The sequence below is a fragment of the Sorex araneus genome, chromosome 1 (assembly GCF_027595985.1).
Source record: "Sorex araneus isolate mSorAra2 chromosome 1, mSorAra2.pri, whole genome shotgun sequence".
Classification (NCBI taxonomy): Eukaryota; Metazoa; Chordata; class Mammalia; order Eulipotyphla; family Soricidae; genus Sorex; species Sorex araneus.
The window spans coordinates 416,184,432-416,472,789 of record NC_073302.1 but is presented as its reverse complement, the minus strand read 5'-3'; the positions used below and the strand labels follow the sequence as shown (position 1 = coordinate 416,472,789).

The window sequence follows — 288,358 nt, the reverse complement described above, 5'->3', positions numbered from 1 at the left end:
TTCTGCTTTTAAGTGGATTGTAAATGGACACCTAGTTTGGTAGTAGATGAAGGGGTAGGGGTGGTGAGGGATTTTTAGGCCACACCCAGCAATTTTCAGGAACCATTCCTGTCTCCATGCTTAAGAAAAGATCCCTGGAACTGCTCATCATCATCATCATCATCATCATCATCATCATCATCATCATCATCCTATTCATCATCAATTTTCTCGAGCAGTCTCAGTACCCATCTCCATTCGTCCTAGCCCTGAGATTTTAGAAGCCTCGCTTTACTCGTCCTTCCCAACGTGCTGCATGGAGGTTCTTTCAAAGTCAGGGAATATGAGACCCATCATTGTTACTGGTTTTGGCATATGAATACACCATGGGGAGCTTGCCAGGCTCTCATGCGGGCAGGAAAATCTCAGTAGCTTGCCAGGTTCTCCAAAGGGGAGAATTAGGCTATAAGATGTTGTGTGACCGCACGCTTTGGGGAGCTTTGTCTTAAAGAACTGCTCAGGGGCCATAAGGATGCATTATTTTTTCATAAACAGAATATTGGCTATTAAAAACACTGACAGTGATACCTCCAACCCAGGTTTGATTCCTGGTAGCCCTTATGGTCTCCCAAACTCTGATCTCTGAACAATGTGCAATTGTTAGGGGAAATTATTGCTTAAGGAACAATCTCTAAGCACTTCTAGGTGTGATCCCAAGCCCCACCCTCAAAATAAAAATAAATAGAAACACTATTAATGAGAGATTAAAGGAAGTTGGAGGAAAACTAACTCTTGTTACATAATTTTGTTTTACACTTATGAGAAAAACAACTTTAAGTGTTGGACTTGATTATTAAGCTAAGAAAATATCCAAACAAAATGTTGATGGTTCAGCCTGTTTCTTTTTGCTGCTTATAATAAAATGTGAAAGTATCAGAGATAATTTGAGCAAGTAACTCATATTCAAAAACAAATCAGCTCCTTTTAATGTGTGAGATACCTTGTTGATATTGTAAAGATACCAAAATAAGAAAACTTCTAATTAAATGCTCAGAAAGTGTATTGTGAAAAGTCCAAATGTTTGTGTAAACTTTGCTGAAAAAATTAGGCTTGTGAAGGGTGAATCTACTAAACAATAGTCACTCTTCATCCCCTGCCCCTGAAACCCTCCACACATGCACACACTAAAAAGAAAAAATTGCCATAGCGAAAGATAAGATTATACAGGAAGGATTCATAGAGTGCCTTCTTGTCTAATGACATAAACCCTCATGACATACACAGAAGACCCACAAGGCTTTTGAGACTGCTGTGTGCGAAAATACAGTTTAGACTAAAAGTTACAAAGATAAGATAACGTGAAAGCACTGAGCTTCTCGAACTCTACATTTCATAAATGAGTAAATAGTGTTTCTTGGCTGCAGCATGTGCTACCATCGAAGAAAAGGGAAGAATTACTCTTAACCGTAGCAGCATGGATGCAGGAGAAAACAACAGCCAGAATCAGAGGAGGTAACTACAGGCACTGAGCCATAAAGAATTTCACTGGACCCAAAAGACAGAACATTGAGCCATAGAAATAAAATAATTTTCTCTGCTAGATTTTGAACTTGCTTGTGGTTAGTTACCCCTTGATTTCTTCTCTTTTTTTCCCCCTTTTTGTGGGAATTAGTATGTAATCCATGGTTAGACTACCTTTAGATTCATCATCATCATCATTAACATCATCATCATCATCATCATCATCATCATCCCAATGATCTTCGAAATTCTCGAGCGGTCTCAGTAACGTCTCCATTCGTCCTAGCCCTGAGATCTTAGAAGCCTCTCTTTACTAGTCCTTCCCAATGATGCCACATTGGAGGCTCTTTCAGGGTCAGGGGAATGAGACCCAGCATTGTTACTGGTTTTGGCATGTGAATACACCACGGGGAGTTTGCAAGGCTCTCCCATGTGGGCAGAGTCTCATGCATAATTTACTGTAAAAAAATATACACGCAGAAGGATGTGTGTTCGTGGGCTCTCTGGGTGGCTGTCTCTCACTGCCCATGTTCAGTGTTCTGGAGCCGCTGTGTATGGACAGATCGGGGTGGCTGTTGGTGATGGGTAGGCGAAGGAAGAACGAGGACTAAGCTAGTTGCTAATTAGTTGCCATTTATTCAATCTCTCATCTATCCCATCTCGCACACTCTTCCATAAACAAATAAACTATAGCACTGTCGCACTGTTGTCCTGTTGTTCATCGATTTGCTTAAGTGGGCACCAGTAACATCTTGATTGTAAGACTGTTTTTGGCATATCGAATATGCCATGGGTAGCTTGCCAGGCTCTGCCATGCGGACGGGATGCTCTCAGTAGCTTGCCCAGCTCTCCGAGAGGGATGGAGGAATCAAACCCAGGTTGGCCACATGCAAGGCAAATGCCCTACCCACTGTGCTATTGCTCCAGTCTAAACAAACAAGCAAATAAATAAATAAATAAATGTCACTTTGAATCATAAAAACATTCTGCTAAGGTAAAGAATCCAAGCCCATTCTGGACAGTCTATGTGATTCCATTTGTTAAGTTTCATACATTTGGTCTAGAGAAGGCTGGAAAAACTATATATGCCCCAAAACAAATCAGAGGTTGATTTAAAATGGGACTTAAAATGAAGAGAGAGGATGATTCAAAGGATAACAGGATGATGAACATCATCAGTATATAGATTACTATGATTCTCTTGACTATTGTTTAAATTTGACAAAACTTTTTTTTTTATTTTTTTATTTTTTTTTTTAATTTTTTATTGTGGAAAGTTACAAAGTTACAAAGTTTTCAGGTTTAAATCTCAGTTATACAATGCTCGAATACCCATCCCTTCACCAGTGCTCATATTCCACCACCAAGAATCCCAGTATAGCTCCACCCCGCCCCCTCACACCCCAAACACCCCCACGCCCCTAGCCCCCCCACCCTAAGCCCCCCCCCCGCCTGTGTAACTAATAAATTTCACTTTACTTTCACTTTGATTGCATACAATATTTCAACAAAACTCACTATTATTGTTTGGAGAGTCTCTCCCCTAAAGTCAGACCTGCTGAAAAGGAAGCATTAGGTAATTTGTTTTCCATTGCTGAGGATGAAGAAGTGTGAGGTCGAGTGACCACACTTAGCGGCCTCTCAGTTTTGGGTTTCTGTAATTTAGTATTTTAGTAACTAAGTCCAGAGAGATATCTGCCAGAAGTTGCATCGTTGCCAACTTGTACTTCTCAGTTACATTATATTCCACATATGAGTGCAATCTTTCTATGTCTGTCTCTTTCTTTCTGACTCATTTCACTCAACATGATACTTTCCATGTTGATCCACTTGTATGCAAATTTCATGACTTCATGTTTCCTGACAGCTACATAGTATTCCATTGTGTAAATATACCAGAGTTTCTTTAGCCAATCATCTGTTTTCGGGCACTCTGGTTTTTTCCATATTGTGGCTATTGTGAACAGAGCGGCAATGAACATGGAAATGCAGATGTCATCTCTACTATACCTTTTTGCCTCTCCGGGATATATTCCCAGGAGTGGTATTGCTGGGTCAAATGGGAGCTCAATTTCTAACTTTTTGAGAATCGTCCATATTGTTTTCCAAAAGGGCTGAACCAGTCGGCATTCCCACCAGCAGTGAAGGAGAGTCCCTTTCTCCCCACATCCACGCCAACACCGGTTGCTTTTGTTTTTGGGGATGTGGGCCAGTCTCTGTGGTGTGAGATGATATCTCATTGTTGTTTTGATCTGCATTTCCCTGATGATTAGTGATGTTGAACATTTTCTCATGTGCCTCTTAGCCATTCGGATTTCTTCTTTGGAAAAGTTTCTGTTCATTTCATCACCCCATTTTTTGATCGGGTTGGCACTGGATTAAAGACCTCAACATCAGACCAGAATCCCTAAGGTACATTGAAGATAAGGTCGGCAAAACCCTCCACGACATTGAAGCCAAAGGTATCTTCAAAGCTGACACGCCACTGGCTAAGCTAGTGAAAACAAAGATAAATAAATGGGACTATCTCAAACTAAGGAGCTTCTGCAACTCAAAAGAAACAGTGACCAAAATACAAAGACAGTCTACAGAATGGGAAAGGATATTTATGCAGTACCCATCCGATAAAGGGTTGATAACAAGGATATACAATGCACTGGTTGAACTCCACAAGAAGAAATTTGACAAAACTTAAACTGAATATATAAAAGGATATATTGAACCGAACAAAATCTTATTTCAGTCATTTAAAGTTTTAATCTCTTGGGTTAAATGTTTGGAAAACTCTTGCTTTATGATGTTTGGAGCAAGTATTTTGGAATAATGTAAACATAAGTCTGACATTGGTATTTATTTATTGCTGAAACTGACTTAGATTTACATAAATTTTTAATGCTTTTTGTTATCAGTTTATTCTAAAAAGACAAATTTCTCTCACTGAATATTTGCAGTAAAGTACTGCATGTACGTGTTCTGTCTTTAGTTCACCAAGAAGAACTGAAAACATATTTTTTAAAATTGACACAAGTATAAAGCATCCCCAAATGACTACTTTGTTTATTTTAACCTAACAAATATTTTTAGACTCTTATGTGTCAAGAGCTATGTTAATGCAGGGATTGTAGTAGCAATGGTTTAGAGATATTATTAAGAAAACAAATCTTACATACTTAATAAAAGTGTAAAATAAGAATCAAGTAAGTCTAATGCAAAACAGATTTAAACTAAATCCTTTGGATCTTAGAAGATGAAGCACTCATACCCTTGGGAGGATCTCTTTGAAGGAGACAAACTAGAATAGAAAATAAGGGAAAGAATTATGTGTTTTAACAGAAAAACAAAATCCCAGCTGGAAAATAACAGCATGGACAAATGTGTGTACTATTGACTAGATACTTGTGTCCCCATGAAATTCACAAGTTGGAATCTGTGTGTTAAATATCCTTGTATTAAGCTGAGGCCTTTGCAAAGTAATCAGGTAATAAAGATGATGATAAATGGGATTGGTGCCACTATAAAAAGGAAGAAATTAGTGACCTTGCCTTTTATTTTCTGCTATATGAGGATACAACAAGAGGAACACCATAAGGAAAAGTACCCTCATCAAATCCCACCCTCACCCCCCATCTTTATCTTCCCAAACACCAGAACTGTGAGAAATCAATATTTTCTGTTTGAGCCAGATAACCTATGGTCATTTCTTACAATACCACAAACTAAGTGCAGAAGTAGAAAAAACAAACAAACAAGCAAACAAAAAAACCCTACTCAGGGATGGATCATAATCTCTGACAAGAATTAGAGTTCATATAAAGAACTGGGATAGAAACTAGAAAGGCAATTTAAGACAGTTATTTTTTGCATGCCTTAAATATGCAGTTGGTATTTATTCTGAATTCAGTCACCAGTGAAAGGGTGTTAATGCATTGCTTGAAAATTCTGAGCAATGGATGCGTTTCTCGAGAAAAATTCACGTTGGTATGCAATATGGTGGGCTGGAGCAATAGCACAGCAGGTAGGGCGGTTGCCTTGCACGCGGCTGACCCGGCTTTGATTCCTCCGTCCCTCTGGGAGATCCCAGCGAGCTACTGAGAGTATCCTGCCTGCACGGCAGAGCCTGGCAAGCTACCTGTGGCATATTTGATATGGCAAAAACAGCAACAATGAGTCTCATAATGGAGATGTTACTGGTGCCCACTCGAGCAAATCTATGAACAATGGGATGACACAGTGCTACCTGCTATGTGGTGCATCGTCTTAGAAGTTTCACAGACACTGGGAGCACCTTGCATCCTTGGGAACTTCCAAATAGCAATATTTTTAGGAAGTTGCCTAGCATAAAGTGAATTTTATTTCATTCCTCCACACAGGATTAGAATGAAAAACTGGATGAATAAGATGGATGAACTAAAGAAAACTTTCTTAAATGGTGATCTGCATTTGAATCACCTAAAGGAATTTAAAAAATCAGTGTGATAAGTATTACCCAGACGTTCTCCAAAAGAGTCTAGTGTTGGGAGGAAATGAGATTGATTTTTAAACAGAACATAGCTGGGTTTGATGCCTACTTCATTAGAAGAAATGCTAACAAAAAATTAGGAAGGCAACTGAATATAAAGAGAATATTGCGGACATTCATAACTTCTGACTTCTTAGCAAAGCATGGAGGAATCAGAAAGAGTTCCAAAAATAAATATGAGATATTTGTCAACTCTACTAATTCTCAAGACATTCTCCACAGTCAGTATTAATTTCAACTAAGCATAGCTACATCTTCAGTGACTGCATTTACCCTGAAAAAGCTGACTCCTTTACATTAGCCAGAGCATTTAAGAGGAAAGCATTAGCATCATAGAGTTGTGGTATTGAAAGCTACTGATGGTCTCAGTGGATTAAGATAAACAGTTGCCATCCATAGCTTTAAAACGACCATGTGCCACAGCAGTTAGAGTAATTTCTGTTCTATGTCTTGATCTGAAAAGATCCAAGGTTTTGCTTATGTATCAGTCAATCTTTCCAGGAAGGATTTTGCAAAATGACAGTAATTGACAAAAGTTCTGGAATCAGTAGGCTCTGTTGTTTATCAGAGTTTAATGGGATTCTGACATCTCTTTTGTAAAATAATCACTTACTGTATTCTAAAAAATGCTTGTGACCCTTAACATTTTGTTTGGGGGATTACATATTCTACACAATCAGTAGTTAGGAGTACATCAGATGATTTAATATCAAACCTACAAATCAATGTATCATGCGTACATCCTTATTACTTTTTGAGCAAAGGAGAAAAAGTAAATAACAGATTGATTGAGTTTATTGTTAAAGCTACCATTTTCATTTTTCAAATTCTGGTACTTCTTACTGAATGCATACCAGTCATATTTATTTGCATAGAGTGTTTAGTTCATCCAAGAATAAAAGCTCATAGTATTTACATGCTTACATTATTCTTTTAGTATGCAAGAATACATTATTTAAAATTTCCTAGAAAAAAAATTCTATTTTTTTCTTCTGATTACAGCATTTCCTCTTCTTTGGAAGACTCTTCCTTTTGCAAATAATATGATTTCATTTAAAACTGTCCGTCATAAAATGTGATCCTCATTTCAGAATAGACCAATCACATTACCTTGAGTTACCAAGGGACAACCCCATTAGCTAGGAAATGGATACCCTCTTCAAAGTTTTTTTTTTAACTGCAGTTAGAGCAGTTAGGAGAAAATGACCTGAAGTGGAATAATGTTTGATCTATGGTGAAGAGATAAATCTGTTAGTCCTGAAGAACTGGTAGCCATATATTCGGGCACAATGAAAAACTACACATGACACATACATTTTTTAAATGTAGGAGTATTGCTATTTATTCAGCCACTGATTAAACTGATTGAAGTGCGCGTGAGCTCCACAATACATTGTTTTTTAATTTTCTTAATCGAATATCCACAAGTTAGACCATCACAAAGCTATTCATAATTGGATTTCAATCATATGATGATCCAGCATCCATCCCTCCCTCCATCAGTGTACATTTCCCACCACCAATCCCCCTTGTTTCCTTCCCATCATTCCCAACACCCCAGCCTCCATTTATAGGAGGCACTTTCCTTCTTTTTCTTTTTCTCCCCTTTTCCTTTTGTGCAGTATGATTTACAATATAGTCCTAAAAGGTCATCATGTTTATTTAGCACATTAGATATTTTTATCGGTACTGTAAGGCTGAAGTAGCTTTTTACCTGGGTGGCAGCTTTGGAGTGTGGATGTGACTGCCAAGGCTTTTGGAAGTATAGGGTGGTGGGGGAAGGTAGTCCATCCTGACATCGAGAAAGCCTGGAAACTTCAGTCACAAAACCCACATACCAGAATTCAGCAGATTATACTTCAGTGAGGCAGGATGAGTCCTGAAATGGTGGAGTAAGGCTGGGGGGATTGCAGCTATTTTGGATTATGGAAGCAAGTGGCTGCTTGGGCTGGCACCATGCTAATCGGTACCCCTCCAATTTATCCTGGTTTGTTCAGCCATGCATGGGTCTGAGATTAACTGCGGCTTTTGATCTCTTTCAAGATTTATTTATGGGTCTCTGGAGCAAGGCTAGTAGTAGAGCTTATAAACATGATGCATATTAAAGTGAAGCCTTCATAAATAGGAAATGTAATGGTTACATAGTTCCTTAAATTTTTGGAATCATCCTACCACACTTCAGTGATCTGCTCTCTAGTATGGTAGCACTTCTGACAGGCAGTATTTGAACTTAAAATGTGACTAGTTAATACGTTCTATAAATCTAAATTAACACAGCATAACAAGCACTTAATATTTTAAGACTATAAAATAAGGATTGCTACAAATATATGTAAAACTTAAGTTGGCTAGATAAACTTAAGCCACATTTGAAAATGAATTTCACGATTTAAATTTTTTATTTAATTTTTAATTTTTAATAGTTGTTCACAATAATTTGTTATATTTAATATTCCAGCACCAATCCCACATCATTACACCTACCCAGCACTATATTTTGAATGTTTCAACCCTGACTCCCAAACCCTGACACCAAAGCAGGACCTAAATAATTTGTTTTGTATTGCTTGTTACAAATAGTCCGCTAAAATTGATTCAAAAATTTTCCTTAGAGGAAAGTGTGAGAAGATTGTTGCATCTCACCTGAAAAGTAAGCCCTTGTAGAAGAGATTACCAGTATAAAATGTCATAGCTGCGCACTTCAGGAATTCTAAAATTTTAAATATGGCTATACCACTGAGATTACTTTGATTTTTTTTTAACTGGATGGTGACTTTGGGCTCCAGAGGTATCTCTGTGGCATATTGTTCTGTGTTGCTTTCTTCTGAGAGCTTTGTTTGTGCATCTCTGAATCATTGGACATTAATTATCTTAGATGGCACCAGAGGCAGTTCCTGGATGTGACTGCCAGGCTAACAGAAGCACAGGAAGGTCGGGGGGAGGTCGCCTATTCCTGACTGCAAGCCTGGAGATTTCAGTCACAAGTCCTGCACACCTGGGTTTTTCAGTAGATTCGCTCGTGGATGAGGCTGTCCGAGCCTGTGAGAATCGTCTTGTGTATGGCGGTGCTTGAGTACTGGAGGTTTTTAGCTACCAGGGCTCAATTGGAGCAGGGAGAGGAACTTACCCGCCCTCCTCCAGATTGCCCCAGATTAGACAGCCTGGCTCCAGATCTGGAGGCATATGGTCACAATTTTAAATTTTTTTAATGTATCTTCTAGATATTTTTATGTCCCATGAGTTTCAAATTATAATTTTATTGAGAGAGCTCTGCTTTTCAGTGAACCTATGTTTTTGTGTTGTCAGTTGCTCGGTCTCTTCATTTGTTCATCTACTTTGGGTGGAGTTTGTGACCTTGGGCAATAGCAGAGCCTTAATTGTTGCCCAAACAGCTGGAACAGTTCTGAAACAGAATTGAGGGGGAGAGATCCAAAATGTGTAACTGGTTTTGTCTCAGTTCTGAGGGGACAAGGTCAGAGCTTAGAGGCAGAGCTAATAACTAATTATTACTTATTATCCCTTGTCATTTACATTGTTCACTTCAAGCAAATAAGCAGCCATTATTTTGCCACCAACATGAGTTTATTCAAGAACAACAATGAGAAAGCAATTCTAAGTCTGTAGATTTCTGTGTGAATCTGGCAAAATATAAATGTTGACATATAGGATATTATGATATGAAAATATGATTATATCAAGAGTAATATCTCATGGCTATGTAACAGTTTATCCAAGGAAGATATAGGTTGGTTCAGCATTGAAAAATTAATTAATGTGGCCTACTTCCAGTTCTCACTAATTTGGAATAAGTGTACTGCACCTCATCTCTCCCATTAACTGCAAGTAAAAAGTCTGAACAAAAGAAATCATGACAGAAGCATTACTCAGGAATGTGGAGCATTTAATATTAATTGAAATATTAGGAAGGGAAATTGAAACTTAATATTGTAGTACTGGTTCTGAGAAAGAATTTTTCTGACCTTCATTTTATATCCCAGATTCAAGCGAGGGCTGAATCAAACATCTGTCAAATCAGCCCATCTTTTTACCCCCTTATCCAAGAAGCAGAACAAAAGACCCTGGACACTGTGAAGAGAAGTCTCTTTCTCTTCTACCCCAGAGGCCTGAGTAACAAAACTGAGCTGTCACAGCATACAGCAACGATGGCATGAGTACCTCCAGTCCTGGGGGAAAAGTCTATAATACTTCTTAGACACCAGGCTAAAAGATAGATGGACAAATATTTCTGAAATGTAACTGAAAAAAAATAATTATCAACCATAAATTTCACAATGCAGTGAAAATATCCTCAGAAATGAGGGCTAAAAGAGACAAGCCTAGATTACTTTAAAAAACAGCCTACTAAGGGCTGGAGAGGTATTACCAGGTATTACCAATTGCCTTGCATCACACTGACCCCCATTTGGACCCCTGGTCGGTCCCCTTAGCAGCACCAGGAATCACTCTGAGCACAGAACTTGGCCTCTGAGTTTACAAAACTTCAGAAAAATTAATTAATTAATTAATTAAATTGTAGCACTGTAGCAAACCGTTGTTCATCGGTTTGCTTGAGTAGGCACCAGTTACTTCTCAATTGTGAGACTTGTTACTGTTTTTGACATATCAAATATGCCACGAGTAGCTTGCCAGCACTGCCATGTGGACGAGATACTCTCGGTATCTTGTCGGGCTGTCCGAGAGGGATGGGGGAATCAAACTGGGCCGGCCCCGTGTACAAGGCAAACATCCTACCTGCTGTGCTATAGCTCCAGTCCAATTAATTAAATAAATAAATATAAAAACATCAGTATAACAGTTCCAAATGTTAAATAGGATATAGAACTAGAAAATTTGTCTTCCATTTCCAATGGTAAATGGTATAATCCACTGGATCAATAGTATGCCATAACTGAGGATATTTATATATACATAAACCCTGCATAATACAACTTTACTTTTGGATAACTTTACCAACAAATACTGCCATAACTATGCAACCTCAAACATATACATGAATATATGTTGAAAGAAGCCAACAAATATGTGAAAATTTATCAGCAGTAAAGGACATTAAGGTGATGAAAGAAACTTAGAATAATGGTGACAAATATAATAAGTTGTATATACAGATATTAATTTATAAGATTGTATACATGAACCCTACATAATATAAACTAATGTTCTTTCAGTTTTTTTTAAACTTTTTATTAAATCACCATGTGGAAAGTTACAAAGTTCTCAGGTTTATGTCTCAGTTATACAATATTCAAACACCCATCCCTTCACCAGTGCTCATATTCCACCACCAAAAACCCCAGTATACCCCCCGCCCCCACCCCCTACCCCCTACTGTATAACTAATGAATTTCACTTCATTTTCTCTTTACCTTGATTATGTTCCATATTTCAACATACAACTCACTATAGTTGTTGGAATTTCCACCCAAGAGAGACAGACCTACTACCAAGGAAGCATTTGATAATTAGTTTTCCGTTGCTGGGAATGAAGAGATATGTAGCCCCACTGCTACAAGTACATAACTCTTCTTTTTTTTCCTTTTCCCTTTTCCCTTTTTTTCCCCCCTTTCATCCCCCTTCCCACGCCTCATAGTATGGTGTACGCCACGCCGCATTGGCCGGCGTGGGGCTTTTGCTTAGTTCACAGTCCAGAGATTTGGCTGCTACATTAATAACCTTCAATATTTCAACAAAAACTTACTGTTATCATTTGGAGTTTCCCCCCCAAGTCAGACCTGTTCAAAAGGAACCATTTCACATAGCTGACAATTATGGATGTTAAGTTACGCAGACACGGCAGCGTCCGCGCGGTTTTGGATTTCTGTATAAAGTCCAGGGAAAATTCTACCAGAAATTGTATAACCCAGTTCGCAGTCCCAGTGCATTGTTATTAGAAGCTGCGATGGATGCCCGAAAGTGTTAGGTCTCTGGAATCAAAGTCTTTAGGCGCAGAGGGTCCCTGTTCTTTCAGTTTTTAAAAGTAGAAGAATAAAGCTGTGTTTTCTAGCTACACAATGGAATGAATATTATATCACAATGAGAATGAAATCACATACCTGCATCATCACAAATAAATCTCCAATACAAAATATAAAGCAAAAGTACCAGTTCCTACAACATAAATTTATGTAAAGTTCAAAATCTTGTTTCACTAAGCATTAATTATTCAGAGTAATGCTATCCAACATTCTCTGCTATATTAACATATGTTCATTGAGTGCTTGAAATATGGAAAAATGTTCAAATTATGAGACACTATAAAGCATAATATACACACTAGATCTTGAGATTTTATTTATTTATTTATTTATTTATTTTATTGAATCACCATGTGGAAAGTTACAAAGCTTTCAGGCTTAAGACTCAGTTATACCATGCTCGAGCACCCATCCCTTCACCAGTGCACATATTCCACCACCAAGAACCACAGTAAACCTCCCCCTCACCCCGCCCACCCCCCTAGCCCCTCCACCCCACCTGTGTAGCTGATAGATTTCACTTTGCTTTCTCTTTACTTTGATTACATTCATATTTCAACAAAAAAGAAAACTCACTATTATTGTTTGGAGTTTCCCCGCCCAAAATCGAACCTGCTGGAAAAGAAGCATTTGGTAATTTGTTTTCCATTGCTGAGAATGAAGAGATGTGAGGTCGTGTGGCCACAATAGCAGCCGCGAGATTTTGGATTTCTGTATTTTAGTATTTTAATGACTAACTCCAGAGAAATTTCTGCCAGAAGTTGCATCATTGCAAGCTTGTACCTCTCTGCTACATTATATTCCACATATGAGTGCAATCTTTCTATGTCTGTCTCTTTCCTTCTGACTCATTTCACTCAACATGATACTTTCCATGTTGTAGATCTTGAGATTTTAAGGTAAAATTATAAAATTAAAGTGGCCTGGTAATTTTTATGCTGCTTGTACATTGAGGTAATAATTTGGTTATGCTGAATTAAATCAAATATAGTAATTTTAACTTTAATTTTTCAAAATGTGACTATTTGAAAAATTTTAATTGCATATGTAACTTTTATTGCATTTCTTGTGGACAATTCTTTTTTTATATACCAATTTTATTGAATTTCATTTCGTTCAGCAAGCTACAGCCAAAGTAACATCTTACAAGGGAGCCCCAATGCCCCCACCCCTTGTCACCAACCCAGCCATTCAGGAAGTGTCCATGGTTTGAACTGTCTCTTCCAATACCTCAATCTCCAGGGGAGTAACTTTCTCGGTGAGAACAGCAGTGGACCCTTTCTCACACCTGTATCGGCCAAACCTGGTCCCCTTCTTGTTGGGCACGGTGTAGGTGCACAGGAAGTCCAGCTTGCTCTTGCTGATGACACAGAGGTTAATATTGCTCCCTGAGCCCAGGTCATTGAAAATGCCAGCTGAGATGGCCTCAGTCACTAGCTTCTTGGTTTCCTCCTCCTCCACATCTGGCCTAAACTTGTCTTCAAATACAACCACTGCTGCCAAGGAGCCAGAACCCATCGTGATATAAGACATCTTATCAGTTGATCCATGAGGATAGATGCTATAGAGGTGAGGTCCAGTAGCATCTCCTCCCCCTAAAACTAGGGCAGCATCAATGTAACCTTGGTACATGAAAAGCATCTATTTCAGCATCTGATTGGCCGTCACGACTCTGGGAAGGCAGCCAGTGGAGAGGAAGTGGAGCTCCAAGTTGGAAGAAATGAGCTGGGTCGTGATGGCTGTCTGCAGCTGTCCCAGAACCATGCAGTAAATGTTAGGTGGTATAAACTGGGTTTTTGAACAGTTCTTGTCAGCAACAACCATCCCTTCAGTTGCTCTAGTATCTGCTCCAAAAACAATGCTATCTTTGCAGACCACCCACGCTATGGTAGTGCTGGTTTTCCCGGCTGTTGAGAGCTTGTATCCTTTCTTGGCAAAGCCGGCTTCCTAGAAGGCATTTCTGTGGCAATCATCAAAAAAGAAACCTTCAACCGGAGGCTGGTACACCGAAACAGCCGCCATTTTCCCAAGTAAGCTTGTGGACAATTCTTATTTACAGCTGTCTACCTGAGGTTCTGAATTGTAAATTAGATAACAGCAAATAAATACTGACGTCAAAATGGTAACTTCTTCATTCAGACCAGCTTCTCTTTCTGATGTTAATGTACAAGGAAGTTAACTCCTAGAGAATTATTCATATCAGGATTTATTTCTACAGTGAACTGTTTAGATTGGTTGATGATGTGGAAGTAGGATTCCATTATTCTTTACTGAGAGTAAGTCTATATATAAAGTCTATATATGTTAGGTTTATTATAAAAATTAAAACACCTGATTCAGTCCTTGGAGTCAGGAGGGCATTAATAAAATTTGTGGGGAAAAAGATATGGATCAATTGAATATAGCCAAAATAATCTAGAAAGTTTAGGGATGCAAAGTAAAATTCCAGATGTTACTTATATTTGTCCTTTTTCTAATTATTATCCCTTAATTAGAACATCAGCAAACATAACCTATTTTGACCTATTTGTTTCTTAATAGGTCAAAAGAGGACACCTTGGGGCTGGAGTGATAGTGGCCTTGCACATGGTTGATGTGGGTTCAATCCTTGGCATCCATATGGTCCCCTGAGCACCATCTGGGGTAATTCCTGAATGCAGCAGTAACCCTGAACATTGCCAGGTAGGCCCAAAACCGAAAAAAAAATCCTCACAAGAAGAAGAGAGGGAGAAAGAGAGAGACAGAGAGAGAGAGGGGGGGGAGAGGAAGAGAGATAAAAGATAGAGAAAGAGAGAAAGAGGAATGAAAGAAGAGAGAAAGAGAGACAGAAAGAAAGAAAGAAAGATAAGAAAGAAAGAAGAAAGAAAGAAAAGAAGAAAGAAAGAAAGAAAGAAAGAAAGAAAGAAAGACAAGAAAGAAAGAAAAAGAGAAAGAGCAGAGAGAGGAGAAGAAAGAAAGAGAGAAGAAAATAAGAAAGGAAAGAAGAAGAGAGACCGAGAAAGAAAGAAAGAGAGAAAGAAAAAAAGAAAGAAAGAAAGAAAGAAGAAAGAAAGAAAGAAAGAAAGAAAGAAAGAAAGAAAGAGAAGAAAGAAAGAAACGAAAAGAAAGAAAGAAAGAGAGAAGAGAGAGAAGAAGAGAGAAAGAAAGAAAGAAAGAAAGAAAGAAGAAAGAAAGAAAGAAAGAAAGAAAGAAAGAAAGAAAGAAAGAAAGAATGAGAGAGAAGAGAGAAAGAAAGAAAGAAAGAAAGAGGAGAGAAGAGAGAGAGAAAGAAAGAAAGAGTTGGGGCTGGAGCAATAGCACAGCGGGTAGGGCGTTTGCCTTGCACGCGGCCGACCCCGGGTTTGATCCCCGGCATCCCATATAGGTCCCCCAAGCACCGCCAGGAGTTAATCCTGAGTGCGAAGCCAGGAGTAACCCCTGAGCATCGCTGGGTGTGACCCAAAAAGCAAAATAAAAAAAAGAAAGAAAGAAAGAAAGAAAGAAAGAAAGAAAGAAAGAAAGAAAGAAAGAAAGAAAGAAAGAAGAAGAAAGAAAGAAAGAAAGAAAGAAAGAAAGAAAGAAAGAAAGAAAGAAAGAAAGAAAGAGAGAAGAGAGAAAGAGAGAGAGAGATGGGGCTGGAGCGATAGCACAGCGGGTAGGGCGTTTGCCTTGCACGCGGCCGACCCGGGTTCGATCCCCGGCATCCCATATGGTCCCCCAAGCACCGCCAGGAGTAATTCCTGAGTGCAAAGCCAGGAGTAATCCTGAGCATCGCTGGGTGTGACCCAAAAAGCAAAAAAAAAAAGAAAGAAGGAAGGAAGGAAGGAAGGAAGGAAGGAGGAAGGAAGGAAGGAAGGAAGGAGAGAAGAGAGAGAGAGAGGAAAAAAGGAGAGAAGACATGTTAAGAGTCTTTTTACAGTGGTGTGATCAATACCTCGTTTCTCACAGAGGCACAAGAAACAAAAGTGGTTTGGTGATTCACCCCAAGTCCTCTTCTCACTCATCAGTTGAGAGAGATGGGATGGCAAAGATGCTCCTTCAGCCCAGTGGAAATGATGACTGGGGAGTAGGGCTCCCCACCAAGAGCTGCAGTCCTGAGGAAGGTGGTTTCTGCCACTGTCTCAGGGCACAGTAGAGAATTAAAGCCCCCTCTCTCTCTCCTACCTTGGGCTAATTCCTCCATCCGTTGGCAAATCCCACCTGAAATCAGCCAACAAGAGAAAGGCAGAAATTGTACCTAGAAAAAGGTGGCAAACACAGACTAACATGCTAATCACCCTATTTTCCGAACAGCTATTTTTTTTTTTTGCTTTTTTGGGTCACACCTGGCAATGCACAGGGGTTACTCCTGGCTCTGCACTCAGGAATCACCCCTGGCAGTGCTCAGAGGATCATATGGGATGCTGGGAATTGAACCCGGGTCAGCCACGTGCAAGGCAAACGCCTTACCTGCTATACTATTGCTCCAGCCCCCCAAACAGCTTTCACTAGTAATTGCATTTTAAATCTGGTTGTCTGTTTGTATAGTTCTATGTGTCTCCCTGTGAAATTTAAAGTTGGGTTCTAAAGTCTTGGAAGTTTCTCCAGTCTTTAAGATCAAGGTAAAATAAACGAAATATTCACAGAAACTTTTATTCCATATTGATTTTCCCTCTCCTGAAATGTCAGGAGAATAAGGAATGTTAGCTTGATTTTCTCTGCCTCTCTGTTTCTGCACTGTGTATCTTACTCAGAGGAAGCATATTGCCCCATCCCTTCTCATTCACAATGCAACACAAATACACTGAAAGGCACATGATTTTCTTGAAGTAAAGTATTAAGTGAACACAATAGGCTGTCATACAAATTACTTTTAACAATACCCCCCAAAGCCAGAAGAAATTAATTTTCTGACCCAGAGAAGGTTGAGTGTGTGGGGTGTAATGACTAACTGGCAATGTATAGTTGTAAGGACAGTTTGTAGACTATGGGATTGATTATTTGAAATAGCTACAGGACTTTAGTATTGGAACCATTGTGAGAAAAGTATATCTGACTTCCATATATACTACTGACAAAATCAAGATATGCACCATGAAGCCACGAAAATCAAGAGATTCTCATTATTTCTTCCAAGCTTTATATGTAGGCCCAGAAAGTTCCAAAAACTTGTTCAAACAGCTAAGATGTGGTGAACTAAAACCCTTCAACCAAAAAATATTGTTTCCATGGATTCCTCTATCATTTCATAAAACTGGAAAATAAAATTTTTTTCAATTGCATGCCTGTTTGAGATTTACAAAAACAACTTTAAAAATGCTGTGAAATTAAAATGTATGTAGGGCAAAGATTTTTCCTTATTTCTAAAGCTTTTGCAAGGGGAAGTTGCAATTTATCAGTTTGCACAAATGAAACTGCTATATCCAGTTCTGTTGGTTTTTCTGCAAAGATTTATAGTTTGAATTTTTTGTATTTAAGTTTGAATCTGAATCTTCCAGCTAAGATAGCAATTCAGAATTGTACAAATACATCCCATGTCTGTCAAAAAGCTTTTCTAAGCCTTCACAGTTTGAAGCCACAAATTGTCAGCCTGCTTCTGGAGTTTAAATAGATCACCTCCCTTTGAACTCTTACCACATCCATTGAAACACAGTGGGGTTATAGCTGTGTAATACAAAAATAATCTTGATAGAACCCAGAATCTATCGTTCTCTTATCATCTAGGTACTTTCAAATATTTGGGTTAAAAGTACTGTAAGCGAGATATCAAGACACTTAAAAGCAGGACTTAACGAACTCTGTCTTACAATCTGGCTTGGTAAATCAGGTTTTATTTACGACCATACTAATTCATTTATATAATATCTTCATTTTCATATTAAACAACAGAATTGAATCATTGGAACAGAGATTGCAGAGTCCAAAATATTTAACATTTTTTAAAGAATAAGCTTTCCAGTGCTGTTACCTGAAATTTCTTTATTTTCTTGGATTTTGTTAGTTCTCAAAATATGATCAAGAGGAAAACTCCTGTCCCTACTCTCTTCATTTTCTCTGGAGCCTATAAACCTTCTGAACCAGTTAATACATCCCATAAACTAAATCCTACTGGCTGTAGACCTGCCTACATTATAGAGTACATATAAAATCTAATGTAATAATAATGGGAAGGGGTAAATTTTTGTTCAGGGCATAGGTGGTTCAAAGGAGAAGAAATAATTTTTGATCTCACAAAATTTTAACAATGTTTTAGATGAGGTTAGCTTCAGAGGAGGTTTTAAAATCAGACCTGGGATTAAAAATCTGGCTTTCCTAGTTAAAAGATGTATGATTTGTCCTTGGGAGATGTCAGTTTTCTCCTATGTTATGTGGGCATGATTGTAATAGGATATATCTCATTGGATTGTTAAGGGAATTAAACTTTATTAAGATAACTCATTACCTCATGATAGCACTGAGGGAACCATCATTCAGTGACTGGGAACTTAAAGAGAGTTGAAGGAGTTGAATGCAGAGAGAGAGAGAGAGAGGGAGAGAGAGAGAGAGAGAAATAAAGCTAATAAGAAAATGAGATTTTCCTGCTTTATTGCCAAAACAATTTTTCTTGCTAAGAAATATTTTTCTATATTTAGAGATAAGAACAAATGCCTCAAGTATGAGATATCTTTGTAACTCAAGTTATTTAGGCCCTTCAGAATTTGCTTGTTAATCTGAGAAAGTGGAATCGTGTGAAAGACGGCTTTTTCACAAACAGGGCTCATTTCAGACTTTATGAGTTTTGAATGAAATATGAATACATCCTCAATGCATATGTACACACAAGCCCTAGCTGATGTCAGGAGCTTGGGAAACAGATTCACTTTCAGAAGAAATAAACTCTTACTTGGAAAATTGGCTTAAAATCCATTATTGCATTGGATTCATTTCCATTTATTTCCTAACATTTATTTGGAGTAGTGAGAGGTAATGCTTCTCTGAAAATAGGTATTGTCTCATTTACAGGCAAATAATTTTATATTTATCTTAGAAATAAATATAATCATGCTTCATATAGCCTATCATGCACCCTGAATTTAATTAATGATGTGTCTACCAGAATCAAAAAGCTAAGGGTTAAAATGGTATTATATAGCTTCAAAGTCCTTGAACATTTTCATAATCTTACTCATTTATTTATTCAATTATTCACTGATTTATCAAATTATTATTGGATTCCTATCATATTAGACACTTGCATGTGGTGAAAATACATAATGCAAATCTGTAACCTTGCTTCTAAAAAGATAACAGTCCTGTAAGAGACAGGTAAACTAGGAAAGAGTTTTCTGGTTTTGATTAAATAAGACTTCCATGCACTGGAAATATGTGTGTTTAGGGGTACAGGGTGGCGGGTAGGGAGATGTAATATTCATGTAGAAGTAATGCCTGAGTCTTAATAAATGGCAGACAGATACGGAAGGCAAGGAGCAGCATAACCAAGTCAAGCAATATGCAAATTATGGAGTGTTTGAAAGTGGTTGAACTTCCCAGAATGCAAAATAATAAATGGGAACATAAGACAAGTGGGACTAAAGGTCAGAGAAGGTTCTAATTGTCAAGGACTTTGTCAAGTGGAACACATTCAGATTTAACTTGAAAGCACTCAGAATACATGGCAGAAAATTTTGAACTGTAGAAGGATCAGATAATCACGCCAGAAATGCCAGTCCAACAACTTTGTGAAGGATAACATAGGAAGGTTAAAAGCGTAACAATAAGACAGTGGTCTTTTATGACAAATTGGAAAGTGACACCAGATGGTCAATCAGATGGTTGAACATAATAAGAAATAGGCAACTAAACCAAAATTTATTTAGGAGGCAGGATCAGTGATACATAATGATTGGCAAAACGTGGAATTCAAAGGAGAAATGATAACCTGGGATGGTTCCTCATTTTTTGAGTAGATTTATAAAGTACTGCTTAGAAGATCAATTCAGGAGGTAGTAAGGTGTGGGATCATTTTCACTGCATCACTGTCATCCGGTTGTTTATCAATTTACTCCAGCAGGCGCCAGTAGTATCTCCATTCGTCCCAGCCCTGAGATTTTAGCAGTCGCTCCTTACCCAACAATTGGAGGCCCTTTCAGGGTCAGGGGAATGAGACCTGTTATTGTTACTGTTTCTGGCATATCGAATATGCCACAGGGAGCTTGCCAGGCTCTGCCATCTGGGCGCGTTACTCTCGGTAGCTTGCCGGGCTCTCTGAGAGGCATATACATTTATTTCCCTCTATGATGATGTGTCATGCGGCCGCCAGAAATCTGTTCGTTCATTCATGTGTGAGGCTCGGCCCAAGCGTGTGGAAAGCAGCTTGGAGTGTGGCGGTGGTTGGGTAGTGAAGGTCAGCTGCCAGGGCTGAGTCTCTTGGGGCAGGGAGGGCAAGGATCATTTTATATGATTAATTCTGTTCGAGACATCATGAATATAGACTATCTAAGCATAGAAACTTGGTGGGCCAATATAAATGGAAGTTTGGGATTCAAGAAATTGCCCTGGACCAAAACTATAAATCTTGGAGCCACAGATACATAGATAATGTTTAGAGTTGTGATGGTTAATTTTATGTCAGCATGACTAGGCTAAGAGAGGTAAAAGTGCTATTTCTGAGATAGGTTCTTTGAAGAATATTAGCATTTGAATTAGTAAATTCAGTAGGTGAGCTGAAACTTGTGCTCCCTTGAACTTCAGATATTTGTGGCTTGAGGCTTTCAGACTCATTCCAGGACTTATAACTTTGCCCCCCCTCACTTTACTAACTGAGCTGTTTCTCAGGCCAAACACCATCCTCTTTCTCAGGTGGCAAACTGTGTACGTTTTAGCCTCGTAACTGAGTTAATTCCTATAGTAAATGTCATACTATCTTTAGATATTCTATTGTGTTTAGATATCCTGCTACATTTCACAGATAACACTGACCAATTCAAATATGGTACAAATGAAAATGCATACAATAAAAATCACATGAAGAAGGAACTAAAATGTAACCTTGAAATGTTTTACACACATACTCACACACACGTGCGCACACACAAACCTAACAAATAATGGCATCTGGGTAGCTGGTGTTGACTTTTTAGAGTCAGAGGGTAGTAAAAATGGTTGAAGGATGGAGAGGTGGTGGGGATATGGGTTAGAGGAGCAGTACAGGGCATAGGAAATCAGCGGAGTTGTTTGGGATAGGAAAAAAAACAGTAAAGATGGAGATGTTGATGACATCAACAGCCTATTAATTATAATTGACATTTATAAATAAATTGTTTTAACTTAAACAGTGTTATGGGAGAAAATGATTAGTGGTTCTAGAGGATATTAAATAATCATATTGTAATTATTCTCACTCCACTTCTTTGCTTTGTTTTTCTGATTACTAGATGTTACACACTTTGGTTGTGGTATTCACATACTTTGGTCTGGTAAAACAGGGCTGGTACCCACACACTTTCAGTTGTAGTTCATGCCTGACTTCAGCCACATGCTGTAGTTATGGTGTGAGTTCATACTTGGCATGTGGAACAGTGCCGGGGACCAACATCGGGTCTCCTGCCTACAAGCAAGGCACTTTACGAACTTATCTTAGATCTTCATTTTTAGATCTTTGATCTTCAATTTTAACCAGAACTATTTCCTCATATAAGCAATCACCTAAACTTCATATTGTGTGATGAAAATGAACAAGTTTTTTGCCAAACACAAGGAGTATCTAAATAGTAGTCTGTTGAGAAAGACATTGATAAATGCTTTTCAAAGCTAAAAACTCTGACTTGTTGTTTGGTGAGTTGAGGTTTTTGTTTGGTTTTTGTTTGTTTTTGGTGCTGAAACCATGTAACACATAATCCATCATAGTCTTGTCAGAGAATAAGCTTGCTTTTGAATAATGAGATGCCCTTTGATGAAGCATGTTCATCTGTATGGTGGTCATACAGGAAGCAATGTCTTTAATAAATATCTTACAAACACAGAAACTTAAAAGATGCTTAGGAACCAGGTTTCTCAAATCGAGTGCTGCCATGTTGGTCTTGGTCCATAGCACAGGTGCTAAGATTCAGACCTACAGAGGGAATGTGGGCCTGTCTCCTGCGCTAGGTCATAGTTTCAAGTTTCTGAGACAAGTTTGAACCAGTGCTGAATGGATTATGACAGATGCTAAATGATCAACTGGACAACAGAGGAAGAAACTAGGATTCCTAGAGATGAGGCAGATGACAGTCTGTAGCTGAAATGTGAAAAGAATGAGAAATCAACAGTGTCTGTTTAGCCAGGGTATACAGTCTAGCCATTGCACAGTTATAATAAACCAGTACCAGTTGAGTATTTTTCCTAATACCAAATTGTGCCTAGGGTACAATGTTGTGTATCTGCTCCCCATTATGAACATATAAATTGTTCATATTAAATAATGATCTATATATTTTTAAAAATTATTTTTGGTACATGGCACAACTGGCCATGATCAGGGCTAAATTCTAGCTCTGTGCTGAGATAATCCCTGGCATTACTGGGCACTGGGGGGGATAACAGCATGTGGTGTAGGGATGAGACCAGGGTCAGCTGCATGCAAGTATAAATATTTTTATGAGCTTCCTACCATTTTCTCAAAATGGCATCTAAAAATAAGACCTCAGAAGTAATGAATATAAACTGATAATTGGTAACAGTTTAACATGTAAAATAATAGTTGATGATAGCACAGCAGGTAGGGCATTTGCCTTGCACGGGGCTGACCCAGGTTAGATTTTTCGCCCCTCTTGGAGAGCCCCGCAAGCTACCGAGAGTATCTCACCCGCACGGCAGGGCTATTTGTGGCGTGTTCAATATGCCAAAATCAGTAGCAAGTCTCACAATGGAGACGCTACTGGTGCCTGCTCAAGCAAATTGATGAACAACAGAACGACAGTGTGACAGTGCAGTGCTACTACCTATCACTGTATCACTGTCATCCCATTGATCATTGATTTGCTTGAGCGAGCCCTGTAATGTCTCCATTCATCCTAGCCCTAAGATTTTAGCAGCCTCTCTTTACTCATCCTTCCCAATGGTGCCACATTAGAGGCTCTTCGGGGTCAGGAGAATGAGACTCATTTTTGTTACTGTATTTGACATATGAATACACCACAGGGATCTTGCCAGGCTCTCCCCTGTGCAGGCAGTAAACTCTTGGTAGCTTGCCAGGTTCTCTAAGAGGGAAAACTAGGCTATCAGATGTCCAGGAGCTTGGTTTTAGTCTCTGAATGTTGGCTGTCAATAGAATTACATGGCACTGAGGACAGTTTCTGGGTGTGACCGCCTAGCTACTGAAAAATGGGGAATCTGGGTGGAAGAGGCCCAGTCCCAATCTGAGCAGCCTTGAAGATCCTCCAGAGGAACCAACGGTCCCTCACACCTTAGTTCCTCTGCCGGTTCCTTCATGCGTGAGGCTCATCAGAATGTGTGGAGAGGGGCCTTGAGCATGGGTGTGGCTGGGTTCCGGAGATATTCAACTGCTAGGGCTCTGCTAGGGGCAATGAGGGAAACTCAACCTGCCCCCTCCAAGGGACCCTGTTGAAAACAGCCACTACCTATACTTGTCCATATTACATTATGTCTCTTATTAATCACTTCAAAAACAATTCCCCATAAATAATAGAGTAGGCCTTTATTTTAAATAATTTAAATAAATCTTTAAATATTTGTACTAAAAGTGTTCAATATATGTATTATTTATAAAGGTTGGATAAAGATTATAAAAGGTTACCAAAATCCGCCGAGATGTGATCCCGGGGGCCGCACGCGTGTGCAGCCTCTCCACAGCTGCACGAGCGTGAATCCAGACCCAGCAAAATCTCTTTCGGCATGGGCAACTCCTCGCAGAATGTCTCCAGCCTGAGAACTAAGCCGCGGCCCCGTGCCCGCCCAGGAGGGGAAGGAGTTTCATTAAACACCTCTCTATGTTGAAAGAATTGACCATACACTCCTCCAAACTTCCAGTGCCAAGGAAATCTATTTTAAAATGTGATACAAAAAATTAAAACACCCAACCCACAGGAAACACAAACAAAACAGTCTGGAAAATAGGGTGGCACCGGCCCCTCCTGCCGCTGAGATATGACCCCGGGGGCCGCACGTGTGTGTGGCCTCTCTGCAGCTGCACGAACATGAATCCAGACCCAGTTAAATTACTTTTGGCATGGGCAGCTCCTCACAGAATGTCTCCAGACTGAGAACTAAGCCGCGGCCCCATGCCCGCCCAGGAGGGGAAAGGTATTTCTCTCCCTCGCCTCTTCCTTTCCGGGGATGAAGGGCGTGGTGACCGCCATATTATGATGACCACAGATGGGGTTTACAAGCTTGCAATGATCCAATATCTGGAAGAAATCTCCCTGGACTTAGTTGTTAAAGTAAAGAAATCCAAAACCACGTGGCCGCTACTGCGCTACCTGTTCTCTTCACAACAGGTCTGACTCTAGTGGGGTACTCCTAACAATAGTAGTGAGGTCTGTGTTGAAATATTGAATGTAACCAAAGTAAACAGAAAGTAAAGTGAAACGTCAGTTACAAGGCTGGGGGGTGCAGGTGGGGCGGGATGGGAGGTGTACTGTATGGGTTTTTTTCTTGGTGATGGGATATGGGCACTGGTGAAGGGATGGTTGTTTCAGCATTGTATTACTGAGACTTAAGCCTGAAAGCATTGTAATTTTCCACATGGTGATTCAATAAAATAAAATTCTTATTAAAAAAAAAGGTTACCAAATTGTAACCCACTTAATGTACATGGCAGATGCAAAAACAAAAAAGCCAATAACTAAACAAATGATTCAACTGTTTTTTTTTTTGTTTTTTTTTTTTGCTTTTTGGGTCACACCAAGAGATGCTCAGGGGTTACTCCTGGCTTTGCACTCAGGAATTGCTCCTGGCAGTGCTTGGGGGACCATATGGGATGCCGGGGATCGAACCCAGGTCGGCCGCGTGCAAGGCAAACGCCCTACCCGCTGTGCTATCGCTCCGGCATTTTTTAAAGATGATAAAATCAATTTATATTTTTAATTATATTTTAAAATATGGTGAGAATATAAAAAATATCTAGATACTAAGACCAAACTGAAAGAACTGTTATAAGTAAATTTATGCTCCAATTCCATATTCTTGGAGGGCAAATAGCATATGTTACTGCTGGGCTAGAAATACAAAAGCAACTAAAAAAACAACTGCGTATTTTCAGTCTAAAAAAAATAATTTGAATTGTTTCCTATCTGTATTTTTTCCAAAGGCTGGGTCACGGTAAAAAGAAAAAATAATAGAAGGTCTTGTACTATCTACTTCTGAACACTCAGTGCTGTTGTAATAAATCATATTATTAAAACATTTCTCTTATTCAGACTCAGGCAATTTAAACCTGTGGAGAAAATCACTCTAATGGGAAAACTCAGAAAGTAGCACTAATATTAATGGTAAAGATGTAGGTTACATACGCCTCTATCTTCTCACTGATTTATCAGACTGAAAACGAGATGAAAAGTATTGAATTACAGTATGCGTAACATTTTCATTCACAGCAAAGATCTTTCAACCAATTTTCAGTGCCAGTACACCTTGTTTGCTAGATTACCTGGGCATGTTTCTAGTATTTCAAACAGCTTCCTGCTCTGCAGCTTCTTGTTCTACTCAGAGTATGTTGAATAGATAACTGCATTTCCTCATTTTTTCTCAGCCTGAATATTTGCTCTTTTCCCAAATGTGTCCATTACATCTCTTTCCCTATAAAGCACACAGCCTAATAATATATTTCAGGTTCATGAAAGAATTCCTCTGGAGATGGAGAGATGGTACAGGAACAGATGCTGGCCATTGCAAGGTGTGACCCAACTCTCCTCCCCAAGGGGGTGGCGGGAAAGAAATTGGCCCCATAGTTTTTTTAAATTTTTTTATTTATTTTATAGCATTACAAAGCCATTCATGATTGGATTTCAGCCATACAGTATTCCAACACCCATCCCTCCACCACTGTACATTTCCCAGCACCAGTGTCCCCAGGTTCCCTCCCTCCCATTACACCCCCACCCCCCACTCCCTTCCTGCCTCTATGGCAGATGATTTTCTTCTCTATCTCTCTCTCTCTTTCTCTCTCTCTCCCTCTCTTTCTCTCTCTCTCTCCCTCTCTTTCTCTCCCCCATCTCTCTGTTATTTACAATTACTTCAACTAGGATATCACTACTTTTTCACTCCATCTTTTCCTCCTCCTATACTCAATGCAATTTTTTAAATTTTTTAACAAGTGAGTCACTGTGAGGGTACAGGTTCAAATTTACCCATCTTCATGCTTGTGTTCCCCTCATACAATGTTTGAGAACCCATCCCTCCACCAGTGTCCATTCTCCACCACCAACGAACCCAATATCCCTCCCACCCTCCAATCACGTCCCACCCACACCCCCTCTGTCTCTGTGGCAGGGTATTCCATTTTGTTCTCTCTCCTATTGGGTGTTGTGGTTTGCGATAGGGGTATTGAGTGGCCATCGTGTTCAGTCTCTAGTCTACTTTCAGCACGCATCTCTCTTCTCGCACGGGATCCCCAACCATATTTTACTTTGTGTTCCCTTTTCTATCCAGGCTGCCTTTCCCCCAGCATGTGAGGCCAGCTTCCAAGCCATGGAGCCAACCTCCTTGTATTATATACTACTATTCTTGGGTGTTAGTCTCCTACTCTGTTATCTTATATTCCACAGATGAGTGCAATCTTTCTATGTCTGTCCCTCTTTCTGACTCATTTCACTTAGCATGATACTTTCCATCTGGATCCACTTATGTGCAAAGTTCATGACTTCATCTTTTCTAACAGCTACATAGTATTCCATTGTATAGATGTACCAAAGGTTCTTTAACCAGTCATCTGTTCTCAGGCACTTGGGCTTTTTCCAGATTCTAGCTATTGTAAACAGTGCCGCGATGAACATATAAGTGCAGATGTCATTTCGACTATGCTTTTTTGTTTCTCCGGGATATATTCCCAGAAGTGGTATTGCTAGATCAAATGGAAACTCAATTTCTAATTTTTTGAGGAGCGTCCATATTATTTTTCAAAAGGGATGAACCAGTCGGCATTCCCACCAGCAGTGTAGAAGGGTCCCTTTCTCCCCACATCCTCTCCAACAGTGGTTGCTTTTGTTCTTTTGGATGTGTGAGGTAGTATCTCATAGTTGTTTTGATCTGCATCTCCCTGATGATTAGTGATGCAGAGCATTTTTTCATGTGCCTTTTGGCCATTTGTATCTCTTCCTTAGAAAAGTTTCTGTTCATTTCTTAGCTCCATTTTCTGATGGGGTTGGATGTTTTCTTCTTGTAGGGTTCAGACAGTGCTTTATATACCCTTGATATCAACCCTTTATCGGATGGGTATTGGGTGAATATCCTTTCCCATTCTGTAGATTGTCTCTGTATTTTGGTCACTGTATCTTATGCAGGGCAGAAGCTTCTTAGTTTAATATAGTCCCATTTGTTGATCTCTGCTTCCACTTGGTTGGTCAGTTGCGTGTCATCTTTGAAGATACCTGTAGCTTCAATATCATGGAGGGTTTTGCCGACCTTGTCTTTGATGTACCTTATGGGTTGTGGTCTGATGTTGAGGTCTTTAATCCATTCTGATCTGACTTTTGTGCATGGTGTCAGTCGAGGTCTAAGCCCATTCTTTTGCATGTGGTTGTCCAGTTGTGCCAGCACCATTTGTTAAAGAGACTTTCCTTGTTCCACTTCACATTTCAGGGCTCGCTTCAGGTTGCACTTCAGGTTGCAGTGTTTGCACACTCAGTGCCCAAGCTCACCAGAGTGTGGAGTCCTATTTATATGGTGTTTGTACACATGCTCACTCAGAAGTCACACTGTTTAGATGATGCACAGAAGTTATGTTGTGCTGACCAGGGTTGCTGCAGTTCTCATACTCCTGCTTGCCTGGGGGGGGGGGTGGGCTCATGTTCTGACTGTGCTCCTCATGTATCTTTTGAGTACAGTTTCCACCAAGGGTCACAGTCTTTGTAGTGCTTATGTCTATCGGACCACAAGTCTCCTGTGAGTGAGATATCAAGTCAAACCACTGAAAACCATTTCATACCACTGGGAATCATCTCACGTCAATGAGAACCATAGTTCACATATCAAAAAAACTAAACAGCTGGTGTTGGCAGGATGTGGTGGAAAAGGAACCTGCTTCCACCGTTCTGGGGAGGTCAACAACTTCAGCTTTTATGGAAAACTGTATGGAGACTTCTCAACAAAGTAACAAGAGCATCCATATTACTCAGCAATTGTACTTCTTGTTATACACCCCAGAAACAAAAATCTGTGTTCACTGTAGTGCTTTGTACAATAGACATGATATGGAGACAATGCAAATGTCCAACAAAAGATGGATTAAGAAGTTGTTTGGCAATAGCTATAGTGTAGTTGCTAGAGTGCTTGCTTTGTGTGTGCCAACCTGGGTTCAATCCCTGGCACCACATATATCTTCTGACCACCACTGGGAGTGATCCCTGTGCACAGAGACAGCAATAAGTACTGAGCATCACCAGATGCATCATCCAAACAAAAAAAGTGTATATGTGTATAAATATATATATGTATACATACATACATACATGGGCTGGAGTGATAGCACAGCAGTTGTGTGTTCGCCTTTCACGTGTTCAACCTGTGTTTGATTTCTCCGCCCCCCTTGGAGAGCCCGGCAAGCTACTGAGAGTATCTCGCCCGCATGGCAGAGCCTGGCAAGCTACCCGTGCCTATTGGATATGCCAAAAACAGTAACAATAAGTCTCTCAATGAGAGACATTACTGGTGCCCGCTCGAATAAATCGATGAGCTACAGGATGACAGTGACAGTGACATACATACATATAGAACCTAGAATATTACACAGCTATAAGAAAAGATGAAATCTTTCAGTTTGTTATAGCTTGGATGGAACTTAAGTCAGAGGGAGAAGAACAAATGCCATGAAATCTCATTTACCTGTGGTGTGTAACAAAAATATAACAAGGGGATAGTGCAAACCCTTGACTTTTGGTTGCAAAACTGAGATTACCAGGCATTGAGTGGAGAGGGGAAGGTAAGGTAAACTAGAGATGATTTCAGCACAGGTCTGGGGGGTTGAGGCACTTTGGTGGTGGTGAAGATGAAGTAACTTTGTACATAAAAACCACAAAAGTTGATGCTATTGTAACCAGGCTACCTAAAAGGCAGTTTTCAAAATTAGAAAAGAAAAGACATAAAAAGAAACTTGTTATTCAGGGATTGCAGGCAGCAGAGCTTCCTGGCTAAAATAGCAAAGCTGCTAGAATTTAAGCTCAACCCATGTGGGACACTAAGAATTTGACCTCATAACCATGAAACGATAGAACAGCGGGTAGGGCGTTCACCTTGCATGCGGCTGACCTGAGTTTGATTCCTCCATCCGTCTCGGAGAGCCAGGCAAGCTATGGAGAGTATCTTGCCTGCACAGCAATCTGCCTATGGTATATTCAATATGCCAAAACAGTAACAACAAGTCTCACAATGGGGACGTTACTGATGCCCACTCGAGCAAATCGATGAGAACTGGGATGACAGTGATACAGTGACACAGTGAAAATGTAGGGAAGGCATTTTCAGCTACTGTGCTCTTCCTCTAGAGTAGTCAGTCTTAAATAAATGTTAGCATTAAATTGATTTCTAACACCAATTATTTTATTAAAAAAATTTAAAACATCTAAAACTCAGTTACCACATTTAAATAGAACAAATTATGACGAATAATCTTTACATTAATCTCAGATTTTCCTGATATTGATAAATCATGTTTTATATCTTAAAACATATTGTATTTTACATTTCATATTTTACAACTTACAAACTTCCCATATGTGTCTCATTTTGGAACATGTTACTTAGTAAGAGACTATGGTCACCCATTATGCCCAGTTTTCTCAAGCAGACAATTGAGGCATGTGAGTTGCCACCCATATTCACAGAGTAGGATAAGGTAAGTCCAAATCTGTTGCTTCTCCAAATCAACTGTTTCCCCATTCCCAAAACTTTCTACCTCCCAGAAGAGCCTGCTCCCCTGGGCACTGTAGCAGGTAACTAGGTGAATCTTGGGCATGGTTTACATAAATCCTTGGAATCAATCAGCTTCTATTCCAGGGATCCTCAATGTATAAAAATAGAGGCACTGTATTTATGAAAGCTGTGATCTCAGAATGTCTTTACATATGGAAATTACACAACTAGAGGCCTATATGCTCTCCTCTAGATTCCTCTTCGTGCTATTTTCCTGCTCCTTTGTCCACCATGGAGGCCGTGAAGCAAATCATTGCCTAGGATACAGGTCTCAAGCCTTTCCCAGTCCTGGTCCACTGGATCTGGTCTCTGGCTCTGTGTTGGCAGCTCTGTGATGCATAAAGCATTTGTTTGGGCTGGAGAGGTAGAACAGGGGTTAAGGCATGCTATGCATATGTGAGACTCCATTTGAATCGAACACCACAAGATGACTCCCCCAAAGCATAGAGCCAGATATAGCTCCTGAGCACCACAGGGTTTGTCCCACAACTACCACCATCAGTCAGAAAAGAAAGCATTTATGTGGGGCAGATAAGGTCCAGGGAACTAGAGACAAGAGAGACTGAAGATCATAATGAAATGACTTGTACCTCTTTCACCGGGATGTCGCCTTATAGGGAAAATGGAAAGGAACGCTGGGGCCCAGGATGGTTGGCATGTGTGGGAAGCATCCTGTGATGGGGTGCAGGGAGCCGAACATGGATCCTGTTGATTTCCAACACCCCGTACTGCTCCTTTCTTTCTGATTTCTAACATTCCGGTACCATGGGTTGTTTTTTGCAAGCTCATGAACAATGAGGGGTCCCCTAGGATCCCCAACACCTGACATGAAGACAAAAAGCACAAAGAGCCACAGGGATCCATTTGTTCCCTTATGTGCATCATTCCACTTTTGTGATTCGATCACTGCAAGTGGATGCCATGGAGGAACTTTCAAAGATGTGAGTGGGAGCCGTGAATATTGGAAACTGCAAAGTCAATGCACAAGAATTCTATTCTAAACAGCCGAGAAGGTGTTTGAAAAAAAAAAAAGAACACATAGTTCTGTTTTTAAATTGCCCAATTTTCTGCAGCATGTAATTTTATTAATATATGGTCGGACTGTTCTAGAACAATGCCAAGGACTGGGTGTGACTCTCCGGCTCCATGCACTAGTCACGGGATGCACGCTTCAGAGGAAGGAGTAAAGGGTGCTCTGTTTCTAAGAAATCTCCAGAAATCATTTCTTTTTATTTCCAGTGCCACTTCAAAATCATCCCAGGGATACGTCATATTTTGCAAGGGGGTATGGAAAAGTTCCTGGGTCAGAGGGGAAGATGAATAATTTATGTGAAATAGAGGCATTTCTGGTAAGTAGGCTTATCTAAAAACAAAAAATCTGCAAAGCAAATACATGCATGTGTGTGTGTGTGTGTATACACACTCACGCACCAGAGAAATTTGCTTCTGTAAGGGGAGGTTGGGGGAGCCTTTGAATAATCTTTTGTTCATAGGGTATCTTTTGATAACATAAGGCTTCAACTTTCTGTTTAGAAATTTTATGTTAGTTTTTGAACATTTTATTTTTCAATAGTTGTGTTTGCATCTCTGTGATTTCGTGTTCCAGTACACACAATAAAATTGAAGGATTAAAAAGGTTACCCAAAATGGCTTTTTTTGTTACCTACAAGGTGCCAAAGCCCTTATTTCAGTGTCACACAGAGAGTTGGTCAGAGGGAAGTGATTTGGGCTTTGCGTCCCCCTCCCCCATGCTTCTGTCACATTGTTAGGCATCTAATCACAATTATAGTGTGATTAGATATTTTCTTCACGTTATCTAAAGTCAGATGGGAGCTCCAGCTCAATGCTATCTTTTCAAATTCTAGAACATGAAGGGGCAGCCTGGTGGAAGGATCATGTGTGAAAGCTCAGGAATCAAATAATTCATTTTACCACTTGGAAGATGTACGACCTAGAGTTGGCTTCACATTTCTAAACTGGTTTCTTAACCCTTAAAATGAAAATAAATCACAGCAGCTATTTTATCTGATTGTGGGCTGGAGCGATAGCACAGTGAGTAGGGCATTTGACTTGCACACGGCTGATCTGGATTCGATTCCTCTGTCCCTTTCAGAGAGCCCGGCAAGCTACCGAAGAGTATCCCACCCTCATGACAGAGCATGACAAGATACTCATGGAGTATTTGATATGCCAAAAACAGTAACAATAACAGGTCTCATTCCCCTGGCCCTGAAAGAACCTCCAATCATTGGAAAAGATGAGTAAAGAGAGGTTGCTAAAATCTCAGGGCTGGGACGAATGGAGACATTACTGGCGCCCACTCAAGTAAATCAATGAACAATGGGATGACAGTGATGCAGTGATACAGTGACAGTTGTGGGAATCAAATGTCATCCTGAAGGGGCTGATCAGACCCTACCCCTCACTGCAGCATTCCTGATAGTCTGCTGTTCTTATTGTCTTTCTGAAATTTCCTTCTCTCACTCTACTACTACATTTGGCTGCTTGCCAGTTCTTAAGCGTGAAATCTTTAGCCCCTCACAGGTTCTTTGCATTTGTGGCTCTGAACGCCTGGAATCCACATCCCCTTGTATCTCCCTGGATGTATTGCTCCTTGCTTGGGATTGTTGCTCAAACCTACCTTATAAAATTCTACTGTGGAGGGTAGGCTTTTGCTTCCCCCATTCCCTCAAGCATATTATCATGCTAGTCCTTGGAGCCTGTAAATATGTTGCCTTGGTCATCACAAAATGTACTCTCCCACAACGGGGAGGGACAGATATCTAGAACCAGATGAGCCCAATATAAAGACCCAATATAGAGGGTTCTTTTATGAAGGCAGAATAAGAGGGAGGGAGACTTGAAGATGTCACACTGCAAATTTTGAATAGTGGAAGAACACACAAGCTAAAGAATTCAGGTAGCTTCTAGATGCTAGGAAAAGACAAGGAGTCAGACTCTTCTAGAATATCAAGATGTCTGCTAATACATCCAATACATGTTAGACTTCTTGACCTATAAGAATTACATTTTATTCTTCTATATTATTACTTTAGAGGCAAATTTTTACAATAGCAATAGATAGCCAGTAGACATTCTATCATTTGCTGCATAATTTGCTGATACCTCTTCTTCCACACCCAATATTTTCTATTCTACTTATCCCTAAGGTTGACTTGAAAACCACTTGATCAGTACTTGATAGAGTTTTATTTGTCTATTTTCCATGTTAGTTTACTAGAATATAGCACACATTAGAGAGTGGTTTGTTTAATTCAATCTTTTGTTCCTTAACTTGGAAGTGTTTGGCCCGTTGTAGGTTTCCAAGACCCATTTTTTGTATGATTAAAAACACTAGCATGATACAGTTCCTCCATGTGTTAGAAATTAATAGATGGTCAGTGTAAGACCTTCTGAACAAATGACATGAGATTTCATTGTTATCTCACAGAAGAGTGTCTGGTGTGTCTGACTTCTTTCCCAGGCCCTGGAATTGGCCAACGGAGTGGCTGTTTCTATCCAATTGAATCATGCGACTATTATCACATTCAATTAGTGTCATCATGTAAATGTAAGAGTATTACAATGCATATTTGAAAGCACAAAGTGAGTTCATTTTTTTTGGTGAGGGTGTGTAAGCAGATAGCCATCATCTAATGAGTGGCTTCCTGGAGCTGAGTGCTTGCAGATAGAGTGAACATGAACTCCAGGCTTCATCCGTAGCTTCCACTGGCTCTTGGAGCTTAGTTTATCTTTTAAGATGGGCCTCTCAGACCTCTGGTCTCTCCCCACAGCATATCTGCACATCATGGCTTACAAAGCCTAATATCAATAGCTAAATTGATCAACTATTTCCAACAGGTTTCACTGTCACTGATGTATAGATTTTTCTTCTTTGATTTTTTTTGTCTTATAACCTCAAGTGTTGTAGAATTACTGCTCGTTAGTCATTTAATTTGTTCTGGTTTTATTTTTGTCAAAGAGAGAACTAACTGCTCTTAAAAAAGGGGCTGTTCTTCCCTGGAATTTGCTGAGTCAAACATTTATGCTGGTGGTAAATATCCCATTCTAAAAATGGGGCTCATGAGATTAAAGACATTTAGCACCAGCTTCCTGGTTTGATTTACTTCTGTGTCCAATGGTCTATTAATGCAATAAACAGTTATAAAGTACATACTATGTACTAGGTCTAGGAGATCAATAAAATGCCTTAATAGATAATATAGCCCAGAAAAAGAGGCTTGACATCTATTAACAAAAAGTGACATGTTGACTCCACAAAAGGAGAAAGCTAGAGTCTGTGATATAATTTAGTGTATTTAGCATTCAATAGTTGTTTAATGAGCTATTTCTATGTATGAAGGACATCGTTCAGGTGCTGGGCATTCAATAGTGAATATGATCATGATCACGATCACAAAATCCCGTTATTCATTGATTTCTCAAGCGGGCTCAGTAACCTCTCCATTCGTCCTTTCTCTGAGATCTTAGAAGTCTCTCTCGACTTGGCCCTCCCAATGATGTCACACTGGAGGCTCTTTCAGGGTCAGGGGAATGGGATCCAGCTTGTTACTGGATTTAGCATATGAATATACCATGGGAAGCTTGCAAGGCTGTCCCATGTGGGCAGGAAACTCTCAGAAACTTGCCAGTTTCTCCCAGAGGGAGAAGTAGCTACAAGATATGCACTTCTCGGCCGCACACTTCTGGGAGCTTGCTTTTAAGTCTCTGGATGTTGGCCGTTGATGAGATTACACACACCTGGGTTCCTCTGCTGGTACCTTCATGCATGAGGCCCATCTGAACGTATGGAGAGGGGCCTCAAGCATGGCTGTAGCTAGGTTCCGAAGGTCTTCAGCTGCCGGGAGCAATGCTTGGGGGTGGGGAGGGAAGCTGGAGCCCATCCCCTCTGAGGGGCCCTGGGGAAGACATCCAGGCCTGCGGACAAGAGACAGTGAATACAACTAACAAAATTCCTGAATGAGTGGACTTTACAATCCAATAAGGAAAAGAGAAAAAACAACAAAGATATAAATAATGCAATGTAAGGCAATAATCAATACTATTTTTAAAAATATCACTTCACTTGTATCACTTGTCGTCCCATTGCTAATCGATTTGCTCGAGCAGGCACCAGTAACATTTCTATTTGTCCCTGTCGCACGCTAGTGTAGCCCAATGGTTTCTGCTCACTAAATTTAGGAACATGAAGAGCATCAAACCATTCATTCAAGGTCTTGACGAAGAAATCCCACAGTCTCGTAGGTGGGCGACCAGGCGTCGATGAATGCTTCTGATGCCAGCGTATGTGTGTTGAAAGTGCAGACAGTCATTTAAGTCCTTCTTTGTTATGTCAGCCTAGTTCCTTCCTGAAATTTTATCAGACTCATCTTAAAAATATAAGAAATAAAAAGGAAATAGTGAGTTTGTTGACTATCTACAGACATTCTGGGAAAATATATCTGAGTTGGCTTCTTTTCAAGACAGCCTCATTTTATCAGACTTTCTTGGACACAGCTTTAGAAGCAGGCGGGTTACTAAGGTATGTTCTTAAATCTTCAGGCTGGCCTTCAGTTCAACCCAATTATCAGTTTATGATAGGTCTTCTGCACAACCTTAGCTGCTGCTCATATTCCCATTTATTCTCTGTGAGGTCTTGTTGAGTTCTTTTATACCCACATAGTAATCACATAATAATTCACTTTCTACAAAGAGCAAAAAATGATATTTTTTAAATCAAGATATATGAAACAGGTTAATTCCACATGAATTATAAAAGAAAAGAATAAGAGTTGATTCTGAGCATGGAAGAAAAAAATTAAATAAAATACAAAAATATTAATTTATTGGCAATTTTTTAGCCTAGATAAACTTTTTTCATGCCCAGTTGAGTAAAATACTAAATATGTAGAATTATTGGTAAGGAAGTATTTTTGCTGAGTGGGCAGTGGCTTTAAGGTGGACCACAGAGGGGCCAGGAAGGTGAATTAGAGGGCTGGAGTGTATGCATTGCCTATGGGAGCTATGGGTTCATTTGCAGTACCAAAGAATTCCCTAAGCATGGTTACATCCACCCCCAGTCATTGCTGGGTGTGACTACTCAAAGCAAACAAACAAAACCTTGACCAAAGAATCTACATTTATAGACTATACTATGTGCAAAACTAGTGGCTGGAGAATTAAAAATTCGAACCAGAGTTTTTTTTTTTTTCTCTTTCACTTTTCTCCACTTAAAATGTAATTTTGTACAGGTGCCCATGGCTAGGTCAATTTCCTTTTCAAATTAATTATTAGTTTGCAAATTATAGAATTTCAGGAATATAGCTTATTACCTCTATAATGCATGGAATCTTCTGTGTGCACTCCCCAAACACCCTCTGCTCTTTCTTCCCATAGAAACCTATTTCCCTCTGTAATCACCATAGGTACTTTTTGCCAAGAATAGTAGTTTAGTTGGTCTTTCTGATAAATTGTTTTTCCTAAAAATTCCCAAATAGATCATTATCTCTAATATTTGTGGCCTCTGAGCCTGCCATCTCAACCAAAATAAGTCCCTCCTGGATACACCATTCTAGACTTTTATGCTCTTGTATTTTTGAGGTTGTCATTTGGAATATAACTGTTAATACATTTCTCCATGAGGGTAAAGGTTGTCATTTACTCATTTCTGGATTACTATGTCCTACCCCACATCTCCCAAAGTCTCCTGATAGTAAGAGTATCTGAGTACATTAATTTATCCAGATTACCTGATCTCTCTCTGGAAATTATGACTTATTACTTCTGAGTTAAAGCCTAGAGATCTGTTCTTCTGACCAGCTTTCCTATTGAGTTTTATAATCAGGAGAGATTGGCAAATAAATACTCACCCAGACAGTAGTAACTCTAAGATAATATAATTGAGTCACTGTAGCACTGTTGCACTGTCGTCCCATTGTTCATTGATTTGCTCGAGAGCGGGCACCAGTGACGTCTCCATTGTGAGATTTGTTGTTACTGTTTTTGGCATATCAAATATGCCATGGGTAGCTTGCCAGGTTCTGCCGTGCAGGCGGGATAGTCTCGGTAGCTTGCCGGGGTCTTTGAAAGGGATAGAGGAATCGAACCTGAACCGTGTGCAAGGCAATTTAAAAAAAATACAGAAAAATAGAACTTTCTCCTCCTTTGGACAAAAAAATCATTAAATAAATTTAATTTTTCTATTTTAGAAACATTTGTCAGTTTGATGTTCATCAAATGAGTGATAAAGTTGTGAAGAGGCAAATATAATTAATTGCTTCACCTCATCCAGTACCTTTAAGGAGCAAAGATAATGAACACATCAAGTGATAGTCACTGCTGGCAACATAACTACCTTGTTTATTCACAGCCCTGAACTTTTAAGCAATGGTTTGCAACTGCTGCATGACTCCCCAAAAAGTATTTGGCTATGTTGTCACAACTGGAGTTGTGCCTATATATCTAGGAGGTCAGGGATGCTGCTAAAAATCAAACAGAAGAGGGCACAACTCCTCCGCCAGGACATATCTGTCCCTAGATATGAAATGATGTGACTCAGAATCCCAGCATTACATTCATCTGGAAGCTTTGATAGAAATTCTGGAGGCTAGACGATGGCTCAAAGGACTAGAACACAAGTTTTGTACCTGGAAGCCCAGATTTTAATCGAAGTATATGAGAATAGACTTGGTGGCCCTGAGCAGCCCCCGCTGTGGTCCTGTGGGCCTCCAGCACTGCAGGATCTGAGTCGCGCCACATGGCCTACCTGAGTACCAAACCATCAGGCCCATTCATCCAGTCCAGGTATCGCTGGAAAGGACCCCTGGGGTCCTCACGCTCCGCTGATGAGGCCTCCAAAGAGAAAACTCAGGAAGATGGAGAACTAGTACAGAGATTAGAAGCCATGCCCTGCAAGCAGCCAACTCCCATGGCTACATGGCCAAGCTGGACCACATTGTGGGCCCTCACCTTGAACCTGATTGACCAAGAATTGTTGGGTGGGGATCCCCAGAAATAATACTAATAAAAGTAAAGCAGGAAATAAAATTAAAAGACATTAAAATATGTTTTAAAATAAATCACTTGTATCACTTGTCATCCCGTTTATCTTCGATTTGCTCAAGCGGGTGCCAGTAACATCTCCATTTGTCCCTGCTAGTGTAGCCCAATGAATCTGCTCGCTCCAGGAACAGGAAGAGCCTCAAACCATTCATTTAGGGTTTTGACGAAGAAGTCTGACCATCTCATAGGTGGGCAGTCACACAGTCTTTTGACGTCCTGTGGAATCCAGTCGGTAACAGCTCTAGTCCAGTGGTCGTCTCTGAATCGAATTACATGTCCGGCCTATCTGAGTTTTGATGCCTTGGCAAATGAGACAGTGTCCCTGATTCTTGACCGTCGATGGAGGTTGGAACTCCTGATTCCTTCTCTCACTTGAGTGAGACATGATCCTCTTAGCATAGCTCTTTCAATTCCTCTTCGGGATACATGAATAGTGTTCTCATCCTGTTTGCATAGGTCCTAGGTCTCTGAGGCGTATGTTAGTGCAGGAAGAATGGTGGAATCAAATAGATGTGCCCAGAGTCGGAGGTTCTTCATCCTCTTAACCACTTCTTCGATGCTCTTAAAGGCGGTGCATGCTGCTCTCTTCCTCCTGCGCAGTTCTGGTGCCAAGTTGTTCCTCATGTTGAGTTCTCAACCCAGGTACACATAGCTGCTGCATTCAGAGATGTTCGTTCCATTGAGAGCAAGTGGAACATCAGGGACTAGTTCTAGTTCGTTTTTCACGAACATCGTCTTGCTGAGATTCAGCTGCAGTCCGACCTTTCCACACTCACATTCGAACAGTCGACCAGCATTCGTGCCACTTGGCTAATGTTTGTGGAGATGGTGTAGTTGCCAACCGTCTATCTTCACTCCCATTTCTTCCCATTCCAGTCATTGCATGAAGTTCTCGAGGGTGGCACTGAAGAGTTTCAGTGAAGTGGTATCACCCTACGAACCCCTCTCTTTACATAGATGATCACTTTCTTGTAGAATGATGAGATCCTGGTGGTGAGTCCGTAATACAGCTTGCGGAGGATCTTGATGTACTGAGTTTGAATGCCCTCTTTGCCTAGGGTTTCGATGACCACTTCAGTCTCAACAAAGAATTGAAGGCCTTCTTTAAGTCGCTGAACGTTAGAGAGAGTGGCATCTTGAACTCTCTCAAAACTTCAATGAGTTTGGTCACTGTGTGGATATGGTCGATCGTGCTGAATCCTTTTCGGAACTTGGCTTATTCACAGGGTTGTCCTTCATCTAGTGTTCTGCCTATTCTATTCAGGATGACATGAGTGAACAACTTGTAGACTACAGACAGCAGGCAGATTGAGCGATAGTTGCCGATGTTGTGGATGTCTCCTTTCTTGTACAACAGAACGGTCCTGCTGGTTTTCCACTGGGACAGAACCTTGCATTCAGACAGGTAGCGTGTGAAGAGCTGAGCCAGTGTATTAATGAGTACTGGTGGCAGATTCTTCAGGTGTTTGGGTCTGACCTTGCTGTACGAGTCTTTACCAATGAAATTGCATATCGGATTTCAGAAGGGAGGAAGTTGGGAACGACATATCCATCCATGGCGAAGTCATGGAGGTGCTGAACCAGTCGATCGTATTTCTTGTCAATGTTGTCAAGGACGGCATCTTCCCACCTTGCTGCAATAGTGCCAAAAAGATCCCAGTTGGTGGTCATTCTGGGAGTTCCCTTCTTAAACTTAAATTTTGCAGACCTTTCTCCCTGCTCTGTGAAGTAGAATTTTGCGTGAAGGAGATGGTGTTCCGATCCCGTTTGGAATTTTAGGACAACAGCGACATCAGTCAGGCAAAACTTTTGATTGTATATGATGTAGTCAATTTCATTGTGGAACTGTCCACTGTGGGAGACTCCCATGTCCAGCATTTAGATTTGGCCTTCTGAAAGTGTGAGTTACCATGGATGGTCTTGGTTGACATGATGAACACAGACAGTCTCTCACTCTGATCATTCTATTCTAGCTATGGGTCCCAATGTGGAGTTCTTTGGGTGACCTTCACGGTCCTATCTTGGCATTAAAATCACTTCTTGTAGAAGGTGTGGTCTTCTTTATAGAACTTCTCCTGTTCCATTTAGAACTTCTCAATTTCTTCTTCATCGTAGTTGGATGTTGGTACGTAGACAACGAAGATAGAATCTGTAGGCAGTAAGCCACATATATTCAAGCATAATCATTCGATTTGGGTTGTTAGGCATTCGAATGAATCAATGCTCATGACCAAGTTCGTGTTGACAAGGACACCAATGCCACTGACACCTATGTTGTCGCATGTTCCAAGGAATAATTCTTCTCCAGTGTCAAAAATGGCGTGATATGATTGATCTTGTTTTGGTCAGACCAATGATGTCGTACTTGATCTTCTGCGTTTGCACCATCAGGTCCTCGATGGATGCTTCCAATGCCAGCATACATGCATTGAAAGTACAGACAGTCATTTTTGTCTTCCTTCATTTTGGCAGTCTAGTTTGTCCCTGAGACTTTTTCAGCCTCTCCTTGCTCATCTTTCTTAACACTGCCATATTGGGGGCTCTTTCGGTGTCAGATGAATTAGGCCCATTGTTGTTACTGTTTTTGGCATATTAAATACACCACGGGTAGCTTGTCAGGCTCTGCCATATGGGCGGGATACTCTTGGTAGCTTGCTGGGCTCTCCTAGAGGGATGGAGGCTTTTAGGGCAGCCTCCAATCACCCTTAGAGGTGTTCCCATGGTTTATACCACATTTGAACCCCATCAAATATGATGTGGGAATTATGGAAAATAGTATTAGGTGTCTTCTGGCTGCAAGTGGCCACACGGTCCAGAGACCAGCCCTGGAGCATGGCGGTGGCTGGGTAGTGGAGGTAGTGGGGGTCACCGGTGAGGTATTTATCTGGCTGGGTAGGGTAGGGCATCTGGGTTTGAGCCCCTCCTAAGGTGCCGAAGAATGGAGGAGGCAGACAGAGGATCTTGTTTCTGGGTCTCCTTGAGCCTAGAGTCCAAGGTCGCAAAATAAATAAGTTTTAGATTTCGAAACTCTTTAGACTTTAGTTTTGAGTGGGTTGTGTGTGTGTTGTTGTTGTTGTTGTTGTTGTTGTTGTTGTTGTTGTTGTTGTCATTGCTGTTGTTTCTGCTGCTGCTGTTGTTCGTGGTCCTGAAATAGAACCCAGGACCATATACATGCAGAACAATTTCTCTATCATTCAGCCATGTGCCTGGCTCACGAAATTACTCTGTAGACCCATCACCTCTCAATGCCTGAGTGTGGGACACACGCACCAACTGTTTAAATACCCAGGATCTCAGGATGGAGTCAAAGCAAAGAACCACTGCAGAATCCACAGAGTTTAGAAAGAGAAATGGGTTTATTCAGCAGGCTTTATAGCCAAAATTTTACCACCTATTAGTAAAGAAATTATACAGAGAACCTCCCAGTTTCTGTTTCTTCATCTGTAAAATAAGAGTAACACCTACATCAGAAGATTATTATAGGGATTAAAGAGATAATACATGCAGCAGTGCCCTGTAACTAAATATACAAAAGAAAGGTATCATTATTACTCCCTATTTTGGCATCAATCCAAGTGGTGGAGTGGATATGCTGCTTGCTTAACACCATAAATACAATCCTAAATGTAAATTTATCCATGTACTTGTGCCTCCTAAAATATGTTAAAAGCTTGGATGATTAAATATTTTTTAATGTAATAGAAAAATCTCCCACTTTTCCTCTACTTCTGTTTGATATGATTGGTTTTACATAATATTTTAATAAAGCAACCTATGTTGTTTTGAAAATTATATGGTTTTACCTGCAGTTTAATAACTACCAATAAACACTAAATTCACATAGCTAAGATTGCGATTAAGAGCAGAAGACAAGGAAGAAGTGCAGAGACCTCCCATTTTAGACCCAGTGTTTAAGGAAAATTAAGTTACAACAGATGAGTGGATGTGGCTTAACTTGCGTTTCTTACATTGCAAGTTTCTAGCAGACTAGTGAATATACGGACTGGAGGGATAGCACAGTAGGTAGGGTGTTTGCCTTGCACTCGACCTACCCAGGTTTGATTCCTCTGTCCCTCTCAGAGCCTGACAAGCTACTGAGAGTATCCGGCCCACATGGCAGAGCCTGACAAGATACTGGTGGAGTACTCTATATGCCAAAAAACAGTAACAACAAGTCTCACAATGGAAACATTACAGGTGCCTGCTGGAGCAAATCAATGAGTGCTACAGTGCTAAGTTGCAACCTTGTTCTGAAACATGTGTTAAGATTGATGAATTAGTACCAAGAGTCTTGGAACAATGTTTCTCAACTGGTAGTCATGGGAAAAAATTGCTTAAATGGGGAGAGGGGCCATGGCACAGAAGTAGGGGACCAAGGGGTAGTACAGAGGGTCAGAAGGTGGAAATATGGTTGGAAGGGGGACTCACTGTCAGGAAAAAAAGTTTAGAAACACTGCTCTAGGACAATGTTACTTTGTGTTCAGGGATCATTTCTCATAATGTTCAGGGCAATATGTTGTGCTGGGGAGCGAATTGGAGTCCCCTGAATACAAGGCAAGTGCTTAATCCTTGGACTATCATTCTGTTCCCATGTTATTTGGAATGTGGTCTATAAACCACCAATAACTATATAGGCTGCAGTCACATCAACTGGGTGCTTATTAGAAATACAGAATCACAGGACTCATCCAGATGTATTAGATCCACATCAGTACTTTTAATATACATTCTTAGATAATTTGAAGGCACACTGAGATTAGAGAAGCACTATAGAAAATTCTCCATAGCCAGCGAGCAGGGGGATGTTGAGAGAGAGAGAGAGATCGAGAGAGAGAGAGAGAGAGAGCTCTAGTATGCATGCAATCTCCAAACATAAACAAACAATAAAATCCTCCATGGGAAATTAGACGACTCCGTTCTCTCAAACATTAAACATGAGATATTCCTCTGTGAGTCCTTTTCTCTTTTGTTCCCTTGCACTTCTCCAACGACGTCAGGCAAGACTGAAATATATAGAAATGCTCTCAATTTGTTAATTCTCATATCCTCTCCCATCTCTGAATGTTTAGCAAACCTTCTTGCTTATGAAGGAATGATACTAGATTTTCCATCATAAATTCAGCTTAGACATAATCACTATTTATTTTATGCCACCCCATCATTTGAAACATGTTCTTTGTTTTCATTATTCTGAAAAAAAAAGTTTACCCTGCAATAGAAGGGTTAATTCATGAGTGGAAAAACTGGTTTCTTTTGTGCTGAGAGAGCTAGCTTAGCTGGCTGGTTCTTCTTGCTGAGAGAGGCAGTTAATCAGTATATAAAGACCTGTGATTGATGGGGCATAACATCAAAAGGTACATGGTTTATTTCTCAATTCAAGAACTTACTCCCTGAGAAGCAGGCAAAGAAAGATGCGACTCTATGAAAGCCACATCCACTCATCTCTTCCCATAGATTGCCTGGTTCTTTTAATATCGAATCATCTATCTTTCGTTCCTATAGTTTTTCCTACTTCAGAGTCTCAGTATTCTCTTAAAAGCATGTTTTCACTGGTGGGGTAGCCTAGTTCTAAGATGACATTGGTACCCAATACTTAGACTCATTTTAAATAAGCTAGGGATTTGTTGGTTTCTTTTTGCTCATAACTATTTCTTTATTTGCAGATATATGTGCTATTGTTAGCTAAGTCTTCAAATCCACATAAAATTAAAATGGTTCCCACGTTATTTGTTAGCTTTTCTTGAGAAAGAAATATTCCACCATAAGGTAAAGGCAAATATCTTACCTTGAGAGGCAATTAAACATTTTTCATTCAGAAAGGAAAGCACAAAGCCCTAAAGAGGAGTAGAGAGACAAATAAGATTTACCTTCCAAAGAATGAAGCACTAAAAACAGACTCGAGATTTTAAAAAGTTGAAGTGAAGCTGGAGAGACTTTACAAAACAAATATCTAAGCTCTTGAACTATTTAATCCCAGCACTACTTAAATTCCTAGCTAGAAATTTTAAAATCACATATTTAGTGCATCCCCTACATGATATATTGAATTAAAATCCTGACAGTCCCAAATGCAAATTCTTACAGTCCTATAAGTCTCTAAGTAATGTATATTAATACTATATATATAGCATACGTAATATGTATGTAATATATGTAATATGTTTATATGTTAATATATATTTATTAACAGTGCTGCAGTGCTACATTTAGTATACATATATTATGCACAAATATATATATTTCCAGAGATTGAACCCAGGACCTTGGTGCCCTAACAATAAATAACTGCCAAACTTAAAATAATAAAAGTAACACAAAATAAGAAAAAAACTAAAAAAGAAACGATTTACCCTAGAAATATTTTCACAAGTTGAAAAAAAATTGGACCTTAAAATCATTCTTTTTATTAATAATGCTAAGTGTATCAACATGTATAATATGTAATCTTAGGACTGGAGTAGCAATAGTTCAGCAGGTAGGATGCTTGCCCTGCACACAGCCAACCTGGGTTCAGTTCGCCAACACCATGTACGGTCTCCTGAGCTCTGCCATTAATGACCCCTGAGTGCAAAGTAAGTGCTGACCACTAGCAAGTGTGATCCAAAAATGTGTGTGTGTGTGTGTGTGTGTGAGAGAGAGAGAGAGAGAGGAATGTAAGAGAGAGAGAGAGAGAGAAATCTTGGTTATTAGGGGGTTTTTATTGTTGTTATTCTGTTTTCAAGAGCTTAGTCTTATCATTGGAAGATTACAATCATATAATACCATCTTCAAAAGTCCTCATTAATAATCTAGCAGGTCTTTTGTTGAAACCTAACCACTAAACACTGTAATACTGTCGTCCCGTTGTTCATCGATTTGCTTAAGCGGGCACCAGTAACTCCATTGTGAGACTCTTTGTTACTATTTTTGGCATACTGAATACAGCATGGGTAGCTTGCCAGGCTCTGCTGTGCGGGCAGGATACTCTCAGTAACTTGCCAGGCTCTCTGAGAGGGACAGAGGAATCGAACCCAGGTTGGCCGCATGCAAGGCAAATGCTCTACCTGCTGTGCTATCACTCCAGTCCACTAAATGATTCAATAAATATAGCAAATCTTGTTGACTATTTTTATCTAAAAGAAACTCTTTTGTAGAAGATAGTTAATAGAAGATTTTGATTACCATCAAGGATTTATGTAACCTTTTAGTAAGACAAACCGTTATGTCTATGGCAGGAAAAAAAAATACGCTTACTTGTTTGGTTTGAAATTTTTAATGTCCATGTGTATGAAAAATCATATGCAGGGAAAGGTGAGGTCATGGTATTAGGAAGTTACAAAGTGGAGATTATACAACTAAAATTTTTAAAAAGGAGAGTAGAATTTAGAATAAACAGGCATGGAAGGAATATTTTACTCAGGGGAAGATCATGTACAAAAACACAGAGGAATTCACAAGTGGAGGAGGAGCGGGCAGTTAGGATAGAGAAGGGCAACATTATCAGCATGGAAAGTATCATGCTAAGTGAAATGAGTCAGAAAGAGAGAGACAGACATAGAAAGATTGCACTCATCTGTGGAATATAGAATAGTAGGCTAGGAGACTAACACCCAAGAATAGTAGAAATAAGTACCAGGAGGTTGACTCCATGGCTTGGAGGCTGGTCTCTCATTCTGGGCAACTTAGAGAAGGGAACACCAAGTAAAATGTGGTCAGAAGTCATGCAGGGGAAGGGTGATGTGTGCCGAATGTAGACTAGAGACTGAACACAATGGCCGCTCAACACCTTTATTGCAAACCACAACACCTAATCAGAGAGAGAGAACGAAAGGGAATACCCTGCCATAGTGGCAGTGTGGGGTGGGGGGGGAGACGGGACTGGGGAGGGTGGGAGAGATGCTGGGTTTACTGGTGGTAGAGGATGGGCACTTGTGAAGGGATAGGTTCTCGAACTTTGTATGGGGGAAACATGAGCACAATAATGTATAATTCATTTCAATTCTTAATGTAATTTTATTAGATCAATAAAGTCCAGATGAAAAATAAATAAATAAATACCCAAAAAAAACAAGAGAGAAGGGCCACTTTGACAATGATAGTTGGAAACGACCATTCATTTCTTTCAGAATTGAAGGCTGTAAGGTAGGTATATCCCTTTCATGTCGGTAAAGGGATATACATGAAAACCTGTTAGTACTTGTATTGCAAATAATAATGAACAAAAGAAAAGAGGTGGGTAAAACAGGGGAGAAAGAAGAGGGAGTGAGAGAGTGAGAGAGTGAGAGAGAGAGAGAGAGAATAGTTCCTGCCATAGAGGTAGACTAGGGTGGGGCATGAAATGAGGGAAACTGGAGACATTGGTAGTGGGAAATGTACACTGGTGAAGAAATAGGTGTTGGAATATTGTGTGATAGAAACCAATCATGAACAATTTTGTAAATGTGTATCTCACTTCTATCACTTGTCATCTGTTGATCTTTGGTTTGCTCGAGTGGGCGCCAGTAACTTCTCCATTTGTCCCTGTCATGTGCTAGTGTAGCCTAATGGTATCTTCTCACTCCAGGAACAGAAGAGCCTCAAACCATTCATTCAGGGTTTTGACGAAGAAGTCTGACCATCTCATTGGTGGGTGGTCACGCAGTCTTTTGACGTCCTGTAGAATCCAGTTGGTAGCAGCTCTAGTCCAGCGGTCGTCTCTGAATCGCATTACGTGTCCAGCCCATCTGATTTTTGACACCTTGGCAAACGAGACAGTGTCCCTGATTCTTGATCATCAACAGAGGTCAGAACTCCGGATTCCTTCTCTCACTTGAGTGAAACATGATACTCCAAGCATAGGTCTTTCAATTCCTCTTTGGGATACCCAAGTAGCGTTCTCATCCTGTTTTTGTAGGGCGCAGGTCTCTGAGATATATGTTAGTGCAGGAAGAATGGTGGAATCAAAAAGATGTGCCCAGAGACGGAGGTCCTTTGTCCTCTTAGCCACTTCTTCGACGCTCTTGAAGTTGTTCCATGCTGCTCTCTTCCTCCTGTGCAGTTCTGGCGTCAAGTTGTTCCTCATGTTGAGTTCTTGACCCAGGTACATATAGCTGCTGCATGTGTATCTCATGGTGGTTTAATATTGTAACAATGTACTATTGTCCTGTTGTTTATCGATTTGCTCAAGAGGGCACCAGTAACATCTCCATTGTAAGACTTGTTACTCTTTTTGGCATATGGGATACGCCATGGGTAGCTTGCCAGACTCTCTGAGAGGGACGGAGGAATTGAACCCAGGTTGGCAGCGTGCAGGGCAAATGCCCTACCCTCTGTGCTAAAATATTTAATTGCAAAATCATTGAGGCAGAAACAAACTTAATGCACATAAATGACATATAGCATCCCCAACACACTTTTCTTTGTCTTTCTCTGTTTCTCCTCAGGATCCAGAAAAACTAGATACTCTCCCATCTTCTTTGCGGTTTAGTGTACAGTATGTGACCATGAGACTTACTTTGGACAATAAGCCATATGAATAAAAGTCTGCCGGTGGTTTCTAACAAATCGTATGCTTTTTTGAGAAAAGGGATAGCTATGGTTTACACAAATCTCCCATTTTGCTTTTCTTCTTGACTAAAATATGATTATGATTACTGGTTCTACAGAAACCATCTGTGACCATAAGGGGAAAGCCTAGAGAATTCAAAAATGCAAGCCTCGAATTGTTAAATTGCCCAGTTAACACCAGTGGTCACTTATGTCTGAATTTTTAATTGTAGTGGAGAAAAAAATAGGAACTCTTATTTTCTTAAGCCAGTATAGTCCAGTTTTCTGTCACATATAGGCAAATGCAATTCTCTAATAAAGTATATGAGGTGCAAAAAGAAACATTTTTATGAATGACACACAAAGCATGTGGACTTGTGAAAAACAAGACTGTTTTGGAGGGTTGGTTAGAGTTTGGGAACAGAAGTGTCTGTTTGATACTATGGGCATTTGGAAGTCATTAAACTTTAACAAAGGGAAGAGTACTGAGCTACGTATTGGAAATATTACCAATAAACAAAAATATTAGTTTGGCAATGCTATGCAGGATAGAATGGAAGAATAAAAAGTAGTATAGCCACATATTGAAAATGAACCTCATTTTTGGTAAAATTAAAATTAATTCTTACTCAGGCAGAATTTGAGATAACGAAACCAGGTGTGAAAGTGATTTCACTTTGTATACGCGTCTTAGTTTGGACTGCTATACTGGAGTATCACAGACTGGGTGGTTTATATACAGGAGAATTTACTTTTCAGAGTTCTGGAGCATAGGAGTCTGAGATTGGGAAGCTAGCATGGTGGAAGCCTTCCTGCTTGCAGAGGTTAATCTTGTGTCTACACATAACAAAAAAAAAACAGTTTATTAACTCCCAATCACTTCATCTTACAAGGACACTGATCTCTTTTATGTGGACCTCACCCTCATGACCTAATTAGTACCCAAAGACTTCAACTCATAACATCATTCTATTGATTATAGGAATTTAGAATATGGATTTGAGGGGATATAATTACCACATCTCCACCCAATATAAGTTTTAAAGCCAGTATACATTCAAAATTGCATACAGATAATTTATAATACCAGGGAGAATCTCTTGGGACTTAATGGACATAGCTTCGTAGGTTTATTTTTGAATTTTTTTCTGCAGTTTTTCTCCCGTTCTTTTATACAGTGGTTAGCATTTTTACAAAGTTCTGGAGAGTAAATATTTTAGGCTTTCAGATCCTACAGTTTCTACTGCAACTTCTCAGATATTAGGAAAGCAAAAGCAGCCAGAGACAGTACGTTAGTTAATTCTCATGTATCACTTGTCATTCCGTTGCTCACCGATTTGCTTGAGCGGGTACCAGTAATGTCACCATTCATCCCTGCTGCATGCTAGTGTAGCCCAATGGCATCTGCTAGCTCCAGGGACACAGAGAGCCTCAAACTGTTCGTTCAGGGTGTTGACAAAGAAATCTGACCATCTCGTAGGTGGGTTGCCAGGCATTCTTTTGACGTCTTGCAGAATCCACTTGGTAACAGCTCTAGTCCAGCGGTCATCTCCAAATTGTATTATGTGTCCAGCCCATCTGATTTTTGATGCCTTGGCAAAAGAGGCAGCGCCCCTGATCCTCGATCATCGATGGAGGTTGGAACTCAGGATTCCTTCTCTCACTTGAGTGAAATGTGATATTCCAAACAGAGCTCTTTCGATTCCTCTTTGGGAGACCCGAATAGCATTCTCGTAAGTTGACATTAATTTCCATTAGTTAATTAATGTAAATAATTTAGTTATTAAATAATAGTTCAATAATTTGACAATATATAAAATTATATTGTTAAAAACAGGTGATAGTCTGGGTCTAGGCTGCAAATTTGGTAATCCCTGATCTAAAAATATTGGAAACTAGTCCTCAAAGTGAAGGTCTTTGAGTGAATGAAAGTAGGCTTCTTCACACAGTATGAAAGTAAAAGCAAATTAATTCTAAATATAGTTTATGTGCTTTCTACAATTGTTAGGGTTAACTGATCAATATCATACAGTTTATCTAGCATCTCTAACTCTTTGAATGAAAAGATCTTAAAGGCAGATTCAAACCTCATGACCTAATTACTACCCAAGACTTCTAATTATCACCCTATTGATTTTAGGGTTTCAGCACATGAAGTTGAGATTCATTCCCATTTATTTTCAACTTCTAAAACTTTGTTGTTTGTGCAATTTACATTGCAATCTCAGATTGTGATTTTCCCCAGTAATGTTGTTAAAGTATCTCTGGGGAGTGAAAAACACAGAATGACAATAAACTTTTAAAATGTCCTTGAATTCAAGCTTTTACTTATATTTTAGTTTTATAATATTAGTCATTTATTTTTTATTTGTTTTGGTTTGGGGACCATATCTGAAGGTGTTCAGGACTTTCTCCTAGCACTGAGTTGAGAATTTAGTCCTGTGGGGCACAGGGCACTATATGTGATGCCAGGGGCTGAACCCAAGTCAGGTGAGTGCAAGGCAAGCACCCTGCCTGCTGTCCTATTGCCCTGGCTCTAATATCAGTAATTTAAATATCACTGTATCACTGTATCACTGTCATTCCGTTGTTCATTGATTTACTCAAGCAGGCACCAGTAATGTCTCCATTCGTCCTAGCCCTGAGATTTTAGCAGCCTCTCCTTACTTGTTTTTCCCAGAAATGCCTCATTTTTTTTCAAGAGGCACAAAATTTGGGTAGTTTAGTTTTTTTAATATTTTTTAGGTTTTTTTTTTATTTTATTGATTCACATTAAGATAGTTACAAGCTTTCATGCTTGGGTTACAATCTCACAATGATCAAAGATCCATCCCTATACCGGTGCACAATCCCCACCACCAATATCCCCGGTATACTCCCCCTTTCCCACCCTCCCCCTGCCTCCATGGCAGACAATATTCCCCATACTCTCTCTCTGCTTTGGGACATTATGGCTTGCAACACAGACACTGAGAGTTCATCATGTTTGGTCCATTATCTACTTTTGGCACACATCTCCCATCCTGATTGATTCCTCCAGCCATCATTTTCTTAGTGATCACTTCTCTATTCCATCTGCCTTCTCCCCTTCATTCATGAAGCAGGTTTCCAGCTATAGGACAATCCTCCTGGCCCTTGTGTCTACTGTCCTTGGGTGTCAGCCTCATATTAGGTTATTCTATACTCCACAAATGAGTGCAGTCCTTCTATATCTGTCCCGCTCTTTCTGACTCATTTCACTTAGCATGATACTCTCCATGTCTATGCATTTATAGGCAAATTTCATGACTTCACCTCTCCTAACAGCTGCATAGTATTCCATTGTATAGTTGTACCAAAGTTTCTTTAACCAGTCATCTGTTCTAGGGCACTTGGGTTGTTTCCAGATTTTGTTTACTGTGAACAGTGCTGCAATGAACATATAGGTACAGATGTCATTTCTACGGCAGCAGCCTCTTCTTACTCGTCCTTCCCAAAGGTGCCACATTGGAGGCTCTCCCAAGGTCAGGGGAATGAGATCCATCATTGTTACTGTTTTTGGCATATCGAATATGCCACAGGGAGCTTGTCAGGCTCTTCTGTGCAGGCAAGATACTCTCAGTAGCTTGCCAGGTTCTATGAGAGGGAGACAATAGACAATAAGAGGTCTCGCAAATGCGGCCACACACTTTGTTTTATAGTCTCTGGGTCTTGGCCGTTGATGAGATTGCATGGAGCTGGGGAGAGCTTGTGGGTGTGACTGCCTGGCTACTGGAAAAAGGGGGATCTGGGTGGAAGAGGCCCAGTCCCGATCCAAGCATGCTTGGAGATGTCAGCCTCAGGTCTCGCCCACCTGGGTTCCTCTGCCAGTTCCTTCATGTGTGAGGCTCGTCCAAGTGGACGTGCTCAAGAAGCCTTGAGCACAGCTGTGGCTGGGTTCCAGAGGTCTTAGTCTGCGGGGGGGGGCTCTGTTTGGGGTGGGGAGGGAAATTCAACCTTCCCTCTCTCCAAGGAGCCCGGTGAAGACAGCCAGGCACAGGGGAAGGAGACTGACAATTTAAATATCAAAATATATATTTGCCTTTGACATTGATTTTTATATTAAGAACAATATGATGAAGATGCAGTGAGAATAAGTCATTGCCCATATCCCACTGGCACCATACAATGAGCATTGCTTCTCACTCCCAGCAGCCCCAGGAGGCTTCTCATCCTCAGGCAATGGCTTGAGGCTCAAACTTGGAGGGTCGCCATGTGAAATTGTTGACTTCTAATTTCCCAAGCAAGTGGAGAGAGGTCCTATCCATCTCTGTGCTTTGGCCTGAAAGTTACTTGTGTCACTTCTGTTTATAGCCAAGTAATTGTATTTGGCCATGACCCTATTCTAACATCCTGGCAGTCTAGGAAATGCCATCTTCCTGTATAAGATAAAATAGGAATATTAGAAGCCATTGCATTGGCTCCTTCACACTTTCATTCTACTGTCGATGAACTAATGTGTATAGTCAACCAGTTGAGGCTTAAGACTTATGGAAGCTGATTTTTATTTACTTATTTTTAAATTTTTAATTGAACCACCATGACATACAGATACAAAGATTTCATGATTGAGTTTTAGTCATACAACAATTGAATACCCATCCCTCCACCAGCACCAATTTTGCACCACCAATGTTCCCAGTATCCCTCCCGCCACCCCTATCTCATCCCACCCCATGACTCTGTGACAGGAACTTCCTTCTTACTCTCTCTTTACTTTGGGGCATGATGGCTTGCAATATAGGTACCAAGAGGCCATCATGTTTGATCTTTAGTCTACTTTCGGCACACATGTCCCATCCTGAGTGACCCCTCTAACCATCATTGACTTAGCAGTCCCAACTGCCTTCTCCCCCAGCTCATGAGACAGGCTTCTAATTCATGGAGCAATCCTCTTGGCCTTTGTCTCTTCTGTCCTTGGGTGTTAGTCTCATATTTGTTATGTTATGTATGGAGGCTGATTGTCCAGCATAACCCATAAGATCACAGAGAGACCTGACACAAACCCTGTTAAAACGTGAAGGTTATTTCTGAGTTTTGTGGTCCACCTGAAATAGCTACACTAAAACACTTTGATGAATCATCAAAATTCGATTAGAAAACCTACATTGTAGGATGAGAGTTCTATTCAAATATCATGTTACTTGTCAATAACAAACAACATGTGGTGATGTTTATCCAATTCATTCCCTATATGAATTTAATAATCATTCTTAGCCTAGAATAGGTAAGAGAATAGCCTTTATTGTGAGTAATTTTTAGTTTGTTTTGTTTAACCCTGAATCCAGTTGAGAGTCTCACATCATTATTATTATCATTGATCTTTTCTGTGGTGCTGCTTTTTAGATGAGCCCTTATTGCTGTTTGATGGATACCTAAGCCTTTGATGGATACCCACGTTTATGTGTATTGTCCAAGATCATTGTAAGCATTCAATTTGATCAGCAGGAGTGTTAAGTATGCTTTATACCTTCTAATGAACTATGTAAAATTGGCGCCTGCATTGTATATGGCTCCAGAAGTAACAGAATGTTGCCATGATCTGTTCTTTCTCATCTGAGCTTTGTCACTGTAAATTTACCCTGGGTTTTCTGCCAAGGGTTGGAGCTATATTCAGTTTCCTTTAAGCACAATGATTCTCAAGAGGGAAGCATAAAGATCTGTTGTTTTCAGTTTTTAAAAAATTTTTAGGTGGCAGTTAGAATCTCTGAGGCATGGCCAACACACATACAGGTTTTACAGAAACAAGTAAATGCTACAATTTTCAAGAGCAATTGCATGTATATTCAAATCCCTTGAAGGAAAAATCTAGCCATCTTTTTAGCTCGTGGAAATACACAAATGTTAGTGATTTTCAGCAGGATTGGGAAGATGCTTTTCTGAATTAGCAGGAAGCAGGATTTTATGATTATTAAAAGGCTCATTTAGTGGAAAGTTTTTCATGAAGGGAAAACCTGAGCATGGATCTGCCAGTGTGCAGAGAAAATCATTATGTTGTGATTGAGAGATATGAAGGTAAGTCGGGCAAAAGTAAGTAAGAGCAGAGGGAGGAGAATGAGAGAAGGAGACTGAAAATATGGCTTGGATATATTTAGGCATATAAAGAACAGAACTGGACGTACCAGGGTTGTGTGCAATGGGAGTTCACATTATTTTATTTGACTGTTCCAAGAAGGTAGATTAAGTTGTGCTCACAGACTTATATTTATGTTTAAAGGGTTAATGAGCACCCTCCTTTATAGCTGAAATCACCAGTCCCTCTAGTCTCTGATTTCATCTTTAAAGTCAGAGGATGGATGACAGCCAAGATTCCTTTCATTAAAAATTTCTGAGGCTCTGGAGGCAGCTCAGGAGTCAGGGGTACATGCTTCCCATGGTGCCAGACCCAAGTTCAATCCCTGGCACTGCATGGCCTGCCCTATTCTGAAGTGTGTTACCTCAGGAGCCCCCGGCATTGCTGCGCCCTCAGAGTCCTCATTACTGAGTCCTAACATTGAAGCATCCTGACCTGTGTGGGGTATCACAGGGAGTGGTCCCAAGGTGTTTTTAGAGCTTCTGAGGAAGGCTCCTAAACTTTCCTAAAATTCTAAGAACATCCTCCCACCACAAAAATCAAAGCATTAACGAAAGGTCAAGGAATGAACATTCATCAAGACATTTTGATTAGAAAGAACACTGTCCTGAAACTCTGTCGACCTTGCAAAAACAAGAGGATAGCATTTTCTGTGTTCCAGGAGTTTGTTTTGAAAACCAGACATAATTGTCAATAATGAAAAAAGGGTACATGATTTTCTATTTGCACAGGGCTAAGTAGGTATGGGGCAGCATCTGTAGCTGCACTCTCATTGTGTCACTGCCACGGAGACTATAGGAACCAATTCTTAAATACTGTCTAGCACTGCATACAAAAAGCTTATCGATGCTTATGTTAAAAAAAAAACAAAGGGGCTAGAGATAGTAAATCAGGTAGTGCACTTGCCTTACATGCAGCCAACCAGGGTTCGATTCCTGGCACTCCATAATCACACCTAAGCCCAACAAGAGTGATTCCTATGCACAACCAAGTGTACCCTCCCACACACATATACACAAAAAAATAAATAATAGCCTAACACAAAAAGGGAATAGCAGTCAGAGCTAATGGATACGAGGCATAAGTTGTGAACACTCCAGTAGAGCCAAGTACCAGCCAAGTACCACAACACTCCACACAGAAAGGGGAGCAAAGATCTTCTGAATAGTTTCTGCAGAAACAGGAAGTGAGGAGAGGGGGTTAAAATTAGTAAGAATAAATATGCTGAATGTAGCTGCATACTCCTTTATTATACCTGTCATTATTTTACTATGCTGTTTTTCAGTTATTTTGGAAAATCTAGTTCTTTTAAACATTCTTTATAATATTCCCCAAATCAATGTAAATTAAACGGTCACTTCCTCTCTCTTGAGAGGTAGAAATTATTGCTGCATACTTTCAATAAATACCCATTTGGGTTTGCACCAAAGAAACCTTGTGGAATATATAAATTTCACAAGACAGTCTCAGAACAAAATTCAGAATTGGAGTTAAACTATCAATCCTTATTGTGCTTTGGATGAAATTTCCTTCCTTAATTAAGTGATATATTTTATATGTACCATGATATTGACAGATGAAAACACTTGGTGATAAATGGCCTTTGTTATTGCTTCAGAGCCTAGTTATTTGCCACTGTGCCAAATTTTGCTATTGCAGACCAACATTTAAGTTAATTTTGGTGTGATCTCTTAGTGTTCCCAAGTCCTTTCCAAACTGTGCTGTTACTTTGTATCTTGCTTATGCAGGCAGATCCTCCACAACCAGTGTTCCAAATTTCAGAATGTCTTTTGTTCTTCACCCTCTCCCAATCTACATTTATTTGCGTAGTGTTTGGGGAGCCTTCTAAAAACTTGAAGACAATTAGAAGAAAAAGAGTTAATATAGCCTTTAATAAACAACTTTCATTAAGCATTTACTTAAAATCATAGTCATATGATACAGGAGGATAAAGAAGAACAATTTACTCCTAAATTTCCTGTGCTTCAGAATATACTGGACCCAAGAAAGCGAAATGTGTTTTATTTAGGTTGTGAGTTGGCTGCTTTCCACAGACAGCTGTTTTCAGCAATATGCCCTAAAAGGTGTCTCCTTGAGTGATCTTCAGGTAAATATCCTGGGATGTTCAGGCTGTTCTCTTTGGTTTATTCAGATCCACTAAGAAACCACACTTTTAGCAAGCTCCAATTTGTTGTAGTGTGTGAAGACTGAGGGAGAGGGTCTTTGGGTTCAGAAGTGTCCATCGATCAAAATGGTGACACCGGAGTCAGGGCCAGATCTAACTTGAAGTTGTTCTTAAATTAAAGTATTTCACATAAACCATTTATTTCTTCCTTCTCTTGAAAAAGAGAAGTTCTTATTTCCCTAAGTTTGATTAAATTCAAGGGATTTTTCACTTATAGTTGGATAGAGGCTGCATATTTCTAATGGCTCAAGTTTATTCGATTCTCTATTGTGTTTCATTCTCTATTTTTATTCATATAGGTTGCACATATTGATCCTATAATAATTTTTTTATGATTTAGTTTATTATACAAAGGTCTTTGCATTGCAAATGATGAGAGTAGTTACATACTAATTTTTGAAGGATAGGGCAAAGATAAATTAAAAGAATATTAAGAAAAGCTATTATCTAGTCTTTAAAAAAGAAATGAGGTATTTTGGTGCCAGAGACATGTTAAATCCTGAGAATGAATTATTCTATCCTATATATTAAAATTTTAAAAATTATTCTAATATTTCTGCAGTGTGCATAACTTCAGTGATATGCTTAAAATGGCTTACTCCTTAAATTGTTAACAGTTTGTTTTGGGTTAAAACATTCTTTTTAAAGAGTTAAACAACTGATCCCTATAATTATTTAATGTAATGATCTGCAATCTATATTTCAGTGAATAATGACATTAAAAAAACTTGCTATGTTATTCTACTTTATCTGTGTCTGTAGTAACATTAGAACAAGACTTAATTCTTTGGATAACCTCTGAAAAGTCATACGAAGTGGGACTTTTAGATTCTGGGGCAGACAGTGATTGGTTTATTTGGGATAGTTGGGCAGTTTTAACCATCTGGCTTACATTGATTTAGTTTGGGTTGTTGAACATGAGTAACAGGAACAATTGAAATCACCTCATTTCTTTCTAAATCTAGCATTTCTATAGCAATTGTCACCATGGTATCTTGATGTATTCTGACAGGAGAAATTTTACTTATTAAAAAATGTAGTAATAAAGACCACAGGAGCTTCTTCTGTGCTTTAACTTAAGAGGCATTTCTTTAATGAAAAATTCAGTAATGTATGGTATATAGAAATGGAATTCCAATGTGATCTAGCCCAATCAAGGGCTAAAAACATTCTTAACATTGGGCTGCAGTTGTCCCACTGTGTGGATCCCTAAATCTGAAGATTGTAAGGTAACAAAATTGTAGCACACTTTGTAAGCTCTTTTCAGCATTAAAATCATTTGGGCTAGTTATTTCTAGCTAAGATTCACAAAACTTTGTGAAATAGGTGTTAAAATATTTCTGTCTTTTGTTTTCTGTGCTACACCTGAGTGTGCTCAGGGCTTACTCCAGGCTCTGTGCTCAGAGATAACTCCTGGTAGTACTGTGGCTATATGTGGTGTTAGAGGACTGGGTACATGCAATGCAAATACCCCATGTGCTGTCACTCTGTCCTTGATCATTTGTGTTTTATAGTAATAGAGATTCACTAAAGATCTATAGCCTGCTTCAGGTCTAACAGGTCTTTTGATACCCAGACCCTGCACTTTATCTTGCAGTGGTTTTTCTTTTTTTTTTTTTTTTTTTTTTTTGCTTTTTTGGGTCACACCCGGCAATGCACAGGGGTTACTCCTGGTTCTACACTCAGGAATCACCCCTGGCGGTGCTCAGGGGACCATATGGGATGCTGGGATTCGAACCCGGGTCGGCCGCGTGCAAGGCAAACGCCCTACCCGCTGTGCTATCGCTCCAGCCCCCTTGCAGTGGTTTTTCATCTGACATAGCCTTCACACTCTTCTTTGGATCATGGGGCTACCATATGCATAAGCCCATCAGAGGAGTGGAGTCACACAAAGTGATGTAGTATGGGCTGTTCTGAGCCCCCGCACATTGATGGAAAAGGTTGGCAAAGGGCACGCTGCAGGCATAAATAAGTCATGTCACAAGCTTTGAGAAATTCATGGTGAGCTGGCTATAAATCTTTTTTCTCAAGCTCATTAAAGCATATTCAAAATCGGGTGAATAAGATGATAGAAATAACCTTGAAGCTGATCTCATTTTCAGTAACCAAAAAAGAAGAAAGATAAGTTTAGTACTGTGTGGTTATTAGGGGAAAATTGCTCGTGACAAACTTCAGGATGGTGGCTGACAAGCCTGCATGTTGGATCCCTTTGCTCTGAGAAGCACCCAGGTAACACATACTGCCTCAGTCCATCTTTCTGCAGAGATGAGCTGGTCGATATCAAAAGTCACTTAGAGGAAGGAGAAGAATGAGTTTATTCAGAACAGATGCTGCATTCCCATGCTAAGGCTGCCATGAAAAGAACAGACTGGGGGACTTAAACCAGAGAAAATTACTTTCTTATTGCTTTAGAGGCTAGAATAGGTATTGGGGAGGGTTGATTTCTTCAGAGGTCACTCTCTGATTTGTACATAGTCATCTCTCAACAAACATTCTTTTTGTATGGTTGGTTGGTTGTGCCCTTTTCATGTCGTATAACATCACCAGTCATTGGATTAGGGCTCACCCCTAATGTCTTCATTTTACCATCTGCAAAGACTGTCTCCAAATGCAACTTAAGCACTGTGAGTTAGGATTCAAATTTTAAGAGAGACACAATTTAGTCCATACAGAAATTCCTATCAATATCTCTGCCCCCAGAGGATTTATGGATTATAAACATGGAATTTGACCATGGATAGTAAAATCAACAGAGGTTAGATATATTTTTAAATCTACATTTATTCCACCTTTTTCCCTGTTATGAATAAGATGCATTAAGTCTTCATTCTTATCTCAATCACATAAACCACTGTGTTTTGCATTTGGCAATTATAAAGTTAAAATCTTATAGAAAAAAAAGTAAATAAGACAGTATCAGGAAAGAAGGGGATAGAGTGAAAGAAATAGATCTGAGAACTTTTTTTTTTTTTTTTTTTTTTTTTTTGCTTTTTGGGTCACACCCGGCAATGCACAGGAGTTACTCTTGGCTCTGCACTCAGAAATTATTCCTGGTGGTCCTCAGGGGACCATAGGGAATTCTGGGAATCGAAGCTGGGTCCGCCACGTGCAAGGCCAATGCCCTACCCGCTGTGCTATCACTCCAACCCCTGAGAGCCATTCTTGCTAGATGCAGAAGGCAAGCCTCCTTCTCAATAGGCCTCTAAGTAAGCACTGAGGGTGATAGATACTTTGAAAGAAGCCTTTGAGAACTTAGAATGTCAAATGATGGATGAGGAGTTCCCAAGCAGTGCATTTGAAGCCCAGAAACCACTTATGGTGAAAGTCAGTGGAAGGGCCAAGAGGATTCAGTGCTGCTACTCTGGCTCAGCTGTGCCGGAGCTTAGGAACGCTGCCTTGGGCATGCTCAGTGGCCACCAGGTCCGCATCAGCTGGTGGATCTTCAGTACTACATCCAGAGGTGCTTTTTGGCTAGAAATTACTGTGCAGAAGCTGGGGTTGAACTCAAGTCCTGTATATTTAAGGCATGCAGACGAATAAGCTAGCTCTCTGGCGTCAGAAACCCAATATGAAATTTCACAACTTTTAAATGCGGTCAATTTATTCCTTTGAAAGTACTCTTGAGACAATCGCGGAGGGAAGTGGACACTCTGGTGTATGTTGGAACATTACACGAAACCCGATTATTAATAGTGTTGTACATCATGCTGCTTTAGAGCTGGATAGATACTATAGTGGGTAGGATATTTGTCTAGCACTTCGCAGAACCAGGTCCAATCCCAGCACCCCTTATGTTCCCCTGAGCACCACCAGGAGTGATCCCTGAACTTAGAGCTAGGAGAAAGACCTGAGCACCACAAGGTATGGCCCAAAAACAAAACCAAAAAAAAAATTTGGTTTTTAATAGAAACATTGAATGAATGATGCAAAACATGTCTGTGTACTGGAGTCTATTGACTTGGAATAAGATGGATTTGGATCCTATGGCCTGGCTCAATTAGGGTTTGTAACCTCAGGTCTACATAGCAATATTTTGGAGTCAGTACTACATGCTATTTAATTAATGCTCATTTCCTCCTTTGGTATATTACTTAAATATAGTAATAGTCAATTTGGCTTTCTAACATATATGAACCATCCCACATTTTTCTATTACAATTTTTGCAAGGACTTGTAGAGAATTTTTACCTTTTATCTTTTAATCTAAAATCTTAGACCATGGGATTTTTGTTAAAATTTACACAAGTAGCCTGATTGTTTCTGTTGTAGAGTTGTAGAGTACTTTTAATAAATAGAAGAATATTTTTTTCTGAAATTCCATGAATATTAGATTAGTTTGTCACTCTTTAGTAGGTGTATGAAAATGATAGCAAATCTGAACTTACTGGTGATTTATTGAGATTCAGATAGTCTTTTAAGAATGTTAATTGATGCAACCCTCTTATCAGTCTTGTAGAAAAAGAACCCACTAAGTCTAATGTAGAAAATTAAGAGCCCACCAGCCTGACAAGAAAGCTCAGAGAAGCACTTGCCTTACATCACACAGCTAGAAGGGGAATCCTGTCACAGTAACTGGGCACTTAACCAGTGAGCAACAGGATGTGCCCTGAGTTGTTCTATGTAATTTATTGAGGGATGAGTGGCATCTGGAAATTATTTTGCTCTTTCGGATTTGCTACTTGTCCTATCATACTCAAATTTCAAACTTTCCCATCCCTTAAAGAAGTAAGTTTTTATATACCACCGATTATGTGTATTTGAGTTGAAAATTTTATTTTAACAAGTGTAACTCTTCAGAATAACTATAAGGTGAGGGTCTTTCTAAAATATTAGTTTCATGGATAGAATTTAATAAGCAATCCCTGAAAATTAAAATACAAATGCATTTTCACTTTCTTGTTAACTGCATTTACCAGGAAATTTGAGACCTTGTTATAGCAGAAATCATATTTCAAAATCTCAATACAGTTAATATTGGGATCCTAAAATATAATTTTCATTTATAAATATAAATTACATAATTATGAGCTCCTCATTTATATATCATTTAAGTTAACTGTGCTATAAAAACATATACTACCATATGACAAATATTTTTAAGTGCTGATTTTTATCAGTGGATTTTTACGAGTTTGCTCTCTGATCTTTTGTTGGTTTTGTATAAGGTTCTATATCTTATGCATTTAATATTCTTTTCTGAGAAGGAAGCCACAAGCTCCACTATAATGCCAAAGAGGACAAGGTTAGAAAATGTAAACAATAATGCTTACTTTATTATCTTTCATCAGATGGTTGTAAGAACTTATTTTGATCAATATTGACTGCATGTATTATACTAAACTTGTGCTAGGTATTGCAAACATGAAGTTAGTATTTTTACAAAACCACCAATTTTCAACTAAACTTCAAGTCCTGATTATCTGCCAAAGAGTCTCTGAGTGAATGCCCTGATGCAGAGGCAGTGTTGGGTAGTGGGAGATGGGGTAGGGGTGGTGGGAGGGATACTGGGAACATTGGTGGAGGAGAATGGGCACTGGTGGAGGGATGGGTAAACAATCACTGTATGACTGAAATGCAAACATGAAAGTTCATAAGTTTGTAACTGTATCTCGTGGTGATTCACTAATAAAAAATTTAAAAAAAAATAAAACAAAACAAACAAAGAGTTCCTGAGTATTTCCAAATCTTCAGATTTGAGAAGCCTTTGGTTTTTGAAGGGCATTCACTTAATCATAAGTCTCTTAACTAAGGGAAACCCCAAACCACTCTCAATTATTCTCACTATCATATGCTTTTCTCTCATTTTCTGAAACCCATGCAGGCATGCTAATCACTCTTAGGAGGAATATGGCTATATTTTTAAGACTGGTGAGAACGTGCTTAAACCATGGTAGTCTACTCTGTTGTTACAATGTAGTGGTTCTTGTCAGCATGTTTTATGTTTTTTTCAGGTCTGACTGTAGATGAAATAGTGTACCAATCTGGATTCTGGTTTTCAAAGGTAAGTGGAGAATTGAACCCGTTTTCACCTTCACTATCGGGATGAAGAAGCAAATAACACAAATCCAAATCCAATCAGATTAGGTAAAAAAAAATCAGAATATTTATGAGTTATAAAAATTCTTTAAAAATAAATTACACATTATTTTCAGTTCAAGTCATGATAAAGCAGTTGGGGAACTTTCCTACAATCAAAATAAGAGAAATAACCTATTGAAGACAATGATCAGAGGGTATCAATGAGCTGTGAATTTAGGCAGAACTTGCAGAGTCAAGATTCTTTCATGTAGGGCTAGAATAGTGGAAGTGGGATGACAGTTTGAAATAATCATGGGTTTTGCTAAACTAAGGAGATTCCAGAATTTCCAAAGAATGTTGGACTTCAAGACTAATGTCCCAGAGAGGGAGAAATTTAAGGGAAAGAGTCTTCCAAAGCATCTAGATACAATTTCATCTCCATTTGTAAACACTGAATTCTCAGGTGCACAAGATCAGGAAGAGAGACTAAAAAAGCCCATGAAAAACAGCATCTGGGATATAAAGGAAGTAATATATAAATATAAATAGAATAGCTGTCTTTGTCACTGTCATCCTGTTGCTCATCGATTTGCTTGAGCGGGCACCAGTAATGTCTCCATTGTGAGACTTGTTGTTACTATTTTTGCCATATCAAACATGCCACGGGTAGCTTGCCAGGCTCTGCCATGGGGGAGGGATACTCTCGGTAGTTTGCTGGGCTCTCTGAGAGGGGCAGAGGAATCGAACCTGGGTCGGCCGCATGCAAGCCAAACGCCCTACCCACTGGGCTATTGCTCTAGCCCTAAATAGAATAGCTAATATAAATATTTTACAAACAGGATGCAAAACACTAGCCATTTAACATAGTTAATTAATAAAACTGGATTGTATTAAAAATAATAACCTGAGGCCAAAGAGTTAGTACAGAAGCTAAAACACTTGCCATGTAACTGCAGCACCCCCATAACCCTGGTTCAAGTCCTTGGCACCAGAGGTCTCTTCTGAGCTCAGAGCTATAAATAGACCTAGAGTACCATCAGGTGATGGCCCAATACCCCTATTCCCCCCCAAAAAAAAACCCAAATTAAAACTAACAACTTTAGTTATGTTGTACAAATTCTTGACAATAATTTTCTGTTTGAAGCTGTATTGTTTTATCTTTCATATATGAATCTGAGGAACCATTTCTGTTAATTTCTATAGCACTAAAAATGATTCCTTACAGGAAGTGCCACTATGCAGTATGGTACTTATAAATGAAATGCCTTTACCCACTGCGCAAGCTCAGGGGTCTTGAGCAGATTCAGTTCAATTCCTTCCTTGACACCCCTCTTTAACTATTAAACTCTGGGATTAAAGCTTTCCAATAGCATTTTATGCATTGGTATGGCTCACTGTATGACTGAAACACAATAGTAGTTGGAGACTTAAACACCACCCTATCACTTCTGGATAGATAAAGAAGATTAAAACTCAGCAAGGAAATATTGGCTTTGAAGGAAGAAATAGAAGAGAGAGCATAATAGATCTATAGAGAACTTTATGCCCCCCCCCCCGAAAAAGAATACACATTCTTTTCCAGCGCACATGGAACATTTTCCAGAATAGACCATGTGCTGGGCCACATAACATACCTCAACAGAATCAGGAAGATAGACATTGTACCAGTTATCTTTTCGGACCATGATGCACTGAAGATAGAAGTTAATCATGCACAGAAGCAGAAAACTAAATCAAACACCTGGAAATTAAACAACTCAATGTTGAACAATGAGTGAGTCAGGAAGGAAATCAAGGAAGAAATCAAAAGGTACCTGGAAACAAATGAGAATAAAGACACGAGCTACCAGAATGTGTGGGACACAGCTAAGGCTGTGTTAAGGAGAAAGTTTATAGCCCTGCAAGAATTTCTCAGGAAGGGAGTAAGAGCCTACATAAATAATTTGACTTCACAGCTCAAGATTTTAGAAAAGGACCAACAAAAAGAACCTAAACCAGGCAGAAAGAAACAGATAATAAAGTTTAGAGCAGAAATCAATGATATGGAAACCCAAAACACAATTCAAAAGATCAATGAAACCAAGAGCTGCTTCTTTGAAAAAATAAAACAAGATTGATAAACCACTAGCAAGACTCACAAAGGGAGAGAGAACCCTAATAAACTGAATAAGAAATGAAAAGGGGGATATCACAACAGAAACCAAAGAAATTCAGAAGATCATAAGAAACTCCTTTGAAAGCCTGTATGCCATGAAACAAGAGAACCTAGAAGAAATGGATAAATTCCTGGATTCCTATAATCTCCCAAGGCTGATTCAAGAAGAACTGAAATACCTGAATAGTCCTATTAATATCAAGGAAATAAAACTGTAATCAAAAGTCCTCCCAAAAACAAAAGCCCAGGTCCAAATGATTCACTAGTGAATTCTTCCAAACATTTAAACAGGAAATATTGCCAGTTCTTCTCAAGCTTTTCCAGGAAATTGAAGAAACAGAAACCCTCCCAACCAGTTTCCATGAGGCTCATATCTCTCTAATACCAAAAGCAAACAAAGACACCACAAAAAAAGAAAACTACAGGCTATTATCCCTGATGAACATAGATGCGAAGATTCTCAACAAACTATTAGCAAAATGGGTATAGAAGGAGTTTCCTCAATATAGTCAAAGCCATTTACCAAAAGCCAATGGTAAGCATCTTCCTCAATGGGGAAAAACTAAGAGCCTTCCCCCTAAGATCAAGGATGAGACAAGAATGCCTACTCTCTCCACTTCTGTTCAATATAGTACTGGAAGTACTTGCAATACAGGTTAGGCAAGAAAAAGATATTAAGGGCATTCCAATAGGAAAGGAAGAAATCAAGCTCTCACTAGTCGCAGATGATATGATACTATACTTAGAGAACCCTAGAACCTCTACCAAGAAACTCCTAGAAACAATAGACTTGTATAGTAAAGTTGCAGGCTATAAAATCAATACCCAAAAGTCCATGGCTTTCTTATACACAAATAATGAGAGAGAAGAAAGCAACATGAAAAAAACAATCCTGTTCACATTTGTGCCTCTGAATTGACTTAACTAAGGAGGTAAAGTACTTGCATAAAGAAAACTACAAAATGCTACTTTAGGAAATAAAAGAGGACATGAGGAAATGGAAAGATATCCCCTGCTCGTGGATTAGAAGAATTAATATTGTTGAAATGGCAATACTCCCCAAAGCATTGTGCAAATTCAATATGATACTATAAGGATACCCATGACATTCTTCAAAGAAATGGAGCAAACACTCCTGAAATTCATATGGAACAATAAGCCCCCACGAATAGCTAAAGCAATTCTTGGGAAAAAGAAAATAGAAGGAATCAACCTTCTCAACTTCAAACTCTACTACAAAGCAGTAATAATTAAAACAGCATGGTACTGGAACAAAGGCCGAGCCACAGACCAATGGAACAGGGTTGAATATTCTGAGACACTCCCCCCCTCAAATATATGATCATCTAATCTTTGATAAGGCAGCAATAAATGTGAAGTGGAGAAAGAAAAGCATTTTTAACAAATTGTGCTGGCAAAAATGGACAGCTACATGCAAAAAAAGATGGGCTCAGATCTCTATCTATCACCATGTACAAAAGTCAGGTCAAAATGGATTAAAGACCTCAACATCAGACCAGAATCCATAAGGTACATTGAAGACAAGGTCGGCAAACCCCTCCATAGCGGTGAAGTTAACAGTATCTTCAAAGATGACATGCCACTGGCCAAGCAAGTGAAAACAGAGGAAAACAAATGGGACTATCTTAAACTGAGAAGCTTCTGCACCTCAAGAGAAACAGTGACCAAAATACATAGACAGTCTACAGAATGGGAAAGGATATTCACCCAATACCCATTGGATAAGGGGTTCATATCAAGGATATGCAAGGCACTGGTTGAACTCCACAAGAAGAAAATTGCCAACCCAATCAAAAAATGGGGTGATGAGGGGCTGGAGCAATAGCACAGTGGGTAGAGCATTTGCCTTGCTCGCGGTCGACCCGGGTTCGATTCCCAGCATCCCATACGGTCCCCTGAGCACCACCAGGAGTAATTCCTGAGCACAGAGCCAGGAGTAACCCCTGTGCATCGCCGGGTGTGACCCAAAAAGCAAAAAAAAAAATGGGGTGATGAAATAAAAAGAAACTTTCTCAGAGAAGAAATCTGAATAACTGAGAGGCACATGAGAAAATGCTCTATATCACTAATCATAAGGGAGATGCAGATCAAAACAATAATGAGATATTACCTCACACCACAGAGACTGGCCCACATCCAAAAGAACAAAAGCAACCGGTGTTGGCATGGATGTGGAGAGAAAGGGATTCTCCTTCACTGCTGGTGGGAATGCCAACAGGTTCAGCCCTTTTGCAAAACAATATGGATGATTCTCAAAAAATTAGAAATTGAGCTCCCATTTGACCCAGCAATATCACTCCTGGGAATATATTCCAGAGAGGCAAAAAGGTATAGTAGAAATGACAGCTGCATTTGTATGTTCATTGCAGCACTGTTTACAATAGCCAAAATCTGGGAAAAACCAGAGTGCCCCCAAACAGATGACTGCTGAAAGAAACCTTGGTACATCTACACAATGGAAAACTATGAAGCTATTAGAAAAGATGAAGTCATGATATTTGCATATAAGTGGATCAACATGGAAAGTATCATGTTGAGTGAAATGAGTCAGAAAGAGAGAGACAGACATAGAAAGATCGCACTTTTCTGTGGAATATAAAGTAATAGAATGGGAGATTAATATCCAAGAGTAGTAGAGATAAGAACCAGGAGGTCTGCCCCACAGCTTGGGAACTGGCCTCACATGCTGGGGGGAAAGGTAACTGAGATAGAGAAGGAAACACCTAGTAGAGGATGTTTGGAGGACCCACTCGGGTTGAAAGATGCATGCTGAAAGTAGACTAAAGACAGAACCTGATGGCCACTCAATACCTCTATTGCAAACTATACCACCCACAAGGAGAGAGAACAAGGGGGAATGCCCTGCTGCAAAGGCAGGGTGGGGTTGTGGGAGGGATGCTGGGAACAATGGTGGAGGAGAATGGGCACTGGTGGAGGGATGTAAATAAGTACTGTATGACTTAAATGCAAACATGAAAGTTCATAAGTTTGTAACTGTACCTCACGGTGATTCACTAACAAAAAATTAAAAAAAAACCCGCATACCAGAAATTTCAGATTATATCTTGGTGAGGCCCGTCCTGAGATGGTAGGGTTAGGCCAGGGGTATGGTGCCAATGTTGGATTGTGGAAGCAAGCATCTGTTCAGGCAGGCCCCAGGCCAACCTGCCCCCTCCAATTTACACCAGTCTGTTCAGCCATGCAGGGCTCCAAGCTTAACTGTGGCTTTTGATCTCTTTCGAGATTTATTTATGGGTCTCTGAAGCAAGCCTGGTAGTAGACTCCGCAGATCCTTGATGAAAATGATACTCATGCTGAAAGTGATAGATTCTGAGCATTAAAGTGGTGATCGTACAAACAGGACTGATAGGAAGGCTACTGTGTGGTTATTTTTGTTTTCCTATAGATATTATATTGCAAACATAAAACTAATTATCAGAATAAACCACTTCAAACTGCTTCACCTTTGGGTTGATTTGTCATAAATATGTTTCTTTTTAATACTACAAGTGCCTTCACCTTCCCTTAGAATACAGACATCGATGCTTTTCCCTTTCAGTTCGTTAATCACAAATATAATTTATCTATTAAGTAATAGTGTTGCTGTTGTTTTGTAAATATTATGAATTAAATTTCTGTTATATTTTTTGGCTAATTGAATGTCTTCTGTTAATACATATATTATTTCTTTCAAATAATGGCCTCACGGTTCTAAGTGATTTTAAATGTTCTCCACTGATTTAAATTAATTAATGTCCCATGTATTAAAAACCTCTTGTCAATAAATGAAATTTTAGGCAGTGTAAGGTAAAATTTGTATAAAAATTCCAGAATCAGGGGCTGGAGAGATAGCACAGCGGGTAGGGTGTTTGCCTGCACGCGGCCGACCTGGGTTCAAATCCCAGCATCCCATATGGTCCCCTGAGCACGGCCAGGGGTAATTCCTGAGTGCAGATCCAGGAGTAACCCCTGTGCATCGCCAGGTGTGACCCCCCCAAAAAAAATTCCAGAATCATTTGAAACTTCCCTGATTTATATAACTTTATTATTTGTATAAAGCTAATGATTATGATTTACTGGACTTTTTTTTGCTGGTTTATTTAATAATTTTACCTTGGATAGCTATTCATTTAGAGCTTTTCTTATTTTTAAATTTTTTTATTTCATAAAGTGGTTCACAATATTTGATTATATTTAATATTCAAACATCAATTCCACCACCATTACACCTTCCCACAACCATATTTTGGATGTTTCCATCCTGAATCCAAACTTCTGCCCCAAAACAGAACCGAAATAATTTATTTTGTATTTTTTGTTATGAGAAACTGCTGGAGTATCACGTTTCACTCAAGTGAGAGAAGGAATCCAGAGTTCCGACCTCCATTGATGGTCAAGAATGAGGGACGCTGTCTCGTTTGCCAAGGCATCAAAAATCAGATGGACCAGACATGTAATGCGATTCAGAGATGACCGCTGGACTAGAGCTACTACCGACTAGATTCCAAGGTACGTCAAAAGACCGCATGGCCACCCACTAATGAGATGGTCAGACTTCTTTGTCAAAACCCTGAATGAACGATTTGAAGCTCTTCCTGTTCCTGGAGTGAGCAGATATCATTGCTAGCACACTAGCAGGCGACAGGGACGAATAGGGACATTACTGGCGCCCACTCGAGCAAATTGAAGATTACTGTATTTCACACAGGGGCCATTAAGCCCTTCTATAAGAGACGACTAACATCTTGTTAATAGTTGAGACTTGTATGCATACATATATATATATATATACATATATGTATCACTGTCATCCTGTTGTTCATCGATTTACTTGAACAGGTGCCAGTAACATCTCCATTTATCCCAGCCGTGAGATTTTAGCAGCCTCTCCTTACTTGTTTTGCCCAACAATTGTTCTTTTTCAGGGTCAGGGGAATGAGATCTATCATTTTTCCTGTGTTTGGCATATCTAATACAACACGGGGAGCTTGGCATATATCAGTTTGCTTGAGCAGGCACCAGTAACGTCTCCATTATGAGACTTGTTGTTACTGTTTTTGGTATATCGAATATGCCACGGGTAGCTTGCCAGGCTCTGCCATGTGGACAAGATACTCTCGGTAGCTTGCCAGGCTCTCAAAGAGGAACAAAAGAATCGAACCAGGGTCAGCCATGTGCAAGGCAATCGCCCTACCCACTATGCTATCTCTCTGACTGCCATATATATTGGCATATATATGTAAAAAATGTTCTCAACTGTTGCATATATGTATATATATAAAATATATATATGTAAAACATATTTCCCTCTATGATTGGTTGCTTCTTTAAACCCCATCAAATGTGATATGATACTCTTGGTGTATGGGTGGTGTAAGGTATGAGTTGTCCAGGTTCACTCGTGGGTGACACTCAGCCCGAGCATGTGGAGAGTGGCCATGAGCATGGTGGCAGTAGAGTTCTGGAGATATTTGACTGCTGGGCCTGGGTCCCTTGGGATAGGGGGAGGGGTCTCACCCGCCCCCTCTGGGGCACCTGGAATGAAACAGTTTAGCACAGGGTCTGGCGGCATAGTTATGGCATGTGTCATGTTATGCTCCATTTAGAGCTTTTCTCTTGTGTTTTTTTTTTCTGTATCTTTATTGACTTGTTCACAAACATCCATCTGCATATTTATTGAAGACCATCATCTTTAGGATCCTTATTAATTCTTGAAACTCTGCTTTTCCTTTTTGAATTGAACAATATACATAGCCCAGGAAACTTCTGCTTTGTTTTTATAGCTTACTCTGTACCTCTAGTAAGAGGATAAAAGGATTCGATCTCACAACTTATTTATATAGTTTTAAAATTTTCTAAGAAAAATAAAACTCACTATAATTAATTGCCTAGTGGTATAAACACCCCTGCTTTAGTGGTTGCCTAGTAACTACATACCACAGACTGTGTGGTTACAAAATAGGCTGAATAAATGGAAATATTCCCATCATTTTAATTTAGGCAAATATGGGGCAGAAGTGGACCAGATTCTTTTGTTGAAATTGTTTTTTCCATAATCATTTTGCATTGAGATATCCCTCTCTAGTAAAACTTTCACTTGTAAATGTCTTTTACAGATAAAAGTCTAAACTAACAAGTACTAATTTAAAAATTTTAAAACATTCTATAGAACTCCTCCAACACTTTTATTATTTATTATTCTATATTAGCTTCTGTTTCTATGCTCAGAGTGACTAGCCTGGGGAATAAAGTTCTCACTGTGTCTTTAACTCTTTAATATGTTCTTACATTTAAACATCACTGCAGCAGTTGAATGACCAAATGTAGTTTTTCAGCTAGCGGTGTTATTAAAAGGGGCTAGGAATGAGTATAATGTTATATTTCTGTTTAACTCTGGCTTACTTTTTACCTAGCAGATTTAATTTCCTAATTACATTTAGCTCTAGTTGAGGTAAAATTAACTTGCATTCCCTTGGTGCACACCACCTGGAAATGCTGGAGGAAACCTTCCAAAAGCATAGATTTTTGACAGGAGTGACTAACTAGATTAGGATTAAATGTACTGAGCAAAATCCACGATGAGTCGAAGCACATGTAGATAATGACATGTTGACTATGGAGGAATGAAGTTAGGTCAGATGAAATCAAGTTGTTGATAAAATTTTGGTCTTCAAAACATGTGTGAGATGCAAGGCACTCAGAACCCATCTGTGTTCTTTGTTAGAATTTCTCATGTGAAGATTTGAGGCTTCGTCGATTGGTTGCCAGGGTATAGATGGGGATAAGCATGGTCTGGAATATTTAGATTATATAAATATAGCCCTGTGGATACAGTCAGAAATGATTTGCTACTCAGTAATTTTGTCATTTGGCAATATGGGGACAGGATAACATATGGCTTGCTCTTCGGATTTAACGTAAATGTTGTTATTTGACTAAAATAAAGAATGTTCTTATTCCCTGGGGGAAATTGGTTTTAGGATGTGTGTATGTTCCTTTATCTTCTCTCCTGGAAGGAAACATCCTATTCTATCATTATGAATTAATCTCCAGGTTTTGGGTTTAGTGGGTTGGAGGATGTGGTCGGTGAGGTCAAGGCCATGGTTAAATCAGAAAACCACTTAACTTCCCAGTTGAGTCTGCATTCCTAGATGCCTCAGCCCGTTTCTCTGGTCTGAAAAGAGAATCTTGAAGCGTGCACTCGAGCTTGAAGAGTGCACTCGAGCTTGGCACAAACCAAGGATTCAGCAACTAATTTCTTTCAAATTCTTTTGTCCATGGGTCATTCACATCGTATAGTCAAATGTTAGGGCAACGCGACTGTTTTGTCTGTGTGCAATACATTCAATTTCTCTTACTCTAGTTAGAGAATATTAAAGTGATATTGTCTTATAACATTATGTAGATTGTTATATATTAAGTAGGCTTCAAATTGTACACTATTAATCACCATCTGTATACACTACATCAAATCTATCACTAAAAATCTAGATCTACTCTTTACTATGAAATTGACCCTTGTCAATTTAACATATAATTGATTATTTCCCTTGCCCCTTACTTTAATGCTAATTTGGTCTATAAGCTTGTTTATTTTGGTGGAGTTTTTTTGGGGTGGGGGAGTAGAGCTCCCAAGCAGTGGTAAGAGGATCCAGGGACCACTCCTAGTGACATGGACTTAAAGGTTTAGGGCCTAGATGCAGAGCTAGTAGTGCTGGGAATCACAGGGTCCACCTGGGTCCCCTCAGTTGTACCTGTAGGTATAGGGGAAGGGTGTCTTCTGAGCTAGATGAGCCCCAAGGTTTGAACATGCAGCACTGGGGATTGAACTCAGATCTGAGAGCACATGGAGGCATATGCCCCTGAGCTCTGAGGTTATATTTAATTGGGAGGGGGTACTTTACACATGAGTGAACTCATACACTGTTTTTCTCTGACTGATTTTACTAAGCAGAATACTCTTTAAACCCATCTGTGTAGCTGAAAGTGGCAGGATGTCACATTTTAAATTGTAGAATAGTATTCAGTTGTGTATGCCACATCTTTGGATGATCATTTCTGGATTGATACTTAGATTGTTTAATTGCTGACTATTGTGAATTGTACCTTGATAAAGGGGTGGGGGTGGGGAGTCCTCTTTCTCTTCACATTGGTGTTTCTTAGAATAAGTACCGCAAAGTGGATAATTAGGTTTCTTCCACTATAATGCTAAAACGTAATGATTCAAATTAAAATTTATCATTCATATTCTTTAAACAGGGATTTATTTTCTCCTGCTAATGTTTCCCTCTCTCCTCTTTTTCTCTATTTTAAAAGAAATTTTTGGTCTAGTGCTGGGGTGTGTTTTGGGGGGTTCTGTGGTGTGGGGTGGGAAAACCACATGGCTGTCTTTTCAAAAAGTATTCAGCTGTTTAAGGAAACCGCCAAAGATTTCTCTCTGGTTCCATCCGTTCTCTATCCTTTCGGATCTGTTTGGTTTCCCTCTTCTATAGAGCCTGATCTTTGGACAAAGAAAGCCTTTCAGAAAGAGTTAACCACAATCTCAGCATAGGCTAATTCTCAGGAGAAAATTTAAACCAGCAAATGTTCTCCAGGTGAAGCAGCAGCAGAGCAGGCCAGCCCCTGGGGAGGGGATTAACTCCTGCAGCGCTGTTTATCTGCACAGGATGATCGTCAACCCTTACCAGTGGCAGCTTTAAGAGAGACGCAAAATGACACCTATTCTCCTCCTCAGGTTCTGAATTTTGGCAGTTACAGAATGTGCTTTCCAATGATTGTTTCCCCGCCAACTTGTTTACTTTTTATTTGAAGAAAAGAGGAAAAAAAGACTAGTGGAGAGTAGCCACTCAGGATCTGATTCCTTGGTGATGTAACTCTGCTTAGATTAATGAAAACTATTACTTCTCAGTGATTTTTTAAAAAAATGAGCTGCAGGTATGACATCCATGGGATTTGCTTCCTAGGGATATTGTTTTGTCATATTCCCGTTGTTTAATACGCTGGTGAATGGTATATCCTTTTCTCTCCCTCCAGAAGTGAGTCAGTTAATTTCTTGGTTAGCAAATCCACCTCAATATGAAGCATCAGTGTCAAGACTATTGTGAAGGCCAGAGAAATAGTATGGTAGGCAAGGAATGTGCCTTGCACGCAGCCAGTCTAGGTTTAATTTTGGCACCCCCAAGGCCCCCCAAGCTCTGCCAGGAGTGATCCCTGAGCTCAGAGCCAGGAGTAAGCTCTGAGCACCACTTTGGCCCCCAAAACAAACAAAAAGAATATATAAAGCCTTCTGATGTGTGAAAATGCAGTTTCAACTGAACAAAGAGTGGTTTTGGTTCGTAGTTTGAAGTTTTGAACAAGTCCAGAGCAAATATTTTATAAGCAAAGGCAGTGTACTGAACAGAGATGGAAGACACAGGCCTGAGAGGGAGTAACAAGACAAAGAAAATAAGTGAGCACATCTGTTTACAGAATTAATGGTAGAGGGAGGCGATTGGATTGCTAAACCCACGACCTTTGACACTTAACCCCAGGTTTCAGGTGAAGGCTCTTTCTTGATGGATGTAGACCTCTTTGGGGAAGGAACATTTTACAATTTATTAATCAATTGCTTTCAAAGTCTTTGCAGAAAAAAAATTTTCTCTGCCCTAGTTTGTGTCATATTTAGATCCAATTTGGAAAATGAAGCAATTAGATTGCCCAAACCTTTCATTACATGTCTGTCATTTTTTTTTTTAAAGCTTTGATCTACAATTCTTAGTCCCGACAGCCCAGTCATTCATCTTCCAGAATTTCAAGTCCAGGATTTGGTTGTGGTTTGATTCCATTTCTTGGAGACACAGTTTGAATGCCTCCATTTGATATTGTACTTTCATTACATTTCAGGGATCTAGAGATTTGGGAACGTCTGTACCATATGGTCTTGATAAGGCGATAGATTTTTCCATCTTGGGAATTGGCAGGAAATGGGTAAGAACTCAATCAGAAGTGGAAAGGGAAAATAAAACGTGGGGTCTCACTCATCTCATGAAATACCTTTGGAGACGCGGAATTCCCATAGAATCAATTTTTAGAGAGGGGGAGGGGGAGAGAGAGACAGAGAGAGAGGGAAACAGGGAGGGGGGGGAGAGGAAGGGAGAGAGGTAGTAGTAGCAGTAGGGGTGGATTTGTTCTTTGATGTTTGTTTTTAAAGTAGAAACCTCCATTTGAATTCATTGGTACTTTACATTACTGGATGAGCCTTTTAGGAAACATCGCAGACCTGGGGCCAGAGAACAAAATAGCACCTGGTACCTTTCTCGGAGAGGAGCACGTTTAGAAAGGGTCTGAGTTATCTCGGAATCTGTGATGGTTGGGGAGGCAAGCTGAGAAGCCACACAGATTGAAACACAAAACCCAGCTGGGTGAGCGGAGCCGCGCGGGTTGGTCAACAAACAAACAACAAAAACACAAAGGGGGACAGGGACCCCGCGTGACCCTCGCGGAGGGAGGGTGGAGGGGCTGCATGGAAGGTTTCCGGGGGGCCGGGGGGGCTCTAGGGACTTCAGCGTCAGGCCTGCTGCTTCATCCCTCCGGAGCCGTCATCTCGGGCTCGGAGGTGCAGGGGAATCGCTCTCCGGCCCTTTTCCGTTTTTCTCCCGCGCACACTAGGTAGCCCTGAGCCAACCCTCGCCCCGGGCCGAGCCTGGAGTGCGCCGGGCGGGCGGCGGGGCGGGGGGCGGGGCGGGGCGTGGGCGGGGCGCGGCGGCGGCGTGGGCGGGTCTCGGCGGGAGGGGGCGGGTCTCGGCGGGAGGGGGCGGGGCGCGGCGGCGGGGCGGGGCGGGGGCCGGAGCGCGGCGGCGGCGGCGGCGGCGGCGGCCGGGCAGTGAGCGCCCGCGTTCCCCAGCGCCGCGCCTTCAGCCGCTCCCGCGCCCACCGCCGTGGCGAGCTCGCGTTCGGATCCGCTGGAGCGGGAAGATGGCGACGGACGGCGCGAGCTGCGAGCCCGACTTCTGCGCCCCGGACGACGCGGCGGGGGCCCCGGCGGAGCCCGCGGTAACCGGGGCGGGGGGGCGCGGGCTGGGCGCGGGCTGGGGGGCTCCGGAGGAACCGGGCTCGCGCCGCGGGGCTCCCGGGGCGCCCCCTCCTCTCGGGCTTCTCCCCGCGGGGGGTCCTCACTTCGGGGGTGGGAGGGAGGAAGGGGAGGGATGGGGGAGGACGAGGTGGCTGCGGGGGCCGGGGACCCTGCGGTGTCTCTGCCCGACCCCGCGAGAGGCAAGCCGCCGTCTCCCCCTGTTCCGAGAGCGCCTCGCTGGGTTCTGGGGCGCCCCCACCTCCCTCCGCAGCGGTGGGCTTTGAGCCCTCCAGGCGGGGGCTGCGGGGTGTTTCCAGGAGAACTTGACCCCCCTCCCCACCATTGTTCGCCTGTCGCTGCGCGTGTGGCCGTGGGCGCGTGTCTCGGGGTGCCCGGGCGCCTCCAGGCGGGTCCCGGGAAGAGGCAGAGGGGGAGGCGGGTCCGTGCGGAGCAGGTGTGGGGATGCGCATTGTGTGTGTGTGTGTGTGTGTGTGTGCATACGTATGCATGCGTGTGCTTGCGAGTGCATGCGCGTGTGCATGTTTGCATATGTGTGCCTGTGCCTGGCGTGCGCGGGGCCCCCCCTGGAGCGCGCTGGCGTTGGCGCTCCCACCGCCTGTACCTTATCGCTGAGTGGGAGGACAGAGGGGTCAGCCCTTGTTGCTTCCAAAGAGGATGCCGAGCGAAGTGAGGGTCCAGCCTCGGCTTTCCACGCATTGTTCTCCGCGAGGGGTCCAGCAGCCCCGGGGAGGTTCTTCCCATCCTTCCCTGCCGTCCACTGCCACCCCCTCCGAGTGTCGGGCGGCTCGCTCCCGGTTCGCAGCCCCGCTCTGGCATCATATTTGGATTCGCACGGGCTGCCCTGGAAAGGGGGCACGGTCTCGGGGGTGTGGGAAGGTGCCCCCGAGAGAGCCGCGGCTCCCGGAGCGCCCCCGCGCCCCCGCTGATCCGGGCGAGCAATGCGGGTGGGATCGAGGCCGCGGGGACCCGGGGTTCATGGTCAGGACTGCCCCCGGTCCGGGGTGTTGCGGAGAGGGAGCAGGGAGATGTGCAGGGAGCTGCTTAGGCTGGGGTAGGAACCGCAAAGTAAGAGGGAGGGTTGCTGGTGGCCACCAGTGAAACGGGCACGTTTTGACTTGAAACTTTTAGAAAAATTGATTTTTCATTGTTCGCAATGGGGAAGGAAAAAAAGTGAACTTTCTTAAGCTTTCACTTGGAAACTGCCCAGTTACATGTGAGAATGTGAATCGCCACTCCAGGGCGTAAAGAGAAAGCTGGGCTTTTAGACAACCTTAGTTTCTGGGGAACTGAGACCTTTGGGTACCTTTATCTTCAGATTCTTGAGATGAACAGGGGAGAGGAGAGAGGAGCTCTCTCTCTCTCTCTCTCTCTCTCTCTCTCTCTGTGTGTAGAAAGACTGGGCTTTCAGTGCCCTCATTATTTTCATTCCAACAACACACCAACGCATACCCCCGCTTTAGGGTCTTTCAGTCTAAATTGTTTTATTGGATTGGATTGTAAATAGAACCTTGGGCACCAGGTACATGTGTGTTAACAAGGTCAGTGCTCCCTTTCAGCTGTTGGAAATGTTCAGGCATCTGTTTTTTTTACGGCAGATAGGCAGATAGGAGGGGACTTGATTGTTTTACCCCGCTTGATGGAAATAGCTTTGATGGGAAATCCGTGAGAGTGAAACTCCTTTGTTATTTCTATGGAATCCTTTTGGAATCTGAGGAGAGACATTGCAGACTTTTAAGTCTATTAGGGTTTTTTTTTTAATATTAATGTTAAGTAAAATTTTGAGTGACTATGCAGTCCACTGGGCATTTTATTTTACTTTTTGCTTAGTAAGGTATGGTCTTTTCATGTCAGCCATTTGGCTTAGAGACTGGTTTTTAAGTGAAAGAAAAGCCAGGGCGAGGATTGATAGTTGTTATTGTAAGTGCTCCTTATATGAAGACAAAAAATTTAAAGACTTTTTAGTGCATTTTGGGTGTGTAGCAACCGTGGACTTACTTTTTTTTGTGCGGTTCCTTTTTGGATTTAAGAGGTTAGCATCATTTCAAATCAGTTTACATAGTATGCATTTTTGTATGTACATTTGGCAGAAACGAGCCAATGGAGGATCCAAAGCAGTAGGCTATTTTTGAAAGTGAGTGTTTCCACTAAGTTTCGACTATTTAGATTGTTGCTTAGAAACAAGTTTAATTTATAGTTTTCAGCTTAATATGATTTTCAGTGGAGTGTTTTAAATTTAGTTTGTCAAGATCCTTATTCTTAGCTGTTTAAATCCTGAAAACATCCCAAGTATAAAGCTGGGTAACAGCTCCATTATTCAGTCGGATTGTATTAATAGTCTTGCTGTGAACCATGCCAGATACCTGGGTTATTTTCAGTGTGTTAGCCAAATGTGATGACTTTTATAGGCTTATTGCTATTTCTACACTGAAAATAGCTCCTAATGGACATGGCAGTATGGAAAACAGAGATTGTCTGGATTTTTATTGTCACTAATGAACTCAGAGTTAAGGAAAATGGAGATCTTTGTGGAGCTAAGTTGGGAAGCTGCTCACCAATTTTATCATTCTGTTGTTTTTTTTTTTTCCTGGAGCAATTAGTATGCACAATGCAGAGAAAAATTTTGTCATGACAAGAAAAAAACTAGATTTTAGTACAAATGGGCAATGACTCTTGAAAAAAAATTAATAACTGCATCTTGAAATTTTTGTCTCCAGGTTGCAATATGAAGTGTAAACCCAATGAAAAGAACCTTCTTAGCCTATTTAGCCAGGTCCTTTTAGCCACGCAATTATGCCGACATGGAGGCAATAAAGTAATGAAAGTTTCACAGCATAATTTAAAAATAGGAACTAATCAGATTTGCCATGTATTACCAAATCCGTAAAGAGAGGCCTCATGAATAACATCTTCACCTGTCTAAAGTAGTGTAGAAACCCAGGGTGTAAAGGGAGTCCAATCGATGAAGATGATGCCATGAGAGGCAAAAATACTCTGCTGAGTCTTGGGAAGGAGGCAGGAAAGAGTCATGAATGGGACGCCTGTGGAAAGATCTGGAAAAATGGAAAACATTCCGCCAGCCAAAGGAATGCATTTCACCTGGTCTGAAGATGCAGGGCGGGCGACCTGCTCAGCATACCCGTGTATGCAGATAGGCCACCCCTAGGAGCCCTCCTGTGCTCTGAGCTATAGGAACATAAAGGATTTCTCTTTCAGGCTCAACTATGTGCTTAGAAATTTTCCCGAATATGAGAATATGAAGAAATATAACTAAAACATACCCCAAAGGTTAGACGCTTAACAGCTTCAAGGTAATAGTTTTCACTTCTCATTTCTTCTTCAGTTATAGCGTGTGTATTTGTTTGCACCTTTTTTTGAGGAGAGGGACTTTATTGTTGTCGGTGTGGCTGTTGGTATTATATTTCTCACAGGAGCAGTTTTGTTGAGAGAAAAACATTTGTCCTCTCAGTGACTGAATCCAAACCTAGGAAGATTGTTGGTTGGTTCTATTCTCTTGTGTTTCCTGTAACTTTATGAGGTGAGAAAATGCTTCCCAGACTTAGTACTTAGTCAGCCTTTCGCAAATATCTGTTCTTGCTCTCCCTGACAGCAAGGCTGTTTCTGAGAGAGGGACGCTAATGCTGTGCAGGTTTGCTTTGTGAAAAAAAGCAGAGGGTGCTTACACAAACGCTGCCAGGCACATGATAGGGCTTGACCAACATCTGCTGGAGGAAGGAAAGAAACCCTTACCAAAAAGCTGTCTTGATTTCTAGTGTTGATTGACCAGTTGGAGAATTTCCTTTGTGTGCTATTAGATGTGTTGACATCAGTGGCCTCTGATTTGTGGTAATTAACACAATAGATGATGACCTTTTTCTTTTATGATTTTAATTCACTGTTGTTGTCCCTTTCCAAAAGGCTTTTCTCCTGCTATTTCAGATGCTTAACAGATTAAAATTTGTTTTAATCCTGACTTCTAGTATTATTAGTTTTCCCCGCAGATTTCGTTTTTCTCTTCAAAACCATGATTAAGGCTGGGGATGTAGGTGGACTGGTAATAGCCTCCTCCCATCCTAAATTCTTCCAATAAAGTCAAGATTAAACCACCTACTGGGAGATGGAAGTGGGAATGATTAAGAGGGGGCTAAGAGAAATGTGAGGCAGTTTGGAAACAAGAAAAGGGAATAAAGGGCCAGAATCCAACAAACTCAGAATTCCATGGGAATAAGGAAGTTAGTGCTTTGGCACTGGGGAAGATGCCCAGAAATGTGGGACTAGAATTCAACTTAAATAATTGTAGGAAGGTCCAGAGAGGTACAGGAGGTAAGATACTTTCCTTGCACATTATAGCTTTGGCCTCAGAATTGATTTGATCCTGGTACTACATATGGTCCCCTGGGCACTGCCAGGGCCACCCCTGAAACCACAAATACACTTGTGATGAACAACTTCTCCCAGGTCAATTCTCACATGGATTGCTGTGTGCAAAGACCCTGAAAACCCTGGCTGTTTAGAAGACTTTATTTGAATGCCTTTGTCTTCTCTATGGACCTCCCTTTAGAGAGCTAGCATAATGAGAAAAAGGAAATTTGTCTTTTGTCTTTGATTTCATAAAAAGTAGAGATCACTTGGTGATGTTGATGGTATTGATAGCAACATTTCTTTTTTTTTTTTGCAGTTGAATCTGTTATAACATCCACAAAGAATGAACATCTTGTAAATCCCATGCATAATATGTCGAATCATATGTAGAAATTGTGATTTTTTTTTTTCAGCTCAGGTTCCATCTCCTGCATCTCCCTAGTCCATTTAGCACCTCTGGGAGTGAAACCTCAGCACAGAGCTGGATGTAGCCCCTGAACATCACTGAGTGTGACCACGTCATCACACCCCCACCCCAATCCATGCAACGTTCTGATTTTAGGGGGAAAATTGCTGTCAGAATAAACTGTTAGTAAATAATATTATAGGTTGGAGACTAGTTTTAAAGGTTATTTTAGTAAATGCAGTATTCCCAAGATAACATTGTGATCTGGAATTGATACTTGTTTGCAATGTGATTTAGTTTTGACTTTCTCTGTTTCCTTGAAAAGGAAACATTATGATCCCAAAGATCTGAGTTCATCCCTGTAAGAGCCTTATGACTCTAAGAGTGTAGTATTAGCCATCCATGTCTCAGTCTCTTCATTGAAGATAGTTATGCTTATACTTGACAACTACAGATAATTGATATTCTTCGGTGCATTTTAAGCTTCTTACCACACTTACTGGATCTGGATGTCAGCTTGCATGAAGAGATGATCTATGTCTCCTATACAGTAAATGTGTCATCGAAAAGCGGAGTTGATGGAAATAGGCATTTGTTTTATCTGAGATCAGACCCTTCTTCCAAGAAGGAAATAGAGATAACTGAGGTCTGAAATAAAGGAGGTAGCTGAGCTTAATTATTGGGCACTGCTCTGTCCCTGCCTGGGTGCTTGCTGCTTTTAAGATGCTATTACTTCAAAGTAGTTAAGTCTGTTATTAGGTTTTCTTGCAGACATTCTGTTTACTTGTTGAGAAATTCATTTACCTCCTTCTAGTCCATCCACTTCCTTAAAGACCACTGCATTGAAGACCCAAGACAGCATGGTTGATTTGAAGTGCATGATCCTGAGGTGCAGACCCCAAGTTCTCAGTATCTCTCCTACCTTCCTTCCTTCCTTCACCCCTGAACATTGCCAGGTGTGACCCAACCCTCCTCCACCTCCCCCCATTCCCCAAGGACACTGCCAATTGCCCTAGTTTAGATTACTTTCCAAATTATTTTGTTGGCATGAAACATTATAACTTAGACTGATACACCATTCATATGCTCTATTTATATTTTTTTGGTTTTGTTTTTTTTGTTTGGTCCTTGGACCACCCCAGGGGTGCTCAGAGCTTGCTCCTGGTTCTTCACGGAGGTGGTGTTCAAGGAACCCTCTGTGATGCTGGGGATGAATCCAGGATGGTCACGTGCAAGCAAATGCCCTACCTGCTGGACAGTTGTTCCAGCCTCTGCTTTGTGTTTTTGCACCAGATAAAATAGGTGTTTTATAACAATTGTGTATGTGTCCTACATGTTAGGTAAACTCATGCAAGGTACAATATTTCCTTTGTCCTGATCAATGACTAGTAGGGGTGAGAATTAGAGAGCTTAAACAGAGATAAGCGAGTGTGATATAAGAGGAAGTATGACAAGGCAGGACATAACACATTGCCAAATGACATAATAAAACAGACTCTGAATTGAGAAGTGGAGAGATTTAGAGATGTAGAAAACAGGGTTTGAGCTAATGCCTGAAGAAAAGTGGAATTCTTAGAAAGAGCACCATCAAGGAATGCAAACTCCATCAGGAACATACTTTGCTCTAGAGATCAGGAGGAATAATCTCAATGTATGATGAAACATTAGAGAATTTAAGTCATTTTAAAGCATAAAACATGTGCAATACTTCCTGAAAAGCTTTATTTATAATAGGCTAAATTCACATTGTTCTAATTTTCTAAATGTTCTACGTGCCTGGAAAGTATATTTAATTTTTCCCCTGCTAATGATACAGTTTTCAAGTTTTTATTTTCTCCTTAAAATTTCAAGGTGTTTCATTGCTTTTTCCTTCCTTTGCAGCCTTTCTAATTTGTCCCCAAAGCATAAATTTTGCTTACATAGGTAATTCTAAGCCCATTGTTAATTATTAGCTTACAGTATTAGACTTGGAGGAAAGTACATTTTTGCAGCTTCTGAGCAAAGATGCTAAACCAAATTTCCTCAAAGATTTCTCAGAGGTTTCAGGAATGACCTAAATTCTACAGTCCAGTAATATAAGTCCTCTGATGGTATTTGAAATAAGGACATTTGGGGTCTGAAAGAGAGTTTAGAAATTACTTAGTTCAACATTCTTTCTTTACTCCCCCAAATCCGAGATCCAACAAGGTGAAATACTCCTCCAGTCCATCTGCTTTCTCAAGCACCCTCCCTCCCATGTGGTCAATTCATTGTATAATCAATTCAAGTATAATCAAAACCTGCTAGATTTGTAATTGAAGGAGGAGCCCTTGGCGTTTGTGGGAGTAGCCAGAGAATGTTGGTTCACTGGAATTTGATTCTAACTTACATGTTTGGGCACAGGTCTGAGGAGGCTGTTTTGCTATTATAAACGATAATTTTTCCTAAAGCATTTTTGTATTAAAAAAATACAGATTCCATTAATTTTGGGAATGGTCAAGTTTGGGAGTGGGAGGGCATACCTGTAGTGCTTGTGGCCACTCCTTCCAGTGCTGGTGATCAAACCCAGGGCTGTCACCAACGAAGTGTGTGTTTTGCCCCACTGAGGCATTTCCCCAGCTCTCTGTGGATTCTTAAAAGATACAGGTAACTACATTTGGGGTCTTTATAGCTGGGTCTACATCCATTTATTTTCCTACATAGATCTACTATTTTAGATATTTTCCATAGGTCGAAGAAATTTGGTATTTGCCTATATTCAGTTCTGGTATTTTAAAGTGAGTTAATTTCGCCAAGTTTCATTTTGTCTTCTCCCTTCCTCTCTCTCAATTTATGAAAAAGTCCAGGAGAAAATCCAAGACTGCAACCTCTTCATGCCACCCAGAGTAATTCAGAACCTTTGAAAACTGCTGCACCGAGCAGTCAAGAGTCAGGGAGAGGAGGTGTCTCCTCTTTTATATGTATATATGTCCCAAAGAAGGTGCACTCTTATTTGGAAGAGCAGCCTCTGGCTTAGTTTATGATGCCTCTGCCAGATTTTAAAAGTGAAATGTTAAGAATTGCTTTTCCTGGAGTACTTTTCCTGGCAGACATCAAATATGACAAGCAGTAAGGTATTTGGAGTTGAAGTAGATTAGGATATTTTTAGTATATTGCCATCACTGAGAAATGAAAGCTGAATTTTTCTTTGTTATTGAGGCAAAACAAATAGAGTAATAAGGGTTAATCTGGGACCATGTTTGCTGTGGTTTTAGGGACAGGGTGTCCTGGATGCCTAGATGATTATCCTATTTGTTTTGGAGGGGGTGGGGACACAGGAACTAGTGCTCAGGACTTACTCCTGGCTCTGCATTTGAGATCACTCCTGGAGGGGGGGGTGTGATTAAATCCAGGCTAGCCATCTGCAGGCAAGTACCCTGCCCACTATACTATCTCTCCAGCCTCCACCCCCCAAGTATTTTTTTTTGTGGGTGATTTTATTTTTGGATCTCTCCTGTCTTCGGTCATCTTCTGAAAATTAGATATCAAGCCTTAAAGTATTTTAAGATTCATTGCCAAGAATAATAATTAAAAAAAAGAGGAGTAACGTTTTGTAGGTGTGTATTTGTTACATAGGTTGTGGAACCATTTTTAAGGGCATACCCCTATCTTCAGACTTTAATCAAATTGAATTCATTGAACATGTATATACATTTTCGTACGCCTGTTATGCCTAAATAAAGTGGTTTAAAATATTTTCCTCTTAGGGGCTGAAGCGATAGTACAGTGACTAGGGCGTTAGCCTTGCACAGCACCAACCTGGGTTGGATCCCTTTTATGCTGCCCTGTTCACTGCCAGGAGAGATTCCTGAGTGCTGAGCCAGGAGGAGCCCCTGAGCACCACTGGGTGTGGCCCCAAATCCAACACCAAAGTGTTTGTTCTTAAAGAAGATAAAAGAACTTTAGCGATTACTCTTTATTTCCTTTCTTATTCTTCTTTTTTTTGTTTTGGGGGCCACACCCAGCAGTGCTGAGGGCTTATTCCTAGCTCTGTGCCTAAGGATCACTCCTGATGGTAGTCTGGGGCCCATGTGGGTTGCTGGAATTGAGCCCAGGGCACCCACATGTAGGCAAGCACCCTACCAGCTATACTATCTCTAGCACCAACACCTAGTTTTTCTGTATCTAAGTACTTTTGTACTATCTGTAAGCCAAGTTATGTAAATGTCACCTCAGAACAAACAGTGGGAGTTTTTAATTTGGATTTTTATTTGGGGTTTCATTTTTCCCCTTAAAAATACCGAAATGTGAGCAAGCTCTCGTTTAGATGTATGGAAGAGAAGGGCAGACAGACAGACACACTATACTGAATTTAATACACACATTTCTAGATTGTGGTTTGTTAAGACATTCTGTGTAATTTGTGGTTTAGCAAAGACTTTTGTAGCAGTTTTTTTTTTAATGAGTCTCTCCTTTTTTGAGAGTAATCTATTAAAAAACAAAAGTGTTGGTTGCAGGTCACATATTGTGATGTTGATGGTGATTGAACTAGGGCAAGATCTCTTGTCTCTAATGTGAGTTAGAATCTTGGCAATGTCTTTCATAATTTATTAGTTTTCAAAATGGAGTGCTCTGCTTACGAAGCTTCGGGAAACAAGGGCAATAAAATATACAATTAATTAAAATCTTTAGAGCAACCAGCAACAGCATTAATAAAACATTACCCTCGAACACAGAGTGTAACTGCAGCCTCCTCTTACATCTCAGTGGGAAAAACCAGGATAGAAGAGTCTTTCATCATAGTCAATAAACTGAATTTATTGGACTTGGTCTGGTGGCTTTTCAAAGAAATAAATAGGCTTAGAGCCAGAATTCCACTCCTCCCTAAATAAAGCATCCGGAGTTGTTTTAATTTTTTTTTAAATTAAAATAAAACAACATAAAGTACTCTGAGTTTCAATAATAGTAATCCCATACCTTTATTTAGTACTTTTATATTTGTTCTCATTTAGTCTTCATAAGAACATTCCGGTACATGTGTTAGAATTTCAGCTATGTAGAAGAGAGAGGGCAGAGACTCCAAAAAGTGACTGACATTCTTTTCCATGTGTAATCCTTGAACCACCAGCCATCAGCAGCAGTCACTAGAAAGGTGAAATCATGACCCCACTTCAGACATAGGTTTGAAACTCCAGCTGTTTAGCAGTCTAGCTCAACATGGTTTCCAGGGGATAGCTGTGCATATTTGAATTTGAGAACAGTTGTATCCTAAGACTTAGTATGATATAGTGATGTAGCTACAGCAGAATCTGAGCCCAGAATTTGAATGTAGTTGCTCTGCGAACAACTCAGGTTTAGGGGCCCCCAAAGCTACACGGTAAAAACTCTAGATATGTTTTAAAATGGACTTTCCATAGTTGAGGCATCATATCTGTAAGTTCAGCTGACACCTGCATCTTTGATTGTTTGAATTTCTGTGGCACTTGTAGACAGAAAGCAGAAATCATATGTAAATGGATCCAAGTAGTTCAGACACCTGCTTTCAGGGTTAACTTCACATTTGGTTTTTCTGTTTACAGGGAATGTCTAAGCTACCCTTTAAAACAATAAACTGGCCTTCATTTTTAGACTTCTTGTATGCTTTCCTTTTGGGTACCTCACCCTGATTTATAATATGGGAACGGAGATTCCCTACAACACAGTAGGCATTTCTTTGGATACTAGTTGTGGGTATCCTGCAGTTCAGTTCTGACACTGTTTACCCAGAGATGGCATGAGATTAGATCATACAGAGGTACCCCCCCCAAGTGTTTGCCAGTCTGAGAGCTTACCAAGCCCTATCCTTTTGGAGAAACAAGGACGCTTCATTGTTTAGGAATGGTTGTGTCAACCATTGGTCCACGGAGAAAGACTCAATTCCTAGGCACTGTCACCTCTGAAGAGCTTTAGGGGATGGAACTGAAAATTCCAACCCTTTGTGCACAGGCTTGATTCTTCTGGCTGTAGGCTCCATCATGAGGTACTGACCAGGAGTAACATTAAGAGATAATTCCTAGGTTCACTGTGTAAGTTTCTCTTCTGTTATTCTTGGGCCCTATCATTCTGTGTATGTATCTACTTTGCCTTTTTTTTTTTTTTTTCGATCACGCCTGGTGGTGCACAGGGGTTACTCCTGGCTCTGCACTCAGAAGTTATACCTGGCGGTGTTCAGGGGACCATATTGGATGCTGGGAATCGAACCCAGGTTGGTGGTGTGCAAGGCAAACACCCTACCCACTGTGCTATTGCTCCAGCCCCTCTATGCTACTTCTTGCGTGTGCAAAGAAACAATTTTTTAAAAAAAAAATTTTATTAGTGAATCACTGTGAGGTACAGTTGTAAACTTATGAACCTGCATGTTTGCATTTCAGTCATTCAGTGATCATTTGCCCATCCCTCCACCAGTGCCCATTCTCCACCAATGTTCCCAGTATCCCTCCTACCACCTGCACCCCATCCTCCCCCACCCCACCCTTCCTCTGCACAGGGCATTCCCTTTTATTCTCTCTCCTTTTGGGTGTTGTAGTTTACAATAGAGGTATTGAGTGGCCGTCATGTTCGGTCTATAGTCTACTTTTGGCATGCATCTTTCAACCGGAATGGGTCCTCCAAGAAACAATTTTTAATGGGAAGATTCCTTCAGTCTTTAGAGAACCATCTTACTTAGGTATTTTTCTCCTTTAAACTTTTATCTCCTTTCAGAACATTCCTTTGAAATTGAGAAGTGACCAGTTCTGGTTATACCTGTTTGAAAACCCCTGGAGTCATGTATAGGGTTTGCTTTGTTTACTCTGGTGGCACCATAACATTAGTGACAGGGCCGGGTATGGTAGATGCTAAGCTAGTTCTTCTCAGAGGATTGATAAACTGACACTATTTTCTTCTGTAGAATGTTAGCACTGTGCTGATAAGCCACTGACAAGTCACAGTACTTAGTTAATTTCAGCCATTTCCTGATTGCTTGATCTGGGAACATTTATCTGGCTTCACTGAGTTGTGGTTTTCTCAACTGAAAAAAGAGAAGATTCTATCTTGCAGATTAGTGTTGGCTCTGAGCATACTTGGATGCAGTGCAAATGAGAAGTATGATTCTAGAATGTTCCAAAAACTGGCTTTGAGGCTGGGTGTTCCAGGTCCCTTGGGAATGAATGTGTGTCCCCTCCCTTCGATGGTGACTGTGCTTGTCAAGTGAGTCTCTCCTACCCAAAGTAGCAGCAGATTGTGTTCCAAAGGTTGCACAGACTGCGGATTCACTACTGTGAACATGTTAACTGAACCTCTTTCTGCTGCTTCTGTTAAAGTTATTGTGAAGAAAGGGCAAGGGTTGGTTTCAGAGTATTAGATATCAGTGTCACATCAGTGGGATTTAAAACTGTGAGCTTGGGTGTTCTCATCAGGATTGGGTCTGGAGAAGCAAAGGGTGAGGATATATGTATGATGCACAGCTCCCAGATACCAGTGCCTCCTTCTTTGGTTGCTCCCCTGAAGTATCCACATGGTCTAGCTCCCTACTCTCACCTGAAAATCACAGGAACAGCTGAATGAAAAAGAATTTGATCTACAGGCCATATATAGACAACATGATACAGGAAGCTGAAAGCTGGCTTCAGAAAGCAAAGGTCGGTGTTATAAATATGTGCATATTAAGGAACATTCCAGAAGAATACATATTTTGGGGGGTGTAGGATATGGTGAGTATTCAGAGTTGGGAAACATGCAATGAATCTATATAATCAGCTGTCACGTGAACATACAGTGGTGCAGTAACATTACAGGGGCTAGTCAGTGTTTTGGGTTGATAATTAGGAAACAGGTCCTAAAGGTTTTATAGTCAACACTTTCCAGCTCTTTTCAGTCAGAGTCCCAGGGCCTAGTTAGAACAGTGGTTCTTAAAAGGTTCTGTGTTGGTTCAGTCGCAGCCAAAAGAATAGCTCCTAGGTCTTCCTATCCATGAGCAGGGAATGTGTTTCCATTTCCTCGCGTCCTCTTTTATTTCATTGAGTAGTGTTTTGTAGTTTTCCTTGTAGAGATCCTTTACTTCCTTAGTTAGGCTAATTCCTAGGTACTTGATCTTCTGGGGCACAATTGTGAATGGGATTTTTTTTTTAATGTCACTTTCCTCTGACTCGCTATTTGCGTATAGGAAGGCCATGGATTTTTGAGTATTGATTTTATAGCCTGCAACTTTACTGTACAAGTCTATTGTTTCCAGGAGTTTCTTGGTAGAGGTTTTAGGATTCTCTAGGTATAGAATCATGTCATCTGCAAATAGTGAGAGCTTGATTTCTTCCTTTCCTATCTGTATACCCTTAATGTCTTTTTCTTGCCTAATTGCTATTGCAAGTACTTCCAGTACTATGTTGAACAGAAGTGGTGAGAGTGGGCATCCTTGTCTTGTCCCTGTTCTTAGAGGGAAGGCCTTTAGTGTTTCTCCATTAAGGATAATGCTTGCCATGGGTTTGTGGTAGATGGCTTCGACTATCTTGAGGAAAGTTCCTTCTAAGCCTATTTTGGTGAGTTTTCATCATAAATGGGTGTTGGATCTTGTCAAATGCTTTCTCTGCATCTATTGAAATGATTATATGGTTTTTATTTTTATTTTTGTTGATGTGATGGATTACATTGATTGATTTCCGAATGTTAAACTATCCTTGCATCCCCGGGATGAATCCTACTTGATCGTGATGTATGATTTTTTTAATCAGTTGTGGCCACATGACCTCATATCTCCTCAATCGCAGCAGTGGAAAACAAATTATCAAATGCTTCCTTTCCAGCAGGTCCGACTCTGGGGGGGAAACTCCAAACAATAATAGTGAGGTTTTTTTTTTTTGTTGTTGTTGTATGTAATGAAGGTAAAGAGAAAGTAAAGTGTAACTTACCAACTACACAGATGGGGTGGGGGGCCGGGGTGGGGTGGGAGGTTTACTGTGGTTCTTGGTGGTGAAATACAAGCACTGGTGGGGGGATGGGTGTTTGAGCATTATGTAACTGAGACTTAAGCCTTAAAGCTTTGTAACTTTCAACATGGTGATTCAATAAAAAAATAAATTAAAAAAAATTAAAAAAAAATAAAAATAACTTAGAGGAAAAAAAAAAAGAATAGCTCCTAGGGAGGGGTTATCACACATCCAAATTTTAGGCCTTTGACTAGTATGTTTTGGCTTCCTTGATCGTAGAGAGTTCACTCACTTATGAACAGGAGAGGGGACATGAAAATATATGGGTTTGATTATTGGATTATCCTCCTAAGCCTTAATTTTAAGAATGACAAGAATATGAGGACATGCCTACGAAAGTGATGCCCTCATAGCTGGTCGTTCTAGATTCACCTCACAATCAGTGCTGATGACTAAAAGTTTATGAAGGGCCAGGTCACTTGAAAGTACAAATTCCTCTGTGTGTGTGTCTGTGTGTCTGTGTGTTTCTGTGTCTGTGTGTCTGTGTATTAGGGGTAGTAATGAATGTATAGAACTTGTTTTCCTAAAGTGTCAGTGTTCCTTGGTTCTGCAGATTCCTGCTGTGTGAGAATGTGAATCTGGCGTTATTTAATCATCTGAATTTTACCTTATTTTGCTGGGGTCCTCCAAGTAGTGCCCAGGAGGCTCAGGGGCCCTTCCAGTGATTCCTGGCTAACTAGATCAGTGGTTCAATATGAGCTCCTGAGGATTCAGTGCTGCTTGGACCCTCTGCACCCTGGTTGTACTTGGGGGCTTCCAGGCCTGAATTTAGCAATGCTTGTAGAACTCTATGGGGCTGAGGATTGAACCAGGGTTGACCACATGCAAGGCAACCCTCATTCCTTTATATCCCCCATATCAATTAAAATTTATTTTAAAATTTTATTTTAAAATTTATTTTGTTTGTTTTTATTCCTGGTTCTGTGCTCAGGGATCACTCCTGGCGAGACTCGGAGGACCATGTGTAGTGCTGGGGATCAAAGTTCAGCCCAGCCATGTATAAGACAAGCACCTTACCTGCCCTACTATCTCTCCAAACCCCCATCTGAATTTTAAGAAGTGGTTAGTGATCTGACTTTTTTTTTTTTAATGACATCTTCCGAGTTTTCAGTGCTGGATAAATTAAAAAAAAAAAAAAAAAACACCTCATGGCCTAAGAAAAACATCTGTGGGCCAGATTTGACTGTAGGCTGCCAGCTGGTGGCCTCTGCAGCGGTGCTCTATAAACAGGACCTGTTATTATTGGAGGTTCTGGAATTTCGAGCAACCTCCCAGGAGCCTTTATGGTGGGACCTTTCTAGGAAGACATTCTTCTTTTTCTTGCCGCCCCCACAACTATTCCCCTGCATAAGCTGGATTTGTTTTGATACCAACTCCAGGGATTTTAGAATGGTAATTTCCAGAGGTTCTGAATCCAGGTGTGCGACAGATTAGGAAAGCAGCTCCTCAGAGGAAAGATGTCAGAGACAAGCATTCATCTCGGAAGACATGCACTTCTCCTAGATTAGGGCTGACATTTGCTGCAGCTCAACAGGGTCTCTGGACCTCTTAGATTTCGGGAGCCTCAGGGATCATGTGACCTATTGCCTAACTTGAGGGATGTACATACAGATTGGTACTAGGAGTGTTTTTTCATTGCTTTTTAAACTTTTTTGTGTTGCAGAAAAAAGAATTTGATGTGGACACTCTCAGCAAACCAGAGCTTCGGATGCTCCTGAGCGTGATGGAGGGAGAGCTGGAGGCCAGAGACCTGGTCATCGAGGCCCTGAGGGTAAGGACACGGTGGACTGAATTGGTACCCTGCCTGTATGTGAGGCAGTGAGGAAAAATTAAATGATTTGTTCATATAAGATATTGGTAATAATACACTGTTTTATTCCTTATACATGAGAAATGATTTCTTTCGGGGACTCATAAGAGTTACAAATAAAATATTTACTTTGAACACCTTCATGTAGTTTTACTTTTCATTTGATGTTTTAGTAATTTTGGGACTTTTACAATAACTTGTTAAGAATAGCACTGTAGCACCTTTGCCCTGTTGTTCATCAATTTGCTCGAGTGGGCACCAGTAATGTCTCCATTGTGAGACTTGTTGTTACTGTTTTTGGCATATCGAATGCTCCACGGGCAGCTTGCCAGGCTCTGCCATGTGGGCGGGATACTCTCTGTAGCTTGCTGGGCTCTCCGAGAGGGAATGAGGAATCGAACCCGGGTGGGCTGCATGCAAGGCAAATGCCTACCCACTGTGCTATGGCTCTAGTCCTTGTTAAGAATATGTAACATAATACTGAATGGATTATTTTAAATTTTGTCTTAAGGAATTTAACATGAAAATCTGTATGGTATGAGGAAGAAACTTATAAGGAGGCAACTTACAAGGAGGTGAGGAAGGAATACTGATGAATTGTCAGGCATAATAGAGAAGGCCCAGGCTGCCAATTCAGTTATATGAGAAAGGGTGAAACGTTCCAGTGAGACTGATGTCAGTGCATATTCCCAAACTAGTGACTGATAAAGTGGAGATAATGATTATCCCACACTCTGTTGACAGCAAACAATTGCCTTGGGGGGAAAGGGGAGTATGGTTTCATCAACTGGAAACCAATATTGAGTTGAAAGTGTTGCTTTTTATTTTTGCTATGCAGACATGTGCACGATTTGTGAGGGTCTTTCCTTCTGGTCCACATTTGGAACATTTGCATTACTTGCCAATGCATATTTTCTTGAATGAACTTTCTGGCAGAAGCACTAAGGCATCTCATTAACATGTGTGACCTTCAGAGCATGCAGGGAACAAGGACACCGGCTCCTGAGAGCAGCAGTGCCGTCTCTTAATATCAGATGGCTTATGGGGGCTCTAGCTCTACCTGAGGTGTTTTCCTGCCCTGCTCAGGCAGCCTGTGAAAAGCATTAGCGCAGTGCCCATCCCTCCTACTCACCCATGTGTGGGCTCTTAGCAGCCTGTGTTTTTAAAGTATCACTTTAGCAACCACATCTCTTTCTTTTTACCTTAAGTGTAGTACTTCCAGACATAGGAGTAAGGTTAAGACTTGCTAATGATAAGGGATTCTCTGGTAGGACTCTTCCAGAGAATCAGGAATATAGAGACATATAAGGAGCTTCGAGTGATTGCCTAAGTCTACGGTTTGAATTCTACCAGATTTAACACTTTTTCGTAACCTATATTTTTTCATTATTCTTTTACTGTTGGGCAATGGAATTTATGGATAATTGCATGGATAAGTAGATTAGGTTTGCAATAACCAATACATTGCTGTAATTGTGCTTTAAAACCATAGGGAAAGTCATTGGCAACAATATATTTTATGTTTCAAGATCTAAATGCTCAGGCAAGACCAGATGAAGGACTGTCATAAAGTTGTTAGCTCTCCTTGCCTATTCATAGTCTGTCCATGAAGGCAGATCTCTCAAAGGAATGCTCATTCTTGCATATCACATTGTTGACTCAGATACAGCAAAGAGCTTGACTGGAGATGAGGTGATTCCTCAGAAATGGTGAAAGATGCCTGATAAATTTTCAGTGCTCTGCCTGATACCTAAAAACAAAACAAAACAAAACAAAACAAAACAACACCTTCTACAGTATTACCCCAGTGGATAATTTACAGCTTGAGACTAGTCTTTGTTTATAGGTTTTTTGGGTTTTTTTTTAAAAAAAAAAAAGCCCAAAGAGATTGTAATTTATTTTAGGTTCCAAAGGTAGCACATGTGAACTCGATGTATTTGGAGGTTCATAAACAGTTTTACTGTTTTTCAAAAATTGAAAGTTTTGACAGATTTATTTAGATGATTGTGTTTTAAGAGTGGGTAATAATGTACCTTGCATATATCTGTCGTAGCTGTCAGAGCCTCCGTGGGCTGATTTACTGACTGACTATTCCTCTGGGGCATTCAGGGGCTCTAGTGAAGCTAGTGAAATATTGACAGCATTTCAGATGCATCACTTGGTTGCCTTTCCTTTTATAGTAGAATAACATGTAGTGAATAACTGATGTCCCAGAAAGCAATTGGGAAGGAGAGAGGATGTAAACTTCTATTTTGTATTACACCAAAGGTCAAAATCAGAATCTAATTGATTAGTAATCAGTTTGCTGCTATTTAATTCGAAGAGAAATGTAGTTGAAAAATTAAGATATAATAATAGCTTTCTGAATATAGGAAATGTTTTAAAATGTAATATTTGACTGTTAAATTTGAACAACTATTCTAATGCAATTTTTAATGTATGTAATCTCTAATTAAAAATCAGCTATTTATACTCTGATTTTAATTTATTGGAATTTAAAAGTGATTCTATTCTGAAGCTTTTGGAACCTTTGGGATTTTAGAAGCTTAAGAAATATATAAATAAAGGATGAACATATAGTGGATGAAAAGGCATCAGGGCTTCAGTTATACGGGTGGTATGAATGGTGTTGCCATATAGCCAAAACTCAGACTCGGCAAGACTGAAAACAGGAGATCTTAGCTGCAGACACTGAAACTTTGCAATGTGTCTGTCAAGTTGACAGGCGGGAATGGGTTGGGGTGTGGAGGGTATCTGGGAACAGTGGTGGAGGGAAGTTAACACTGGTGGTGGGATGGGTGTCAACCATCAATAACTGTGTAAGTCATAGGTCTTTAATAAAAATATTAAAAAACTTAAATAAATGTATATTTCAGACTCTTCTTTTGATTATGCAGGTTTTTCTTTATTGGAATTTAAGTGGTTTCTATAGTTTAAACTTTATGGTATCAAAGGAAAATTATAAAGTTGATGGTATCTATATACAAAGTTACCCCCCCCTCGCTATATCCCTCCACCACTTGCCCCAAGGTCTCTTCTAGTCTGATGTTCTCGTCTTCCACTCATCTCCCCACAACCAGTTTCTACTTTATGTTTTAAATCTTGCTATCCTGTTGATTTTTATTTTCTTTCAATTTATAATGCATTGCATATATCATTGAATTAATGGTAATGATTTTTCTTTTTAAAAAAAAAATAGGGGCTGGAGCAAACTGACCCAAGTTCAATCCCTGTCATTCAGTGTAGTCCCCTGAGCTGTCCAGGAGTGATTTCCAAGTGTAGAACCAGGAGTAACCCTTGAACATTGCAGTGTTCCCCCCCCCCCAAATAATCTATAAATATGATTAGAGAGGATGTGATAACATTATGTATCATGATACTTTAACTGTTTTATATGATTAAGGTAGATGTATTATTTAATAAAAAAAAGTTGTGGAATTGTAACATGTAATGTTTCTTTTACTTTCTATGGGGAGAATTATATTTTAAAAAATATTGATGGAAAAACTGAATTCAGCAGTCTAATTGATCTCTATTTCAGAAGTACGAAAGTTGACACTGGTAGTGAGATGGGTGTTAAAATACATGCTCAAACTCAACTATTAATAATGTTAAAATCACAGGTCTTTACTACAGAATAAATAAATGAAAAAGAATTTAAAGAAATAATTCTTTCCTCACTGTCTTTCCCTATTCACACCAAATACAAATACAGCTTTGAATAAAAATAGGTGTCAAATGAAACCTAGAGAAAAACACTTTAGAACTGAATAAAAAAACTGTGCTCAGGGAGAAATAGCTACATTTTCTGAAACCCAAGAGAGATATAGAGCCCGTTGAATTAAATTTTATTGAATATTCAAATTTTGAATGTGCAGCTTATCCAGAAATCAGTTATTCAATGTTGTTTAGCGTGTGAAGTCTTTTGCTAGCTCAGTTATCTGTGTCTTAATCTAAGGGCAAAATCTGAAAATGTCACGATTATAAAATTTTGAAACCAAATGATGACTAGCCTACATTTCATGAAATTTAACCCACTTATCTTTTACATGAATTTATCACTGAAACCATACATTCCTTGGACATTTAGCTTCTTCTATCCTTGTTTTTGTATAGATAAATGAAAATTAATGGTATAGTGTAGACATATAAATTCTTCCTCCTAGCCTAAAAGCACTGTAGAGTGCCTACAATCTGGTCTTAATTTTCATTTGTACTGACATTTGCATTTACCCTTTCTTCATATGGGATGCATTTATATCTTAGAGAGTATCACGTTAAAGAATTGTCTAATAGAAGAAGTTCTAATGAGAGACCCACAATAGAGTGCTTTAATAAGTTTGTGGCTTGCTTGTTATTCTAGCAGGGGAATAGTCTTTGCTGGCGAGGCAACGTATTCCAAGTGATTTGTCAGCCAGAGATGTGTTCTAGTTTAAAGCTCCTCCTTTGGGAATTGGTCTCATCCACCTGATTGAAGTGGGATCATTGCTTCAATCTGACCACGGGGCAAGGGAACGTGAAGGGCAATGAGCTCGTAAGCAGTATATATGCATGCATGCGTTTTTGAGAACTGTGGAGGTTGGGAAATGGCTCTGGTGAGCAGCGTTCTAGTCCTTTGGGGGGATGGGAGGCCACTTAGGCCAGTGCAGTCCATTATCTGTTTAGTGTTAAGTATAAAATGGCCTGGAATGTGACACAAGAAGATAACTTCTTCCCCTGCCCCTTCTTTTAGTGAATATTTGTTGTGTACTTGTAGGTACCAGGCACAAGTAAAAAGCTTGAGGCATGTATAAGTAGAATTTATTGGTATGCCACAATTGTCCCCATTTAGAAAATTATAGCTTCTCTTTATCTGTCTAAGTGAATTGTTGAAAATAGTTTCATTTGTTCTAAAATTTTACTTTTCTCTTAGGCAATGACTCAGTTTGTTCAAATATGCCTAGAATGATCTTAATTTTTTGAAAACCTGATCTTTTAGGCACAGTTTAGAACTTGTCTTTAATGGTTTTGCTTCAAAGCAAGTTTCTCAGTCTCAGCTCTAATGATATTTGAAACAAAGTATTGGCTGTTATCTTGTGCATTGTTGGGGTGCTCAGCAGCACCCCTGGCTTATCTGTACTCTCCTGCTACCAGTAGATCCCCCAGTTGTGATAGGTAACATGGACACCACGTGGGCTGAGCCCCGAATTGCGTACGCTTGAAAAACTTGGTGCTCAAGCTATACTGGTCAAGGAACTGCCACTTAAAAACCATATTTGCTTAAATAAATGAGATGACATTAATGATACCTATCCATTTCTTTACGATATAATGATTTGTGAGACATATAATCTAAACACTAAAAATTAATCTGAAAATGTCAGACTTAACTGGTTTCATGACTCTTTCAACACATGCCACAGTTTACTTAAAATTGCATTATAGGGGCTGGAGTGATAGTCCAGTGGACAGGGTGTTTGCCTTGTACATGGCTGACCTGATTTTGATCCCTGACATCCCATATAGTCCCCTGAGCACTGCCAGGAGTAGTTCATGAGTGCAGAGCCAGGAGTAACCTCTGGGCATCGCTGAGTGTGATCTCCAAAAACAAAAGATTAAAAAAATTGCATTATATTTTCTTAGACAGTATGCTTTATTTTCCAAATTAAAGCACATTTATAATTGTATAACTTAGTCTTAGGGTCTTTACATAGAACAAAGGCAGTCTGTTTTTAAAATAAAGGCATTAAATAGTGCTTCTATCTTAGTTCAGAAAGCAGCTGCTTGGTATACTATAGACGCAGTATTGAACATTTTCCTCACATGACTTCTTTGTTGAATAATGACAAAACAATAACATTTTTAGTTTCAGCCAAGTGAATCATGAATCCTTTTGTATTTCAAAATTCTCTTATGATTGCAGTTGATTGAACAGAAATACACCTTTTTATGCTGTTCAGTTTAATTAATAAATGATTTAATTTGCTGAGTCAAGCCGATTTCATGAAAACATTAATTGTTTCCTTCCCTGTTTGCTGAGATAATTCCTTTGTTCCTCGTATAGAGAAAGAAAGAAGAGAACTGACCAGATGTGCTGTTTCTGCAAGCAAGCCAGTTTTTGTAAAATTCAAATAGCAGATTATTTTTTAAATATTGTATTTTGTTCAGTAAGACAAACACAGAAAATAACTGGTTTTGACTTCTCTGAGAAATCTTATTTTCCCTGATGAACATTTACTTATTAGTAAAAGGAGAAAAGAAACAGAGAATGCCAGGAAATATGATGCTTTTGAGCATATCATAAATTAAGGTGATGATGTAATAAAAGCATTTATCATTACTGTTTCCAGCTTATTTAATAATAATTGTAGTCACTTATATAACATATTGTTGCTGATTGTTAATAATTTTTCAGGATATCTGCAAAGAGAAAAGTTTTTCCCATTTAATATATATCATTTGATCTATGTTGAATACATTATGAATTTGGATTTATAACTGGCATGAAGTCTAGAATATATTTTTGTACACTTTATTATAATTCCAGGAACTGTCAGTTCAAGTTCTTAGAATTAGTTCCTCGTGATCTGAAAATGTGTGTTGTTCCTTTGAGGCATTTTGATAACAATTTAACCACATGTAGCTTAGCTTCAAGTCTCAGGCTCTTATGAGAATTTATTTTTGCCACTTGTATGATAATTCTGCATTTTGATTAAAAGGGGAAATACATTTCTAACACAGTACATTCACAATCTTCCCTTTGTGTATGGTTATTTTGCTAGGAAAAAAATAGGTTTTAGCTTTTACCCTCTCAATTTTGTGTCAAATACTAATAATTATTGCACAGCTGAAAAAAGAAATGAAAGGCTCTGGTACTTGAACAGGGTTGTGGGGTGGGAGGAGATGAGGAGTGTTATGTTAGGAGGGCAGTGAACATATAACTTGATTTCTTTCTCTTGGATCTTAGAGTCCAGTGGCAAAAATTGACATGAAAACAACAAACAACCCACCTATGTACAGTTCTGGTTGTAGAAGAAAGAGAGCATTCTTCCCTCCATGGATTGGGAAAGAGCTGATTATATTTTTTTTAGTAAGTCAAAAAGAGGCTTCTCAGAAATGAAAACTCCCTCCTGAAACTAAAAGGGGTGTATGGAGTATCCTGTGGGAAGAACTATTTAGGCAAAGACAAAGCCTCCAAAAAGGAAGGAACTGGGCAGATTATAGGAACTGGGCAATTTATAGGAACTGAATAAAGTCAGAGAACTAGACAGAGAAGGGCCCAAGGGCAGGCACAAAGCTAGATTGAGACCTGTACACGTAGAGAGAGATGAAGGGGCTAGTAAGGCTTGATTTCATCCTTTAGCCCTACTCTAAAGGATGTGACAGTGTGCCTATAATTTGATTTGAATTTTTTTTAAAAGATCGCTCTAAATTTCATGCTTAGGTATGAAAATCTTAGGGATGACTAATAAAATTTTGTATTATTTTTTGTATTGCAAGCTCCAATTAACTGAGTATTCAATGCAAGTATTTCAAATATGTCACTATTTTCAAGGGAAGAAATCGCAAACATCACTGAGGCTACTGGGTAGACAAAGGTTTGTAGGACAATCAGTGAAAGCAGAATCTTATCTGGGGTTTTCTGCAAAATGTGACTGTCTAAGATAGCTGTAATTACTGCCCTTCAAGAAGGCATGGGAAATATGCTTCCTCAAATTTCTGTCTATTAGCAGTGAATAGTGTTTTACTTCGAAATATCAAGGCGAGGATCCAGAGATATAGACAGGGATCAAGGCATTTGCCTTGTACACAGCTGACATTGGAGTATATTCTGAGCAGTGCTGGATGTTTCCCCAAAGCTCACCTATCAACCCAATCTCTCCCCCACTCCCCCCCAAAAAGAGAAAAGGACCAGCAATGCTGAGAGAAGTTGGTGTTGATTTTTAGTTAACAATTTGTACACTTAGGATGAAAGTAAATTCTCTAGTAGAAAGTTTTTAAAAGTCAGAATTCTACCTCCAGTGTTCTTTTTTTTTCAAACAAATTCAACTCAGTTTAGTTTACATTTTTTGTTTTGGGGCCACAACTGACCATGCTCAAGGCTTACTCCTGGGTCTGTGCTCAGGGATAATTCCTGTGTAGTGCAGGTGATATATGGAGTTCCAAGGATCAAACCCAGGTCATCTGTGTTCAAGGAAAGCCTCCTCCCACTGGACTCTCTCAGGCCCCAAGTTAAAATTTTTTAATTGAATCACTGTCACTGTCATCCCATTGCTCATTGATTTGTTCGAGCGGGCACCAGTAACGTCTCTCATTAAGAGACATTGTTACTGTAGTACATTTTATTTTTAAAATCTTTAAGTTTTCTATAGATTACTAAGCGTTTATCTTTATAGAATCAAATTCTTTTTAAGCTTTTTCACATAGGGCTGGGTGAAATACAAGATTGCTTCACACAGTGCTGAAGGTAACCTGGCATGAATATAAAATACATTTCAAAGGGATTTGAATTTGTTCTGCTCTAATACATCTATGTTGTTCTATTTTAAGTGGACCATTGCAGGGCTTATGTTCATGTAATTACCCCTTACAAAAATAAAGTGCTGGGGCTGACAGTCTCTCCAACAAACCCTGGACCCGACTCATAACATTCTTCCATGGAGAAAAGTCCTGCACAGAGTAGAATTGCATCTCCTATGGACATTAGGTTTTAATTGATAAAATATAGCAGTCAGAAAATCTGTGGAAAGTTCTTACCTATGAAGTCCATTAGCTGTAGTTTGCATGTTCAAGTCTGTGTATCCATTTTTATTAACAGGTTAAGGCTCACCAAATTAGGGGGATGGGACCATGTAAGTGCTTGGGACTTTGCAGCTGTTGTGCTTTTGGGGGGGTCTTCCCATCCTTAGGTAATTGGACAGCATGCATGTTTTAAGGTCAGATATCTCTCTGACCTTAAGGCAGAATAATAGATTGTTTGTGAAGATTAAACTAGATAGTATGCACAGCAGAAACCTGTAATTTTGTACCCATTAGATGTTTTTTAAAAAATGCCTTTGAATGGAAATTTCTCTGGTAGAAACTCAGGTAGAAAAAAAATTTTTTTTATGCTGAACTTTCTCCTTCTCGAAGAGTTTTTGATTTTTTGTTTTAGGGCCATACTTAGCTGTGTTCATAGCTTACTCCTGGTCTGTGCTTGGGGATCACTCCTGGTAGTGCTCTGAGGACCATAAGTGGTGCCCATGATTGAGCTGGGGTCAGCTACTTGCCAACAAGTGCCCTATACCACTGTATTGTTTCTCTGGCATCTTTGTAGGTTTTTTTTTTTTTAGCCCTATAAATTTGGTTATTTGTAGCATTTTTTTTTTCTTTTTGGGTCACACCTGGCGATGCACAGGGGTCACTCCTGGCTCTGCACTGAGGAATTACCCCTGGTGGTGCTCAGGGGACCATACGGGATGTTGGGAATCGAATCCGGATAGGCCTCGTGCAGGGCAAACGCCCTGCCTTCTGTGGCATCGCTCCAGTCCCAGTATTTTTAATGATGGTTTCAAGTGCTCATGATTTCAACAGCACACCCATCACTAGTGTACCTCCCTCCCTTCCCTAAGATCCTTAATGTCATTCCCTTTTAGTACCTTTCCTTACATACTCTCCTCAAATGGATGATTTCTCCTGTTGTGTTGCATTTGCCCTATGTCGCTACCTTGCTGTGTATCATTAAGTCCAGCATATGAGAGAGATCATTCGGTATCTATCCATTTTCTGACTAATGTCACTCAGCATGATATTGCTTAGTTCCATCTGTCTCATGGAAAACTTGCAAGATTTTGTCTTTCTTAGATTTGCACAGTACACCACAACTTCTTGATCCATAGTTGGACATTTGTGTTGTTTCCATATCTTGCCTCTTGTACCAAATGTCCTGATTCACAAAGATGTACACGTATCCTTTTGAATTAATGTTTTTGAGTCTTTTGGGTAGATGGCGAGAGGTATCACTGGGTTGTATGGGAGTTCTATTTCTGTTTCTTTGAGAGATCTTCATGTTGCTTTCCATTGAGACTGAACCACATGACATTCCCACCAACTCTGGGTGAGATTTCTTTCTCAGTGTACCATAGCCTTATCAGTACTGTTAGTGAGGGACCGTAACCTCAACAACACTAGCTCTTTCCAGACTTTCTGATATGTATTGATCTCATAGGCATGAGATGATATCTCAGTGTTGTTTCTAGTAGTATTACACCAATACCAAAACCAGAAAAACTACTAAAAGAGAAAACTATAGATAAATATCCCTGATGAATACAAATGTAAGGATTCTCAGCAAAATACTAGTGAACCAGATCCAGCAATATATCAAAAGGATTATGCACTGTGATCAACATTTTGGGAAGTTTTCACTATACCAATCAGACAAGAAAAGGTAACAAAGTAATCTAAATTGGAAAAAGAAGAAATCAAACAACCACTATTTGTAAATGTCATGATAGTACATAAGACCTTAGATATTCCACCAAAAATTCTTAGAAATCATAAGCCAATACAGTGTGGTATCAGTTTACAAAATTAATACATGTAAATTCATGGCATTCATACTTGCAAGTAAAGAATTAGAAGAAAATTTAAAAGATTATTCCTTTCATAATAGAGCACCTTCCTGTAAGATCAGGAACAAGACTTTTGGCACTTCGGGAAGTAATTATTATAGCAGTTAGGAAAGAAAAATATGGTAAGGGCATCCAGATACGAAAGCAAGAAGTCAAGCAGTCACTATTTGCTGATAACATAATACTATATTTAGAAAATCCTAAAGACTCAACCAAAAAGCTTCTAGAAAAAACAGATTCATATAGTAAAGTGGCAGGCTGCAAAATTCATATGCAAAAGTCCATGGCTTTCCTATGTGCAAATAATGAAAGAGAAGAGACAGAGATTTCTGAAAGATCTCAAGATCTTATCCACAGTTATGCCTTAGAAAATTAAGTACCTCACAGAAATTCAAAACCGCGTGGCCGCTACTGCGGCCGCGCAACCTTATTTGTCTTCACAGTAGGTCTGAATCTAGTGGGGTACTCCTAACAACAATAGTGAGGTTTGTGTTGAAATATTGAATGTAACCAAAGTAAACAGAATGTAAAATGAAACTTATCAGTTACAAGGTAGGGGGTGGGGGGGCGGGATGGGAGGTGTACTGTGTGGGTTTTTTTTTTTTTTGGTGGTGGTATATGGGCACTGGTGAAGGGATGGTTGTTTCAGCATTGTATAACTGAGACCTAAGCCTGAAAGCATTGTAATCTTCCACACGGTGATTTAATAAAATAAAATTTTTATTTAAAAAAAAAGAAAATTAAGTACCTCAAAATCAAATTATCTAAAGAGGTGAAAGATGTAGATAAAACTATAAACAGTACCTCAAAAAATAAAAGCAGACATGAGAGAATGGAAACACTCCTTGCTCATGAATTGGAAGGGTTAATATCATCATGATGGCAATATTCCCCAAAGCATTTTCAGTGCAGTCCCTATAGGAACACCCATGGAATTTTTTTCTAAGAAATAGATCAAACATTCCTGAAATTCACATGGAGCAATAAGCTTCCCACCCACCCCCTGAATAGTTAAACCATCCTTTGGAAAAAGAATATGGGTGGCCTCACTTTCCCCAACTTTAAAATGTCCTACTAAACACTGGTAATTAAAATGGCATGTTATTGGAATAACGGTAGACCTTCAGATTAGAGGAATAGAGTTGAATATCCTGAGACAGATCTTTAGATATATGATCATGCAATCCTTGATAAGAGGATCAAAAATTATGAAGAGGAGGAAAACCTCTTCAACAAGTGATGCTGTGATGCTGGAAAAGCTGGTTAGCTATATGTAAAAAGAAAAAGAAAGAGAGAGAAAGAGAGAAAGAAAGGAAGGAAGAAAGAAAAAGGAAAGGAAGGAAGGGAGGGAGGGAGGGAGGGAGGGAGGGAGGGAGGGAAGGAGGGAGGAAGAAAGAAAAAGAATTCAGAACTCTTTCTAATGTCATGCAGAAAAGTCAAGTAAAAATGGGTTAAAGACCTTAATATCAGACCTGAATCCATAAGGTTCATAGAGGAAAATGCAGGCAGAACTCTCCATGACATCGAAACCAAGGCATCTTCAAGGATGAAACACCACAGTGTAAATGGAAGCAAATATAAACAAACAGGACTACATTAAACAAGAAGCTTCTGAACCTCTAAGGAAGTGATGACCAGGATACAAAGAAAGCCCATGAGATGGGAGAAATTATTTATCCAAAATTCACCTGATATGGGGTTCATACCAAAAATATGAAGCACCAGTAGAGCTTTACAAGAATCCATCAAAAAAGGGAGAGAAAAGATCGACAGACACTTCCTCAAAGAAGATATGTAAGTGGCCAAAATTTACATGAATAAATGCTCTTCATCACTAGTCATCAAGGAGATGCAAATCAAAGCAATAATGGAATACCATATCATGCTACAGAGACAGGCACACATCAAAAAGAACAAGAACAATTAGTGCAGGCATGGACAGAAAGGTGACTCATTCACTGCTGCTGGGAATGTCAACTGGTCCAGCCTTTCTGGAAAACAAAATGGACATTCCTAAAAAAACTAGGAATTGAGCCTCCATTTGACCCAGCAATTCCCCTTCTTGCAATATACCCCAAAGGCCCAAAAATACATTGGAGAAAACACATTTTTACCCCTGTGTTTCTTGCAACACTGTCCTCAATAGACAAAATCCGGGAACAACCCATGTTCAGGAATAGATGACTAGATTAAAAAAAAAAAAGAAAGAAAAACTAGAACTATAGTGTATGTGCACAGTGAAATACTACTCGGCCATAAGAAAAAAATGAAGACATGCAGTTTGCTGCTACATTGAGTTACCTGGAGAGTATTATGCTGAGTCAAGTTAGCCAGAAGGAGAGAGACCAACAAAGAAAAATCTCTCTAATATAAAGAAACATAATGATGGAATAATGAGTACCCCAAAACAATCTATAAACAAAGAACATAGGAACTGGTATTCCATAGGTAGCATGGCAGTAGAGGGCTCTGGGGGATAGGACAGGTCTGGGGGAAGGATGCATAAGGTGGAGGGAAGCATTCAACCAGGAGGAAGATACGTATATGAAAGATGGTTATATATGAAATGTTATGTATGAAACTGTATCAGGAACAGTTCTGTAAAACACACACACACACACACACACACACACACACACACACACACACAGAGTGCTTCTCATAGAAGTAGACTGGTGGGTGGGAGGCAAATGGGCGTGGGGCAGTATTGTTGTCGGGATATGAGCATTGGCTTAGGGGTCAGTGTTGAAGCACAGTATGCCTGAAACCCAGTCGTGAGTAACTTTGTAACTTCACAATGACTAAAAAAAATTAAGACTTGGAACAAACTACTAAATTTGGGTGGGTCCATAAAACTCCTAGATGAACTAAAGCAATCCTAAGTAAAAAAGAAAGATAGGAGGCATTGAGGCGTAGCATTATTGCATTTCTCATCTTTGAACTAACTACAAAGCTGTAAGAATCAGAGCTGCCTGATACTGGAATAAAAGTAGACCTAGCAGACAAAGGAAACAGAACTGAGATTCAACTGGAGCCAACTCCCAGGTTTATGGACGGTTAATTTGTGACAAAGGAGCTAAGTGTATGAAGTAGAGCAAAGAACATGTCTTCAACCCGTTGTGTTGGGAGGACTGGATCACCACAAGTAAAAAAATGAAATTAGGACCATACCTCACACCCTTCACAAAAGTAAACTCAGAGTGAATTTAAGACCTTGAGATAGGACAGAATCCATAAAATATATTGAAGAAAACATTGGCAGAACTTTCCGGGAAATTGACTAAGAGGTGTTTTCAATGAACTGTTTACAGAGACAACAGTAGCAGAACCAAAAACAAATGGGGCTGTATCAAATTAAAAACTTCTGCACAACAAAAGAAACTCAAGCTAAAATAAAGAGAGACCCTACTGAATGGGAAAAAATAATTACACACAGCACATCAGATAAAGGACTAATATACTGCTGTAAAGGACTGATATAATTCTGTAAAGCATTCACAAAGCTTAGCAACAAAAAATCCAATGACCCTACCCAAAAGCTGTGGAGAGGAGATAGACTCTTCCCTAAATAAGACATGCAGATGGTCAGTAGACATATGAAAAACTATCCATCCTAACTCCTTGAGGAGTTTTGAAAGCTGTAGGTCATATCTTGGTCACTTGCTTCCTGTTTCAAAATTTTCTTTTAGTCCTCAGAGTAGAATTCACTTTATTTTTTTGTTTTCCCCCCATTTTTTTTTTGGCACTTGATTTGCAATATGGGTGGTTCATGAATAGTTTTATGCATACAGTGTCTACCCCTGTTAAAGTGTCTGTGCCCCTCCTCTAATGACCCGGATATCCACCCCACCATCTTGGAAAACTCAGTTTTGTAGGTCAGTTCTCAGATTCTATTGTCTATGACCATTTGTTATTACTTTACTATGTTTCCTTGTACTCCACATATGAGAGAAATCAATATGTGTCCCTTTCCTTCTGACTGACTTCACTTAGCTTTAAACCCTCTAGTGCCATCTGCCTAATGGCAAATTGCATGATTTCATGGACATAAAGCACAATTTCTTGATCCAGTCATCTGTTCTTGGACTCTTGGTTTGTTTCCAGAACTTGACCAGACGGAAAGGAGGGCTAATTTGCTCTATTAATTTATCCTTGCAGCAAGCCTAAGAGAAGAGGGGAAAATAGGTGGTGATATGAAATCAGATGGCTAATTTGGATGCTCAGACACAGGCTGGAAAGAATTGGCATCAGATCACTTCTGTGAATGCACAGTAGTCACTGTGTGGTTCCTGAGTGGTCAGATATTAGAATGCCTTGGAAACTTGTCAGCTACTGTCTAGACTACAGTATTTCTTAAAAGACCCTTCTCCTCAAAACAGGGCTTAGAAAGTTAGAAATTTCTCGAGGACACTCTAATAATATACTATGTATTCGTGATTTTAAAAAGTGGCTTTTGACAGGCGGGAGAAATAGTCCAACCACAATGTGCTGCATGTGGCTGACTTAGGTTTAAGCACTGCATCATGATCTCTGGAGTACCAAGCCAGGAGTACATCCTGAGCACAGCCAGGTGCATTCCCCAAAGAAAGAAAGATAATATTAACTTTTTGAGTGTGTAGGAATAGTGTGATAAAATGTTGACTAAATAATAATTGTCAGTGACACCTTTCTATCTCTACATCTTGAGTCAACATTGTTAAGTTAAATTGTTGACTTTGGATATTAATTTAAATTTTGCATAAATCTTTTCTTGCAACCAACTCTGGTCACAATGCTCTTAAAAAAAGAGAGAGAAGTGGTTCAGCCCCTTTAAATAAAACTTTTTCTCTCTACAGCTTTCTTCCTTCACTCTCACTTCTCACTCAACATGTTTGTGAGCTTGGGAGTTGGTAAGCTGAATTTGAGAAAAAGGGCAGTTCCCTTTAGTTCAGATTTCACAGACATTTTCAGGTTTGCAGGGTAAAATTTCTTGCAGGCTAAAATTGGAGCAAGACATGAAATAAAATGGGACTTAACATTGATGTGTTTTTATTGTCAGGCATTTCACATGCATTATCTCTTGCCATCTCCCCGAAATCCCCTGAGGTGAGCAATTGAAGAAGTGAATGAATGAACTTTAAGAATGAAAAAATGGACTTAGAATAAATGTCATTTCCATCTAACCCCTAATCTTAACTCCCACCATGTCTCTGCCTCAAAGACAAGGTTAATGAAAGCAAGCATTTCCCTAGAACTGGAGGCTATCATTCACACTTTGTTTATTTTTCTTTTAATGCTGTGAATTTCTGGAACATTTCCCATGCACCTGTAATCAATTGTAAATATCACAAGCTCAACAGAAATTGAAGCTGCACAAATTATTTGTTGGACAGTCTTCCATATTTAATCATTCATTTGCTACTCTCTCCCAATTGACTGCAGGTAATTGTAGACAGAAGGAAACCCTTCATGACTTTAGAGATCTTATTGAATGGTAATTATGATAATGGAAAAAGCGTCATTGATTTTTTTAATGTTTTCTTAATGTTTGCTTCATCAGTTCTTCACTGATTCTCCTACCAAATACAGGAAAGTTTTTTCATTATTTTAGTAATGATATTCTTGGTCTCAGTGAGAATTTGCTGGAGTTTTGTGAATGCTGCTTCACACAACAGTTAGGAAAGAATGGATGTTTCTGAAACAGACAAGGTCATAGGAGCTAAGGAACTACTATTTCTCTCCTGATCATCTTTTCACATTTAAGTTCTTGCAAATCTATCTCTCGTATTTATATTTTAGCTTTTGATTTGCTTCTGGCAATCTTATTTTCTCAAGTGCAGCTATTTAGTTTTGCTTTCATGAAAAGCTATTATACTTTTCTTTGAATCCTGTAAGTCTTCATCTTTTCCCAACCTGTAGTAGCTATGGTGAATTTGTAATGGTGGATTACGTACTTGAATAATGCTGGATTCACTAATAATGAGTATATTAGAATGCACATGTATCATTGGCCTGGTTTAGAAAGTTCAAATTTTTTTTCTTTAAAATAAAAATAAACCAACCCAGGTACTTTTGAATTTAAAAACTTTATTTTAAAGGATTTATTTACAAAGTTGTTGATAGTTGAGTCTTAGGCATACCGTATTCCAACACCAATCACACCACCAGTGTCAATTTCCCTCTCTGATTTTCAGTGTTCCTGCCCTACCCAACCCCCAGTAAACACCCCCCCCCACACCTCCCCGGTTGCCACCTTGACAGACACATTTCAAAATTTGGTGGTTGTAGTTTAGATCTCATGTTTTCCATGTTGTTGAGTCTGTGCTTTGAATATAATAGAGCTGTACCGTTCTCCCACATCACAGGCATACCCAAAGCCCTTGAACCCTGTTTCCCCATTACTTCTCTTTCTCATATTCTTCCTTCAGTTTAATTTGTAGTTAAAGCAATATGATTTAGGCATGAATCATTAAGAATCTCCTCTGCATAGGATTCATGGAGTTTACTGCTGACCATCTAATGATTCTCTCTCCTTCAGATGATTGTCCTCCTTTGCCCTGTTCAAGTACCACTTTTCTCCTTTCCCACCCTAAAAGTTTACTTGTTTTTTTGTCTCTATACTACATGCATGAAATAATTCAGGGTTTCTCTTTCTTCGGTTGACTTAGCTCTAGTCGGTGCCCTCCCAGTTGTTGCTTGTTATTGCAAATAGTAGGATTTCATTATCAGTTTGTCTGAGGAGTAATAGTTGTAGTAGTAGCAGTGTGTGTGTGTGTGTGTGTGTGTGTGTGTGTGTGTGTGTGTGTGTGTGTGTGTGTGTTACTAGTCATCTGTAAATGGACACGTGGCGCATTCCTAATTCTTGACCATTATGCATAATGCTACAACAGACTTGCATTGAGTTACTGTTTCTGAATTTATGGGATAAGTACTTGGAAATGGGATAATAAATTTTATCAGTTTTGAGAGGAATTTTATATTGCTTTCCTTTATGTCTTAGTCTCACTAACAGTGTAAAAGAATACTCTTCTCTCTACCTTTTTTCAACACTTGTTCAAATCTATTTTGTAATTACCTTCCCTATAAGTGTGAGATACAATATCATGGCTGTTTTTATATACATTTCCATAATAATATGAGACACCTTTTTATGTACTTGTTAGCTATCTGTATGTCTTCTTTGGAGAAAGGTTTGTTCAGATTCTCTGTCCATTTTTAAATTGTTTTTTACTGTGTTGAGTCTTACGAGTTTTAAAAAATCAATTTTGGCACTAACACCCATTCCATTGTTTTATTTTAAATAAACCACATATAATTTCTAAAATTTTACTAAGATTTTACTATAATCTTTTATTTATGAGCCACTTACCATAATTTTTTCCAAAACTCTCTAAAGAGTGAATAGGGTTTTGTTTGTTTGTTTGTTTGTGAATTGTGTTTTTTTTTCTGGAGCACCTTGACAGAGTTATGAGGCCTCATTGTTGTAACTGTGAAGCCTTCATTATCTCTGCTTGGCTTTATCAGAAGTTCATGCATTCTTGTGATTATTTGCGGGGAGGAGTTGGAGGGATAGTAAGTAGATCAATTAGTAGAAGAGCTTTTAAATTAATGTGCTAAAATCTTAATTTAAAATTCTGACAGTCAATGATTGAGACTCACTAGACTCAAATAGAAAAGGATACGCTAAAAAACAGTGTTTCAGGGGAGATTTGTTAACACTTTTGGAAACAGATTGGCAGAAAAGGGAAAGGAAAGATTAGAGGAAACAATTACAATTGACATTTACAAAGTCTAAGTTCTCAAAAACTCTGAATTCAGCATGTGGCTAACTAAGGCAATACCTTGCTGAAGGCAGTAAATGGATTTGAGTACTTGAGGAGGAGATATGATAAAATTTTTCCTTCTGGGGGGCTGGAGTGATAGGACAGCGGGTAGGGCATGTGCCTTGCACGGGCCTGACCTGGGTTTGATTCCCAGCATCCCATATGGTCCCTGAGCACCGCCAGGAGTAATTCCTGAGCTCAGAGCCAGGAGTGACCCCTGAGCATTGCCGGGTGTGACCCAAAAACAATAAATAAATAAATAAATAAATAAATAAATAAATAAATAAATAAATGATGAAGTCTTTAAAAAATCTTTTTTCTTCTGTATGTGTGCCTTTTTTCTTTACTTGTGATGACAATCAATATTTGCTTAAGGAAATTTCAAGTCAGGTAGAAACTTTTTTAAAAAGTATGATGTTGTGCTTTTATCCTTTGTAAATTCATACTTACAAATTCAGATGTCAACTCCCAGAAACCTTTTTGGTTCCTAAAGTCTTAGGTTATCCAACAAATATTTGTTGACTTTGTTTATTCCATCATGCTCAGTTTAATGGGCCTAACTTTATTACTAGATTTATTAGCTAAGTAATGAGACTTTTTGTGATAAATGCAGCAAAAGAAAAGCACTGGACACTTAAAGTTTTTTCTATCCAAGACTTAATTTGGAGGGATATGCAAAAATAGTCAAAGTAAGAATGCTAGCAATGTAGCACTGTTGTCCCCGTTGTTCATCGATTCACTCGAGTGGGCACCAGTAACATCTCCATTGTGAGATTTGTTGTTACTGTTTTTGGCATATCGAATATGCCACGGGTAGCTTGCCAGACTGCCGTGCGTACAGGATACTCTCAGTAGCTTCCTGGGCTCTCCGAGACGGACGGAGGAATCAAACCTGGGTCGGCCGTGTGCAAGGAAAATGCCCTACCCACTGTGCTATTGCTATTTGCCAGCAATGTTGCAAATCAATTTTTAAATATATCCAAAAGGAAACTAACCATGTTAGTCTGGTTTTATTCCCTTACAGACCTGTGCGCTTTTAATTTCTTTTAGTTTCATGCAATACCGCTTACACACACGAAGTTATTTCTCTTTGTGGCTCAGCTGCTATGCTCTCTATGCTCTTTCTCCTTCTGCTCTTTCCTTAGTTGCAGATGGTGACCTCAGTGAATTTGTTTTTCAAAATGGTGCGATTTCCTCCTATTATATCTATCAGATTATGTGAAATTAAAAAGCAGTACTGCTATTTGTATTTTTTATTCTATCATAGTTGTTTTTTTTTTTAAAACTCTAATTACGGACACCTCATTTCCTTAGGGGTCTGCCCTGGCATTATTCAGAGTGGTTAGGATAGGTAAGTTGAAGTCTAAGGAAGAGCTTTTTAGTGAAAAATGGAAAATGAGTTCCCAATGGAGTTCTGGGAATGACATCCTGTGGAGGATTCTTCCCTCTGCAAATATCTGAAATATTTGTTGATGAATACTTTTTAACATCCTAATCCTTCTCTAGAGAGAAAAAAGGATGTGAGGACAATATTACCTCCCTGCTTTGTGATATAGTGACAAAGCATGTTAGAGACCATATACGGTTTGTACTTCACGTGGCGAATCGAGTTGTGGATGTGTTGGAGGAGCCAACGCTTTCCTGATGGCTCCCTTGTGTGCCCACTGTGTGCTGGAAAGTCAATGGGTACTGTGGGCTGTTTTCTTGGCTTCCTCTCCACAGACGGCTTAGGTGTCCTGGTCCTGAAGTGCATCCATCATTGAACATCCTACAAGTCAGGAAACAGACGGCCAGCTCCATAAAACCTGGGTCACACAGGTATTCTGCTCTTCATGCAGTCACAGGGCTCTGGTTTAAGAAGAAACTATAACCCCACAACCTGCGAGCAATGCTACAGATTCTGCAGAGAATGTTTGTGAAAAATCCAGAGACTTCTCCGATTTTCTGAGCCCTGTCTTCCAGAAGTGCTATTTAGCACTTGGCATGTGTTGCTTCATCAATTCCTCAGCAGTCTCCCCTGGACTTGATACTGTTGTTTTACTATTTAGGGCTCCTGGATAATATGTTGACACTGCCGCTGCCATTTGTGTTAATTAAACCACATTCAAGTGTGAGCCACCAGTGGTATGTGTCTGGTCAACATGTTAAGTAATGTGTTCTCTGCTCTACAGCTGACTACCATGAAACCAAAATGCACACTCAACAACTTTCTAATTTGTAGTGCTTTATCTTAATCACTCACATAATACAGTACAAGGGTTCTCATTTTTTTCCTCTTGTTTGAATCACAATTCCCAATGGCATCTGTCTTACCTATCAGTCCACAAACAAGCATATATATAATATATAATCACTGTATCATCGTTATCCTGTTGTTCATTGATTTGCTTGAGCGGGCGCTAGTCACGTCTCCATTCATCCCTGTTGCGTGCTAGTGTAGCCCGATGGTGTATTGGGGGTTCTTTCAGAGTCAGGGCAATGAGTACTGTTGTTGTTACTGTTTTTGGCATATTGAGTATGCCACGGGTAGCCTACTATATGTGTACATGTGTGTGCATGTACTACATATATAAACACACATATGCATGATATATTAAAACTAAGGCATAGATCTTCAGTTTTCAACCTTCCTGTACCAGTGGATCTGCACTGGTCCCCAGACCATTGATTGAAGATTACGGTTGTGGTGAAATAAAGTTGTGCAGTAGAATAGCTGTTAACAATGTTGCAGGATAGATTGCCATAAGCATTATTGTAAAGCACAGATGAGTTTTATTGAAGATGAGTTTTGGATGTCTTCTGGGGACAGGTGACATTCCAGGAGACCTCTGAAGAGTCAGTACTTTAATGCCAAGAGAAGTGGCTTTCTGACTGAAACCAGGAAGATGCCATCTGTGCAGAACAGTGTGTAGTCTGTGGTACATTCTGACTAGTTGAGCACAGGCATATGGACTGTTGGAGTAAGACCTAGGACAGGTCCCTTCAAGGGTCTGGTGGCCAAAAAAGCATCTATCCAGGCAGAACAGAGATCCTGAAGGTGTTCAAGCAAGAAAATGCGGTGACCTGATGTATTTGTTCTCAGAGTGAGGTTTCTATCCCAGTAAGAGCGTCATCACCCTAGAACTTGTTCGGGATACTTAGGAACACCCCCTCATCCCCACTTCTAAAACGAACTTAGAGGCTCTTTCAATGGAACCAAGTATTTTCTGGTTTCATAAGCCGTCTGTATGTTTCTGACATAGGCCCAAGTATGAGAAACACAGGTCTGTCTGCGGTCACTCATCAGGAAGCAGGGAAAAATACTGTTGGGGTGCATTGAAAATCCTTGGTGCTGATGACTATCTCTAAAAGCCACGCAGACTTTCTGCTCAGTGACCGGAGGTTGATGCTGGTTTGAGTCATAATGAGATTTTGATGAGGAAAAGCCAGCCAGTGTCTAGTGTCAGGAAAGCTTCTCCTGAATCATCATTAGTTGCTCCTCAGTGACTCAGCTCAGACATGTTCCCAGAAAAAAAAAAAACATAGAAATAGCCCTTCACGGAGCTTTTCTGAATTATTACATTAAAATAGAACATAGATTGCTAAGATTCTGAAAAGTTTGTGCAATCAATTTATAGTTTATTATAGCTGGTGGCATTGTTTCCATTTATTCCCTTAAGTCCTAACAGTTCCACAGAGGATTTGAGGTGTCTTATCAGAATCAAGTGAGCAAACTGGGAAATATAAGATGAGGCAGTAGCACAGAGCCTTATAGTCCTAAAACTTTCTCTCATAAAATTTGACCCGAAACCTAGTAGATAAAAACAGAAGCTGAACCTTGGAGTGGGAGCAAAGGTTAGGACTTCCTGAATGGAAAATTAAAATGGGAACAGTGTGAGTTGCACTCTTTGTATTGTTCAGGAGGGAAAAGCCATAACAGCTATTCCTGGGGAAGGCAGACCTCCTGGTTCTGAGGTCCTCGATTTTTGTTATGTCTTCAGATCACAGGTGTTAGGACAATGAGACCAGCCTTGTACCCAACAGTATATCAGATTTGACATCTGCAAGTGAGGGTGTTGGAGCACTGGAAGTAAGTGGACACTGGTGAATGGATTGGTGCTGAAACATTGTCTTACTAAAACCCAATCATGAATAACTTTGTAATTTTATGGTGACTAAATAAAAAACAAAATAGATAGCTGGTATAAATGGGTGGCTTTGCAAACCATCCATTGTACCATAAAAGCTAATGCCTACATCAAGTATCAGGGATTGAAAGAGGGAGGATAGAGGAGATGGGGAGTGGGGGATGGACAGGAGAGTGAAGGTTTAAATGCCCGGCTTTCTATGGTCTGTTGTGAACCAGGCCTCTGGTAGAGCCTCTAAACAAACAGATGGGCTTTTTGACCTTCAAACCATTTGCCAGTATGATCTCATATCATTTGCTAATGTCCCTTGTATAATCAACTTATGTACACATATTTTAACCTGAACACGCGTATCATTGATATTCAAATATGGATAGGCTAGCCTGTTGTAAAGATTAAACATGGTTAAAAATACAGACAGCTGTAAAAATGTTTCGAAAAGAAAAGTTGGTGTTCAATAGTAATAACTTACAACACATTTTGTAGCAATGTATGGTGACTGTGTGATGGGCATATTTTTATGTTGCAGATATTTTCTGTTAGTTGATATGACATGTTTTCTTATAGCAATGCAGTAATTTTTTTTTTTTTTTTTATTTTGGGGCCCCCGCCCATTGGTACGTAGGGCTTTGTATTTAGGGACTCACTTTGGCAGTGCTCAGGAGACCAGGTGTGGTGCTGGGGCTTGAACTGGAGTCTGCCACGTGCCAGGCAAGCACTTTATCCTCTGTATTATCTCTCCAGCCCAGCACTGCAGTCATTTTGATAATAAGTCTAATTATATTATTTCAAGGGAAAGCTTATCTGTTTGAAAGCTTATCAGTTTTCCATATGTTGGTTTTGGATTTTAAAATCCCTTTATTCTCTGCTTTCCATGCTTTGAAAACCAGTTTGTTTTGCTGGCACAGCGCAAATGGTTTAAAGTGTGATCTAAAATGTTGTTATTCTATTCTCCCATCCTGCCAGTGAATCTTACATTGACTAGTGGTGTCTCTGAGTGGAGGGTTTGTTTTTAAATTGTAACCAAGTGAAACTTCTGGTTTTACATTCACTACCGTTTTTTTTTCTCCTTAGCCAATTAGGTGACCTCTGAAAAATGAGAGTGCTTTTAAGTAGTAAAACATTAAAGTAAATAAGTAGCTACTTCAGAACAAAAGCCAGTGCTCAAAAAGCTTGCTTTTAAATGTTGATGCATTTAACTGAGTGAAGAGTACCATGGAGCGATGATAACGGGATAGCGTCTCCTTCCCCTGTCAATTTGGGTTAGAAGGTCTTGCATTTTTTTGTTTATATTTTGGGGCCATGCCTGGTCATGCTCAGGATTACTCCTGACTTGGTTCAGTGCTTGGGTGGGAGTCACTCCTGGCAGTGCACAGAAGTCCATGCAGTGCCAGGAGTTTATGCTAGGCCGCTCCCCAATTCTGGAACAGATTTTTGGTGGGAAGCTTTTGGATCAGACCCTTGGTGCTGAGGACCCACTCTAGGAGCTGCGCTCAGGAATGATGCCTGGCTGTGCTCAGGACCACATGTAGGAAGGCAACTGCCTTGCCTCTGGTACTCCAGCCCCGAAGAACATTTTTATTAGTTAAAAATAATATGAGAAGTGAAAGTGCGTGTTAGCTTTGTAAAATAGAATGATTTTTCTCTACATGCTATTCATATGTCTCTTCATCTTTGTCTGAACTGTAGATGGTAGTGTATGATATTTTAAAGTCTGTTCTCATTTTTCAAAAGTTTAGTATGTGATTTATGAAACCATAGTGGGATGAGTCTTGTGGATCTTTCTCTTTCTGCCACTAATAACTGAGCTCTGATCCTTCACATACTAGAAATTCATACTACTTTTTGGATTTGTTTTATTTTGGGATCACATCCTACTGTGCTCAGGGCCTAATCCTGGCCCTGCACTCAGGTATTACTCTCGATAGTGCCCAGGGTACAATGTGTGGTGCTAGGATCTAACCCAGGTAGGCTGCATACAGGGCAAGCGCCTTATCCACCATCCTCTCTCTCCCACCCCATAGTGCTTTTGTAATGGAAATGTAGAAATTCACGCAAAATCTCACCAGCATAATGTAACCAAATTATTTAACAATTTTATGTTCCCGTTATCAAGCATTTAAGATATTTCTAGTGTTTGTAGTTTTCACAAATTGTGGACTTTGCCTATATTACATTTCATGTGATCCAGAAATGGAAACCTACAGTTCCTCTATATTCTCTCAGCTCTTTTTCTATTAGTTATGGGCAAAGATGATATTCAAAATACTCAGCAGCAGAAACCGCATGGGCACTAGTGAATCAGAATGGCTGCCTAACTAACCAGGACAGATGACATCCATTATATCATCTTGCTAAAGAAGGATCGAACTTGCCTTCATTGTGGCTACCTTTCAAAAATAATTTCTCTTGGAAACTCTCAAGGAGATACATAGCCCAATCAGACTCATTTGCTAGCGAAAACTGGGTCATTTTATGTTAAGGATTTTAGGGTATTCATAGAGTAAAAACTAACATTTGTTTTCTCTGTCTGTCTGCATGGCCCTTGGGTTCTCCCTGTCCTCTGCCTTTGTAGGTTTTTGTGAAAACATCTTCCTAATGTCCTAGTTAAAATTGTCACCCCATCTTGAATATCACCCCATCTGTGTCATATGCACTCCCCAGATTTTTTTTGTTTTACTTAGTTCCATTTCACTTTTCAAATGTTCAGGTGCATGCGTTTTCATTTCCCCATTCAAATCTCAGTTCCACAAGCATGGATTTGATTTTTGTTTGTTCACTGCTTTATTGTACATGGGTCCACAAGTAATTGTAATTGAATGGAACCCCAAGTTTCCCCTGTTAAATACAGGTGAGTCTTTTTTTATCAGGAATATTGATTGATGAATATCGTGTAAGCATAGATATATTGTAGTTTGTTTTCACCAGTTCCATATTATACAGGAAAAGCCATTTTCTGATTTCAGATGAGTCATTTTCTATTATCTTATTTGGTAGATGGTGATTTTCCCTTTTGGGGGAAGATTTTTAGTATGCTCCTTTTTCCCATGGTGTTACTTGAGTATATGTTTTTAGGCTAACTGGGTTTTTTTGAGGGAGTGTTTTTCGTATACTTTAATAGAGGTTTTATTTTTCTTTACTGCATAGAGGTTAGTGGTTCACTTGGTGCTATGAACTCTGGGAGAACTAGAAAAAAATGTGCTTTAATCCCTGTGCCTTTCCTCTTTTCACTTCCCTAAGCCAGGCGCCCTGTTGCTATTTGGTCTCTTTGCTGGTAGCATTTCTGCCATTTGTTGTCTGGCTGTGAAGTACCCACTGCATTTAGTTGTCTCTGTTCCCTGTTCTCTTTTCTGCTTTGACTTTCTCTTCATCTTAGTGCTCCACTGTTTTCAAGCCTCAAGGGGCAGGGGCTGGGGATGGTGGAAGTGATGTTTATGTGACCACACCTGTTAGTGTCCTACCTTTCATTGTATGACCTATGATTTCGTATTCATCAAGTCCCCTGTCCCCTTGCTCTTTTTTTTTTTTGTTTGTTTTTTGGGTCACACCCGGCGATGCACAGGGGTTACTCCTGGCTCTGCACTCAGGAATTACCCCTAGTGGTGCTCAGGGGACCGTATGGGATGCTGGGAATCAAACCCAGGTCGGCCGCGTGCAAGGCAAACGCCCTACCTGCTGTGCTATTGCTCCAGCCCCCCCCCCCCTGCTCTTTTTTTTTTCTTTTATTCTCAGGCATGAGATTTCTGATGGAGAGAACCAAAAGGTTCAACCAAAAAGCCTTAGATTTGTACTTGAGACTGACTTTATCCTTGGAGAGGTATGCGGCCATCTCTCTTTTTCGGCTCTTGATATACCACACGGATAGATGACATTTGGGGGAGGGGGTGCTTTTCACTCATTGGCCTGCTGGCCTGCATGTATGAGGTTATCCATGCTACTGTGTTCAAAACTGAGACTAGGTCGAAGTATTCCAGAAAACTGAATGAAAGGGTGGGGAAGAAAGCAAAATAGAGACAACACCAAAAGTAGTGGAGTGTAGACAATGCTGAATGTGTGGTTCCCTCACCCCCGACCATGTACGGTTCTTCAAGACCTTCCTATGTCATCCAGGAAATCAAAACAGTTTTCTTAACAGTGGCAAAAATTATCGTATTTCTTCACTCTCATTCCATCAATGAGGATAGTGGGCTTTTCCAGAAGCCACATGATAGGGGATTTTGCAGCAGAGTAAATGTAAAAGCATCACCAAGCATTTGCCTCATTTCTATTTAACCAGGCATTAAAGATGTGTGAAAGGAATGTGAAATAATGTCGTTCTTCTTTTACTTATTAAGTTTAGGTTACTGTTCAGATTAACCAGATAAAATTAAGTTCTTTGGCAATTCAATTATAGTAATAGGCATTATTTGAATAGTTAATGGTCACGAGAGCATTAGAGGGAAAGCTGCTCTTAAAACCGTCTCAGGGAAATATTGTCAAAGTTAAAGGTATACCAGACCCCGAAGCCATGGCCTGAGCAGGGCGAGGGCAGTTGGCTGGAGTCCTGGGGGCGGCCAGGGCCAGGGCAGAGAGCAGGACCGGACTCGGCTTTGGGTTCCTGTCACTCCCACGTGGCTCCTGAAATGAAAGTTCTTATTTTTTTCTATTTAGGTGCAACTGTCATTTATACTAAATTAAAAAGTAGCTGACATGCTCACACAAATACCATAATAGGGTAAAATCTCATTAAAATCAATAGCCTGATATTAGTTATGATGATTGATCACTGCCCCAGTGTGTTGAGGTTTTTCATTCCTTTTAGCTGTCACTAGAAGATTTTGCTAAATTAGTGGATATATTAAGGCCATTTGGTAAGACAGACACAGCACTAAATCTAGACACTGCCTTTATTAGCTGTATGCCTTTAGAAAATTTCCCCACACTTTAAATCTCAGTTTACCATGGTTACAGATGGAGTATAAGTGCAATCCTAATGAAATTGCCATGGCTGAATGAGGCTGCATATATAAATCCTAGTCGTGGTGGCTCAGTTACTTGGCCACTGTGATGGTAGTACCAGACAGGAAGATGGGTGAGTGAGGGGAACAAACAAAAATAATTATTAATTATGACAACATTTTATATTAAGAGGATATTAGCTTAGGCTTCTATTTTTGCTTTGCTGACCATTAAAGCTTTGAAATTGGTATTAGTATGTTCTTGGGCAATGGCTTTGAACCTGTGGACATAATGTTTTGGGATATTTTCAAAGCTTCCCATTTGGTACATCTGTGTATGTTATAAAACAAAGATGTGGAAAACACTAAAAAGAAATTTTAAATAATAAAATGCCACAGTAGTTTCCAGCTGCTACATGAGTGCTTGTATTAAAGTATTTTATAGGAAGAAGCTAGAGAAACTAGCTGACAGCAAGTACTGCCATGTTTATACTCATTCAAGTTTCTTTCAGTATTTATTGCCTCTTTTCATTAATATTTTCATAAAGACAGAGTACAAGGTGATACAGAAGAGTTGAACTTCGTAAAGAAACAATAGATTTGGGAGATTTTCTACTTCTTAATTTCCATGCCAGGTCACTTACTAGATAGCTGATCTTTTGTTGTTTTCTCTTTAAGACACAATTAGACTTTTTTGACCTTTTGAATATATTGGATTCTTTTTTTTTTTTTTTTAGAGATATCTGGCTCATGACTAATGCAGAGTTAGTACATGTTAATGAATTAAAAATTTTTTTTCTTTAATGATTCCTATCCAAAGAGAAGAATTGTCAAAGGCATCAGGTACCACACTGGCTCATTAATAATACTGTTAGCATAAGAGTTCCTTCCCGCACTTGGTGCCATGCAGTCTGTATAACTTGTTTCGGAAATTTGTTGCAGCTTAGCATGGTAATACCCACTAGTTAGTGTCAGAACTCTGATCAGAATTTGATCTTCAGACTTAGAGTTTAGTGTTTGTTGATAATGAGGTTACACATTATGGAAATGTAGGGCCAGAGATTTTACAGAAAATCTCTCTGCTTTCCCTTCATTGTTACTGTGACTCTAAAACCATATTTTAAAAATAAAGTTAAAGAAAATGAGTGACATATTTTAATCCTTGCTAATCCTAGAATAAAGTTTGTATTTAAAACTTGAAGTAATGGAGCAAAGTAAGAACATGAGTCTTAGTAACGAGCCTCCCAGCCCAGACTTTCCTTGGGTTATCTAGTGGTGCCTAAGTTGTTCCTCTCTTACTGAGGGCAACTGAATACTTACTGTTGGTGACATGCTGTTGTCAGGCATAGAGAAATCATCCCGTACCCTCTGGGACCTTGAGAGGCTGTACACATTATTACATTTTCTGCTTTGTAGCGTCTTTGGGGATTGAGTCCTATGCCTCACAGATGCCAGGCATGTGCCCTGCTGCTTAAGAAACATCCATCACCCTACAAGAGACGATACAACAAAAATAAGCATCAGATAGATGAAAAGAAGAAAAAGTGAAGAGAAATTTATTAATAACAGAGACCTCATGAATATATGGGAGAGTCTAGAAAAATGAAGGAACTTCCCCTTGTTTGAGACGTGGCTTAAACATCTGTAGCTAAGGGCAGCAGAGATAGTACAGTAGTTAGGGCCTTTGCCTTGCATGTGGCCAACTCAAGTTCAATCACTGGGACCCCTTATGTTCCCCTGAACAATTCCAGGAGTCATCCCTGAGTCCAGAGCAGGACGAAGTGCAGAGCCAAGATTAAGCCCTGAGCACCACCAGTGTGCCACCCTCCCCCCCCCAAAAAAAAAAAAAAACAGCAAAGATAAAGATTGGGAGAAGAAAGGAAGGTTGATTAGGGTGGTTACTAAAGATGACACTGCATAATAAAGTTATGCAGATTAAAGTTTCTTGTTGCCTCCTTATGGTACCCCAGAACTATCTGGAATGACCCACATTTTCAAAGCCAGGAGAAGCCCTTGAGCAATCCAATCGCCTGGGGAAAAAAAAAACAAAACAAAAAACTTTTGTCTTTTTATCTCCATTGAAAACAGATAAGGAGATCAGGTTGTCCTGCGCCATGGGGGAGAGGCCCCATAAAGACCTCTTAACTGTAAATGTTTGTTCCAAAGGCTGCCTTCTCCTAACCATGGACCCAAGCGGCTCTTTAGAAAGCAGCATGTGACTTCTGGTGATACATTTGGGCATGGCAGGTCTTTGCTACCTTATGTCCCGTGTGCTCAAAACCTCCACAAAGCCTTACAACACTTGTCACTCAGATATTGCTATGGTTTCATAGAGGAGTAGCTGAGGCTTGATTTAGTGATCAGCTTGACAGAGGTCACAGGGCTAAGGAATTGTAGAACCAGAACGCAAATCTAGGTTTTTGGAAATCCAAACTGCTCTTCTGAGTTGAATTGAGAGACTTACCTCTCTTGGGTCTCTAGTCAACTTCCAGAATCTCTAGCAGCCCCGCCAGCCCCACGAGGCAGTGTGTCTATCTTTCCTATGGACAGGACACTGATAACCTTGTCCTGATGTTCTTGAAACTCACATGGTCCCTAAACTGACTTCACTCATCCCCGAGGGTGGTCTGACCTTTAGAGCATCCACCCATGCATGTACCTGACCTCCTTGGGTTGGAATTTTTCCTAAGGATGTGAACATTGTGATCCAGTTTTCCTTTTATTGATGCTGGCTGAGCTAATCTCTGAAGAGAATAGCAAAATCGGGATACTTTTGTATAACTTTGACCCATTTCCAAGAGGCACCTCTAAATCAATAAGTAAAGCCTGCGCCTTTTTGTTTGATTGCTTTTGAAAGGTCAGAGTTTTTTTTTTGTTTGTTTTGAGAAAATAGGCAACCCCAACCTAGTAACATTCCACTTGGAACAAAGAATCTCCCCATATATTTTTGTTTTGTCTTCCAAACAAAATAGAACAAATAATAAAAATCTTACCCCTGCTTAAAAGCAGTTTGTTTGAATGCTCCTAATGATTATCAACACCAGATGTTAAAATGTAGAAAGTTATGATCATTTTGAAGGTAATGTTAATTAAAATGTTAATGTTGTTGTAATTCTTTAATAAATTGGCATTCTGCTTTTTACCTCAAATTCTAGTAATCTAGTATTGAAATTTTAAATTGCCTTTCATAGGAGAAAAAAGAGATAAGTTTGTTTAGATTGGTGCTTTGACTCATTTTCTAACTGAAAGTGAATTATAAAAGAATATTTAGGATGACAAACAGGAAATTAGCATACCATCCTAGTTTTGTCTTTGTTATTTTGGTGGTATTGTATTGTGGATTTTAAGGCTATATCACATATCCTTCGTGAAATGTCTGCATGTCAATATATTGCAAAGTCAGTTTGGTGACTGGCTGCACCACCATAAAGTGATTTTGCCTATATCTTATTTCTTGATAGTTTGAATGCCTGAGAGTAAGTTGTGCTTGTGGCTTTTATTAATTTTATTGGTTACCTTTTTCCCTTTAAGTGCAAAATACTTAATTGAAAGTTGAATTTCGAAGAACCAAAAATGGATCATTAACTCAATTCAATACCAACAGTACTGATAAATATTTAAATTAACTCATAAAGAACTCCATTGTATACCAGTGTAGGATAACATGGGGTTTGTCCTTTTAGCCTTGCCATAGGGAACATAGTTTACCTTAAAGCAATGTCCTTTCTGTATGGACACAGGAAGACAATATTGTGCTTGTAACTTGGAGTTGATTGACTCCAATGATATTTACTTCTGAGCATCTGCTTTCTTAACTCAATTGCCCTCAGTTCCTAGCACCCCAAAAGCAGGATCCCGATGAGGGACAGGACGGATCCAGGGCAAGCGGTGAGTTATGTGCTACCCTGGCATCGAGATGGGCCTGGCCAAAGTGCCTAATTCTTAACTATAAGTGAAGAGCTTGATCATAGACAAATGCTGTCATGATCCAAAAGAGTAGGACCCTGCGGGGTTAGGAAGATTAACCTGGCCTGAGGACTGTATAGCGAGATGTCCTCAGGAAGAACCAAAGTTTATATCTCTTACTGTGCTCATACAGAATGACATTGCTAGAAATATTAGAAGTAAATTTACTGTAACTATTTAAGTAGATTACTAGCTCACACCCTGACACACCCTTGTTTGGAATCACACCCTTGAGTGGATCTCCTTAGATGAGATTTCCTTAGATGAATTTTGTTAATCTCCTCAAGAAATGGTCTTACCCTTCTTTGTTGATTTGTTGATGTTAAACCCACCTTTGTGCAGCTCTGATCTCTCTCAGGATCTCTGAATCTGCTTCTTTCTCTTTCTCCTCTCTCCCCTGTCTTCTTCTTCTGTCTCCGTCTCTGCCCCACAGTCTCAGTTTATATAGCAAATTACATAGGGCAGTAGCACAAAGAGATAGGATATTAAGGAAGAGTTCTGATAATGGTTGTTGGAGCCAGTGATGTTAAGGAAGATGAGTTCTGATTCTTACACTTTTTATTCACATGCCCAGAATAAAAGCAGAGCTGAGAAAAGGCAGTGCTCTCAGTGAATAGGGAAATAAACATCCTAAATAAGGCATTTTCACGTTTCTCTTTGTCTAAGTGCTTGAATTTGAAATGTTGGCTCAAAAACCATTAAAAATTCCATCTAGCTTGACTTATTACCTTACTCTAACGTTCATTTGCTTTTGTTTTTGTTTTGTAAAGGGGAGGGGGCAGTGCATATATGTGCAAACATCATTAGCCACTTTCCAGCCAATAGGATGGATTCCTTTATCATCTGGTAATCTAGGGCTATTTATCCCTAAAGGATAATTTAAGCAATAATTCCTGTTGACCTTATGAAACAAAAAAATAGTTATTACCTTTTGGTTAATTCTGACTGAGGGGTGTTTATGCCCTCCAGGGTCAAATAACCAAGGAAAAGTGGTGTTCATTCTGCTGAGGAGGGTTTTATAATCAAAAAGGATCAAATACTGCAGAGAAGCTCACAGCTATTCAGTGACCCCATTGACTTCCTGGGTTCTTTCTGTGAATCAAGCATAAGCAGACCCAAAGGCCAACATTTCTCCCAGAGGCTACATAATTCTTTAATTTGCAAACCACAAAGAGTAAGAAGAAGAGACAAAAGAATTCCCGATGACCCATGTATCTCGATTGGTCCTTTTTGTCAGACACTAGCTAGCGTTTATGAATCCTAGAATAGGTTCTTGGCATATTATGGTGCTAATGAATATCTATATGTTGGAAAGTATTCTGGAACCTTTGCAATGACTTACAAGTGTTTTTGACTTCATAGACTTGAAGCAAAATCAAAACAAAACAAAAAGGAAACCAAAAATAAAAGAACTGGTAATGTATATCACCATTTCGAGATGCATTTATTATTATTACCCTCCTTAACATACAAAGTGACTGTTAAATTCCATGTATGCCATATTTGTATTTCAGAAAGGCCTTGTCAGGATCATTTTGAACAGTGAGAAATTATATAAAGTCAAATATGCAACAAATATTAGCCCATTTCCAAAAGAATTATTTTGGAAATAGACAATTAAGATATTTTGATTTTTTGCATAAATTGATTTTTTGGGTCATTTTGATGGACCCTTCTGTTCATATTATAATGAAGTAGGAATCATCTCTATGGATGGTTGGTTTAATCACAAGTAGATGATGTTCTTTACTTCACAAACACAGCTGCAAATCTCCATGTGCTTGGTACCAGTATTTAAAAATACACTGCAAAGGCGAAATAGTCTGTGCATTCACTGTCCATACAATACGATTTTGGAGCCGCCTAAGTGCTTGGGAGGACTGAGCCAGCTCAGATAAAGTTCAGGGTCCCTCCCAAGCTCTCAGATGTCTCCTGCACCTCTCTTGGAAATGCAGATGTGCAGCAATAGTCATCAGTTGGCGTGTGGAATGAATGTGATCAGGCCTGTGGTTGCCATTCCTGTTTGCAGTATCTGCTGTCACACCCAAGTCTACCCTGCCAGCTCGTCCCACGGAAGACAGTCCCCGTGGGAATGGGTGAAAGAGCGTGTGTGGACGCGCCATCCTTAGTCCTGCTGCTCTGAAGAACGGACGTCTTCTGGGAACTTTCTCACCTTGCCGCCAGAGTACAGGTGTTCCCTGATACAAAGGAAATGACCTCAGTGGACAGGCCGGGCCACTTTGTCTTCTTGGGCTGAGGGAATGGGATGAGGTTTCGCTTCCTACTGAACACTTCCATGTGACTGGTCAGGGATTTAAGAAGCAAGATGTTTTTTGACAGAGGCCGAGGGGCCTGGTCCCATCCTCATTAACTTTATTTTTATGATCCTGGTGTTCTCCAGGAATATTAATGGGCGACTGAGGCTACTGAAGGAGAGAAACAGATGCCTTCAGTAGCTGCTCCAGGAGAGAGTGGGCGGGATGACAGGGCCCTGAGCCTCCTCCCGCAGCAGACTCCAGTGAGCGCTGTCATGTGCCGCCTACACAGGCGTGTTGTCATGTGGTCCGAGGCCCCCGAAGCTTTGCAGACTGTGCTCCACTTTCAGTGAGGAGGTGGGTGGCATTGCCGGGAGAAGGGAACATGGATTCTTACAAGAACAGACTTCAAGAAGAAAAGAGAGTTCAGGTTTAGGCCTTGCAGAAATTGATCACAGCCCATCATAAATCATGCTGGAGACTCGGGAAATGATTACCACTTGTCTTGGCCTAAAGTCCTTCATGGGAGACACCACATTTTACTGTTCCGTAATGCGTAGCACATGCGCACAGCCTTCTATAATTCATGTTCTGTTACCGACTCTTTCAGATACACTCCCTGGTCGGCCCACAAGTACCCCACAGAAGAAACGAAAGGGAAGCTGGTTTCTGGAGGGAAAAAATAGCCAGTGTACTCATGTTGCTTGGTGAAATCTCACCAAATGAATGTAATTTTTGAAAATTTAGGGCTGGAGAGATAGTGTCGTGGGCAAGTCATTTGCATGCAGCTAACTCCAGTTTGACCCAAGACACTGCATATCAGGCCTCAGACGCTGCCGGGAATAAGCCCTGAGCATAACTGGGTGTAACCCCCAAACCGAAATCAAAACAAAACCCTTGCAGAGTCACAATTAGGTAAGCACACTCACCATGTGAACCAACAGAGTAAGCCTGGGATAATAAACATGTTCATTTTTACGTGACTGACCTTTTGCCCTTAACATTTTTCTCAGCTAAAGTTTAATGGCTACTCAGACTTTTTCACCGCTTTATGGCCTTGTCATATACGATTTATTTGAAAGTAAAAATCAGAAGTAAAAGATTAATGTCATTTAGACACATTTTATTAATACTGACGAGCCTATGCACTGTAATTGACCGAAAGTATTTGCATAGCTAACCTTGAGTCAGATACAACGAAGGAAAATAAAATCACCCAAGTGGAAGTGGGTGCATTCTGGTCCCATTTCTAAAAACGACCTGCTGACAACTGCCTGTCCCCTGAGCAAGAATCAGGCCTTTCCCAAACCTGTCAGGGTCCCTGGGCCTTTGACTTGAGAGTAGCTGGGAGTGTGTGACCTATGGCCTGGACCTCTGCCACCTCCCTGGGGGCGCATATTTGCCTTGCAGGCCTGTGCTGCAGTTCCTGGGCTAGGCTTCTCCTGTGTTGTCTTGTGAGGGCCCCCCACCCCCCCTTCTCTGGCAGCCGCAGCTGTGCTGTGATTTGCTCTGGGGAGCTGTGCATTCTTGCAGTGGCTGGGGAGCATTTCATGGTGGTAAAATTCCTAGCAGGGTTTGAATCAAGATGGTTTTCAAACTGTTGACATTGTTTCCCCCTGGATTGTTGTTGATAGGGAGTGAATCATCTTGAGCCCATAGAAGGTGCGAATGGGCGGCTCTTTCTGTGTTATGTTTCCCAGATGCTCATTGAGTCTAAGTGATGGGTGAGGTACTCCTCAGGTGCCAAGTTTGGCCCCCTGGGGAGTCGGTAGGGGCGTGCAGCACCAAGAGCAAAATGCCTCCCCTCTCTCTATATGTATGTCCTAGGGAATTTTATTTTTAACCAAGCCAACATATGTTTCCTGCCGCTATCAAAGGGGCTATATTTAAAGTGTTTTAATCACTACCTCTGCCCACAGAAATTATCTGTTATTTTATCGCCAGTTAGACAAGACACTGCTTTTCTTTCTTTGTTTTTCACTTTTAAAAATTTTTGCGTGGGGATGCTTTTATTAACACTGTTCCCACACCCACTGCTGTTTCCACATTTCTTTTCTGGAGTCACAAATAACTCGGCATTTCCGGAATTATACTGGTGGATGGCATTATTCCCTTGAATATTGAAGGTTCTCAAGGAAGCTCCCTACCTGGCGTTCTCTGGAGGTGCTTTCGATTTATGTGCTTTGCTGTCTGCTTGTATGTCATTTTAGGAAGGATGTTTAATGCTGGTTTGTTTGTTTTTCCTGTTAATGACTGAGAAGTCCTCCATGATAAATACATGATTAAAGCCAAACCAGAAAGCGCCCTGCCATTGTGATGATGGGAGTAATAGGCAGCTGAGTGGGGAACCGGTTTCAGAACAGGATTTGGGTATTCAGCAGCCATGAGAAGGATGAGGCCCGCCAGTGTGCTTACTAGACAGACACTTGTTCCTCAGAATCTGGTGATTAGTAATCCGGACAGTATGTCTTTTATATAGAAGTCTTATTTTTCAAACACTTTAAAGTCAAAGTTATTCTTGATCCCTGAGCACAGAGCCAGAAGTCAGCCCTAGCACCATTAGGTGTAGCCTCAAAACAAACATTAGTTTTTTAAAAAATTATTTGTAGTGACTGGAAACCTATTTTGGAGGGCTTGTTAAGGGGTTAGTCTGACTTTACATTCATGGATTACCCTTGGTGGGCTTGGGGACCCATATGGGGTACCAGGGATCAAACCTGAATTGGATTGGCCCCTTGCAAGGCGAGTGCCCTACCTGCTGTACTATCGCTCTGGCCCTTGGAAACAAATTTTCTTATGAAAATCTATCAGGAGGTAGTATTTTTTTTTTTGCTTTTTGGGTCACACCCGGCGATGCACAGGGGTTACTCCTGGCTTTGCACTCAGGAATTACTCCTGGAGGTGCTCAGGGGACCATATGGGATGCTGGGAATCGAACCCAGGTCGGCCATGTGCAAGGCCATGTGCCCTACCTGCTGTGCTATCGCTGCAGCCCCAGAACCTAGTATTTTGATCGTTCACTATAATGACATAGGCTTTAGTAAATCTTGATGATATTATTTATTTTGTTGAAAAATTCTCATTATGTCCTTGGTATCTGGAAGATTAAAAATACCTTAAAGTATTTCAGCAAATGAATGGCTTGCTCGTTGTTTGAAGATTGTATATATAAAATACATGTTAATATCTAATTTTACATCAAAAGCTGAAAACTAAGTTCATTAATAAGGGCAAGGCCCTTACGAAGTTGTTGTTGGTATGTGTGTGAGTTTGCTTTTTGGGTCACACCTGCCAGTGCTCAGGGCTTACTCCAGGTTCTGCACCTAGAGATCATTCCTGGTGAGCTCAGGGGACCGTGTGGAGTGCTGTGGATTGAACGCGCTCAGCCACGTGAACAGAAAGCACCCTACCCGCTGTATTATCTCTTCGGGTTCAGGGCTTACAAAGTTTATGGTATCACAGTCTCTCCTCTCCTAAATGTGGTGTTCAGAACACATTGTGAATTTCATGTATTCAAGACTGGTAAGGAAATAGAATTCCTTTGTATTTTGTTATGTATTTTATAATCATTTATGAGTCTCATCATAGATTTGATTATTAATATTTTATCCATGGAATGCCACATTTCTGTGTGTTTTAGTTATTGTTGGCCCATGACGTGTGTTTTTCATCCATGGGTGTGTGACTCCATTTTACTTCATACGTACAGATTTTTATAAGTGCTGAAACTTTCCTGTACATGAAGTGGCCTGTTGTGGAGCAGTGCTTCTCAGCCTTTCTGTACCTGCAGAGTAGCCCCAGTATGTGGACTGGAGGGTTAAAACCACTGCACTTAAATAATTGACTATTTCCCATCAGGAGTGTGATGCAGTGGAAGAGACACAATACTTGTAAATGTGTGGACACACACATGAAAGTTATCACCCTACATTCTTGATGTTTGACTAATTACTGGGAGCTCTAAATAGCATGGAGAATTGGCACTGGCAGCTGACTCTCAATGTTTCATTTTTCTAATGAGAGCATCTAGAGGCTTTGCAAATGAAAAAGCTAACAAGGTGGAAAGAGTATCGACATTATTAAGATGATAGCTACCAGTTATAATGTGTTGAGTATTTTTCCAGGCACCCAGCTAAAATGCCTTATTATGCATTGTTTTGTTAATCTTTCAAAACTGTATTAAAAAGAATCCTGTGTTAGATGCTCGGTTATTGTAAGGTAAGAGGGGATAACCAAAGGGAGTAAAGCAACCAGCTCAAGCTGTGACACTGAAGAGGTATTTTAATGACAACCAGCTGGAGAGTAAAGATATTCAGGAAGATTCGCCCTACTTTCAGATAAACAAATATCTGAGTTGAGGCCAAATAGTTCAAAGATGTAGACCAAGTGGGTAGTGTGAGCTGCAAGAAGGGAATAAAGATTTTTTTTTCTAGCACAGAGCAAGAACAAGAACAAGGAAGACAACATTTAATAATGCAAAGGCAGAACCTACAACTGACAAAATTATGCAAAACAAGTAAACGTTTTGCAGTAATATTAGGTAGCATCTGCTCTGTGTCTTCAAATTAAAAGAAGCATACAGAAGCTTTGAAGTGAAACTGAATGGCAGCGAGGCAGATTGGGTCAAAGAGAGCAATCATCTGGACCTCGAATGGAGACAAGGGGTTGCATTGGGGAGTGAATGTGGCCCCTCTTCATCTAGCCCTTTAGTCTTGGACAATGCCCTGGTCCTCTCTGTGCTTCATGTTTAATATCTACCACATGAGAAAAATTGTACCTGCGTAAAATGGTTAATAAAATATTCAATGCTCTGGGAAAGGTTAATGCCTGGTAGAAGTAACCAAGCCACACTGTAACAGGTTTGAATCTGTGACCAACTTGGAGATCTCCCAGAACTCAGAAGGAGGATTGAAATCTTCTCTAGCCAGAAGCTTTAGGAAACCAGGAGATTGAAGAAGGTATGCATGCATGTAGAAAGTGGTGACTGGACATGCACGGTCTCCGGGAGTCGATGCTCCTGGCGAAGATGGAGTAAATGGAGCAGATGCTTCACTCTGGTAGCAAAATAGAGTCAAGAAATTCTATGCTGGACAAACACTAACCAACACTGAAAATAATCCTTTTGTGTATGTTAGAAGCAAAATAGTTTATTTAGGTAGTAAAAGAGAGAAATTAAAAATCAAATCTAATTACTAATAAAAGTGAAAACTGTCAGCGGTGGGAATTCTTTTTAATGTCTTTCAGATAAGCAAAAGTATGTAAACCTGAGTCTGGAGCGGCGGTACAGTGGGTAGGTCAGTTGCCTTGTGGCCGCTGACTGGGGTTCTATCTCTGCACACTATGTGTTTCCCCAAGCTCCACCAGGACTGATCCCTGAGCAGAGAGCCAGGAGCAATCTCTGAGCACCACCAGACATGGCCTCAAAACCAAAAGAGAAAAAATAAATTTGTAAAGCGCTAATGTCTAAAGTAGACTAACATGTGAGCAAAGTCTTGTACGGTTGGTAGTTGTTATAAAGTGATAAATCCTCTGAGGAGATATTTGATAACGCATTTCCAAAGTGTTATTTTTCTCCTTTAACTCAGTAATCAAATCTCTATGAATATACCCTTGTAAATAGACACTCCTACAAATTTACATACAGGTATACTGCAGAGAGGACAATTTTGAAACAAGTGATTCATAATCATAATATGAAAAATTGAAGAATATTTTGGTTTGTTTACAGAAAACTTAAAATTAATGTTATTGAGAGGGGAAATATTTAATAATTTAAATGGAAAAGTCTGCTTAAAACATATTCCCTTAAATCCTTGTAACTTTGGGGGGCTGGAGCAATAGCACAGCAGGTAGGGCATTTGCCTTGCACACAGCCAACCTGGGTTAGATTATCAGCATCCCATATGGTCCCCTGAGCACCGCCACGAGTAATTCCTGAATGCAAAGCCAGGAGTAAACTCTATGCATCGCCAGGTGTGACCAAAAAGAAAAAAAAATCCTTGTAACTTTTAATGTATGCTCAGAAAAAATAGTTAGGTTGCTATAGTACAAGACAATCTAATAGTCACTATAACTTCTAACTTGACTTATGGATGGCTTTTTAAAAAGTGTTTATTTTAATCACTATTTTTCCAAGTTTAGTTAACCTGTGTTATTTTAAATAAAATTATAAAAATTAAAATGTAGGGTGCAATAGCACAGCAGGTAGGGCATTTGCCTTGCATGCAGCCAACCTGGGTTAGATTATCAGCATCCCATATGGTTCCCTGAGCACCGCCAGGGGTGATTCCTAGGTGCAGAGACAGGAGTAACCCCTGTGCATCACCTGGTGTGACCCAAAAAGAAAACAAAAAAAGAAAAAGAAAGAAAAAGCTAAAATGCAGATTTGGGTAAAGGTTAAATTGGGATGGTGCCTGACATTGAACTAGGGTGCATGTAAAGCAAGTTTCTTAACCCCTGTACTAGCTCACCAACCAGCCTCTAATTTTTTTTTTTTTGCTTTTTTTTTGGGGTCACACCCGGCAATGCACAGGGGTTACTCCTGGCTCTGCACTCAGGAATCACCCCTGGCGGTGCTCAGGGGACCATATGGGATGCTGGGATTTGAACCCGGGTCGGCTGCGTGCAAAGCAAACGCCCTACCCACTGTGCTATCTCTCCAGCCCCGACCAGCCTCTAATTTTTATTTTTAGTGTTGAACCATAGTGCCTATTTCTTGAAATTTAACATCATTTTGTCTTTTATTTTAACATAAACATTTTATCCATAGCCACTAGTCATAGGGCATAGTAATGGAAATTTTTATTTCTATCTCTAGTAAGTGTGTGATATTCCATTAATAGCTGTTCAAGTTACAAAAATGTAAAAGACCTGATTTTCACTGTGTGGTAGAGGGAAAGATGGAGGTAATTCTGACAAGTAACTGCTGAGGGCAGTGATGGCAAGTTGTTTTCTCTGTGTTGCAAGTTCTCTCTGTTGGCTAGCTGGCGAGAACTGTTACAGGCAAATTGCAGTGTCTTATCTGGACACAGCTTGACAGATTCTGATAATTTTATAACATCTTTTCTGAGCAGGAGAGCAGAACTCTGCAACCTTTTACAGAACTCTGCAGCCTGTTCACAAAGGTGCTTTGGACCATATTCATGGCTCAGCTGAGCACTGACTGATGTGTATAAAGGAGCCAGTGGCATCTAAGCCACAATAAAGGAAGGATGGTCACTAGGAGGAGAAGATTTCTTCTGATTTTGGCCTCTGCAAGACCAACCCATTGCATGGGTTTGGTTAGAATGGTGTCCATATTCTGAGAGAAAGTGAGTGTAGGTTGACGTGTGTTTTGCAGATGTTAGCCTCAGGAATGCATTAAATATAATTGGTGGGGATATGTAATTCAAAATATATAGTCAGTGTATTCCTGGCACAGTAATTTCCACACATCTAGATAATAGGGTCCGTGATCAGAAAGGAAATTGTAGGGGGCAGAATGGTTAGGAGTGAGGCTGAAGGGAAAGTGAGCTGGGTTTGCCATTCCAGTATTGCAGAGCGGATCCTGTAATAAACCTCCCACTCCATTCCAGTGTCTTGTACATTCAAGTATTATCTTAAAAGTATGCACTGAAAAGCATTATTTACTTTATAGCAATTTTATTCTTCATCTAGGAATTTAAATTTTATTTCTGGCAGGTGAACTTCTTTCAGACATTTGAGATCGTTGAAAAGCAAGCACTATGCTTCTCCAAGCAACTTTATACATGTTATATTGCTGTTCCATTTTCTGCAATTCACTAGTCACCTATTCCATCTGTGTGTGAGAGAGAGAGGAGAAAGGGGGGGGGAGAGAGAGGGAGAGGGAGAGGAAGGAGAAGGAGAGGTGGGAGAGGGGAGAGGGAAGAGAGATGTACAGATCTGTAAGCTTGTTCTTACCTGATCATTGGCTCTCTTTGAGTGAGAATGAGCTTTGGGAATGTTGACTTATATCTGGCTATTTCCATTCATCTGCAAGAAGAATTTTCCTTCTTCTTCTTCTTTTTTTTTTTCAGAAAAGAGCTCTTAATCTTACTTATTCCCAGTCTTACTGAGTGCCATATAATTAATTAATTTAGAACTGCGTAAGTAAATGCTTTTGTTGATGGTTTTGGAAAACTCTGTTGTTGAGAAACCATTTGAGTTTTCAAAACCATTTTTATTGAGGTACATGGATTTGCAATGCTGTTCACTATAATTTTCCTGGATATTCATTCCAGCACCACCCTCATCACCAGAGTACCCGCTTCTCTCTACCAGTCTCCCAAGAACCCCTCTCTCACCCTTCCCTGTGTAAGCTTAGTTATGTGGACAAAATCTTCAGTTATGATGACTTTGGCCATTTGTTGTCCCCTTGCTATTTTTTTTTTTATCTCATATTTGGGATAGAATTGGAATTATCCCTCTTCTCTCTTTCTGTTTGTTTTGGAAGTAGTGACATCTACGCATAGGTGAATAAAGTTAATTTGAAGTTTAACAAAATTGTAAACGAATGATAAATTGATAAAGTATTTTTTGAAACTATTTTTTACAGTACATATTTTAAAAGTTAATGTTATGAATAATTCTGTGCAAATATATTTTACAATTTATATGAAATAGATAAAAATCTTACAAATGTCAAATTTACTAAGAGTGAAGAGAATTAATGAAATTATAAAGGGAGAATCTAAATAGGTATATAAAAGTAAAAATGTGTGTTTTTTTCTTTAATAAAGGGAATATTGACTTCATCCTAGGAAATACTTTATAGACATTACTTAAGTGTCTGCAAAAATAAGTAAAGGATTATAATAAAGGTTTATGGGTGTTTAAAAAACCCATCTGATCAGATATGTAAAATTCAATATAAATGAAATATTAATTCACTATTACAAATGTATATTTACCCTTTATGTAGGAGAAAACAAACTTTTTCTGATCTAGTAGAGGGCAACTCTAAGCACCTTTAGTGAATGTCATTCTAAGTGCCGAGAGCTGAGGAGTTTATCTTGCCTTTTCTGAACTCCTTTAAAGCTTCATGCAAGACTGGTTTCAGTGCTATGAATTCCCTAAGCCTTTGCCTTTGCCCTTGTCTTTTATTTTATTTAATTGTTGTTTGTCTGTTTGAGGCCACATCGAGCAGTGCTCAGGGCTTACTTTTGGCTCTGCTCTCAGGGATCATTTCTGGAGGGGTTCGGGGACAGTATAGGGTGCTCAGGATTGGACCCAGGCTGGTCACGTGCAAGGCAAGTACCTTACCTGCTGTACTGTTGCTCCAGCTCCCATAATTACTGTAGTTCTACTGAAGAGATTATCAATCTCTTGTCAATCCATCTCTTAATTCTGAGTCTGCTTGTATGTAACATTAGTTGTAAATAACTAATCTTTAGGCTTATTTTCCAACCAGTTCAGTTGATCTTACCAAATAATGAAAGTAAAGAAGGTAGGAACTCTAGCACAAATTTTCTACCAAAAATGGTCATATTTTTACTTTTTTCTTGTGATGCTTTCAAAATCTTATAAAACTTAAAATTTGGATTAAAATAAAAAATATATATATTTGTCAATGTACTTAGAGTTCTGTAATGAGTCTGTTTTTATAGTTAGTCTGTGTCTTCATAATGACTCATTTCCCTAAAGTGCACTTATTTTCAAGTAATTGTGATGTATAAACCAAGAATTTATATGCACATTTAGCTGTTCCTTTTCTGAGAAGCAGGCCATTTCATACCCACCAAGATAAACATTTCAGCTCATTTTTGTAACATAGTCTTGTTCAATATTAAAAAAAATTTTATGCATTGCTGATCTTCCCTTAATTTAAAATATGTAGTACATTAGAAACAAAAAACATTGTAAAGGAAGATATCTTGAAAAAGGTCATCGTTTTACAGACTGTTAAAATGAATAATCATTAATTGTTAAAAAGTGGGCAAAGTTATAGAATTTCAAATGACTTAGACATGTGTTCAATTACAGATGCTTTTTGAACTTTTTCAGATAAAAGAAGAGGAGGCAGCACTGAGGGTTGATGGTCACTAGGGAGTCATCTGGGCAATGAAGGGGGCAACATTCCCAAGTATGATGTATCACATAGACAAAGTGGTGGGTGTAATGTTGGAACATGGAACATTGTATGCCTGAAACTTTGGGACTTTATTGTGAATCACGGTGCCTAAATTTAATTTTTTTTCAAAATGTTGTCCCTTGACAGACTTAACTTTTTTTTTTTTTTCATTTTGGGTCACACCCGGTGAGGCTCACAGGTTACTCCTGGCTTTGCACTCAGGAATTACTCCTGTCAGTGCTCAGGGGATGTTGGGACTCGAACCCGTGTCAGCCATGTGCAAGGCAGACGCCCTATGGGCAGTGCTATGCTCCAGCCCCAAGAGACTTAACTTTTTACAGGAAAAAAAGTTAAAAAAAATCTAAGCTCTTTTTTCAGGGGACTCTAGCCTATACATTGTGTTCACCCACATCTGTTAGATGTTACATTTATCCATTTAACAAGTCCTCAGTACACACCGGCTGTGTGCTTTCTGATGGGTTGGAAGGATATCAGCCTTACGTAAATGCCCCCACCTGAAAGGCTCTGCGAGTAAATGTTTTGGAGAAGGCACAGCCCATGTAGGCTCAGCGAGTGGTTGAATTCTTCCTATAATCCAAGATCACACACTGGGTGTGCCGCCAGTGTGTCTGTCCTTTGTCCGAGAGTATTGCTTTTAGTTTACTGGGTCTACTGTTCCACATTGGTATTCAGTACGCCAGTGGGGTCTGTTGGTGTTCTTTCTTTATCTAATCAAACGGGGTCTTAAACTTCATCATAAACACTTTGCTCATATTTGCAAAGAAAATGAGCAGAGTTGTATTTATGAACCTTTTACATTTCACATTTTCAGCCGAAAAAATATTTTACTCATGTTTAACAGTGTTGCAGTATGACCATCTATCAAAGCTAGTGATTTAAAAATAAAACCATTTATCAAAAGATAGTACACAAAACTTTGATCCTAGTTAAACATGTATGTATATGTATTTTCAGACCATTAAAATGATTTCAGCACAAATAAGTCCATTATGTATGTGTAGGTCTCTCCTCTCTGTCAGAAAATAGTTTTCAGTGCTGTGGTAATAAAGCAAAGGACTGGAGTACATACCTTGCATACTTGAGGCCTCAAGTTGGATACCAACTTCACTTGACCCCTCATCCCTGAGCATGGCCAGGGAAGCCCATCATAAGTAATTTTAATCTGGTTAAGAAAGGCTTGAGTTGGGGCCAGAGAGAATTGATACTCTGAGTAGGTTGCTCACCTTGCATGTAGCCAGCCAGGTTTCAATCCCCAGTACCCCATATGGTAGGTACCCCAGCCCACCAGCAGTGATCCTGTATCATATAGCATGAAGTAAGTCCTGAGCACTGTGACCCAGAAAACCAAAGAAAGAGAGAGGGAGGGAAAGGAAGGAAGGAAGGAAGGAAAGAAGGAAGGAAGGAAGGAAGGAAGGGAGGGAGGGAGGGAGGGAAGGGAGGGAGGGAAGGGAGGGAGGAAGGAAGGAAGGAAGGAAGGAAGGAAGGAAGGAAGGAAGGAAGGAAGGAAGGAAGGAAGGAAGGAAGGAAGGAAGGAAGGAAGGGAGGGAGAGAAAGGGAGGGAGGAAGGCAGGCCAGTTTTCAGTAAGTCATTGAGTTTTATACATCATGAAGTATGTTAAATGAGTACATTGGCTTGAGGTAATTATAATGGATGGCCTATTAAAATGTTAAGATTCAGCAGGGGGACTACTAAGATAAATACTGCATATTAAAGCGAAGCATGATTTTTCTTTTGTTTTGGTTTGGGGTCACACGCAGCAGTGCTCAGGGGTTACTCTTGATAGGCTTGGTGACCATGTGGGATGATGAGGGATCAAACCTGGGTCAGTTGTGTGCAAGGCCAGCGCCTTACTTGCTATACTATCTCTCCCACCTCGAGATGCAATTAAAAAAAATATATGTATATATACATATATAAATATTTGAAATTCAATTTTGACTTTTGTCTGGTTTCGTTTGGTTTTGAGGCCACACCCGGCAGCGCTCAGGGCTTACTCCTGGCTCTACAGTCAGATCAGCCTCCTGACTGGCTTAGGGGATCCTATGAGATTCCAGGAACGGGGGTCAGACCAAACACCAGTCTGCTGCATGCAAAGCAAGCACCTTATCCCCTGAACTGTCTCTCTGGCTCCAGAAGTTTAATTTTGACTTTTAATCTTCTTAACTATATTGGGAATATAAAAGAATTTAGTTATTAAAAAAATTAAAGGGAAAGATTTTTAAATTGAAGGACTTTCTCTGGAGAGAATGATACTGAGCCTCACCCCCTCCACTTCTTCCTGCCTTCATCTCAAATCAGAAGGAAAACAGCTTCTAGAAGACTGTTTAATGACTTAGTAGGTTTCTCCTGTAGGTCTTGGTAGGCTGAGTGGTGGTGAGGCTGAAAAGGTAGGAATGCCGTGGAAGTGACAGGAAGATTGGTTACACAGTTCTCAGATTTTAACAGTGATTCGCAAATGTTTCCTATAGACTATAGGTTTAACTAACTGCACCGAAGAGGGCCATGGATTGATTCAGAACCCTTTCAATAGGAAAGTCTGGAGAACATGGACACTTGGTCAATAAAAATGGGATATTGATGTATATTTCAGACGCAAGGCCACCCAACTCAGGGGGTTGCAGTGTGTGCTGTGACCAAACCCCTATGCTTGGTTGCTTGGTATGCTACTGCTAATTTGAAATTCTTCATTTTTGTGGGATTTTTCTTATGTTTTTCCCTATGGAGGATGTAGTGCTTGAGATTAAAGCCAGATCCTCATACATGCAAAGCCTGCAGAATTACATCTGTGACCCTAAATTATACATACTTAAAGAAAAATCACCACTTTTCAACTTTGCACTGTTCCTAGCTATGCTCTCTGCCTTAAATTTATGACTTCAGAGAGGGGATCACTAAGTCAATGATGGTTGGAGGAATCATTCATGATGGGAGATATGTGCTGAAAGTAGATAAGGGACCAAATGTGATAGTCTCTCAGTATCTGTATTGCAAGCCACAATGCCCAAAAGTAGAGAGAGAGTATGGGCAAATTGTCTGCTATAGAGGCAGGGGAGGGTTGGAAAGGGCGGGTGGGTGGGGGGGGAATACTGGGGACATTGGTGGTGGAGACTGCACCAGTGGAGGGATGGGTGTTCGATCATTGTATGACTGAAACTCAAACATGAAAGTTTTGTAACTTTATCTCACGGTGATTCAATTAAAGACAAAATTTATGACTTCAAGAAACTATGGATGAAGGAGTCCAAGCAGTAAAGGGAGAAAGTGTTCCTCTGTAGTTGCCAAGGCTTTCATTCAAAAAGAGCAGATAGGACCATCTACCAAAACCAGTCAAGTAGAATGCTCCTGTTCCCTCACTTCAATCTTCAGTATCTACCACTAATTCCCTTCATGCCATCAAGGGCAGAAACAATTTAGAGAAAAGTGGAGATGATTTGGATGGGAGGAGTTTATCATAATCCCATTCCCGGCACAGCAGAACCAAGCTGGGGTAGAGAAACTGTCATGCCACAGTGGCTTGGATATTTGGATAACCATAAGGTACCTGTTTCATGACTCTCACCATTGACTCTGTATTAGGTAAGAAGTAATTAGAAAAGCTATATTGCTGTCCCAGGTTTTATTAGGGCCAAGGGAAGGAGCTATATACAGAATAACATGAGGAGAAAAGTGAAGGACAAAATGAAATTGTATTTGGTTGCATCTCTCAGGCACTACTTGCTCAGCGCATCGATTACATAACTGAATTTGAAAAATGCAGGAACACCAAATGCTTTTTGACTCATGTGCTTGTCATCTATTAAGTTTAAAATGATCCTCTGAAAACTAGCTTAAAATATTGGTGAAGCTTGGCTTTTTAAAAAACCTTGTTTTATAATCAAGTAAGAAGAAAAAAAGGTTAAAGTTTTCCATTTGTCCCACAACTATGTTTATTCGGTTGTTGGCTTGCTGACAGTAGTGTAAAAGTAGAAAAGTTAAGTTGGTCAAGGCAGTTGTTTCAAAGTGATAAATGTATGCAGTTTTTTTTGGGAAACATATTTAGCATTTTGGATAATTAGGCTTGATTTATTGTAATTTATTTTCCTATTGGCAGTGAGGTAGAATAATTTTTTACTAGTGGCTATTCCAAATGACCTGGCTTGGAAAATGTTGCTAGTTTTTCATTTATTTCCATTACCAGTTTTTATTTTATGCAAAGCCTGTTGCAGTCTAATTATAGAAAATTGCATTTAGTGCCATGTGGGTGTGCAATTAACTTTGACGCTGATGGAGTGACATTTAGAGGAAATGAGGTTATATTCTTTCCTGGGATTCTGTGAACTATATTTTAATGCCCTTCAATGAGGATGATGTATGTGCATTTTTGTAAAACTTTTAGTGTTTTGGAGTTGATCACGTTCTACAAAATGTGATGGTTGTGATTATTTTTTAGGCACAGCTTCATGAAATATTTTATTCTTTTAAAAATAGCCATATATAATTTTTTTCTGGCTATATTAAATTTGTTTGAGATTATTTGTATTTTGTATGTTTTATCATGATAATTGCAAAAAGTGTAAGTTCTGTCGTCGGATGATTTCTGAACTCGTGCTAGAAACGATTTTCATTCTTGACCTTTGGGATTTTACTTTAAATTAAAAAGCACATCATATGGGTGGCTGGCACGAGAGTTCAAAAGGCTGGGGTGCATGCCTTTTGGGCGACGTCCTGAGTTGCCTTCTCAGCATCACATAGTGCCTCTCAGCTCTGCCAGGGTGGCCCAGCTGGCCTCCAGCAGGACTGCCAGCCTCCGGCATTAAACTGTGAAACTCAATTGGCTAAGAATGTTCAAGGAATGAATGACTCTTGGGGCTCCAGAGCACTGCTTAGAGACCCCTCAGTCACCCCCCCTCCCCGCCCCGAAAGGCTGAACGTAAAACACAGATCCTTGGAGTGAGAGCATCACAGAGAAAACAATGTTTGCATGGTGTGTAACGTGAGAGACAGTGCTCTTTAAGGCAGATTTGAAAGTAGGGCAAATGGCATGCCTGGCAAGTCAGGGGTGGGGGAGCATCTGGCCACGGGGGTCACGTTGTGGTTCACTGGCAATGGCTCCTCTGTCACTGCCCAGCAGCATATGTGAGCCATTACTCCCACAGATGTGAGTCATGTTTGGAAAACGAAATCACACGACCTTCTTTTAAAGATCGTTCTGTATATTTTTTTTTGTTCTCTCACTTCACCGTACCCCTCTGATTTTGTTCTAGGCACGCCGGAAGGAGGTGTTTATCCAGGAACGGTATGGAAGATTTAATTTAAACGACCCATTCTTGGCACTCCAGAGAGACTATGAAGCAGGTGCCAGTGACAAAGAGAAGAAGCCCGTTTGCACCAACCCACTCTCGATCCTTGAAGCCGTCATGGCCCACTGCAGGAAAATGCAGGAGAGAATGGCCGCCCAGCTTGCTGCTGCCGAGAGCAGACAAAAGAAGGTACTGAGCTGCCCAGACTCTCTCTCTCTCTCTCTCTCTCTCTCTCTCTCTCTCTCTCTCCCCCCCCCCATATCACAACCAAGAGGAAAGAAACTACCTCCTAGATGGTGGCTTGTTCTTAAGTCATACATTTGCAAGAAGGTTTTGAACAAGCATTTCATCTTGATAAGTCCAAAATGCCCAAGGATTCTGGTGACCCTTCTAAGTTGCACCTTAAAATAAAAGTCACATGGTGGTGGGGACCTAACTCAGCAGACTACAACATGGGCTTTGCTTGTGTTCTCTCCCCAGCATGGTCTGGTTTGCCCAGCACTCTGGTAGCCCTGGGGGTCCCCAGCAATGTCAGGCTTCAGCAGCTCTGAATTGCGAGGCCTGAGGGCTAAACCTTCAGAGCCACACATAGAGGCCAAACATCGTCACCAGGAGTGGCTTCTGGGCCCCCAGGTACTACTTGGGAGCCTCCCCTCCCACTCCCCGAATAAATTAAAGTAAAATTAAAACTAAGAAACAGCACTGGGGGAGCACGAGGAAAGAAGGCTTGGAGTAGAAGTGACACTGGTCAGTGGTGGAGAGTCTTTGGCACTTCTGGTGGTAGAGAAAGCGCAGTAGATGTTCATCAAAGCCATAAACACTACCACGATCATGTTCACTTACTTATAATAGTTGGTTTTTAAAGGAAGAAAACTAAAGACAACATAAAGGAAGTAGGACAAGGAGTATTATCCCCTTTATCCATACAAACTGTAAAATGCAGTGACCGTCTCAAGATGGTTTTGTCCTTAAATATTGTATTTTCAAGATGGATTGGGTGAAATCCATCTTAGAAATCCAACTTAGAAAATATAAAAAAGATTCTGATGGCCCTTCTCAGAAGTAACTTAAAAATAACACAAAGAAAATGGGGGGGGGAATATGTGTATATTGTGTATATATATATACATATGTATATACGTACACACATATATATGTGTGTGTGTATATATATATATATATATATATATATATATATGTTTCTTTTAAGGGTTTATTTGATGCTTTTCTGTAAACAAGAATTTTGTTTGTTTGTTTTCTGGGCTTCTGTTTCCGGGTGCCAAAGACATGTGTTACAGCTTGGGGGTCAGCCAGTAATGCAGCCAGGATTCTTATCTCACGGCGACAGCCCCCTCAGCTTACTTTACCCCAGATCCAATCTCCAATATTTCTTTGCAGTGAGAAATTATTCTTTCATTTTTTAATGATGTCTTTAGAGAGCAAAAGTGGCTCTGGCAGACTAGAATGAGGGCTGCTTTGGTAGCTGGAATCTCCAGTCCTGGTGAGTGTCAGACTCACCTCCTGGGACAGGGACAGGGGTGGGGGGAGTGTGAGGGGGGGGGCTAGGTCTGCTGCAGACCTACAGGCTCCTGCTCACATGTGTTTCATTTCAGCTAAGCTCCTCCCTCTTCCCCTCTTCTCCGCCAACACACACACATTCACTGCACGTGAGTGCATGCTTCAAAGAGTACAGTGTGATAAAACATCACTGCACTCAGCCGTATGGAAATAGAAGGTCTTCCAATCTGCTGCCAATCTGCTGATTCTCTTCAGGAGGAAGGAGAGTGAGGACGTCAGAGAAGATAATGTTGTCTGGTGTGATTAGAATGAAAAGTAATAGTGCTTCCAACCTTTTTTTTTTAAAAGGGATAAAAATGGAACGTTTTTTCCTCTCTGTCCTTTTCAGAGAACTTTCTGCAGTGCACATTTAGCCCATGGTGGAAAACTAACCCAAATGTACTAAACTACCGATATTCACAATATTGTCACTTAATGTTCATATTTTGCCCTATGATTTTATCTTCAAATTAACATGTGTGCCAGTGTTCTGGTAAAGCTGTTGAACCAAGCAGTTCTTTCCCTCAGTATGTCACTTTGTGAAAAACTAAAGCTCTGGGCGAAGTAACAGAATAGTAGAAGGCCTCCCATGGATGGGATGCAAAATAAAACCATTTGTGCCGGCTCTTACAACCCCTCTACATCCCCCAGCACACAACCACTACAGTGTCCGGAGATGTGCAAACCTCTCCACAACTGCATCATCAAGTGCCATTCTATTGCAGTTGATGTCACTGAGGCTTCTTTGTATAGCTTGGATGAAATATATTTCAATTAAGTTCTTACCATGTCAGATGTTAGATGAACTATTTCATCATAAATTCTTTTTGCTGGGTTTTGTGCTGAATTATCAAAAAAAAGACATATTTTGCTTTCACAATGATTTTCATTTAATATATATAAAGCACATGCCTTCTTAAATTTCACTCCAGTTTTACATTTTATTTATCATTTTCCTATAGGAGAAAAAAGGGAGGAATTCATTTCTAGTTGAATCAAATATATATATATATATTTTATCTAACAATCCCCTCCCCCCTCCACACCCCCCCCCCCCCTTTAAATCAATTTACTTCCTGTTTATTTCTAACTGACTGGGTCAGGTCCAACCTGCCTGGGAGTGAAAGGAAATTGTTTCTGCCCTCTGGGTCCTGAGAGACTAATATGAAATGAGGCAATGATCTGTCTCCCATTTGTAATGGAGATACAGCCGGACTTTTTGGTCAGATCCATTGTTGTCTCAGCAAAGGGTGCCCCACCGGGGTCTGCTGCACTTTGCCTGGAAAGGATGTTCTATCCCAGTCATTTGGGTATGATTGAAGTTACCGTTTTTTTCTCATTTTCTGTATCTTATAAGGAAAATATCCCATTCACTGGTAACACCAGAAACATCAGTCCTCTTTTTAGCACCAAAATTACCTATCCCCAATCGTTCCAAAAGTTCGTAGTTCATTCTTGTTGAATGTACGATTTTAATTGCTTTGCTAGCATAGACCATAAAAAACACAGCTCTCTAAAATCTAAAAGCAGGATGATTTTTTAATTTAATTAAGTTGATATGTTTGGATTTGGGGACCACACCTGGCTCAGGGTTCACTCCTGGCTCTTTGCTCAGGGATCACTCCTGGTGGGACTTGGGGGACCACATGGGTGCCGGCGATTAAAACTGAGTTGGCCATGTGCAAGTCAATGGCAAAGACTCTACCCGCTCTATTATCTATCTGACCTCTGCAGGGTGATTTTCTTTTAAAAATCTTAAAAAAAAAAATATTAGCCCAGTACTTTCAGTTAGTGCCACAGCAAGAGTCAGGGAAAGCAAAAGTCCCCTTTACCACCATTCAAGTCTTCATTATTTATCACCCAGCCATAGCAGCCATAGCCCTTTGATAAATCTGAGACATTTGGCCTGAATGTGGCTCTGGTTGGCCTCTCAAGGGGAAGAAGAGACTTTGAGTTCATTCATGCATTGGGTCCTGCTGGGACTGCTAATAGGAGGGTTAACCATTCAGTAGTTTGCAGGCCAGAAAAATTTGGGCACGAGTCAATTTGGCAAATGGATTGCTCCTATAGAGCCTCTTTGAATAAGCTAATAAGCAGTCATCCTGGGGAACCTTATCTCTGATTAATATGCTTCCCTGTCTTGCGCCAGTAACCCAGGGCAGAGTAATATGTGGGCTTTTAGTATTTATCTTGCATGTTATCTGCTAATAGAGTTTCAACTGTAATTTGTTTTCAGATATTTTCTTCTTCATCCTTTGAAACAATAATTTCTTATCCCAAAAGTGGAAAGACTTTTTAAATAAGAAGCCGAGATAGAACTTGGAAATTCAGCAGGGTGAAATTTTATTAATTTTTTATTTTACTAGTGAGAAGCTAAAGTAGCTTTGTTTATTAGATAGGTTGCCCCCATCCCATCACTATCTGAAAATGATGTCTTTCTAATTGACATGATAACAGGCTTTTCTAGGGGTTGGGACCCATATTACCATGAATTTGGGTGGGATCATCTTTGAGCCTTCCCAGACACAAAAATAAACCAGGAAATCATAAGTATGCCCTGTTTTCTGAGAGCAGGAAAATCTAGTGCTTCTTCTGTGGGGCCACTCATCCTAATGAGGTCAGTTGTGTGACAGCAATTCAGTAGTAGATAATAAACAGATAGTAAATATCAGACACAATTCAAACTTTGAGCAAGTAAAGGCAACTTTGGTTGACTGAGGTAGAAAAAGCACATGTTGTTTGGATTGCAAGATGGTGCCCAGGAGCAAGACGACTAGGAGACTAGCTCTTGCCAGCCAGCATCACAGACAAGTGCTTGTCACAGATTCTGTTTTAATGGGAGATACAACATGCTGACCCAGGCAGCCTTGAGCGGAGCCCATCCTGTCTCTGCATCTTTACATCGCTCATTTCCTGACAGGTGCATCTGATTGGACAAACGTAGGCCCCACTTAGTGCAAGGAGGTCTTGCAAAGTGACTCTCAGACATATTTAGTAGAGTGGAGAATTCTGATCTTAAAAGTCGTTTCAAGTGCCAGACACTAGGATAAAAATGACAAATGGGCTAAAAGAAATAGAGCCACAAAATAGTTTTATGTCATATACTTCCCCCCCTATTATAGTTATATTGTGTTTTGCTGAATATATATTTTCTGTGTCTTCTACTTCATTTTTTTAAATACTTATATCATCTGTTAATATCATTTTAAGCCTCTTTATAGAATTACGCTCTAAGGTAATATCTAAAGTAACATTTTTAGGAAAGGGATTTAGGAGATTTTGTTCATGCATGGTTTTATCTCCTGCCCGTGTCTTTTTTGTAATTTGCAGTTGCACTCCAGAGTGCATTTTCTCCCAGGAGCATGGCAGGTGTGTGGTAAGGGGGCGCTGGATATTGTGGGCTGTGCCTAGAGACTGAAGAGAGGCAGTGGCTGGTACTTGTCTTGTCTTCTCTCTCTCTAAACTCTATCCCTAGAGGAAGAGGCAGGTGACAACTGCAGAGCCCTGAGTGCTGATTACCCTATGGGGACGGGAAATCTTAAAAAAATTATCAAAGAACTATGATTTATAAAGTGATTCATAGTTGAGTTTTAGACATACAGTGTTTCAGAACTGATCCCAGCAGGAGTATCAACTTCCCTCCGCTAGTGTTCCCAGGTTCCCTCCCCACACCCCTGCCCCCTAGCCTGCATCTTGACAGGCATGGGGTGGGCAGTCTTTAATCCACAGTCTTATGATGCTTGTTTACCAAGACAGAACAGGTGGGTTGGGTCACCAGGTAGGAAAGACACAAAGTTTCTAATGAGTTAAAAAAAGAAGATACACACACACACACACACACACACACACACACATAAGAGCAATAAGAAATAGTTAAAAGTCATCGCCAGAGTACTTTGTGGTTGTGACAAACATGTATACGCTGCCATCTCATTTTACAAATGGCCATAATTGCTCTCCTCCACTTTGAATTAGAACTAATTGCCTTTACATTGCTGCTCTTCTCCCACGTACATAGTTTTCCCTTTCATTCTATAAAAATACGTGTTTGGTGCCTCTTCATTCATGGCTCCAAGTCTGGGTGCTATTCTTGGAGCAACCACCCACTTTCTCACTACCAGTGAATCTGTGCTAGTTCTTCTAAGCTCTTCCACATGAGCCATTGCATAAGGTGATGCAAAACTTCCCTTTGATAACTATTTAAATGTGGCTGTGGGAGATATAAGTTGGACAATAAAAGGAGTCAGCTGGAGCTCAGTATCTACTTATAGAGGATCCTGAATTCTTTTGTAATTCAGTGGTTTGTGGTTGGGTTGGCAGTGGGGAGTGTCTCCATCCCAATACCTTATTCAGGTTCATCACCTCTGAACTGCTGCTTCAGGTTGGCTCAGATTTGGCCAGTGAGAGCCCTTTTAGTAGGTTTTTCACTTGTTCTGGGAGTTTCCCTTCACTTCTGAGTATTTTCTTACTTTCTTAGAGCAAGATATTCAGGGATTAGAATTGGTTATTAATTACCACCGGGACAGTTTGTTCCTTTTGAATGGAAAATGGTGTTTAGAAACTAATCTATGGAATTCCGTGTATCATACTTGTATTTATGTATACTATTATATAGGCGTTTGTGTGTGTGTATTCTGATCAGACCACAAGCTCTTACTAATGTTGATACCTCTAATTACATTCCAGTACCAGAGAGAATATTCTTGGCTCTTCTCAACTTAAAACTAACTTATGGAATAATGAGACACTACATTATTCTATAATACATTTGCTCATTTACTCAGACCTCCAGTACGCTAAATGTAGTTTAAGAATTGTTACTCCACACTGCTGAAAAAGGCACACATTAAAGACCTATTACTTAATCTTCCTTATAATACTTTTAAAAAATGTATATATGTAAAATTTACACATAATAAACGTAATTGATGGATTTTAAAAATGGATGTGCTTGTATAATCTGTATCTTTTATCACACTAAGTTTCCACCATCACAGAGCATTTCCTGGAATATTTTTCCAGGAAATACTCTCCCATCATTTAGGCAACAACTCAACACACAGGCAAAGTCCATTTTGATGCTTGTTTGTTTTTAAATATGTTTTACAGGGGAAGGGGGGCAGAAACATTGCATAAGTGTTTATATTTTATCATGGAATTTTCACAGAGTTGGGTGCACTGTGTACTTTACAATACATTGCCTCATTTTAATTCCATGCAGTAATCATGGGCATTTCTCTGCTTGTGCTACTAGCAGAACCAGAGAGAACTAATGTATGGAGAGAAAACTTTCCAAGCTAAGAAATTGAAACTTAGTTTTCACACCTCTTATTCAAGCACAAAAATTTTGCCTTGGAAAATTTCAGAGAATTTTTAATACAAATTATTTTAAAGTATGAAGATTTAGTTTGGGAATATAGAGAGTGAAAGGTTGGGAGAGAGGGGGCTGTTTAAGAGTCATACACAGCAGCATAATCACTGATGGAGCAAGTCTTAGAAATGCTAGGAGAGAAGTTAATTGCTAAAACACATCTGACCTTTAATAGATGGAAACCTTTCTCCCTTGGTGGCAGGAAGAACATATGGATTGGCATGGTTATAAAAAGGCCTAAGGCAGGAGAAAGGGTGTCCATAGGGTGAGTCATTCTGAATTTTCTTGACAAAAGAATCTATTAGGGTGGACTGTGATTTAATGGAACGGTCATTAGGTAAGCTGGAGAGAGACAGGCAGAGCTTTAACTGTGTCCTGAAATAAATTGGAGAGGAACGTAAACAAAGTTAGACTGAGTGATTGATGGTTGGGCCTCAGGTTTAGCTGAGTTCAAAGTCCTGTGTTCAGAGGTGCATCAATTGTATGGTTTTGGTTTCCTCTATGCTCTGCTCTCTGTGGTCAGATTAAAAAGACAGGACTGGGGGCTGGAGCAATACCACAGTGGTAGGGCGTTTGCCTTGCCCGCGGCCGACCCAGGTTCGATTCCCAGCATCCCATATGGTCCCCTGAGCACCGCCAGGGATTATTCCTGAGTGCATGAGCCAGGAGTAACCTCTGTGTATTGCCGGGTGTGACCCAAAAAGCAAAAAAAAAAAAAAACAGGACTGGGCCATGGCTCAAAGGGCTGGAGCAAATGCTTTGTACACCGGAGCCTGGCTCTTGGCAGTTCCTGGTATACCACAGGACATCCTCCACCCCAGCCCCCACCAGACCCACCACCAGCCTTCATCGAGTAGAGGCAGAACTTAGTCTGAGATAGGCTTTATCAGACAGGAGTGATGGGACAAAGATAAAAAAAAAATTGTTTCTCCTTTATGGCAGCATTGTTTTCTGTATTGTGTTCCTTCAATTTGAATCTGAAATGCAAGATAATCATTAATTAGAAGTGTTATGGACCGTGGTGAAGAACTGTGTAAGTGAGATGTGTTACACATGGTCAGAATAGCTTGGCTAGGGGCAGCTGAAGGATGGCAGTGTTCAGCGCTGGTTAATGGCTGACTTCAAGGAAGTGACTGACTCAGTTGCTAGCAGGTTGCTTTAGGAAATTAAGTTCCCCATTGAAGTTCCACAGTACATTTCTCTCGCTTCAGAGGCAAATTATGAAATTCATATTTTAAAAAATAAACAGAAAACTGACCTAGTTTGTACTTTTCCTTGTACTCAAGAACTTGGGGAAGGGAGTATTAATAAAATTGTTTAAAATGATTAAAATTGCTCTAAGTCCTAATTGTGTGCCATTGTAGTTGTAGCCATTGCTGGGTGCCTGTGCTTTACATACAAATACATTTTAAAAGTTATAAAGCACCCATATTGTTTTCCAAAAGGGCTGAACCAGTCAGCATTCCCACCCGAAAAATTAGAAATTGAGCTTCCGTTTGATACCACTCTTGGGAATATATCCCAGAGAGGCAAAAAGGTATAGTAGAAATGACATCTGCATTTCTATGTTCATTGCAGCACTGTTTACAATAGCCACAATCTGCAAAAAACCAGAGTACCCAAAAACAGATGACTGGTTAAAGAAACTCTGGTACATCTACATTTACACAATGGAATACTATGCAGCTGTCAGAAAAGATGAAGTCATGAAATTTGCATATAAGTGGATCAACATGGAAAGTATCATGTTGAGTGAAATGAGTCAGAAAGAAAGAGACAGACATAGAAAGATTGCAGTCATAAAGTAGCAGAGAGGTACAAGCTTGCAATGATGCAATTTCTGGCAGAAATTTCTCTGGACTTAGTTACTAAAATACTAAAATACAGAAATCCAAAACCATGTGGCCGCCAGTGCGGTCGCTTGACCTCGTATCTCTTCATTCTCAGCAATGGAAAACTAATTATCAAATGCTTCCTTTTCAGCAGGTCCGACTTTGGGGGGAGGAACTCCAAACAATAATAGTGAGTTTTTTGTTTAAATATTGAATATAATCAAAGTAAAGTGAAAGTAAAGTTAAATTTATCAGTTACACAGGTGGGGTGGGGGTTTGGGAAGGTGGGGGGTTGGGAGGAGGCATACTGTGATTCTTGGTGGTGGAATATGTGCACTGGTGAAGGGATGGGTGTTCAAGCATTTGTATAACAGAGACTTAAATCTGAAAGCTTTGTAACTTTCCACAAGGTGATTCAATAAAAATAAATTAAAAATTTTTTTTTAAAAGTTATAAAGCACCCAGTATCTAACAACATAATTATTTCCCAAATCTTACCAAATCTAGTTAATGGAGTCACCCCAGTTTGTCATACAGTAGAGAATATGCATATGAGTAAGTTTCTCATTATTCTGGGGGAGTTATTTATATTCTCATTCCTCTGCTTGTTGGACCCATTTTATTCTGTTCAGCAACTACTTCAAATTAGTAAGCACCCAAGATGGATGAATATTTTTGACTCCTTGTAGGGTAGTAACCACCTACCATGGGGCTCTACTTTTGGCCTCTTGCATGGTCATTGGAGGGGGATAGAGCCCTGTTCTCACAGTAGGGGGAGAAACAGGAGCACATCCTCACCACGTCTCCTCTTCCAATGACACTGATGGGGAGAAGCTGATTTCAGGAAGTCCTGGCTCTCTGGACACTGAGTGCTTGCTGGGGACCACACCTTTTGTGGTACTCACACACTCTGACTGACAGGGACCACAGACAGCAGAGCTGCCTAGGTGCAGACGGCACAGCTGCTGGGATTGAGCTTTGGAGCATCTAAGATGCCGGGATGGAACCCAGGACCATGAACCTAGGCCTGCTTTCTAAGCGGCTGAACTATTTTTCAGGGCCCTGAAAAAAACGCTTCTTTGGAGAGCATGAGCCCCAGGGACCCAAGACCTGTGACAGTACCTGCTTTTGAAGGAGATTTGTTTCTGTCTAGGTAGAAAGCCCAGGGCCTGGCAAGTGGCTGGATAAGGAGGTAGGCTGGGTATGGGGCCTCCCCTTGCCCATCTAGAGCAGTTCACCCCTTGCATTGTACACACTGCTTACTGCGGGAGCTCTGCGTGGAGATGTGCGGTGACATTCTAGGCTGAGAGAGCAGTAAGACCCCAAGGCAAGTCCCTGTTTCCAAATGTCCAAGAAATGCCTAGTATTTATGTAGCAGATCTCATTGAGTAAGTGGAAATGGTCTAGGAGGTAAGGTCAGACTCTGGGGTCACTGACTCTGATTATAATTTAAATCAGAGATATTACTTTAGCTCTTTGTTGTTTTCAAAAAACTCTCATATGTTTTCTAGCATTTTCACAGGAACCCATTCTAAGGTGCTCCAAGAAGCTAAAGAGGAAAGCAGCTATAAAGCTGGAGAGATACGGGGAAGGCACTTGCCTTGCATGCGGCTGATCTAAGTTTGATCCCTGGCACTGCATATGGTTCCCCAGGAGTGAGCCGTGAGCATCACCAAGTGTCGTCCCAAAACCAAAACAGAAAAAGGAAAAAGCTAAATAATGAGTTAGCTCATAGAAGGGCTTAAAATTTAACTGTAGTCCTGTTGACAGCACTCTTTATTATGTTGTCTGACATATTACCTAGGTTGTTCTGAAGCACCATATATATATGTATATATATATATTTGTGTATATGTATATATAAGACACTGAGATTTACAAAGTTGTCCATTGTTTCAGACATACAATTTTGCAATACCAGCCCTTTTGTAATAAAAAAAATCATTTTTAATGCACTACACTGCGCTGTAGCACTGTCGTTCCGTTGTTCATCAATTTGCTCGAGCGGGCACCAGTAAGGTCTCCATAAAGTCTCAGCTGGGGGAAGATAGCTTGAAGGGCTGAGGTGCATATGCTTTGTAGCCCAAGTCCCCCAGTTAGATCCCCAGTACCACGTGCATCGAGTGTAGCCTTAGGGTCTTTCACACTGCAGCAGTTGCCATGGTGGCTTCTAGGACTGCTGAGTGTGGCTGTGCTGCCTGAGCACTGACCTTCAGAACCTGAAGTGGCCCCAGGTCCCCTCGGCACTGCTCAGTTCCGCCACGCTAGTAAAATCCCACCCGAGTTGGTCACAGAGATCTAATTTGACCCAAACAGATCCTCCTGAACTCTGGACGGTGATTCGAAGCAACTGGTTTCTGTTCTTTTTCGTGGTTTGCATTATTCAATATTTTGAAATTCTCTATTGCCGTGCCTTCCCTTGGGGTTGTAAAACCACGTGCATCAGTTTTCACACATCAGAGAGCTTCGCGCGTCATTCCCAGCACAGCGCTCCTGGGAATCCCTCAACAGCAAACGCCGCTGTTAGAGAGAGAGTCGCCATCTCGCTAGAAAAGGTAACTTCTCTAGTGTGCCCACCCAGTCACCAGGGCCGCCCTCTGCTTTTTCCTTACAGCTGGAGACGGAGAAGCTGCAGTTACAGGCACTGGAGCAGGAGCACAAGAAGCTGGCGGCGCGCCTGGAGGAGGAGCGCACCAAGAACAAGCACGTGGTGCTCATGCTGGTCAAGGAGTGTAAGCAGCTGTCGGGCAGAGTGCTCGAGGAGGCGCAGAAGCTCGACGAGGTCATGGGCGAGCTGGAAGAGGAGAAGAAGAAGACCAGCGCGCTGGAGGAGGAGCTCTCGGCCGAGAAGCGCCGGGGCGCGGAGATGGAGGCGCAGCTGGAGAAGCAGCTCTCCGAGTTCGACACGGAGCGCGAGCAGCTGCGGGCCAAGCTGCACCGGGAAGAGGCGCACACGGCCGACCTCAAGGAGGAGATCGACAAGCTGAAGAAGATGATCGAGCAGCTGAAAAAGGGCCCGGACAGCAAGCCCAGCCTCCCCCTCGCCCGGAAGGCAAAGGACCGGCGGGCCGTCTCCATCTCGGTGGCCACGGAAGGACCGGCGACCCGCTCTGTCGCTTGCCAGACAGATCCCGTGACAGAAAGCGCCGACCCGGCGAAGAAGTTGCCCTTGACCGTACCCGTCAAGCCCCCCACGGGAAGCCCCCTCGTCCCTGCGAATGCAAAAGGCGGGGTGTGCCCCGCGCTGGTCAGGCCGGCTTCCCACGGGGACTCGCCCGGCGCCTCCGTGCCCACGGCCCCGACTCCAGGTGCAAACAGACTAGAGGAAAATGGGCCCAGCCCCGGCCCCCCGGGCCCGAGCACCGATCCAGCCCTGCCTGCCGCCGCCGCCGCCGCCGTGCAGCCCCCTAGCCTGGCTCCCCAGGGCTCCCAGCCCGCCGCACCCGCGCACAGTTTACATTCACCGTGTGCCAATGCGTCTCTGCACCCGGGGCTGAACCCGCGCGTCCAGGCCGCGAGGTTCCGATTCCAGGGCAATGCCAATGACCCCGACCAAAACGGAAACACCACGCAGAGTCCTCCTTCCAGGGATGTGTCCCCGACGAGTCGCGACAACCTGGTGGCCAAACAGCTGGCTCGCAATACCGTGACCCAGGCTCTGTCAAGATTCACCAGCCCTCAAACGGGAACGCCCCCCAGGCCAGGAGGCCCCCCGACGGGAGACGCGGGCACCCACCTTCCAGTCGGTCGGACCGGTTTAAAGACTCCCAGCGCAGCTCGAGTTGACCGAGGAAACCCGCCTCCCATCCCTCCCAAAAAGCCAGGGCTCTCCCAAGCCCCTTCTCCCCCACACCCCCAACTCAAGGCTATCATGGATAGCAGGGCCTCCAGTGCGGGGGCCAAAGTCGATAACAAAACTGTGGCATCACCTCCTTCCACCCTGCCCCAAGGGAGCAGGGTCGTAACAGAGGAGAATCTCACTAAGTCATCTTCCCCTCAGCTGCCACCAAAACCGTCCATAGATTTAACTGTGGCACCTGCCGGCTGTGCCGTTTCAGCCCTGGCCACGTCTCAGGTGGGTGCCCGGCCTGCTGAAACCCCTGGACTGAACCAGCCTGCATGTTCAGAACGTTCCCCTGTCCTCCCCAGCACCATTGCCTTTCGCTCTCCCATAAACCCTGTTAGTGCCGCATCCTGTAGAGCAGGTGCCTCAGACAGCCTCCTGGTAACAGCATCAGGTAAAGGGATTCAAATATTACACCGTCCTCTTATGATCGTGGTCTGTCCAGTCACTGGCCTTCACTTTCTTCACATTGCTTGGAAACTTTTTTTTTTCATATTTTTCTTTCTTCACTTGCCGCTTCTGCCCTCCATCTCCATCTCTCTCTCCATTTCTCTCTCTCTCTCTCTCTCTCTCTCTCTCTCTCTCTCTCTCTCTCTCCCTCTCTTTCTCTCTTTCTCTCTCTCATTACTCTCCTTTTTTTAGTATTTTTCTTTAAACATTCCAGGGTATGGCGATTCATCTTGCTATATGAATTTGCAGTTTTGTTTTGCTAAGAGCTTTCTTCTTTTAAAATAACCTGAAAACCACGGTCCGGAGCACATGGAAACCATTAATTTAGACTCAAGTATTACCGTGGAATGAAAGATTCTTCCTTCTCATTAAATATTTATCTCACAGACTCCCACACTAGTGGGGCATCACCAGACAGCCTGTGCTCAGCTCTGTCCCTCTGCGATGAAATTGAAAATGCTGCTTTCCAGGAGTCTTCTCTGCAGTCCGCTTTGGATTGTCAAGTTGATTCTGTTTGTTCTGGGATCAGCATCGTCTTAAGTTTCAGTATCAGTCTGGTGGTGTGTTTTAACCTCAAAAACACAGCATGCATATTTATCAGTCCGTTCTAAGTTTGGTTTCTTTCAAAGTCTGTTTACTCTATTTAAAGCTGTCATCTCTCAACACTTGAGCGCAGATGGATAGTATAGCATGTGGGCTGTATTAGAAAAGTTTTCCATTGCAGATGTGGTTTATGAAGTCATTTAAGCTGGGACCTGTGAGCAGAGGATATGATAAAAAAAAAAAAAAAAAAAAACGGCATGTTTTTGTTACCCAGTGTTGGAGGAAGTGCTTTTTATTGCCATAACAGTTCTTCATGGACTTAAAGTGGCTCCAAAATAATGTTAGAGGGTCAGACGTCTATGGAAGCTTTGTAGGAGTCTCGACACTTTCTAATCAGAGGGAAGTTTTAACAATGAAAGCAAAATTTGAATGGTATTATATTTAAAACTTAGTGGGGGAGAGTGGGAATGAGAAAAACAGGTGGTACTGTACTTGCTAATTATCAGATAATGAGAGCAGTACCCTGGGACTTATTTAGTGATTATGAGCTGTCTCCTTGAAATTAAGCTTTTTGAGTTTGTATTTGTATTTTTAGGGGGAAGAGTCAGAGAAGCAGCACAGATGTTGATGCCAGACAGATCAGCATTGGGATTTTGGTGCTACCATTTTCAGCTCTGTGTTGTTAGTGATTCTTTTCTTCTTAAACTGAGACCGTTTTTCATCCTTAATATGGGGCATGTACTACTTACTGGGGGAGGGTGGATCTGGGATTGAATACCATAGCGTATGTTGCGTTTAGAGCAGGAATAGTAACTAAGTAGTGATGATCTTATTGCTTCAGTGATAATAGAGTAAAATATTTTTGGGATTTTGCTTTAGAACTGACTTCAGTCTTTGTAATGTTTTGTGGAAATGCAGCCCACAACTGTGGATGTATTAAGTTCAAAAATTTGTCAAGTTTTTCCAATGAAAGCTCATCACTTTTCTCTCCTTGGAGAGCCACTAGATCGCATGATCTTTTAAATTCTGAAATCCTTCCTTTTGATGTCAGCTTATATTTGTGACAATTATGATTAAGTTAAGGCACCGAAGAGATTTGGAACAACCGAAAATACAATTTCAATGAATTGCATTGTAAATTGCCGTAAGTCGTTTAGCAAACATTCTGAGATCCTAAGTGAATATCTCTTTCCTCCAGAACATGTCAGAGGAGCACATTTCAATTATTCGATGAACGGAATCTAAATCAGAAATCCCCCCAGGCAACTGAGTTCCCATACCCTAGGAATTCTTTTCTCTATCATTTTTGCTTTACTCGATGCACTTTATTTAATTTGGTTCAGCCATCTTTTTCTTTAGTTAAACCTACCTTTAAAAATTGATTCTCCACAAATGATTGGATTAAGTCTAAATCAGAAAATGAGATTGATCTGAGCTATGACATTAACCCTCTCTACACTCTGAAGCTGATGCCAGAAGCTGTTCTCAACTCCTGTGCCCTCTGCCAGTGCTCGTGCTGTCTGTTCCCTTCATCACTGCATGTTCCGCAAGATGCTCACCTTGACTCATGTTCGCACGTGATGCTGCAAAGCTGAATGATCTTTTTCTAACATCATTAGAGTAACCGTATGGCCGTAAGTCTGTTCTTCGATTACTGACTCATTACTTAACCAGTCAACTCTTTATTACCACTTTCATCCTTCTTGGGAATTTCAAATTGGGGGTAAAGTCTCTTGGTGGAGTTTTCTTTCTCCCACAATCACAGCAGGATTATTGAAATGATTTTGTCAGTACTAAGGAAAATTGGAAGTGGGAGTAAAGGTATTAAATTTTCAGAATACTTGGTATCCATAAATAGATGCCAGGTGGCATTTCTCTTTTTGTGAAATAGTTTTAAAATAGATCATAGGGACCGAGGAGGTAGTCCTGGGGTTAAGGTGCTTGCCTTGCACACAACTGACCCTTGTTCAAATCCTCGCACTGCATATGCTCTGCCTGAATTTGATCACTGCTGGACTGCTGCTAGGAGTGATCCCGGAGTGCAGAGCCAGGAGTAAGCCCTGAGCATTATTGGGTGTGGACCCCCAAAACCAAAAAAAGTGCATAGATTGCCATCTAAAATTTAAGAAATATAACATGTACTCTTTTTGTAAGAGACAATTGTAAGAACATTGAGTGGTATAAAGATTGTATTTTTGAGTGCTATTTTGAGTGGTATAAAGAAAAGTATTTCCTTTTATACTTTCAAGTATAAAAGGTATTATTTTTAGTACTTAATATTAAAAATAGATTTCCCAAGTAATTATACTTCTATTGGAGTATTAATATGTAAAGCCATTGAAAATAAGCTTAAATTTAGCTGATCCCAAAGCCTATCATTGCAGTAAGAAAGGAAAACAAGTCCAAGAAAATAACAAACTGTTCAATATGTAACTGTGGATGCTCTTTAAAAGACAGAGCTGGGGTACTACAGCGAGTAGGGCAGTTGCCTTGCACACTGCTGACCAGGGTTTGATCCCTGGCATCTCATATGGTCCCCTGAGCACCAGAGGAATAAATCCTGAGTGCAGAGTGAGTAGTGACCCCTGAGCATCACCAGGTGTGTCCCTAAAACAAAAAAAGAAACAACAAACCAAGACCTCTCGAATAGACTGGAGGGAGATTGGGACAGGAGAAGTATAAGGAGAGAAAAGGCAATGATTGGGGAAGGGTTAGAGAAAGATCAGATGGAGGCTTGAGAGAGGGAGGGAAAGGAGAAGAGATGGGGAGGGAACCCTAGACAGCTTGAGAGAGGAAACAATATTGCTTTATTCCACAGAGGACTGCTGTGCAATGCCTTCCTTTATTCCTTTGTGTTTGCTTTGCAGTCGGGGTTTCATACCTTGACACTTATAATTTCTGCTTATCATTACATTTCTAATAAGTACTGATTTAATTTTTGTGGGCTTCTTTTGTTTGTTTTTAAGAAAATACAAAAGGTAAAATGTACCAGAGAGGAGCCTTCTTGTAAGTATGAAGTAAAAATACTATTTTTGTAAGAAGAACTAATGAATATCAATGGGGATATAGTATACAATTTAATTTTATGAAGATTTTGCATATTGCATGTAATTGCAGTTTAATAGGGTAAAAATACATTATTCATGTATACAAATAATTGATTATGAAAATATAATACTGAATAAGCTGACTAATTTGTATAAAACTTTTTGAGAAACAATTTTTAAAATATCAAGAAGTTTCTGACTGTGCACTCTTAATATTTCTTGAAATAATTTAAGGCCAATACAAAAATTATATATATAATTATAAAACTTTTTTGTATACCTGCTATCATAACAGCCGTGTCTTTTGCAAAGTATCCCAGTATCAATGTGCATTGACTATAAATGATGTCTCTTGTTGTGTCTTGCCACACAACAAAAGACAAATGTGGCTGTGGGATGAATGTGTGCACATAGGCCATGTTCAATTGCTTTGAGGTATTTGGGTCTCTATACAGAAGAAAGTAAAATTGCATCTTTTGAAAATTAATTGTATTTAAACCTAAAAATACACAAAATAACTATATATCACATTAAATAAACATCTTTACTTTACTGTTTTTACAGCCTTTTGATCAAGGAAGAATTCAGAAAATTTTCCATGCTATTTGCAGCCGACTTCACATACTTAACAGATTCTCTTCTAAAACTGCTAAATACTGATGAGAAATATCTAACTATGATAACTTATGACTTTTGTTAAAGCTATATGGTAGAGTGTCCTATTTTGTTGACTGATTAAGTTTCTGGTACCAAGTGATAAAGATGGCCAGGTGATACAGCCTTCAGATTGAATTGTATTGAATATTGTGCTGTTAGATTATGAATCCAATTTGTATACATTTTGTTTCTATACTCAATACTGAAAGGTAGTGAGATCCCTATTTTATTTCCAAATTAAAAATTCAAGGAATATAAAGAAATTCCTTAAAGTGCTTGTCCCATCTTAATGGTTTATAAACGATGTATAAGTATCTAGAACATTGTTGAGAGAGGAAAAACATCTTTCTCAAAATTATTTCTATACCACTCCTTAAACTATCCGCTTACCTTTCAGACTGATATTGAAATAGAGGAGATCTGTATTTTATCTTGACATGCAAATTTGTTTGAAATTCTCCTAAAGAAAAATTCTGAACTTTTGAAATGAGATAGCCATCTTAGTTTCCTAAAGCCAGTGACCATTTTAACACTTCTCTGAGCAAAACTGATGACTAAAATTAATTTGTCACCATTTATGTTAATCCAATTAGCAGCAGTTAAAAGATCTGAAGTAACAGTACGAATTTGTTCTAAGTAAACATTAACAGATTGATAATGTCAGCAACCATGTGGTTTTTATAATCTTCTAGGGACACATGTCATATGTCTATGTGTGTATAATGCAGAAGGGAGTGGATAATGTCTGTCTCATCTCCGTGCTCATACTGTCTAACCTGGGTCACTTTAACCCACAGGCTGGTCACCCTCCCTAACCCCTTTGCTAATGAGTGGTGGTCCTGCCCCCCTGGCTGGCAGGCCCACCCTTCTTCAGCAAGCTGCTGCCCAGGGAAATGTCACTTTATTATCAATGCTGCTTAATGAAGAAGGACTGGACATTAATTACTCCTGTGAAGATGGCCATTCTGCCTTGTATTCTGCTGCTAAGAATGGACATACAGGTAAGGATGCTGATATGTCATCTGCATGCAAAGGGATAAAGTCGCCAAAGCATATGTAAATGCTGCTTACTAAATAGTTAGTAAAAGAGTTTTCTTTGGGTTTAAATTTCTCCCACAAGTCATGGTGGATATTTTTTTTAATGTATATAAACATTAACATAAATGTTTATATATTAAACATTTAGAGATAGTGTAGGCATTTAAAAAACTTAAACTTTTCACTTCCATAATAACATTAAATTTTATTGCAGCACACAAAAAGTCACCTTTGTCTTATGCGTAATGAAATGCATCTATAAAAAATTTTGGTCTTATAACTGTAAAGTACATTTTGAAATAAAGCCTGCCATCTGTGATCACTTTGGCTAAGATAAAATCGCCCTCATTTGTTTTAGAAATACCTGATGTGAGAGAAAATCAAAGCATGTGTTACAGTGAGGGAAAGTTTTAGTAGTTAGTAAAGGTCACAGGTCTAAAATTGTTCTGCACTTGGAACGAATTATAGTTACTTAGCTATTTTTTAAAAAGAACTGAGGAGTATAATTATAAATGACATATCACTGAATTAGGAATTACTCCTGTTACTTAAAATGCAAATCCTCTAGTCAAATATACTAAAACATATGGCAGTACAGGAAAAGATGGGTTGACTACAAATGCAAAGTCAAATAACATTGCATATATTTAAGTTGCCTTGACGATTGATTTTAACTCAGATTCCTTGGATGTCTTAATTCAGCTTCTTTAGAAGTTTTCAGAGCATCACCTGTTTGAGTGGACTAAATGGAAGAGTCTAGGGAATAGAAAATAGACTAAGTAAAAGTGCTTTGCAACTCTTTGCCTCAAAATAGCTTTAGGAATTTTCTTTAATACAGAGAAGTCATAGGTCTAAGTTGATAGTTGTACCATAGTCAGGTGACTTGTTATGAATTCTCCTTTGCCCTTATTCAAGGAATGAAGTTTAGGATGCCTGTGCACAAATGCTTTTGAAAGATAAAGTAAAACATCATAAAGTAAAAATTCAATGATTTAAATACAAAGAATGACAAATTCAGTTTGTTGAGCAGATCTGATTCTTTATGCTATAACATTGTCTTCTGGGACAGGCTGGCAGAAAAATCTGGTGAAGCATTTTTTTGACATGTGACAGTTCTTTTACTCTCTAGCAGCTCTTCCCTAAAGCACCAGATGAGTGGAAAATATCTCAGTTGTTGAGTCTAGAGTATTGCTAATTCCCAGAAAAAAAGAGAATTCCCCTGTAAAAGAGTCCCATATCAACCAGGATGCAATTATGTCAGGAACTTGTGCATGGGGTGTGTCCTTTGGATTTAGTGTGTGTGGAGCGTGTATAGAAGTTGTCTCTTCTAGCTGTGTGACACAGTGAAAATGGCATTCTGTTCCAATTGTAGACTGTGTGAGATTGCTGCTGAATGCAGAAGCCCAAGTCAGCGCTGCTGATAAAAACGGCTTTACACCCTTGTGTGCTGCAGCTGCACAGGGACACTTCAAGTAAGTGAGGCTCCCAGTTCTTTGTCTGAAACTTCCCTGTGAAAAGATCCTCTTTGTCATTTGCACATGCGTTTCAGTTCTGGTTGCATATGTGAAAGAGAACTTAAAATTCTTTGGCAAATAAAATCAGCAAAACCATTTTGAATTAAATGCAAAGGAGCAGAGACTTTTTTTTCTTCTCAGTAATAGTTAAATAGCTGGCTGTAAGAGATATGGAGAACTGATGCAGCGTCCAAACCTCATATGAATGAATTTACTTCAGAACAAGATTGTTTATAGCCTGTCAGCCTATTTGTGGTGGTATAATGAGCTGTTAAACGTTTTGTTGTTCACTCTTTTCCACCGCTCCAATACATGAAGAAAAACAATTTTTTCTTACATAACAGTGGCATTAAAAGTAAAACATAGATTTATGCTATTTGTAATAATCTTAACTCTTAAATTGCAGTGACAATTTCCAAATCCCAATTAGTCACTTTGTTATGTCATTTTAAAATACGAAGCAGGACTTTTACCTCCTGAATGTAATAAGAGCACAGAACCAAGGGTCATTTGATTAAAATATATTATTATAGCTCCAGCAATGCTTTAGTGGCATACTCAATTATAGATGGGACTATTTTAAATTGAGTCATATTTTAATAACAAAGTAAACTTTCATTAGGTTGCTTTTTCTACCTATGCTAATATAGACAGTTGTGGGAATGGAAAGTGTTCAATGTTTATTATTCTATCATGGGATAGAAATGTACCTCAAGGAATTTCAGAATTTGTGCTGGAATGATAGCATGGTGGGTAGGGCGTTTGCCTTGCATGCGGCCAACCTGGGTTTGATTCCCAGCATTCCATATGGTCCCCTGAGTAACCCCTGTGTATCGCCAGGTGTGACCCAAAAAAGCAAAAAGCAAAAAAAATTCAGAATTTTGCACTTAGAACAGAGAAGGGTTCACTATGACAGTGATAGCTGGAAATGATCACTGTGAATAAGAACTGGGTGCTGAGAAGAAGTGATGTGCATGATGCCCTTTCAGTGGCAGTATTGCAAACCACAGTACCTGAACGGGAAAAACAAAGGGATGATAAAAGAAGAAGAAGAAAAGTGTCTGCCATGGAGGCAGGGTGGGAGGGAGTGTGGGGTTTGGGGAGGGAAACTGGGGCCATTGGGTGTGGGAAATGTACCCTGGTGAAAGGACGGTGTTAGAACATTGTATGACTGCGACTCCATCCTGAACAACTTTGTAACCATGTATTTCATGGTGATTTATTTTTTTTAGAAAATACAATGAAATTTCAGAATTCTTGGAATAATGGATTTAAAGTGTCATAATAACCTTTACTTAATTTTTAAAGCACATCTAACACACATCTCTGTATCCCAAATTAACTGTTACGACCCAGGGATACTGATTTAGATGTTACTTTATTTGCATGTGTTCTTTGTCTTCCCAATGAGATTTCCATTTTTTTTTTTACCTTACTCTTTGTGGGTTGTAATATAGAGCCACTTTCTTAGATAGTCATGTAGTTATGGTGCTGGGGTCCTGGAAAGCTTTGCAAACACTTCAGGAAATCCAGGGCTTATATGTATGTAAAGATACATATATATGTAAAGATAGATATATGTATAAGATATATATAATAACATATATATACACATATATATGCACCAATATGTAACTTAATTTTAAAACATATGTCATGTTTGAGCATTGCCAGGAAAGCCAAGTAAAAAGCCATGCAGTTTAATATGGAAGCGAAGATGATTTTTAAAATATTTGGTTTTTGGCCCACACCCAGTGGTATTCAGGGCTTATTCCTGGCTCTGTGTGCCCAGAGATAAATCCTGGTGGGTGCAGAGGACCATGTGGAGTGGCTGGGAGCTAACCCAGGTTAACCATTGCAAGGCAAATGCCCCACAACCTATACTATCACTTTTACCCCCAAGAGAGAAGATGATTTGAAGTATTCCTTTGGTTTTAACTTAACCCTCCTTTCCTAATGCTTTACTATCCAGTTTTACAAGCTCCCGTTGCCTTTAAAGTTACTAAAAGTCAAGGAATCTTGGTCATACCTCCTCCTTGATCCCAGGATATTCAGTTTCTGTTTAGCTGTGTCTTTTTTCCTTAGTAAGGCAGCTCCCTTTAGAAAACAGAATAACCTCTGCTGTCTTTTCTCCCCAAAGCACCTCTTTTCTGTCTCTGTACTGCCTTTTATAGCGGAGGCACATGATGCCCTGCTGTCTGGACTATTTATAATTATTTTTTTTTTCAAGTGAAAATCTCAGAGTGACTCAGCAGCCTGACTCTTTTCAAGGCACAAGCTATTTTGAATCGCAAATAATATATATGTCAAGCTCAGCTAAGCTATTCATCCTTGTAAGCTCCACATCTTTCAAGGGCAACTTTTACAAGTTGGATACAGAGGATTGTCATCAACCAAGTGTTGGCTTTTGAGCAAAGCTGCTCTTTCAAATTTTCACGGGAGCAATTGCGTTGATGACTAAACTATACCTTATAATCTTGTGAAAAAAAAAAAAACAAAGGTAAAAGCCACAATAACTACATATGTATGTTATTTATACATGTGTGTAAAACTGTATATAAAGATGCATAATTGCTCTTCCATGGTGTCCTATTTTGCCTTAGATGATACTGCAGTAATGAAATCCAGTGTTGATGAACTTACTCACCATCTTGTGTTTAGGTGTGTAGAATTACTAATTGCATACGATGCTAACATTAATCATGCTGCTGATGGAGGACAGACACCTCTATACCTGGCCTGTAAAAATGGAAACAAAGAATGTATCAAACTCTTGTTAGAAGCTGGAGCTGACCGGAGTGTAAAAACCAGAGTGAGTACCAACTGGTTTGTGCTAAAATTTATAAGGCTTACCAGATGCCTGCAAAATCTTGGGCTGGGAAAGAAAAATGCATTGAAATGGTAGTTCTTGTCATTTTTAGGAGATAAGGAATGAACAGTGTCTGACCTTCTCTGATTCTCTATAAATCAGAAGCCTTGTCTGTGAACCTAACTATTCCTCTGTCCTCTGAGACTTAGATTTTTTTTTTTTCTTTTTGGGTCACACCCGGCGATACACAGGGATCATTCCTGGCTCTGCACTCAGGAATTACCCCTGGCGGTGCTCCGGGGACCATATGGGATGCTGGGAATCGAACCCGGGTCGGCCACGTGCAAGGCAAACACCATACCCGCTGTGCTATTGCTCCAGCCCCGAGACTTAGATTTTTTTAATCTGTAAAACAGGAAAACAAATATCTGGTTTCTATTTTAAGAATTACCTGTAAGGGAGGGACAAGTTTTTATTCATTCAAAAACTGTTCCTTCAGTATCACTGATTTAGGGGCAGAAGGGATAGCAGCAAATGAAACAATGCGTGTATTACTGAACCGTGCATCCCATTTGTGAAGGTGAGGAAGGGATGCTAAAACAAGTGAACAGATCAGTAGATGTTTAGGAAATCAAAATCCCCGGCCCCGGTTTCTTTAGAGGAGTTGATCACAAAGCTCTGTAAAGAAAATGTGGCAGTGGAATCACAGCCTGAGGAAGTGACGATGTGAGCTGCATTGGGGTGGGGAGCAGTGTGCCGGGGCTGAGATGGAAGAGTGGTGGTAGCCCGCGTGCCCACAGGAAGGCCAGAGTGGCTAGAACTGGAAGCTGCTCCCAAAGGATGTTGGTAAGAACTTGGGATAAGGAGGATAACATTGGAGGGCTCTCAACAGAGAAAAGAGAGAAAAACTCATTTTCTATTAATTACTCTGGCTGTAGGAAGGGCAGAGCGGATGTAAGGTATCTTGTCAGGAATCTGTTGTTTTACTCCAGCGAATAAGTAATGATGCTGGAAAGTAAAATTAAGAGGGAGAACTGGCGAGAAATGGTTAGAATCCTACGTATATTTTCAAGGTGCAGTATCTATTTTAAAAGTACTTTAAGAAGTATAGGCAGTTGTGGTGGTGGCAAATATTTCAGAATCGTTGAGGGATCAGGCTCTGAAACTACTCTTGGGGTGGGGCCTGACTTCTCCAAAATCTCTGTGACCTTGGGTGAGTTATATCTCTTCTCTGTGCTTTGGTGACCCCCTCCACAAAATAAGATTAATGATAGTGATTGGAGAACTAGCACATGCGCAAGGCTAACCTGCATTCAATCCCTAGTACCATGTATGCTCCTCTGAATACTGCAGGGAGTGATATCCTGAGCACAGCTGGGTGTGGCCCCCAAATAATAAATAAACAGATACATAAATAATAGTGGCCTTGTCAGGGTATATCAAAATGGCATAAAGTAATATTTTTAAGGTCATTGCTACAGTGTCTAGGAATTTTTAGCTATCCAGTGGTCCTGATCACCACCACCATCATCAGTAGTTTAAGTTGTCACATGTGTAAACTAAAGGAAATGTTGTGTCACGGTGGTTGTCCATGGCTCACTATTCCTTCTAGGACTGATGTTTGTGCCTCTCAGGTTCAGGCTCATTGACTGATTTCCTTAGAATCTGAAGCACTGTATTTGGGAATCCACGATGGAACCTGCCACAGTTGGGTTATCTTGACTCCCCTCTGCACCATTCTGATGCAGCCTGTGAGAAATGTACAGGTAAATCCAGAGAGTCAGAAATGAAAGACTTTGCACGTGGAAGTTAGCAGAAGAGCCCTTGGTGAACGAATCCTTTCAACTCGGGTCACACGGGAAAACCTTTGAAACAAATTTTTCAAATTGGATTTCAGCAACATTCCGTGACAGACTTAGCGACTCCAAACCAGCCCTGAGTACACTGATGTCTGTCTCTATGGCAGGGCTCCATCTCAGGCTGGAAGAATTAAGGAGCTGTCAGCATGACCCATTCATCATTGGACTCAGACATGATTTAATTTGTGCTATTGCAGCCTTCCAGAGTGTTAAAGGCATGATAATTGCTACCGTCCAACATATTCCTGATGCAGAGTATAGGCATATTAGTTGCTGGAGGTTATCTATATCTGGACCCTCTACTTTTGCTACAGAATTGACTAATTACCGTGCAATTATTCACAGAAATCATCCTTAAAATTTCCAAAGATATGGGGCTGGAGTGATAGCACAGCAGGTAGGGCGTTTGCCTTGCACGCGGCCGACCCGGGTTCGATTCGCAGCATCCCATATGGTTCCCTGAGCACCGCCAGGGGTAATTCCTGAGTGCAGAGCCAGGAGTAACCCCTGTGCATCGCCAGGTGTGATCCAAAAAGAAAAAAAAAAATTGCAAGGATAAAAAGCAAGCAAATCTGTGTTATAGGTCTTGAGTTTTCCTAAAAAAGAGTACTCACAGTTACTGATATTTCTAAGAATCTGGAAGAAATATTGAGTTTTGCTGCTATGGAGATTTACTTTTTAAAAAATTACCAATATAAGAACCATATCCAGCACTGTTTGAGGGTGGGGGTTGGGTAGTGGGAGTTCTGGGCTCGCTCTCCCTGATGCTGTGCTATATTTTCTCCATGTGTTAGGCTTCAGTGGTTTAGTGCTCAGACCAGAGCAGTGCCTGAAACCAAGGCTACAACCAGCAGTGCTTGAGGTGCCATGCACACAGGGATTGAACGTGGGGCTTTGCACTTATATGACGCGCTCTACTACTTGAGTTCTTTCCTCTGGACCCTGGTGGAGAATTTTTTAATGATTCTTTCTATTTAGCTTTTGAAAATATGAGAAAATTATTCCACTGTTACATTTCTTAATGTTTATTTTATCTAAGAAATTTGTGGTGTTAGAATCATTACAAAATTCTACTTTACACGTAGACATGAATCTCACCAACCTGAATAAAAAATAAGTAGTGCACAACATAAAAATGGGTCACCTGCAGCTCACCAGGTAACTCAGAAGACCCTGCTCAAGAGAGTTACTGGTGAGCTCAATGAAAGTGTTATGGGACAGAGGCGCCTAAACACAGAGATAAATAGTATAGGTGATAGAGAACCTTCAGGGAATATATATATATTTTTATAATGTATTATCTGGGTTATTCCCTGCAGTTTTGGGGGGTGGGTGACCATGCAATGCCACTGATCAAAAAGAGCCTTACGCATGTCAGAATGTTATCTACCACTTGAGTCATCTTTCTTTGGTCCCTCCTTTTTCTAGTAACTTTTAATAAGAAATCAAAGGAGCATGGAAGGCAAAAGTGAACAAGAAACTACCACATTACGTTTGTGATATAAATCTGAGGTCAAGAGCACTTATTCTCTCCTACCTAAGTAAGGATAATATTTAAATAAAGATGATTACCACACAGCCAAGACCAAGCCATTACACGCTGCAATGACTGGGTGATGCCCTTGAACACTGTGATGTTCCAGTCACTGCCCAGCCATGGTCTTGTCTCAGCTGTGGACTTCATTGATTGGAGTAGCAGAAGCCAATAAGAGTCCACATCACCAAGGAGCATTGTAGAAATGATCAGATAACTATCTAAATGTAGATTGTTCATTGTTTTTCTCCCTTTATCTCATGAATGATTTTTATTTTAGAGAAAAACTGTGCTGTACCTCAATGATAAAGATTTAGTAGCACTGTCGTCCCATTGTTCATCCATTTGCTTAAGTGGGCACCAGTAATGTCTCCATTATGAGACTTCTTGTTACAATTTTTGGCATATCAAATATGCCACAGGTAGCTTGCCAGGCTCTACTGTGTAGGCGGGATACTCTCAGTAGCTTGCGAGGCTCTTTGAGAGGGACGGGGTCAGGGGAATTGAACCCGGGTCAGCTGCATGCAAGTGATAGCCCTACCTGCTGTGCTATCACTCTAGTCCAATAGATTTAGTAACAGGACAAATTACTTTGTAAAGGTGAAAAAAAAAAAGTGAATAAAGTAAAGCCAAAATACATATCAGTAAAATAATCCTTTAAAAAAAAAACCAATAAAACATTTAAAAAATCGAATGATAATAGTGCCTGAATAGCAAGTGAAAACAATTTTATATAAAAATGAGAGCTGAATCACTTGGACGGCTTGTGAAAGCAGATTTCGGGGCTCCTCCCCCAGATGTTTTGATCCAGTACTTCTGGGATGAGGTGCAGTACTGATTAAGACCCACTTCCATAAAAATGGGTTCAGAGGCTGCCCCAGCAACCAGTTAAGTGGATGACTGAGGCTTCAAAGTAATGTATTTTAGTTTCTAATCTTGCATCTATTTGCTTCCTACTGCAATTAACAGAACACTCAGTAGACATCCATCAAAATCCCGTGGAGTTATTTGGTTTTGTTTTTCCTGTGTGTCAAATGTGTTCTCCATTATCTAGTTTCCTTCCATCTGGACTTGCTGGCATAAAAGTTTAAGACCACCCAAGTTAGGACACTCTCCTGTAAGTAAGATTGGTTTAGAATAGCATTCACTGAAGTACAGTACTAATCACATATCAGTTGCATATACGTATTTTAAAATTATCTCTGTGTTATGGGACCAGAGAGATGCACATTGAGTAAGCACTTGCCTTGCAGGCTGCTGACCTGGCTTCAATCCCTGGCACCTCAAATGGTCCCAGATCTAGCCACGGGGGATTCCTGAGCACAGCCAGAAGGAAGCCCTGAGGACTGCCAGGAGTGGCCCCCAAACCAAAACCAAAAACAACCACTTAGCTCAAATTCTTTCTTTCTGTAATATTAAATTGGTATTTTGGTATCTAAAGCTTGTTGGCAGTTTTGGGTAGTACCTGCTCACTCCAAATGGTTAAACATTCAGATGAATGTCCCACAAAACAGCATGAGTCATAGCAGTGGGAAGTGCATTGACAGACGTCAGAGTCTTTAGCTCTGCTCTTGAGTGATATTCGGGATTGGAAAGTCTGCCTTTCCCAGCTCGGTGATCCATGCCCAGAAATAGTTCGAGGTGGTTTTTAAATAACTCTTCTCAGTGTCAGTGTTGTTATTGACCCTATCGCCCGATCATTTTATATCCAGGATGGCTGGACACCAGTTCATGCAGCTGTGGACACTGGCAATGTGGACAGTCTCAAGCTTCTTATGTACCATCGAGCTGGTGGAAACTCTTCGAATGTGGAGGAGCCCGAGGCAGGAGTCTTTGACTTGCAAGGAGAAGGCAGCCCTGAAGGGACATCCAAGCCCATTGTTCCCGAGGAGCTCATTAACCACGCTGACAGAGAGGGCTGGACCGCTGCCCACATCGCTGCTTCTAAAGGGTTCAAGGTGTGTGGTACAGCTGGCCTTAATACACACTTGTAATCTGATGAGTGGCATAGTTGTCTGCTATCAACAGTGCATCTCGGAGACTGAGTAATACCATCATTAGAGATGATTAGCTTCTAAAAACAAGTGGATTTTTTTTTTCTGTCTTACAGTTATGTATGGTGCACACTTGTGTGTGTGTGTGTGTGTGCGCGTGTGCGCGCGTGTGTGTGAGGCTTTTCATAAAAGGTTCTTAGAGTTTGTTGACAAAAGTGGGAGTCATTTATAACCTTTACCTCATCCCAGATGACAAGAGGTTTGGTATTAATTTTGTCTACTCATTGTTTCTTGGTCTGGAGCCCACACGGCAGAGCCTGGCAAGCTACCCGTGCATATTGGATATGCCAAAAACAGTAACAATAAGTCTCTCAATGAGAAACGTTACTGGTGCTCGCTCAAACAAATCGATGAGCAATGGGATGACAGTGACAGTGACTCATTGTTTCATTCAATACCCAGGTCTTGCTCCAAGGTAGAGAGGGAGGACCAGGTAGAAGGAGAAATACCATGTTCTCCACTCTGAACTGCCTCTCTTCCATCTTACCTGGGCTGTCTCACTGTTACATGAGACCTCTCGATTTCAAGTCGTCTGTAAAAGCAGAATGCAGCTAAGGAAATTTCATGAATGTTGGCTTTTCACTCTTTCTGCTTTTGCTATTTGAATCAATTGAGCAATAACAAGTAACAAGTAATACACATAGGGTGTATACTAACATTTGCCAGGGTCAATGTCATCAGGTGAGTTCAACTTTGGATATAGGATCAGTTTAAGATGAGAAAAGCCTAAAACATTAAATGGGTAATACAAATAATTTTGAATATATGTATACATATATATATCATACAAGATTTTAAAAAATTTTTACAGAATAAAATGACCATATTTAAGAGAGAGCAGAGTTGCAGGAACTGGGGCTTGAATAGACAATTTGGAGAAGATAGAAATGACTTCAGAAGCTAGGGAGATGGTTTAAAGGACCGAGCGCTTGCTGCATGCAAGCGCCTGATAGAGATCTCCTACATTGCAAGTCCCCCAAGCACTACCAAAAGTGACCTTCAAAACCCATACTGAGATTAACCCCTGTACATCATCAGATATGGCCAAAACAAGACAAAACAAGAATGATAAATAAAGGAGTTTGAAATAAATTGCCAGTCGTAACAGGGAGAAAGAATGGTTTAGATGGTTTTGTATAAAGGGCCCAAATCATCAGGTCTGTTGTTTAAGTGAATTTATTTAGCCTTAAGGAAATTGGGATTATGAAAAACTAGGGGGAGCAAGGAGAGAGATGAAAGTGGGAGAAATAATGAGACTTATTATAGACTAGAAACATCTAAAGACTTAAGTCAGATTAGTTATTGAAAAAAATCAAAAAGCTGACACTAGAAGAATGGTATACTGTTCCCAAAAAGAGAAAAGGAACATTTCTCTAATCAGGAAGGTAGCTTGTGAGTTTAAACATGCCAAACTTCCACTAGTGATGGATGTGTTCAGCCAGATGGAGCTCTCTGGGAGAGCTGCAAATGTGCATTTGGAGCTGCGAGATGGAGAACTTCTTGTTACTGTGATCTCAAACATAAGCTGTTCATTTTGGCCTTTGGGCCGAAAAAAAAAATAATAAAAATTAAGGCATGGTTTAGTTCAGGGTGGGGGAATTTTTGTCAATAGTAGCTTTCATTCTCCATTTTATCATTCAGCAATAACAACAAAAAACCTTTAAAACTTCTGTGAACTTGTTAAAACAGCATAGGTTTGAACAGAATGCAACATGTTAGATGTAAATTTTTAAATAGGAGAAATATAAAAAGCTTAAACTTAAAAAATATATATATTTAATTTAACACAGAGAATTTACTTAATGGGAAAGGTGTACTGAAGGGGAATAGGGTTATGATCCACATGCTAAAAGATATCTGAGTATTATGTAAAGTATTATAATGAGCGTGATATATGTGTACTCAGCTTGATGGGCGGAAAAGGCATAACAAAACTGAGCATCACAGTCTAGTATCTCATTTGTATCCTGATTCTCATTTTGGGCAGAGAGAAAGATGTTCCACAGGGTAAGTCACCCTGTCAGATGAGGTATTTGTCTTGCCTTTCAGCTCTATAACTGTGTACTCCTTATTTTTTTTAATTGATTTCTTTAAATTTTTTAATGTATTACCATGAGGTACAGTTACAGACTTGCAAACTTCTGTGCTTATGTTTCAGTCATACAGTGATTGAGTACCCATCCCTCTACCAGTCCCCGTTCTCAACCACCAATGATCCCAGTATCCCTCTCACTATCTCCCCCCAGCCCCCCTCCCCTCGCAACCCGCTGCCTCTGTGGGAGGGCATTCCCTTTTGCTCTCTCTCTCCTTTGGGGTGTTGTGGTCTGCAATGCAAGTATCAAGTGGCCATCATGTTTGGTTTATAGTCTACTTTCAGTACACATCTCCCATCCCGAGGGTGTCATCCAACCATCCTTTATTTGGTGTTCCCTTCTCTATCTGAGCTGCCTTTTCCCCCAGCACATGAGACCGGCTTCCAAGCTGTGGAGCAATGCTCCTGGTCCTTATCCTTGGATGCTAGTCTCCCATTCTGTTAATTTATATTCCACAAATGAGTACATTCTTCCTATGTCTGTCCCTCTCTGACTCATTTCACTTAGCATGATATTCTCCATGTTGATCCACTTATATGCAAATTTCATGACTTCATCTTTTCTGACAGCTGCTTAGTATTCCATTGTGTAGCTGTACCAAAGTTTCTTTTACCAGTCATCTGTTCTTGGGCACTCGGATTTTTCCCAGATTCTGGCTATTGAAAACAGTGCTGCAATGAACTTACAAGTAGAGATGTCAGTGCTACTATACTTTTTTTGCACCTCCAGGATATATTCCCAGAACTGGTGTTTGCTGGGTCAAATGGGAGGTCAGTTTCTAATTTTTTGAGAAACGTCCATACTGTTTTCCAAATGGACTGAACCAGTTGGTATTGCACTTCTTATTAGACCCAATGCTTTGGTAGCCAAGGTTGGTATCTTCATAGATTCTCAGACCCTAATGTGAATTTTCTGTCATTGTTGATTTAAGGGAAATACAGCCTCATTTTGCATGTAATTTGATTCTCTCAATACACATTTACTTTATAAAGCACTGTAGCACTGTACTCCCGTTGTTCATTGATTTGCTTGAGCAGGCACCAGTAACATCTACATTGTGAGACTTGTTACTGTTTTTGGCATGTAGAATTGGCCACAGATAGCTTGCCAGGCTCTGCTGTGCGGGCGGGATTCTCTTGGTAGCTTGCCGGCATAAGATAAATTTTGAGCATGAGAAATATTTTTTAAATGAGCATGATTGACAATAGTCACACACTACAGTGTAAAATGAGAGATTAAAATAATATATCTTTTCCATTCTGGAGTGGCTACTTAATCTTGCAGTCTAACATCTTCATTTTATGATTAGGACATTTAAGCCCTGGAGGGATTAATAGATAGACATTGGGAATGATGCCCAGATCGCCCAGTTTCATTACTCTTTCCACCATGTCATTTTCCCTTCCCTCCTAGTCAAAGATAATGAAAAATATTTTTTGCTTCATTAACTACAAAGTTAGCCTCATGGTTCAGATAGTCTGGAAAGGAAGTCCCTTTACCACTAAGTCACTTAGGTCACTTTTCTACAAGAAATGAATGAATGAGAAATGTTATTATATTTATTGCTCTTAATAAGTAAGTTCTGAGTCAGTCTTTCTAGATAATAAAGATTCTATACTGACCATTACACTGCACTTAAAACACATTTTTTCCCCCTTTCTACAATATCCTATATATGCCTGATTTGTATAGGGCAGCAGTACTATCATTGCCAGGAAGGTGACTGTTTTCACATGCTTTTCAAAGTGCAGAATTTTAGGCATGAAGGGACATAGCTAATCTAAGTCCAAACAAATTTTGTTTAAGATAAAAAATACTAACTTGGGAAATTTAGGAAATAGGCTAAAGGACCAGAGCTCATACATGCATGAGAGCCTCTGTTGAATCCTTAGCACTGCAAGGTGCCTGGAACATCCCTTGGGATAGCCTGATGCCCTCCACGCGTTGCCCTGTGTGGCACTGCTGGCCCTCAGCCCCTTTGGGTCTGAGCACTAAACCTTCTGACCCGCACTTCCCTTTTAAGTCCTTCATCTCTTCCTAGTGATTCAGAGTCATTGGGTACTATCTGGTCCTAGGAGAGCCTCCTCTGAAGCTAGCCTGAGACCTAATCCAGGGGGAATTAATAATGGAGACTGAACCTTTGTTTTTATCATTTTATGTGAATAGATATGTGTGTCTCTGTTCTAGCATGACATCTTTGACATGTCAGATACTTTGGAGCCGAAGTATCATTTAGAACATTGTCTGGTTATGAGCATCTCTGTTGTTAAAGCTCTCATACAAAGAAATACTTTTATTTGGGGGAGGAGGGTAGTGGTGTATGTTTGCTCTTAGGAGTTCATTGTAATTCTAGTTTATTTATTTCCAAAGCCAGTGGCTTCCTGTCCCTCTGCTTTTCATCTTCCTGGGTTGTTTAACGTGGTTACTGTTTCATACAAACTCCTCTCTTGGCTTCCAGAGTACTTGCCCTTTGTTCACTTCCTCTCTGGTTGATGACAAGGCATTCTCTTTGTTTTCCTGTTTTTCCTCTCCCTAAGCAATCTCCAAGCTCCATTTGCAATGGCCTGTTTTTAAGATCTTAATAGTTTTTGAGTTTGGCCTAAGATTTCATCAATAAATAGTCCCAAATTCAAATCACTAGAGCTAGTGAAGATAGTTTTTTGGATTTTTTTTTTTTTTGGTCACACCTGTCGATGCATAGGGTTTACTCCTCGCTCTGCACTCAGGAATTCCCCTGGCAGTGCTCAGGGGACCATATGGGATGCTGGAAATCGAACCTGGGTCGGCTGCGTGCAAGGCAAATGCCCTACCCGCTATTCTATCGCTCCAGCCCCAAAGATAGTTTTATCTATCTTCCAGACATTCATTTCCAGCAGCATCTTAGTGGTCAGCTCTAGGCAGGCTTACTGTCCTCTAGTTACCTAAAAATCCACAACATACAACTATCTTGAATCATTCTGGCATTCTGTTCAGATTGCGATGTGCGTGACACAGTGCATTGGGTGAGTGACAGATGTTATCTCTCACACCATACCTCCCCCTCAACGCTCCCAGTTCTCTAATGGTTTGAAATCTTTTTTTATACCTGCAGATGTGCACCAGTCCACACATTGGACCACACTGTCCAGCAGTAAACTACTGCAATAGACCAGTTGTCTCCAATGTTTTTGTTTTGTTCTGCTCAAGATAAAATCTAGGGCTTTACACATGCCAGGCACATGCTTTACCACAGAGCCACCCCTCCAGTGCTTTTAACCTGTGCATGAACGCCAGCAATTGGAAACCAGTACCCTGAGAGGTCTTGCTGAAGGGAGTTTTTCAAGTGCAGAGGCTTATGTGAGGTCCTGATATTTAGTGGCCTTGTCATTAAGTATAGCTGCAAATGGAAAAGAATGAGGAAAGTCAGAAGAGTCGCTATATTTCTTCTTACTCACAGTTGGATTGGTCAAGGAAGACAAGTGACCAGTGAAATGTGACCAGCTCTTCAGGCAAGAATTATTTCTGGTACATAAAAATCACTTCTTTGCCATCTGTGTTAGCATTCTTTATTCACCATAATTAATTCTTTTTTTTTCCTTAGTTATTAAAATTTTTGAAAAGTGCCACCAGACATAGCTTCCAACTGGGAAGGTTGTTGGATACTTTTTGGTTTTGTTCTGAACATTTATTCCAGAATATTCAAGGTAGCACATTACAGACTTGCTTAGTTTGAACAGTAGTGAATTACTGACCTGAGGGGTCTGGAGGGATAGCACAGTGTGTAGGGTGTTTGCCTTACACGTGGCTGAATCCAGGTTCCATGCCCAGCATCCCGTATGGTCCCCCAAGCACTTCCAGGAGTAATTTCTGAGTGCAGGAGCCAAGAGTAACCCTGTGTATTGCCGAGTGTGACCCCCCCCCCCCAAAAAAAAAAAAAAACCTGCCATGATTCTGATGAATCTGAACCTAAACCAAGCCAGGTAAAGCCCTGTGTTGTCCTCTGTGAAGACAGGGTTTTTTCATGGATTTTGTTTGTTTTTGTTTTTAGACCATACCGGATGATGCTCAGGGCCTACTCCTGGCTCTGACTCAGGAATGATTCCTGAAAAGTGTTCAGAGGACATATGGGATGCCGGGGCTAGAACCCATACTGACCACGTACAAGGCAAATGCCCTACCTGCTGGACTGTAGCTCCAGTCCCAGCTTCTCCATGTTTTCCATGAATACTGCATAGATCCGTGCTTGATGTTTTTCCTCTGATCACTCTGGCCTTCCTCCCTTGCTTAACTGCTCTGCCTCCTAGAACATAATCCTCAGAGGCTCCAAAATCTTATTTCTCTCCCTCTCTAATTATTTCCCTGATTCATCCAGGAAGGTCTGTCTGGGGATGGCTGGTGGGGGCCCCTCTTAGATAACTAGAGAAACCGACTTGCTAGTTTACCCAGGGCAGCCTTTGTTTGTGCCTCTCATCTGAGTGTGGTATTAACTGTGCTGCTTTTTACTCTCCAGAGGGAGCCCATTTAAGCAGTTACATTGTCAAGGCCAGGGACATAACTCAGAGTGCCAAGTGCCTGCTTTGCATGTGTGAGGTCCCAGGTTCAGTCCCTAGAAGCACATGGCTGTCACAGCCCACGGCACCTGAGCAACACTGCAGCACCTGTCTGAGCAATGGACTGTCTGGCCTGGCTGGTTGACTGAGGCCTGGGCCCTCTGAGCATTCAGATAGTTAGGTAACAGTCCCCCCCATTTGAGGGGGGAGCACCCACAGTGATCCTAAGCAGGGAGCAGGGGCAGGAGCATGAGCAATGATTAGCCCTGGCAGTGAAGGCTTGATAGTGCAGTGCTCAGGCTGGCAGTGCTCAGGGAGCCCTGAGGATCGAGGGGTTGAACTCAGAGCCTTCACGTGCTAGGCTTGTGCTCTACCCCTTAGGCTATCTCCCTGGCCCGGCCATCCTACTGATGACCATAGTCAAGTCATGAATGCACCCTTGCACTCCAGGTTTATGCCCCTCGCCAGTCTTCTTCTCTTACTCCTTCAGTAGCATTTAACATTTGGCTTTATTTGCTACACGTGCCTAACTTGGCGCGTTTGAAAGTTTGCTACAGCTCTAGCGTTTTCCTCTCATACCCATCAGTTGGGGCTCTGTCACCTCCTCCTCTGCCTTCATGAGTTCTCCTCTCTGGGCTCTCTGACGTCAGGCAATACCCACTCTCGGCCACTCCTCTGCCGGCTGCCCGGCTCCTTTTCGTCACTCTGAGAGGAGTCTTTTTAGTTGGGGAGCTTGGTTATATAATTATCTGCTTCATGACTTTCCCAGACCCAATTCCCTCCAAGATAAGTGCTAGGGAAAGATGAGTATCTTTCTGACCTGGCCTCAGTTTACTTTCTTTGTCTCTAATCTTTTTTTTTTTTTAATTAAATCACCGTTGGGCTGGAGAGATAGCATAGCTATAGGGCTGTTTGCCTTGCATGTGGCCGACCCAGGTTCAGTTCCTTCATCCCTCTCAGGGAGCCTGGCAAGCTTCCCGTACTGTATTTGATATGCCAAAAACAGTAACAAGTCTCACAATGAAGACATTACTGGTGCCCGCTTGAGCAAATCCACGAGCAACAGGATGAGAGTGATACAGTGAAATCACCATCAGATACAGTTACAAAGCTTTCATGATCAGATTTCAGTCATACAATGTTCCAATACCCATCCCTCCACCAGTGTTTATTTCCTACACCAGTATCCCTGGTATCCCTCCTGCCACTACTGCCCCCCTCTCCCCGCTTGCCTCTATGGTTCTCTGTCTCTCTCTGTCTCTGTCTGTCTGTCTCTCTCTCTCTTTCTCCTCCCCACCCCCCACCTTCTCATTTGGGGCATTATAGTTTGCAATACAGATACTGAGAAGCCATCGTGTTTGGTTCTTTACCCACTTTCACCACATCTCCCATCCAGAGCGATCTCTTCCAACCCTCATTGTCATAAAGGTCTCTTCTCTATCCCAACTGCCTTCTCCTGCAGCTCCTGATCAGGCTCCCAACCATGGACCCTTCAACCTCACCCTTGTTTCCACTGTCTTTGGGTGTTAGTCAGACACACTTTCTGTCTCCTTCTAAATGCAGTTCTTTGCCCTTGCCATACATTCTGACGACAGTAAAGGCATCCTGTGCTCTCTCCTCTCCCTGTTGTTTCATCTATGTTCCCATGACCTCAAATGTCGTATTCTCCCATCCTGAACCAGCCCTGCCGGGAAAACATCTCTGAAAACATCTCTACTACTTTGGCTTCCAGGATTCAGGTGTTCTCGGGGCACTAATTCACACTTTGCTCAGAAAGCTTGCATTTTACCATGATTGTTTGCATGCTTTCTTTTCCTCTCCACTACCCCCCCCCCGCCCCAGTCACTTTTCTCTTTTGACATATGCTCTGCCCACAAACAGTATTTATTGAATCAGTGAGTGACTGCTCTTCTTCTCAAATGTCTTTCTTAACTGGTCGTCCTCCTCCTTATGGTTCTTTCTTAACTGGTCACTGTCCTATTATCCTCTTCCTCAGTTTATTTACCAGAGATTCTAACAGGTTTTCAGAACAGAGTTGACCATGGCACTTTCCTAAACAAACATCTTCTCATTCCTTGATGAATGCAGCCTGGATCCCTCTCTGCTACAGACAAGCATTACAACTCGTATGCACTTGAATTTTTTTTTTTTTTTTTGGTGGGGGGACTTAATCTGTGCTCAGGGAATCAATCCTGGCAGTGCTCAGGGAACCATAACTGGTACTGGAGATTGAACCTAGGTCAGCTGGTCTGCAAGGAAAATTGCCTTACCTGCTGTACTATCTCTCTGGCACATATTTGCACTTTCTAGATGATTCTTGCTATCATTATTGTTAGCCATGCACCCCTAAATCATTTTAACAGATTCCTCTCTGCCATTCTACTAAATAGTGGGTTCAACTAGCTCCACAAGTTAGGCTGGTTTGGGCACTTGCATTGAACCCTATCTGTGTGTTTACAAACTGCTTTTGCTTTCTTTTTTTCTGCCCAACCTGAAATTCTCAGCCCTGCTCTGGGTTTGATTTGCTCTCCAGCTCAGTGACCCTGGGATTTCTGCTTAATCTCCCTAGCCCTGGTTACCTTGCTTCTTAGTGCTCCCTGAATGACCATGAGGTCATTGATCCTTAATGTCTCTTTCAACCTTAATGCAGGTTCCTCAGAGGTCAGCAGTGCATATGATCACCTCCCCAAATGAGTGTGTTCTCTTGTGACTATAGAATGTAACTGTAACTACATCCCTAAGTTCCAGTGAATGGGATATTGGTGGAGTGATGGCTGAAACCTAAGCCACTACTTAAAAAAAAATATATATATATATATGTATATATATACACATACACACACGTATATATGTGACATATGCTCTGTCCAGTGGAGCATCTGCCCATAAACAGTATTTATTAAATCAGTGAGTGACTGCTCTTCCTTCTCAAATGTCTTTCTTTTTTTTTTCTTTTTTTCTTTAATAAGAATTTTATTTTATTGAATCACCATGTGGAAAATTACAATGCTTTCAGGCTTAAGTCTCAGTTATACAATGCTGAAACAACCATCCCTTCACCAGTGCCCATATCCCACCACCAAAAAGAAAAAAGAAAAAAAACCCACACAGTACACCTCCTATCCCGGCACCCCCCTCCCCCCCGCCTTGTAACTGATAAGTTTCACTTTACTTTCTGTTCACTTTGGTGACATTCAAAATTTCAACACAAACCTCCCTATTATTGTGAGGAGTACCCGACTAGAGTCAGACCTGTTGTGAAGAGATATGAGGTTTTGGATTTCTGTACTTTAACAACTAAGTCCAGGGAGATTTCTTCCAGATATTGGATCATTGCAAGCTTGTAAACCCCATCTGTGGCGATCACCACACTCTTCATCCCCAGAAAGGAAAAGGTGAGAGAGAGAAAGACCTTTCCCTCCTGGGTGGGCATGGGGCCTCGGCTTAGTTCTCAATCTGGAGACATTCTGCAAGGAGCTGCCCATGCCGAAAGTAGTTTAGCAGGATCACATCTTGGGGGCAGGAGGGGCAGGTGCCACCCACCTTCCCAAGAGCACCCTCGTGTCTTTATGCTGCAGTTTTTTCATAAATCCCATCTGTGGTCATCATAATATGTCTTTCTTAACTGGTCATCATCCTTGTATATACACACACATCTCTCTCTATATATGTATGTATGTATAGATGTATATATAAGGATGATATATATGTATATATGTATATATAAATGATATATATGTATATATAGGTGTATATGTATATATACATCTATACACATCTGTGTATATAGATGTATATATATACATATATACACACACATATATATATAGTGAATTAGGTAACATGTTTACAAGAATGTTAACACTTGTGGTTTTAATGTATATTTACTTCTGTCTACCTCATCCCCGTGCCCAATAACCCTCCATCAGTGTCCATGTTACATTTCATTCACCTGTTCGTTCCCCACACTCCTCCCTCTGTGTGGTCATCTCCGTTTTTTACTCCGAAGCCAAGAGGTTTTCATCCTTTAACAACTTTGTTGAGAATAGCGTAAATAAAAAAGATGGACACAACCAGTGTTGGAGGGAATGTGATAAAAAAAAGGAGCCATCGTGTGCTGCTGGTAAGAATGTCATCTAGTTCATCTCTAATGGAAAGCAGTATGGGGATTCCTCAGAATTAGAATGAGCTTCCATATGACCAAGCAGTTTCACCTCTTGGCATCTTCTCTAGGAACACAGAAACATCATTTCGAAAAGTTATATGAGCACCTATCTAAAAGTTTCTAGTATTTCAACTGTAAGAAAAGCTTTAAGAAAAAGATATAGTTTACTGCCATTGCATGGAACTGAAAGACATGAAGTGACATAAGTCAAAGGGAGAAGACAAATGCCAGATTATTAGAGAAACAAAAACCAGGGAATAGACATCTACTCTTGTTAAAACCTGTGTGATAGCCGATGTATTTATTTATTTATTTTTTAACTTTTTAATGAACCACCGTGAGATACAGTTACAGTCTTACAAACTTTCCTGCTTATGTTTCTGTCATACAATGATTGAGTACCCATCCTTCCACCAGTGCCCACTCTCCACCACTAATGTTCCCAGTATTTCTCCCATCCCCCCATCCCATCCCCCTACTTCTGTGGCAGGCACATTCCCTTTCTCTCTCTCTCTCTCTCTCTCTCTCTCTCTCTCTCTCTCTCTCTCTTTTAGGGTATTGTGGTCTGCAATTCAAGTATTAAGTGGCCATCATGTTTGGTCTATAGTCTACTTTAAGCACACATATCCCATCCCAAGCGGGTCATCCAACTATCCTTTATTTGGTGATCCCTTCTCTATCTGAGAAGATAGATAGAGAAGGGATCACCTTTTCCCCCAACATGTGAGGCCAGCTTCCAAGCTGTGGAGCAATGCTCCTGGTCCTTATCTCTACTCTCCTTGGGTGTTAGTCTCCCATTCTGTTACTTTATATTCCACAAATGAGTGCACTCCTTTTATGTATGCCCCTCTCTTTCTGACTCATTTCACTTAGCATGACACTCTCCATGTTGATCCACTTATATGCAAATTTCATGACTTCATCTTTTCTGACAGCTGCTTAGTATTCCATTGTATAGATATACCAAAATTTCTCTAACCAGTCATCTGTTCTCAGGCACTCAGGTTTCTTTCCAGATTCTGGCTATTGTAAACAGTGCTGCAGTGAACATATGAGTGCAGATGTCATTTCGACTATACTGTTTTGCATCTCCGGGATATATTCCCACAAGTGATATTGCTGGGTCAAATGGGAGCTCGATTTCTAATTTTTTGAGAAACGTCCATACTGTTTTCGAAAGGGCTGAACCAGTCGGCATTCCCACCAGCAGTGAAGGAGAGTCCCTTTCTCCTCACATCCATGCCAACACCGGTTGCTTTTGTTCTTTTGGATGTGGGCCAGTCTCTGTGGTGTGAGATGATATCTCATTCGTTGTTTTGATCTGCATCTCCCTGATGATTAGTGATGAAGAGCATTTTTTCATGTGCCTTCTGGCCATTCGGATTTTTAATTTGAGAAAGTTTCTGTTCATTTCATTGCCCCATTTTCTGATGCAGTTGGATGTTTTCTTCTTGTAGAGTTCAACTGGTGCCTTGTATATCCTTGATATCGACCCCTTATCAGATGGGTATTGGGTGAATATTCTTTCCCATTCTGCAGTTTGTATTTATATTCTGGTTACTGTTTCTATTGAGGTAGATAAGCTACTTACTTTAAGATAGTCCCATTTGTTTATCTCTATAGCAGATGTATTTATAACAGTTAATACAACTCTGACTTCGACTCAGTTATCTGAATTCTTGCATTGTCCCCTGAGTAAGCCACCCCCTGCCGGCTTCCCCTTCCCTGGGAATCCATTTCCTGAAGCAATGATTGGCATCCCTGTATTTATCCTCTTCTATGATCCTACCAGAGTGCTGAGGTTTCATTTTTCCTCCTCCGCCACATAATGAAACTTGGCGCCTTGCTTCCTCAACCCATTTTCCTGTGCGCATTTCCCCATGTCTATTTACCACATTGCATTCTTCCCTGAAAAACAGAACTCTTTCCAGGGTCCTCCTCACAACCCTTCCTCTCATGCCACTTCTGGCACACTGGAGTTTCGTGCTCTCACAAAGGTGTATGAGTTTGATGAACTCGAAGTCCCGGAACACAGTCCGCTCAAAGGGTTGGTGCAGCCGTGGTTAAGTGCCACTTGGGATATGTTTCTATCTTTGCATTCCCTGGAGGAACCCAGAGTAGCTATACAGATTTCACACTTGCTGCAGAATTCGCATGTTCGACAGCCTCCTGGGAACTCACATTCCATGTATCCTTTCACAACAACAACAAAACACTGCTGAGGGTTATTGCCCACTTACCTACCTGACTACCTGGATAGAATGAAAATTAGGTGTCATCTACTTTGAAGTTCAAAAAAGAATCTTGCAGACTTCTGTTGCATCTTTTATTTGTTATTTTAACATTGCCTAGAATTATATTGAGATCAAACCATTTACTGATAAGCTCTAATTCTACTTAACTGGATATTTGGGTAGTTTTCTAATTGCTGATGATTATGTTGATTGCAGTAATAGCAGCTAATAAATCCCGAGAGGTTAGTAATTGCCAAGAATGGAAGAGTTTTGTTGTTGTTGTTGTTATTGTTGTTTATTAATTTATTTTGGGTTTTGGTCCACACTCGGGCTGTGCTAAGGGCATAGAAGAATAGAAAAGTTTTACATGCAGTTTTGTCATTTTAGAACTCTATGAAATACAGATTTTTGAAATATATAGAAATTTAAGCAAAAAAATGTTAAATGATTTGCCAAAGGTTATAAAATCATTTATATTGGCAGGATTAGACTCCAGGTCTGTTGTGATTTTTATTCATTTTTTATTACAAGGAATAACTTGCATCATGACATATACATTTTTATCCCTTATGGGAATTCATGAAATTCAGAACTCAGCTTGAATTCTACTCAGGTTTTTTTTTTTATTTTAAAAATATTTATTTATTTTTTTTATTGGCTTTGGGCATCACATCCAGTGACACTCAGTTGTTATTCCTGGCTCTACATTCAGAAATTACTGCTGGTGGTGCTCAGGGGGCCATTTGGGATGCTGGAGATTGAACCCAGGTTGGCCTTGTTAAAACCAAAAGCCCTATTTGCTCAACTATCCCTCTGGCTCTACTCAATTTTCTTGTTAGCAGTCATTGTCTAAATCAACTTTTCATCTTAAGTATCTTAATGATTTTATAAAAACTTAGTAATAACAGTTTGATAATAACTGTGACTATAAAGTATGTTTCTTAGTGAGTCCTTTCTTTTTGTTATTTTACTGCATTACAACATTCCATACTTTAGGCATGCATTTATAAATCTATGTTAAGTTAATCATTATTTGAAGGCGAGTCCTCCACCTAAAGTGGGGACAGTGAGAAATGAAAGACCTGGTTGATTCTGTTGGCAGACAAGCTGACTTTCCTTTCTCTGTGGTTCAGCTCCTCTGTCCTGTCTATCCCATGACAGCTTTCATCACTCTGGTATTAAAAAAAAAGAAAAAAATTCTCTATTAACTTTGCTCTCAAACCAGTACTAGCTTCTTATTCAGATTTCATGTAATTGGTGGTTTCTTCTTACTCTTTGTTTTCCTTTCTGACCCTTAGAGATTTCCTGTACTTCCCTGTGAACTCAGGCTTGAATATAAATATGTTTTGGGGACAGTATGAAGCAATTCACATATATCCCTGGTGGGGTGGGAATTGGAAATCTCTCTGCTGTATATACTGATTTAGAACTAATAGATACACTGGCACCCAGCCGTCCAACTCCGGTACATGTACACATCGGAAAGGTGTATATGTATGCATCCAAGAACGTGTACTCAGTGAAGCCCACATGTTAGAGATCAGACTTTAAGCTCTGTGCATGCTAAGTATGTACTCAAACACCTGAACTGTTTTTCTCTTCTCACTGAACAGACCTTCCAAACAGCTTCGACTGTACTGTTTGCCAAATATTTATTAGTACAGTCATGTAATAGAGCACATGTCGAATCCATTCCAAACAAAATTTTATTTATTCCTCATAACATCCTAGTGAAAGAATGGAACATAAGTTGTATGTTCATGCATTGGAATGCCACACAACCATTTTCTTTCTAAAATATAACTGTAGGGGCCTTAGTAATTGTACAGAAAGGCTTTTGCCTTGCACGCAGCTGACCCGGGTTTAATCCCCAGCACCCCATATGGTCCCATGAGCCCCACCAGGAGTGATCCATGAATTTCGAGCCAGCAGTAAGCCCTGTGCACTGTTGGGTGTGCCCAACCCTTCACACAACACAAACCTCCCCCCAAAACCCCGCCTGTCTAGCTCAGTTGGTAGAGCATGGGACTCTTAGAAGTACAACTGTGGCTCTTTCTACCATATTTTATATTGCTATGCTGAATGAAAGAAGCCAAATATTAAAGTATACCTACAGTGTGATTCCATTTATATAAAATTCATAATCAGGCTAACTTGTCTGTGTTATTAGAAATCAAACTAGCAGATGTCTGGGAGGAGGAAGGGAAGATTGAGTTGCAGACTTCTGAAGTACTCATTATACAGGCAACTTCACTGATAATTTTTCAAACTGCACAATTATTTGTGATAGTTCTGTGTTTAGATACATAATAAAAAGTATTTACATAAAAAAGATAAAGGGAAAAGGCCTTTATCACATACAAAACAAAGTATGTTTGACAGCGGAATCAGAGAAGCTAGACAAATTGTATTGTTTACTCTTTTGTCACAGTAGAAGTTAGCCCAGAGCTTGTGTTTTGGGGAAAGTGTGGGGGTGGGGTTGTGGGGGGGGGTTTGTTTTGTTTTTTGTTTTTTTGTTTTTTTGTGATGGCAGGGAGGGAGGGAGGGAGGGAGAGAGAGGGTGAAAGAACTTTGCTTGGGTTGTAACTTACTGTTGTTTCTGGTCTTCAGTTTTGTGCTCATTGTTGTGACTAATCATGGTGGGTGGTAAAAATTGGCATAGCTGAGTTTCTTGGTTAAATACCCTAATGCAGTGCCTGTTGTGAAATTACCTATTGGAAAATGTTTTTGTGCATTTAATTTCTACTTTTATATAAAAATATAGGGGGAAAATGAAGTTTTTCAGTTTATAGGCTTTATTGGATGGAAATTTTTATAGAGCTACACACAAGAGAAAAGCTGAGAAAAGAGGGAAATTAATTTTAATATTATTGGGAATGCTTTTTCCACCATGGTGGTCATATTTTTTCAAATCACAAAGTAGGGCAGCATAAGACTAAACTATAAATGGGCTTCCAAGGACTCTGGGATGGACAGACTTGTTAAAATTAGAATCTGTTCTTCAGAAAGCAGTTCCTAAACTTGTTGACAGCAAAAAATACCCAGTTGTAGCAAAAGTCATTTTTGCATTACATTGCCAAATTACCATGAAAGAATATTGTCTGTAAAAGTCCATTTCTTTCCTGATTTCACTCTGTAAACTGAGTGATTAGTAAGCTATTTTTTTCCCTCTTGAAACCTAAGAGGCTGCTCAATGGAATTGTGTTTTGATCCCTCAGATATGATTCACATTCATATGAAAAACTCTTTGCTTTCCATTTTTGTTGTATTGTTTATTCTCATCTATATTTGGGTGGCTGGAACTGAATAAGTTTTCTACTTGAGAATTCCTGATTTGCTTCCTACCAGCAACCTACCTCCTCTGGGCGTTTTGCTCCAATGTATCCATTCAGATATGGTTTCAACTGAGCTCTTGTCTTTACAGAACTGCCTTGAAATCTTATGTAGGCATGGAGGGCTGGAGCCAGAAAGGAGAGACAAATGCAATCGGACTGTGCATGATGTGGCCACCGATGACTGCAAACATTTGCTGGAGAATCTGCGTGAGTGCTGTGCTGTGGTGTTTCATCCTTCATTTACAGTGCTGGGCCCTCTGGGATAAGGAGGAAAATTGTTGTTTGGTTTGGGGGCAGGGATTTGGGGATAGCCAAAAGTGCTCAGGGGTTATTCCTGGCTCTGTGCTCATGGATCACTTCTGGGGGTTCTTGGAGGATAATATGAAGTGTCGGGGATTGAACCAGTATTGAACATGTGAGGAATGGGTTTTAATCCCTGTACTATCTCTCTGGCTCCAATGAAGAACATACTGCAACTTTACCTCATTTTCATCTTAACCTCATTGAAATCTCATGGTTTGGAAATAAAATAACTTTATTTTGTTGTTGTTGTTCTTTTTGGGTTACACCCGGCAATGCACAGCGGTTACTCCTGGCTTTGCACTCAGGAATTACTCCTGGCGGTGCTCAGGGGACCATATGGGATGCTGGGAATCAAACCTGGTTCAGCCGCGAGCAAAGCAAATGCCCTACCTGCTGTACTGTCACTCCAGCCCCTTTAATTTTTATAAATGTAATAATTGTTTTACTTTCCATATAGAGTGACTTCTAACAGAGTCAACTAGTGTTCAAACTACTCAGTGATTACTAGATGGTCCTTGTATTTTGTGGGCCTTGAACAGTATTGAAAGCGCACATGCACTGTTCTTTAGATTTACATGGTCTTTCTAGACATGAGGTCAGCAAGGTATGAGAAATACATGGTTAGGTGTTTTGCCAGAAGCTAATCATTTGGGCCTAGGCAGGTCTGTTATTATTGAAGATCAGTCGTGGTTTGGTTCTGGATAAAACTGAAGGTCAACAGAACTTTCACTGTTCTGAAGTAGAGAGAGGAGACTTGTGAATAACGGCAAGTTATTCATCCCAAGTAACTGGCAGGAAGGAGTTGCCATTGTCTCCCTGTAGATATATTGTGGTAAAGCATATTTTGCTAATGAAGCTAAGGACTTCTGATTTGGTGTGAAAATGTGAGATGTCTGTTAATGTATTTCTGTGGAGATGTCAAGTCAGCGGGAATTCTGGGGGTGAGTAGGAGCTGGATATATAAATCTGAGAGTCAGCAGTCTGTAGTCATGGGGCTGGATGAGATCACCAAGAAAGTTAACATGAATTTTAAAAAGAAGTAAGAGAGAGAGAGAGAGAAAGAGCCTTGAAACATTTTTATTGTGCAAAATGTGGAAGAGGAGGTGTAGCAAAAGATCAATGTTAAGGAGTGATCAGTGAGGTTCGATGGAATTTAGTATATCAAAAAGCAGAGAGATGTTGTGCCTAATGCACCTGTAAGCCCTCCTCCTCCCCACCAAATTTATACATAAGCATTTAGAAAATCCTTTTAAAGCAGGGGCTACACTTAGCAGTTTTGGGGGCCCTGTGCGTACTGCTCAGTGATGCTCAGTGGTGTCCAAGAATCTCCAGAGCTTCATCTGTTCATCTCAGGGAACCACACAGTGCTCAGTGTCAAATTGAGGGACCCCACATCTGCTATTCACATGCTCTTCCAGGCACCCCATATTCATGCACCACATTTGTACTCATCATGTAAACACAATGCAATTGTTTTACTGATTTTTTGTTTGTTTGTTTGTTTTTTGGTTTTTGGGGTCACACCTGAGATGCACAGTGATCACTCCTGGCTCTGCACTCAGGAGTCACTCCTGGCGGTGCTCCAGGTAACATATGGAATGCATGGGAATCAAATCCAGGTCAGCGGCGTGCAGGGCAAACGCCCTACCCTCTGTGCTACTGCTCCAGCCCCCTGTTTTACTGATTTTTATTGAAGGTCTTTATTGTACTGTGGCTCTTATCAAAGTTACACGGATTTTTATCTGAATAGAGAGCTCAAATGCTTCGTCTGTGAACTTCTAGGCTTAGAGGACTTACTTAAACACATGTGGAGGCAAACTACAGGCAGCATATGACTAGTGTTAGTTTTTTTTTTTTCTGATTTTATGTTGTCTCATCCACATTTTATAGATGTATTTACCAAGTCCTTTGTTCTGTTTCTCTAAATTGTCTAACTTGGTTTTCAGAGAATACGTTTTTCAACAATTTAAGAAATATTTGATTTACTGATTATAGCCAGAGCCTGGCAAGTTACCCGTGCGTATTAGATATGCCAAAAAGAGTAACAATAAGTCTCTCAATGAGAGACGTTACTGGTGCCCGCTTGAACTGATTATAGCAATGTTTTCAGCAGATAGATTTTGAAGTAGGCTTAGTTAGTCTTATAATACATTTCTGAGAGTAGAAATGCCGTCCATGTCCGAGTGGTGGCCTCACTCGCTTGGAATCAGAGATTGAGATTTTTTTCTTTTCTTTTCTTTTTTTTTTTTGTTTGTTTGTTTGTTTGTTTTTGAGCCACATCTAGGACTGCTCAGGACTTACTCCTGGCTTTGTGCTTAAGGAGCACTTCTGGTGGGGCTTAGGGACTAAACAGGGATCCACCCCGGGTTGGCCATATGCACTGTACTGTTGCTCCAGCTCCAAGAATATTTCTTTCACTAGGAGCCCTGCCTTACAAGGTCAGGATTTAGGGGTGAGCTCTGATGACTGGGTGGTGTTTGTACCAGTGGCAACACTGGGGTGGGGAGCATGAGAACTTAGGATCAAATTTAGGATCTTGTACATGCCAGGAATGTCCTCTACTTCTTGAGATTATTTTGATCTGGCCCATAAAAAGTTCTTGCAGAGTATGTGCTGCATTGTTTACCAGTTACCAATTATTTACTGTTCTTGCCATGTCATAGAGACTGTGTCATTTCCATTCCAAACAGGATTTTATTTACTGTTCATAACATCCTAGTACTCATTTGATGCATTTGATAAAGAAATAAAATAAAATGGGGATATAATGCTATCAAGGGAATTTAACAAGTAGACACAGTTTGTTGAAGACTAATTGGAGGGTCAGCCCAGCTCTGTTTGATTTTGAAGCTACTGTCCTTTACACTTAGCAGTCAGACCTCTGTCCTCTGCCATAGTAGCCTGCCTTGTAACTTATCACGACAGTATCCGTGAAGGTGAAGAAAAACAGTAATAAAGAATTTAGGGTCAAAGGAGGCTCTGTTTCCTACTTTTTAAAAATAATTTGTGAACCTGAATGAAAGGCAAGAGTTGATAAAGCAGAAAAGATTGAAGATACATGAAAGATAAGTGGTTTAAGCGAAGAAGCTGTGAGGAGGTTGAAAAGTCAAAACTTCTTCCAGTCTTAAGAATGTGCAGTTAATTTTTTCAAAGAAATATAGCAGCATCCCTTCAAGTTGCATTCAGACATCTCACCTTTGCTTATTTTATCTATTTTTGCTGGGGTTTTTACTTATCAAGCTTTTATTTTTCATTTTAATTCTTTCATTCTTTCAACAGATGCTCTGAAAATACCCCTTAGGATTTCAGTGGGTGAAATCCAACCAAGCACCTATGGTTCAAATGACTTCGAGTGCGAGAACACAATATGTGTTTTAAATATCCGCAAACAGACATCATGGGATGATTTTTCAAAAGCAGTGAGTCAAGCTCTGACAAATCATTTCCAGGCAATCTCTTCTGATGGATGGCGGAGCCTGGAAGACATGACATTTAATGATACTACCGACTCCAGCATCGGCCTCGGTGCAAGCAGCGTGAGATCCATCATGCTAGGTATCAGCAGTCCACCAGAGACTAGAGTGCTGCCTTTCTGGGCTTATTTATGTTTACAGGCTCTATAAACTGATCCTTAATTCATGGATTAAGCACATTCAAACCTCACTTGTGGCAGCTGCCAAGTGCGGAAGAACTTGAGTAGTCACAGTGCAGCCGTTACAGAATGCTCCCTGTTAGTCTAAAAATGCTGTTATGCCTCCAGTAATACTCAGAGAATAAAGAATCTGAAAGCCCTTGATGAGGCTTTGTGCTTGCACTTGCTCGCCTAGAGAAATGCAAGGGAGAGAACCACAGTGCAGCTGCTTGTTGATGCACAAGCTCTGAACACAGCGCCAGAGATGTCCTCAGCCAGTGCCAGAACTGCTGTGGTCCTTTAACACCTCAACTCCGGCACAGGAGTCCTGGCGAGGGTTAAGACTGAAAGGAGCACTTTAATAAAGTCATGCAAAGCTCCACGGAGGCTGAGTGAGGGTCACAACTAATTATTTAGAACAGACTTTGAAGAACTTGTCAGATTCGCTGCTTGGTGCGCATACTAAGTTCTCTACAGATGTTAGTTGTCCCCAGTTACTTTCTTTCTTCTTAAACCAGGGTAAGAGGAGTCTTCCCCCAATGACTTACAACAAGCTGGGTTTATAGGTAATTGGTGATGGGACAACCTGCCCAAATCACACACATCTGCCAATCAGCAGAGCATTCAGGGAGTCAAAGCTCGGTCAGTGTTAGAAGAAAGCCTGCACATTTTTACTACCACCGTGTTGGAGAAGAATCATCAAGGATGAGCAAAGGGTGGGGTTCACCTTGCTGCTTTTTCTTTTTTTTTTTTTGCTTTTTGGGTCACACCCGGTGATACACAGGGGTTACTCCTGGTTCTACACTCAGGAATTACCCCTGGCAGTGCTCAGGGGATCATATGGGATGCTGGGATTCGAACCCAAGTCGGCCGTGTGCAAGGCAAACGCCCTACCCGCTGTGCTATTGCTCCAGCCCCTCACCTTGCTCTTAATTAGGTTGTCCAGAAAGTGTTTTATTCTGCTCACTCACATTACCCAAATTTACCGCAAAATACTGCCATTAGTTCTAAAGGCATATTTTTTAAATGACAGTTGGCTCTTTGGCATGTTCATTTAAAATTACTCTAATTATTGCACAATAATTAAATTAATGAATTAAAAAATAAAATCATAGTCTCAGAAACACTTGTTTTGGCATAGGAGATCTAGAAAGTCATTGAGTTTTGTGGGGAAAGGACTTGGTTTAGTGTTTAGTTGTCATCATTGGGCCATGGGTAACTATCACTTTATTCATCTGTGTTACACCAGCAATTTGACTACATTAATAGCCTATGCGGTGCTGAAGTGATAGCACAGCAGGTAGGTCTTTTGTCTTGCACGCGGCCAACCTGGGTTCAAATCCCAGCTTCCCATATGGTTCCCTGCACACCACCAGGAGTAATTCCTGAGTGCAGAGCCAGGAGTAACCCCTGTGCATCGCCAAGTATGACCCAAAGAACAACAACAAAAAAAAGCCTACGCTAAATTTAAAAGATCCGAATAGTTGAGGCTGGAAAGCGTGTATAGGGATTAAAGTACTTGCTTGCCTTGCGTGCTGTCAACTGTGTTTAGCATTTAGTTTAAACCACCCATATGATGTTCAATCCCTGGCCCTTCATATGGTCCTCCGAGTACCCCCATGAGTGACTTCTGAGCAGCACCAGGTGTGTCTACCAAAAAATGAAAGGGAGCAATTCTGGGAGTGTCAGGTGGTATGCTGAGAATAGGAACTGAAGAAGGCGTCTGTGCAAGGCAAGAATTGAATCTTCCTGTAGGATTACATAGCTTCAGGTAGTTTAGGTTTATTGGGTTACTCCTGTCACAGTGCTCCCATTCCTCTGTGTTTATTTGTAGCTTCTTTCTTAGTGTTCTGTTGACTTGTAAATAAAGGGGCCGCCAGGAAGGAGGAGCCTTTCTCCTCAGCACCGAGCTTGTGGCTCTGACTCTGAGCAGCTGACATTACCCATTTGTCTGTATTTCCCTCTGGAACCTGAGATTTTTCCAGAAAACTGAACACAGGGTTATCAAGTCCTTCCTGAAGATACGCAGTCATCTCTGCCACAGTGCTTAGATTTCATCAGGCAGGCACTGGCAAAACCAGGAACCGCGGGGATCCTCTTTGCTCTTAGTGACCTAACCCTGTGCATTTCATTGCATTTGAGCTCACAGGGTTTCTCTCACAACTTTCCCCTAAGCTCTGAAGGAAAGCTTGCAGTTGTGTGGCTTTCACCTGAACCTTCCCCAGAATTGCGTTAGGTAGTTAACACCACCCGTGACCCTTTACCGAGCCTGTTTCTCACCCCCTCAGCTCAGGGTTCTGAAGAGTGGCAGGACTCATCCATTGCCCCTTACAGGAAAAATTGCACTGGTGTGTCTCTTGACATTCTTGTTAATCTTTTTCGCCTAGGAAATGTGCCATGGTCAGCAGGTCAGAGCTTCCCCCTGTCCCCGTGGGACTTGATGAAGAAGAATGAAGCAGAGCAGGTCACTGTGCTTTTGTCAGGTAAAGCTACTCCCAAACAAGGCTGGTAGACTGGTTGCTTTTTTTTTTTTTAATTTTATTTTATCACCATGTGGAAAGTTACAAAGTTCTCAGGTTCATGTCTCACTTATACCGTATTCAAACACCATCCCTTCACCAGTGCCCATATTCCACCACCAAAATATACCCCCCGCTCCCCACCCCAACTATATAACTGATGAATTTCACTTCATTTTCTCTTCACCTTGATTACGTTCCATATTTCAACACAAAATTCACTATTGTTGTGGGAGTTATACCCCCAAACAAGATAACCCTATTAAGGAAGCATTTGATAATTAGTTTTCCATTAAAAGATTGTATGTTTTCAGGTTTTAGAAAATGCGGCCGCGCGGCTCGGATGTGTCCCAGTCCCGAATCCCGGAGCCCTGTTAGTTGCTGCTCAGTGTCGCCAGGGCTCCATCCGGAGAAGGTGTTGTGGCTGCACCTCCCCCTTCCGGCTCCCCAGTGTTGTTGGCCCCAATTCGGGTCCGGAGCATTTTCCAGGCCGCGTTGCTCACCAGAATGCCTGCCCGCTTCTCTGTTGATTGTATAGACTGGTTGCTTCTTGATTGTGGCCCAGGGCGCTTCCTGAGGAAGCTGGCCTGACTGCTTTAGGATGGTGTGGAAACTACACACGTTCAGTGGAAAGAAGACCTTGATTAGTGACTGTGGGTCTTTTCTTGGCATGTGAGAGTCTCCTGTGATGCTTGGCAGTGGCAGCAAGCCACAGGTCCCAGGCAGCCTCACGCTCACAGGGGACGACAGCCCTACTCTATAATTGCACAGTATTCGGTAAATTATGCAAGCCGTTTCCAGTTTCATAGGATATGTCATAGATCATTTTGCCCAGCTGTGGGCTAATGAAAGTGTTCTGTACATGTCGAAAGTAGGTGAAGTTAAACCATAGCTCTTGGTAAGTTTTGTGTAAGAAATACATTTTTCCATTTCCCAGGGTGTTATGGGATGTTGCCCCAATCATAAGTCAAGGAACATCTGAACTAGTCTTAAGCTTGCTTGGCTTTGTGTTGTATCCTGTAGTTTTGCTCCTGTGACACCCAAGTAATGAGTTGTGTTTTGAAGAAAAATCAAAAGCAGTGTTTCTGAACTCTAGGGGCTATGTCTGTTCTGATCATTGCTTCCGGCAATTCTGGTTGCCTCTCTCAGAACTCAGAAGACGACACAGAGGTCAGACTGAGAGTAACAAAGGCTGTGTAAAGATATATATATATATATAGAGAGAGAAAGTATAGAGATTAAGGTGCTTGCACGGTAGGTCTAGAGAGTAACAGAATTTAGAAGGAGTAGGGAGTCGAGTGAGGCTGTGCATTCATGCTTGAAGGCCAGAAACTTCTGAGAAGTGGGACTATTGCTATTAATAATTGCTTATGCAAAGTAAAATCCAGCAATCAGAGTAGATGCTGGCAGAGGCTGGGAAGTGGAGCCTCATTCTTGGTGGCAGGAGGTTAAGGCAGTGGCCTGGGAGCATCTCTAGGGCCAGGGACAGTGGCTGTTTCCCACCCATACAGTGTGCTGCAGTATTTTCACACTAGCTGGCCCGATGTCACCTCTGCCCAGAGAAGTCAATTCACACATTGTATCATTCGTGACAGGCTCTATTTTATATTGTGTATTTTAAAGACGAGTGAATTTCTCCTTTTGCACTTTTCCCTCACAGGTCCTCGAGAAGGCTGCCTCTGTAGTGTGACGTACACATCCATGATCCCTCTGCAGATGCTGCAGGACTACCTCAGGCTGGTAGGTGGACGCTGCTCGGTGGAGTCTGACACTGGGAAATGGGCTGACCTATTGTCATGTCCTCCAAGAGTGCGAGAGCCTCCCCCACTCCCACTTGTCCCTGATCCCATAACCTTCCCTCTCCTTGAGGGCCCAGAAATCTAGAACTCATCACTTAGGTTTAAGATTTCTGCCACTGTCATCAGATGTTCAGTTGTCCAAGCCCAAAGGGGTACCTGTGACTTGCACGGTGTGCTATTGTGGGCAGGAGGAAGTGGTCTTTCTTGAACAAAAGCTTGACACCAATAACTGGTCAGTAGGGAACAGAATAGCTAGAAATTTTCATCATTTATGAAGTAAATATGTTAGCATTCCTTAGGCTGCTGTTGACTTGGCCACTCGACAGAAACCAAACAGCTGTAGTTCAAACAAGCAGGGTACAAATGTTTTTCCAACATCGAAATCCGGGAGGTGAGGAAGTCAGGGAGGCCAGAGGGCTGGGTCCCTTCCAAGGATCTGAACAGCAACTCTCTCAGTGCTCTTCCGTTTCTTTGCGTTGTTCTTGTTACAGTTTAGATAACATGGTTATAGTTCATTGGCACTTAATGTCTCAGCAATGAGAACGGCATAATAGCAGAAAGACTGAAAACAGTCATTGTTGGCCTGGAGGTGATGAGCTTCATTGACTGTTGTTGAGAATGTCATCTAGCTAACATGATGGGGAATCCTCCCAAAAGAATCTGAGCCGAACTCCCACTATGACCCAGGAATTCTACTTCTTGGCCCCTAGTCCCCAGATAAACATTAAATTGAAAAGATACACACATGCCTCCTTTCAAGCAGCACTTATTATACTAGCCAGGATCTGGGACAGTCCTCTGCTCCTTTGGATGTTGCTTGAGTGGACTTGTCCAGAAAGAGTGACATCCAAGTTCTACTCCCGGGAAGATGGCCTGATGAGTAAGTTCTTTCATTTCTGAAGATTTGCGCAGGTTCTGTGAAACTTAACTCCAATTAATCAAATTTCACACCACAGTGTTTACACCTAGCAGGAGAGCATGCATAGCGTTTGGCATGGCAATCCCAGCTGTTACTAAACACCACTGTTACTCAAGGACAAGAGGGCAGGGATATGAGTATCAGGAGAAAATAGCAAGTTCTGAACACAAACTGGATAAATGCAAGAGCTCACGCCATATTAGGCCATGTGCAAAATTTTCACATATGTCTCATTTAATTCTTAAACTATTTCTGTGAGGTAGAGGATATCTTCCATTTAATAAATGAGGATATCATAGCAGAGAATGGTAGAATTTTATGCCCAAGGACAAATAGTTAATGATGATGAAAGAGGATTATGCAAGACCCAGATACCCATTGTGTGACTCTCTGTGTGAGGTCTTTCGAACTAATACGAATGATGTCAAACATCAAATAAACAATCAGTTCGCTTGCTGCCTTAAGTTAGAAAACTTTTTAAACTATAACTGGGTTTGACCATGACCCTTTCCAAAAGTTGTTTCTATTAACTGTGAATTGATGTCTTTGTTCTTGATGAAAAGAAGTATTCAGAAGTATTCCATGATCTTCCAGAGAGGCTCAAAGTCAGGCCTGCACTTTGTAAAAGCAACCACTGTGGCATAGAAACATTCAAAGACCTTGCACCTTAGGAGAGGAATTCTAAATCTGACACTATTAAGTCTGACCTCCTTTTTGTGTGTGGGTAGGGGTCTAGATTTTCCCCTCTCTCTAAAGCATCAAAGTATGCCTGGAGTTACATAAAAATAGAAAGTAGAGCTATTTTATTGCTTGCTTACATGAACATTGAAGACATCTGGCCAACTTGTTTTCAGGAATGTGAATCTTAGGCTTTATGTAGAATCAACTGGTATTACCACTTTTTCTCCTTCCTTCTTAACTTCTATGTACCAGGCAAGGTTTAATTCAAGGATTTTCATTTACCAGTTTAGGTAATATAATGAAAATCAATGCAATGGAATTATAACTATACCTTAGTCTTAGCTGAGCAGGTTAGTGGAATAAAGTGTCTGCTAGTCACATACACAGAACATCCAACTACCTTTATGCTTGTCTCCTAATGTATAGGACTTCAGTGATCAACTACCAATAACCAACAAACTGGAGGCTGGATTAACACACTTTTTTCCCCCAATTTCATTGGCATACAGAAGAGGATGTGGCATATATCCTCTTCACCCAACAACATCCTATGACAAAGATCCTAAAACGAATAGTTTATTTTAGCAAGTACTTCAAAACTGAAAGGGATTCATGCAACGATACGATGGTTGTGAATACTTCCATTTTCTATATTAAGATCATAAACTTCCTAAAGAGATAGCCCATATACTATGTATGTTTGTATTCTATTTAGTTGTTTGGCTACAATTTGTTGAACACTTCCTACTGGTAAGCAGTATTTTAGAAACTTAGGTGATAACTATATATAAAATGCATTCCTGTGAGGAAGACGGATAATCATCATCTAAATGCATACATAAAGTTATGGCCAGCACTAATTACAAAAATTGAAACATGCAATAAAGAGTTAGTGGAAAGAATGGTAGAAGAGAGTATTTGATCGAGTTGTTAAGAAAGGCCTTTGTGTGGTGACTAGTTAATAGAAGTTCGTGAACTAAATAATGGAAATTTGAAAGAGGGGAAATAGCATACACAGAGGTCTGTGATGACATAATGCAGGATTATGTCAAGGTCTTTGATTTCTAAAGGTGATACTGTAGGAAGTCACTGGTAGAATATGAGCCAGAAAATGGCATATCTGTTCAGTACCACTTTAATTATACTGATGTGTGTTTGAATTATTGAATATCTATAAAATGCTTTTATTGAGTAGTACATGTCAAACTTTAAAGCATTGTGTGTATATTGGCTCATTTAATTGCTCTATAAGATAGCACTTACCCCAGTTACTTGCATTTCACAGATAAATCTAGATGCAGTAATTGCCTATATTCTTTAGTAGTAAGTAGTGGACCCTAAGGAGTTAAACCTAGAAGACTGCCTGTCTTCCTTTTTAATGAATGTTATTGTAGTTTACAGTAGCAATTGACCTATCTATTAAGGAAGAATTTCAGTAATAATCAGTTTTCACTATGTGCATGATATTTTTAAAGAATTATAATAGAATAGTTTTGCAGAAAATTACATGAAATAGTCTTTAAATCTGGTCTTTTGTCCTGTTTTTAATTTTATTTTTCAAAAATTTGCTGAATTGTTAAAAAATGCAAGTGAATTTTAAGCTGTGATGCTTCGGTTATAAGAAAGCATTTGGTTTAATGGTATTAAATCACTAATAATTATCAAAGTGTAATTTTTATTGACTCACTTTTATTCATCTTGTGATTTTTATTACCTTATTTTTAACCTTGTATTTTAATAATTCAGTGACTGTAACTATTAGAAATAGATCACTGGGGTAGAGAGATAATACAGGGGTTAAGAATGTCCGTGCCTTGCATACAGTTGACCCAGGTATCCTGGCTACCACATATGGTTTCAAGAACCACTAGAAAGTAGGAGGTACCTGTGTACCTCCACGTGTAACCCAACCACATAACTCTCCCTGCAACAAAAGAAAATCATAACTCCGTGATTCTACTTTATTTGTCATACATTCCCCAAATAAATTTACTACTGTCACAAGGAAATAGTGTATTTATAATGCTATTGTGTTAGGAGGAGTGCAAGGAGGAGTAACCAGAAATACCATTCCTTGGACTGAGAAAGGTGGCTCGCACCCCAAAGGATCCTTTCGCTTCTCTGGCAACCGTAAATGAAGATTACGGGCCAGTGTGGCACGTGTCCGACCAGAAGAGGGAGTTCTGGAAGAGAATGAGTTCTAGAGGCCGACTGCTATAGAACTGTTTATGTCCAGTAGTTATGTCCAGTGCCACAGGGCTTTGGGGCGTGAGGGGCGGTGGGTATACCAAGTGGTGCCCAGTGGGGTTTGAGTCATTCTCGGCAATATTCAGTCAACCAGGCAAGTGATTCAGTGCAAGGGCTTAAGAATTCAGTACAACTCAGGCCCCGGGGTGCTGGGGATTATACTCTGGTGGTGGTTGGGCATCCCCAGACCACACTTTTGATTCGCCAGAAGCCATCTGGTGACAGGGATGGAACTGGGGTTGCCCATGTGCAGGACATGCCCTACTCCTATAATATCTCCCTGGGCCCTGAGTTTCTTTCTTTAAGAGCTATTATACCTAATTATTTATACGTGTATGTTAATAAACAAGGGCGTATTTTTATTTTTAATTAGCAGCCAAGTCTGATGTTAGCTTTTATAGTGTCACTAAGCTAATTTTTTTTAAGTGATTTGGTTTCTCTGTATCTTGCAGCATGTAAATGATAGTTCTTTAATTCCTAGAGTTCTTTAGACCCATTCTATAAAGAGTGACCTCAGCAAATCTTTAAAACCATCTCTAATGTGAAGAACTCCAGTCTTGTATCAATGATACTGGATTTGCCAATATTGATTAAAGAGATTTTATGTGAGTTGACCTAAACTGTCATTAGTGGCTCTCAAGTCATAAATAAATTAGTTGTTTTTAACTGAGTGTCAGAATAGTTCAGAATGAAAGACCTAGCTCTCAAGCATGGCACATTCAGTTTAGCCTCTCAATTATATTGACTCAGTAAAAACCTTTTATTTTGAATTCTTTTTTGAGTTCAACATTTCAGCATAAACCTCACTTAAAAATCATCTTTAGACATTAGCAGCTTTTTCCTTAGACTTTAACAAGTGAAACTCCAAATAGAAGCTGACGTTATTATGTTAAAATAATGCCACGAGTTGGAAAAATATCACAGGTTCCGTGGTGACTGTAGTGGAGAGATTGCCAGTTCCTTTCTAAACTCTGCTCTGCAGAAAAAAAAATGTAGAGGGGGGAAAAACATAGGCATGGGTTGTCTTTGTTGAGGTCATTATTTCCACCTAACTTAGAATTTATTTGTCTCACAATACACTAATAGACATGTGCTAACAGCTTCCTCAGTAGGTCACGACAAGACAGGAATAGAAGGGATTGCTACTAGTTGTGATAATAAAGCCACTGTCCCTCTAGAAATAAGTAAAAATGTCACATTGTAAATGTGTACTAAGGGGATGATCCTGGTGACTACAATGCACATATTAAAAGTTAAGTATGATTTCATTTTCAAAGAACAGATCTCTTTTCAACACAATTAAAATATTTATTCTCCATCTTCTCTGCCCCACCCCTGGGGGAAATACCTATCTTTAGAGCCCTCTGCTGGAAATATATAGCCTGTACATCTTTTTTCTGCCCCAGACATTGCTATTTGAAAAATGTGTTATAGTAATAATACTAGAGTAGATAAATATATTTTCCTGGTACAGGTTTTGCATTTTGTGCCAGTTTCATAAGAGAAGTAAGTTGCCAGTAATTTTTGTTCAAATTTAAAATTAGAAGCACACATAGCATTTGATGAGAGCAAACAAAATGCCATTAATCAAAAATTAATAATAACCTCAAATTTAGGGTTAAGCACTGCTAGAATACATACATTTGAACATGTGAATGATCCAGGAGTCTTTTTACATTCATTTCCCCCTATATGTGCATACATAATTTGCTTATTTATCTTTCATCTCAGTGCAGAAAAGGTATATTAGACTATGTAAATACAAAGTGCTCAACTGCTGGTAGCTGGCATTTTCAGTGCAATTTTAAACTGGATGCTTCCTGCACACATCTTTAAAGAACCTACAATCTGAGAATAAATGAGGTGTTGAAATTGAAGGGAGCTTATGTATGAAGTTTGTTGTCTGGCTGTTCTATGATTTTAGAATCAATCTTAAGGCAGTTTAGATAGTTTACTGGGATGACTTTTATGAACGATGCGCTCTTGTTTTCAGAATTGAGACAATATTAAACAGCAATTCTGATTGAAAATCTCAAGGGTATAATAGTAAACCTTGGAAATCTGTTATGTCTTTCACTGGTGCAAGTCTATTTCATGTGAGACAATTTCTACCCAATAGTTCTTAGCGGTTTGGGATCAATTTGGAAAGTTGAAGACTTCCAGTTGAAAATGGCTCCTGGCTAGCAGGATCTGGCACACAATTTCCCACTAAAGTTCTTTTGAAAAGTGATAATTGACACTAACAGAAGAAAATGGAGCTGGCGTATTTATTGAGCAAGAAGCTAGACAATTTTTCTGCTTCCTTTAGGAGTAAGAATCTTAGGCTCTGCGACAGGAGAGAGTGCCCAGTGCTTACTTGCAGGCAGCAGACACTATTGCAATTCCTGGTACTGCATATGGTGCCCTGAGCACTGCCAGGAGTGATTCCATAGCACAGAGCCAGGAATAAGCCCTAAGGACAGCTGGGTGTGACCCAAAATCTTCTCTCTTCAAAAAACATTAGGTTCACTGACTTTCTTAGGACTTATCATGCATTTAGGAAAAGAATCACTTTCATCCTTTTCTGACTATGATGATCAATACTATTACATAGTATTGGTACCCCCACCCCAGGAAATAAAGAGCAGGTTTCATACTGCTAAGAGAATCAGCCTTATATCCTCTCCATCCTTCAGAAGGACCTAGAGGACCTCAGGACCAGCTGCCAAGACAGGACCTCGCAGTTTTTGGAGTGAGGACTATGTCTGTCCCCTCTGTGTACAATCTCATTCATTACTTTTTCTGCAGAGCAGCAATATTCTCCTTCTCCCCCTGTCAGGCCAGAGAAAGTGCCCATAGATAACTGGGCCAGGGCCAGGGGAAAGTACAGAGCTTAGGTATGGTTCGGTACCCAGCAGCACCTGCTCCCCCGAGCATCCCCAGGAGCACCCCTGAAGGTCCTGAGCAGCATGCTCTGGTGGTTCTGGAGGCCCCATACCACCACAGGGCTGACCCGGGCAATCCCCAGCACCACAGTGGTACCGTGTTCTGTGGTCTTTGCAGTAATGCGTTAGCCCTGTTTTTCTAGAATTGCAGGCCCTGCTTGGGAGGCCTCCCAGTTAAGAGTTGGTCTTGGTTTGGGAGGGCTATGCAGAGGCAGCGGTGTCTGAGGATATGTCTCATATAGGCACTCCGTTTCGTTATTCGGTCGCGGACTTTCCTTTTTACAAAGTGGTAAATGGTAAATGAAATGGTAAATGGTAATGGTTAATGGTAAAATGATCAGTTTCTGTCCAGATTTCTTTGAATCACTGGGTTTAAAAATGAAAAATACAGAGAACCTGTAAGAATTTTATACTTCTCAAGTTGTCTTTTATGTGAAGTGTCAGTACAAAGATACTCTCTGATATACAGCAGCTGTTCAAAAACAAAAACAAAAACTTGCCCTGTGTCTCCTCTTATTTTCATTTTTGGTTTTTGGGCCACACCCACAGTGCTTAGGGACTACTCATATCTCTGCTCTCAGGAATCACTCCTGGTGGGCCTGGGGGACCATAATACCTGCCAGGAACCTGGATCAGCCGCTTGGAAGGCAGTATCCCTACTCCGCTACACTCTCTCTCTGGCTCTGCCTTCTTCTAAAGTTCATAGTAACCACACCAATGGTACAATGTAAAAGATAAATGGAAACATATACATACTAACTGTGGTAGTTTCTAGCTTCTTTCATTAATGGTGACTTTTATATGTTTTTTTTCCTTTCATTTCTCAAATATTTCTTCATAAAGTTAATTGCTATTTTGACCACTGAAAGTGAAATAGATATTGAGAAAATTCACACTTAAAGAGCATCTATAATGTATGCTTAATGGAAAAAAAAATAGGACTGCAGAGATAGTACAGTGGGTAGGGCAGTGCAGTCAAATTAGGTTCAGTTGAACCATATATGATCTCCTGAGCCCTATCAGGAGTGATCCCGGGGCACAGAACCAGTATTAAGCCCTAAGCGCCACTGGCTGTGGCCCAAACCCTTCATTCCCCCTGAAAAAATGTTACAGAGCACCTGTAAGAGATGGAATATACATTAAAAGGAAATAGTTAAAGTGCACAAGGAATTAAATTAATCCCTGAAATATTTTAAATACTTTGAAATGCAAAGGATGATCAGAAAGGGATTTTTGTACTTACCTACACTTGATCTCAATATTTTTCACCTTCATGTTGGTTTATTAACCTCATCTCGTCTGGGTTTATTTATAGGTTGAACAATATCATAATGTCATTTTTCACGGCCCTGAAGGAAGCCTACAAGACTACATAGCGCATCAACTTGCCCTCTGCATGAAGGTAGCCTTTGTTTGCATGCCCTCTTCTTCTCTTTGAATTTTTTCAACTGAAGAGAACTAATCACTCTTTTCTTATCACAGCACAGACAAATGGCTGCAGGATTCCCCTGTGAAATAGTGAGAGTTGAAGTGGATGCTGGTTTCTCCAAGGAACAGCTGGTAGACCTGTTTATCAGTAGCGGTGAGACTTTTTTCAGCAAACTTAATCATACCTTCCCCAAAAGTGTGTTCTTCAAGGAAATAAACTTCGTTGCTTGGGAATAAATTTAAATTAATGTTTGAATTATTCAACAGCTTTGGGATATAAATGGAGGCCCCCTCTGAATATTTGTCAAAAATTTATATATAATACATATATACAATTGCATTTGTTGTATAGCCTGTATTTTTATCATCTTCTATGTGTAAATCATGTTTGTGTATAACCATATAACTTCTACCAAAGGTATAGTATGTCCTGGAGGGTCTACATAGTATTCCTTTGATGCTTCATAGAATTGCACAGTGACAATAAAAAGCAGATGGGGTTTTATTATTCACAGATTCTCTACAACCAGGGCACCTCATATCGCTGCACTTGAAGTGAACTTTCTCAACCTTTTCTTAGTGTACCATTGAATGGCCCTTTGCCGAGCATACTGTATGCATTTATTAATTTAAAAACCATGGCACCCTATGCATATTGTGTCATTATCTCCATTTTTTTAAATAATAAACAGGCATGAGAGGCTTAGTAACTTTCTAGAGCTGTAGCAGGAACAAAACTAAACATGTATTAAGATAGCAACTATATAAATTTTCTGTCTTTGGTTTCTCAGCCTAAGACCCCAAGTTTTACAATTAGCAAACTACCCCTGCCTGCTGTTGCACGACTAGCAAGTGTGATACAAAGCTGAAGTAGACCAGACTCTAGACTCCCAGTGCTGAAAGCCAAAGAGAGTACTGGGGAGAGGAAGAAGGAAAAAGGGGGTGGCAGAATGCATGATTGATGAGTCGAATTGAACATTAAAAAAAAATTTTTTTTAAGGCTAGGGTGTATCTTCCCGGGTTCAATTCCTCCACCCCTCTCGGAGAGCCCAGCAAGTTACTGAGAGTATCGAGCCCTCGAGACAGAGCCTGGCAAGCTACCCGTGCATATTGGATGCCAAAAACAGTAACAGTAAGTCTCTCAATGAGAGACGTTACTGATGCCTGCTCGAACAAATCGATGAGGGTGTATCTTATTTTTGGAGCTGAACCATGGAAGGTATCTTGTGGCTAGGGCAGCTGTTGACAGATTTAGGAAGAGGGGAATCACCAGCAGTTCCTAAAGGTGGTAAAATATTGCATATGAAATGCTACCAGTAACAATACCATAAATCACAGAGCCAAAAATTTATTTTAAAATGCCTGTTATAGAGGCAGACCAGGGAGAGTTTAGGAAAACTGGGGACATTAGTGGAGAGAAGTGGACATGGTGAAAGGATTGGTGTTGGAACACTGTATGCCTGAAACCCAATTGTGAATGACTTTGTAATTAATAGCACTGTAGCACTGTCATCCCATTGTTCATCAATTTGCTTGAGCGGGCACCAGTAACATCTCCATTGTGAGACTTGTTGTTACTGTTTTTGGCATATCAGATATGCCACGGGTAGCTTGCCAGACTGTGCCGTGCGGGTGGGATATTCTCGGTAGCTTGCCAGGCTCTCCGAGAGGGACAGAGGAATTGAACCTGGGTCGGCCACGTGCAAGGCAAATGCCCTACCCGCTGTGCTTTCACTCCAGTCCCTTTGTAATTCATAGTCACTAAATAAAATTTATAAACCAAATAAATATGATTAAGAGGCAGACATGGGAAAGGACTAAAGATTTCACAAACCTCAAAGCACATGTTCAGATTGGAGAGTCCACCAGAATCTGGACTCTCCAGGCAGTCTTTGGCGAGAAACCAGTGGAAGTTGACTATGCAACTGAGGTTTTCTCTGCTGATAATACTAATAGCTCTACAACGTAATGAACTGAGACTCTGGTAGGCCCAGTTCTTGACACCCTGATTCATAAACACAAAAGCACTTGCAACAAGATATCAAGTCTGTTCCCAAAACTCCCATAGTGAACAATTTCTGTGTGCCCTTAGCACTGCAGGCCACTAAGCCTTAACCCATCACTTGTGCCTTTAACACTGTGAGCCAGTAAGACTTAACCCCTCACCTGTGCTCAGTGCTGGACATAATATTCCTCTATGCCTTTTCTTAGGGTAATGACTGCCCCTCCTCCCCTCCCCTCCCACTCCCCGAAGGAAATGCTAGATCAAAGAGCATATATTTTCCAAAGACTTTCCATACCTGTTTCCAATTTTTCCTTTAGAGAAAAAAACTCTGCCAATCTATCTTTCCCCCATTATTGTGGGAGTGCTGTCTCATTTCCTCATCCTCTGGCCAGCGTGGGTGTGCTCATTCTTTTTAAGCTTCACTACTTTAATGGGAAAAAATTAAATTGTTTCATTTCACTTGATAGAGAAATATAAAGAAGTGAGTCACATTTGTTAAATTTATTAGATAAAAACCGATCTCGCCTGTGCTGAGATTTCTCTTGTCCCTTCTTAGTTACATAACAAACCCGATTTATTTTTTCAACTTTCAATCTTGTTTCATCTCCAAGGGAGAAGCCACAGTGTTCAGTTCTCACTTTGTCAGGTAGACCGCAGCTGCAGACTGAGAGCTGCAGGCATCAGAGAGCTTGAAAATCAGGGAGCAGTGAATACGAAGTGAAGGATACATAGGTGACCCTTTCAGCATTTGAGAGGAGCATCTTCAGAAAACAAAGCTCTCTTCCTAAATAGCCCGTTTGTGACTTGAAACATGGAACTCTTTTTGTGGGTTTGAAAAACTTCTATGTCCCACTAGCCAGTGAAGGGCTGAAGCAGATCCAGACAGCTGCAGAATGTGAGGCAAGTCTGTCCCCATGTCTCTGAGGGCTAATTCTCAGTTCCAGAAGTATCTTCTTGCTCACAGTGTCAATGGCATGAGGCCCTGGAATTTTAAGGAAGAAGCCAGAAATGCAGGTTTTTATGTGCAAACAGGAGAATTCTTTGAACATTGTCAAGTATTTCCTTTATAAAGAGGCGTGAGGACCACATAGAACTCCTGGGTCCTCTCATACCCTCGTCCCACAATCAGTTCATGATCATGTAGCATCTGGGCATCAATGACCTTTTGTGATCCATTCCCATGGTGGGATCCATTCCCATCCATTCTACTTTGAACCTCTTTTCTCTAGCTCACTTACTTTCCTGTAAATCCTCTTTCTGCTACTCCTCCTCCCTGAACATCCTTCACATGTCACTCTGATTTAAAGCTCATGGTGATTCCTGCTCCCAGCCAGCCCTGATCACCCATTCAACGAAACTGATGCCTTTTGAGACCTTCTAGATTATTGATCTGCATGTTCCACTTCTCCGACCTCTCTTTAATAAATGTCTGCTCTCCAGCAGAATACAGTATTTTTCCTTTGCTTTTCCTTTATTTATATGACCTTTGCTTTCCCACTCACCATATCTCTATTCATGCTGCAACTTTTAGCTAGAAGTAGAGTGAATACACAAACTCATCCCAGGCCCCTGTCCCCACGCTATACCTACCACACAACAGGCACTGTGCAAAGTACTGTTTTATCAGTACCAATTAGAATAAGAATCTTGTCTCTACCCCTTTGGAAGCTTCAGAACCAGCCTCTCCTCAAATGCCTTGTGGTGACCTCAAGTGTCTCTGGATGTGACTTCCCCCCTTAGTGAACAGCAGCTGTACACTTTGTTTATTGCTCTGTGCACTACCTAACTGCAGATCAAGACAGTTGGAGTATTATTTGGACCTTTTGCACACTCACATGTTGTATTGTGGGCTCCTTGAAAGCGAGTCATTTCTTTGATTCTTGTATTTCATTTTGCAAATTGATTGTCACTAATTAATTGCTTAATAAATGGGTGAGTCTCCTGTGGGAAACAGCCCAAACATAGGTAATGTTTTCATACGTAGGCAGTCAACTAGTAGAAGAGCTTGCTTTGATTGAAGTTGGAAAGAGGTAAGGTTAGAGAGTACAGGAGTTGACGTGAGATATGGTTATGATAGGGCACAGAGCAAAGTCAAGTGGCTTTTCAAAATAAATTTCTGAACAGCTGACTTGTAATGATTTGATTTCTACATTTTTTCACTGAAGTAACACTTTATAACATATTCCTTAGTTGTCCAGCATAAGTCATCCTTAGTATATACTACATTATGTTTAGTGCCCAAAATCTAGTTTCATGTTTACCACTGTATAATTAGGCTAATATACCTGATAGAATCCCACTTGCCCCTTTCCTTTTGATGGTCACTCTTCTTATAAACTCTTTGAGGTTTTTTTTTCCCTTCTGTGTATTTTTATTGTTGTTGTTTATTTTATTTTCCACATACTGTTGAAATCATACTATTCCTCTGATTTCAGTAAGCATATCCTTTAGGTTCATCCATGATGTTGCAAATGGCAAGATTTCATCCTTTTCCATATCCAAATTGTATTCTATTAGATATATATGATATATAATGACAGTTTTGCTTAATCCAGTTATATGTTGATGTATAAAGGTTTGCAAAAAAACCCCAAAGATATGCTTATGCATTTATATCCTAACTGAATGTAACAGCTTCAGGGCTACTTGACCTAACCATATATTTAAAACAAATCAAGGAAAAATTGCAGACTTTCAGTCCTTAATTACAGAAAAACAGTTACATAAATCATTGAACCTCATCTGTTTTTTATTACTAGGTAGGAAAAATTTGTTTCTTATCATTTTAATGCACTAAATATTGTATATTTCTAAATAAATTTAGGAATTATCTTGTAAACCCTGAGAATCACAATACTTTTTATTAATTAGTTGTTTTAAAAGGGATACAATGCCCAGCAAACACTGAACAACCTCTATAAATACAACTAAATTAAGAGGAGCTGTTACTGTTTCTAGTCTTCTAGTTTTTAAAACATCTGAGCATCCAGAAATGCTACCTTAGTTTCAGTAAAAGAGATTCATTTACAGATCAAGGTTCTTTTGAAAGTAATTGTGACTATCGTAGCAAAAAGGAGAAAAGAATATAATAGATTCTCATGAATATCTGAGAAAACCATAATGCTTGAAGAAATTACCCTTGTGTAATTGATCTCTCTTTTCTCGAGATTAATTTGGTTAAGAGTGGGGAGTGGGGCATCATAGAATCCTCTAAAAGTTAAAAAGTTATTTTAAATTTTTATTAACTTATCATTGTATAGAAAGAGCAATATATGTTTTAACAACAGTGTTAACTGCACGTGAGGTATTGTACTAGGTACTCCTTTAGTTGCATTTTGTCAACCGATATTCATTCCCTACACATAATAATGTTTATTTTCCATCTTTCATTTAGTGTTGATAATCATGGTTGTTTCATTGTCTTTTAATGGAAAGTCTACTAAAATAAGACACAGAAGTCCTATTTTTTTTTAATTGGAATTTTGGGCAACAATGGCAGTTCTCAGGGTTATTCCTTGCTCTATGCTCAGGAATTACCCTTGGTATTTCTCAGAGGACCATAGGGTTCCAGGGCTTAAAACAGTGTCTGCCACGTTTAAAGAGCCTTATGATCCATAGTATCTTTCCAGACCCAGAAGTCCTAGATTTTAATACTTCCTGAACATTGTTTCTGAAACCTTTGTCAAATCAGTTTAACGTCTCATATATATATGTATATATATATATGTATGTGTGTATATATATGAAATAAAAGGAGGAAATGTGCTTATTTCAAGTCCTATCCCATAATTTTACCAATATTAATATGTATAATTTAAAGATTATTTAATGGCTTTGACCTTCTTTGCTTTATAAATACAAACTGCCATCACAGGTCAACAACTGTATTTGTTGATTTTTTTAAAGTTTTTAATTGAGATTCTGTGGTTTATCATTCTGTTAATAATGGTTTCTCATGCACTTAATTCTAATACCACACCCATCACCAACCTCCCTCTCCCAAGGACCTCCCTCTCAGTCACTCCACCTCCAATTCAATTTTGTGGGATCTATTTTCCCATTTCAATCAATATTTTATATAAATAACTATTCATCCCTTACCTCAGCAATGGAATATTGCTTGCTTCTTGAATATACCATATGCCCCTCCCACTAATCACCAACCCCTTCTTACGAAGATGACCACTGTAGTCGATCTTCCGTCAAGATTTTTTCTTTGCTTCTCTTTAGTTTTATTAACCCTATATATTTCTTTGTATTTGCTTTTGTTTGGGGGCCACATCTGGTGTTGCTCAAATTTTACTCTTGGCTCTGTGCTCAGAGATCATTCCTGGCAGGCACAGGGCACCAATGTGGTGCCAGGGAGATCGAACCCAGGCCTGCCACATGCAAAGCAAGCACCCTACCTACTGTGTCCTATTGCTCTGGTCCACACTCTGTACATTTCAAAGTTTTCTATTTAATGTTTCCTGTGTTTTAACTCTACACAATGAAAAATTTTTATGCACATTCTTTTGGGATTTACTTACAAATATGTCATTTGGGATTGTCCTCCATATCATTGCTTATAGATGTCACTAGTTTAATATCCATTGTATGAATATATTTCCATGTATTCTTCTCATTCTTGGTGTCATCTGGGTTCATTCTGTTGGGTATCTGTGAAGGAACTAGGACTGTGTCCCCAGCTGTATTAAATAATGCCAAGCCTTAGAGGGTCTTTGTTCTATTCTGACTATTGTGTCACATTTCTGCTGACACTGATGGTCAGTCATTTTTGGTTTTCTGAAATTGTATAGATTTTTATGAAGTCTTTAATCATGGAATTTCCTTTTTCTTTTTTTTTTCTTACAGCATGTTTGATCCCAGTGAAACAAGCTCCTGTCAACAAGAAAATTATCATTATCTTAGAGAATCTGGAAAAATGTTCATTGTCAGAGTTATTGGGGGACTTTTTGGCACCTCTGGAAAATCGCAGCACTGAAAGCCCATGTACTTTTCAAAGAGGTAAAAAAACAAATAATACACACACACACACACACACATACACTACTTGCATATATACATGTGTGTGTGTATGTATCACTTGTCACTTGTCATCACTTGTCATCGCATTGATGTTGGATTTGCTCGACCGGGGGGCAGTAACACACACACACGTGTGTGTGTGTGTGTGTGTGTGTGTGTGTGTGTGTGTGTCCTTCTTGTCACCTGTGCTCAGTGATCTCGAGCTGCTTCCCCACCCAGGGGGGCCAATGCCAAGGGTGGACAAAGGAGGAAACGAGGGCCAGGCTGGTTGATAATCAGTTGCCATTTATTCCATTCTCCACACGCACCTGTTCCAGTCTCACTGGGCCCCTCATTCCCTTTTCCTCCTGTCCCCCTTGTTAGTCTCTCTGTGCTCCCATTTACCACCTTGGTTTCTCTCTAGTCTCTCTCCCCAAATTGGGGGTAGCAACCATACACCTGGGTCTGGTACCACAATCAACATATTAAAGCCCTTCCTGATTCCCTGCAGTAAGGGGATCAGGCTCAGGGGCAAAATGCCACTTAGGGTTTTTTCCTCCCTTCCTTAGTCCAATAACTTAATTAGCAGAGTAATTAACATATTCTACTTCTTAATATTAGTTATTTTGTATGGACACAATAAGAGATACACTAAGTTTGTAAGGTGGCTCTCCTAGGGACATCTGACTCTAGATTTCAGACTTACAATGCTCAGGCCAGATTAATCTTTCCTAACCCTAGCAGGACCCTAATCTAGTTGATTCTTTTGGGATCATGACAGAATTTGTCCATGACCATGCTCTTAACTTATAGTTAGGTATTATGGCAGTTTGGCCAGGCCCATTTCGATGCCAGGGTAGCTCACAGCTTGCCCTGGGTCCATCCAGCCCCTCATCGGGACCCTGCTTTTGGGGTGCTAGGAAGTAAGGGCAACTGAGGCTTAAATTGAGAGAACAGATGCCCAGGAGTGAGTATCATTCGGAGTCAGTTAACTCCTAACCTACAAAAGCATAGCATTAACTGTCTTCCTGTGTCTATACAAAAGGGACATTACTCTGAATTAACTATGCAAAGGACGGAGGAGAAGAGAAAAGCAATACTTACAAGTTAACAGAGTCTGATTAGGAGATAAAGATGACTGACTAGTTGGGGAAGCAGAGCACACAGAAAGAGGTTACAGATAAACTCAGAGGAAGGGGAGCACTATCATGGGAGTAACCCAAGAAACCTAGACTCCCTGTGGTAAGGCAGAAAGGACAAACTAATGATATCCTACTATATATATGTAGAGAGAGAGATATGTAGATGTATTTGCTATTAATACATTTAATTCTGTTAACGTGCATATGTATGTATGCAAGTAACAAAACCCTGCGGAAAAGAGGCTGGCTTCCATGCCATTTCTCTCAACTTTCTGGGCTCCAGACGCTGGGCTATGCATCTCATACTTCTGGAATCTGCATTTGCCTCTCCACATGGCCTGCTGCTGTTGAACCTTTGCTTTTTGGATTGTTTCAGGAAATGGGACAGCCGAATGTTACTATTTTCATGAGAACTGCTTTCTGATGGGAACCATCGCCAAGGCCTGCCTCCAGGGCTCGGACCTGCTGGTGCAGCAGCATTTCCGCTGGGTTCAGCTGCGGTGGGATGGAGAGCCCATGCAGGGGCTGCTGCAGAGGTTCTTAAGGAGGAAAGTGGTGAATAAGGTAAATCCCCTGCAGCTGCCACCTCTCGCCAGGAGAGGGGGCTCTAGTGTCACAGACACCAGTTATGGTTGTCACAGTCCTGTGGCCTAAATCAGAGAGGTCACGGGCACCTGTGTGTGGCTGTGAGGGGGAAGAGGGCTTGTGCATTAACTTTGTGTGTCAGCACCATAAACTCCAACACTGTTATGACCATATATGATAGCTACCAAAACTATAATAGAAATTTAACTTTTGTTTTCTTTGGGAGTCATACTCATGATGTTCAGGAGTTACTCTTGCCTCTGCACTCAATAATCACTTCTGGCGGTGCTCATGGGGCCATAAAGGATGCTGGGAATCAAACCAGAGATAGCTGCATGCAAGGGAAACACCTTACCCCTATAAACTTTTTTAAAGATAATATGTTTGGATGTTGAAGAGTTGAATAAGATCACCAGCCATATAAAGTCTGTAATAGTTTCTGGAATATTGAATAATACCAACAGTATGTGACTGGAGCAATACACAGCGGGTAGGGTGTTTGCCTTGCATGCAGCCGACCCGGGTTCAATTCCTCAGTCCCTCTCGGAGAGCCCGGCAAGCTACCGAGAGCATCCTGCCTGCACTGCAGAGCCTGGCAAGCTCCCCATGGCATATTCGATATACAAAAAAACAGTAACAACAAGTCTCACAATGGAGACATTACTGGTGCCCGCTCGAACAAATTAATAAACAATGGGACTACCAAAATTATAAAAGCAACTAGATTATACTAATTTTTTCCTTTCTTTTCTTTTTTTTTTGGGGGGGGGTCACACCCGGCAATGTACAGGGGTTACTCCTGGCTCTGCACTCAGGAATCACTCCTGGTGGTGCTCAAGGTACCATATGGGATGCTGGGAATCGAACTCGGGTCAGCCTCGTGCAAGGCAAAGGCACTACCCGCTATGCTATTGCTCCAGCCCCAAGATTATACTATTTTTATGAACTCCTTTCAGAGAATCTCACCAAAGTCTAAGTCCTGTAAAAAGCTAGATTAGGGTTTAAATAGGCTTCATACGGAAAAGGATGGCTTTCTTGTAGGTTTTAAAACATATATCCACTAGGACCAGTCTCACTGTCACGTGATGTACAACAGTACATTCTACTTAAAAAGTCACATGAGAAGTGAGAAGATACTATCTTTGACACATTTTCAAAAGGAATGATCTTTTAATGATATTTTTCAAAATAATAAAATACCCTGTATTCTCCCAGATAGCAAAATTATTGAAGTGTTGAATGTGCTATATGTTTTCTTAGATTGGACCAGTAGCTGAGTATCAAGGTAGCTATAATAAGATTTGATTATTTGATGCTGGTCCACAGACCACATTCAGGGGAGGATTTTTATCTTTGTTGTATCATTTTATATTTTATGTTTGTATTTATATTTATATATATTTATATGTATTTGTATTTATGTTTTATATTTGTTGTATCAGCACCATGTATTTAAGCTGCTGTTTTCAATAACAAAGCACTCTCTACCCCTGTCTGGCAAGGGGAGAAAAAAGGGAATTTTCTTCCCTTGGGTATCTATTCAGTATTTCAATCAAATCAGATCCCATGTCCAAGTGGGGGGGGGGGGATCTATTGAACACTGGGACTTTGGACCAGCCAGGAGGGATAGAAGTGTTTGGCTCCTCCTTCTCCTTATCAGGAAGGAAAAGCTTCTTTTCCTGAAACTCTCAGAAACATCAGACTTCCCTTTGGTGTTTCATTAACCAGAACTGGTTTTGTGCTCTCTGCCCCAGACCATAGCTACCTCCTTTTGTGAGATCAAAGTTTACAACTAACTTCCTGAAGTAAACTGTCTGTTGTGTTAAGAGTAAGTGAAACAGGCATCAGCAGCGGGTGAGAGGAGTATTGTGTTAGGAGTCTGTGAATTTATAGCTTTCAGGGGAAGCAGGTGGAGGAAGTAGTAGCTGGTGAGAATAGCTTCAGTGATTTAGTGAATGCCTGCCATTGCTAATTTAAATCCATACCTGGAAACCCTAGCATAATAAAAAATTCATCCCACGTTATGTTAGATGAGTGATCATGTGTATGACCAAATTACAGCTTCTGACCTCAACCACTGCAAAGAAAGGTAGGAACTGTCATGTCAGCAACTGTTTAAGTCTTGAATGAACAACATTGTTACTATTTAAATTTAATTGCCAAAATTTGCAAAATCCCAGGAAATACCAGTGCTTAGAGACTATACTCTTCATAAGTATATAAACAATTGGTGTAGGGGTGCGACATGACCATGCCATGTCCACTACCGCTGTCTATAGGACTCTTGCTGTCCTGTGGATACCCCTTGGTGAATTCAGTTCTGTCATCCAAGTCTAAGGTTTGTTTTTACCACATACTGTCCATTCCCTTGTTTTGTTTCTTTATATACCACATATCAGTTAGATCATCTGCTATTTGTCTTTCTCTTGATTTATTTCATATAACGTCACACCCTTAAAATTCCATCCATATTATAGCTAGCTGCAAGATTTCCCTTTTTCTCGGGGCTGGAGCAATAGCATGGTGGGTAGGGTGTTTGCCTTGCACGCGGCCAACCTGGGTTCTAATCCCAGCATCCCATATGGTCCCCTGAGCACCGCCAGGGGTAATTCCTGAGTGAAGAGCCAGGAGTAACCCCTGTGCATCGCCGGGTGTGACCCAAAATCAAAACAACAAAAAAAAGATTTCCCTTTTTCTCATAGCTGAGTGTATATAGGACAGTTTCTTTATCTACTTAACTGTTATTGGGGAGTGTTTACAGATTTAGAGAATTGTCAATAGCTTTGCAGCTAAGTGTGCCTATGTGGTATCAGATTATTGCTCTGTGTTCCTGGGATAGATATCAATGAATGGAATCTCTGGATCATATAGACTTCTATTTTTAGGGTTCTTTTTCTTTTTTTTTTTTTGTTTTTGTTTTTTTGGGTCACACCCGGCAATGTTCAGGGGTTACTCTTGGCTCTACACTAAGGAATTACTCCTGGCGGTGCTCAGGGGACCATATGGGATGCCTGGAATCAAACCCGGGTCGGCCGTGTGCAAGGCAAATGCCCTGCCCGCTGTGCTATCATTCTAGCCCCTATTTTTAGTTTTCTGAGATATCTCCAAACCTTGTTTTTCCTAGAAGCTGTGCCAGGTTATATCCCTGCCAACAGTGAATGAGGGCCCCTTCTTCTCTATATTCCATCTGGCGCCTATTGTTTCTTGCCTGTCTGTCTTGGTGGTAGGGTGAGGGAGTGGCTCCCAAGCAGTGCTCAGGAGGTCCAGAACCCTCTTGGTGGTTGTTAGCCAGACAGGCCAGGCGTTCAGTGCTATGTGGGACCTGCAGTGCCGGGGATTATCTGGGCCACCATGGAGGTGCTCAGCAGTCTGGGGGGCCGCATTCAACTTGCTGGTCCGAGTGAGCCCACAGGCTGGTATTCATTCATTCAAGTACAAAATGCCTCCCTCACTTTGGTTCCCAACATGTGCTATTAAAGTTGACAGAGATGTTAAGGACAGTGAGTAAACACAGGAAATGCAGTAAGTATTCGAAGAGCAGAAGCTGGAGTGTGTCACATAGGGAGCCAGCAAGCACCCTTAAAAAGTCTGGCATGTTCCTATTCTACTTTTGCCTGTGACACCCCTTAACCGTGTGTCCCCCACCCACCACCCCCGAGCATTCATGTTTGCTGAATGTTTGCTGAATAAGAACTGCCTGTTCTTATTCTACAACATTCCGATGTTTGCCCAGGGACTATACCAACAGTGGGCCTTGAGGTTGGGTTTTGTTAGGGGGGCGGTCTTCCACATTTCCAGAATTGAAGCTTAAGGTTCCTTTTTGCTCTTCTTGGTGCTGTACTCTGTTCAGACCCTTTTGTTTTATGTCAAAATCAAGGCATCTGGGTCCTGGTGTCATAGGGACACACCTAGTAGTATAACAGCATAAAAGGAACTATCTCAGGTGAAGGGAAACTTCAGTTCAACACTTTTTTTTTAATCTTTTAAAATTGTTAATTTTAATTTTTTTTTTTTATTATTGGGCTGGAGAGATAGTACAGGGATTAAGGCATTTACCTTGTACACAGCAGACCCTAGTTGGATCCTCAGCACCCCGTATGTATGGCCCCTGAGCCCTGCCAGGAGTGATTGCTGAGTGTAAAGCAGGAATAAACCATGAGCACTGCTGGATATGGCCGCAAAACAGAACAAATGCTTCAAGTAAACACATAAGCAAAACAAAAAACAAAAAAAAAAAATCTTTATACTGTAAGAAACAGGAAGCCCTGTTGTCAGTCGTTCCCATCTCCTTCCCTGTCTCCAGTTCAGAGGTCAGCTGCCGTCACCCTGTGACCCTGTGTGCAAGATTGTCGACTGGGCTCTGGCTGTCTGGCGCCAGCTCAACTCCTGCCTGGCCCGCTTGGGCACCCCTGAAGCGCTCCTGGGGCCAAAGTATTTCCTGTCTTGTCCTGTAGTCCCAGGACATGCCCAAGCAACAGTGAAGTAAGTGTCCTTTCTCCATATCTGCTTATTTTAAACAGAATGTTCACCAGTTTCGATGTGGGGGGAATGTGCATGCGCCAGGGGTTCCGTCTTGCCACCTCCCGACATGGGAAAGGGCAGGAGGGCTGGATCTCTGTGTTTCAGACAGAGACGACCATACCATGACCCATATGTCCCGAGGAAACTGTTCTTGCTGAGTATGAGGTTGAGGTCTTATACAGTGTTCGGGGGAGTCACAGCAGCTGACAGGGTAGAGCCCATGTGAGAAATTTGGACGAATCCTATAAATAGGGGCTTAGGAGATGGCTCAGAGCTCAGAACACACGTTGGAGCCCTAGATTTGACATCCACACTGCATGATACCTCAAGCACCACCAGGTGTGACTCTCAACATCAGGCCAGGATGCACCAAGCACCCCATGGGTTTGCGCCCACCCCCCACATTCCCCCCCAAAAGAATCCAATAAACAAACACAAGATAGCAAACTCGACACTCGTTGATGATTTGAAAAGGTGCCTCCTTTATTAATGAGGCATATGGGCTGTGCTTTCCTGTGTCAGCGCTTATGAGAAGAAGCATATATACAGTACAGTTAACGACCTAGAACATCAGAAGGAAATTTTAAAAAGTGAGGGGGAAATGTCACTTTCCAGTTCAGTAGGCATTCTGGAGTTTGCTATGAAATTTGATTCTGCATTTTTTTGGTATCCGGGGCAGAACTTCAAGATCGTGTATTTATCTTCTCTATTTTAAGACCAGCAGCTTAGCAGGGGGAAAGAAATAAGCAACAGGTTAGAGATGCACAACGTTTTCTTGCAACAGTTGTAGAAATATGTTTCCTAGAATCTTCAGTGATTATCAATTTAAGTCTTTTTCTCACTCTCCAGAGCCTCATGATTCTTAGAAGTCAACTTTGGCTTTAACTCTCTGGAGTAGCGCTTAGTAAGAAGCGAGGCTTTTCACTGAATTGGCAAGCTTACATGTTAGACTGAACGGTTCAGGGTGCAGGGTTCAAGGCTGCAGCCTGAGCCTCATCTCTGTGTGGTTCTCACTCCTCAAGTCCCTGGTGGGTGCTGGTTTTATCTCAAGTGCAGAAACCCAACTTGGGAACCCCGAGTCTTTCAGAAGGCCTGGCAAAGCTACCTGGGGTTAGGGGAGACAGTACTTTCATCATCCTGATCAGAAAATCTGCCCTCTGCTCCAAAAGAAGATACTATCACTCTCCTCGAAAGTCTCTTTTTCTGTACTAACATGCTTGAAATGATCGCCCAGAACTAAAGCTAGAATAAGATAGATCCATATGCATAAGGAATTATTTCTCAATGGCTATAGTAAGAAGCTGCTATTTTTATTTTTGTTGTTTTTCTAGTAAGTTGTATTTAGGAGGCAGGAAAGAGACAGGAGTGAATCCCATAGAGTCCAGAAAAGGGATTTATACCCCTGAGTCCAGAAAAGGGATTTATACCCCTAGTTGGAGTAGGGATAGGCATTGCCAGTGTAGAATGTGCAGTAGTTTTAATATTTCCTGAAAGGTGTATGCCAGTAGCAAATAAGCTTTGAAAAGTTTTCCTAGGAGAAATATCTTTGATCATCATATCCATTGTGGAATGCTGCAGCAAATACATTTACTAGTATCTTCTTTTTGAAGAAGATATTAATAAATATGTAGTCTTTTAGAAGGAATTTTAATTGGCATCAGATGCTCCAATCATGGACTCAGGTCCCATTGCTTCATCTCTTAATGCAGAATCCACCTAAGGCAGAGGCTGGTTGAATTCTTTAGCTCTCTGTCCAGCCAAGGTCCACACATCATTATTGAGCCCTTGCCTCAGGCAGGCATATTTACTTGCCATGTACTGTTAGATCTATCCCAGTTTCAGAAATATGAACAGATAAAATGTGTGCCTGTCCTAAAGGAACATGGCAAATGACTTCAAGCTTGCTAGCTACACTCGGGGACTCTTTTCTCCTGACTTCTTCAGTTGGTGAATTGATTTTCCTTTCCATATAATTATTCATTATTCAAATTCATTCTGTACTCAAGCCTGGAATTTTCTCAGGAATTTTAGAAAGGGAGAGATATCACACAGTTTTATTTGAAATGTATCATATGTTTGAAACAAAAAAATCAAACTAAACTACTTCAATATCAGGAAATTTTACTTCTTACTGGGCAAGATAACAGCTTTAGAAATATTTCTGGTTTCTGGCCCTGATCTTCAAATCTGTCTTTTGTAGCCTCTTATGTAATTCTCAGAAGAACTTGCTCTCAAGTGTGAATCCACTCCTTTCTTGCCAGGTGGATGTCTCAACTGTGGAATGCCGTGATCACTCCCAGAGTGCAAGAAGCAATATTATCAAGAGCCTCTGTGAAAAGACAGCCTGGTCTTGGGCAAATAGCTGCCAAAAAACACCCCAATCAAGGACAGCAGGCTGTGGTTAAAGCCGCCCTCAGCATCCTGCTCAATAAAGCTGTTCTGCATGGCTGTCCCCTTCAGAGGGCAGGTGTGTAAGTTCCTTCTGGAAGGAGAAGAATGTCACACCTTCCTGTAGCACATGTTTGTATCACTGTAACACTGTCATCCGATTACTTATCGATTTGCTCGAGCAGGCACCAGTAACGTCTCCATTGTGAGACTTGCTGTTACTGTTCTGGGCATATTGAATACGTCACTTGTAGCTTCCCAGGCTCTGCCATGTGGGCGGGATACTCTCGGTAGCTCACCAGGCTCTCCGAGAAGGATGGAGGAATTGAACCCGGATCAGCCCTACCCGCTGTCCTATCACTCCAGCCAGCACGTTTGTAACTGGAGAGATACTTTCAACGTTAATGGATAGCAGTAATGTGCTCTCCACAGCACAGCTCTAGATTGGGGGGGGAGGGGTTGTGTGTGTGTGTGTGTGTGTGTGTGTGTGTGTGTTTTCGCTCTAGATTGTGTGTGTGTGTGTTTTCATTTTTTTGTTGTTGACGCGTGTTTCGATTCCAGACTTTCCAGTAAAATGTGTGCTACTTTGCTTTTGTGTTTTTGGCTGAATCTGTGAAACTGCAGCACTGCTTTCCTCCTGTCAGCATGTGGTTTGTGTTGTTTCAGAGCTGGACCAGCATACAGCCGATTTCAGGGGAGGAAGTTTCCCTTTATCCATGGTCTCCAGTTACAACAACTGTAGCAAGAAGAGAGCAGAGAGTGGTGCGTGGAGAAAGGTGAGCACAAGTCCTCGCAGGAAGTCTGAGCGCTTCTCTTCCCCCATCTGGAACAAGCCTGCCGTGAGCCAGGAAGGTAAGGAGCCAGGCGTGCTGCCAAGGACTCACTATCTCCTTCCCGAATGTAAATGTGCTTTTCTGTGTAGCGTGATGCAGTCAACAAAATTCTGAGTATTTCAGGGCACATTTTCTTTTTCCTTTTTTAAACAAAGCAACTTGAGAGAGCCCATTGCAAAGCTGTTCATGATTGGGTTTCAGTCATACAGTGTTCCAACACCCATCCCTCCACCAGTGTACATTTCCCACCACCAGTGTCCCCAGTTTCCCTCCCATGACCCCCCAACTGCCCCCCTCCCAGCCTGAGTCTGTCAGGTTCTCGTTCTCTCTCTCTCTCTCTCTCTCTCTCTCTCTCTCTCTCTCTCTCTCTCTCTCTCTCTCTCTCTCTCTCTCTCTCTCCCTCTCCGTCTCCCTCTCCCTCTCCCTCTGTCTCTTTCTCTATCTCTCTCTCTCCTCCTCCTCCCTCCTCTCTCTCTCCTCTTCTCCCCCCCTCTCTCTCTATCTCTCTGTCCCCCTCTGTCCCTTCCTCCCTCTCTCCCTCCTTCTCCTCCCCCCTCCCCAATCTCCTTTTGGCCCATTATGGATTTCAATACAGATACTGAAAGGTTATCATGCATATTCTTTATCTCTGGGTGCTGACCGTTGATAGAATTACACGTACCTGGGTTCCTCTGCCGGTACCTTCATGCGTGAGGCCTGTCCGAACATGACTTAAAAGCAAGCTCCCAGAAGAAAGCATTGCAGAGAGTCTCTTGCCCGCACACCTAGCTATCTTCCCCGGGCCGCCTCGGAGGGGATGGGCTCCAGCTTCCCTCCCCACCCCGAGCAGAGCTCCCGGCGGCCGAAGACCACCGGAACCTAGCTACAGCCATGCTCAAGGCCCCTCTCCACACATTCGGACAGGCCTCACGCATGAAGGTACTGGCAGAGGAACCCAGATGTGTGTAATTCCATCAATGGTCAGCACCCAGAGACTTAAAAGCAAGCTCCCAGAAGCCATATCTTGTTGCCTACTTCTCCCTCTGGGAGAAACTGGCAAGCTTCTGAGAGTTTCCTGCCCACATGGGAGAGCCTCGCAAGCTTCCCATGGTGTATTCATATGCAAAGCCAGTAGCAAGCTGGATCTCATTCCCCTGACCCTGAAAGAGCGTCCAATGCGGCATCGGCATCATTGGGAAGGCCGAGTGGAGAGAGGCTTCTAAAATCTCAGGGATAGGATGAATGGAGAGGTTACTGAGACGCTCGAGAAATCAACAATTAACGGGGATTTCGTGATTCGTGATTCGTGATGCCTTATCTACTTTCAATACTCAGTTCTTATCCAGTGTCACCATTTCTAACTATTATTGTCATACTAGCCTCAGGGCACTTTTTCATTTTCCAAACTATTCAAACTTAATATTTCAAAGTATATATGATAGTTGAATCTCTTTCGTGTATTTGCTTTGAGTGTATGCTATGTTTCAGGCTCTAGTCTATGCATTAGAAACAGAACAGTGAAAATGAAAAGGCTCTGCCCTCACTAAGTTTAGAATGTAAGAATCATTCAAGAGTCTATTTAATGGGACATCGTAAATAAAAAGCATTTCTTCTTTCTAACAAAGAGGATAAAACACATCTTTCTATGTCTTTTAGTTTTAATAATAGAATGATTATCAGTATTGTAGCACTGTAACACTGTTGTCCCGTTGTTCATCGATTTGCTCGAATGGGCACCAGTTACGTCTCCACTGTGAGACTTCTTGTTACTGTGTTTGGCATATCAAATACACCACGTGTAGCTTGCCAGGTTCTGCCGTGCAGGTGGGATTATCAGTATTACAAATTATAAATGTCCCTTCTGAAGGAAATTTGTATTTGAGTATGAAAGAAAAAATTCTTCATTTTTAATATATGTGTTTTTAGATATTCAGGAACCCCTCTCCAGCATGCAGGGTTTTTTGGGTTTTTTTTGATAATTTTGTATTAACTTTGTAAGCAGATGGTTTGCTAATTAAAAGAATAAGAAACCCAGGATTCATCTTAAAATATCATGTAGCACTGTAGCACTGTCATTCTGTTGCTCATCGATTTGCTCAAGCAGGCAACAGTAATGTCTCCATTGTGAGACTTCTTACTCTTTTTGGCATCAAATACTCCACAGGTAGTTTGCCAGGTTCTGCCTTGCGGACGGGATACTCTTGGTAGCTTGCTGGGCTCTCCAGAACTTAGATCCAAATTCTAAAGTATCATACATATTTTTAATTATTTCATAGTTTTAGAGCTGTCTGATATAAATCTTATATTTTTGGATAAAGAAAACTACCTAAGAGACTATTAAAATTGCAGGCAAGCATAGTTTATACTGACTTGAATGGTTTTTTAATAAAGTCTGATTTTTACAAAGTGGAATTTATAGGCCAGTGGCTACATGAATGAATGAACTGCTGTCTTGCCTCACTTTAAAACAGGTTATAAACAGTAAGTACCAACATTAGATACCTCTTTTTATCCCTATGGATGATTACAAAATTTGGTAAATTCAGTCTTCTTTCCCGACCTAAGACAGAATAGCTGATTTCCAGTCACAGGCTTCTGATGGGCTGGCCCTGGCCTCTGCTCTTATATATAATGAGTGCTTTGAGAAAATAATTACTAAAGTAAGGGCACACTTTCTCTCTAATAGTCTGCCTTTAATGAAACTATTAAACTCAGGTGACTTTAAAATAATTATTTAGAAAGTATTCATAGTAAGCAATGCACACCGAATTTTGGAATTTTCTCAGAAGCAAGTGTCTTAACTAATGTTTACAATTTAGAGTGTATTATGGCAAGACATTTTATTGAAGTGGTTTATTACACTTCACAATATAATCAGTATATATCTATGCATTTATGTATATAGATAACTAAGGTGATCAGTACATTTTGCAAGCAATACAAACTGACTTTGTTGTTATTGTTGTTCAGAAGCAGGATTTATTGTCGCGGGCGGGATGGAGTGGTTGAATGCCAGGGTGAGGAGCAGGGGCCGGGGGTACAGCTTGGAGGCTGTTGGGAGCACAATGTCTGCTGTTTGTCCAGAGGCCCACGATTCAACTCGGGATTGATGTGACCCTACAGCCATCTGGGATGAGGCTTTTTTCAGCCCCCATGTCTTCAAACTTGCATTCAACTTGCAAAAGCCCCACTTCCTGGAGATGTGGCTCTTTCAGCATGGAGCCTCGGTCGCCTGCTCCTTGGTCTGCAGTTTGGTGCCTATGGGGATGATGACCACACAGGTGTGCGCCCTGGCCACCATGCCCTGAACTTCCCAAAAGCCTTTTTATATCTGTTTAGAGCCTGACATTGGGGCCAGCATGAGGGAGATGGTAATGGCCACTGCAAAAGACTGTCTCCAAGGTCCCTTAGAGCAGCTCCTACAGGGCCAGAGCGATAGAATATTACAGCGGGTAGGGCATTTGCCTTGTACGCAGGCGACCTAGGTTCAATCCCTGGCATCCCATATGGTCCCCCAAGCACTGCCAGGAGTAATTCCTGAGTGCAGAGCCGGAGAAACCCCTGAGCATCGCTGGGCTTGACTCAAAAAGCAAAAAAAAAAAAAGAACAACTTCCACATGCCACAGGCAGTATCCACTCCACAGGACACTGCCTACAGTGTGCAGCCACTGCACTCTGGGCCCCTTGAGGTAGAGAGCACAGTCGGCTTAATTGTGCAAACTGTTAATTTCTGTAAAATGCCAAATAAAGGTTAAGCTTCTCCAGGTACACTAATAGTGTCAGTCATACTGTAAAACATTATAAGGACCCATCCTTCAAAAAATAATACGAACTGTGTGGTCAGTAATCATCATCATCATCATCATCATCATCATCATCATCATCATCCCGTTGATCATCGAATTTCTCGAGCAGTCTCAGTACTGTCTCCATTTGTCCTAGCCCTGAGATTTTAGAAGCCTCTCTTTACTCGTCCTTCCCAATGATGCCGCATTGGAGGCTCTTTCAGGGTCCGGAATGAGATCCAGCATTGTTACTGGTTTTGACATATGAATACACCACAAGGAGTTTGCAAGGCTCTCCCATGTGGGCCGGAAACTCTCGGTAGCTTGCCAGGTTGTCCAAGAGGAAGAAGTAGGCTATAAGATGTCATGCGGCCGCTTCCAGGAGCTTGGTTTTAAGTCTCTGGATGTTGGCCGTTGGTGGGATTACACAGCGCCGGGGCAGTCCCTGAGTGTAACCACTTAGCTACTGGAATATGGAAAATCTGGACGGAAGAGGCCCAGTCCCGATCTGAGCAGGCTTAGAGATCTCAGCCCCGGGTCCCACACACCTGGGTTCCTCTGCCAGTACCTTCATGCGTGAGGTTTGTCCGAACATGTGGAGAGGGGCCTTGAGCATGGCTGTGGCTAGGCTCCGGAGGTCTTCAGCCACAGGAGCTCTGCTCAGAGCGGGAAGGAAAGCTGGAGCTTACCCTCCGAGGGGCCCCAGGGAAGACAGCCAGGCTCTTGGACAAGACACTCTGCATGGTCAGTAATAGTTAAGGCAAACAAGATCAAATTTAAAAAAAAAAATTAAAGCAATATGATTTACAGTAGTATTGAGATTGATGTTTTGGACATAGAGTATCATTACAGACACCCACCCTACAAGTGTCATTGTCTCTAGGTCCCTTATCCCCAATATACTAGCTGAGTCAGTTCTGTCGGCAAACTCTACTACCTGCTTTGCACTGGCTGCTGTCTGTAACCTTACTGTGTGAGTGAGATCATCCAGCATGTGTCTTTCTGCCTCTGACTCACTTCACTCAGTGTGACTCTCTGCACTTCCATCCAAGTGTTTACTGCAAGATTTCATCCTTCCTTTGAGCTGAGTAGTATTCCACTGGCAAGTTATGCCACAATTACTTTCCATCCTTCTGTCCTCGGGCACTTGGTCACGTCCAGATCTCAGCTGTTGTAAATAATGCTGCAATGAATGTAGTTGTGGAGCGCAGGTGTCTTTCTGAATGCATGTTTTTGTGTACTTGGAGCAGATACCAAGGAATGAGTTCAACACTATGTTAAGGTACTTAAGGACAAAAACTGAATTACATAAAGTGCTTGACTAGTGAGAAGAGGTACCACTGATTAAGACAAAATCCTGAATTGAGCCTCAGATATTGACTTCAGTCATTAATAGACTATAAGGTGTTGTTTCTCTATATTCCTGAGCTAGAACATTCTGAGGAAGCCTGCCCCGAGGAAAACTAAGAAGCTGGACTGAATCCAAAAGCAGAATATTTCTTTTCAATACAGATATCTAGATGCAAAGAGAGGATGGTTGGTTCTGTTGAAATGATTTATATTTTTCTTTAAACAGGCATCAAAAATAAGACCATCTCACAGCTGAATTGTAACAGGAATATTTCACTGTCAAAACAAAAGTAAGTTCCACTTTTAAATCTAACTTCTAGAACTCATACACATTTTCATTATGAGCTTTTGCAACTATTAGGCTGTTAATCTCATTTTTACAAAAACAATGTAAGGACCCACAGAGATTATTCAAAGGCTGGAGTGTATGTTTTACATGCTGGACCAACCCCCAAGCCAAGTGTGGCCCGAAAATAATATATATATATATATATATATATATATATATATATATATATATATGTGGGGAGGTCATTCAAATGTGGAATGTGGGTAATAAACTAAAATTCAGTGAATGAAATTCACAGATATTTCCCTAAGCTTAATTTAAATTCTGTTTTACTTTATTTTTAAATAAGAATAGGACTATTGTTATTTTTTTTAATCAAATGGAATAAAATACATCAGGGTAATACATGGTGAATTCTGGCATTCATGAACAGAGGTTCCAGATGGCTGGCCAGGGGAGCACTCCCAGCCCTGCTCATGGAAGGGCACTGTGATGATGGTGCTCCTTTAAGTGCTACCTGTTTCCAGTGATCATTTCATTCTTTTTTTTATGTTTCCCTTAGAGAATTGCATATTACTTCAGCTTTTCCAATTCTGAAGTATAAGGGGTATATATAAAGTACATATGAAACATAAGATATATATATATAAATGATGTTAATATTTAGATTAGTACATAGGTTCCTACTGTAGATCCAAAAATTGTATGCCCTATAGCATGGCAGGTAATATTTAGGACAGTGTCTGCAGAGAAGGTGAAGAGAGAGAGAGAGAGAGAGAGAGAGAGAGAGAGAGAGGGTGGGGCTGGAGCAATAGCACAGCGAGTAGGGCATTTGCCTTGCACATGGCAGACCCAAGTTTGATGCATCCCATATGGTCCCCTGAGCATCAAGAGGAGTAATTCCTGAGTGCAGAGCCAGGAGTAACCCCTCTGCAGAGAGAGAGAGAGAGGGGGGGGGAGGGAGAGGGGGAGAGGGAAAGGGAGAAGAGGAATGAGGGAGGGAGAGAGGGAGGGAGAGGGAGAGGGAGAGGGAGAGGGGGGAGAGGAGGAGAAGGGAGGGAGAGAGGGAGAGAGAGAGAGAAAGAGAGAGAGATAGAGAATAAAAGGAACCATACCGCATGCTTGTTTCCAGTTCACTGCAATTTTCATTCTATAGAACAATCTTTAAGTCTCCTGCTGATCCTCTGATGCAGGTTTAATAAACCCATTACAGAGCAGGGAACCCAAGAACTGTTGTATTAGAGAGGATAAAAAGGAAACATTTTAGCAGTACTCCTACATTTAAGAAAAAAAAAAAAGGAAACATTATCTGTGCCCTTTTTGCCATAAGAATGTGGTCAAGCCAGGTTTGAAATTTGCATCTGCTCTTTTTTATACACTGCCTCTCCCCATGTACTACAATAGTGTCTTAGCTTTTTTAATTTTTTTTAAAAAAAATTTTCATTAGAGAACTCTGAGTTGCAAATTTATTGATATAGTTGAGTTTTAGACGTATCATATTTAACACCACCAGAGTCCGCTTCCCTCCACCAGTGTACCCGTATTCCATCCCTACCTCCAGCCACAACCACGCCCATCTCCCACCTGTTAGCTTGATAGACACATTACAAAGTTCCAGTGATTGCTGCTTAGATCTCGTGTTTTCAGTGATGCTGAGTCTGCGTTTTATGCTGCGTTTTATACTGCTGATATGGGTGAGTGGTATAGTGCCTTAGCTTTCTCTAGAAAAAGGAGGCTGGAGGGAATAAGGAGATTGGTTTGTTGTGAGCCAAAGCAGATTTTATTTATTTTGGAGGCCATATCTGGTTGTGCTCAGGGCTTACTCCTGGCTCTGCCTTCTTCAGGGATCACTCCTGCTGGGCTCAGGGGAACCCTGTGGGATGCTGGGGATTGAATTGGGTTGGCCACATGCAAGGCAAGCATCCTACCTGCTGTACTATCTCTCTGACTCTGCAGATATTTTTTGTGAAATAAAATTGTATCCTATGGAGAATAGTGAGTGGACATTATAAATAAAATCTAGTGTGGTTTTATTACCTTAGTACTGGAATTTCTTCCTTGTGTAACTATTTTAAACCAAAATGCTCTACCTATCCAAACCCACAATCCACAAAAGGCACAGTGTCTATATGTCCATTTTTGGAACTGGATGGATGCTCTTATTAGAAAAAAAAAATCTCTTTAAATCTTGTGCTAGGTCTATAGAAAATGACTTATCATTGACATTGGATCAAAGACTCTCTCTGTGTTCCGATGATGAAATGGACCTTGTTAAAGAACTTCAGAGTATGTGCTCCAGCAAATCAGAATCTGACATAAGCAAGGTAAGTGATGCCAAGGGTGAAGGCATTGGATGGTTCCACCCAAAAGCAGAGTGACATATTAGAGCTATAGTATCAAATAAGAAATCCCGTGCTGAATAGTATGATTAGTGCTCTGAGTTCCTGACCTTGTAAGAAAATTCAGTTTTCGCAAAATATCACTTCCAAAATAAGGAAATTCTATTTTATACAGTTTGTACTTCCCAACTCCTCTGAAGGTCCTGAAGTTAAAATTAGGTGTTGATTGCATTAACACATCATAACAAACACTTCTAGCAACCTTTGTGTGAATCTTAAGTTTCCTTAGGTTCCTCCAGTTATTCATATCTTTACTAGGGTAAGTAAATTATCAGTAAGAGAGCATCGAAGGACTAATGTTTTAGACCAAGAACCAACATTTTGTTTGTTTTTTACAAAATTGACCTGCATACTGAAGATAGTCATATGTAAGCAGTAAAATTTGAGATCCAGATGTGGAAATTAGAAACCCCAAATCTCCAATGAACAACATTGGGGCCAGAGTGAATAGTATATCGGGTAGGGCATTTGCCTTGCACAAGGCCAACCTGCATTCAATCCCCGGCATCCTTTATGGTCCCCCAAGCACTGACAGGAGTTATTCCTGAGGGCAGAACCAGGAGTTATCCCTGAGTGTCACTGGGTGTGACCCAAAAAGCCAAGGGAAAAAAAAAATTAAATTAACAGCATCAAGTTCAACCTGTTTTGGCACTCTGATATCTACATCAAGTTCAACCAGACATCCTTCATAAATGCTTCTTTCACTTGAAGGGAGCACAAGAAGGTAGTTATTATACGTGAACAGTCCTGATCTCTTGGACAATGCAGGATTAACAATCTTCCTTAACCTTGCTGGAAATGAAATCCTTATCCACTGAAAAAAATGAGGTGATGATGAAAGCCTTGCCAATTTTATATTCTTTGTTGCCAGGTGAAATTTTTTTCTTCCTATTGGGCTGATCTGACTGTTGTCTTTTAACTTTACTAAATGGTTACTAAATGCTCTTTCCTTAGAAACTCATTCATGGGGCTTCCAAATGCCAGGACAGGATATGAGGGTGTATTCTTTGGGGAAAATAAAAAGATAAAACTCCTGCTATGAGCTTTCTACAATGACTCTTAGCTCTGCCTTGAACATGTCACATAGTGTGTAAACATGACCTGATGAGTGCGGTATCTTACAGATTGCTGACTCCAGGGATGATTTGAGGAGATTTGATAGTTCAGGAACTAGCCCTGGATTTTCAGCAACAGCCAATAACCCAAGGATGCCAGTGTCGCCAAAGGTAAGTGCCCCTTTCCTTTAAAAATGGGATAAACAGCTACACAGGCAGGGTGGGGGGGCTGGAGGGTGGGAGGAAGGTTCACCATGGTTTTTGGTGGTGAAATATGTGAAGGGATGGATGTTCGAGCATTATGTAACTGAGACTTAAGCATGAAAGCTTTGTAACTTTCCACATGGTGAATCAATAAAAATTAAATTAGAAAAATAAATAAATAAAAATAAATAAAAATGGGATAAAGGGAGATGGCTGTGAAATCGACGTCACAGATACTTTTAAGTGAATCGCAAAGTTATTTTTTAAACTTAGCTACAACATAAGAAATAGAGTTAGGGTAAATAAACATTACTGTTTGGATTCCAAGACTTTCGAGGGCTTTTGAGAAAGTCTCCATTTGCTTTTTATTTCTACATGCCAATAGTAGAAATGATGCAACTTCTATTTTCTTAGTAGTGCCATGCACAATGCCCTTGTTTTAGGGGCAGGAGTGATCGTACAGCTGCGATTTGCCTTATAGGAGGGCATTTGCCTTATAGGAGGCCGACCCTGATTTGATCCCTGGCACCACATATGATCCCCTGAACCCTGCGAGGAGTGATCTTTGAGATTGGAAGTAAGCCCTGAGCACCAACAGGCGTGACCCCCAAACCAAACCAAACCAAAAAAATAGCTGCCTTTATATGTGAGAATTTCTAAGATTTGCTGCAGCTAAGGAAAATGCTTAACTACGACAACAGAAAATCTCATTTTCAGTTCCGTTTTTTAACTTCCACTAGCGTGCATTTATGTTCCATTTAAAGTCTTTCCTTTTAAACCAGATCAGAAAGTGAAACAGGAGCACCAGGATTCCAATAGACTTCACTAGCCCTTCAGAAAAACTTCCATGAATGGTTAATGAGTGTCAGGGGATGGCCCGACTCGATACTCCTGGGTAGACAGAAACAATGGAACTGTTTCTTATCCAGTAGTTATTCTGTGAGGATGCAGACTTTGGAGAGGCATTTTGTGAGATGTGGTTTGTTCACCAAGCCATGTCCTTTGTGATGAACATACTGTTCCCTGTTCTCATCTACTCACCTGGGGTTACAGGACCAGTTGAAGGGGAAGAGCAGGATTATAGAGTGAACATGGCGAGACTATTAAGGTATTAATCCTTATCACCGGGCAGCCCTGAGCGCAGCTGCCTTTACTCTCTCACTGCTTCATTAGTTTCGGTTCTGATTAGTTCAATGTGAAAGTATGCGCGCTGTTGGGTGTTGGGGGGAAGGGAAGCCTGACCAAAACTGAGATTCGGAGTAAAAAGTATCTGTGAAGAAGGGAGCCTTTCTGGCTCATGCTGCTGTATAGTCCGGTTTGTAGATTGGAATTTGAAAACAGTTTAGAAACCAACAAAAGCATTTGGAGGGGGTGACCTCAGCAGGTGACTTTGGGTCACCACTGTGAATTCTAGCTGGAAAATGTTTTGTCAGGAGTTGCCCCTGAACTTTGACTCAGCACATTTCTCAGGCCTCCAGAACTATTCTTTACCATTTCTTGTAAAACTCTCAAGTGTGTGGTAACATGCGTCACGTGGATCTGGGCAGAAGAACAATGAACCACTTTTTCCCTCAGGGTCAAGTTGCTCTTTCCCATATAAAAATGATCATGGGGGGGATGAGGAGATTGTAAGTTCAGGCCTGTACTTTCATGCAGCTGAGTCCAGCTTGGCTCCCAGCTCCATGCTGTCAAATCCACACATTGAACCTCTGGCCCAGTTGGCTAAAAATCATCAGGAACTCCTGGGTCTCGAGCACCACGTGGGAGGTCCCCCAAAATGTTGACAGTGACTGTTGGCCATTGCTTAAATGTCTAAGGAAAACATTCTTATACCCCTCCCTCTGTTATATGACATCAGGTTGTGACATTAAGTATTAATCATCAGACTTTAGTGCTGAGGTCCAGGGAGATGCCTCAAAGGGCTGATTTTATACTTTGCGTAGGGGAAGTTGCAGTTTCAAATCCCAACACCAAGTTGGGTTATGTGTCCCCAAAACACAACAACAACACATTCTGGAAGTGGGATAAGCTCTGGCCAGTTTGGGATAGCTTTGTTTTAAAAGAGATCATTTAAAATGGACCCTTTACATTCTCTAGGTTGACTGTAAAATCATGTTTGTACAAGTATGTCCGTTGCCCACTAATTAGAGGCATCTTCTCCGGTGGCTGATGTTTTCTCAGAACTTGCCAGCAGAGGGCAAATTAACCAAATTAACGCTCACTTGGGAGTCTTCTGAAAGGTTGGCAGGCTCATTCCTTGCCTGTCCTGATAAAGGCAACCAGCCTTTCCTGGTTAGACGCCCAGTTCCTTCTGTTATCAGGAAGTCACTCCCTTTAGAAGAGTTCTCCAAGTTAAAGTCACTTTCTCTTTAGTGACAAAAGGGATTCTTAGCCACTAGAATTCATTTGGGAGACAATAATGAAGAAATTCTTTTCATGGGGCTGGAGCGATAGGGCATTTTCCTTGCACGTGGCCGACCCTGGTTCGATTCCCAGCATCCCATATGGTCCCCCAAGCATTGCCAGGAGTAATTCCTGAGTGCAGAGCCAGGAGTAACTCCCGAGCATCGCTGGGTGTGACCCAAAAAAGCAAAAAAAAAAAAAAAAATTCTCTTTATTTTGAAGAAAGAAATTCTCTTCATTTTGAAACACTGTAACTCCTTTCTGCTCCAACAAAGAAACCACTTCGGATTTATTAATTAAATGACGTGTTCGCTAATTTTCCAAATTGAAAAAAGAAAGCATAGACACATTTAAGTCAAGAGAAAGAACAGGTACAGATAATCATTTTTCTCTCAAGTAAATGAATACTCCTTGAAGCAAAATTTCTTATCTTTCAGTTGTATGATAAAATTCACTTGAGAATATTTTTTTTAGCCCCCAGAACCCCTAGATATTTTGATATACTCAGGTCATAGTACAACCTGGCCCTAAAGGACATTTAAAGTTCCTGGCAATTCTCCTATGAAGTCATGGGCTTAGACAAAATGTAAGATTCTTCTTCTTATTGTCTACCACTTTGTTTTCACATGTTTCTTCATAGGTAAATTACCGCTCTGCACTGCACCTGATGCAGAGTTGCAGTTCAGCTTAAAGGAGCTTGTATCTGGGCTAGAGAGATAGTCCAGTGCACTAGGCGCTTGCTTTGCATGTGGGTGACCTGGTGTAATCCCCAGCACCTACCTGTTACCCCCAAGCACCACCGGAGTGGTCCCTGAGCACTGCCAAGTGGAGGTCCCTGGGATTCCTGAGCTTCCACTAGGAGGCCTTCTTCCCCCCCCCCCACCTCCCCAAGAAATTGTAGTATCCTCATAGCTTCTAGCAGATGGTCAATGTTGAATACATTGCTACAGTTTAACAATGAGATATGGGCCATGGAAAACCATCTGTCTCCTTTGCTTTCTCTTTGGCACTATCCCTGTGGGTTTCCCGAGTGAGTTCACTCTCTTCTCATAGTCTCTGTATACCAACTGGCAGTTGTCATTTTATGTCTTGTCTTCTACTTACTTCATATGGATTGAATTTGCTGGTGATTGAGACTAAATTAAAAATTGGAATTGGGCTTCCTTGGCCCATATCTGTTTTTAAAAAGAATTAAAAAGTCAAGAGGAATATTACTGCCAGCCAAGGCCAATCAGGTACTTGCCATTAAAAGTCTTAGCTATTTTATCTAGTTTTACATTGTTAATCTGCTAATGGTTACATTAGTGTTTGGTTACATTAATGCTTTTAGATTTGAAAAGGAGCGGAAATCATCAATGACAGCTGTTTCTGAGACATTTGGAGGAACTCAGTAAAGCCCAATTTCTTGTTTAATAGAAGAATTTAACTTAATATCAGACTATGGGAAAACATCTTAAGTGAAATGCTTCAAAAGATTTTTGATTGTGTTATAGTCCAATTTTTACTGCTCTAAAGCAGAGAAGTTTGTGACTCACCCAAAATGGTTGTTAATTTATAGAAGAGCTTACAAATAACTGGTTGGAACTGTCAAATTTGGCAATTTCTTCAGGGGTGGATCTTCTCGAAGATCCTGGTGGTAAAGAAAGTCCAGATTATTGGGCACCAGTTCTGTTTCCTCCCTCTATTGAGCATTTTTGATTCCATGAAAAATGGAAGCTCAGACATTGGGTCTACCTAATGTTAATCATTCAACTTCTTTTTGTCTTTTGTGCTTTGTTTTGCCCCAAGAATTGGTTTTTAAGGAGAAACTCCTACATCCTTGCTCAAATTCAGGACAAAACTTGAGACTGATAACAGAGGTCAGTAACGGCATCAAACATGGATCATTGTTTTGTGCCTTTTCTCTTACAGGAGGTCAGTCCTCTCAGCAGCCATCAAACCACCACTACCGAGTGCAGCAACAATAAATCAAAGACTGAGTTGGGTGTATCAAGAGTTAAATCTTTTCTTCCTGTTCCTAGAAGTAAAGTCACCCAGTGTTCCCAGAACACCAAAAGAAGCAGCAGCAGCAGTAATACAAGGCAAATAGAAATCAACAACAACACAAAAGAAGATATTTGGAATTTACGCAAAAACGAAGTAGAAAAACCTAACAAATAGGCCTGCCTACAATATTCTCACTCTTGTGTATATTTCTTTCACACAGAAACCAAGGACAACCAGATGTATATACTTTTAAATGACTAAAATATTTTCACTGTAATATAAAAGTATGAGTGCGGGACCACTATTCAAATTTTTGTAAAGAATGTATTTATAACCAGCATTTTGTTGCTTTTTTTCCAATTCTGTAGGATTAAACTTCAGTACTGAGAAGTCATGCCAACTTTTGGAGTAGTTTTATAATAGAAAAATTGTAATAGTTTTAACCAACTTGTTCAGGGGTATTAAAACAACTGTGTGTACTGTATGTCTATAGCTATATATATGTACATATGTATATATGATAAAGTACATGACAAGTTACATACTATGTTACAAAAGCTATATAACATTTGATTAACTAATATGTACCATTTTAAATGGAAATCATAATTTTATGTTCACTTGAGAATAACTAGAAAGAATGTGGCAATAATGAATCATTTCCTAAACAGTTACTTTTCATTAAAAGCCATATTTAGTATTTTGCCTGTTAAATTCTAGTTTTACATTTGAAATCTTTTAAATCTTTTAATGGTTAACATTGCTGATTGGTTGTATCATGTATATTTATGCTTATGAGTTTGCATTATGACTCCTATAAAATATGAAGTATATGATGCAATAAAAGTGTTATCTTTCTTACAAAAGTTTTGTACCTAAGTGGATATAAAAATTTAACTACATAAATGCTTCATTAAGTTAAATCAGTTAACTCTTCAAGTTAATTCTAGTAGCACAACTGATAATAAAACTGATTCTATTTTCTAGAGCTATTTCTTCTAAAATTCTTAAATTACGCTTATACAATTCAAAGTTAAAGATGCTTTGACACCAAATAAAATATTAAATTAGTGAGATAACTTTGCTGTAATTCCTATCTATAATTCTTAGTGCCTAATACATGCAACAGATTAATGTATTCACTGTAGAGATGTTTATGAAGCTTCTCTGCATTTCACGAACTGTTCACAGAAAAACCCACTCTTGTGAGGATATAGTATGATCTCTCTCCTAAGTCGGATGTTAAAAAATAAACATAGGAAGGGAACAACAAATTGCCAAAGGCATTAGCCTGAGGACTGGTCTACAGAACTGAGCTTATTGAGGAGGGCAGGGACACGGAGACAGTGGTGAAGGGTGTGGTGTTAGAACCTTGTATGAATGAAACCCTATAGCTAACAATATTGTAAATCCTGGTCCCTCTAAAGAAAAAATACAGCTTAACGCATTGATGCTTGCACATACCACCAGTGGCTCACACTTGACTGTGACTTAATTAGCTGGATTCAATATGTTAAATGAAAAATAAAATTTGAAGAATAATGTGCCCACTGAACAAAATAATTTTGAGGAGCTGGAGCGATAGTACGAAGTGTAGGGCATTTGCCTTGCATGCGCCCGACCCAGGTTCAATCCTCGGCATTCCATATGGTCCCCCAAGCACCACCAGAAGTGATTCCTGAGTGCAGAGCCAGGAGTAACCCCTGAGCATAGCTGGGTGTGGCCCAAAAAGAAAAAATATGTGTGTATATGTATATGTATATAATTTTGAACATAAATACCAAAATATGATTTCATTCCAAAAGTTTGCTTGTCTGAGAGCAATAATGGTTATATGATATTAAATCTTCAGCCACCCAAATATTTGCAAATAGCTTGAAAAATAATTGAAACAGAAGAAGTCTTTCTATAAAGGAAGAACTTGATCCAACAATTGTCAGCATTCCCTTTAACTTTCAGCTCTACAAAGCAAATCTTAGGGTGTATAACTCTGACCCTATGCACAGGGAGGGGTTCAGAAAGATGGAATAGAACAAAGAGGTGGCATTGAAAAGCAAGGCTGAGGAAACAAACTGAACACAATCATTCCTTTGAACTGGACTCAAAGTCTTTGTTTTCTCAAAAAGATACTAATCTTTGGAACAAAGCTGCTCTCAAAATCAGATCAGCATACTTAGGTTGTGAAAGCTTTAATGTGTTTTTCTCCTGCTAACATACACCTGCTTAGATCATATCAAATTTGATACAGTGATAGTGCATTATGTTTATGTCAGTTCCTCTGAAGACAAAGATTCCCATATATCCAAGGACTAGAAAAAGTAATAACATCACTAAGATAAGCATATTCTCTAACAACGGCAGGTGCTGCCGGTGGGCCCAGGGGACCATATTGAATACTGGGGGAATAAAACCTGGGGTGTCCATGTGCAAGGCAAGAGCCCTGCCTGCTTTACTCTCTCCATCCACAGTGACATACGTTATTAACTGATCCATGCAGCTATGATTTGTCTGTAAAGTCAACATGTGCATTTATAATGGGATGACTGTCTACAAGACTTGTAAAAAGGACGTTTCCTGCAAGGTCTTTGTAAAGACAGAGGCCAAATAATTTAGTGAGTTACAACTCACGTTCTATCTATTGTTGAAGTGGTGCTAAAGGGTCGGGGATAGGGCACACACCCACTGTTGTTTTGGAGACTGCACAACTACAACTATTCGTAAAATGTAGAAAATATCCACACATTCCAGCGTCACAGTCTAAAAGCGAACACTACCTATTTGCCATTCTTCATAGATTTGGACTTTCTAGAATGTGTTGTTATAATGTAATCAAAAGATTATTTGGAAGATTAAGGTATTGTAGGCAGAATGCCTGCCACATTGTATGACTCAATAAATCTTTTAATTTCCAGAAAAACAAAATACTCTGCTACTACACTCAGATAAATAACATAGAATTGAGATCGCAGGGGGGCTGGAGCAATAGCACAGTGGGTAGGGCGTTTGCCTTGCACAAAGCCGACCCAGGTTTGATTCCCAGCATCCCATGTGGTCCCCTGGGCACCGCCAGGAGTAACCCTTGAGTACCGCTGGGTGTGACCCAAAAGTGCTAAATAAAAAAAAAAATAAAAGATATAATTTTAAAAATAGAATTGAGATCTCAGATGACCTACAGCCATCAGCTGTATGAACAGAGGATCAACAGTATAAAGTGGAGAAAGGAAAACCTCTTCAGCAAATGGGGGTCAGAACTGACCAGTCAAATGTAATGTGAGAGAGAGAATATATTAGTTGGACCACTGACCACTGTCTCATAGCATATTCAAATATTAATTCAAAATATACTAAATAATTTTAGATCTGAATCCATGTCTTATGTTGAAGAAAACATAGAATATTCCATGATATTGACTCTGAGTTCAGAGCTAGGAGTAAATCCTCAGGGGTTAAAGCTCTTGCCTTGCAAACAACTGACTATGGTTCAATATCTGGAACCACATAATTCCCAGGCAACACTCACTACAGCCCTAAGTCCCCCAAGCATCGCCAAGGTGGCTCCCTACTCACTTGGCTGAGAATCTCCAAGGGGGACCCTCAAGGCACCCTGAACATTGCTTTGGTAGGAAAATTAGGTTTTTTAATTGTATACTCATTATGGAAAACAGAACAGATATTCCTCAAAAGATAAAAACAGAACCAATGTAGGATGTGGCAATCCCTCTTATGGGTACATATCTTGAAAGAAAGAAATTCACTATATCAATGAGATACCTGAACCCCAATGGTCACTAGAGCTAAGACATAGAACTAACCTAATTGATGTTGAAATGGAAAAACATATGTATGTTCTCATACAAAGGTAAATGCACATATGGATTAAAATTACATATATAATGTATATAGCAGTAACATTTTAAAAGGAAGAAAATATTTTTATCTAGAATAACATCACATGAGGCCTACACCCAAGGACAGTAGATACAAGGGCCAGGAGGATTGCCCATAGTTGGAAGACTGCTTCATGAGCAGAGGGGAGAAGGCAGATGGAATAGAAAAGGAATCGCTAAGAAAATGATGGCTGGAGGAATCAGTCGGGATGGGAGATATGTGTCTAAAGTAGATAATGGACCAAACATGATGATCTCTCTCAGTGTCGGTGTTGTAAGCCATAATGCCCAAAAGTAGAGAGAGAGTATGGGGAATATTGTCTATCATGGAGGCAGGGGGAGGGTGGGAAAGGGGAGGTATACCAGGGATATTGGTGGTGGGGGAATGTGCACTGGTGAAGGGATGGGTGTTTGATCATTGTGTGATTGTAACCCAAGCAGGAAAGCTTGTAACTATCTCATAGTGATTCAATAAAATTTAAAAAATAAATAAATAAAAAAAGAAAAAAAGAAAATATTTTCATCGTGATAACATGAATGGAACTTGAAGCATTATTCTAAGTAAAAAAAGGCAGCTAATTTGCCTACATATGTCTGATCATATATAAGCATATGATTTTTGTATGTATGTATATCTACACATATAAACTTAAAGCAAAAAAAAAATACCTCATGAACACAGTGCAGATTAAAATTAGGCATAGAGGGGCTGGAGCAATAGCACAATGGGCAGGACATTTGCCTTGCATAAGGCCAACCTGGTTCCAATTCCCAGCACTCCATATGGTCCCCTGAGCACCGCCAGTAGTAATTCCTGAGTGTAGAGCCAGGAGTAATCCCTGCGTATCACCAGAAGTGACCCAAAAGCTTAAAAAAAAAATAACAGGCTTGGAGACTGAGAAAAATGGATGAAGGTGACCAACAAATAAAACTTTCATTTTTAGATAAGTTCGAAGAATATACTATACAACATGATGTATATAACAGTTCAACAATAGTAATTGCGTATTTGAAGGTTGCTAAGTTTAGATCTCCAAAGTTATCATATATTAAAAAGATTTTAACTTTGTAGTGATGGAGGTGTGAACTAAACGTGTAGGATTTGTTTTGCAATGTCTATGTATCATGCTGTCCATCTTAAACCAAAATCTACAAAAGTCTGTGGAAAAATCTATTAATACAGTCTGCAATATTTCCTTAATATAGGAGAAAGCAATCAAACTCATTGGATTTTATAAATTTTTATTAAAAAGCTCAAGAGACAAGGAATAAAAAAAACTACCTTAACCTAATATAAGTCATCTTGGAAAGACCTACAGACAACATTGTATTAATGGCAAAACTTAATTCATGCTCTTAAAGTTCAGAGAAGGCAAGGATTATATTCTTATTATCTCATTAAAAACATGCACACAAAAGTAAAAGTTCGCATGTAAAAATTATATTCATTATTTGGAGATGACATGATTATAGAAAATCCTATGGTATCTACAGAACAAATAGAGTTAGATGGTGAATTTAGTAAGACTCAGAGTAAGTTTACAAAAATTGTATTTTTATATTCTATCAATATACAATGCAAAATAATGTCATTTATGATAGCATCAATTATATTAAATAATTTTAATAACTACAATGAGTGTAAAAGTTACTGAATAATATAAAATGATGCTGACAGATTAGCCAAGATCTAAATGAATGTAGAAATATAGCATGTTAAGGTGAGGAAGATATACTATTAAGTCTATTTCCCCCAAATCAGTAGATTTAATACGACCAAAATTCCATCACTATCTTTTGTTAGTCAACAAGCTCCTTAAGCACATGACTTCTCCTTCAATCCAGAAATTTCTGCTTTTCAGCATGATTTCTTGGAATTGGGAACAACATAAAGATAGATGTTCAAGTCACTTGAGTTGACTACGCACTGATTCAGGGTATGTTCTCTTTAGGAACAGAAAACAAATTTTATTAAATTTATTCGGTTTATGAGCCTCTGTGCAAAGAGGCCCCCAAAAGTTCTGGTTTTCTTCCTCACAAATAATTTAAGGGCTCTTAAGACCAAATATAACAATACTTTCACTAAAATATTTTTGGTTAATTCAAAAGTAGTGTGAGTTTGTTTTGTTAAACCAGTTTGTTGTTTCAACCTTTCTGACAATTGACTTTAGCAGGGAATTTCCAAAACTGGCCTGTGAGTAATGACAGGAACTAGAGTAACATGTAACACCTGTGTGGTGTAATTTTAGAAGCCAGGTGAAATATTCTAGCCACAATGCCCTCATTTCTGACCTGTCTTATTTAAACATGACATATTGTGACTTTCGCACTGTAGCAAATAGAGCACAGTTGCTGAAGTAATAAAATGCCTTGTTCTACCATTGAGTGACCTATGCCATTGATTTGTGACACTTAAATTACCTGGATCCTTGTGCCTTTGTGGGTCTAAAGTATCATTTAATTTGGGGATGAGTGACAGTACAGAGAGTTAGGGCACTTGCCTTGCACATGGTCAACTCGGGTTCAATCGCAGCCGCCCATATGGTCCCCTGAGCCTCTCGAGGAGGAAACCCTGAGTGCAGAGCCAGGAGTAAGTCCTGAGCACCACTGGGTGTGGCCCCCCAAACAAAACAAAAATAGCACAGCGGGTGGGGCATTTGCCTTGCACGCAGCCGACCTGGGTTCGATTCCTCCGCCTCTCTTGGAGAGCCGGCAAGCTACCTAGAGTATCCTGCCCCTCCAGCAGAGCCTGGCAAGCTCCCCATGGCATACTCAATATGCCAGAAACAGTAACAAGTCTCACAACGGAGACGTTACTGGTGCCCGCTCAAGCAAATCAATGAACAATGGGAGGACGGAGCTACAGTATTATATTTGTATTATTTATTTAATCAGGTACCTACAATAGTCTCGGATTGGCTTTCCCCCTGCCTCCTTCTCTGTTTTTGATGAGATATGGAATTACAAATATTCCATTTAGTTTGAAATCATCTGTCACTGTCACTACCGCCCTTTTGCTCATCGATTTTTGGCATACCGAGGTACTCTGGGTAGCTTGCCGGGCTCTCTGAGAGGGACAGAAGAATCAAACCTGGGTCGTCCACATGCAAGGCAAACACCCTAACTGCTGTGCTATCTCTCCAGCCCTTTGAAATCATCAGCCAAGATAAATGAAGTGGGACTTTAAATCAATAGTGGTTGTGATGTTAGGAGGGAAGCAACGAGATCAAGTGTTGGACAAGGAAGTGCATGAAGTATAGCTTTCGATTTTGGGATAGACTCTTTTAATTAATTTTTTTTTTAACTTCTGGAGTTTTAGCGGCCACACACAGTAGTGCTTAGTGGAGCTCCTGGCTCTGTGCTCAAATCAGTGCATTCCTTGCAGCGCTTGTGGAATCTTATGCTGTGCCAAGGATTGAACTGGGGTCCATTGCTTGCAAAACAAGCACATTAACTCCTGTACTATCTCTCTGGCCTGTGTAAAGACTTTTGATCAAGATAATCCTAGCTGGACTGGAGTGAAAGCACAGCCGGTAGGGTGTTTGCCTTACACATCGCCAACCTGGGTTCGATTCCTCTGCCCCTCTCGGAGAGCCTGGCAAGCTACCAAGAGTATCCTGCCCGCTCGGCAGAGCCTGGCAAGCTACCCTTGGCGTATTCAATAGGCCAAAAAACAGTAACATCAAGTCTCACAATGAAGACGTTACTAGTGCCTGCTCAAGCAAATTGATGAACAAGGGAATGACAGTGCTACAGTGCAATCCTAGCTGAATTGAGGGACTCTGGTGGTAGAAAAATGTGCCAGATTTAATATCAATCTAACAGAAGGTACTCTATTAATTACTTGCTATAGCAGCCTTACTTGTTTATTAAATCTCTAACATAATACTGTATGCCAGTAATATAATAAAATCTATGAATGCCTGAAAAAAACTGACGTAGGAAACAATAATGAGATGATGATGGTGTCCTAATGTAACCAGAAGTTTCTCTCAAGAAAAGTTTCCCACCCTCCCTCTCAACACCAGCATCAGGAAAATATATAGTCCATTTAGAATTTTTAATTTTTTGGCATTGTCATAGATGGGGGTAGGAGAAGAAAATTAAAAGAACTGGTACATGGAGACTACATGAAGTCATCTTGCATACACTCTGCCTGTGTAGACTTCTGAACTTCCAGACAGGACCTCTCACAGAGACTGTTCACTCTGCCCCAGGTCAGCACATGCAGAATGGTTTTCTACTAAGCCATATTTTCTGATGTGTTCCCAGGTCATTTGATACTGATGTTTCCAAGTTTCATTTTTAACTTTTCTTTACTACTACCATCATTTCTGTCTACCCAGCCTTCAGAGGCAAACATTCTTGATTTATTTCACAGAAGCATCCTAGTCGACTAATTAAAAGTTTAGCAACTTATAAGTATCCATCAAAAAAATCTAAAAGGAAAATAAGGTAAGTTCCATACTACAACTAGATAACGTTTCTTTATCTAAGTATTTATGCCAGATACTGAAATTTTAAATGTAGTACATTGTGCCACTTAATATATTAAGAGATTTGTACAGCTTTAAGTGTTTTGATTCAGTAGATGAACCTGGGTTTCAGGGACTCTCTATTCACCAGCTGAAAATAATCTTGGGAAAATCATTTACAACTCTGGCTCCAAGTTCCTTCTTTAAATAAGAGAGAGAATATTAGTATCTATTTCACGCAATTGTTATAAGAATCCAACGAATTAATGTATAGATAAGTACCACCGAGAGACTATAAGATTCCACACATATTTTCTAAAGTCTAGAAAAATGCAAATATAAAAAAGTCTATAATCCAATAGAAAAATAAATTAAATTATTAATGCTCAATGCGGCTGGCAGAGGATTCATCAAAACTGAAAGAAATTTTATAAAGGACATAAAATAGAAAAACCAATCTAAAAAGAATAACAAAGCATATCAATTTTCACTAAAAATTCAAGACTCATAACTGAGATAAGGTATAACTGGCATTAGGGTAGCTATGTAGAACTTGGTACAGAACAGAGCCCAGAAATAGATCCACCCACACCTGATTAGTCACTTTTATAAGGTGAAAACTAATTTGGTGGAGACAGGGTAAAAGTATAATAAATGATACTGAAACATTTATACCAGTATCTGAAAAAACAAAGTTAAACCTGTTGTCACATTATAAAAATTCACCAAAATTGAATATAGACCTAAATATAAAGCTGAAGGCATACAATTTCTGAAAGAAATCATAAATACAGAGGAGAAATTTTAAACAAATTAGTCTCAAGATATAGAGGCACTAGCCCAAATTCCATATCTGGGTAAGTTGTTAATAAAACTGGGGTTCTCCCTGTATAGCTAGGAATTGGTAAAAGTTCTAATCATTTAAGCCTCATCCACACAAAGGAACTCTCCCCTCAGACCTGCCTAACCTCCAGAAAATCCCAGCCCTTTCTGTTCTTATCCATTTTTAACTTGCTTGGGAGCCTGATATGCTTTTCAAAAATAAAAATAATAATAGATCTCAGTATATGTTAAAGTCTTTCCATATCTTCTTGATGTGTTCATGAGTCTTAATATCTAATCCATATTTTCTATTTTTTTAATTGAATCACTGTGAGAAACAGTCACAAAGCTTTTATGAGTGAGTTTCGATGATACAATGATCGAACACTCATCCTTCCACCAAAGCACATTTTCCACCACCAATGTCCCCATTATCCTTCCCACAATCCCTTCCCAACCACCCCCCCCCCCCATCTACGTGGCAGGCACATTCCTTTTTACTCTATTTTGGGACACCGTGATTTGCAATACAAACACTGAGATGCCATCATGTTTGGTTCTTTGCCTACTTTCAGCACATATATTCCATCCAAGCGATCCCTCCAACCATCACTGACCTATTGGTCCCTTCTCTATCCCAACTGCCTTCTGCCCCAGCTCATGGGGAAGCCTTCCAAACCGTGGAGCAATCCGCCTAGCCCTTGTCTCTACTGTCCTTGGGTATTAATCCGGTATTATATTATTTTGTATTCCACAAATGAATGCAGTCATTCTATGTCTGTCCCTTTCTATCTGACTCATTTCGCTTAGCATGATACTCACCATGTCTATCCACTTATAAAAAATTTCAAGACTTTATTTTTTTCTAACAGCTTCATAGTATTATTCCATTGTGTAGATGTACCAAAGTTTCTTTAACTAGTCATCTGTTCTCGGGCTTTCCAGATTCTGGCTATTGTGAACATGCTGCAATAAACATATAGGTGCAGATGTCATTTCTACTGTGCTTTTTTGCATCCCAGAGATTTATTCTCAGAAGTGGTATTATTTGGTCATATGGAAGCTCAATTTCTAGTTTTTTGAGGAATATCCATATTATTTTCCAAAAAGGCTGGACCAGTCTGTATTCCCACCAGCAATAAATGAAAGATCCTTTCTCCCCGCATCCGTGCCAGCACTGGTTGTTCTTGTACTTTTTGATGTGTGCCAGTCTCTGTGGTATAAGATGATATCTTGTTGTTTTGATTAGCATCTTCCTGATGACTAGCAATGTAGAACATTTTTTTATATGCCTTTTGGCCATTTGCATTTCTTATTGGAGGAAGCTTCTGTTCATTTCTTCTCCCTTTTTCTCCTCATTTATTCTCCCCATTTTCATGGAGTTGGAGGGTTTTTCTTGTAAAGTTCTACTGAAGTCTTGTATATCCTAGATATTAACCTCTAATCTGGTGGGTATTGGGTAAATATTTTTTCCCATTCCATGGTTCTCTCTGTATTTTTGATCCATAGTTTTTTGAATGGAGTGTTCCAACTTCCTTTTTGTGTAACCAAACACCACTTTCTTTCCCTTCCTTTGCAGTACTATCAATTTAGACCTCACTTAATCCTATAAATACTTATACATTAAGTACCTTTGTTTTTAAACGTAATGTTTACTCAAGGTACTTGAAGAGCATTACTATCCCAATAGTGCTTTATACAATGTTCATGACTGAGCCTTAACACCAGTCAGGGAAGTCTTGTGTATTTATTTATGAATTTATTTCAGCATAATCCTACATCCTGTTAAGCTCACATTTACCAACTTCCCCATTCATTGAAACATTTGCTCCTTTGGATTGTGAAAATGTCCACTTGCCAAGAGTAATTGCCATTCACGTACAACCTGAGCAAGAACTTACTTCTAAATTAAATGTGTCACGTTAAAAACCCAGATGAGCAACTCAACTATACCAAATCGAACATTGCCAATATATATTTATTGGCATATTTATTTTAATTTTGAGAGTTTGTGGGTCATATATGATATTTCTCAGAGCTTACTCTGTGATCTGTGCTTTGGGGTTACTCTTGGAAGTATTTAGGGGAATACATAGGAAGTGCCAGAGATTGAACCAGGGTCTACCATGGGTAGGTCAAATGTGCCTTAATCTCTGTACTGTCATTCTAGAATCTCATGGGTTTGAAAGAACTTTTAAAACCCTCATATTTATTCATTTTTTTAATGTCTCAACAATGTGTTAGGCATTTATGTACTTGTATTTTAATGACAAACTTTCTAAAGCAAAGGGTTTTTAATACCTAAGGAAGAAGACTCTCCAGCCTGGAAAAATTTCTTTGCCATATCCAAACATGAAGTATTCTTTCCCTTGTCCCCCCGGTCCTTCCCTTTCCCCAGATCCTCTCAATTCTGCATTTAGCTACCCTAGCTGTCTACACTCACTACTAGTCATAACATTTATCAACATCTTATGCAAGTCTGTAATTTTACGGAATTGGGAACCAGGACCTAAAGAGATTAAGTGATTTGCTTAAGATAATAAAACTACTTAGTGGTTCATTAGACTAAGGCCCAGGTTTTATGACTCATGCAGCATTCTTTGACATTGATTCTTTGTTTTCAACTGCCTCAGTCCTCCCTCTAAATAAGCTCTTCTGGTAACACATACCTGATTTTTCTTAAGAAACAGTTCCTCCTCTTCCCTGTCAAGTGCGAAGAACTGACTCTGCCCAGGTCAAACAGCTAGCATAAGATATGTTTTCAACCAATCAGACTAAAGGATCTTTACTTCTAGGACTATGTTCAAGGTTTAGATTGAGTCAAGACCCTATACCAAGGTTGTTGAGAGAATACAAAGTAATCCTGAAGTAGCTGGCAGTCACTTTGCCACCTCAGGGAGAAATTCTGTCTTAAATGGAATCAACACAAAGACAAACAAAAGATGACTAAGTTTTGATAAGTTTGAGTACCTAGATTTGGAAGAATCAAAAGATTTCTGAGATCAATAAGTTATCCATTCTGCTTAAGAAACATGAGTCAGACTTCAGTTTCCTGTAAATGTGCTTCCAGAAGCAATATAACTTTGTACTATACCATATCATATTTGATTAGGAGAAAAACCTAAGATAAAAGCAAATAACTTCTCTAATTAGAAAGCAGGTAGTTGCCATTTTCTTTTCAATGCACTTCTTTTATTTAAAAAAAATATCATTTAGACTTTTTGGACCCGGCTGTGGAGCGAGCATGATGGAGGGGCCCGAGGGAGCGCCCTCGGACTCCAAGCAGCCCACTGAACTAATTCCGGCATGGGACCAGAGACCCCACGGCGTGCTGAAGCAGTGGGACCCGGGCATCCCCCAATTCTTTTAACCTGTCTCTCTCTCAACTCCTCCCTCCTGAGCACAGCGCAGGGGCCGCGGTTTTCCTGAGCGCAAAATGGAGACGCCGAGCCTCTCTCTAGGTTTCTCCATCTTATGAGCACCATAAAAGGGTAAAAGTTTGTAGTGATGTTATTTCTGGTTGTACTTTCCCTGGACTTTATACAGAAACCCAAAACCATGCGGCCGCTGCCGCGGCCGCGCGACTTAATGTCATCTTAGTATGAGCAATATGTAATGGTTCCTTTCTAATGGGGCGGACTCTTGTGGGAGATCCTAATAGTAAGTCTGTTGCTGAAATATTGAAGGCAATCAAAGTGGTAGCCATCTCACTAGACTGAACTAAGCTATATCCCCACGCCGGCTGAGAAGAAATTTTCTTCTTTCTCGGGAAGAAACGCGGTGTGTCATCAACTACAGTGTGATGTCCATTAAGCAAACAGACCTGGTGGCGTGGGAATGGGACATAAGGGGAAAAATTATGTACAAGGAACAGCGGGACGCTGGTGGAATCTCGAGCCGGAGCCAATACCAGCGCAAGACCTTCGGTTCCAGAGACTGCTTGCAGACACTCTACTAGTCTATCAACTAAGCCAGAGCCCCACGCCTGCTGATGACGGGAAATAACCATCCTTTTCGGTTTTTTTCCCTTGTCAGGCAGCGTGGCGATTACTAAAACAGGCGTGAACTCGGTGGCGCGGGGCAAGGGGGAAAAAGAAAAACTATGTAACAAACAGCGGGACTTAATATCTCTATATTCTTAGCAATGGAGAACTATCAAATGCCTCCTTGGCAATAGGACTGCTTTTCTTTTTTGGGGGAAACCCCAACAACGGTAGTGAGTTGTGTGTTGAAACATGGAATGTAATCGAAATAAGGCGTAAACGAAGTGAAACATATCATGTGCAAGGGTTGGGACTGGGGAGGTGGGAGGGGGCGGCAGGTATACTGGGGGGGTTGGTGATGGAAGATGGGCACTGGTGAAGTGAAGGGTGTTTGAGAATTGTATAACCGACATAATCCTGAGAACTATGTAACCCTCCACATGGTGATTCAATAAAATTAATTAAAAAAAATGTCATTTAGAAAAATGTATTTTGTTTTGTCATCTCCTTGAAGAAACTTGTGTGTGTGGGTATAGGTGATATGCCAACAGGAGTACAAAGAACAGGAGCCAGTATCTATTCAAAACACTTGAATAATTTGTAAAACCTCACAGATCACTGTAAAATTTTAGAAATATATAGCAGTATAAAATGGTTAAATAGTTCTTAGGATGGAAGAAGAAGGAAGGGATGGGGAATTAAAACTAAAGTGTGAGATTTCTTTGTTGAGATGATTAAATGTTCTTGTGATGATGTTGCACAAATATGGATATTTTCAATTCCCAGCACCTTGAGAAAAGCCAAAAATCACTGTCACTGTCATCCCGTTGCTCATTGATTTGTTCGAGTGGGCAACAGTCATTGAGAGACTTATTGTTACTGTTTTTGGCATATCCAATACGCACGGGTAGCTTGCCAGGCTCTGCCATGCGAGCTCCATACTCTCAGTAGCTTGCCGGGCTCTCCGAGAGGGGCACAGGAATCGAACACGGGTCAGCCTCATGAAAGGCGAAAGCCCAATCGCTGTGCTATCGCTCCAGCCATTAAAAATATAATAAAAGGAAATTTTTGAGTTTGTGTATTCATCATGGGATCAATGATATGGTTCAATACATGCATGAGACCTGGCTTCCACCCCTGGTACCGTACAACACAAAAAGAGTTGGACTAGGACTGGAGATATAAGTCTATGGTGGAGCACTCGCCTTGATAGAGGAGGTGTATGTGTGTGGGGAGTAGGGGTGGTGGTGGAGGGGGATGGCTTGGGATAAAACCTAAAAGAGCTTGGATGCTTACATTGCAAGGAGTACCAGGTTCAGTTGACACCATATGGTCCACCAATCACTGCAGGGTGTGCCTCCCCCACCCCAAGAATATTAAAAACACTGACTTGTAATAGTTTTAAATGGGAGAGTTGTATGATATATATAAATTACATCTCAATAAAGTTGTTACAGAAAAAAATCCACAAAAAATTAAAGGCTTATAATCTTTTGTGAACTATATGTGATTGTTTATATTTTATGGCAATTATACATTTAAATTTTTGATAGAAAAAATATACTGGCTTTTAATGATTGTAGAGTGGGGAAAGCATTTGTCTTGCATACAATCAACCCAGATTTGATCCCAGGCATCCCATATGGTCCTTCAACCCAGCAGGAGTGATCCCTTAAGTGTAGGGTGAGAAGTAAGCCCTAAACACGGCCAGCTGTGATTCCTAAACCATATATATATGCATATATGTAGTATATATATGGCATATACATATAGTACATATATATACAAATATATATACTTATACAACCATATAGAGAGACATATATAGTTACATATATGATTTTATTATATATAATTCAGTCTTTACCAGGGCCATTCAGTGTCTTGATTATTATAGGCAATTTACCCCCAGTTGTGTGTAATACACATTTATTAGCAAGAGAATAGAAATTCTGGAACCTATGACAGTTATAATATCTAGTTATCTACAAAACTGACATGAAAATAGTAGCATGAGATCTTATTATTAGTTTAGAATTATGGATATTCCATATCAAGCAAATAAACATTCACATCATCAGATATAAGTTAAGGTGAAAGGTATCTTGAGAACCAAAAAAACAGATCAAAATATTTAATAATAACCCATTCACAATTATCATTCATATAGACATAAATAGTTGATCCCACTGGAAAATGCAGTTGGATTTCCTACAAGTGGCATTGTTTCTAGTGGAGCAAGTGTATTTTGAATTTCAATATAACAAAGAGTGACTCTCTTTTCTTTTCTTTTCTGGAAGGGTGGGGAATAGGTTAGGGGACCATACCCACTGCTGTTGATGTTTGGGAGACCATATATATATATATATATATATATATATATATATATCATGCTTGGGATTAAAATGGAATCACCAGCAAGCAAAACAAGAGCCTTGCCCTTTGTATCATTTCTCTGACCTTTTTTTTTAATTGTAATTTAGGTAAAACAGTTATAATAATTAATGTTTGTGATGTTGGTATATGTGTTTATGTACCTCATCACCACCAAACTGTCCAAGATCCTCCATCACTGTATATAGAGAATTTCTTTGCGCTGCAAAGAAAAAGTCTCATTGAGAGACTTTACTGGTGCCCACTCGAACAAATCAATGAGCAACGAGATGACAGTAATAGTGATATGTATATGTGTGTGTATATATATATATATATATCTGTAAAAATATATTTCCCTCTAAGGTTGGTTGCCTCCTACTTTGAACCCCATCAAATATGATGCGCTAATTTTGGAGTATGGATAAGGTGTGTGGTATGAAGTGCTTAGGCCATGCAGTCCAGGAATAGGTTTACTCATGGGTGAGCTTGGCCCTAGAGTCTGGAGAGTGGCTATGGCATAGCGGCAATTGGGTTCTGTTGATTTTTTGACTGCCGGGGCTGGGTCCCTTGGGGCAGGGAGGGGTCTCACCTGGCCCCCTCCAGGGTGCCCTGAGTGAAACAGCCTGGTGTGGGGTCCAGCAGCATGCTTATGGTGAGTGTCGTGTTATGCTCTTTTCCGGGAGAGGACAGGCAATCTGGATTGTGGCCAATGATGAGATTATCTGGCACCAGCCAGAGGTGGCTTACGGGGGTGGCTGCTGAGTTGCCAGAGACAGGGGGAGACAGGCGGAGGATCTCCATTCCCCATCCTGTCAAACCCAGAGTTCTCAGTCACAAAGTCCCACCATTTATTTTTCTTGAGGTAAAAGATGTTGAGCTGAATAAGGTCTATCACAGTTGTTTTAGAAATATAATAGAGCAAGTATATGCCATCCAAACTTTTCTGGGAATATGGTCCCCATCTCTAGCGTTTACTGGAGCACTGACTATAATTACAGAAGTCAAAAAATGGGAGAAGAAGATACAGCTATCAAATCTTGTTTTATAAAAAAAATCTCAAAACCCAGCTTGGACATGAGCGGTCAATGTGCTTAAATGGACTATACCATGACCATTTTTCAGACACTGATCAAGGAATCGTTTTATCACCTCTTATTGGAGAGAACAAGGAAGCCTAAAGATGGGTTTAACTCATTCAATATAATATGTGATCTAGTAGTCACAAACTTGAGAGGTAGTGGAATATAGTTATGTGAATTTCCTACAACCATGAGCCAATCAATTATCCATGTCTTAGATGTTTCCTTGCCAATTCATCATGCCGTGTTTGGCTTTTTTTAAACCCACTTAATCTAATGAAAAGAATGGTTGTAAGCACTGTTTGGAAAAGATTTTGAGGATTGCCAAATCCTGTTTCTGGAGGATTATTGTATCAAAGATGCGATCACTTGTTGAAATGGAACTGTGCGAACAGTGTGTACAGATCCGGAGAACCAGATTCTGTGAATTGTACAATAAAAAGAGAGGATATTAAAGAAGGAAACATTTCATCTTCCCAGCTCTGATAGAATAAAACAAAGTGAAAATCAAACATCTTAGAACTACAAGGAATGCAAAAGATTTTATATGGGGGAGAGAATTATCGACTTAGAAGTTTTTATAAGAGAGAAGAGTAAACCTTTCTCAGAACCATTTCAGTAATTTATCTAAGATACTTTCCATTTGCATCTTCCTTTATTTTACGACTTTTGCAGCCCCTTTTCCAATGCTAACACATGCCACTTTTTTTTCCAAGTGGCAACAACCCAGCTTATAGCCTGAGAGTAAAAATACATCTTAATAATCCTCAAAGTAAATATGTTTAATATAAAAGGATTATTAAAATAAACCCACTCTGTGTTCTATTGACCTTGAAAAAATTTCCTAATTGAAGACATCTCTTCTGTGAAGAAAAGAGACGTTGACAGGACAATGGTAGCAACATAATAGAAACTGGAACTGATATTTGTCCTCAGACATGACCTCTAAATGGAGAAGAGAATGTTAACCTTCAGAAAGAATGTAAAATCACAAATTATACAGTGCTTAAGCACTGATTATATGAGTAAATCTTAGACTTTAAAAAGGCTCTTGAAGATACAAAGTAATAGTCAAGGTTTCCTTGACTTATTCATAACTTTTACTTTATACATGACACTGTGCATCTTAGAGTAAGTCAAGTGCGTTCATGACTATAATCCATTCTGTAGTTTAACAATGAAAAAAATAATGCCAAGCATGGCAAGTCGGTGATCTGTAATGAATTTTGAAGAAATTAGAAACAACCAAAAGAACATCAACCTCCCATTGTATACAATGAGTACATTTCCCATAAAAAAGTGGAAAGTATGTTTTAAGTAAAACATACTTATTAAGTAATAAGGTGACTATACAATATTCACCTCTTTTCTCTTCCAATGATTTTTAATTCAAGTTACTTAAAATTATAGAACCATTATAGTTCTATTATACAATTATTATAGAAATCAAATAGCATCAACCTAATATGAAAAAAAATAGTGGAAAAGGCTCCAAAAACTTATTTTGCAGGGACACACCCAGTGATGCTTAGGAGTTACTCCTGGTCTGCACTCAGGAATTACTCCTGACAATGCTCGGGGGATTATTCGAGATGCCATGGAACAACACTAGGTAAGATGCATGCAAGACAAGCTTCTTACCCTCCTACTCTCAAAACTTTCTTAAGTTTTGAACTATATCTTATACTGAGTTGTGTTTAAAACTGATCAACTGTCACTGTCACTGTCATCCCGTTGCTCATCGATTTTGCTCAAGTGGGCACCGGTAACAACTCCATTGTGAGACTTGTTTTGTTACTGTTTTTTTTTTGGTATGTTGAATATGCCACGGGTAGCTTGCCAGGCTCTGCCATGGGGGCGAGATACTCTTGGTAGTTTGCCGGGCTCTCCAAGAGGGGCGGAGGAATCAAACCCGGGTTGGTCGCATGCAAGGCGAACGCCCTACCACTGTGCTAATGCTCCAGCCTGTAAACTGATCACAGACAGGGTAAATTTAAAAAGTAATTGAACCTCTTTTCTTAGAAATTTGTGCAACCTAGATCAAGACCCTGAGTAAAAAAAGAAAGAAGGGTGATTACTCACTGATGGTATTGAATATAAAAGGTAGCAAACCAGTTACAATTATACTGAGTCTATATGTCCCAACCCAAAACAACCTCCATAAAGACTTTCTTACTTTTCTCTAGTTCCATATCCATCTGGGGACATTCTTCTGAAATTCTATAGACTTCATTTTTGTCTATCTTAAACCAGCTAGCATAGCCTGACTTGCTTCGTAGATATTGCTGTTAATTACCTTACACATTCCTAGAGGACAGAAACCTACCTATATATCACTCTGTGTTCAACAAATTCATGTGAGGAACACTATTAACTTCATCATTGTCATCATCACTATCATCCCATTGTTCATCGATTTACTCGAGCAGGTGCCAGTAACGTGTCCATTCGTCCCAGCCCTGAGATTTTAGCTGCCTCTCCTTACTCGATTTTCCCAATGATTAGAGGCTCTTTTCAGGGATCGTGGGAATGAGACCTGTTATTGTTACTGTATTTGGCATATCAAATACACCACGGGGAGCTTGCCAGGCTCTTCTGTGTGGACCAGATACTCTCGGTAGCTTACTGGGTTCTCTGAGAGGTATATATATATATATTTACACACACACACACACACACACACACACACACACACACACATATATATATTTCCCTTTATGATGATGTGTCCAGGAATATGTTCACTCATGTGTGAGGCTCGGTCCAAGCGTGTGGAAAGCATCCTGGAGCATGATGGTGTTGGGGTAGTGGAGGTTGGCCACTGGGGATGGGTCCCTTGGGGTGGGGAGGGCTTTCACCTGCCCCCTTCTGGGGCACCCCTGGTGCAGAGTCCAGTGGCATAGTTATGGGGGCCTCATTTTATGCTCCCTTCTGGAAGAAACAGCCATGAGTTCTGGAGGATGACCAATGAGATTATCTGGCGCTGGCAGGAGGTGCCTTATGGGTATGACCCCTGGGTCACTGGAGATTAGGGGAAGCAGGCAGAGGATCCATATGGACCATTATGGACCATAAAATATTGGACTTCTATGATGAGATTACCAACAGGGAATTCCTTTATCTCCATATTTTATTTTTAGCATTCAAATGCTGCCACAGTTTTGTCACAGTTTACCATGAAAATACACTGAGCAGAGTTCTGATGCTCCAAAGCATAAAGACAGATGAGTCTGCCACGCATCCAGTGGGTTCTATCCCCATATTTGTTTTGAGGTCAGGTTCTTCAAATGCTGTTGCAAAATGGAACATGATGGGCAGGGAAGGGACACACACAGGCATATTGCTGGCATATGTGCCCTTTTAAATGGAAACTATGGCTCTTCCCAGATCTGTGAATTGATGTTTATTTATTTTTTTCACTTTATTTTATTTAACTTATTTTTATTTTTATTGGATCACTGTGAGATGCAGTTACAAAGTTTTCATGTTTGAGCTTCAGTCATACAATGATTGAACACCCATCCCTCTACCAGTGAACGTTTTCCATCACCAATGTCCCCAGAATCCCCCCTCCTCCATTCCATCCCAACCCTTCTCCTGCCTCTGTGGCAGACAATTTCCCCCATACTCTCCATTTACTTTGGGGCATTATGATTTTCAATATAGATACTGAGAAGCAATAATGTTTGGTCCTTTATCTACTTTCAGCACACTCACCCCCATCCCGAACCATCCCTCCAACCATCATTGACTTAGTGATCCTTTCTCTCTTCCAGCTGCCTTGAAACCCAGATCATGAGGCAGGCTTCCAACTATGGAGCAATATTCCCGGCCCTTGTCTCTACTGTCCTTGGGTGTCAGTATCATGTTATTTTATATTCCACCAAAGAGTGCAGCCCTTGTAAGTATGTCCTTCTCTTTCTGACTCATTCGTGAATTGACGTTCGTAACCACAAATGCCCATGTGTATGGGAGGAGAGGCTCCCATACCGACGGGAAACTTAAATATAAGGTGTGCTTGCAGAGTGCCATTAATTCAACTCAATATTTTGACACTATTTACCCAGAAGGAACTATAAATTTCCCAGGCAAAGGACATCTTGAAGACATGCTCCCACTTCTCCTGTCAGTCACAAGTCATGCTGATATTACCTTTGCTTCTGACTAAGTGGTTATAAACATCCAGGGTTCTCCAAACCCCATCCTATGGTTCAGTTACTTTTTTTCAAGTGCCTTATAAATCTCAGAGAAACATTTTACTCATTAGATCACTGCTTTGTTATAAAAGGATGGAACTTAGAAACAGCCACAGGGAAGAAATATAGGACAAGCCATGGGGAAAAGCTGATGGTTCTGGTGGTGGTGGTGGTGGTGGTGGTGGTGGTGTGTGTGTGTGTGTGTGTGTGTGTGTGTGTGTGTGTGTGTGTTTGGGGGCGGGGGGAGGAAGCATCTATGCCCTCTTCAGCCATAAGACTATTCAATATTCTAGCGCACAACATACTCAACAACCTGGAACCTTTCCAAAAACTGTCCTTAGTGGTTGTTATGGAGGCCTGGTTACACGGGTGTGTTGATAAACTCAGTGATGACTGGATCAACATGTACTTCCTCTCCTTTTAACTAGAAGTCAGGGTATGGAACTGAAAATGCAACCCTCTGATAACATCACTCTTTGTTTCTGGCAACCAGCCTCATCTGGAAGTCCTTCCAAAAGTCACCTTATGGGACTGAAGAGATAGTACATGAAGTCAATGTACTATTGACTTCACTCGACTTGTGTGCTGTGAACTTTAGCTTGATCCCCTACAACACATAAGAGTCCCCTGAGTACTTTTGGGCCACTGCTGAGCACAGGGCCAGAAATAGCCTCTGAGCACAGCCAGGTATGGAGCGAAACAAAAACAAGCAAACAAAAATTCAACTAAACAAAGTTCCTCATTGAGATCATAAAAAATGCCATAATCATTCTCAATTCCTTGAAAATTCCAAGTGTTTTGAGAGATGTGAGTCAGGTCAAATGTGGTTTACTTCTGAATAAAAAACACAATTGCTATAATATTGATGCATGTTCAAGACTTCTCTAGACCTAGGTAACAGCTCGAAACCCCCGGCCCAATTCCTTAGATCCTCTTTCCTTCACAGGTATGGAACCTTTATTAATGTCTGGAGGATTGCCTCACTTCCTCGCTTCTTCTCCTCATTCCTCACAAGTGTTTTCCTCTATTAATCCCTCACATCTAACCATATCTTGACTGGTCTTGTCTGCTTCTCAGAGAACTCAATCTAAGACACTTTTCAAGAGAAAAGGAAATGCTTTAACTTTCAACTGTACAATCACTCCAGGGTCTAGACCATTCTACGACTTACATGCTCATTAATTTTCCCTCACTCTTTATAGTCATCCTTATATTTATGATAAATATAATTAAATACACTTCTATTTTTACCTTTAGTTTGAAACTCTAAGGATGGTAGTTTCTGGCATGGAATGTTGAGCACAGTTCTTTAAGTTTCAGCTTCAAGGGGTAATAAAGTAGGCTATCTTACATATAAAAATTAGGAAAAGGAAAAAGATATGAAAAGTAAAGGTAGGCTTTATTGTCATCAGAAAAATTCAAGTTAGCCATGATAAAACTCAAGGTTGGAAGAAATATTAATTCTCTTTATAACTTCTAAATATATATGGGGATAGTATCCTTATTTCAGGTTTACAGGTGAAGAGATTAGACTCAGAGTGACTACTCAAGATCATCTAGCAAGCAAGATGTAAAAGGAAAACTAAGGCCTAGGATTCTTATTCGTCAGTGTAATGCTTCTTGTGCTACAAAATAGTGGCTAAAGTGTGAAAATGAATGAAAGAGAGACAGATGTCACAGTCGACATTTACCCAGTAAAGGGACACAGACTTTTATTTTTTTCAGAGAGGATATCCTTGTAGTGGGAAAATTAAGGAGTAGAAACAAAGAACTAGAAGCAGGACCTAGCCAAAGATAAATAAGCCTCAAATCCTAAAACTATGGACAGAAAAGAGCAGAAGAGTCAGACTGATGATATTGTAAGAGCAGGATGGAATAAGGTCAAAGAAATAATTAGTAAACGTCTATACGGAACTTAAACAAATGTATTAATCACCGATTGTACCAAGCATTATGTATGTTAGCAACCATTGTGTATGTTAGATGAGAAACTTGTTCCGATAGAGTTGGTGTGTCCTGTATCTAATCTATATAAGCTATGTGTAAACTGCATTCAGACTGGTTCCATTTTGGCATTAGCCAGGTGGAGCTTGCATGCATAAATAAAAACTTGGCTCTCCCTCAAATCTCTCAAGTGTCTGATTCTGATTCTTGATCAGATTGTAACACCCTCCCCTCAATCCATGTATCTCCTGATACACATCTGGCAGCCAGAGTAGCATCTGTATGAATGGTTGAAAAGGGAACTCACTCTTCTTTAACCTGGAAGAAATCTCTGTTGCCTCCCTGAATAATGATAGCTACCACTAAGTCAGCTCGAGGCCAGATGGGTGAGTCATTCTCTTAAAATGCATGGACAAACACGAACAGAATTGCCACAGAGAAATTTCATTAGCTGAAGGAAATTCTGGTGGAGGGAGCCCTGACTGCTCTAAACCTGATGCAATAAATCTCAGAGAATTATACACTCTGATCCAACAGGATAGACATTTCATTGAAACATTGGAAAGACTGCCGATGTGAATACAAACTCAATTTTTAACAATGATGTGAAGGATGCTCAAGCAGAGTCTAGAATTATCAATCATTGTTTGTTTTTTTTTCGGGGGGGATTGGGGGAGATTGTTGTTTGGTTGGTTATTTTAAGTTTTGGTTTTTGGGCCCACCTGATGATGCTCCTAGCTCTGCACTAAGGGCTGACTCCTGCAGGACCGTATGTGGTACCAGGGACTGAACCCACGTTGGCTGCTTTAAACACAAATGTACCAGCTATACTAGATCTCCAACCCCATTTTTGTTTTGTTTGTTTGCTTTTGGTTTTGTTTGTTTGTTTATTTTGGCTTTGGGGAGCCACAGGGCTGTGCTCAGGGCTTACTCCTGCCTCTGCATTCAGGGATCACTTCTGTTTATGCTGGGGGGGAGGGGGGTGTCAGGAATAGAACAGGAGTTGGTCATATGCAAAAGTGAGTGGTCCTGAGTAAGGAATTACTAAAGAGCAATATTATAGCCAAACTCAATAACCCTTAGGAAAACATCCTTAGAAATCCTTCCAGAAAACCTCCTTTCATTTTTTAGCACAGTGATTAATAACTACATGCACCAACAACCCACATTGCTCTGTGAACATTTCCTCTCTGCTAATCTGCAATACAATCCTATGGAGGCCATTACTTTTTGACTTACAGGAAAAAAATGAAAACATATAGATTGAGTTAATCTTCCAAAGTCACACTGAACTTGGTAGGCCAAGAAAAGGCAAGTTTGAAATTGTAAATCAGATGTGTCTGGCCCCAGAGATCTGCCTCTTCCACTGTGTTCCAAGCTAGGCTGTAAAAATAATGATTCTTTTGTTGATGTTTAATCTAGGCTTAGGTTTCATTTCTGCAGGGCACCACAATGCTGTAGAAAACCTTCTTCACTTCTCACCTACACACACATGGACAGAATGTATACAGTGACTTGAAAACTATTTTTCTTATGTAGCTAATCCAAATATTTACCTATCTTTGCTTTGTAGACAAATGCATGTACTCACATTTAGAAATGTTGAATTGCGGAGAGGCTTATGGTTCAGGATACTATAAGATTATGAAATTAGGCATCATTTTTCTCCACATTCATCCCTATTTGTCCACTTTATCTGACTATATTTTCTTTGTTTTATTAGACAAACCAATTCAAATATAAATGGAGGTAGATTTTAAGAAGTGGAAAAATTTTCAGCTTTGAAAAATAATTTATATTACGTGAAATGCATTTATTTAAAATAATTCCTTTAGTTTAAACTTTGTATATGCCTTTGAAACTATCAATATATTACATGTAAGGCATGTCCATTAGCACACAGTATTTTGTGTTTAGCCTCTTTGTTTATTTTTGCTTTTGGGCCACATTCAGTGTGCTCAGGGTTTACTTCTGGCTCTGCACTGAAAGATCACTTCGGGCAAGCTCTGGGAACCATATGGGTTGCTGGGGATTGAACCTAGGGCAGTTGCAAACAAGGCAAAAGCCCTACCTGCTGTAAGATGGCTTGGGCCCTCACCACACAGTGTTTTTTAAATTTTTTTAATAGTTCACAATATTTGATTACATTTAATATTGAAGCACCAATTCCACCACCATTACATGCTTCCATCCTGAACCCCAACCCCTGGCCCAAAGCAGAACTAAAATAATATATTTTGTATTGTTTGCTATGAAAAACCACTGAAAATGCTACAATAAAGTATCCTTAGAGGAAAGAGTGTGAAGATTGTTGTATTTCACACCAGCGCCATTAAGCCCTTCTATAAGAGATCACTAACATGTTGTTAGAGGTTGAGTATTGCGTGCTTTATATATATATACATATATATACATATATATACACATATATATACATATATATATGAACTGGAGCGATAGGGCATTTGCCTTGCATGCGGCCGACTCGGGTTCGATTCCTCCATCCCTCTCGGAGAGTATCCCACCCACAAGCTACCGAGAGTATCCCACCCACAGAGCAGAGCCGGGCAAGCTCCCTGTGGCGTATTTGATATGCCCAAAACAGTAACAAGTCTTACAATGGAGACATTACTGTTGCCTGCTCGAGCAAATCGATGAACAACAGGATGACAGTGCTACAGTGCTATATATTATATGTGTGTGTGTGTGTAAAATAAAAAATGTATATTTCCCTCTGAGATTGGTTGCTTCCTACTTTGACCCTATCAAATGTGGTGCGGTAATCTTGGAGTATGGGTAGGGTATATGGTTTGAAGTATCACAGAAATAGATTCACACATGGGTGAGGCTTGGCTGAGCGACCACACAGTAATTTTTTAAAAGTCATATTATACATTTAATATACTTATTACACTTTTTAAAATAACTACATAAAGTTCATGCTATATGTGCACCATAACTTACTCATCCATGTCCCAATAAGCAGACTTTATTTAGATTGTTTTTTCAGTGTTATCTTTGCTGTTATGATTGTATTATCTAAAACCTTTATGATAAAAATCAGCTTGGTAGCAATTATTTTGCTGTGTGAAAAGACAGAAATTTCTGAATTACAGTTTTAACTTTTAGCACAGGGCTATCCTCTGTGGTCATTCCCTTCTCTTACACTAAAGAACACTGGCCTTACAATGGAGTGGAGCAAAAGTGGAGTTTTCTATCTCCCTGCAGGTAGTGACAGAGTCTCTGTTCCTTCCGGTACTCAGAGGAAGCTCTGAGACCTCAGTCACGCCTCCTGACACTGCTAGCTTCTCTTCCTTTCTTTCCTCACCTTTGAGGAACCAAAGAGCAACCTTTGGCCTCTAGGAATCTCAGAACAATCAGTATTTAAGAAGCAAAGGCAGAACCTGGCAAGCTCTCTGTGGCGTATTCAATATGCCAAATGCAGTAACAATGATGGGTTTCATTCTCCTGACCCTGAAAGAGCCTCCAATGCAGCGCTGCTGAGAAGAACAAATGAAGAGAGGCTGCTAAAATCTCAGGGCTAGAGCAAATGGAGATGCTACCGGCACCCACTCGAGCAAATCGATGATCAACGGGATGACAGTGATACAGTGATTTAAGCAGCAAAATGGATTGCTTTGGAAAGAATAGGAACTATGTATTTGTGATAAAACTCTCATGATAACAACTCTCTCAAATCCAATCTCCCAGATTAACTCCGAACTAACCTTGGAGAGCCACTAGTTCTCTGGAGTGAGGAAACAGCATCACTTCTCCTGGGAGGTGCAAGGGATATTGGGCCCTTTAGTTTGCTGATGCATTCAAGTGTGGGCGCATGCTTCTAGCCTCCTTCCTTTAAATAGGGTCTCTGTCTTTTAACATGCATGTGTCCAAGGCTGGCGTTTTCTAGGTGACAGCTGTCCGTTCTTTCCTGCAATACACCAGATTTAAGACTTTTAATTCTGTTCCCTCTACTTGAAAATAACTTCCCCCAGATCCCTGTAAGTTTGGCTATTTTTATATCATTCATCTATGAGCTAAAATTTCACCTTCTCAACGTCTTCTCTTATACTACAGATTTCCAACATGCTTACTTTCCTTCCTGCCTCTCCTATCCATCATGCCACAGTTGCCTCAAAGCATTTTTCACCGCGAGGAATGAGTCCAATTAGCTCACAGAGTCAACTCCTGTACCCCATACCTTTTCCTTCCATGGTTTCCTATGACTTATAGTCCCACAATATCCAAGCGTGTCATGTAAAATGCAAGTCAGTTCATGGCATTCTTCTGCTCAAACACTCTCAGTATGCTTTCCACACAACATAAAGCATTTAAAGCATTTAAATACTTTTCTCTCTGCTAGGCGTTCCAACTACTGCTCAATCCCTCTCTTTCCATCTTTCCTGGTCTACTCCCTTGAAATTTCACTGGCCTCTTGCTGTTCCAAAATATTGTCCCCATTCTTTTGTATTAGCATCTCTTCTCTTTGAAATACCTAATGTTGAATTTCACTAAATCCCTGTCCCGGCTGCCATAACAACTCAAAATAAAGTTACATAATTTCTTTGCTCTGTACTTCTTTGTCCCATCTTTTATTTATTCATAGCATTGACCACAAATGTAACTGCTAATTATAAATTATAATTATTGACAGTATAGTTCAAAAATTGGAAGCCAACAACTGATAGATTAGATAATAGTGAGATGCAGAATATATATTGGTCCTTATGCAGGGCTCCTGAAACTTGTCATTTCCTAGGTAACAGAATTGTCTATTGAAATGAATAAATGGCCCTTAGTGAGGGCTGGTCACTGGCATGATTTAAAACTTGGAATTTTCAGCCTGATCTCATTATTTGAGCGGGGGGGGGGCAGGTGGAGGAAGAAAAAGGGGCTAGAAACAGAATTAATAGGATCATGCTTATTCGAGAGAATCTCTATAAAATCCCTAAAGAAAGGGGTTTGGAGATCTTCCCTGTTGATGAAAGCATCCAGATTCCAAGACGATAATGTACCCCAACTCCTGAATTAGCCAAAAAGCTTCTGCACACAGGCTCCTCCCAGACCTTACCCCATATATCTCTTCATTGTGCAGCACATTTATATCCTTTGTCATATTTTGTAAGTGGAGAAACACCATCGCTACCTGAGTTCTGTGAGTTGTTCTAGCCAAACAGAAAAAGACCAAAGAAGGGGTGGAAGAACTACTGATTGGTAGTCAGATCAGACAGAAATTGAGGATAATTTAGGTAGTAATTCGGTCCTACTACTTGTGATTGGCATCTAAAGTGGGAGGGGGTTGGAGCGAGGCCGAGTAGTCTAGAGGAACTGAGCATTTTACCTGTGGGATCTGACACCTTTTCAGGTAAGTAGTATTAGAATGGAGTCCAACTCCAGAACATTCCGTCAGTGTCACAGAAAACAGAAAACAATTTGACGTGGGGACCCCTCCTTCACTAGTGACTAGTAGTGAGGGTAAGCATTTTATAAAGGAGACACCCACAAAAAACACACAGGAAGAACTGGGGTTTTCACTCCACAGTAGGTAGAAAATTATGGGACTCTTCTGTTTATTTTGGGGGGTAATACCTGGTGATGTTCAGGGGCTACTCCTGGCTCTGCACTCAGGTATTGCTCCTGATGGTTCTCAGGGAACCATATTGGATGCCAGTGATCAAACCCGGGTCAGCTATGTGCAAATCAAACACCCTATTCACTGCTCTGGCATCAAACACTACACTTTTTTTTTAAATGTGCTTATGCATTGTCTCTCTCTCTATAAAATAAAAGCTCTTCAGACCTGGCTCTTTCTTCATCCTCAATGATGCCATGGTTGGCTTCCAATAAATAGTGAGAACATAAATGAAATTATACTCACTTATGTCTTTCCCACTTAAAGTGTGAAGTTCTAGAAAATAGAGAATTCATTTTTCTGGATCATTACTATGTCACCATTACCCAGAACTGTCAAGGCATGTGATAAATTCTCAATAATTTGTTGAAAATTATTAAAAATATAACATTAATGGTTTCTTGGTATGTGGTGATTATTTCTATATAATTTATACATATAATTTATACATAGGCATCTGTCTGAATCATAATTTTTTTGTTTTTGCTTCTTTTGGGGGAGTCGCACTCCGGCAATGCACAGGGGTTACTCCTGGATCTGCGCTCAGGAATTATTCCTGGCAGTGCTCAGGGGACCATATGTGATGTGCTGGGAATTGAACTCGGGTTGGCCACATGCAAGGCAAACGCTCTACCCTCTGTGCTATTGCTCCAGCCCCTGAATCATAATTTTGTTCAAAGGAATTCAAAATACTGAGAATATTACCAAGACTACCAGTACTAACTTGAAAGGTGTCACTAAAAAATTTATTCTCTTTGCACTTGTAAATGGGTATTTCCCTATGGTACGCCTTAACGTATGTAATAACAGTGAGAACAAAGTGAGTCTTAATACATTGATGGGTATCACTGTATACAGTCCTTAGAAAAGATAAATTCCAGCACAGAAGGGAAAGACCACATATTGACCAGGGCAGATAAAGGAATGATGCATTTATAAGCTGAGCAATACCAGGGATTGTTGACAATTATGACAGGCGTGTTAAAGCAAGGAACATCCTCCTCGTGAGCCTTCAGAGATAACATGGCTCTCTCAGCACCTTGATCTTGGACTTCTAGAACTTCCAGAATTGGGTGAGAACCTCTTACTATTGCTTTAATCCACTCAGGATGTGGTACTTTGTTACAGCATCCTTACAAAATTTACAATGCAATACACCATTTAAGAAATTCTACCAGAAGATCTAGTGGCATCAATATAAATATATTAAAAAGATTTTATTTTAATACAGTTCCTCCAATTTGAATGATAGAGATACTATAAAAGAAATTGGTCAAGGTAAAGAAATAGGTGCAGACTTTTCCTATTGGACATTTGCCTGAAAAAAGTTAGAATTTCTTTTCCCAAGGGATACATGCTCATTGTAATCTCAGGTGAGTTGACCAACTGTAACACTGTAGCACTGTCATCCAGTTGTTCATAGATTTGCTGGAGTGGGCATCAGTAACATCTCCATTGTGAGACATCTTGTTACTGTTTTGGCATATCAAATATGCCATGGGTAGCTTGCTAGGTTCTGCTGTGCAGGTGGGATACTTTTGGTAGCTTGCCAGGCTCTCGGAGAGGGACGGAAGAATCGAACCTGGGTCAGCCTCGTGCAAGGCAAACGCCCTACCCGCTGTGCTATCGCTCTAGTCTGAGGTGACTAACTACATATTGACATTACCTTAATTTACAGCGAGCCAGGAACATTGTAGCTGAGCAATATGTCATGAGATCATCTCTTAGGAAAGCCAAAATTTCCGTAACATATAACACACCTAAACAGGCATAACATGCAGTAACTAGGAGAATTATGTAAGTGATCATCTTATTTTGCCTACACCTATACACTGATATAATCAGTTGTGTTATAGTTATACGTCATTAACAATGTATCAAGAATTTCTTAATCCAAGAAATTAAGAGCCAGCAGAAATAAAGAATAACTAAACCTGCCATGTGGAAAAAATCACGTTATTCCTGTAGGAACAAACACTCCAACCTCCAACTATTCTTTGTTCAGTCTCAATAAACATAGACATTTACTTAATAGAGAAAATTGAAGCCAAATGAGATAGAGTTAGGATCTCAACACAGAGTAAACATAATACCGAAGTTCTTGTAGACCAGTCTAAGGCAGTGCCTTTTAAACTTTTCCCACTTATAATTTCTTGAGGATTTTTAATACAACCCTGGGTATATAGCACTGTAATCCCATTGTTAATTGATTTGCTCAAGCGGGCACCAGTAACGTCTCCGTTGTGAGACTTGTGGTTACTGTTTTTGGCATATTGAATACACCACAGGTAGTTTGCCAGGTAGGTATATAAAACAGAAAACATATTAAATATTTACTAAAAGTAAATCATCAGTAAATTTATTTTAAAATTACCCCAACATTCAGGTACACAGTACCACAATTCAAGAAGGTAGGATCTAAGGTATATTGTTCTCTTAGAGAAGATTGGGAGAGAGGAGATAATTTTATTGTCTGTTCTAAGACAGAGCAAGGTTTGTTCCATACTAGGAATTTTATCTCAAGCATGAGAGAAAGAAAAAAAGTATAAAAGGCCATTGTCCCCTTCATAAATGTTGCCGATTATACCATATCAAATAATATGATTGAGTGATTTTGTATGAAAGAAAATATTATATAAGCAATTCCAATGGTACAACCAAAGTCTGCCTGGATTTTTGTGGAAAGTAATTTTCTTCTCCTCTTTTTTTGGTGGGAGCAAAAGCATCCATATAGAGGCCAAAGGGAAGAACTTTAGTGTACATGACTGAACTCAGTCAATTTTAGGAATGAGGATGCTTAAATCAAACCTAGAAGATTGTATTTTAATGTTATTTTTTTCTCCTTAATTTGTGTTCCATTCTAAATTGGTCAATTTATTGTACTTAAATTTCAAAAGATTCCTTCAAGGTTTTTGTGGTTTGTTTTGCTGGAGGTCACACCCAACAGTGCTCAGGGTGTACTCCTGGCTCTGTGCTCAGGGGTCACTCCTGGTAGGGCTCACAGGACCATAAGTGGTACCAGGGATTGAACCTGGATTGGCTGCATGTGTGCAAGGTGAGCTGCCTAGCCACTGTATGATCTCTCCAGGTCCTGACACCTTCTGATTTAAAAGCACAAGAAAATAGATTCTGTTCTCTTCCCAAGCCCTTCTCCAAGTAAAATACAAATCTGTGAGAGCATCACTATCCTTGTGGGCTGTATCCATCACATGAGAGATGAAAAGCCACACTGAGACTGATGATCCCCCATATCATTTTATTTTCTATTTATTTATTTGCTTTTTGGGTCACACCCAATGATACTCGGATTACTCCTGGCTCTACACTCAGGATTTACTTCTGGTGGTGCTGGGGGAACCATAGGGGATGTCAGAGATTGAACCTGGGTTGGCTGCATGCAAGGCAAATGCCCTGCCTGATGTACTGTCGCTCCGGCCCCTCCCATACCATTTAGCCACAGAAAACTGATCCACTCACAGTAACAGTGACCAGAGCAGTCCACTGAAGGAAAAACAACTAGAGTTACAACTGGCTAGCAAAATCAGAGGGCATTGGCAGAGCTGTCTTTAAGGCACATAACTTGGAAGCAACAGCCCATTACTGCTGAGACCACCTGCTAAAGCTTGGGAGGATGGACCTCATCGCACCTGGCTCCAGATGAAAATCAGAATGAACACCCTCCAAGAAGTGCCTGCAGGAGGGCTGCTGTTTCTTATTAATAACATTCCGGGGGCTTCTGGGCTGGCTATCAGTCTTGGAGACACCACTGCACCTTACTCTAAGGAAAGCACTCTACACAGATCCTTCTCTAAGGAAACACATATCGCCTTTGGAATACTTTACACCTCTGATTTTTCTTCTCCTTGCTGCTTTCTCCAGGCAAAGGCATCCCAGGATCTGGGCAGCACCACTGCAAGAATCTCCAGCGCATGCTCTTTTGGGGCTCTCATGTTTTGCCAAAAGTTCCTGCAGGAGCCATGAAAATGAAGTGTGGTGGGATCTGACAGGAGAATTTAATGGCTTCTCTTCTAACATAAAGCAGATGTATACAGATAAAAAATCCCTCTGAAAAGAAGACAAACAATAAAAGAAAAGCTACAGAAGAGTCGCTTTTTATATATACACTGAAAAGGTAAACATAATGCCAACTAATTGTGTTGTTCTGTGTTCATTCATAGGGGTATTATCTCTCCAAGCGCCAATTTAAGCATTGTTCTAGCCCCTTCCAATTCAAAAGTCAAGTAAACACAATTAATTTGTTTTAAGTAATTCCTCCATATATATATATATGGAAACCCAGTATACCTCCCCCCCACCCCAGCCTGTATAGTTGATAGATTTCACTTTACTTTGATTACATTCACTATTTCAACAAAAAACTCACTATTATTGTTTGGAGTTTCCCCCCACAAAGTCAGACCTGTTGAAAAGGAGCCATTTGATAGTGCTTTCCACTGCTGACAATTAAGAGATATGAGGTCGTGCGGCCGCAACAGAAGTCACACGATTTTGGATTTCTGTATTTTAGTAACTAAGTTCAGGGAAATTTCTACCAGAAATTGCATCACTGAAAGCTTTTACTTCCCTTTTGTGGTGCTCATAAAATGAAAAAGCCAAGAGAGAAAAACCCTTCCCCTCCTGGTGCATCGTGGGGCAGTGGCTCAGTTCACAGTCTAGAGACATTTCTGCAAGAAGCTGCTGTTGGCCAAAGTAGTTTAGCTGGCCTCTGGGATCATGCTCGTGCAGCCTCGAAAATCGAGTCAGTTATATATTTTCATAAAATCTTGATTCAAAGTTTGTGTAACCAAGGTTTCTTCCAACCTTTTTTTCCTTCCTGTGATTCCCCTAGTCTCATGTCATGATCCCTCACTTACAGGATATTCACCTGTGACCCTTGAAAATTATTCTTGGGACAGTTAAGAAATGCTGGAGTAGTTGCAGAGTTAATGATATCAAGTTGAAATTGGAGCAAACAATATTCAAACATTTCCATATTCTCTAACTTAGACTGAGACTCAGGAAACCACCAGTTATGAAAGTTATCAGTTATCTGTGGGGGGAAGTGAATTTTATTTGAAGTAAATAAAAAAGTAACACAAGCCCATGTATTCCTGCAATCTCTCTAATTGAAGAGCAATATTTGGATGTTCATTTGTTTTGACAGTGCTATTGATTGAGTCTGAGTCAGTGTTGAGTATACTCAAAAATGTGTTGGTGGTAGTTAAAAATTTACCTCTGCACAGAGGCATGGGCCAGAACAACCTTTCAGATGGCCTGGAACTCTTAGTTTGTCTACATGGTTGTAGAATCTTTGCTAGTGGAGTCTAGGATTGAGAGCTAAAGTGCTGTCTGAGAAGTGCAAATTTTAAAATGTCTTTCATTAGTCAACCTCTCTTGATCATTTAGGAGAAAAACAGAATGAAGTGAAGCTCTATGGCACCCATTGTAAAGTAATCATGCTGAGTCAATTTGAAGAACATGAAAGAAACTTATTTGGTCATACAACTGCACAAGAAAATCTTTGTACATTCTGTCATTGAGCCAGACTGTGGAATACAAGCACACACAGATGGATGGGGGTATTCCTGTCATAATGTAAGAACCAGAGGAGAAGTCAGAAAATATGTTAGGCAAATGAGATAATTATCTCTTGCAATATTTAATGTGTGACCAACAGCAAGTGGATTCTCTAACGCTTCCATTTGCTGTCAGGACATGCACCATTTTAAGGGTACAAATTCACGTCAATTAACTTTTGCCTATACTGTCCCATGAGTGAAACCAAGTCTGTTTTTACATTTAACAAAAGCATGGACTGGGGCCCCTTTGGATATGGCACAATGTTCTCTCCCCAGAAAATGTGCATATGGACAGAGTCTGATTTTGGTAGCAAATTCCTGGAGGAAAGGTGGGGTTCATGGATTGCCAAAACCTCTGGTTAAGATTTCCTGATTCTAGATAAGCTGTATCACAGAGGTGACCTGTTAGGAACCATTTTGAGCTGGAGTGCCCCATTATGTAAAACAAAACAAAACCAAACCAAAAAAAAACTGACTTTATTGAACAGTATGTGCTGTTTGTCATATATCCAATTTAGAAGCCCTAACATCACGAGAAATTATGGAGCTAATAAGGACATTTACCATCCTACTCTAAGTTCTCACACAGTTGGAGAGAATAAGATTTCACCAATGAAGGTAATCTAGATAGACCTTGAAAAATCCAACTAATATAACTGCAAAGGTGTGAGGTAGGGCATTACTCTGGGGTTAATCAACTGCCTGCCACAAAGCTTTGCTTCTCCCTATCTCTTCTTTGTAGTGTCACAACAAAAACGGGACCATCTCATAAAACAGACCTTATCACATAGATACTTATGGACTTTCTGATAGACACCCTGGGCTATCAGTAGTGGGCAGTTTCTGGAAACTTGGCCTCAGAAATGAGTAATCTGGTAACTTGCAAAACAAGTGTTAACAAAAGGTGCACAATAAAGGGTTGTGAGAGTGGAAAATTTCTTCTCAGAACTTATACAGACTCTTGGAATTTTCTAGATTTTCTTTAGTGCACTGTATTTTAAAAGAATGTTTGATAACATGAATCACATCCAAGGTCAAACTCATCACTGGAAACAAACATCACGGAGATCCACAAATATAAGCTCTATATTTTTGTTCTATAGTGCTGGGAATTGAATTCAGGGCCTCACACATGCAAAGCAGATGCTCTATGACTGAGCCATATCCCTGGCCATCAAATAAAATTCCAAAGAGGATCTAGGTACCCCCACACATGACACATGCAGACATATATACTTTGGCCAACACTCACTCTTAAGAATTCAGAATAAAGGCCTATGTTCTTATGAGTAAAATTAGAATGGGATGAGGGCTGCTTATAATTTGGTTTCAACATCTAAATAAAAAAGGAGTTTCCATAGAGAAGATTTAAGGAGAGAATATTGAAGAAAGTGGACAATCACTTTTCTAGGATAAATGATCTCCCTTTTTTGTACTTCTAAAATTTTATAAAGTCATTTACAATATTTCATTACATTGAATATTCAAACACCAATCCCACGACCATTACACCTTCCCAACACCATATTTTGGATGTTTCCATCCCAAACCCCAATCCCTGCTCCAAAGCATAACCAAAATAATATATTTTGTATTGATTGTTATGAAAAGCTGTTTAAAATGCTATAAAAAAGTAACCTTAGAGGAAAAAGGGTGAAGATTGTTGTATTTCCCTTAGGGGCCATTAAGCACTAACAAGAGATCACTAACAAGTTGTTAGAGGTTGAGCCTTGTGTGATTTATATATATATATATATATATATATATGTATATATATTAAATGTGTGTGCATAAAAAAACTTATTTTCCTCTAAAATTGGTTACATCCTACTGTGAACTCCATCAAATGTACTCTTGGAGTGTGGGTAGGGTGTGTGGTATGAAGTGTTGTGCGGCTGCAAATGCGGCTGCATGCAGTCCAGGAATAGGTCCACTTGTGAGTGAGGCTCGGACTGAGCATGTGGGGAGTGGCCGTGAGCATGGCTGTGGTTGCATTCTGGAGGTTTTTGGCTGCTGGGGCTTGGTCCCTTGGGGCGGGGAGGGGTCTCACCTGTCTCACCTGTCCCCTTCAGGGTGCCCCAGTGAAGCAGTCTGGTGTGGGGTCCAGCAACATGGTTCTGATGAGCATCATGTTGTGCTCCCTTTCGAGAGAGAAGGACAGGAGATCTGGACGGTGGCCAGTGACAAGATTACCAGGCACCAGCCACCTCTGGTGGATGTCACTGCTGAGTTGCTGGACACAGGGGAATATGGGCGAGGGTCTTTGTTCCAGGTTCCGTTGAACCCAGAGTTCTCAGTCAAATTATCTTGAGAGGGAATTAGATAAGATTTTATTTATCTTCACTTATGAAACTGATTTTAAAAATTGCTTTTCTGGAGCAATAGTATAGTGGATAGGACATTTTTCTTGCACATAGTCAACCTGGGTTCAATCTCTGGCACTCCTTTTGGTACCCCAAGTCTGCCAGGAGTGACTCCTTAGCACAGAGCCGTGAGTAAGTCCTGTGCACTGCTGGTGTGGCATAAAAGATTGTAAAAACTGGAGGGCCACATATAGCAGTGTTTAGAGACCACTCCTGGCCTGATTCTTGGGGTTGTTGTAGGGACAAGTAGCATACGAAGTTTTCTAGAGGGGAAGCATGTACTTTTGCTCTTTTAGTCATCTCCCCAACCCTTGGAATCGGTAATTTCACAGGTTTGTGAAAGGTATAATGGAAAACTAAAAAGTTATCTCAACTAGATTCTGGAACAAATACTTTCTATGTTTAAAAAAAGATATCTGAAAAGTGATGCTAGGTTCACAATCATGAAATCCCATTGATTATCGATTTCTCGAGTGGGCTCAGTAACCTCTCCATTCGTCCTACCCCTGAGATTTTAGAAGCCTCTCTCCACTCAGCCCTCCCAAGGATGTCCCACTGGAGGCTCTTTCAGGGTCAGGGGAATGAGATCCGGCTTGTTACTGGCTTTAGCATATGAATACACTATGGGAAGCTTGCAAGGCTGTCCCATGTGAGCAGGAAACTCTCACTTGCCAGTTTCTCCCAGAGGGAGAAGTAGACTAAGATGGGAGCTTGCTTTTAAGTCTCTGGATGTTGGCTGTTGATGGGATTACACACACCTGGGTTCCTCTGCCGGTACCTTCATACGTGAGGCCTGTCAGAATGTGTGGAGAGGGGCCTGGAGCATGGCTGTAGCTAGGTTCTGGTGGTCTTCGGCTGCCAGGAGTTCTGCTCACGGTGGGGAGGGAAGCTGGAGCCCATCCCCTCTGAGGGGCCCTGGGGAAGACAGCCAGGCGTGCGGGCAAGAGACTCTGCTAGGTTATCTTTTTCAAATAAAAAAAAAAAGATGCTAGGTTATTTTCATATTATTAGGTAGAAAACAGAACTTTTTGGAGTTTTTTGCCTACTAGCTGTAGTAACATTAACAAGGAACTGACTACCTTAATTTAGGCCCCCTCATCTGAAATCTCATCCCCTCTGATTCCAGTTAGACAGCTATCAGATCCCATCTCTCAGACTTCCCCAAATCCCTCAACTTCTCAGGTAGCGCCCCCTGGAAACAGCTTTCTCAGGAAAAAACCTCCTGTTTTTCTTCTCCATCCACACTGCCCTAATGAAAATACATTTCCCTCTGAGCAGAAAATTTCCTCTGGGTCCTTATTGCTTCATTCTTTCCTTCACATCTTGTACCACCATATCTTATGAGTATGTCCTCTGACACACTGATTATCTCATTCTCCCATTCTCCCAACCACACACTTCATTGCTCTACAAGTACCTTTTTTTTTTTTTTTTTTGCTTTTTGGGTCACACCTGGCGGCCATGCACAGGGGTTACTCCTGGCTCTGCACTCAGGAATTACTCCTGGCGGTGCTCAGGGGACCATATGGGATGCTGGGATTAGAACCCGGGTCGGCCTCGTGTAAGACAAATGCCCTACCCGCTGTGCTATTGCTCCAGCCCCCACAAGTGCCTTTTTTTGAAGTTCTAACTTCAGGCTCTGTCACACCACAAATCTGGTCCTTCTCATAGTTATTGTATTTCCCTCTGGGTTCACTAGTATGCTATCTGGCATTGTTTTTGATGACTTTGTTAGCACTGTAAATAATTCCTCTAATAATATGACCTCTCAGTTTATCTTCTTTTCCACCCTACCTCAATCACTCACTTCTACGTAGTGTACACTTCTATGTACTCTAAGCCTGTTTTTGCCAGTATATGTATCTCATCCATTAGCTCCTCTCAAGCATTCTGTTCTCTCTCCTATCTTCTATTTTTCTCTGGTATTCCAACTCCCAAAAGAGAGGACCTACAAGATTCACAACCCATTAATTGCCCACTACTTCAATGCTTCTCATCCATCCTGCACCCTATTTGTCCTTCTCACCTAGTTTACATAATTTGGTTCATAATTAGCACTTCCATTGCAGTCTCAACTCCCTTGGCTCCTCTCTCTTCCAATTATACTTGCTTGGCATAACCCAAGCATAGTTACATCCAATTATCCACCTATTGTATAAAGAAATAGCTGTGGATGGTTTAAAACACACGCAACCATCCTGACCAGTTCTTTTTCAAACTCATGAACTCAACTACATAAGGCTCATTTTATAATGTTTGGATCTTGTTTGTCTTTTTTTTTTGGTCTATTTACATGCATCTCATTTCAAAACCACATGTCAAACAAAGAATCAGGATGCCAAAAGATACTGTCTTTAATTATCTGCGTATCTACACGGAATTTGTGGCAATCATAAGTCCTGAACCTGTTTTATCCTGCCCAACAAAATCGTTCAGGGCTCCAAATGTCCTATTATCCAAATACATAACCCAGATAATTTTAGTTTCATGTGCTCTGTGACTTCAAAAAATTGAAGTGGAATATGAGCAAGGATCTTCTATGGTAGTTTCTAAGGAAACTTTCTATGGTAATTTACTCTTCCTTCTCCCTAAATTGCCATTTTCTTTTCTTTTTTTTTGTTCTCTTCCTCTGTTTATTTTTTATCCTATCTATCGGAGATCTCTGTATCTATATCTATACATGCATATATCTTCTGTGGAGGACACATTTACATACATGTAGATAAATGGAGCTAATGGCCTGAAATTTTACAAAATTACAAATCAATACATTGATAACTTTTTCAAAATCTCTTTTTAGAGGTATATGAATTCAAAAAAATTAATATTATGAGCAGTTCCATACTAATTGCTTTTTAAAATTTACATGAATTAGATAAAAATCTATGACTACAAAGTGTGGTTAAAGGGAATAAAGAAAATTTTTTAAATTTATTTATTTTTAATTAGTGAATCACTGTAAGGGTACAGTTACAGATTTATACACTTTTGTGCTCATGTTTCCCTCATACAAAGTTCGAGAACCCATCCCTTCACCAGTGCCCATTCTCCACCACCAGTAAAACCAGCATCCCTCCCACTCTCCCCAATCCCATCTCCCCCCACCCCACCGTGCCACTGTGGCAGGGCATTCCCTTCTGTTCTCTCTCTCAATTTAGCTGTTGTGGTTTGCAATAAAGGTGTTGAGTGGCCACTGTGTTCAGTCTCTAGACCACATTCAGCCCGCAACACCCTTCCCCAGCATGGCCTTCGACCACATTATAGTTGATGATCCCTTCTCTGAGTTGCCCTCTCCCCAGAATGTGAGGCCAGCGTCCAAACCATGGAGTCAACCTCCTGGTACTTATTTCTACAATTCTTGGGTGTTAGTCTCCCACTCTGTTATTCTATATTCCACAGATGAGTGCAATCTTTCTATGTCTGTCTCTCTCTTTCTGACTCATTTCACTCAGCATGAAACTTTCCATGCCGATCCACTTATATGCAAAATTCATGACCTCCTTTTTTCTAACAGCTGCATAGTATTCCATTGTATATATGTACCAAAGTTTCTTCAACCAGTCATCCGTTCTAGGGCATTCGGGTTTTTTCCAGATTCTGGCTATTGTAAACAGTGCTACAATGAACATATAAGTGCAGATGTCGTTTTGACTATACTTTTTTGCTCCTCTGGGATATATTCCCAGAAGTGGTATTGCTGGGTCAAATGGGAGCTCAATATCTAATTTTTTGAGAGTCGTCCATATTGTTTTTCAAAAGGGCTGAACCAGTCGGCATTCCCACCAGCAGTGTAGAAGGGTCCCTTTCTCCCCACATCCTCTCAAACAGCGGTTGCTTTTGTTATTTTGGATGTGTGCTAGTCTCTGTGGTGTGAGGTGGTATCTCATGGTTGTTTTGATCTGCATCTCCCTGATGATTAGTGATGTAGAGCACTTTTTCATGTGCCTTTTGGCCATTCGTATCTCTTCCTTGGGAAAGTTTTTGTTCATTTCTTCGCCCCATTTTTTGATGGGGTTGGATGTTTTCTTCTTGTAGAGTTCAACCAGTGCTTTATATACCATTGATATCAACCCCTTATCTGATGGGTATTGTGTAAATATCCTTTCCCATTCTGTAGATAGTCTTTGTATTTTGGTCACTGTATCTTTTGCGGTGCAGAAGCTTTTTAGTTTAATGTAGTCCCATTTGTTGATCTCTGTTTCCACTTGATTGCTTAGTTCCGTGTCATCTTTGAAGATACCTTTATCTTCAATATCGTGGAGGGTTTTGCCGACCTTGTCGTCAATGTACCTTATGGTTTGTGGTCTGATGTTGAGGTCTTTAATCCATTTTGATGTGACTTTTGTGCATGGTGCCAGGTAGAGGTCTAAGCCCATTCTTTTTCATGTGGTTATCCAGTTGTGCCAGCACCATTTGTTAAAGAGGCTTTCCTTGCTCCACTTCACATCTCTTGCTCCCTTATCAAAGATTAGATGATCATACATTTGGGGTTGTGTGTAGGGATATTCCACCCTGTTCCATTGGTCTACGGCTCTGCCTTTGTTCCAGTACCATGCTGTTTTAACCTAAATTGCCATTTTCTTTCCTACCTTCATTCTCCATTGAAGGTTTTATTCTTAATAAAATTGTATTGAGTCAATCAAAAGAAAAATTTCATAATTTCCATATACAACCCGCCCCCATATACTAACCTACTTTTTCTAATTACTGTGAATAATTATTCACACTTTATTTGCCAAATGAATGTTATAGGCCAATCTTCCCCAAAACACAGAGCATAAATGACAGCATAACTAGGATTGCGTGGACTTGGATGGACTGGGAGACATTGTCTATTCCATGCTCAAGGGTTGAACATATACCTCTGTTAAAATACTGCAAAAAATTGTAATTGCACTAAACAGACTGAGATTACTATTATAGGTCCATCCTCTGTCAATATTTCTTTACAGACCCTGGGCTATACTAGAATCAATAAGACATCAGTAAAGATGACTAAAAATCAATCACAGAGCACAAGACTGAGTTTAGTCATGCTGGAAAAGCTTTATTCCTGCTGCAAGTCTTACTTTTCCAGGGAGATTCCCATGCTCTGAGCCTGAGGGGGAGGCTAGAGAGGATAACAGACTCTCAACAGAGGCAGGAAGGGGCTCCAGTTCTGCATAAGAATGATCAGATGACCTCCCTCTGATTAGAAATGATACCATAGTTTCCTAGAGGTCAAATCCAAGCATGGAATGTGATTTCTGGAAAGACCTATAATCTCTCTGATCCTTACAGTTAGAATCTTCTTGATAAGTATCATGTGGAAAGAATGATGATTATAGGTAAGTCACACATAACACATAGTCTGTGAAATACAAAACAAAAAAATACAAAAAAAGTGAATTCAAGGAATCACTGGTGGTAAAGGAAAACTATCAGGAGAACCCAAAACCACAGACATTATATTAATCCGGGAGACAACTCTCAGAACAGAACAGCTGGGTGAGGAGCTCTATGGGCCTGCTCCTAGGAAAATATTAACTACTGATTAAACAATCAAACAAGTATTGAAGCTCTTCAGAAATTGTTCTAATGGCAAAGAACCAGTGTTAAAAATGTATTCAGTGAAATTTAGCAAAAGTAAGATCAGCAAAGGTCCATGACACTAGGCCACATCTGCGTTCCTCCCTGCCTAAGTATGCTAGAAGCTCTCCTCTAGGGTGTTGTGGTCAAGAGTGGGGTTCATGAAACTCTACTTCGCAGTCAGGGAGTTCTATATAATCCCCAGGGGTTAGGTTGAAGCCCTAATTTTCTTCCACTCTCAGCTTAATGATATAGAGGATATAGAGGTGAAATCCCACGTTAGTTTCCTAAGAGGGCTCAGGGAGGATCATCCCCATTGCAGAGCAAAGACTCATCAAAGCATATTAGGGCCAGGATTGCTTGCTCCAGCTCGTTCATAGTAAGGAAACACTAAACTGTTTTCCTTAGGCAAGTGCTGCTCCAAGAGAAACAGGAAACTGTACACGCACCCAGTTCTTTATCATCCGCACAGAGATTTTGCCCAGGTGGAGAGACTAATCAAAAGGATCAAAAGCTCTTCCCCAGAGATGACTTTATTTAGAACAAAATGGGGAAAGTTTAAGCTTAGCGATATTTTTAGGAACCATAAAGATTTAGGTATTAAGCAATTGACAATGGCTGGCAGTGTCATAAGAGCAAGCTAAAGCCATTTAATCATCTAGTTGCAGAGAGATGTGGGGGAAAGCTTTGAAAAAAATAAAGCCAATAAAACAAGTGAACCTAAATGTCTCAGAACAGTAATATAATCACACAGCAAGGGGTTATTTCAAATGACTCAAGGCATACTAATTTGCCCGCAACTTTTTGATTCAATATACCACAGAGATGTTGAAAAAAAAAAAAGAAGAAGCATAAGGAAAAGAAAAATTGAAGTTGTTTTTCAGTAATTGTAGTAAATCTTGGTGTGGAGTTATACTGGTTATAAATACTATTCTGAAACCAGAATGGATGGAACAAATATAATTGTTTGATACTCTCATTTTTTTTTAATCACTGTTAAGTGTTGTTGAAAACTGGGATTTTTGGCATAGGAAGAAGAAAATGTGAAAAGAAAAAGATAAGTAAAAACAATGGAAGTCCTGAATTTGAATTGGAAGCTAAAGTATGAACTTCTGACATATGTTCAGCATAGTATAAATAGAAATTTTAAAATATGGGTTTCTTTACTCAGTCTCAATTCATTACATATTTTATCTTTATTTCTTAGTGAACATCATAAGCAACTGTAGTGAACTGATCTTTAAATACTTTTTCCTATTGAAGAACATCAGGTTTCCTTAGATAAATTATTAATTTCAGCCTGCAGGTAAGCTTAAAATATAAGCAAATAGGTTCAGGCTCTCTTGTTATACCATGCAAGAAAACTATGAAAACGTATTCAGATGTTTGAACTCACTACCAGTTTGTAAGAAATATGGAGAACAGAAATTTGTGAAACATCATAATGATGAAAACAGCAAAATTCAGACTGGGAAAAAAAAAGGATGATCAAATGATCAAACCTGTTTATTCAGCCTTTCCAGCGCATGGAAAAAAGAACAAAGGGAAATGGAAAAGAGGGTTTATAAAGGAGCATGAGGTTATGCAGCTAAACCTTAATTTAAATCAAACTACTGGAAGTCCATGATTTATATCAATCTAAATGTAAACAATTTTCTCTTACCATGAAGAAGTTGAAAAGAAAAGAAAGGAGTATAAGAAAAGGAAAGAAACAAGAAGGGGTTGGGGAGGGAGGGCAAGGGAGGGGAGGAGAGGGGAGGGGAAGGAAGAGAAGCGAAGGGAAGGGACCAGTTCGTCATCAACATGACTCAAATTTCAGTTACCACAGTATGTATATTAACTGTAAATAAATGCATAAAGTACAAATGTCACTACTAGCTCTACAGTCAGCAGATTACTGTGTGAATAGCATTTACATCATATTAAGTGACAAATCGTGTCGCCACTTTCAAAGTCCATTGGTGATGGATACCTGTACAGTTGTTACTTGGTGCGTTCAGCAAATTATATGGGTTGTGTAAGTTATCTGCCTGCCTCTCAATGACCCAAATCATTGACATTTTTTAAAAATGGAAAATCAAATGAAGGAATGGGACAGAGAGATAAGTAAGGGGTTTAAGGCTCTTACCAAGAATATAGCAGAGCCCAGTTTGATTCCTGACCCCCTGTAGTACCCCAAGCATAACCAGGAAAGATCCGTAAGCACAGAGCCGGGAGTAGCCTCTGAGCATCACCAGGTGTGACCCAATATCCATTCCCTCAGTCCTGAAAAAGGATGGAGCTGGCTAGAAGTGAAATTTGAACAAAATGCAAATGGATTTCGAGAAGAAAGAGCAACCCATGGGAATGCTGACATCACATCCATTCAAGAGTCTCTAGATATGCAGCCTGAGAAACTCAGTGCAGGCAAACTTAGTGGCCTACATGAGGAAACCAATGTGACAAAAATAGATTTCCTAGAGGAAGTAGCATTCACAAAAATAGTTACATTAAACAAACTCTTGGAGATATTTTATAACATTAAAGGCACAGAGGCACGTATGTTGGAAACTGGCCTAAACCTTGAAAGGTGTCTAATAACAATCAAGGTATAGAGAGACGTTTTCTTCATATTGTAAGTTACATGAGAAAAAAAAATCATTGCTCAAATTACTCTTGATAAATAAAAAATACTTCAATTCTCCATGGTTCTAATGTTTTAAATTAGAGTATGCTAAATAGTTTTGTCAGAATTTTCATTATATAATTCTGTAAGAGTTTTTAATGTTTAATATTTTTATTTTATTATTTTGGTAAAAGAGATCAAAACCATATGAAGATATATATGCTGCCTCTGTACTCTATCTCTGGCAATATTGAATAGTTTTGGAGGACACAGAATAATCAAAATTCCCCCTTTGATTATGTACATTATTTTACATGGCCACTTTAATTAAGCAAGCTACCAAGAGTATCTTGCCCGCAGAGCAGAGCCTGGCAAGCTACTCGTGGCATATTCGCTATGCCAAAAACAGTAACAAGTCTCATAATGGAGATGTTACTGGTGCCCGCTCGAGCAAATTGATGAGCAACGGGATGACAGTGATACAGTGATATAGTGATTAGGTTTAGGAGTCACATCTGGCATTGCTCAGGGCTTATTCCTGGCTCTGTGTTTCCGGAACACACTTGGTGAGGCTCAGGGGACCATATAGGGTGCTGAGAATCAAACCTGGATCAATCATGTGCAAGGCAAGCACCTGACCCACTGTACTATTGCTCTGGCCCCATACCCGGTCACTTTTAAAGTACTACACTACCATGAAAAGTAAGGAATACCTTCCTATACTTGAAAATTTTTGAGATAGTAATATTTGTACATTGAATAGATACTTAAGTATATTAAGAACTTTTCCATTTTTTTTAAATCATCATGCAATGACATTGTAGGTATATTTTTTTAAAAGGTAGAGGAAATTAGCCTTATCATTTAGAGACTCACATATAAAATAGAATAAAACATTTGGAATTTGCTCAAAATAATCTAAGAACAAGGTGCAAGGGAGTATAGATGAAAGACCATCCAAGAGTAAGTACTAAAGCACAGTAACTGGGATATGAAATTTATAATATCATAAATTATATGTCTTCTTTCTATATATATTTGAAAACTGGAAAAAATTGTTGGCCAGGAAATAGAAAATATTGTAATAGTTGTCCTAGACTCACCTGCACTGTTTAATTTTATTTTGGTGACTCCTGGCGACACTGCCTGTTCCAGTGTAAAGGACATGGGTTCCTGTGGAGGCAGGAAGCTATGCACGGACCTCTGGCTCCGGCTCTGCTCCCTCAAGGACACCGCAATGGCCAAACTAAAAGAGAAATAAAAGGAACTGGTAAAAGTAATTTCTTCCTTACAAAAGCATTGTCTGTTAATTTACACTGATTGATTTATACAACTCTTTCCTTAAGAATAAGTCCTTGGTATCCACTTTTAGTGCAGAGGATGAGAGGAAAAAGATGGCTGATCTGGAAATAGCCTTGTTTGTTTCAGTTTATGGAAGAATGACAGAAATGATGGCCAAACAATGATGGCTAAATTTGTTGACTTTTAAAATTATTTATTTTCCGTTTAATTGAGATAAAGCAGCATGTAACACTATGAAAGTTTAAGGGTTACAACTCATCATTTGATACACTTATAAATTACAAAATAATTCATACCTTAGTAGTAGCTAATACCTCTATCATGCCATAGTTGCTTTTTTTTGTTGTTATAGGAAACTAATGGAAACTTTGAGACTGGGAATACAGAACTGTTCATTTTAATCACTGGGCTGTACTATACCTATGCAAAACTTAATCATCTTCTAACTAAAAAATTGTATCCTTTGGCTAACATCTTTCTATTTCTCCAACAATCACTGTCACTGTCACTGTCGTCCTGTTGTTCATCGATTTGCTCAAACGGGAACCAGTAATGTGTCCATTGTGAGACTTGTTGTTACTGTTTTTGGTATATTGAGTACGCCACGGGTAGCTTGCCAAGCTCTGCCATGTGGGCGGGATACTCTTAGTAGCTTGGCGGGCTCTCTGAGTGGGACAGAGGAATTGAACCCGGGTCAGCCAGGTGCAAGGTAAAAGCCCTACCTGCTGTGCTGTCACTCCAGCCCTTCCCCAATAATAGTACTTAATAATTACTATTCTACTCTTTTTTTTTTGGAGGGAGTGAAGCAGTGCACAACCTGTAGTGTCTTATTCCTACCTCTGCTCAGAGATCATAATCTCACTCAAATATCCTCTTTTACTCCTTTATTGGTTAGAACTCACATAAACAGAGTTTATTTCTTTGTTAAAAATTATTTTATAAATTATGACTTAATTTTAGGAGTTAGTTCTAAGACTTCTATGATTTTTTCATTTTTCTTAGTATTTGTGCCAGTATTTTCTAACTAAAATACAATTCTATTTTAGTTCTATTTTCAGCACCTCTGTTATTAATAAAGGCCTTTCCTTCTATTATTTCATCAGTGACAGAAATGAATTGGAAAGAACAAATCTAAAGAGTTATTTCAACCTCCATAGTGCCCAACCTTAATTCCAACATTCACAATGTCTTCAAGATTCCTTTGAGTGAGATTCTGTACTTGTTTTACTGCCTGGCATAGACTTCTTTCAGAAAACAGATCATCTTAACAATAAACCCAAATCTCCACAAGGGGGCAGTTCTTAAAAAAAGTAATCAATACTTTTTGCACAGATTTTTGTATTTGATGAATGGAAGACGAACTATAAATTTTCTTAAAATATTACTCAAATAACTAAACTACTTGCTGCATTAATTCTTCCTGCATGAAATGGAAGGCAAGGATGAGCATAATCACTTAAAATTTGCTGATGATCTTTTATTACGCACTCATTGTACAGTTACAGAAACTGAGTTCTTTAAAATACAAATCTATATCCCCATTATAGTGAATTTAATATAAGCCCAGACTTCTGCCAAGAATCCCTTTTCTCTAGCAAAATAAACAGATATGGGTCCTCCTGCTCCCTGTCAGCTGACAGCCACCCAGCATTTGGTGCTACATATTGAAAGTAGTTCTAATCCCCTGCCTACTGCTTTGGAGTTCTCATGCTCTCATACAATGTATTTATCTTTGCATTTATTGGATTTTTTCATTATACTTTTTTAATAGGGAATTGTGATTATACACACCTGTTTTAACAGGTCAAACAGGTTTTCTTATATTGAGCTCTTTAAACCTCAATCTAAATTGTCTTCCACAAAGTATTTGAGGTTCTTTCTTTAGCAAACTACTAAAATATTTACACTGGAGGTTTATTAGTCTTTCGCTCTAATACATAGCAATTTCTCAACCCTGGACGATCCCTGGTTACTGGAAGGAAGTGTGGGTGTTTCAATTTTTAGCTTCTTTCTACATAATGAAGAACAAAATAAAAGGGTTCTCAGATAAACGAATAAAGTGTGTGTCATATTGGAATGGGCCCAGATTGATAGAAGCAAAACCCAAAATTTAAGTTTTATCTCTAGAAAACAAATAGATAAAAGTAGGAAGTTGTGTGTAGTCATAAGTTTAAATTTAGATATGGAAAAGAAGAGAAAAGAAAATCTAATACGAGAAGGGTTAGAGTGGCCAGTCGTTTTGAGGGTTCATCACTGGCTGTTCCTTTCATTTCATGTTTTTCCTTCTTATAGTAGACTTTCAGAATTAGAACATTCTTGGTAACATTCCGCTAGCATTTGACTGCTATGTTTGCAAAGTTTTCATTTATCTTTGTTTCTAATAGAATTAGAAAGACTTTCAGTTTCTGATTTGGCCTGTACAAAGCTTGGAAATCCACCACTCCAAACTAATAATAAGCAAAGAGTTGAGCAAGCTGAAAAATCAACAACTGTTCTGAGCTCCGTCCAAGCTGTAAGATCACAGAGCAAATTGTCCCATCCCAAACTGGAAAAACTGACAGTGGACACAGCTAATCACAGCTTAAGTGCCTAAGAACCACCAAGCAGGGGCTAGAGTCATAGTATAGCAGGTAGGGCGTTTGCCTTGCACGCAGCAAACCCAGGTTCAATCCCCAGCATGCCATATGGTCCCTCGAGCATCACCAGGAATAATTCCAGAGTGCAAAGCCAGGAGGAACCCCTGGCATCGCCAGGTGTGACCCCAAAATTAAAAATAAATAAAAATAAAAAAGAAGTACCAGCTGACACCACCTTAGGTTCTGGTGCTAGAGAGGAAAACCTGAGCTGTGAGTCAAGAAATGCTGTAGGCTCAATGAAGACACATATCATGGATGAAAATTTTAAGGTGACCCAGTCACTTTAGGGGACGGCCACATTTTTATAAGTTTAACCTCTAGAAATTCTTTACAGGTAAAGGTCAGTGAAAACTCCCTGATGCTTCTGGTTTGGGAGAGAAAAAAAATTCTTTTAATTTACCTCAGTACTATGCTTTTGATTTTAAGACATAACCCAGACAAATGAACTTAGCAGAATCTAACATATATTTTTGAAAAATAGAAAGTTTGAAAGGAATCTTATCTATATGGAAGGAAAACATCAGTGCCAGCCACCTGATTTCCCTTTATATCCAGACAGGTAAGAAACCCCAGTGAAGTTCACTCTCCAGGAACACAGATGTCATCAGGACTGAGATCTACTCATGGCCGACAGAATATGCATCTCTCTCCACATGACGTCATTACTGACTAATGATCTAATTGCCTCAGCTCCCTTTTCTTTCTTTCAATGTTCTTTTTTTAAATTAATTTTTTTAATTAGTGAATCACCATGAGGGTACAGTTACAGATTTATACATTTTCGTGCTCGTGCTTCCCTCATACAATGTTCGAGAACCCATCCCTTCACCAGTGCCCATTCTCTGCCACCAATAAACCCAGAATCCCTCCCACCCCCCAATCCCATCTCCCCCCACCCCACCCTGCCTCTGTGGCAGGGTATTCCCTTTTGTTCTCTCTCTCCAATTGGGTGTTGTTGTTTGCAATACGGGTGTTGAGTGGCCGTTGTGTTCAGTCTCTAGTCTACTTTCAGCACACATCACCCTTCCCTCGCCTGGTCTCCAAAGACATTTTACTTGGTGTTCCCTTCTCTGTCAGCTCCCTTTTTTTGCAGCACAGTTTACCTATCTTTCAACAACAACAACAACAAATTACAAGGCATACAAAAGGATTTTTTAATTTGAATAAACCGAACAAACAACAGAACTAAAGTCATAAATGTAAGGAATATTGGAACTATCTTACCAGGAATATATTTAAAATTATGATTACTATCTTAAGGACTCCAGTGGAAAAAGTAGACACCTTTGAAGAGAAAATGAATAAAGTAAGCAGAGCTGGAAATTCTAATAAAGAATCAGATTGAAATGCTATAGATTAAAAAAAATACTATAACTGATAAATTCTTTTAAAGGATGCAATCCACTGAATGATTAAGAAAAGAATCTCAGTTTTAGTCTTAAACAGAAACATCTTAAATAGAAACCTCTGAAAGAACTGCAGGGAGACTTCAAAAAGAGTACTATACCTGTGATGACTAAGGCAGAGGATGAAAAGTGGGAATAAAGAGGAGAAGAAAATAAAAGAAAGAGAATATTTGAGCAATAATAAGAATTCACATCAGATTATTACTACACACCAAATCACAGATACAAGTAGCTCATTGAATACCAAACTGGATAAATGTCCCCAAATAAAACCATACAGTTGCGCATGCCCAGGCATATAATGTTAAAATTAAACAAACAAAAAGGAAGCTTGAAAGAACTGGAAGCACTGAAATAGGAGCACCTGAGTACCAGTGTGTGTGGCTGAATTCCATGCCCACCAAAAATTAAATAGATAAATAAAAACATGAAATAATAGAAAAGAGAAACCCTCTTAACTATCGATGGAGGGAAAGTCACAGGAATCACATCTGATCACAAAACTACATAAGAAAGAAGAATGGATAAAATACAAAGCCAATCTACATTTTAGTAGACTGCAAAGGTTTAGTACTCGATGCTACTACTATAAAGGAAAAGAAGAAAGAGAGTCCCAGAGCAAGAACCATAGAGATTTGTTGTCAGTAGGAATTTGTTGCTGATAAACATGCTTTGCAAGAAGTTCTTCTTAGGAAAGAAAATGACACTGGTCAGAAGCCCAGATCTGCATAAGATGAGAAAGAGGACCCGGAAATGAATAAGTAAATGGAAAAAGAACACTCGTATTTCTTATTTTAAGTGATTTTATAGCTGACATATTTTTCAATAAATAATGGCAACTATATGCTTTCTATTATGTTTGCTATGCATATAAATAGACTTGTTCACAGTTGCATATATTTATTTATTCAATTTTTATTTTATTGAATCACTGTGAAAAAATACAAAGCTTTCATGTTTAAGTCTCAGTCATATAATGATTAAACACCCATCCCTTCAACAGTGAACATGTTCCAGCATCAAGAACCCCAATATACCCCCCTTCCACCCACCCCCCACCTAATTAGCTAATGATCTTCACTTTATTCTCTCTATACTTTGAATACATTCAATATTTCAATAGAGAACTCACTATTATTGTCTGGAATTTTTCCCCAACAATCAGGCCTGCTGAAAAGGCATTTCTTTTCATTGCTGAGAATGAAGGCTCTATGAGCTGATGCAGCCACAACAGCGTCCGCGCAGTTTTGGATTTCTGATACTTTAGCTCAGTTCACAGTCTGGATGCATTTCTGTAAGAAGCCGCTCTGGGTGCCAAAATGGGTTAGAAGACCTCTTGGATCATAGTCTTTAGGAGCAGAGGGTCTACACAGTTGCATTTAAATGAAATGAATACTAGCAATAAGAGAAGAAACATAAAGGAGTAATTTGAAATATTTTATTATCATAAAGTTACTTTTATTACCAACATAGTTAGATTGTATTATTTAAAGGAATTACAGAGCTATTAAAAGTATTATTTTAAGGGAACTTAAATTGGTTATAAAAATATACTGCAACTCTAGGATTTGCAAACTTAGATCTAGATGCCTAGCTTCAAAATTTAAAAAAAAAGCTTTTTTATTTGCTTAAGTTTGGGTTTTGTCTATATCTGATGGTGCTCAGGGCTTACTTCTGGTTCTGTCTCAAGAATCACTCCTGGTGGGGGCTTAGGGGACTATATGGGGGTACTATTTGGGGGTATCAGGTATAAAACCTGGGTCAGCAGCATGCAAGGCAAGAACCTAACTTGGTATACTATCTTTGTGACCCAGCATCCATTGATTTAAAAAGTTTATTTTAAAACATACTTTTAATTTGCAAAAAAGAGAAAAAGAATCATATTAAATTATTTAAAGACACAGAGAAAATATATGAAAGACAAACATGGGAACAAAGGTAAAAGGTAACAAAAACCTGTATCATATAATCTCTTTCAGTGTCAATGGCGAAACCAAGTAAGGGAAAAGAAAAAGCTCAAGAAGCAGCTTGATGGCCAGAGTATGTGAATTTTGTGTCAGATCCTCAGCACCTCAATTCTAACAGTGTAGTACAGAACCAAGAGTAAGCCCTGGGTACAGTCTAGACGACATTTGATGTACAAAACCAAAGCTAAAACCAAAGTAAATATATAAAGCTTATGAAGAGACCAAAGATCTGCAATACTCAAAGAATATTGAAGGAGAAGATAGATCAAGAATTGAGGGGCTGGAGCGATAGCACAGCGGGTAGGGCATTTGCCTTGCACTCGGCCAACCCAGGTTCTAATCCCAACATCCCATATGGTCCCCTGAGCACCGCCAGGGGTAATTCCTGAGTGAAGAGCCAGGAGTAACCCCTGTGCATTGCCGGGTGCGACCCAAACACACACACAAAAAAAATTGAAACTACTCAACTTCAAGATTTTCAATAAAGCTAGTAATAAAGAGAGTAAAATAACTGATCAAAATTAGACCAAGAGGGAGTGGAGTGATATAGTACAGCTGATAGGGCATTCGCTTTGCATGTGGCCAACCCTGGTTCAGTTTCCAGTGTCCTGTATAGTCCCTCAAGCACCACCAGGAGTCATTCCTGAGTGCAGAGACAGGACTGACCCTGAGCATTGCAAGGTGTGGCTCAAAATCAAAAAAGCAAAACAAAAAATAAAATATGCCAACAGTTCAACAGAACAAATCCAATAAATATAGTCAACTGACCTTTGGACATAGGGGAACACAGTAACTATAAAGAGAAAAGTATCGTCTTTCCACAAGAGAGTCAGCACAGCATAGATCTTAGTTAAAAGTGAATGCATAAATAGACCTTATACCCGTCATAAAAATTCATTTAGAATGGATCTAGGCCTAAATGTGAAATGCACAATCATAACACTTGGAGCAGATAGCATAGTAGAAAACTGAGATGACTCTTTAGATATAAAACCAAAGATTCATGAAAAAAAATGATATGCTGGCTTCATTATGAATGTTTGGGACTGGAGAGGGAATACAGTGGGTAGAGCACTTGCCCTGCATGCAGGTGACTCAGGTTTGATACCCATCACCACATATGGTCCTCCCAAGAAGTGTCAGGAGTAACTGCTGCATTCAGAGCCAGGAGTACCCCTAGTATTGCCAGGTGGGGCTCCACCCCTGCACCATAACAAACCAAAAAAAATAGTAAAAAATTGTAAACTTCTGTTGAGCAAAGAACAATGTCAAGAGTGAGAAGTTACATACCAGGAGAAAATAGTTACAAAAAATAGTTACATTTGCTAAAGGAATGTTATCTGCCTCTCTCTGAAACACACACACACAAACACACACACACACACACACTAAAATATACCAATTTAGAATAATTAACAATCTGACTTAAAAATGCATGAAGACTTTAACAGATACCTCATCATAGAAAATACACAGATGGTATATTCATGTGAAAATTTATTGAACATTATGTGTCATCAGGTAAATACAAATAAAAGCAATGAAATACCAAGAAACACCTATTGATGTCCAAATCCTCTGATACCAAACAACATTAAATAGTGGCCAGGAGTCAGAGCAACAGGGAAATCTCATTCACTGAAGATAATAAAGTGGAGCTATCACTTTGGAGAGTTTGTTTCCTACAACACTCGATGTATTCTTACTATAAGATCCACATCTTGCCCCAGAGCAGTTGAAAACATTGGTCTAAATCAAAACCTATTTGTAGAGATTTACAACAACTTTATTCATTAACTGATTTTGAAGCTACCATGATGCCTTACACTGGTAGACTGGATAAGTAATGATAACATCCAGACAACAGTATATTATTATGCACTAAAAGAGGATATAAAGCCATGAAAAGAAGAAACTAAAATGCACATTACTAGGTAAAACAAGCCAGTTTGAAAAGCTGCATTTTCCATAAGTCCAATGATGTAATACTCGGGGAAATTCAGAACCCCTGGAAACAATCAAGTGATACCCGTCACCACATATGGTCCTCCCCAAAACTGTCAGGAGTAATTGCTGCATGCAGAGCCAGGAGTACCCCCGAACATTGCCAGGTGAGACTCCACCCCCCTACCATAACAAAACCAAAAGAAAAATGAGTAAAAAAATTGTAAACTTCTGTTGAGCAAAAAACAATGTCAAGAGAATGAGAAGTTATATACCAGGAGAAAATAGGTGGCCAGGAAATAGAAGAAAAGGAGAACTAGTACCCTCAAAATTGCATGAGCATCAACCACAACAACATATTGTAGCTCTTGAACTTTGGGATTTGGGGCAATAATGATACTCTGATGAGTATTCATTACTGTGACAAACATGCTACTAAGTTGAGAAATGTTGACAATGGTAGAGGTGTGTTCTTGTGGGAGTCAGGGGCATATGGAAACACACTACCTTCTGCTCTATTTTTCTTAGACTTACCCTTAAGAAATATATACATATATTTTACTTTTGGGTCACACCAGGCAATGCACAGAGGTTACTCCTGGCTCTGCACTCAGGAATTACTCCTGGCGGTGCTCAGGGGACCATATGAGATGCTGGGAATCGAACCCAGGTTGGCTGTGTGCAAGTCAAATGCCCTACCCACTGTGCTATTGTTCCAGCCCCTCAAGAAAATAATTTTATTAATTAAAATTAAACAGGGAAAACTGAAATAGAGTGTATTCTGAAACTGCCCTCTTGTGAAAACAAACCTCTTTAAGCAAAGACAGGACTAGGCATTCAGTTGAGATCTTCTGTTCATCTAGCGTGGGCTCCTGGGCTTCATGAAGAAACTCTGCAGGCAAGAAAAGTGCACCCTGACCATGCAAGTGGAAGCAAACGTAAACAAATGGGACTACATGAAACTAAGAAGCTTCTGCACTTCAAAAGAAACAGTGACCAAATACAGAAAGAGCCCACAGAATGGGAAAGAATATTTACCCATTACCCATCTGATAAGGGATTAATATCCAGGATATACAAGACACTTGTAGAATTGTATAAGAAAAAAAAAAAAACCTCCAACCCCATCAAAAAATGGGGAGAAGAAATGAACAGAAGTTTCCTCAAAAAAGAAATACAAATGGCCAAAAGGCACATGAAAAAATGCTCCACATCTCTAGTCATCAGGGAGATGCAAATCAAAACAACAATGAGATATCATCTCACACCACAGAGACTGGCACACATTCAAAAGAACAAAAGCAACCAGTGCTGGCGTAGATGAGGGGGAAAAGGGACACTCCTTCACTGTTGGTGGGAATGCCGACTGGTCCAGCTTTTCTGGAAAATAATATCGACAGTCCTTCAAAAACTAGAAATTGAGCTTCCATATGACCCTGCAATACCACTTTTGGGAATATATCCCAAGGATGCAAAAGAGCACAGTAGAAATGACATCTGTACCTATATATTTATTGAAGCACTGTTCACAATAGCCAAAATATGGAAACAACCTGAGTGCCCTGAAACAGAGGATTGGTTAAAGAAACTTTGGTACATCTACACAATGGAATACTATGCAGCTGTTAGGAGTGATGAAGTTATGAAATTTGCTTATAAATGGATAAACATGGAGAGTGTCATGCTAAATGAAATGAGTCAGAAAGAGAGGGACAGACATAGAGGGACTGCACTCATTTGTGGAGTATAGAATAACATCACATGAGGCTGACACCCAAGGACAGTAAGATACAAGGGCCAGGAGGATTGCCTTATAGCTGGAAGACTGCTTCATGAGCGGAGAGGAGAAGGCAGATGGAATAGAGAAGGGATCACTAAGAAAATGATGGCTAGAGGAACCAGTTGGGATGGGAGATGCATGTCGAAAGTGGATAATGGACCAAATATGATGACCTCTCAGTGTCTGTGTTGCAAGCTATAATGCCCCAATGTAGAGAGAGAGTATGGGGAATATTGTCTGCCATGGAGGCAGGGGGAGGGTGGGAAAGGGAGGGTATACCTTAGATATTGGTGGTGGGGAATGTGCACTGGTGGAGGGATGGGTGTTTGATCATTGTGAGATTGTAACCCAAACATGAAAGCTTGTAACTATCTCACGGTGATTCAATAAAATTAAAAAAAATTTAAAAATAATAAAAAGAAAAAAAAAGGAAAGTGCACCATAGAAAACTCAGCAGTTAAAAACAGGAATATAGAACTGGAGAGACAGTCCAGTGGTTAAGGTACTGGTGGGGCAGACCACAATTTGATTCTGAGCATGGCCTGTGATCCCCAGAACACTCCCAGAAGTAATCCGTGAGCACAGAATCAAGAGCAGCTTATGAACACTTTTGACACACAAACACTCACATTATACTGCTTTTTCGGATAACACCCATTGGTGCTCAGGGCTTACTCCTGGCTCTGTGCTCAGGGATCAGGCTTGGTGGGGTTTGGAGAACCATATATGTAGTGTTGGGATCAAACCCAGGTTGGCCATGTGCAAGGTAAGTGCCCTGTCCACTGTACTATTGCTCCAGCCCCTGGATTATAATATTTTTATTCTAATAAGCCTATTTTGAAACAGTTGTACTCTCAAAGTGTCCTAACTCCTGATAGCAAGGTCACAGCAAGATTTTTTTTATACCTTGTAAAAACATGATTCAACAGTCAAAAGGTAAAATCCACCAAGTGTCCGTTAACAAAGGAATATTTAAACATTATGTGGTATTTAGACACAATGGAAAATTGTTCAGCCTTAAAAAGGAAAAAATTCTAACATATTTCAACATGGATGAAACTACATTATATTAAGTGAAATAAGTAAATCACAAAGCACGATTTCCTGTGTGAGGTTCTTAGTCAAATTCAAAGAAACAAAACGTAGCCTCCCAGCTGTTAGGATCTGAGGCTAGGAGGAGGATTCTCTGTAGTGACTACAGAGGTCTATTTTCACAAGGGGACCAAAAGGTCTGTGCATGGGTGGCAAGGATGATTGTACAATGTGAATGTACTTCAGGTCTCTGAATTGTATATTTTTATGTGGTTCAAATGAGACTTTTTATGCCGTTTAAATTTTGCATATAAATGACCACAACTTGAAAAATGATAAATGGAGAGGGAAGGTAACAAAGGGGTTGGAGCACATAATTTGCCTATGCCCGACCCCAAGTCATCTCCTAGCACCATTTTCTGCCTCCACCTCCTCACCCTCACTCCCACAGAATCCCTGAGAGTAGCCCTGGTAGTGCCCAGCACTGTATCACTGTCATCCCGTTGCTCATCGATTTGCTTGAGGGACACCAGTAACATCTCCATTGTGAAACTTGTTATTACTGTTTTTGGCATATCGAATATGCCGTGGGTAGCTTGCCAGGCTCTGTCGTGTGGGTGGGATACTCTCGGTAGCTTGCCAGGCTCTCAGAGAGGAGTGGAGGAATTGAACCTGGGTTGGCTGCGTGCAAGGCAAACACCCTACCTGCTGTGCTATCACTCCAGTCCAATATTCCCCAGCACGATAAAGCACAAATAATACTCCAGCCCTGGGCCTTGGCTTTTAGATCTCTGGGTGAGAATCAGTAGGAGTGACCCCCCAGGTCCCCTATGCTTTGCTTGGAGGCTGCCCTGGAAAACAAAAAAGAAAAAAAGGATAAAACCAAAAATGTCTAAAAGGGGTGAGTGGCTGGGGGGGGTGAGGGGGGTGGGGTGGATGTTTACTGTGGTTCTTGGTGGTGGAATATGTGCACTGGTGAAGGGATGGGTGTTTGAGCATTATGTAACTGAGACTTAAGCCTGAAAGCTTTGTAACTTTCTACATGGTATTTCAATAAAAAATAATAATAATAAAATAAAAAATAAAAGGAAAATCTTTATGTGGAATTCTCAATGATGCCCTATCAAAGGAAATATTTATCTATTATGCAGTCTCTGAGCCTTAGAGACTAAG

The 288,358-nt window shown here is 40.2% G+C and overlaps 1 protein-coding gene and 2 pseudogenes across 3 annotated transcripts; 1 reads left to right on the top strand and 2 right to left on the bottom strand.

Annotated features, from left to right (window-relative positions):
- Window positions 1-13,206: 13,206 nt before the first annotated feature.
- Window positions 13,207-14,037, bottom strand: LOC101556230 (proteasome subunit beta type-7-like; annotated as a pseudogene).
- Window positions 14,038-74,930: 60,893 nt separating this feature from the next.
- CTTNBP2 (cortactin binding protein 2) lies at window positions 74,931-231,597 on the top strand. Of its 3 annotated transcripts, XM_055123698.1 has the most exons (24): window positions 74,931-75,141; window positions 90,567-90,674; window positions 139,727-139,951; window positions 151,137-152,597; window positions 156,326-156,365; window positions 157,861-158,064; window positions 159,474-159,573; window positions 162,277-162,427; window positions 167,530-167,775; window positions 184,317-184,434; window positions 187,810-188,085; window positions 190,549-190,644; window positions 192,341-192,420; window positions 200,566-200,652; window positions 200,733-200,832; window positions 207,538-207,690; window positions 209,209-209,396; window positions 213,721-213,899; window positions 216,200-216,405; window positions 216,993-217,178; window positions 222,500-222,563; window positions 224,760-224,886; window positions 226,086-226,187; window positions 230,535-231,597. In XM_055123698.1, exons 1-24 carry the CDS (start codon window positions 75,064-75,066, stop codon window positions 230,781-230,783), a joined length of 4,824 nt encoding a protein of 1,607 aa, XP_054979673.1. In that variant the 5' UTR covers window positions 74,931-75,063; the 3' UTR covers window positions 230,784-231,597. The 3 variants fall into 3 exon arrangements, with proteins under 3 accessions (XP_054979673.1, XP_054979674.1, XP_054979675.1); XM_055123699.1 differs by lacking the exon at window positions 187,810-188,085; XM_055123700.1 differs by lacking the exons at window positions 74,931-75,141; window positions 90,567-90,674; window positions 139,727-139,951; window positions 156,326-156,365 and having other exon boundaries at window positions 152,458-152,597.
- Window positions 220,764-220,857, bottom strand: LOC129400905 (small nucleolar RNA SNORA70; annotated as a pseudogene).
- Window positions 231,598-288,358: the final 56,761 nt, after the last annotated feature.

Bases quoted from the DNA above. Each gene is read 5' to 3' on its own strand.
- CTTNBP2 (XM_055123698.1), top strand. From the start codon at position 75,064: ATGGCGACGGACGGCGCGAGCTGCGAGCCCGACTTCTGCGCCCCGGAC. The intron at 222,564-224,759 runs GTAAGTTCCACT...ATCTTGTGCTAG, and splicing joins ATTTCACTGTCAAAACAAAA to GTCTATAGAAAATGACTTAT. The intron at 226,188-230,534 runs GTAAGTGCCCCT...TTTCTCTTACAG, and splicing joins GGATGCCAGTGTCGCCAAAG to GAGGTCAGTCCTCTCAGCAG.